The following is a 234045-nucleotide window of genomic DNA, read 5'->3' as shown; positions in this document are numbered from 1 at the left end:
TGGCGCAAGTCGAATCTCCGCACCTTGCCAAGGTTGGCTTGTATCAATATCACGGCCCAGTACCTGATGGATGTTCTTCCCTGTGATATTTGTCTCTGTGTCCGTGATGAAAATGGAAATTGTAAGTAACAGGGACTTGTTGATGTGAGACTCTTCTTAAAACCCGTCGATAGCTACGAGTTTTCATTTTACCCGTGATGTACAGCAGATCAGATCTGACCGGCGGTCGATCGGATGGCACGAAAGACAACCGACTGAGCATAAGCTACTGGCCAAGACGCACCAGTTTTAAACTGACTGGAAGCCAAGCATCTGACAATCCGCGCTTAGACAGTGGAAAAGGGGGCCTGTGCCTGATGCGTAGTACGTAGCACCCCCACTGCTGTACGAAGCGCCGTATCGTGTGATTTTATTTGTTCAAAGGGCCAATTACTGTGATAGAGATGAGAGAGTAGCGGTATAGACTGCGTCGTCGTCGTCGCAAGCCATAATAGTAATAGATCTCTTCTAGCCAGGGACTAATCTCATCATGTCCAGAGCTAGAAGTTAGATGATCTAAAAGAGTTCGAAAGACGGGGATCTGCTCATCGCAATTTATGGCATGACGACGACTGGATGACAACGATACCAGGCAAATGAGCTGATGCAAATGACAATGCATTCACCTCCACACACAAACAAACAAAGCCTTCAATATGTGCTCAGCCATGAGTGGTACGTAAGGCGTATGCAACCAGCGACGGGCCAAGGAACCAAAAAAGAGACTGGTTATCACCGACAGGTACAATTGTCTTGGAAAATCTTGATATCGTCTCAGGTGCAAGAAAGCGAGAGTGAGAAACATGTACGTACTGACTACTAACCGAATAAGCTGCACTTTTCTATGCGCGGGTAATAGTTAGGAAACAACTGTCGATCCCGTAATAACCAAGGCAGGTTTCTATGCATTGATCCCTACTTCCTTTGTCTTTTTAAGGTTGTGTGTGATCTTTCGGCAGGAAGGTAGTTGAGGTGACTTGTTTTGGCAGGTGTGTTTTGACTGCGCCTGGTTCCTGAAATTGAGTCTTTGAGATGGAAGCTTTGTCCAACCGAAATCTGCCCAGGAAGGAACATCCGACATGTTCATGTTGGTTAACGAGGGTCGAGGGGGTACAGAGATGGACCTTGGTCAAGCCATTCCATCCAATCATAGCAAGTGCTGGACAGGTAATCTCCCTGTACTGGGCAGTCGTAAATTTAGCGGCCACTAGCACCAATAGATGGCCTAGCATGAATTTCCATAACAGTAGCCTCGCATCAATCTCGTCAGGTACCCCTGAACTGTCGTTGGTCTGGTAGTCTGGTCCGGCGTCTTCTCAACCTATTTCCCCTGGATATTCGTAGGCCTCCCCTGGACATGGAAAGACGGTCACCCTCGACTGCCTGGACAACTCTGTAAATAGAAACTCCCTTGACTGAGCCAAGAAAAACCATGACCCAACGTATCCGTACCGACGCTGGAACTGATGCTAGCCTAATCGAGGAACATGCTACTCTTTCTGGTATTCTCACTTGGTATCATGTCTTACTCCTCAATACCTCGGAGGGTCTGTTTGCATCCCAGGCCTTAATGTTTGACCGGGTGCGCATTCATGACAATGGACGTCCCGACATGACCTGGCTTTTTCGGGTTCATGGATGGCAATCTCTTCTGGATCCTTGCTTTAGTTTCTCTTGGACTTAATCACCCCCTGCTCCTTACCTTACCTTAGTCTGCCCCCTTCTCCTCCAGTCCCTGGTCCCCCGTCAAGACTCTGGGCCTCTGTTCATTCTTATCCCCTTTCGTCTCCGTTGACCCCAGGCGCATTGTTCCTTTTGATTTCCTCGTGCGCTCTTTACTTGCCAACTGAGAGTTTCATCTTTACTCACTCTCTTCCACACTCATTTATACAATTGTTTTTGTGTTTCTGGCCTTTTTGCCTCACCACATTCGCTTTTACAGCAGTCGCTCACTTTAATCGACGGATTTGATCTTGATTTCAAGTCATTCTTCAGAAAAAGGTTAGTGTTTATCTTCAAATCAGAAGGAGTCGTCAAGTTCCCATGGGCAACCGCGGTCGAGCAAGGAACGTGATACTAGAAGGACGAAGACGAGAATAAGGACATACGTGAAAAAGAATGAACGAAACCGAACATGGGAACCACCCAGATGCGAGAAATGTCGGTGACCAAACGTCAGAAAAAAACCAATTTAACGGACGACGGCTGGGTTATCAACAATGATTCCCCAGAGAAGGGGCACAGACACGCAAAGAACAAAAGCAACGCAAATCAAATCAACAACGGCATCCATACCCCTAACAACTAGGTCTCCTCGTCCACTTGGCAGTCAAAATAGGGCGCATTTGTTTCGACCTAGCTATGGGAACTCGACGACGCATTCGAATTACTATACCCGTTGTTGAAACTTCGAAAGCTAACCAAGATCCTAGATATTATAGTTGCATCACCACGCTATATACCGTTACCATGAAGAACCTCATCACTTACACCCTTGCGGCCACGCTTGCCGCCGGCGCCACCGCCCAGCACCACAACCACCAGCACATGCACGCTCGTCGTCACGCTGGATCCAAGGTCGAGAAGCGCAGCCCTGATGTTATCACCGAGTATGTTGTCGGTGCCACTGAGACTGTCTACGAGCTTGCTGGTAAGGAAATCGACATCGACGCCGCCAAGGCCGGTCTGAATGGAGGTAACCTCGTCATTGTTGGCGAGTCTAACCCAACCTACGACGCTCCCGTTGCCCCCCAGACCCCTGCTGCTCAACCTGAGCAGGCTACACAGCCCAAGAAGGAGGTCGGCGCCCAATTCTACGAATCCAAGACTGTCGAGGCTTCTACCGCCGTTGCCGAGCCTGCCTACTCTGCTCCCGCCGTCGTCAAGCCCACCAAGCCCAAGGCTGAGAAGCCCAAGACTGAGAAGCCTAAGACGGGTGGCTCCACCTCTGGTTTCACAGGCACTGGCTCCGGTGTCGACAAGAAGTTCAAGAGCGGCGAGGTTGACTGCGACACCTTCCCCTCCGAGTACGGCGCTGTTGCTCTTGACTGGCTCGAGCTCGGTGGCTGGTCTGGTATCCAGTACGTTCCCGACTTTACCCTCTCATCCACCAGCATTTTCAAGATTGCCACCGCTATCAAGGGCGAGGGCTGCACTCCTGGAGCTATGTGCTCTTACGCCTGCCCTGCTGGTTACCAAAAGACCCAATGGCCCTCCGCTCAGGGTGCCGATAAGGAGTCTGTTGGTGGTCTTTACTGTAACGAGAACGGCAAGCTCGAGCTGACCCGTGAGGACTTCGACACTCTTTGCGATGCTGGTGTTGGTGGTGTCTCCATCCAGAACGACCTCGACGAGGATGTCGTCACTTGCCGAACTGATTACCCCGGAACTGAGAACATGGTCATCCCCGCTCTTGCCAGCGCTGGTAGCTCCGTCAACATCTGCAACCCTGCCCAGGACAAGTACTATGTCTGGGATGGCTCTGGCACCTCTGCTCAGTACTATGTCAACAAGAAGGGCTACAGCATTGAGGACGCTTGTGTTTGGGACAGCCCCAAGGGCAAGGACGCTGGCAACTGGTCTCCTGTTGTCCTCGGTGTCGGCCAAGCTGCCGATGGCAACACCTACATCTCTATCTTCCAGAACCTGCCTACTAGCACTGCATTGCTCGATTTCAACATTGAGATCAAGGGAGATGTTAACACTAAGTGCTCTTACGTTAATGGAAAGTGGAGCGAGGGCGGATCTGGCTGCACTGTAAGTCATACTCTCAAATCAAAACGAGCTATATACTAACTGATTTTGTAGACCACCATCCCCAAGGGTGGCAAGGCTGTTATCCGATACTTCTAAACAAAAGTAATTTTTACTTGTCGAGTAGGATGTGCGTTTTGGAACTTCTTTGTCAATATTCTGGGTGGCAGAGCTCAGGGCCTTTCGGCTGCAGGTCACGGACGAGCCCGAGTAGCGGAGTATCCGGCTGCTCGCACGAGCGAGGCTCCCCCCTTTTGAGCTGGTTAAAATATTTTAGGTGCTGTCTGGATAACGAAAAGGACCGATATTTGATTTGATGGCCGATCTTGGTTGTCTTTTTGATGTCGGGTCTTTTGCCAGCCGTACTTGTTTTTGCGATTTATTTCATACGTCAGCACGTACTTATACATTGCATTTTGGATTGTGTCTTGTATAGTGCACTTGTCACGAACCGACTATGCCTTGAATCATTGTACGGCGACGAACGAGTATAGCCAGCGGTTGCGATTAACTTTTGCATTGGGAGGAGCCCGCGCGGAGTTTTATACCCCGAAGAGAGGGCGGTGGAAGAATCTCTCGGAGCATCAACGATATCAAGTGGTTGACGCCGTTGGGTCCTGGAATAGATGCCGCTCTTAGAGTTTAGCTTGTCTATGTAATGTCTTTGGATTGGATAGTGTATTGTGTCTTTTTGATTTGGGTAATTGAAATCTTCTCTTGCCTTTACGGCTCATGTCCATGAAATAATTGAGTTACACTTGATACATGTGGTTGTCGTTGGTCAGGATAGGCTTTTGCCGTTACATTATGTGTGTTATTCCCCAGACGCCCCAGACGCCATAGCCGATAGCTTGTTTTAGCCGGCTCTGCCGTGCTGCAAGTACAACATACCTGCTAGTTAAACTCGGGCTGCCAGCCAATATTGAGCATCTTGCATTGTTATTGCTGCATGTGACCCTCAATCGAACCAATCCCTCTTCACTGTCATCCTAAATAGATGAAGGGTGGTATCATCGGTACGACTGATGTCTAATGGTTCCAGCATAGCAATTCGCTGTTGAGCTGTTGTTGGCTTAACACCTACCTAGGTAGTGGAATTTGTGTCTAGTATCAATCAACAGCTCTGGGTTGTTGAGACAATAAAAACGAGCAGAGGAGAGAGAGCAGATGCGGCTGAAAGGTGCAGAAGGTAATAACAGTAGAGAGGAGGCTCGACATGGAGATATTGGATGTACAGGGCTTGGCTGTAGCTCAGCGTTGTATTTGTTAGTGACAAAACAAGTCACTGGATATCACCAGGCAATGATAAAAGATAGGCAGCTAAGTTGACGGCGCCGCTAAAGAAGCGTTACTGCAGCCTGCCGTCTGGTAGCGCATCATGATCCCATGCCTCTATCGTCATCGACTCCACACAAGTTTTACCCGGTGTCCATTTAAATACACAGTCCAAGCCTTTCTTTCTCGGCGTTGACTTGGAGCTGCCCGCTGGAGTTTTCTCTCTTCATCTACGGTTCTTTCAAACTCTCGACGATTGAGATCGAGAAAATGTCGCTAAACCGAGTCCAAAGCATCGAGACGCTGACGGCTCCACATGGCCATCATGGGGCTTCTATTGAGAGAAGGGGCAGCGATGCGAGCCTGAGGGTTCGGCGGTTGACATTTAATCCTGTACCGCAGGACTTTGAGACTGCATCGTTGAGGCCGGATGACCAGCCTGCTGAGACTGTTGGTGCTTTCGAGGTCCCTTCATGGAAGAGATTGCGTAAGTTGCCACTTAAATGGTAGTCATACATTGAGCGCTAACGTGTAAGCCCAGTCCAGATTGCTGCTGCTGTTGTACACTGTCTCTTTGCAGCAGGCATAGGTCAGTACCTTCTCAGGCTTGGAACCGAATTTTCAAAGTGATTGACTGGTACTGAATAGTCTTCGGTTATGCTGCTATCAAACCCGTCCTCAAGCTCGAAGGCGCATATTCTGATATCTGCGAGGCCGCCATCCATCAACGCTCGGCAAGTCATGTAGGCGCCATTTCTGACGATCCGCATAACACGTGCGTTGAGATCAGGCTGAACCTGATGTTCACAGTCGCCGCTGTCGGTACGAATGTTGCCGCTCTTCCTGTAGGAGCGATCCTTGATAACTATGGTCCTCGTGTCTGTGGTTTGTTAGGATGCCTCTTTTTGACCACAGGCGCATTACTCATGGCTCATGCCCAGTCCCTACCGTTTGATGGACTTCTACCAGGTTATCTGTTTTTGGCACTTGGAGGTCCATTCACCTATATTTCGTCTTTCCAGCTCTCAAACGCTTTCCCGCGACACTCTGGACTAATCCTAGCACTTTTGACCGGCGCATTCGACTCCTCAAGCGCACTGTTTCTTGTTTACCGTCTTGTATATAACGCCACTGATGGGGCCTTTACTTTGCACCGCTTCTTCCTCTTTTATTTAGTTGTCCCGATATTGATCTTCATCAGCCAGATTCTAATCATGCCAGGCCAATCTTACAAGACGGTTGGAGAACTTGTCGACCAAGCCGCTGAGGCGGATGATGATATCATTATCCACTCAACTACAAGCACGCAGCAGGAAATTAACGAGCATACGGCCCTGCTACGTGACGAGCGTCGTGAGGAAAGAGAGCGGCGCGAAGCCGTGGTACACGACATCGAGAACCTCTTGGGATCAGCCAAGGGCGATGACCAAGTTGAAGCCAGTGAACGAAAACATGTTGCTTCGGGAGTATGGGGAGTTCTTCATGACTGTACTGTCATCGAGCAGATTCGGTCTCCTTGGTTTATACTCATCTGTCTTTTCACTGTTGTGCAGATGACGCGAATCAACTTCTTTGTTGCTACCATCCGACCACAGTACGAGGCTATTTTTGGCGACCGTGAACGCGCAGTCAGGGTCAATACCTTCTTTGACGTGGCCCTCCCAGCCGGCGGGATCTTTGCGATTCCTTTCATTGGTACAGCTCTTGACCATGTCAGCACTGTTCTTGTGTTGTCAGCTCTTGTGGCATGCGGAACGCTCATCGGTATTCTGGGCGTATTGCCTTTTGAGTGGGCAGCATACACTGGAATTATCCTCTTCGTTCTATACCGTCCGTTTTACTACACTGCAGTGTCTGACTACAGTGCCAAAGTGTTTGGTTTCCGAACCTTTGGAACTGTATACGGTCTCATCATCTGCCTCTCTGGCCTGCTCAACTTTTCACAGTCTGGTCTCGATGTTCTCTTTCACCAGACCTTTAATGGCAACCCAGTACCCGTCGATATCATGCTTCTGGTTATTGGCCTGGCTGTAGGTGTGTCACTTGTTGTCTTTGTAGCAATGGAGCTTCGCAAGATGCAGCAAAAGGCCAGGGCGGGTATATCTCAATGAACCAGGATCGATGGATCGACGAAACCCCAACTTCGATTTTGTCTCTATCGAGGGTTTCCCTCTTCAGTGTTTCTAAGCTTATCCTAAGACCTAAGAGTTGGCTACTTGATTAACGCATTTACTTAGCACCTACGAGAGATAGGCTTTGGATGGTAAAACATATCTTTAAACTGACCCATCTTGCAACGATATTGCCCTCTGTAGCAAGTGATATGGATATTTAATAGACGTCCGTTCTGGCCGTCTACTAAGGCCTTTTAGCCCACGATGTACCTCCTCCAACTCCAAATTTTGAATGTGTATGTCTTCCTCAGGATGCAAGACGACTGTGCCAAATGAAACCAGTTTGGCCGCAAATTTCACGACTCTTAGAACACTGGGATAAAATAATCAGTCGAGAATTTATTCAAGGTTTCGCATATTTCTAATGCTCCGCTTAAGGATAAGTATAACAAAAAAGATGAGTGACCTTAACAGTGGTAGCCCAGAAATCCACCAGACAATCGCCATCGGTCATTCACCTGTTGGATACACTGATTTCAGAGGTCGCTCTGGCACTGCGTAAATGCTAGAGAAGAAGTAACAAGGTGTATACATGTAGTCAAGAGGTTTGAACCATTGCAGCCAGTACCTTTTTCAAAGGCACCAGCGGTAAGGTTGAAGTTCGACAAGTATTGACTAAAATTTACCAGGTCAGGTACAGTCAGTCTAATAAATGCATTTCAGGGAACCTCTTGATCAACTGTTAAGAGGTTACTGACCCCACATTCCCCCGCATTCCATGTCTCCTCATTATAGGGTAGAAAGTTTGGGGAAATACCTACTCCAACATGGCATAGATAGTCGTTCATCCACTTTCATCATCTAAACATCTGGACCCTTAAATTGTCCCCGTTTAACAATGGATGACCCCCTCAGTTACCTCCCTCCTTGCCATCCAGCCACTCATGGTCCAATTCTCGTCGGACACAGAGGATCCAATATTCGAATGTCTATACTGAATGCCACTCGAATGCCCAACTTCTCCTGAAAGTCTCTCGTGGTTTCCGTATACTGTAACGCATGCACCGGGAAGGGACCAAACATTCACATTATGGAACTATCAAGGACCTGCTTCATATTAGGAAAGTCTTCGATGCACAGTCACCAACGCAAACCCAATGGATCTAGAACCCTTTAATACTGATCGTTAAGATCAAAACGCTTTCTGCTTTTACATCAGCCGTAAATCGTCCGACAGAGTTGCCATATCTTACGTTGACCTGCCTTTGTTTTCACACAACTTGACGAGGGTAACTGACGCAACAGCACAAGTTGATCTTCCCACATCCTGAATTTGATGAAGTTGCACGCTAATAAAGGCCAATTTCCCATTCAATACTGAGCCTGGAGTCAGAGAGCTAAAAGGAGTAGCAGAAGGGATCGTGCGTTTTGCTTCAGCAGTTATGGTCTTGATTATAGCCAGTAATAAGACATTCGTCGTTGCGACTAGCGTCCATGGAGCTACCAAGAGCTAATGTATGATTTGGGATGCTCAGCTACGAGAATGCGAATGAGGGCCGATGTCAAGCGAATGTTTCTAGATTGCTGATTCAAGTGAGTAGCGAAAACTATATACCAAACATGAGATATGGATGTCATGGGTGAGATAAGGGAGACTAAACGAGGTAAATCAGAGCATGGCAGACAAAAGCATAAATAGAGATGGGCCAATCCTTGCCCATTACATGTGCGAGCCACTCTGGGATGAGAGCAATGGCAACTCGCGGGCATTACCGGACTTCTAAACACAACCTTGATGGCTGTTCAGCGGCCTTTAGTAACTAACAATAGAAGTTTTGGTAATATATGGCAAAATCAGAGACATGTAAGTGGACGACAGCAAAACATTTTGCGGTAAGAGATTAGCTGAACCCTTATACAGGAACCACGTCCTTGAACAATGCAACGCCCTTCTTGATCTGTTCAGCCAGACGGTCCAAATAAACTATATCGATACCGCAAAGGATTCAGCTCGTGCTTTTCCAGGCATTTTCAGTTGACCAGGACCGTCATATACTCTAACCCTGACATATGTATCTGGATGTTGAAAAGTCCTAAAGTTGCATTGCAGTTCCCACTGCCCCTACTGCAGCCTCTCGTGCTCTGCGGACGACCTCACCCCGTCTCTCTTCATTCTCCTCCTTGATCCGTTCCTCGACATCATCTCTGACACCACCAAGGTCAGGAGGTATCGTCTGGAACTGAACGCTTGGTGCTGCCTCCACGAAGCGAAGTTGTTCTGTAACGTGCTGCACAATTTCTTGCAAACGTTTCGGGGGGTTTCGATTCACTCGGGGTTCACCCAGGATTTGTTCCAGAGTAGGGAACAGAGTATCCTGTCGGAAATGATCGCGCCAGGGGGCATGCTCTGGAAGAATGGGGTTGATCTTGTCCTGGGCGTTGATAGCGATACTGGTCTCATATGTCCATGCCCTGGCCACGTTTCGGGGAGTATACCCGCCACCTCCAAAAAGAATCATGGGAATACCCATGTCCTTGCAGAACTTGACACAGGCTCCGTGTCCTTGAACTTGAAGGTTGAAGCGACCAAGACGGTCACCGGCTAGAGAGTCAGCACCGCATTGCAGCGCGATGGCACCCGGTCGGAACTTTTCAACGATCTTGCCAATCACGGTATTGAATAAATGATCGTATTGTTCGTCAGTGATGCCATCATTCAAGGGCACATTGAAGGCATGGTGCGCACCGGGGTTGTGCTCGCTCTTAGGACCGTTGTCATCAAGAGCACCAGTACCAGGAAAGAAGTTGTTTGGGTCGTATTTATGAAAAGAGACAGTCATGACTCTATCAGTAGAGAAGAAGGCTTCTTCTACTCCGTCGCCGTGATGGACATCAATGTCAATGTACAAGACTCGGGGATAATGGCGAAGGAGTTGGAGAATGGCGATCACAATGTCATTGATGTAGCAGAACCCGGACGCTTCAGACCTCTTGGCGTGATGAAGGCCACCGCCCCAAGAGATGGCAATATCAGACTGCTTTGAGCAAATCTTTCTGGCTGCATCAAGGGACCCGCCAGCGGACAAAGAACAATAATTGAATAGGCCATCAAAGAGGGGACAGTCAGACCCACCCAGGTTGAACTTCAGGTCGACTCCTTGGTTTTCGAGATCTCGAGGTACTGGCTCAGGCAGTACTGTGCCGAGGAAGTCCAGATAGTCCGAGGAGTGAAACTCGGCGAGTTCCTCGTATGTGGCCGACCTGGAGATATAATTGTCCATGGCGAAAGACATGCCGTAAGAGTAAATGAGACTCTTGGAAAGTGTTAACCGCCAGGGCTTCATGGGATGAGTGACACCGAAGTGATGTTCCTCGATGTCCGGGTTACAGTGAAATGATACATTGTATCCCTTGGGTCGGGTGATGCCGGACTCTTCGGCGAGGCGTTTGCATTTGTTGTAGAATTTGGCATTTTCCATCTCACTGGCTAAGCCGAGCGGAGTATTGGAGTACTCTTCCACGAGAGAGTTGTCGCGATCATCGTCTGGTATATGTGGAAGATAGTTGGGCTTTGGCACCCGGTACCTGTAGGAGTCTATATCCATTGCTACTAGAGTATAAGTGATCCCTTGTTGGGAATCTTTATGCAATATAGAATGCGACGCAGCTGATTGATGGATGAGTGGGTGGGCGACTGAGTAAGTTAGTTTTGTAAGTCCGGTGCGTTTCAAAGAACAAGTCTTGCACTATAATTTTGTGGTGGTTCAATAGAAAAGAATAAGCGTAGTACGGTGTTGCTAATGAATGACACTCGTGCAGGAAGTCGGTGGTTGAGCTGTGTGAGTTGAGTTGATGTAGCTGGTAAAATGAATGGCTTCAGATGTTTGAAGTCGAAAATGACAAATGCAAGCGGCAACTCTTAGCTAGCAGGCCTAGGCACTGAGGTAGATGCACTAGAGTCAGATTTGGTCACTGTAATGTGGGGAGTACCTGCTAACCTTAGTAGACTGATAAGTACCCCAGTGAAGCAAACAATGTTCTCGCTCTGAAACCCTTGCTTTCTCAATTTCAGAGACTTGTCGTTGGATGGAAATTGCCAGGAACCACCTGCAGATTCCACCATCTTGATCTATCTATACCGTATAAAGTCTAGTCAATGGCAGCCCAGACTTGTGGCTGCAGCATGTGGCGGTGATTGAAAGGCTGGCGCTGAAGGGGATTAAACGTCACTTGACCTCTTTAGGTTGCTTGCTACTTCACAAAACTTACACCAACCTCATGCCTCCACCTTTTTCCTATTCTTCATCGTATCGTATTCAAAGAAAGCGCTCCTTCGAAAGAGAAGAGAACAAACATCAATCCAAGGCTGCTTCTTGTATTCTCTTACTTTAGTTGAGCTGCGCTGACTGAGCACTGCGACTCTTACGGTTGTCAAATCCAACTCAAAATCATCATCTCAAATAAAAGGAACAAGCGAGTGCAAGTGGGTATTGAGGTGAGCTGAGCCGAGTCATTCATGCTGATTCCTCTCTGCGTTCTTTGAATCTTGTATCTTGAATCTGGGCTTGCTTTTGCTTCTGGCGTTGCTTGCGACAGCCAAAGTCTCCCCCCTGCCCCCTGCTCTTTCCTCTGCTGTTTGGCTTCGGAAATTTGCGTCCACTGTATCTACGGGACCACTTGCCTTGCATCTTCTAAAAAGTCACTCCTTGTCCTGCCTTTTGTCTTGATTTGACCAAGAACAGACCAATCCACTTGTCGGGTTGTCTCATACTTCTTCTATTCTTCTTGATCTGCATCCGTTCACACATAAATACATACGTTCACTGGCCTGACGGTACAGCACCATCTGTCGAACGGTTTTTGAGAGCTTCGACTTTGTCGCAACCGCATTTCTCTGTTAGCTCTTATCGCGTCGCATTCTCATCGTTAATAATCATGCCTAGAGACGATTTGTCCATCGACTTCGTCAAGAGGATGCCTCAAGCCGAGCCCCTCGATCCCGGCATAATCCTCGAAGATTGGATCAATCGAGTCCAAAATCTCCCCGAAGAGATCCAATTTGTCCAAAGCGAGGTTGCCGACAAAGACCGCCAATATAACGAGTGTGTGCGTATAATCGAGGATCGCGACGGGAAGATTCAAAAATGGATAAAGACCAATGGAAGCCACGAGCCAAACCCTAAGGAGGAGCTTCTTCGAGCCCAGGTTCGCGAGAATTATGCTCGAGCAGATCAGCTGTCGCAGGAAAAGATCGTTTTGCACCAGAAGATGCAGCTCTTAATGGACAAGCATCTACGGAACTTGGACTCTCAGATAAAGCAGCTTTACGACAGAGCCGAACCTGGTTTTACTGACCCCGACGAGGTCCCATCCTTGCTCCGACCAAGCGCCGCAAACCATACCGCTCCCTCAATTCGTGCCATCAACCCAGCGAGCCACATGACGACTACCGCTGGCCCATCCACTCCTCTCGCCGCCGCCGCGCAAACCTCTTCAAATCCTACCCTCGCTCGACTTCCCAATCATCCAAATGTCCGACACGCACAGGCTCAGCAGCATGCCGCATCCGCTCCTGCAACACCTGCGGCTAGCATAATCCTGAACAGACAAAGAGAGGGATCTGCAGGGCCTGCAACGAAACGAGCTCCTCGTGTAAACCCTGCTTTGGGTACTTTGCCAACTGCGTCTAGTGGTTTGGCAAGACATTCCTCGCTCGGTCCAGGCACCCCTAAGGGAGGTGCACCTGGAGGAGCAGGGCTGGCGAGGGCAGGAAGTGCAGGTCCTAGAGCTGGTTCTGTCAAGTCAACAGGAACAGTGGGCGGGCGTCGAGGTACCCCGACAGGTGGAGCAAGAAAAAAGATGCCCAACAAGTCGAACCTATCGCGAGTAAAGAAGGCTTCGAACCGAAACTCCCCTGCGGTAACGAATGATAGTGAGCTTTCGGATGTCGACAGCGGTAGTGGGGAAGAAGAAGAGGGCGCCGACGGTCGATCAAGGGGTACACCCGTGGCCGACGGCAAAGATATGGACGGCGATGACATACTAGGAGATGCTGATGAAGACGACGAAGAGGCTGGCGACGACAAGAAATATTGCCTGTGCCATAACGTTAGCTACGGCGATATGGTTGCATGCGACAATGATAATTGTCCTTACGAGTGGTTCCACTGGTCCTGCGTCGGTCTCAAAAGCGAGCCCAACGGGACGTGGTACTGTCCAGTGTGCGCTGAGAAGTTTAAGAAGAGCAAGTAGCCTTGGCTATATAGGGGGTTTTGGAAGGGACAAAATCGAGTGCTTTGGTAACAAAGTAACACACACTTGATAAGATGGGCGGGCACCAGCGTTAACGGGGTGGTATATACCCATACTGCTTCGAGTAGCCAGTATCTGACCCTTGAGTTGAAAGAGCAGAAACTAGGAACATACTCTGGTTACTTTAATCGTTTAATCATCCTTCTATTTGACTTTCTTATGAGACATTACGCAGGCCCGAGAACGCATTCGACGACACCACGTCTAACCCCCTCCGCCTCTTCTCGCAGTTGTTCTACCTTGGCACCTTTTTGACGTGCCTTGTCAATAAAATCGTCGAGTGAACCGCCAACACCAAAGTACAAACGTTTTGCGCCGACATAGGCGCCCGCTTGGCTGCCCTCAGTACCTCGCTCCCTTTCTAGGATCAAGAAGAGAGTCTCAAGGAAAGCTTGGAGGGCAAACGGCGAGTAGATTGTCTCGGCGCCCAAGATCAATGTAGCGTTTGGCTGACCGTTCCCCGAAGGTAGAGTGTAGAGGAGATCCACGAACTCTTGTGACCATGCTCCGGAAACGAAAGAAAGTGTGATGTTTGATTCTTGGAGGAACTGTTGAAAAGCTGCAAGGACATCGGGACCAAGCTCGACTTCGCCCTCGATTGAAAAGGCTTCTTGGAGAGCAGGTAGCTGAGTGTTATTAAGAGCCCAGGAGAGAATGAAATTGGGAAGAGTGACCAGTTGGAGGACTGAAGGGTTGTAGTCCGCCAAGATGAGAGACAGAGGCTTCTTTTCTGATTTCGAGGTCATGGCCCATTGAAAGACGGCCAGAGATGGTAACGCAGTCCCGCATCCAAGCTGTTGGGGTAGAGTTAGACACACCATACTTAGTACACACATTGTCCTCTCTCTACTTACCTCCATAACTCGAAAAGGTTTCTCTTCCAGCGTTGAGACAGCCTTATTCGCGGCCAGAACCTTGACAAGGTCAACACTGCTCTCCCAACTCTTGAAGCCGCCCTCATAAACCCCCGTTTTTACATCATGACTACCCAGACCCTCGGACTGCACTCCAGCGACATCCTCCTCTTCAGCCATCAGTTGCACCCTCACATCCCACAACTCTCTCCGTGGTAACTGAACGTTAGTTCCATCGTCAAGCTCAACATCTAGAAGACCGTAAGCGATCTTGGACGGTTGCTGGGCGAGAAGATCAGACAGTTGATGGAGAGTTGGTGGAAGCTGAGGTTTTCCTGCGACAGGAAATGCACTGCTGGTGGCTGCAGGAGCTGGGACTGTTGGCTTGACAGTTGAAGAGTTCTGCTCATCGTCAGAAATGTCGTCGCCTGCGAATCCAAATGAGAAAGACATGGCGAATGGTGTTTATTCGTATCTGTTTTCTCTTGAAGTGAGTAATGGCAAAAAGTTGTGAGTGTGTGCACTGTGTTAGGTGGTAGTATAGTGGGGCGTAGGGGCGACAAAGTTAGTGAGTGGTAATGTGCCGGACACTGTCTTTGAGAATCTCATCGACTCCCGCGGTTCTATCCGTCGTCAATCTCAATGATTTATTCTTCACCGTTGCCAACGTCACCACGATTGAGCTTTAAACTTATATTATAACTATAAAAGGACATCACAGGAATAACCTCTCCCGATTGTCCGAAATGCGTCCGTCCTTGTTAAGACTGGCATCAGCCACCACTACCCAGCGTGGTCTGAAGCCAAACCCCATGGCTCTCCTCCCTCCTATTCCCTTGTATCGACGACTCCTACGTGCCCATCGCAAGCATCTACCGCCTGAGATGAGAATTCTCGGAGATGAGTACATCAAGGCTGAGTTCAGAGCGCATAGAAAGGTGGATAACCCGGCTCATCTGGTATGTTGATTTGAAGAGGAATTATGAGGAGAGAGAGATTGACCTAGAGAATAGATTGGGTTCTTGACAGAGTGGCAGATGTATGCGCAAAAGATCGAGGGTGACCAGTGGGTAGGTGATAAGCTAGATGAGCAGAAGCTCTCGAAGATGAGTGGTGAGCGCCTATGACCGAGTATCATCTTGCAGACCTGTTACTGATTCCATGAAAGATGAGCAAATACATCAACTATACGAGCTGATGCAGGCTATTCAAAACAGAGGTAAAGAGGGTGGTGAGCAGGAATCATAGACACCTGGATATTATACATGTTGTAGACATATATTGTACGACTGATCGAGCAAATCTTTCGTCTTGAATTTCATTGAGCATTTACATGCATAATCGATGTCCTGATGACACATAGTGATGTAGAGCTTACTAGATGGTCGCAATGAACAAAAGATAGTGTGAATGAATAAGGAGTTGGATAGACCTCTCGTTATCTCCCTATATCTTCGCAAATGACACATGGCTATCTATCATGTATTCTTCCCAGATCCCTCGCATCTAACTGCTCATTTTCCTTCCAATGCCTCTGCAATCCATACTGCTTGAATGGCGCTGACCTTTTTTGCATAGTTCTTATTAGTATAAACGTGCTCGAGAAACATGATGGCTTCTTTCTTTTGCCCGTGTAGCACGCTAGCTGGGTGAATGGCCACAACGTGCTTGCCTTGAACAGTGACGTAACTACTATCGGGAGCCAGCATTGCAGTCTTCAGAGCGAAGCCTCGCATGAAGCACTTGAGGACTTGCTCTGCGCGCTCAGGTGAGATGGGTACAAACGGCTGGGGATCAGCTGGTGGAGCTTCATCCAAAAGCTTCTCCTTGAGACACATGCCGCGAAGCTGCCTTCGAATGTTCAAAGCCTGTCTCATGTTTCGCATGTTGATCTTCCGTTGCTTACACCAATTCACTCTGTCTGCGTTTTCGGCCGTGTACTGCTGAATGGTGGTGAGATACGTAATGATGTCTCCCTCACGGCGCTGAAGCTCCTTTCTAAAGGTCTCAACCTCTTCCTGTGCCTCTTCAGATTGTATACTCAAAAAGATGTCTTCGCCAGATGTGATGCAGGAAATAATGTCGATTGCTTCAACCACGCAGTCAAACTCAGGATTAGCAGCAGCAAGCAGCACAGCTCCCAGAGGCGCAGATATGGGGAAACGGGCCATCGTTTCACCAGTCTTTGTGATGGTGCCATCATCGTTTAGAGCTCCAAGGAAATGCAAGTGAATGAGTGCCTTCTCAATTGCTTCTGTTTCTGGTGGATCCATAAGAGGAAACGCCAAAACATCTTGAATCCCGCGCGCCTTCATAGTCAATACCGCCCCTAGGACATCATTGCGAAGAATTTCCGGAAGATCGGAATCTTGTAGTGTCTTGAAAGCCGCTTCTGGGTACAGGCGGAAACATTTACCTGGGCCTTCACGGCCAGCTCGACCAGTTCGTTGAACAGCAGACGACTTTGAGATAGGCTTGGCGAGGAGAGATTCCATACCAAGACGAGTTCGGTATTGCTTCACCTTGGCTTTTCCACAGTCCACCACGTATCTGACTCCGGGTACAGTGACTGATGTCTCGGCAATGTTTGTTGCCAACACGATCTTTCGAGTAAACGATGCCTTGAGAGGCAGGAATGCTTCGCGTTGTGCATCCATCGATAATTGACCATACAACGGGAAGACCTTGATCTTGGGGACGTTCGATGCCAGTGTTCCCGCGTATTCTTCGATTAATTTTTGCGCCACCTCAATTTCTTCTTGGCCTGTCAGGAAAGCGAGGATGTCTCCAGGAAGTTGCTCTTGCAGATGGATTTTGTATATCGTTTTGAGAAGCGCGTCCTGAAGGTCAGCTACTGGTCGTGGCTCATGATGAACCGTCACCGGATATTGTCTTCCTTTGATCTTGAGAACTTGGAGCAAATTCTCGTCTTGCGTCTTGGGGCGAACATCTTTGAAGAACTCCTGGATACCCTCCACGTCTGCTGTGGCACTCATGATGACGACCTTGAGAGGAATGCCGGCGCGACCAGACAGATCGCTAGAGAGAATCTGCTTTAGAAAACCGACCAGGAGATCGACGTCGAGACTCCGCTCGTGGATTTCGTCAACCACAATAGCGCTGTAATTTTTGAGATTTGGGTCTCGCAGCAGTTCTTGGAGCAGCATACCCTCAGTCAGGAACTTGATCCGCGAACCCTTCGGCACTTGATGGTCGAATCGAACTGAATAACCAACCAAGCCATCCGGTCGGCCTTTTCCTAAGGGGGTTCCGGCTTCCTGGGCAACTCGATGGGCCAGCGTCGTCGCGGCGACTCGTCGAGGCTGTGTAATAGCAACCGCGCCCCCAACTGAAATTTCTTCGTCTGATCCAGCGAGCTTGATCCTTTGCCGCCTACACCAGGGCTCCTGGCAGAGAAACTGAGGGACTTGTGTACTTTTACCGGAACCTGTCTCGCCCACTAGAACAAGAACATCGCTGTTGTTTCGCAGCGCCTGCTGGATGTCCTCGCGATACTGCCAGATGGGAAGCTGTTTGCGAGTTTTGAGTAGTTTCGGGTCTTCTCGACTTCGTGCCTTTTCATTGTAACGGTTTTTGACCTGGTAGTCCTTGTGATTTTTGGCTGGCCTTTGCTGCGAATTCTCTTTCTTCTTCTCTGGTACGGTGGTAGCTGTTACTGTTGTTGGGGTCTCGCTGCCTGTTGTTTCCGATGCCTTTGCATCGACTTGTTTAGGCTTGGGGGGCGCTGTGAGGTAACCCTCTAAGGAAATGACTTTTCCTCCGACGGTCAAAGCATTCGAATCCTTTGACTTGGTTTTTCTCTTCTTAGCTGGAGGCCTAGAATTATTGTCGGTTGCCATTGTGTTTATAGTTGCTCGTGTTCTTACAGGTTCATTAAAGCCTGTGGTTTTTACTCTCGAAAATTTCATGCATGTTTAAGTGAGTATACAGTGTTATGATGGTTACACACTGTGCACACTAGCATATATGTTCATTTGCCCATCATGAATGCTGTTTCGTTCCATTTATAGGCTTTATCATAAAACCTTGTAATAAGTTCTTTGGTCTTAGAGATACAAGATTAACAGATTGCCATCTCATTTCACTTGAGCTTTTGTGGTAAAGACCTTAACATTATCAGTCAAAGTCAAATATAAACGATGCCCAGTTCATTTCCATATTCACATCTCTTACACTGCTCCTAGAGCGCGGTTATGCGTGCTCGGCCTAGATTACAGTCCAAGGCCAAATCAAAACTGGACCTGCCATCTTGCGGTGTAGATACCTTGAATGGGCACATCAAGCCGTCGCTCATTCTTCCCAAACCAAGATCGTTTCTATGTTTCATCATATTGTGTGAGCCCCTTTTACTTGATACGGGCCAGGCGTTCTCGGTTCATTCTTGTAGCATCATCAACACGATCGCTCTGTCCTCTAAGTTAGCAGTGAATCCAGATTGGTTGAAGCGAGAAGCGACTTGCCTTATCCATAATACGATCGATCTGCTTGTTTTGTGCATCAACCTCCTTTCCAATAGCTCGGCCGACCATGTTCATCATGGACACCTGACCCTCGAGTTCGTTGATACCATCATCGATCTGGTCCTCAAGTTCGTCGGCTCCTTCTTCGTCTTCCAAGTTGAACTTTCCGTAATCCTTTTTGCGTGGTTGTTGTCGTGGTCGGGCAGCAGAGTCCACATCTTTGAAGTTGTTCTCCATGCGCTGATTGGCTGTGAAACCATCGCGGCGAGTAGCCTCCCGCTGTTCTCTTTCCGATCGGTGGCGGTTCATAACTTCCTCGTCCGCCTTGGCTTTACGCTGCTTGGAGGTAAAAGGGTTGCTCACATGAACGGCAAACATGCTGCCGTTGAGTGTCTTGAGCTCAGCAGCTCGATCCTGGGCAATCTTGTTCTGGTTGGCAGCCAGATCAAGATGCTTTTCAGTGTTGTTAAGTCGCTCTCCCTGGGCTCCCAGACGAGCGAGAGTGGCACGACCAACTTCGTTGGCTTGACGAGCCATCTGCACTGAGCGATTGACCGAAGAGGCACTCTCCTGCTGGAGTTGCCGCTTCTCCGCAAGGATAGATTGGTATTCAGCGTCTTCTTGTTCCTCAGCAGTCAACTCGCGTTCCTCGCCATAACCACCGTAGGAGCCACCAGCAGCCCCCGATTGCGGGCCGTTGTTGGCTGGTTGCTGCTTTTGGGCCTGGCGTTGCTGAGCACCGGCAAAGAGGTCATCGCGGTTATTGTCAGGCTCGCTGGGCCCAAATCCACCATAACCACCCGGACCTCTTGGACCAGTAGATGGAGCAGGGCGGTTCTGCGAAGGAGCATCGCCATATCGGTTTCCACCATAACCACCTCCAGATCCGTATCGGTCAGCACCGTAACCACTTGGGGGCTGAGAGTTATAGCCTCCCTGGGCAGGAGGAGGGGCGCCATAAGAATTGGCGGCTTGAGCACCGGGGCCAGGGGAAGGGCCATTGTTTAGACCAGCGCGAGCTTGCTGGTAAGGAGTGACGTTGGCGTACTTTGCATCATCGGCGTAGGGATCTTTGCCGCCTTGCTTGGCGTAGGGATTGTCGGAAGAGACAGACTGAGACGACTTTTTGCGACCGAATAGGGCGTGGCGGCTGGCGTCGTCGCCGTCATCGCCTTTCTTTCCAAAGCCAAACTTCTTCATGGCGGATTTTGTTTAAGAGTTTAAATATGAAGCGAAATCGGATTGTTGTCGAGATGAGTCTTCGAGTGAAGGGAAAAGAGAAGAAGAAAGGAGTATTATGGATGTCAGAAGCTGAAAGGAGACGAGAGGATGGATGGTAGCGCTGCCTGGGCTGCCTTGACTTATGAACGGCAGTTCCATGGGTGCTAGCTTCCCACACCCATACCTGGCTGGGTACTACCTCCCAGGGACCTTCTAAGGTTCTGTTACTAGTGGGGGAGGGCGGACCCTGGGGGCGGTGTCCTGTGTACCTGACTGCCCGCAATACGTACCCGGGCGACCTTTGGGTTTTCTTGACTGGTTGGCTGGTAGACTGAATGTCATGGATGGCGTGCCTATCCATTTAATTCTAGCATCGTTTTGGGGATGGATCAGGCGTTCGTCAGTCCTAGATTGTTAGGAAGTTTGGATTTACAGGGCATTTGTGTTCTTATTACCTTTCGCTAGGTACCTACATAAGGATGCGATGGATGCCCTGGATAGACGCCCAACAACCTAGCAAGCGCCTGAGATGCATGGATCCATACCGAGCCCCTGGTGTTACAGCCGCAATCTGGAACTGGAAGTCCTCTATGCAAGTTCCTGAGTTCTTAACAGAAGTATGTCAACAGTGGGTAGGAGTATGTTAGAGGTATGTACTAAGCCATTGAGATTGTGATTCAGGTCTTCCAGCAATGACCATACCTGGTGAACACAAAAGCCCAAAGTTTATACAGAACAAAACCTACTAACTGCAAGGATACTTTGACCGCGAATGCGAACATGTACTAAGGCATCGAGTAGGGTAGGTGGCTCAGCCTTTAATGCGTCAGCTAGGTTGTGGCGGCCTCTGCATCTGCTATTTTGGTCAACCTGTTTATCAGCTCAGTACATGCTGTAGGATACAGAATGCCATTTGGGCACAAAATGGATGTGGATTTTGGTTGAAATGTTGCATTAAACAAAGTGAAGTGAGCCATTGTCTAGCAAACACTGCGGGTATCTAAGCTAAACTCCCGTATCAATATAGTTTCATAAGTAGCAAATCTTGTGCCACATACCGTGTTCTAGAAGGGGTCTGGAATGGAGATTCAGCCAGCGCTTCGGAATTGATCATGAACACCTGGCATCGAACGTCGTCTTTGACCTCTTATTAACAGTCAAGTCTTTGAAATGATACATATTATAGCTGGTATTATCAACTTGAAGTTGTGTAGCGTTTTGTATCACCCTAGTTGAATGATTCAACCTGGTATCCAGAACGAATGTGCGATGCCAACCTGGAATTCAAGTCAATTTTTATCCACAGTAACGTGTACGCGTTCCCAAGACCGTCATTGATCTATTTAGAGATTGAGTTGATGATCAATACATACATCCATTTATTATATGTGCACTGAAATAAAGAGTAAGCTAGGGAGAGAAACGTCGCAAGGCCAATTTATAGGTAGGAATCAGTCGATGATTCAGCAGAAGAGCATCCGATAAGAGTAATAGCTATGATAACTGATCCCCATGAGACAGGCTAATCCTACTAATCCATCCATCAGGTACTGAGGTACTAAGGTAGGTTCTTTTGAAGATGGCGAAAGGAGCTTCCATTATTACACCCTACTGCCAGTGGAGGTCATAGCACTACTGAGACATGGATTCTCCGCACCTTCTCTGTTAAGGGCAGCTCTTATAATTGGTCACTTCGCCGATGCGTCACCTCTGACTCGCTCCTCTCCGTTTCAGTCAGCCTGTGTGAGTAGGTATTGTTGGATATTTTGACTTTGAGTTCCATCCATTTTTATCTCAGTCATTGTTTCAACTACAAAAAGCGCGTTGCGCTTTGTCACATACTGCTTCGACTTTTCTCATCGACTTTTATTTAATCACAACCTGCGGATAACATCTACCTTGCTGATTTACGTCATGCTTTAAATCTCCTGAGCCGGCAACTGACCGCCTCAACACAGCCCTCCCTAGAGTCGTGATCGTTTCATTATCACCGATCTCTTATTACGACTCAGAGCATTTCTTAGAATTATTAGCAAGATGATAACTCGAATACACTACGAACTCCCTCTTCTCGCCATTGAACATTCCGCCACATTATCACATCTATTACAGCGCCCATCATTATCAATATCTTGACTTAAAGGACTTAATTAAAAACACTCTAATCCTGAACCTGGTCTGCTTTTCCTCTTCCTCGCCTTGGGAGCTGCCATCCGCTATCGGAACAGCCATGTCTGTCTTCACCTATGATCCAGATCCTCCAAGGGTCTCATCTCCTTGGATGAAGCTCGGTGATTCTGGCAAGGATGAAACTGGGCATCTAGGCTCAGACGTTTCTCATTCACCTGGGCAGCCAGGATCCAGATTGTTATCCGACTACGGAGTGACCAAACTTCAAGCCGAGCCACAAGACGGCCCCACGGAATATAAGCTTCATCTACTTCTTCGACCGCGGAGAGTGTTCACGCGCATGAGTACAACCAACAAGTCGCGTCATGGACGACTCAAGTCGTCAGTCCCTTCACCCGCTGCGTCCAGCCAGCCTCGACAACAGAGACTCGAGCACTTGACGACTCAGCTCTTGTGGAGACTACAGCAATCTTCCCCCTATCACTTGTCCAGCTCCAAAGAACTGGCACTTCCCAAGCTTCCAGACGACAACGTTGATCTTACTGCCCCCGTGAAGCTCAGGAAACTTGTCCCCGGTTTGGAAGAGTCCAGAGGGGCTTTGTACGAAATAGGCGTCGCCGACGACGGCACTCTTGTTGGCCTTACCAAGGACGAAATGGATGAGAGTATTACGACTTTGAGAGTCATGGCCGCAAGTTTAGGCTGCACTGTCGATGTTTGTCGGAGAGTCATCGTCGGTGACTGTGAATGGGCCGAGTCTACCGAACCAATCGACAGTAATGTAGTCTTGCCAGATGAAGTCATCAGAAGCGGCAAACTCTGGGTCGCCGAAGCACTCGTCATGCCTTACCTCGGTTTGATAGACGGAGGAAACAGAGAAAGCAGCACCGCCTGCAATAAGCATTCTGCGGCAGAAAATGTTGCTGTGCCTAGCCGTGGTAGTTCGTCCACACCGCAATTGAGAGTCACTTTCACTGGGCCTACAACCTCCGGTAAATCGAGTCTACTGGGAACATTATCAACGGGGATTCTGGACAATGGCCGTGGCAACAGTCGCCTTAATTTGCTCAAGCATAGGCACGAAATGGTTACAGGAGTAACGAGCTCGATAGCTCAGGAACTCATCGGATACAAGGGCCAGTCAATTCTCAACTGCAGCCATGGAAACATTGAGTCCTGGATAGATATCCACGACTGTTCCGAAGGTGGCCGCTTGGTATTTGTGTCAGACTCCGCGGGGCATCCAAGATATCGACGCACAGTCCTTCGTGGTTTGATGAACTGGGCTCCTCATTGGATCATCTTATGTTTGGCGGCCGATGATACGGAAGTAGCCACAAAGAGCCAAGGAGTGTCTAATGACCTGGGTGTCTCAGCAGGCGGTGTTGATCTCGTCAAAGCACATCTGACTCTGTCCCTGAAACTGGGCATTCCTTTGGCAGTTGTAGTTACCAAGATGGATCTCGCCTCCAAGATGAGTGCGCATAAAATCACCAACAAGGTTTTATCAGCCGTCAAAGAAGCTGGGCGTGTACCGAAAATCCTTCGGCCTGATCAGAAGATAGGGGGAGACCTGACCAGAGTGCCCGATGACGACTCTGCCAAAGTGAAGGACTTATTGAAGGGAATCACGGAGAGTGGAAATCTGACTGAGATTGTTCCAATAGCTTTCTCGAGTGCAGTCAAGGGGAGTGGAATTGGCCTTTTGCATGCACTTTTGGAAAACCTACCACTGCCACCTACACCAACAGCGTGCGATTATATTGGCATGGCGTTGAATCCGGAACAACCCAAGTGCCTCTTTCATATCGATGATACCTTTTCTTTATCAGCATCTTATGGTAATTTGACCAGTGGTTCTGGGGAAATGGCTGGCCTCGATATTGTTGTATCTGGCCACCTCAGGTTTGGACAATTTTCCATTGGGGACAAGATCGTTGTTGGGCCTTTTCCGCCAGAGGATGACGAACCTCGCGAGTTGACTCCAGAGGGTAGACAGTCTCCAAGCAGTTATGGACTGTCGATCTCGCATCCATCATCAGCAGAGCTGGCCCGCATTGCTATGAAGAACGCTGTATCTGCGTCGGCAATTGCAGGGGAGTGGCATGATGCTCAGATTGTTAGCATACGTAACCTGAGACTTCCAGTCTCAACTCTTGAAGCCGGGCAAGCTGGGTCAATTGGCCTCAACATCCGACCACCAACGACTCGTTCCCAGAACGGCAATATAGACCACACCGCTGTCGCCGAGATTCCTCGTATTCGCCGGGGCATGATCTTAGCAATACCGTCGAAACATATGGCAGATACTGGATTGAAGTTGCAAGCTGCAAGCGGATTAACGGCGGTTTTTGAAGACCCAGACATTCACACGCTAGCCGTTGGCTCTTTTGTCAACATATACATTGCTAGCATTCGAACGGTAGCGCGCATCCGCCGAATATCTTACCGAGACAACGGATGGCACGCCGGGACGGAGTACACGGATGAGATGGAGGAGGTTTTCAACCTCAACGATGAACCTGACTTGAATAATGTTAGAAATGAGAGCGATAAGCGTGAAGGCGGAGTCGAGATGGGCCTGGAGCTTCTACATCACCGAGAATGGATAGAGATGGGTTCACGAGTTATACTTTTAGAAGGTGGGAGTCAGGATAAATCCGGGCTAGAGGGTTTCGTGGGTAAGGTCGTTGAGATCGTAGACTAACGATTTGAGCGTGCTTGTTTTTCAGAATATTGTTGTAGCATTGACGGTAGCATTTGCTGATTTGTTTTTGACTTGTATACTTTCTCATTCTACAATAGTTGTTTTATGGCACAGCTCATTTTTTGGATGCCGCGTTGCCATTCTAACAATTCTCTCATCATAACTCCAAAGACGCCAAAGGTAGATGCAGATTCCTGGTACTGTTGACCTATGCCCTAACCAATCCATAAAATAATGTCCACGTCAAGACGAAACCCGAGATGCCATTGGAGATGCCGCCGACCCAGAAATCGAAGAGTCCTCGGTAGAACCGCGAAGGATCGAGAGGAGCATGACCCTTGGGAAGCGATTCAGGGGCTACTTTGAGGACGTAAAAAAGGAGAGTGGTGATGAAAGAGAAGACGATGTAGACGAGGAAGCCGTAGTAGGACTCGAGGCCGAGAACTCCAGCTGTGACTCCGAAGAGGGAAGCAGTGAGACTGTGGAGATTGGAAAGAGCCTGTGCGTAGAAAATGTCAGCAGATATGTTCCAGAGCCGATCGATATCATGGATAGGTCGCTACTGGCCTTGGTGTTGTGAATCATAGACTCAGGGACAATTGGGTTGATCTGGAGTTCGCGTTCAGAAGGCATTGTTGCGAATATGACAGAATGGTCGGGATCGTATTAATTAATCGCTTGGTCGGTGAATATTTTCGGACAACAACGGAATTATGAATAGCTTCGTATCCTCGTATGAAGCTATCAACGCGCGGTACTGACTGTGCCCATGATGACAGCGTGTCGGTCCGTCCTACGTTCCGAGGACCGAATAATGAAGTGGAGTCGAGCAACCAACACAACCAATCTAGAGCTTGGTCCAGCTACCGACATATGAAGAAGGGACCCCTCGCCCCTCCATTGACATGATTCCAAATGGGCAATTGCTTGGTGGGGTTCTGTATAAGGTTAGTATAGGTAGCTTAACTGGAACTTCTTCTTAAAGATCCCGCCTGATCTGTAACTTGCAATCCTCTATTTCCTGAGCTGTAGTAACAACTTCTATTCGCGAATTTTATTAATCACAATGACGCAAGACTTTGCACCTCTCAAGAACGACCTGTTGCTTCGTACAGCATGGGGTGGGTTATCAGCGCTTCGGTTGCTAGAATCATGAGAGAGCTGTGCTGAGACTTTGTGCGTTGCGACTTAGGCCAGACCGTTGAACGTCCTCCTATGTGGGTTATGCGACAAGGTAAAGAGACACTGCTATCAAGAATAAACATTATTTAACTGTCGACAGCTGGCCGTTACCTCCCCGAGTACCACGAAGCCAAGGGCAACCGAGACTTTTTCGAATGCTGCCGCGACCCCGAAGTTGCAACAGAAATTACCCTTCAGCCCGTCCGCCGATTTGCAGGTCTCATCGATGCCGCCATCATCTTTTCCGATATTCTGGTCATTCCGCAAGCCATGGGCATGACTGTCGAAATGGTTGACAAGAAGGGCCCACACTTCCCCAGCCCGCTCAAGACTCCCGATGACGGACAGTACAGCGAGGTTCTCGCCAAGGATGTCGATGTTGCTGCTGAGCTCGGCTACGTTTATGATGCCATCACACTGACACGCCAGAAGCTCGATGGTCAAGTGCCTTTGATCGGATTCTGTGGTGCTCCCTGGACGCTGTTCTGTTATATGGTCGAGGGCGGAGGCACAAAGCTGTTTGCGCAGGTCAAGACATGGATCTACAAGTACCCTGAGGAGGCAAAGAAGCTTCTTTCCAAAATCGCTGATATTTGTGTCGAACATCTGGCTCTGCAAGTAAAGGCTGGTGCTCAGGTAAGATCCCCAAAAGCGTACGTGGTAGACAGTGTATAACTGACACAATTGCTTCTTAGTTAGTAATGGTCTTTGACTCGTGGGCAGGAGAGCTTGGCCCTTCCTCGTACCGTCAGTTTTCCGAGCCTTATCTCAAGCAGATTGCAGAGAAGCTCCCTGCTAAGATCCAGAGCCTTGGTTTGGAAAAGGTGCCCATGACCGTGTTCCCCAAGGGCGCTTGGTACGCACTCGACTCTGCCTGTAACCTGGGATACAACGTTGTTGGAATGGACTGGCTGCACGACGCTAAGGAAGCTGTCAAGATTCGAGGCGACCGCAACATCGTTTTCCAGGGCAACGCCGACCCTGGTGTGCTTTATGGCACCAAGGAGGCTATCACCAAGGCTGTGGAGGAGATGGTCGAGGGCTTCTGGGTCGGAAACAAGGGCTGGATTGCCAACCTTGGTCACGGTGCGTATTCAGCGATATGAAGTTAATGAAGATGAGTGCTAACAAAGGTAGGAATTACCCCTGGCGTGAACCCTGATCACCTTAAGCACTACTTTGAGGAAATCCACCGTCTTACCAAGAAGAACTGATGGTAAAATGCGAACATGTTTTACATTCGCATTATTTTGAGATTTTGTAAAGGAGTGGAAATAGGCGTGAGAGAATAAGGGTTAGCATAAGACTAAGGACACCAAGAGCTATGTCCTGGAAAAAATGTAACATAGTGAAACAGTACCTATGAGCAAAATATTGAGAAAATCTATTCTTATTGCATATAATGTATTTGATAGGATGGTATCTCTGTGTTCCCTCCTCTTAGGTATTACATCTGCCTATCCTATGTCCGTCCGTTACCCCATTTTGTGTTGTGTATGGTCTACATTACTTAGTAGCCAGAACCCCTCTTCTGAGTCCAATGTCAAAGGCGCCAAAACACCAAGCTGTGAAAAGAAACCCAGACCCAATGATAGTAGAACATGAAAACTTCTGTTTCGCTCTTGAGACTTAGAACGATGATGAGAGATCGGAAGACGCTCTCGCTCGTTAAGCCTTCTTACCGAAAAGCCAGTTCTTGCCTTTCTGAGCCAATGACTCGCCGGCATTAGGAGAAGTGGCAGAGCTGGGTTCCTCGTCGTCGGTGATGGCGCCTTCGTTGCTGGCCTTGCGTGTCAGTTGCACGTCCTTGTCCTTGAAGACATTGCCAGCGCCACCGCGACCAGAGTGCTGAGTACCATAAGAAGGACGTCGGGGCACACTATTGTCTAAAGTCAGTGAACGAGTTCAAAAGAAGGGGGTGGTCCCTAGAAAGACTAGAATTGGGTAGAAAGGGAAACATACGCTTCAACGTCTTGACGCTTGCGAGTCTCGCGAGGATCGTCGTTCTTGGCCATATTGCCTGTACCACCTCGGCCGGTAGTGACGACGGAGCTCTTCAGGACAGGAGTGTGGAGCTTGCTGGGGTCTGTCTTTTCTGTGGTGGCTGAGTCGGCCATGTTGCCAGCGCCGCCGCGACCGTGAGAGGCAAGCATTTTGTTGGAAGTGATGTTTATTGGATATGTGAGAGAGAAAGTTGAGATGACCACTTGGAGTTGTGGTTGTCTTTGAGTGAGTGAGAGTGGGCCGTGATATAGTGGACTGAGTAGTCAAGTTCTGGATCAGACCGACAACAAGACTGTTTATTTATTCTTCTCAAAGAATTGCAGTTGCAAAGAGTGTAGTTCAGATAAACAAAGTACGAAAGACCAACATTACTTCTAGGCGGCGGTGGTGACACTTTTAACTCAATGCCAAGTCTGTCCTCGTGATGTCGTTATTCGGTGCCAAAAATTTCCCCTGCCCTGTCTTTTACCTGTAAGACGTGTTCCCATGATCAACAAAACAGGGGAAAGAAAAAAATTCGATAGGTACTTGGCCACTAATGTACTAAGTCGCCCTTTTCCCACCCACCAAATGCCAGGAACCGCTGCGCCCAGCCAAAAAGTGTACAGACTATCCAATAGCCTAGCCTGGCCAGACCTTGTGGTCACTACCTAAGCACGTTAGGCTGGTCCGAAGCTGGGCTGGAGGATTCTCATTGAGGCGAGCTTCTGTAATTCACTGGGCGTAAGCTGGGCTTGCTCTCGATATTTGTTTGGCGACGTATCAACCAGTCGATGCCTCAATTTCTTTGAAAACCATAGGTAGACCAGAAAAGCTTTGTTTTTAGCCCACCCATGTCTTTTAAAGAATGAGGCTCAGTTAAAGCTCAGCCAAGTCACCAAGTCTAGAACAAGTAGAACCAAGTAGAGCCAAGTATTCGTATACCAGTTCCACTAAGTATCTGCACTAAGAAGCCACGTCCAGTCATACAAATTTGGTTGCGTAATGAAATTTGAAGACCGCGTGCTGCCCCAGATCTTGGCAGGATACCTGACATGTACGAAGCCAATACAAGCTTTTGATCAGTCAAACTCGGTCACTAGCTGAAAGGAAGCGAGCAGTTTGAGATCTGGACCTCAGTACTGTCTGTACCTTGTAGTACTAAGCTACTGTGCATGATGTTTGATGCGTCCTTGCAATCATTGGCCAGATTCGCGAAAGCTTTTCCCATTCCATGTCCATGAGTTTTCATGTAAGCAGGTATGACAGTGAAATTCTCCGTCAGCTACCTTGGTACCCATGGAACTCACCAATTTTTTTTTAAAGCTTTTCGGCCAAGTAAACAATGGGTTGGGTTAATTTGTTGGCTCACAGCTTAGGTATGGAAAAGACCAGTAGTGCGAGCTTATCTTATTCAAAAATATTGGCTCGTGTCGATTTCGGGTCTTCAGCAGGGTAGGGCTGCTCCCATGCTGATCATCAAGACCCTGAAAATAGTGGCTAAGCTTGTCCAAGTGTGATGACGTTTGCTCTTGGACCCTGGCTCGACCATGAGTTGTTGCGACTACCTAAGTAGCTTTGCTCAGTTCGACCGTTGCGCTCCATTGTTGATCCTGCCAAACCTGAGAACTTTTCCCAGTCCTGACTCACACATTGATTTGTAGATATTTGTTATTTTATATTGCAAACACAGAGCAGATCCGAGACCAAATTGTATGGTAGAGTAATCATCGATCAGTCCCAAACGCCGACGCCGGTATGCCTCCCCAATTGCGCAACCCTTGACCTTGTAGATCGGAGAGGTCTCCAGTATCTATCTATGCACCCGTTGGCAGTTCATCCTCAACACAAAACCAAGAAGGACCATGTTTTAATCTCTTCTTCAAGTATTGTTTACCACATATGCCTTTCCTTCCATCTCTTGCGGGTATAATGCTTCTAAATGATTCGAACCAGCTCAATTTTGACACAGTCATCAGCGCCAAGGGATATTTTCAGCCACCAAATAGTCTTTTCAGTTCTGATCGTATATCATCTCGTCATCGCCTTCACCTTTAATGTTTGTATCTTTTCGAATCGGGATCTTGATGCCTTGAAGCGCAAATGTTTTGCTCAAAGGTGTACTTTCACATACACCAGGAAATTTCTTGGCCGAATACACGCTGAAGTCCTGGCTGAAGCACGAGGCCAAGATTGGTGCTCGACCTTGGTTGACATTATTTGCCTTACCAGGGCCGCCTCCAACATTGACAAACGAGAAGCGTAATCTAGAAGCTCAAAATTAGCATTGGAAAAAAAAAAATTCGACACTCGCACAGCCCAATAGCTATTTTCTCGCTCTTACCGGAATGTGCCTTCAGTACGAACACTCAGGTCCTGGAGGACAAACCAGATACCTGCTTTCTTTTCGGTGTCATTAAGACGGAATGCACTTGCAGCCAGGCTCCCGATCAGGTTCCTCGTGAACATTCCCTGGGGCTGACCTCCCACCACCGCCATTCGGGTAAGCGCGCTCTGATCCTGGCTGTAGCCATTGCGGAAAGGAGCACCGGCCGACGGAGCGGGAGGATCAGCACTGTAGCCGCTATGTCGCGGGTAATACTGCTGAGGCGGGCCGTATGAACTGTTTGATGGGTACGATGGTGCTAATAATTTGTCAGATATTGAGCTGTTCGTACATTTATTGCTTTTGTTTCAACCAACCTTGCCCATAGTTTTGTTGCATCGGGGGGGCATACTCCTGCCCGTACCCCAGTCCCTGGCCCTGCGAATAACCAGACTCGCGGCTTGGAGGGAGAGCTTGTTGCTGGTAAGAAGGTGTGTTAGGCTCGAGAGTTGCATAGGAGTAATTATTCGAAGATGCCACAGAGCCCGGCCCAGTTGAAGATCGGACAAGGTTCACTTCTTTGATACCGTCCTTATCCCACAGATCGACCGACAGCACGAACATGGCATGATCGAGGGTACTGCAGGTATCGTGTTAGTAAGAAAGCTAGTATCTCGAGTTTCAGCACGTGCTACGTACTTGTAGTCAACCTCCTTCCCTGTGTCACTGTCGATTATGACAAGACGAACACACGGTGGCGGCGTAATTGGGCGGCGATCCTATACGGTAATTGTGAGAAGGATGGACAAAATCATGGACGGGAAGCAAGCGCACCTTGTCGCCAAAACCGCACATGCGCGCACGTATGGGTTGCTGTTGTACATCGAGACTAGCAAGCTCGTTTAGCTAAAAGAACGAGATGACACTTCTAGAGGTTATATGTAACCAACCTATACTTCAAGCCTGTGCCTTCTTCAACTTTAGAGAAAGATGGTGGTTCGTATTTGGCTTTCTCGTGCTGATCGCTGGGAGATGACTCTGAGGATGGCGGAGGAGGTTCATCGTTCCGCGAGGGAGGAAGTGGATGAGGTCGGGGGTATTGGCTCGGATGAGGCTGTTGGTATTGAGCTGGAGGATATGGCGGAAGTTGAGAGTGGTGATGGGGCGGCGGAGGAGAATGGTGATGGGGCGGTGGAGGAGCGTGGTGTTGATGCGACGACAGCGAGTGAGAAGATGGCGGAGGCGGCGGTGGCGGAGGAGGAGCATGAGAAGAATGGTGATGCTGAGCCGGCGGTGGAGGTGGAAGAGACGGCGGAGGGTGTTGCTGTTGCTGTTGTTGGTATGCGTGAATAGGTGGCGGTACGGTGGACGAATAGCCAGAGCCAGGGCCAGGCATTCGCTGCGACATGTCGGGAGGGTGATACGACGAGTTCATTGCAGATTGCGATTGCGACTGCGATTGCGGTCGACGGTAGCGAGTATAAGTAGGTATATATATACAAATGGGAACAGATAGGTAAATAAGTAGATATCCGAAGAAGGACGATCTGTGGAGGACGAAGCGAAGAGGAGAAGAAAGTTGAGCGGACAAGGCGAGCTATAAGAGCAAAGTGCTCTGATAGCTACTTCGCTTCGCTTTGCTGTGTAGGTAGGCTTTGTGCGTTGCGTTGCGTTCGTCCGTTTCCCCGTTCGGTCCGTCCCTAGCGAAGCATGGAAAGTAAAGCAAGGACAAAAAAGCAAGGTAGTGAAAACGAAAAGAAAAAAAGAAGAAGAAAAAAAAAAGATGCAATCAAGTATCTAAGTGGCCAGAAGGAAGAAGAAAGAAGAAAGCGCCAAGACAGGAAAGCCACCAAATGGAGAGGCCGACGATTATGATGTCTCTTCCCAAACGCAGGTGTATCGGTAGGTACTGTACTGTGTGTGTTGCAATGGACGTTAGGTGAGGTGAGGTAAGGTGAGTTAGTGGATGTAGACTTGGAAATAAGTCAGTTGGTGGAGAACCCAGAAGCCCGGCTGAAGGTAAAGTGTAAATTGAAATTCTTAGCTCTCGAGTAGCGCGGCCCGGGAGCGCTAAAAAGAGTCTCAATCTCCTTGTCTCATCCACTGGGTGGGCTCCCCAAGGCTTCCCAAGTCTTGGTTCAGATATTACAAGAACCTTTTTATTACCGTAATGGTCGGGCGCGCTGAACTTTGTTCCCTACGCCACAAGGATTTCAGTTTATCCCAAGGCCATGGTTAAGGTATGTCATTCCGATCTATTATGGCATAGGGCAACTCCAAGGTAGGCATGTCCGAACACTAGGCTGTTACTTTACAAACTCACGCGATGTCATAGAAGGCTTAAGCCAATCTGGGAGACATGTCAGAGAAGAACCGACTCCAAGCTGGAAAGACTGAGACCTCGAACAAGGACTGGGTCTTCGGGGTTCAACTAGCGTGCATTCTATCCATTATAGCTGTAGCTGTAGGTAGCTGTAGCTATGTGCTTACAGTACAGTGCCTTGGAGGAGGTGACAAGGCAACTGGCTTGTCTGTACTTTGTACTCCGTGTTGTATGTAGGAAGAGAAGAAAAGAAAGGTGCATGCATATGCGAACAAACGCAGCAAGCCACTTACCTCTCCCTCCAGTGCCACTTACATACTGACAGAGTAATGTGCTCACAAGACAGCAGCTGTCTCATGTGTGTAACACAAGGATGCACACTGGCATATGCCTTCCAGTTCTTATCGTGAGAATAAACAGAGTCCTGTGGAGCAAAAATAAGCCACTCTTTCTCACCACATGAGACCAGATATCTTTTGGATGGAGTTGGGGGTTGCTATGCTTGCTGGAGTACAAGTCTTTACTCAACTTTTTTCATCCTTGTAGTTCATTCTAGATACATACCAATTTCTCTGTTGTATCCATGGAACTCGACCCACCACGGAACAGACTCGAGCCTCGACTGCCATTTGTTCATCCCTGTCCCTGTCTCAATTGTAAAATGTTAAAGGTCAATGAGGCGGGACAACTTCGGATGGATTGAACCAACTGTCTTGCCTAGCACTAGCACCTACCTACCTCTATTTATTGCATCTGTCTAGTAGAAGTACTTAAGCAATTTAATGCTTGAATGCTGGGTAACTATAATCTGAATTAATCCCTAATAAACAAGAACGCTTTGCTCAATCTTCCATAATACACGTTGCTTGCATCAATCAATTGACTTGCTCTCGACTACCGACTCAAGACGCCCTCAATCAAGTGCTCAACATCGTGTTATCTCTGTGTCTTACAATTGGTGGGCCTCCACTATCCCGAACCCCCCAGCCCCGATGGTCGGGCAGCCTGCGTCAGTGGTGGTTCGCTTTAGTGGTACCTGACCAAACCCCCAATCATGTCTCTTCAGCGCCCATCCACGCTCGGGGCCTCAATCAACGTTATGAGCCCCGCCATCGTTTTGACATGAGAGCCCCGCACTCGGAGTCATTAGCAGTCATAGCAGACAGTAATAAATTCCCCGACTGCTCTCTACGTACAGGCTCTACATTAACCATATTGTGATTTTTACCTAATTCAAACTCAAGTCCAACGGAAAACATATCCTGACCACTACCTTGTCTACCTATAATAACCAACCCGCCATGGATCTCGTCAACAGGTTGGTTTGCCCCGTTTTGGACAGTTTGAGTTGATCACTCAATCCTTGACATCCCACGTTCCAAATACCTAGACACTAATTAATGTGAAATTCTCTCCAGTCTCGAAGGCCGTCTTCTGTTCGCTGTCCCCAAGAGTAAGTCGATTCTATTCTTCCGACTGCAGATGTGACGACGATGCTAATGTCCTGGTAGAGGGCCGACTCAATGCTGCTACACTTAACCTCCTCGAGGGCGCCGACGTCCAATTCCGCCGCGAGAACCGCCTCGACATTGCTCTCGTAAAGAACCTCCCAATCGCTCTGATCTTTCTCCCCGCTGCCGACATTCCCACCTTTGTTGGCGAAGGCCGTTGCGATCTCGGAATCACTGGATGGGACCAAGTTCAGGAACACGATGCTTCGGTTCGCGCCTACAACCAACTGCGACGCAGCTCAGTTGACCTGAATTCTACCGAGGACAAGGTTGCTGGTTCTGACATGGTCATGGAGCTGGGCTTTGGAAGCTGCAAGCTCCAGGTTCAGGTTCCCGAGAAGGGCCAGTACAAGACCCCCCAGGATCTTGTTGGCAAGACCATTGGGACTAGCTTTGTTAGCCTTGCTGCCGACTACTTCCTCAAGCTTGAGCAGGGTGACAACGCCGATGGTGAACTGTCGCCCCGTAAGATGCGCACCAAGATTGTAGAATTGAGTGGCAGTGTCGAGGCTGCTTGTGCTCTTGGTGTTGCCGAGGGTATTGTTGATCTCGTTGGTATGTGACAGACCTTGTCTATGGCCAAACACAATGACTGACAAGGAATTCTCTTAGAATCTGGAGAGACTATGCGTGCTGCTGGCCTCAAGGCAATTGATACCGTGGTTGACTCCACTGCTGTGCTGATCAAGTCGAGAACGCCCTCCAACCCCGAGCTTATTGACCTCATCACTTCACGTATCCGAGGTGTCATTACCGCAAAGAGCTACGTCCTTTGCCAGTACAACATAGAGCGAAGCCGTCTGGTCGAGGCAACCAAGATCACCCCTGGGAAGCGATCGGCCACAGTTACGACTCTCGATGAGGAGGGTTGGGTCGCTGTCAGTTCCATGGTTGAGAAGAAGAAGATTGCTCTTGTGATGGACGATCTGACCCGGCTAGGCGCTGAGGACATTCTTGTACTCGATATTCACAACGCGCGATAAATGGGGACAATATAGACTGAACGGCTGTACTGGATCAGACACGAGGGCGTTGGTATGCATAGGTCGGTACCGGTAGGCATGGGTCTTATATGGGCAAACGGCGCTTTGGAAATTCAATGGCTGACTGGATATGGACTAAGACAAGTTAAAATAGATGGAGTGAAAACGTATAGTAATCTAGGCTACACGTAAACCACTATGTTACCTTTGCTGTAACAGGATTTTCCAGTTGAAACTTCTGAATGGTCTTCTTTCCTTCTTTTTCCCAATGCAGATAGATGATGGAGTTGTGCCTGAGTTTAAGCTTGGCTAGAAAAGATCGGCGCTACATACGTCGTAGTATAATGAGGCTGATTACTGTGAAATGGTGGCTTGGCGAGAGCTGAGGACGATAATACACTACCCATGCAGGTGAAAGCTATGCCATGGCTAAGCACAAGTGGTGCTGGTGCTTCTTTTTCAACCTTTAAGGCTTCTAGAGAGCTTATTTTCCAGATGTCCAGTTCTCTGGGAACAGGGATCTACAGCTGAGAACTATGCTAATTCCAAGGGCTAGATTGAGGTTATGATGATCGGGAGGCTCGGGAATCCTGTGGGTGTTGAGACAAGGCGATGACCTCACTCCTCACTGGGGCGGCTACGTAACTGGAAATGAGCCACAACCGCACTCAGCTCATCAGATCTTTGTTTATTGCCTACTTTTAGGTACCTATCAATTCACTTATGCACTGATTGAACTCGGTACAAACACTCAGACAACCTCTTTTTTTGCGTCTTTGCATTTCAATTCTGCTCAATCCACCGTTGAACTAGGAAATCTTGACGCTCGTTCTAACTTCCTATACTTACCACCATGGCCAAGATCGGTCCTCCACCAGAAAATGCTGGCAATAACCAGCCTTCGACGCTTTACTCGGTGTGTGTCCAGTCTATCTGTTTCTATTAAAAATTATTTCGAGGTTATGCCCTTTTATATCAAGACAAAAAACCTCGTCGTTCCCACGTTGAAATGAAACAAAATGGAACGAACCAGGTGGCTAACAAAGCCCATCTTTAGCTTGTCATGACACCAATCAATATTACCGTTTTCCTGCTCTCGCTTCTTCTGGTTGATTTCCGTCACACTGCTAGTCGCAACAACTTCTACGCCACGGGTAGCGAACAGGCAAGATGGATACCTCGATGGCTTCTTCAGCCCTATCAACATATTGGGCACAGCGACCACTATGCTCATGGTCGCTGGCATTATCACAGCAAGCAGAAGAAGCTCATGAAGATGGAAGCAGAAGAGGCCTTTCAAATGAGGTCTACCGTACTTGTCTTCATGGCAGTGGCTTTGGTTCTGGCCACGAGCGCCGTGTGGCTCGTGACAAGTAAGCTGTATCACGGTGTTGCTGCTCTTGTTGAGCATCAGGTCGACAATCAAACTGTCCCGCTGCTTTCGAAGGCGTGAACGACCGATCGTCCATCCGTAACGGAGTCGAGCAGGCCAGCAATAATGGACACTCCCCTGCGTTTCGCGGGGTGGCATCAGGTCATACCATGTCACTTTGCATTAATACCTTCCCATCACAAGCCGGCAGATTCATCGACTCTCAGACATTCTTCAGACGATTAATATCCTTTTGCTCTACGAGGCTTTTTGCCGATTTTCTTAGGATTGGAGTAGCAGATTTTTCTACTTGCATCGTCGTCCTGTGGACAGCCGTTTTAGCAGTACCATCACGTCACGATGCACTGACTCTGACTGGCTTTGGAATGTCGATCAAAAGTGGCATCCGTATCGCTGCAAATGCTGACATCGGCACGGGTATTTCAGGGGTCTTTGTGGGCCGTGACATGCGTTTCGCACCCCTGCATAGCTCACAAGCGAAGGAGAACATTACTATGAGTTGGAAGTGTCAACAATTATCATGAAACCGGATGTTTTGGTCCTGCAACACTGGAAGAGGGAGCAAAAGTTCGAGTGGTTTTGAATCTGAATCTAAATTTAAATGTAGAATTGAAGTCCAGTAAGACTATATGTCTGTATCATACCGAAAGGTATCTCGGCAAGAATTGAATAATAAGAAACCCATATATACCACAAACGCCTATCCTGTTCGGTTCCCTTTCTGAATTGACCTGTCAGAGACTTAAGAGGCAAGGCCAAAACAACGTTAAATTCCCACACAAAAGTACATCTCTCTTAAACATTGAAACCATCAAACAGTAACCCTTCATATTGAATCATCAAGATAGTGAGTGAGTGACACACTATCTCATACGCTCCTCTACACTGCCCCAGTAGACAATGGGTCTGGGTTCAAGAAGACTCAGCTCACTTCCGAAGCTCTTGCGCTCGGCTTCTAGACTCAAAAGAGAAGGCTGTCGGGAGATGACGCTGTTGATGGTAGCGGCAGCAGATGAACCCATCGTGTTGACGGATGAGTATGATGCTTGTGTGGAAGTGGAGGCTGAAGAGCTGCGGCGTAGGGAGTTACGCAGACGAGAGGGTGAGAAGCGAGAGGCCATGGTTTCAAAGCGGGTGTTGTGAGCCATCTTGTGATGTTTTTTATGATAGGGTCGAATGCAGTAATAGGTCTCGTTACGTGAGACTGTATTGTCGTATGTGATGTTGATGGGAATGATGATGGTGATGATTCTTTGTAGTCGTGTAAAGTGCGTACTGTCCAGCAGTTGTCGTGTAACGTGATAAATCAGATTCTTCTTGAAAGAGTGAACGAGATCAAAGGATAGAAAACAGAGGCACAGCCTTTGGTATGTTTCTACCGACGACTCTTTGTGTTTGTCAACGAAAGACTGAACGATGTTTCTTTGGATGAATGCAAAGGCAAAACAGACAAAGCAAAAGGGAAAGATGTCGTGCCTTTATCTAGGACACAAGACCCAAAAAAGGATCATCCTAAGCATGCCGCACCGTCCTTGTCGTTTGTATCAAGATTGCCAAGGGTGGTTGAGGACGGGAATGTGGGTGTACGCACGGATCATTTCAACATTGTGACTAGCAGCTGAAACAGTCGCTTGCAAACTGTTACTACGAAAGCAAGGGTTCTTTGTCGCAGACAGATACATAGTACACTCTTGGGTTGATCAAACGAGCCTCAGGACCAGACCTGGTTGGATGCTTAACTGGATGTTGCATGCCGTGGCACGGACGACACATATACCGTCTTGTGCATAAAAAAAGCAGATGTCTATTTTTGATCGACCGAAACAAATTCTCGTACCTAGCCAGGGACACCCTGTTTGCTTCCCCCTTTTGCTCTAAGCCTTTAACTGACCTGGAACGCCGTACCTAGCTTTGAATCATGCCACAGATGAGTCCATCGTCCTGGATTTGCCTTCCATTCAATGCGTTGCCATGTTATCCCATTAGAATAGAAAGAAGAGAAAAGAAAACGCCTTGCAATATTCTGGTCTCCTCTCATCTGATGTGTATAGCATCTCGTCCCTATCCTCTCTTCCATTACGCCTTTCGGTTTCATCATTGGTGAAACTCGTCATGGTCCTTCTATGACCGATTCTGTGTCTGCCTAACTGTGGCACTTCGGCGGATACTTTCACCCCAAACCGAATCATCAAGCATTCCCCGGACTTGCATAGGGCTGGTTGGATCCAAATGATTACTTTCACGTCCCGTGGGAGCCGAGGTTCTCGCTTGCGTTGTAGGCTGCTGAGGTTCGTCCTCTTCAATCTCGAAACTGAAGGCCGAAGGTTGAGAAGGCACCGTTGGTGATGGAGGTGCAGCTCTGGGGAAGCTCAGAGGGTGACTCCATGATGTATCGTGTAACGACAGATCCACAGACGCCAACCAATTGCGTGGCTCTCCTGCGTCGACACTCGATGGGCGTGAGGTTGGTGAAAGAGGAGATCTTGATCCTGCTCTGCCGGTTTCATCCTCACTCAAATCGTTCTCGACCATGATCTCGGGGATATTTAACTGTGGCACGGCAGTCATCCGCGCTGATTGCTTGCGCATTAAGTGCTTCTTGAATTGTCGTGTGTAATACCTGTAGCGGTGTTAGTGGCTAACGAAGTCTCTCAGAGTTGAAGTTCTGTAGCTTACAATGTGTCGAAGAAGCCCAAGACCACGCCACGTCGGACTTGGTCGTCAACTCGTTGGAGACGTGCTCGGCGTCTCAGAAATTCTTCGAGCCTGTGCATTCGGTTAGAACTGAGACCAAGGGTGCGGTCTAGATTGAAGAACTCACCTCAAACTCTTGTTGTCGCTGATAATATTATAGTGAGCCAGAATCATGAGCACACTCGTGAAAGAAATGCCCCTATCCGGGTCTGCGGAAACCAAAACTTCCTCGTAGAAAGTATTGAATCGCCGACGCTGATACCGGACCTTTTCCGAGTCAATGAGTCTCAATCTGGCGTTTAATTTGTTCAAGTCGATACCGCTAAATCCGCTTGTTGTTGCAATCGATGAATGGTGCGTCAGTTTCACATCGTCCCTGATGTCCTCCAGGATGGAATGAACACTGTCCTCAGGATCGTAAATACGCATCTGGAAGACGCCTGATAGCTCGCCCAGCAGCCGAGGGAAAGCCGCCTTTGTGATGTATCCAGTGCCTGCCGGGTCCACGCTGCGCCAAGCTTCTTTGAACCGTCGTATCTCATCTCTATCCACAACTGCCATGCCACTCGAGCGTTGAAAGACATAGCTGAAGCTTTCGTAGATGAGTGATACAAACAGATTCACAAAGATATACATGCTGACAATGTTCCAAGCAATGAACAGAATTCTTGCCCAAGATTTGCTGCCACAATCACTGTTGAAGAAATTGTCTTCATCAATAACGCAAAGCGGCGGCTCAATACCGGCATAGTCTTCCATGACCGCGTTCCATCCCTCGCCAAGACTCATCCTGTACAATAGAATCAAGGCCTTGGGAACGGTTCTGAAATTAATATTTCCATCTGTCTCCTCTCCAAACCGTGTCAAGCTGAAAGCCTGGGTCATTGCAATGGCAAAAACAAGAAAGAATACCAGCCAGGTCGCAAGCAAGTTGCCAATTACCGTCAGACTGGCTGCGGCAGTCTTGAAAAGTTGATCTAGCGCGTCGTTCCGGGGAATAAGCAACAGCACAATGGCTACTAAGAAAACCTTGTGAAGCTGAACGTATGCTTCCAGGTCGGTATCCGAAATCAAGAGGGCAAAGGTCGAAACAAAAGCGCCAAAGACAATGAAAAGAGAGTAGAGGTCCCATGAGCTTCGTCTAAATCGTACCCAGCCTAGACCAATGATGCGAATCGCGATGTTGATAGTATAGGCCACAATGAAGGCGAAGAAAACAAAGTCACGGTATCTCGTCCACCACCACGGCTCGTCGGCGAACTCTGAAACAAGAACAATCAAGTGCAGTACTAGAATGACTGTGATTGTCCGATACCATTTGCCCTTCTTCTCAATGGCTCTTTTGTGGCACCACTTCTTCCAACTCTTTTCGGAATCATCATAAGAGCTTTTAGAAGGCGAAATCTGGCGCAGGATCTTCCGCAATTCGAGCCATGAGCGCTGCTCAGCCGTCAGATAAGCCACGCCAGTCTGCTCTGTGTAGTTGCGCATGAACACGGAGATGAACAGGGTGAGCACGAAGACGGTCGCCAGCAGATTGAAAATGACAATGAAGACGGCATTTCCCTGCGAGGCCAGGTCAGAAGGTTGCTCCATCCGGCCTGTGATAGCCTGAACAGCGAAGGATACATCCGTCCATCCTTCCTGACTGACAATCTGAAAGAGGATGAACAAAGATGAACCAAAATCGTCAAAGCTGAAGAAAGGATTTGCAGCAACACGAGGGGCAAGCATTGGCCAATCATCACTGAACGGTGTGCTTTCAAACTCCCCGTAGCAGTTGTCCATAGTCTTGATTCCATCATCACCATCGTTGCAAGATAAAAGTAGGCCGTTGAATAGATTGAGGCCGTAAATGGCAGCCGGGATGAGCAAAGACAAGGAAACGAAGGCAGCCTATAAAATTCCATTAGCAAGGCATGACCACAAACGATGGGATACCACTTACACCCAAGATCTTCCACCAACCAACGATAATAAGATCGTGGAAGGTGTTCCGAGCGCTATTGCTAACATTGAGCAGACGGAGAGCACGAAGGGCCTTGAATGCGCCGATGGCTCTGGAAATGGCGCCATCGTTGATGAGAAGCGTGACAACATTGATCCAGAGGGTTACCAAGACAATAGAGTCCATAAACCCCCACGAGCTGCGCAAAAATGCGTTCGGGGTCCACAAGAGCCCGTCTGCAATGATTTTGATCCCAGCTTCCAGTGTGAAAACGATGGCAAAGGCCATATCAGTCCAGATGTACCAGTTCCTAATACTGAAATCATGCTGTTCTTGATATTCCTTCTGGTAAAGAGGAGTGGTGATACATGCAAGAATGACCATGGCCGCGATCGCGGTATATACGAAGATCGTAAAACAATACCAAAGCACGGTATCAGGTACCACACCATCGATTCGTTCGATACCACGAGAAGGGCCAACAACCCGCTGACAAAGCCGGCGCAGGCTGTTGTTAGGTGTGAAAATATACAACGAGTTGTTGTAGTTGGGATACTTGGCAAGGTATTCTCTCTGGGTTCTTCTTCGAGTCATCGTTGCAGACATAGCCTGCTCGGCCATTTGTCGAGGGTCGGAGGTGTCATTCGCGCCATCAAATCTCAAGCTCGAATAAAACGGATTCGGTTCCTTATCGCTGAACCAGTCTTTAATTTTTCCCCAGACGGCGGAAATTCGTCCGGGCTTGATCTCACCACCTAAAAGCGTGGTCGCACTTCTAACAGGAGCATGATGTTCCGGTTTTGGGTTCATCTGATCGTCTAAGAACTCGCGAACAACCGCGTCTTTGAGGAGCATCTCGACCGTCGCAGGCCCATAATCGAGAGGGTCCTTATTCTTGCGATATTTCGAAAAACCAAAGATGGTAGACAGGGCCAGGTTACTGGAAGAAGCACCAAGATCGCGCCTTTGAAGAAAAGCCTTGACTTGCTGAAGCCGTTTCTCATCCTCAGATACATCAAAGTTCTCTTGAATGACAGCAATGAACATATTGACGAGAATGAAAAAGGCCACAATAAACCACCCAATCAATAGGATAGCTCCGATCCAAGCAGTGTTTTTGTGTCTTGTATACGATGTGACAGTATAGAGGATCTCTGTCCAGTTCTCGCTCGTCAAAATCTGGTACATACCTAGAAATGAGTTGTAGATGGTGTAGAACGATATGCGATTGAGATCACCATCTTCATACAAAGGTATCTGGCCCCGGAATAGTTGCGCAGCAAAGATCGCAACCAAGAAGGTCATGAGGAAAACGAAGAACATCAGGTTTCCAATACCGGCAGCGTTTCCTAGAACCAGTAGAATGAGTTCTCGTGTTACGGGTATTGCCAAAACGATGCGGTAGACCCGAAGAATTTGGAAGACTGTCAACCACCAGTACGCTCTTGTACGGCGAATTGGAGGTATTAATATGACAGAGGTGATAATTGCAAGCCCCAGGTCGAAAATATTCCGCCAGCTTTTATGGAAATAGTTCCAATCAGTAACAATCCGAATGATCATTTCTATATCAAGAAGGATGGTAACAATTATTTCTGCCGTATCAATGATCCGTGCTCTTCTTGATGACATGGTTGCACTACGGCAAGCCTGGCATATTAAACTGAAGGTAATAACAAGAATCCAACCTGCCCTGGTCTTGTGGTAGACACGTTGCAACGATGATGTGCGGCGAAGTCTTTCATCAGAATGTGCTTGAACGGGTGGTTCTTCGCTGACTGTGAATGCACTAGCCTTGCTCTCTTCTCGAATAACTTGGAAGGATGATGTGATGACGGCGATAAGTAAATTCGTCAGCCAAAGCATCATGATCATGGTTCCTGCACCGAAAAAGAGTGCGGCTTGGAAATAATCAGAGCGCATTGTCATATACATAAGATCGGTGAACGTATTGGCGCTCATGATAACAAATACTAATTCCAGGGAGTTGAATATATTGTCGAAGTTGACAGTCCCGTTCTGTGGGTTGGACTGCTGTAGACAAATGGAACCTCGAGGGCACAGAAATCCTTTCCCTTCTTTGGTCCCATTCATAAGGTCTGTCAAGGACTCTGAGTTGTTGAACTTGAGCCAAGGCATAGTCTCCCCTGTCCGATTGTTCAAGTAGCCGCCACAAAAGGCTTCGTCATTCGTGTACGAAGCCTCTAGATTTGTAGGTTCAAGCGGATCTAACCAGACACATTGCCGACTCAGACTGGCTTTGAAACTTTGCACGCCAATGATGGCAAAAAGCAACCAGAAGAACGTGATGAGAAAAGCGACACGGGCCAGTAACGGAGTCGCTTTTTTCAAACTCCGAAGAATAATCTAACAACTTGTAAGCTCATTTTCACATCATCATCAATCACCATGTACTTACTGCAGTACCATTTGTCAATGCCAGCAACCGCAGAATTCGCAAGCAACTCAACATTCGAAAGGCGTACATGTCATGTTTAGTTTCAAGTCCAGAAACGCTCAACCAGAAAGTGATCCAATACGAAACGACGGCGACGAAGTCGAACCGGTTGAAGGAATGTCGTAAAAATGCCCGGCGAGCAAGTTGAAACCTCTGGTGTTCTTCCAGAGTTCTTGGCAAGGCCTGCTGGCCCTGCATGAAGGTCGTGAAGGAACGAGAGATAGCCGATGGTTCTGGGTTGTATTGTGACGCCTTTTTTACCGATTTGATCCGTTCGGGCTGGAAAACGGCACGATATTGGTCTGCAATTGCAGCTCGGATACCACGCTTGCGGTCAATCGTGCTGTACTCTGGTGCATTGAGTATAAACCCGGAAACTATGGTGCGCGAAATGATCTCGAGAGTGAAAATTATAAAAAGTGCGAGCATGGCCCAGTCGATAGCATGCTTGCCCCATCGCTCAGGACGGCCATTCTCGAACACACTTGGGGCAGACTCGACTGCCAGAAGGATTGCCTGCAAGACAATCAAAAGCAAAAGGAAAGGTTCGGTATATGGGTTGACTAGAAGATCGCAAAGTCGCAGCCGCAATGGATTATTTGGAGAAAAAATACCCAAGGATTTTCCTTTCAGAGGGTTCGGAAGAGGTGGCCTTGGCAGCTCTGGGTCTGCAGTTTCTTCCACGCCAAAGCGTGGCTGCGTGGACTTTTCGCTAGATGAACGAACCAGTTGTGGTTGGTATGAAGTATCGGCGAATAGCGAATTAACAGTATCCCGGTTCCTGTCTTGACTACGCCCGACAGGCGAACGTGAGCGATGCCTGGACGCCCGATTATCGATAACCTCGGTCTCTCCACTGATATTGACGACACGTTGTGACATTGCCCGAACAATCGATCCAGCGCGCGACAGGGCACCTGATGCGGAAGGTGACCTGGGTCTTCCGTACTCATTCGGGTTGAGAGAAGCACCAAAGTTACGATTTCGAGTAGAGCCATAGCTGGCTCTCAAATCTTCGCCCAAACTTCTTGTGCTGCGGCCGCGAGATGGGCTATTCTCTACGCTCGATACGGTCTGAAAACTATCTCGATTCCGGCTGTCCAGGTTATTGGCGGACAAGGAACCGGAGATGGGCTCAACGCCAGCTGTCAAGGGCACTCGATCGGATTCGGCGTAATCGGTACTCGGCGCATCTTCGACATATGGAGCAGGAGGGTCGTAGGTACGGACGGGCGTAGAGGGCAGTGGTGGACTTCGTTCATGATAATCCATACCAGGCGGCAAAGCTGATTGTAAGGCCATGGGATCTATAGGCGATCCTGGGCTAACATCATCGTTGAAGTGATCATAGGGTTGATCCCAATATGTCGAGATACCAGGGGCGTTAGCTGACATTTGAGGAGTATCGGAGAGGGAAGATGAGGCCGGCTGTTGGTAGAAAAGCCCGGCTTGGGTTTGGTGATTATCGACATGCGATCCATCTAAATCCTGTAGCGGGATAGACTGACGGCGCGCAGGGCGCCCGTCTTGATCCCAAGAGTTCGAAGACATGGACCAGTAGACAAGGGACTAATAATTCACCAGCAATGTCCTATGTCAAGAAAGATCGGGTATATGGAAGGCGTCGCGACAATAAAGCATCGTCAATGCTTCAAAGAATAAGCAGCGTATATACTATGATTTGCATTGGATTAAGAAGAGTTAGTCAGTCTGGGTTCTTGCACCCTTCTCTTCTCATTTCTCAGGAGTGCCAAGATGTACCTAGGAGGGTGACAGTACCGCAGCTCTAACGCACTGTACCTATGTACGACGGCCTCCTGCATCTTTGTGGTGAAAAGCCGTTCTATGCTTTTTATAGAACTACCCGTTACAGTGTGGGGAACTTTTAGTCCCCTGAAGTGTATGTCGTAAGCTCTATCCATGGCATGTGGTTGTGGCTGACTGCGCCACATTCGGTGGATCTTTTCGCGACCTCGGAAACACCTAAACACGCTTCGAACATTTGTGACGCGACTGGATATCGTCCTTACATCGACATCACCAATTAATTTTCCACCATGCCCTCTCGAAAACGCCCGCTCGCAGCCATCGAAGGAGATGACGGCGAAAATGAGCCGTCCTTGCAGCATCGCATTCGTAATATGTGGCAGTTTGCAAATCTATGCCAATGGATTTATATCTTTGGCAAGGCTGCGAAAATCGACGAGGCCATTGACGTCGAGGTATGACCGCAGATAAACCCAGGTCCTCTTTTTGTCATTTATATCGTTACTCATTCCATTTCACAGGAGATCGAGGCAGAGTGCCTGAAACCAAACTCGACCATGCTGGCAGATATTGCCCTTGCTCTTCTCAAACTCGTTTCGTCGCATCGTGGTTTAACGTATGTTCCACGACTTGATTAGCAAATCCTATTGCTAACTTACAATTATAGACACGAAATCCTCGACGATCAAATGCGCAAGCAATTTGCGAACAGATCGCCAAATTACAACCCTTTTGGTTCTGCCGATGCACCCCAGAAATTCAACGATTTTGATATTTTTACAAAGGTTAGCCCTTTTTCTATGCAATGCACTGTTGAGCATTGGAGACTAACATATGCTCCCTTAAGATTAAGGTCATGCAACAGCTGACACAATGGGTGATGATATACCCTGAGCGTATCCGCGATAAAATGGAAGAACAAAAGGATGCCGAGCAAACAAGTTGGGCAAGTGAATTCCACTACAAGCCTACATCACTTACTAACACCGGTATAGCGAATAGAACCCTACGGTTGGGATGCGAATGATCGAACGTATTTTGTGCTCGACGACAACCGAATATACCGACTTACAGAAGCCCCGCCAACCGTCAAAACAGTCAAACCCAAAAAGTCAAGAGTAACATATGGCAGCCGACGCTCAAATAAACGACGGCGCAGCAATATGAACGCCGAAGAAGAGGCGACCGAAACAGATCAAGAAACGAAGGATGAAATGCTTTCGGAAGACGTTGGCCTCGGCGGGATGATATGGGAATGCCTTGCTGTAACTTTGGACGACGTACGAGCTGTTGTTGACGGCTTCCGCAAGACACGCGACGAAAACGAAAAGATTCTAAGGGACCAGCTAGAAGAGCATCTCGTTCCGATTTTAGAAAAGCAAGAGCAATCTCGGCAGCGGAGGGAACAGCAACGAGACCGCGAACTTGCAAACGCAGCCAAGATGGCAAACGCGAAACGATCAAGTCGAATTGCTGGAAAAATTGAACAACAGAGACATGACGAACATATTCGAGAAGAGGAGCGACAACGACTCGAAGAAGAAGCAAACAGACAGCGGGGAGAATTCGCACAGGCCAAGAAAGAAAAGGAGCGCGAGAAACGCATGGTCTCGCGAGAACAGCGATTACGAGAACGAGAGACCCGTCGCATTCAACACGAGGAAGAACTTGCGCAACTCTCTGAGGACAGTAAGAATCTTTCAAACAGTGGGCGGGTTTCCGAGCGTCGTCTCAAGGTAGAGATCGAAAGAAACAAGAAGGCTTTGAAAGAGTTGGAGGATGAGGAAGACGACTGGATCTTCGACTGCACTTGTGGTCTCTACGGCCAAGTCGATGACGGAGCCCACAGCGTAGCCTGTGAGAGATGCAATATCTGGCAGCATAGCAACTGTATGGGGCTTAGCCAAGAAGCCGCCGACCAGCCAGAGTTTCATTACATCTGTGCTTCTTGCACTCGTCGAGAGGAAGAGGCCAAGCGGCCCAGACCAACCATCAAACTAAAACTCAACCGCCCGACCAGTTCGGGCACAGAGCCAGAGAGACGTGAGTCTTTGAGTCGAAATGGATCTCTTACCAATGCGGGGCAGTCCCAAAGAGTTGACAAGATATCGGATGGAAGTCGCAATACAGTCAAAAACAGCGTTGAAGATGGCTTGGCTTTGTTGACAGGTACTACGCATGGCACTACTGTCAATAGCGCCGACTTCATCAACACAACGATTGACGCCCGTCCAGGGCCGAACAGGAGTTTGTTCGGCACACCCAAGATGACACCGGTGATTCCGGCACCTGTCAAGTTAGATGCTAGCTTTCAGGACAGCCCTTCAGGCAGCGCGGCCATGACCAGTCCAATGACGTCTTTCCGGACACCCAGCCCTTCTAAAGGCATCGACAGTTTTCAGGGGGATAAGACAGTTGAGTCAGCGTTGAGTACACCTCAGATCAGTCGCGAAATTTACAGAGCAGCACACGAGCAGAACGGAACACTACCCTCTACCGCTGGGCTCTCTCCAACAAAACACTCGCCCCCTCGTCCGTTAGATTCTGCCAAGTCAAGCAGATTCAAGGCTGCTACTCCAATATTACCTCCTGTCGCACTATCGCCGTCCCCACAACATCAGATTCTGACTCCGCCAACCAAGCACTCAGAGCCACCAAGGCCGTTCGAAAACCGATGAGAACTCCAGACAGAGAACTTTGGTAAGGCGTGGGTCCGCAAAACGCCACAGCTGCATCAACAAATTGCCGAAACATCGTTTAAGCATGGCTTGGATGTTTTTAAAACCGTTCTAACAGTCGATCCTACAGCCAATACCAGGCGAACATTAACGAGAAAAAGCCGTCCTACCATTTTTATTGGAGAGACATAGCGGTATTCACAGACATAACTTGTCATGGGATCTCAAACGAGACTCATTTTAGCACAACCAAACAACATTTTACCTTATTTGTATGAATTCTAATGTCATCCTCATGATCAAACCAGACAGGTGGGCGACCAACAGGAGTTGTGGTCGAGCATACTGCAGCAACGCGAGACGCGAATGGCCGAACCCATACCGAAAATAGGGTGTCTACTAGCAACACTATACCATTGAAACATGGTGGTCAGGAACAAATGGTCAAAGCTTTGAAGAAAGAGGCATGTTTCTCTTTTGGGCGTCAGGACAGAATAGAAAAGAGCAGTTCTGATGGAAGGAATTGATCTACCAAAACAGAACCAATAGACCAAGCTAGGGCAGGGATTGGTGAGGCTGGCCAAGTATGGATTATGGTTGGTCAATTGTTCGGCTACCGCGACATCAAACAGACTTCTACCAGCAACACCGCTTGTGGCCGCGTGGTCCCAGCTATCCAGCACTTGAAGCAAACATACTGCAGCCCCCCATACAACAAGCCTGAGGTAGGTAGAAACGTGTACAAGACAAAAAGAAAACGGTGGTACATCAAGCAGGGATTGTAAGAATATCTCAGCAGACAATGACATACCTATGCTGCTAAACAAAAGAGAAGTTGTGGATAATAAATTAATTAATCGAACCAGCCAAACTCCCTGTTCACATGTTTTACTATCGATATCATTAAAGTCTGAAGCTAAGTTGGGATGACAGATGACGGAGAGGGGGCCTGGATGTGTACGTCAAAGGAATGCGCCATGGCTGAACTAGCGGCATGCGAATAGGGCGGCGCAGGGAAGCACAATCGAAAGCATGACATTCTAATTCTATTGAATGGATTGCGGCTTGATACCAAGCGGGCCTATCTCTTAAACCCGTGCGGTCTCTATTCTGACCTATTCTGACCATGCTTCTTTGGCCTGGCCCGGGCGTTGCATGGTGGATGGATGGTTGGCCAACGACATATGAAGATGCAGCTTGGAGAGATCACCCTTGGGCGACGGTCTGCATTGCGGCCTGTTTCCTGCCATCATGGTCGTCTTCTCCGCTTCTCTTTGAACCAGGACGTTGCTTGTCTATTTGTGGGCATGGTCCTGGCGTTGTAGCCAAGTCCAGGGTATCAGAGTGTCCCCAGATATGATGTATACAAAACCACATGCGGCGGCTCTCAAAGAAACACAACAAAGGGAACTCTACTTTGTCTGCTATCTTCAGGGCCGCATAAGACCAACATAGCTACTTTCAAAACACCAGAATTAAACTCTCCAACTACATTGTGTTTCGTTGCGAGATAGGGTGCTTTTACCAACCTTGGTTCACACATACATCTTCTCTTTTCTACCAACTCCATCACCATCGACGCCATTAACACTATCAACACTCTTTTGACCCTTTTACCCAAGCTTTATCCAGTCGTCTTTCGACTACAGTTGAACCGTAGACAGTGGAAGGAGCATTGCGATATGCGACAACACATACTACCGACGCCGCCATCGTCCTCTGACGGCTTCTCTCGACAGCCAACGGCCATGATGGACTCACACACCTCGCACACTCAGGACACCATGAGTCCAGAACAAAGTTTCGCTAGCTATCCATATGCAACGCGATACTCCACTCCCGTTCGCGAGGATGACACTTCAGTTTACGAGCCATCTACAGTCTACTCTCAAAGAAGTGATAACTCATTTGTAAGTGCAACAGCTCTTAAAGGACATATTTGAGACTGACCTTGGATAAAGACAGGTTACGCCAGTGGTCTAGGAATCACTAGCCATCCATATGGACCTTTGCCCGACGAGGTTGGCTACAATGTAAGTAAGAGAAGCAATATGTAAAGAGCATCAGACTGACCCAACAGACTCATCTGCCATATACACCTGAGGCATCGCCATCGGCGCCATGCCAGACAAGCGATGCCATAACAACCCGCAGTGGGCTCAACATCGCTAAGAAGTCGCTCACAACCAGATCACCAGCCGTGAAAAGTGGCCGAGTGCAGAAGAGAAGCCGTGCTGAGAGGACCAAGAACACAACTAGCATCGTTTCGAAACCCCTTTCTGAATCTGCTAAAGACCTTCCCGAAATCCGCGTTGCTGATATTGAGACCTTTGTTAACCGGTCTACCGAGACGAGACTCTCGGAAACATCACGCAACAAAAAACCCGGCCAGATTAAACGCCCTATGAACGCCTTCATGCTTTACCGAAAGGCATACCAGGAAGTTGCCAAGACGCAGTGTGCTCAAAACAACCACCAACATGTATCAAAGGTCTGTGGTGCAGCATGGGTCTTGGAGCCAGTGCAAATCAAAGAGGCATTTGACCAGTGGGCTAGGATCGAGCGCGTGAACCACCAGCGAGCACATCCTGGATACAAGTTCACGCCTTCGAAGCCAAAAAAGACCAAACGTGATGAGAATGGGGATGAAGAGTATTCGGACAACGACTCAGACTGGAATGGCGGGCGTGGGCTTTCCAACGCAGCGCGGAAGTCCGGGTACCGACAAGCCACACGACTGAACGAACCCTCTTCCTCTATCTTTGATGCCGTTAACAACTCGATGGGCGATCCATCAACTGCGCCCTACCATGATGTGTACACCTATTCCTACCATGGTAGACCTCATGCTCTCCCATATGATCAGATGGCGTCGAACCCTTATGGTATGAGTATGCGGCAGTACAACGGCCTAGGCATCAACAGCGAGATGACCAGCAGAGCCGCTTCACCCGGAGAGTTGGAATTCTCGATTCATGGCCTGGATGGGTTCGCCCATGGCTACTATGGTGCCCCCCTATCAACTTTTGACAATGCACCAGCTCCTCTATTTGGGCCAACTCCTTCGTACGACACATACGACGTGCTCCCTTCAGGCGCTACTCCCTTGGGACAGGAAGGTTGGATTCCTCATATGGAGAGTGACCACGACATGATGCCTGTTGCGGCTGGCTATGAAGAAACCACAGCACAAGACGCTTATCTCAAAGGCAACAAAGACGATTGGAAGGTTGAAGTGATGGACGAACCTGGCCACTTCGAGGATTGGTATGCGCAGACCGAACAAGGTCTCCGGTGATCGGAATTTGAGAGCAAACTCTTGTAACAAATTTCCTTGAGTATGTTAATTTATTGAGCAGGCGGTTTTGGATACGATACAATGAGTTGAGCGAGTTAGTTAGTAGTTATCTTAGACATGGGTTTCCTATTGGGTGTATTATTAGAAAGGGAAGGAATGCGAAAGTATTATTGAATATTAAATGGATCTTATTCAGTTTTGAACGCTTCTGTATTGAAACTGCTGTCGTTCAATATCTTGCACTTAATTATTGAGGTTGACGTTGAGCATGGCACGAAGTTGGTTGTAGGTTGTTGTGGGTATTGGCGGAGACTCCATAAGCTTAGTCATTTATTTATCTTTGGTCGCCCATGTCATCACAGCTTTCTCTGGCCACGACTTGTCTTCAGGGTACCTACTATTCAAAAACGTCGCCTCGGAGGTTACCCAGCTTCACCACAGCATGACCTGGATCTCTAAAACAGTGACCGTGACTGGTCTTGTTCTTCTTGCACACGCGTAAGTTTACCGTTACTTTTCCAATATCCACAAGCTAACAATCGTCACAGGTGCTACTCTGCGCAAGAGCATTCTGCCATCTCATCAGCAGCCGTGCACCATGGCCAACCGCAACCGCTCGCAACACACTCCCTTCCAATCGATATCTCCATCGAAGCCTTGGTAGCAACCCTGGTAGTCGTTTTGGGTCTGGTAATGGGAACCCCGCAGCTTCGACCGATCAAGTGGCATGAGTGGGCTGGGAAGATTGAGCGTGAAGGAGAGGCTGGTTTTATGACTGGAGGTGGTGAGGTGGAGAAGGACTACCGCGGGAATCCCTTCAGTATCCTTGAGACGCGACCTGGATTCGTTGATATTCGCAAACAACGACGCGAATTTACGAAATGGGTTAAGGCTGAGGAGAAGTAAAGACAACATTTTGTATCTTGGATACAATGTAAAGCGACTCTTCTACTTCCTACAGCATCAATGTCCCGATACTCTCGTCTAGCGACGCAGAAAATGATGTGGCCTTGGACTGCTCATAGAAATATGTATGGGTAATCGTCTAATAAGTCATGAAAAGCAATTATCGATGCAAGCAACGCAATTTCTCACCTCCATATAAATGTCTCGGTAATAATGGACTTACCCTTAGTCACGATGTACTACTTGTGATCACTGGAAATTGTGACAATAACGGGCAGCCAGGTGGTGAAGAAAGACAGTGCCTGCGCTGATGACTGTAGAAATAGTCGAGCTCTTGCCATCATCATGTCCTTCCTCATTACCAAAATCGCAGGTCTTCCTGCCTCCTATAGGAAACAGGGAGGCCCATATTATGGAAAATCTAAAAAGCGTCAGGGAAAGTGCCAACTGTAACCCGTCAAAAGGCAACTGCGTCTGTTTGACCTGTCGTGATTCGCATGGCCGATGTTCACTTTCCTTTTCATACCAGATTCCTTTTCATCAACACCAAACAGTTCTTCTTTTCGTGAAGAGCTGGTAATACCCGCATTCAAGGGATGAAAATTCCCAGAACATCAGGTTCGAGTGCCTCTAGCTCCAGCGGCCGAGGCCGCGGTTGGGGCCGAGTTCGAACAGCTCGGGGACGACATGCTTTCACACATAGGAATACCCGAAATTCATCTCCTCAATCTGGCTCCTCAGTACGCTCGAGTCCCAATGCTTGCAATCTCGCTCGTCAATACTCAGCTACACCCGAACCACCCATTTCCCATGAAGAACAAAATCCTCGAAGTAGCAGCGAGCCTGTCCAGCATGAAGTTGTCATGGCCATGGACATTAAAGACGATTTCACGATCGGGTGCGCATATTTTTCCACTACAGATGGAATCCTTCAAGTTTCAGAAGATATTTCGGCAGCTTCCTTGGACATTGCTGAACAGTTCCTCATCCATGCTCAGCCGAATAGTCTTCTTGTGTCGGCAAGAGCACCTGTGAGTTTTCGGGACCACCTTGAGAAACTCGTCACCCCAGGAGGCAAGTGACTTGGCATGACTTTCTCGGGTATGATAGGAAAAGTAACTAACAAATTAGCCAAAGATGATACGAGGGGCATCATTTTCCGAGGCTTACAGTCTTCCGAATTCTCGATTGAAACGGCCCACGAGCGGCTTGTGGGTGTGAACTCTCAAGCCCTATCGACTACCGGAATCGTATTCTCAACTGGCATGGAAGATGATGCCGACGAAGAACCAATACCGGGACATCCGCTGCCCGAATCGTGTGCGTTCCGATCACTTCAATATGGAGGGTGTATAAACATGAACAGTCCTGTCTCGGTAAGTAAGGCTTTGATGAGATTTTGACTGTATTGACCTTGCCTAGTTAGGATGTGCTGGCGCCTTGCTGGGTGACATTCTTCATCGAAGGCCTGCTGGCTTTCTACCTGACGGGCAGGTAGCTGGTGTTCTATTCCGTGTTACTGACATCCACATGTTCTCACTCTCGTCTTATATGTATATCAGCAATGATACTCTTTTGTCATTACAAATTCTCCAAACTGAAATGCACCCCAACAGTCAAGCATTAGGATCAAATACAAATCAAAGCAATTCAAAAGAGAGTCTTTCGGTCTATGGCCTCTTTCAAAATCTGGCTTCTACACCACAGGGCCGTACACAATTGCGTCGAATATTTCTCCGACCCCTGTTAAACATCAATGTCATTTCAGAGAGGCAAAGGTCCATTGCAGCATTACTGCAACCTGAAAATGCTGATAAACTGCCACAGCTAGCCTTGACTCTCCGCAAGATCCGGAACTTACACGCTACATTCGCGCAGCTCCGCAAAGGTATCGAGTTCCCTTTTGCTAGGCAGTCTTTCGATAAGGGAGTATGGGGAACTATTCACAAATTTACTACTCACGCCCTGACACTCCGAGAACTAATAGCATTACTCAACGGTGGTTCTGATGTAGTTCTGTTCAAACAAGTAAGTTGCTTATATCACGAGAATCCTCAAAACTTTAGCTGAAGTTGCCCCTAGGTAATTGAGGATATCCATCTGCCTAGCCTGGTGGCTGTTAAAGAAATGATCGATAAAACAATCGACTTTGAACAATCCAAGGCACGTCATCGATCCTCAGTAAAGGTTGGGATCGACCACAAACTAGACGAACTTAAAAGACAATACGACGGCATGGACAGTTTCTTGACAGAAGTTATCAACCACGTGCACCGCGAACTACCGGACTGGGCGCGCAAGTATGTACAATCATGCATTTTCTTACCTCAAATCGGTTTCCTCACAGTAGTGGAATCAAACCCTGCCACGGGGAATGGGCGTTATGAGGGAGAAGGTACTACTCTTGAAGCATGGGAGAAACTGTTTAATACAGACAGTGCAGTATGCTACAAGAACAGCTACATGCGAGAGCTGGATGAAGAATATGGAGACATGTACTGTCAAATCGGAGGTAACAGAGCCGTTCTCACTTGAGTATCAGAGGCTAATCATCCATAGATCGAGAAGTGGAAATCATCCATGGACTCGTCAGCAAAGTGTTGAAGTATGAAGAGCTTTTGCTTTCAGCATCAGACATGTGCGGCGAGTTCGATGCAATACTTGCGCTTGCTCTTGGTGCTGAAAAGTACAATTTTCGGGGACCGCAGATTGTGGAAGAAAGTATAATTCACATCGAAGAAGGTCGTCACCCTTTGCAGGAGCTTGTTGTGCCGGCTTTCGTCCCAAACTCCTGCCACCTCGTTGCAGGGTCGCAAAGCGCATCAGAAGTGCAAGGTGACTCGCCCCAGGCTGTAGTTCTCACAGGCCCAAACCACTCGGGAAAGAGCGTGTATTTGAAACAAACGGCTATTATCGTTTACCTTGCCCACATCGGCAGTTTTGTACCGGCCACTCAGGCCATTATTGGGCTTACCGAGAGTATCCTTACCTGCATTTCACCTCGAGAAAGTATGTCTGGGGGCGAAAGTGCGTTTGCCAGGGACATGAAACAAGCCGCTTTGTCGATGAAGACTTCTTCACCAAGAAGTCTCGTCCTCGTAGATGAATTCGGGAAAGGAACGAACGGGGACGACGGTGCTGCATTACTGGCTGCACTGCTGGACCATTACCTATCACTCGGGCCCAACTGCCCTCGTCTTCTGGCTGCCACACACTTCCACGAAGTATTCGAGAACAACTATCTTGAGCACCATAGCAGCTTCAGAATTGCGCATATGAATGTCAGACTGGAACGGGAGGCATCATTTGTGGATGACCAAGTCACTTACCTGTTCAACCTCGAGTATGGCCACAATGCTTCCAGCTATGGAGGTAGGTGTGCAGCTCTGAATGGCGTGCCAGGTCCAGTTGTCGACCGTGCTGAGAACGTTTCCCAGCTGCTTGCCCATAACGAAGACTTGGGTGCGGTTTGTGCTCGTCTATCTCCAACAGATGAGGATATCCTAGAGAAAGCAGAGTTGACGGCGCGGATTTTTCTAGGGCAATCATTCAAACGTGAGAGTGAAGTTGAATCGGGCGAGACTGGAGAAAACACTAGAGGTTCTGCCAGGGATATACTGGAAGCTATGCTTTCACCAAACATTTGAGCAGGTACCACCAGAGATAATCTCGCATTGAATACAAAGAGAGTCGTTGCTAGTGTGAAAGGAATTAGGACCAGTGATTGGTCTGTGGTCTTCTCGATGTCACTGCAATTCAGTGCCTGGTGTCAGTCAATGGCTATATATCATTTGATGTTGATGCAGTTACTGTGGAAGCGATAGCCATAATGCTTGGGACCTGAAGAAGTAAATGTACTTGGATTAGAGTAAAATTCCAAAGGCAGGGATGTAGATAGGCAGACAGATGTCCGCCAGAAACCAAAAGTACCCTGGTATGGACCTTTTGATAACTGAATTTTATATGCTTTCGCCGGCTAGACCCTTCTCTTATATAGTTATGTTCCATTGTTCGTCGGCTGGTACGAATTCGCTGTATTCACTCTGGACAGCAAGGTCGGGCTCAGAAGTGTGGTTGAGTGGTCTAGGACAGCATTTATTTTTGATCGACGCAGGATTGTGTTGGCCTAGGCAAAGCGTTGATCACCGACTTATACAGACTACGTCGTGTAACATTGAAGCTTGACGAGCCTGAGAATTGCATTCCCACTTTGTAGGCTCTGCTCGCCTCAACGTTCTATAGTCCATTCCGTCGTAGACGTGTTGAGAGGTCAGCGGATGGAGGACGTTCCAGCTTGTGTGATAAACCAATGTACTAAGGTCAACCTGGTGAGTGTTATGGTCGACATAAGGCATGCGAGCTCAATCCATGAGAGTCATATAATAGGCCGGAAGAAAAACAATGTTCAAATATATATATCAAGTGTCAAACGTTTAGTGTAAGCCAAATTGCAATCCTATATACAACATAAACACGCTTCATAGCCCGCAGTTACTTTAGCCTGGGGCGCTCATTATATAGTTCATAAATTGGCCGTCAATCACTGTTACCGTCACGTCAGTGCCCCTTCTTGGAGTGTTTCTTCAAGCTTGCGTTGTTCCTGGAAGCGTGAGCCTGCAAAGTCAGGGATACAACCGAGCCTGCAGTTCATAGTCTACAAGCAATGGCCGTCCGCGATGGTAAACCTGCGTGTTCCTGGATTTAGAATAGGAAACTGAGGAGTGCGATACCTGCACTGAGACTGGCAGCCCACAAGCCATGGTTGTTAGAGGACGAAGCATGGTTTCCATAGTCCGAGCAGTCATCGCTGGAAACATTTCCACAAGCACGTGAACTCAAACTTGAACAGACAGCAGTCGCAGAGGAAGAGCCCAAAGCCTGTCCACCACCCTCGACGGTGGTGCCTCCGCCGCCGGGCACAACGATGGTGACACCATATTGACCTCCATCACCAAGGAAGTTGACACATTGATCATAGTTCTCCTCGCAAGCATCAACTGCCGAGGTGCATGCAGCCTCGTTCTCGAAGGTCGCTGCCGCGTAGGGAAAGGCGAAATATGAGTTCGGAACGTAGGATGGTGAAGCGGTTGCTGTGCCGGTGGCCGAAGCTGGAGCTGTTCCTGTACATATAGCTCTGCGAATCGTTAGTTAAGCTATTTAGCAAGGTGCATACGTAGGAAGTATGCCGAGAACATGGAGGACAAGATGATACTCACCCAGAAGGGCAACAGGCCGGTTCGTCATCGGCGTCCACAGCGCATGTTTGGCCGTTTTGACAGCAAATGTCGCGGAATCTCTCGCCAAGCTCCTCAGAGCACCGAAATGTGTTGGCGGGGCATGAATCGTCTCGCTTGAAGATAACTGATGCAGGTGGAATGTAGGCCGGATAGTATGTCGCAGTCGCGGTTGCAGTCGCTATTGCTGGCATCTCTGAGATATTCTGTGCCGATGTTGAGGCTGCGACAAAAGCAAGCAAGAAGCAACTATTACAAAGCATGGTTGAGACGGGGCTTGCCAACACTGGCTCGAAATGCGTGAGTACTAAGCAGGTAATGGAAAAGCACGCAGGGTCGCAAAATCAGAGCTTTATGTCACAGGTCGTGTCGAAAGTCGGAATGTGAATTTGTAGAAAGGAAGCCCCAATAAAATCCTCGTGCTCTCACCTTTTTAGTTTACCTTTCCTCTTGTAATGCTTCCTTGTAAGCTTCCAGGCTTCTAGCAAGGGGTCTAGGATGCTATTCAGTGGGGTTCTCACCAAAGACTTGACCCATAACGTGAAAAGTACAAGGTTGTGCAGCGACGGACCAGACAAGCCTGATCGATCACCTTGCAAGGTTATTTATGTCCTTGGCTGCTTGGGCAACACGGCGTAGGCGCACATAGGAGCAAGCATTGAGCTGACGGGGGAGTCTAGTTCAGCATTGGGATGATGTCATTGGTCAATTCAGGTAGTTTAGTTGGCTGAGCAACTCGTTTCACCCATTTATCTCCGTACTAACATGAGTGCGATATAGTTGTATTCTGACCAGTGAATTAACAATTCGGTGGGATTATATACATACCAATCTCAGGATGACTATTAGTTATTTCACAGACTATCTACTTCAACACAATTTCTTCAAACCCAGCGAATATGTGCAAGGACCTGCCGCAATCGATCCAACGCCTTTGTCTCGGAAACTGCTCCAGGGCCTTGAGCTTTGGACTCTTCAACTTCCCTCCGAGCCTCAGTTATCAACGGTTCCAGGTCACCCCAGACGTGGTCAGTATATCCAGCAAGGACGTCGCCCCACTGCTGCAGCCAACTGCTCCTCGCTTGGTCGGTATCTCTTGTGCCCAGGTAGAGCTGTCGTTCAAACTCCGCTTCAGGTCCTGGTTGATCTAGGAACCCAGGGTTGAAGTTTAGTAGATCACTTAGGCTGGGACCAGAGGACACTGAGTTATTAGAAAAGAGAGCTTCTCGAAGTTTGGCTGCCGCTTCTGGTGTAAGGGGATCGTCATCGGCCTCGGCTATCGGATCATGAGATCCGACCAAAACAGCATCGAGTTCATCTGAATGACCGTCCAGCAGGCTAACAACGGCTGCACCATCCAGCTTCTCTTGTTCACTAACATCGTGTGATGCATGTGTAGATTTCGAGTGGTATATTTGCTTTCGTGCTTCCTCATCAAGGTTGGCATTGTCATTGTCATTGTCAACGTCCAGCGTGACGTCGGCACTAACAAAATCGTTGAATGCCTGCGCGGAAGGTCCAGAATCCAGATTTGTTTTTGAGCGCAAGGTTTCCGCCTGAATTGATGAGCGTAATCTGTGTGAGGATGCTTCTCCCGTACTTGACGAGATCTTGTCAATGCTGTTGCTGTTGCTGCCACTTGGGTCAGCTTTTCTCGCTGGCTGTTGGCCACTCAGCTCTGGGCCGCTTCCAAAAGCATCGAGAACTAGTCTCCCGGAAGATTGAAGTCTGTCGACGATGGGAATAGTATTCTCTTTCTTGGTTTGTTTTCCTTTGCCTTTTAAATCCAGGGGAGTGTTGCCCTCTATTTGGGTTTTTGGAAGTTGTCGATTATCCTGGCTCATTTTTGTGTATTAACTCTCTCGAGACGGTTATGACCCAAAAGAGTTACCTGGGCATTTGTGGAGTTCGTTGAAGCTTTTTTGGAATTATTGCAGACTTTTGAATGGAAATTTGATGTATAGGTAGGTATGTACGTCAACGTTGATGAGAGTTAGTTGTAGTTCAACCGGAGCACATGTCAAAACGGCCCCGGACGGATGAGCGGGTGCCGATCGGCTCGGTGGCCATGGATTGGATCGGATGCCCGAGATACCTAGGTTGAGCCCCTCCTAGACATACTTAAAGAAGGCAATGGATGTTTTATTTGGCGATTGCATCAGGAGAAGATTAAGAAATTCATGTAATGCAGTGATACCTAGAAAGTTGGGTATTTACCTCCCTACTGCCCACCTTTTGTTAGCCTAGCCTGGTAGGTGAAGTGACCGAAAGCATTGAATGTATTTAAATGGATAGATTAGGCATTGTAGAGTGCCTGCAGCAGCTAGTATTTGATGGGTCGAGATTCAGGATAGACAGATGTACCAATGCGGAATCAATTTGAGCTTACACTTCCAAAGACAGTTGTAAGAGCAGATAGGTAGGCTGAACTGTTGGGATCGTTGCCCCTCTCCGACATGCTGCTATAAGCATGAAAATATTAAGTCATCGATTCTAGTATGCTAGTGGCGTTAAGCCTCCGAGCTGAGCAAATTGAAACTACCTTCTATTGTAAAGTGCCTACTATCTAGAGCCTGTTGAATGGCGTTGTTGCTTCATCTTTCTTTCGCTCTCATCAGATCATCTTGGGCCTAAAATAAAACCACACACTGGAATGAACTAGATAAAGCCCAAGACGACAACAGTTTGCTTTACGTGTGTTTAGAGTCCACATATCCCCGCATCCATGCATTCATTGATCAATCATCATCTGGTGGCAGCCAAGTTCAGATTCAAGGCCAGACCAAGCTAGGCCAAGCCAAAATCGAATCGAATCAAGAATTAAAGCTTGACTGTCTACGTCTAGACTACTACCTAGGGAGTTAAGTTGTAGACATTCTACTGCGTCACTTTCTTCCTATTTCATCGTTGTTAATTATTAAAGAAGTATTTAGGCAATGGTAAAGTTGGCAGCTGTTGTAATCCCTGCCTACCTGCCTTGATTAGTAGTATAAAGCATAATCTCGATTCATACACAAAGGTCCGTAGCAGCCAGGTTTCACAGGCGGAACTCAGTCGATTTCAGATACAATACCAAAGTCTATAATATATTTTAATTTCTACTACTAAGCTCAGTTCGTATAGTAGATTTATAGAGATTAGTAGGAGGATAAACGCCTGGGCCAATTGGCAGTAGGTGTGCGTTGACAAAGTACATTGTTATTCAGACTCCGCCTCAACAGTCCTTCAGAAGGAGAAAAAGTCACAACTAGCTCATCAAGTATCTTCGTGCCTGGGTTCTATGTCGCCAGCTCAGCACAGCATTGCATAGATACCCAGCTCAGCTAGGTCAGCTCGGGCAGCTCTGCGCATAGGTCCCTAGTAGCCTGGTACCTAAACAGCTCGCACAGCACAGCACACTCCAAGTACCTCTAATATAGCGCTGGGCCATTCCCTCCACTCTCATCTCTTTGGCCCATCCGCCCCTCTGCTCCTTCTGTCGGTCGCCCACATCCACATCTCCATCCCGTCATTACCGCTAGGTATTCTATTCTCTTCAGCCTTGGACTCCTGCCGACCCTTCAACATCATACATCCATCCGTCCATCTATCGCTGTCCTTCTCTGGGCCTTCTCTTCAAATTCTTTCCTGCTAGGTCAACTCTACTCAACTCAACGAGGAATATTTTTGGACGACCGTTCATTTTATAGATCACAGCGGACAATATCTTGCTAGACCCCACTGCGGCGCCGACAAAAAGACGATATCCAAAACGACACCACCACCGTCCTCCACCCACTCACTCACCACCTTGCATTGCCTTGCCTTGCCTTGCCTGACGCTATCCGTCCACCGCAAGACTAGTCGTGTGCCGTTGCTCAATATCTCTTCGCGTCGTCTTGTCTCGTCTCGCTCAAATCAAGAGCTTTTATTGCTTCCAGACTCTCAACTCCGATCAAACCCTCCCTCCCTCCCTCCGCCTTGGCCCCGCCATTCCCACAGCTATCGACTCTGACCTTTGCCTCCCTCGAACTCCAACCACAACCCCTCCTAATCCCCGCCCTCACTGCTCACCAAGATGGTCGATAGCGAAGCGAACTCGCCCACGTGGAAGTTCACACAGTATGTTGGCTATTTCATATGGCTTCCGGGCCTTTACTCCCATTTGAAGGATCGATTGCTGAGCTTTGTTTCATAGGTGTTTTGGCGACAAGGGCGATGTTGAGGATATCACTGAGGGTATGTCATCACCGCTTGCATCTTCCAAAGCCAGTTCATCAACATCGTATTCTAACCGCTATGCTTGCTCTGGTACAGCCGATATTATTTCGACAGTTGAGTTCGACCATACCGGAAACTACCTCGCTACTGGCGACAAGGGCGGTCGGGTGGTGCTCTTTGAACGAAACGAAACGGTACGTCACCATCCGGCAACATCCTCATGTACCGGCCACGATCGGCTTGGCGATTCCGTAGCATCTTCTCTGATAATCATCTGCGCAGAAAAAAACCTGCGAGTACAAGTTCCACACCGAGTTCCAATCTCACGAGCCCGAATTCGACTATCTAAAGTCACTCGAGATCGAGGAAAAGATCAACAAGATAAAGTGGTGCAGACGACAGAACGCCTCGCACTATCTTCTGTCTACCAATGACAAGACGATCAAGTTATGGAAAGTCTTTGAGAAGTCGCTCAAGGTCGTAGCGGAGAACAACCTCTCTCACGACGTAACACCTGGGAGTATTGCTGGCGGCGGGGGTGCTCCCAAGCCTCTGCCTGCTCATCAGTTCAAGAACGCTGCCGACCTGAAGCTACCTCGACTCACACACCACGACACGGTCGTTGCCGCTGTGCCACGCCGAACATACGCCAACGCGCACGCCTACCACATCAACAGCATTTCAGTCAACAGTGACGGGGAAACCTTTATCAGCAGCGATGATTTGCGAATCAATCTTTGGAACCTCAATATCCAGGATCAGAGCTTCAACATTGTCGATATCAAGCCCGCCAACATGGAGGAACTCACTGAAGTGATCACAGCTGCCGAATTCCATCCCATGAGCTGCAACTGGTTCATGTATGCAAGCTCCAAGGGTACTATCAAACTTGCCGACATGCGAGAGAGTGCTCTGTGTGACCAGCATGCCAAACGTTTGTGCACCATTCTTCGGCAACTTTGTTACGTCCGGAGACTTTTGCTAACTCACTGCTATAGTATTTGAACAAGAAGAAGACCCTTCTTCGCGGTCATTCTTCTCCGAAATCATTTCCTCCATTTCAGATGTGAGATTTTCACATGACGGCCGATATATCCTATCTCGCGACTACCTGACTGTCAAGATCTGGGATATCAACATGGAGAGACAGCCTGTAAAGACGATACCAATCCACGAGCATCTTCGACCACGGTTGTGCGACACATACGAGAACGATAGTATATTCGACAAATTCGAAGTCGTCTTCTCTGGCGACGCAAAGAATGTCATGACAGGAAGCTACAACAACAACTTCATGATCTACCCTTCAGACCCTGACAAGGAGGTTGAGGTAGTCCTTCAGGCAGATAAGTCTGCCTTCAAGGCAAAGAAGGTTGGAGTGCCTACGCCGATCAATTCGTCCACGAGCCCGACAGCAACCAACGGGAAGAAGGGCGGCTCTAGAGCTGGTAGCCCAGGTGGTCAAGGTCAGCGGATGCGTAAGGAAACAGACGCGGACCAGATCGATTTTAACAAAAAGATTCTGCACATGAGTTGGCATCCGTTCGAGGACAGTATTGCGATTGCGGCCACAAACAATGTAAGTGAAGCTAGAATACATGTGATAGTTCGGCAGCCTTTACTAACACTATGGGATAGCTATTTGTCTTCTCAGCACTCTAGACCAAGATACCGGCGTTCATCTCGTGGGCATTTTAGCGAGGAAGGGAGTGGCAGGAGTCGAAGCAGCAAGAGCAGGGGTTGCCTCGTCGCCATTAAAGGAACTGGCCCAGTTCTTCTCGGGCACGTCATAGCATGTCAGTGGTGCAGGATACAGCGATGCGACTTAATGTAGCCTACTATACTTTGAAGCGACTTCAGAGAGCGTCGGTAGTGCATAGCGAATGCTTCGTGGAAAGAAATAACGCCGGAGGATGCCCTTGGATGTGGCCGCTGAAGCAGTAGCAGGGCAAGGGGCGAAGCTACCGACTACCTATCCATCTATGAAGCAAGCGAATGGACGAGCAGGAGAAGCCACACGAGATGGAGGTGGACGAGTGCCTGGGTTGGTGTTGAGTCGCCACGTGTAGCAGAAACCACAAAGACATCATTGAGAATCAAAGAAATGCCACTCGTATTCGAGAAGTGATCAAACTGCCTGCTCGACCCGAGCGTGGCTAATAATTTTCCCTGTAGAGTTAAAGGGAGAGTGGTGTACGAAAGGATTGGACGGTACAAAGCAAGACACGACCATGCCATTGATGCACAAGTAGTAGATAGACGCCTTACTTCTTGGGCCATGTTTAGGTAAATTTATGGCCAGAATTATGACGGCGAGACTGAGCTTGAGTCGGTTGCGCCCTTTTGGAGTCCCATTGCTAGGTATTTTGATTTGGGCATCACTGAGTACTAACCTATGCAGTCGGTGAGAGTGAGCTAAGGTTTGATAAAGGTCACTAACTAGCGTGGCGTACCCAGTACAGCTCGACTCGGCCGGATCTGGTGAGCATGCAGGTACAGAGGTACCCCTTAATTGATGCGGGTCGGCATAGAGTCTTATCTGGTCTCTACCAAATAAACCCATCTATCTTATCCCTGCCTGTCTCGCCCGTTCTTGGCTCTTCTGCATTACCTGGCCTAACAATAGCAACGACACAAGGGCAATCGGTACAAGTAAACTCTTAGTTTGGTCTACCTGTTTGTTGTACAGTAACCATTCGACTCAGCCGCTCCTCTTTTGTCAGCTGAGCCGCTTGTCGAGGGATACGACTTGTCACTCCTTTTTCTGATTTTACTATTAACACGTCCCCCATCCCATCTCACAGCGATGGCGACCGAAACACCTTCTAATATCCTCCGCAAGAGGACAGCTGCCGATATGACGGTCGTCCAAAACTCGGTCCGTCGCGACAGCACCTCGCGAGAGGCTAATGGAGATCTCGAACGCGGTTCGGGGTCGTCAATAGCTCAGCATATTGCTAAACTAGTGGCTCATGAGGTTGGGCCTTCGTTGCTTACAGTTGGGGTGATGTTGAGCTTGATCTTCGGAGGATGCTGTTCCAATGTAGGTTATTGCTTACCCCCAACCAATGAGTTGTCTCACACGGACCAAATCAAATATTGACCGGCTTAGGTGTATGCTCTTGAAGCAATCGTCAAGTGAGTTTTACCTTTATGAATTGATTTACTACTTGTAATTCATCCATGTCGTTCCATGCAGCTAACATAATTGTAGTTTTGAACCCTCTAGCGGTACGAAACCACACCCAGTGCCATGTTGTTCTCAAGACAACGGTACGGCATACAGTGGCCTTTCAGCTAACTGTTTGTAGGAACCCTTTTGACATTTGTGCAATTTCTTTTTGTCGCCGTGACAGGATTCATCGCTCAATTTGATACGAATAGTCGGTTCTTTCTTACACCAAACAAGGTCCCTATCAGCCGCTGGATCTTCAATATTGTTCTCTTCTTCACTATCAACCTCTTGAACAACCATGCCTTCAGCTACGATATCTCCGTCCCAGTTCATATCATCCTTCGATCCGGTGGAAGTATTACGACCATGGCCGCAGGTTATCTCTATGGCAAGCGGTATACCCAAACTCAGGTTGTTGCTGTCTTTCTCTTAACACTCGGCGTGATCCTGGCTGCATGGTCTGATGCTCAAGCCAAGGTACGTTTTTTTTTTTTTTTTTTTTTTTTTTATAGCTCGGATGCCAATTGCATTATGATACTGACGCATGTCAAACGATAGGGCACAAGCGAAAGCAGTGGACGCCCAGCCTTTAGTACTGGACTCTTGATCCTCTTCGTGGCTCAGGTCCTCTCTGCTATCATGGGACTTTACACTGAGGCAACTTACGCCAAATACGGACCTCAGTGGAAAGAGAATCTGTTTTATTCCCATGCCTTGTCTCTGCCATTATTTCTGCCTTTTGCCCCCTCAATGGCCCGAACGTTCTCTCATCTCATGACAAGCACTCCGATGCAACTTCCGGGGATATTTGGTTCTGTATTTACCAAAGTCACGATGCCCAGCCAGATTATCTTCCTCATTACCAATGTCTTAACACAGTATGCTTGCATTCGCGGCGTCAATCTCTTGGCCGCAGCGTCAACAGCCCTCACCGTCACTATTGTTCTCAATATCCGAAAACTCGTCAGTCTACTTCTGAGCATCTGGCTGTTTGGCAACCAGCTTGCTTCCGGCACATTACTCGGCGCTGTCATAGTATTTAGTGCCGGTGGATTATATACAGTCGGATCACGGAAGAAAGCACCAGCGGAGAAAGACGTTCTGGCTAGGGACCATAAGGCGAGTTGAGCTATTTGCATTTCATCATTTCCATGCATCAATCTGCCAGGGTGGGCTATAAGGGGGCTTAGGAGGCGTATCTGGTTCAAAAAGGTTCATAAGAAAAAGAGAGATGGTACTCAATTAGTTGGTAGACTTTTGGCTCGGTTCAACATGCTGGAGCAACAACTCCTGACGAATAGCAGCAAGTAACGAGAAGCTTGCAGGCTTGCAGGCTTGTGCAGACAGGGCGTTAAGAGAATTCCTTTCGGCAACCTTTGAGATGCTAGACACTGCTCTATAGAGACCATTGGCCGGCGTTGCCAATGTTATAAACAAAGCCGATAGAACTTTCAATAAAGCAAGAATGACTTCTAGAGACACCAGGTGTATTCGAATGACAACAGAACGAAAGACGAATAGACCACGGCAGTACTAAGCCTAGGCAGGTTCCTCAGGAACTAGAGGCAGGGTGTTCCATCAATGACCAGGGACCTGGGTAGGTTGACCCAATGGCCTGGGTACAAAATATGACATTAACACGGAACGATATACCGGGTTCCAAGGAGTGGAGCTGAACAATCGGAGAGATAAAACGTTCGCGTTACATCGTCTACATCGTGCACTTTGAACTGAAGGTAACAGCTTGTACGGATGAAACTATTGTTTATACTTACTTCATATGTGTCCAAGACGCTGTCTTTAACGGTTGTTCTTTGTCACATCTCGCTTGATTACGTACTCTCCCCGCTTATAACTAGAGCCTAGACTACCGGGATTGTTTACTACATCTCCTTACTCGGAAAGGGTTGGTGATATGGGTGACTTGGTGGCTTTTCCAGCTATCGCGCAGAGCTTCAATTCGATACCTGTATCTACACTTACTTTGTAGATGCCTTAACGGGTTTAGCTCACTGGAACTTTAGAGGCAGGTCAGTTCCACCAACGCATTGTCCCACCAAGGCCCGCTGGAAACCCTGGTGCGTCACACCGTCATACCTTAGTACCTTTGTAGTAGTATCATTTTCACAGGATCCTCAGGTCCCATTGCCTTTTCCTTTCTCGCTGCGGGCACGCTCTTTCTGTCATTCTGAAAAACAGTAGCCCATTGTGAATACCTGGACTGTGTTGGATCAAAGAGCACAAGACCTTGTTCATCAGGTCAGGCCTTCGATTATAGCTTTGACGTTCAATTAAAAAGAAGAAAGATACTTGATCGAGGAACGGCCATGCCTGGTACGTAACTCACAGCCCGACCTGCCCCTCCTCTGCTACGCCAATCCGATATCACGGTCTTTGATAACGACTGCAGTAACTGGAAAGTCTGCTGACCAAACGAATATCGCAGGCGGTCCTATCTTCGAAGAAAGCGAATCAACCGCGCTTGATGTACGAGCACGGGAGTCAGATGAGGAGGTAGACGAGACCAGAGATGGTGGTGCAGCTGGCCATGGCGCCTCGCACAAAGACGCTGTATCTGATGCGGGCTCGCACAACGGGGACGACGCCGAAGAGCTCGAAGATGGAATGCTTCTTCGCGACCTGCCAAAGCGAACCACGTTTTATGATCCTGTCGCCGAGCGTCAGATGAGCCAGACGGACGCAAAATACTTCTACCACCGAAACAAGGCCGATGTGCGAGGCGCTGGTGGGGCTGGCATCCAATCTATACCTCAGAGCCCTTTTCTCAATTCTGGTTCTCGCCCTGCGACTGAGTATGGTGCCGATTCTTTGGTGCTAGACTCGAGTGGTCGCCGAGTTGATTCCTTCCCTCCAGGCCTGGAGATGCCGAATCCTGCCATTGACCCCACGGGTTTCACTCAATCGCCTACAAAAGTGGAAGAAGCGCAGCATGTCTCATTTCCACCAAATGATTCTTCTACCTTCTCTCATGTACCTCAGGTAGCCCAAGACCCGCGACTTCCTGATGGCTCTAGTAACGGCCTACCTTCTGGCGGTCTTTTCGACACTGAACCTCATATCACGTCGGAACTGAGTGCCATCTCGAAAAATATCCAGAGAATCCTGGATCTCAGGCGCAAATATGTCTCACTTTCTAACCAGGGCCCAGACGATAACCCGAGAGATGATCAAAATTGGGAAATCTATCCCCCTCCACCTGAGCCCGCGTGGCGACAATCTTCAAGACAGGCAACAAGCACCACGGAACATGTGCCTGGCCAGGAGAATGCTGGTACGAATGGAGCGAAGGAAGCATCTGGATCTGCACCCAAAGATGTGCCTCACGATCACCACGAGGGCAAGCGATCGGCAAGAAGGCGGAAACCGGGTCAGGATATCGGAGAAGACTTTGACATGGCAGATGTATTGCCTCTACCTGGGAACGATGGACGTTCGTACAAGCTGGATGACAGCGGAGTCTATCAAGTCTTTGAAAACGATAATGCGCATGCACCTGCGATTCAGGTTCCCACCATCAGAGAGTTCTATATGGATCTGGACGACATCCTGGACGTGTCTTCTGACGGACCCAGCAAGAGCTTTGCATTTCGACGTCTTCAATACCTTGAGGGCAAATTCAACCTATATGTCCTCTTGAATGAATATCAAGAAACAGCCGACAGCAAGAAGGTTCCTCATAGAGATTTCTATAATGTCCGAAAGGTCGACACCCACGTTCATCATTCTGCATGCATGAACCAGAAGCATCTGCTACGCTTCATCAAGAGCAAGATGAAGAAGTTTCCCAACGAAGTTGTCTTATTCCGTGATGGAAGGCATCTGACTTTGGCTGAGGTCTTCGCTAGTATTAATTTGACTGCCTACGACTTGAGTATCGATACTTTGGATATGCATGTAAGGCTTACTTCTGACTCAAAAAAAGTCGACTCTTGAGAGACACGCAACTAACAACTTCAGGCTCACACTGATTCATTCCATCGATTCGACAAGTTTAACCTTAAATACAACCCAGTTGGGGAGTCTCGTCTCCGAACTATCTTCCTCAAGACGGATAATTTCATTCATGGCCGTTACCTTGCAGAGATCACCAAAGAGGTCATTTCAGATCTGGAATCGAGCAAGTACCAAATGGTGGAGTGGCGCATCTCCATCTACGGCAAATCTATAGATGAATGGGACAAGCTCGCCGCCTGGGTGGTTGACAACAAACTCTTCTCCCACAACGTTCGATGGCTTATCCAGATCCCTCGCCTGTACGACGTTTATAAAGCCAGTGGTTTGATGGAGACATTCGAACAGGTAGTTAAGAATGTCTTCCAGCCACTCTTCGAAGTTACCAAGGACCCGTCCAGCCATCCAAAACTTCATATCTTCCTTCAACGAGTAATCGGGTTTGACAGTGTCGATGATGAAAGCAAGGTGGAGCGTCGTTTGTTTAAGAAATTTCCTGTGCCAAAAGTCTGGGATACCAAGCAGAACCCCCCTTACAGCTACTGGATCTACTACCTCTACTCTAACTTGGTATCCTTGAACTACTGGCGAAAGAAGCGCGGGTTCAACACACTTGTGTTACGGCCTCACTGTGGAGAAGCTGGTGACAGCGAACACTTGGCTGTTGCCGCCTTGTGTTGCCATAGCATTAGTCATGGACTTCTTCTTCGGAAAGTGCCTCTTCTCCAGTACATCTTCTACTTGGACCAGATTGGCATCGCCATGTCGCCGTTGAGTAACAATGCTCTGTTTCTGGCTTATGAGCGGAACCCTTTTCACCAGTACTTCAAGAGAGGCCTCAACGTCTCACTGTCAACGGATGACCCTTTGCAGTTTGCTTTCACAAAGGAACCACTGATCGAGGAATACGCTGTTGCGGCGCAAATCTACAAGCTTAACTCGGTCGACATGTGTGAGTTGGCTAAGAATTCTGTCAAGCAAAGTGGCTATGAGCTGTCCATCAAAGAGCATTGGTTGGGACGTGGCTGCAATAAGCCAGGAAAAGAAGGAAATTCCATGGTCAAGACGAATGTTCCTGACCGGCGAGAGGAATTCCGTTACTTCACCCTGATGCAAGAGCGAGATGTGTAAGTTACAACACTCAAACTTCCCCTTCTATTGTTTGAGTGACATGGCACTGATGTGTAAGGCTGCAGACTGTCGAAATATGTCACCTATAACGCTACAAACGAACCCCCGACGCAAGCTACTGGCAACGGAAAAAAAATGTCAGAATCAGTGGCGTCCATAACTGGACAGGTTTCTGGTATGGGCCTGTCGGCGGGCAACGAAACTGCCGATCCTGAGATGTCTCCTCCAGCTGGGATCACGAAGGTCGCATCACAGATTGGATTGTCAGCTACTCGAGAACAGACATGGCCCAGTGACGGTATGGCAGATCACCATCTCTCGGGAAGCGACCCAAGAATGTTCCCGGGCATTTTTACTCGAGGTCACCGTACTGGTAGCATGCGGAACCTGGCCCAAGCTAGTGATGACAGGGACACTGCAGATGATGTTTTCGGTCCAGAGACTTGATCTTGGTCTTGATCTGCCACGACCATGGTTTAATTCTGAAGGGCGTAGAATATTACGAATATATTACTGGCGTTGGATAGATTGAATGAATAAACGTCCCAGGCTTCACAAGGGATAGACGGTGATACTTGTAAATTGGCATTACTGCCATGCCGAACTCATCGCTAGTTTGGTAGTTGTTTGAAAGTGTTGTAAGCAACATTGAAGAAGGCGTGGAAAGTTTGAGCGATGGATAAACCAGAAACAAGCGCTGAATTATAAAAGAGAACCCTTTGAAGTACAGGACATATTATAATAAAAAGGCCTTGCTTGTTGTCATTTGTGTCTCTGACCCTAGAGCTTGAGTCTGATACAGGGCACAGGGTAGCATCGCCAAATTTTGCACCCACTTCCTAGATAGTTGACGTTACCTACTATTCAACAGCGTACTACTTCTGGGGAGAATTTAAGCCCAACCTGCTTGTCCGCTGCGTGACCAGGATAAAGGAGACATTGTTCAGTCAGTCAGTCTACTTCGTAGTCTCCTCTATTCGATTAGGTACTAACAAGTTGTATCCAAGTATCATATAAATGCAAAACTAACTGGGCCGAGGTCTTCCAGGTGAATATCCCATCACAATAAAATATTATAGATTTGTATAAATGAAAATCGTTGTACCTACTGCACAACCTAGGTATGATGGAATTTTATGTATACCAGCCCCATACGGTAACGTCGGTTGCTGTTCCACTGTTTTTGGACCCCAACTGCTCCAGTGCAATTAACACATAGTGGAGCTACGAGTTATTAGGCTTAACTTAGTAGGGAGACAGGACGGTAGGTATACCTGCCTCGATCTAGTCGTTACTTGCTTGCTCCTCAGACAAACGACGCACTGCGTCACTTCGCATCGCATCGCATCGCATCGCCGCCGCGTTTTGTTTCCAACCAGCCCCCTTCTCCATTCGCCTCAATCCTTCCCTGTAGCTAACTTCAAGGGAACCTGTATCGAAGCCTACACGTAACGGTGCAGTTGTCACAGCCAATTCACCACCTTTCGACATGGGGTTCCTGGGAGTGTATCGGGCTCTCTACGGCTACGTGCCCCAAGCCCAGGGTGAGCTCGCCATCAACGATGGGGACTTGCTTTATATTCTGGACAAGAATGGCGACGATGGCTGGTGGAAGGCAAAGAAGAAGGCCGGGGCGGACGACGAGGAAGAGCCAACCGGCCTCATTCCTGGTAATTATGTCGAGGAGGTAAGCTATCTCGAATAATCCGTCGACGTCTACAGCATTGGTACTAAACTGTCTTCTTTACTTTTCAAGGCCCAACCTGTAGAACATGCTCGAGCTCTCTTCGATTATACGCGTCAGACTGATGAGGAACTGTCATTCCACGAGGATGCTATTCTGAACGTCTACGATACGTCGGATCCTGACTGGATCTTGACCGGTCTGGACGGCGAGTATGGCTTCGTCCCTTCAAACTATATCGAGATGGGAGCAGCTGCCGAAACTGCTCAACCTCCTTTGCCATCACCACCGCCGGCGCTTCCCTCTAGACCGCCAGCACCTTCAATCTCTGAGCCTGAACCAGAGGCGGCATCTCCGGACCTACCGAACGAAACTGCGTCTCCTCCCCCAAATCCTGCCGCTGCTATTGCGGGTGTAATGCACAACCGGTCGGTTTCTCAACAATCTCAGCCATCCGCAACTCCGCAACAGCCACCCGCAGCTCCGCGACAGCCACCTCGCGCATCCGTCACCTTCAGCGAACCCCCTGAAGCTGAGGATGAGCCTATCCGATCGCCAACCCTACCCGCCCGACCAAGGGTTCCCGCTCCGCCATCGCCTTCTTATGACGAACCTCCCTCTCCCGCATACAACCGCAGCTTTCAACAAAGCCATATAGACCCAGACCGACGCCAAGATGTCGAGCGGACCCCTGGCGGCTTCCACATGTACAACATCAACGAAATGATCTCTGTTATGGGCAAGAAGAAGAAAATGCCTACAACTCTTGGAATTAATCTTCTGACAGGTATGATATTGGTTGCTCCTGAACATGCTTCCGATGGGCCTTCTCAAGAATGGACTGCCGACCGCATGACACATTACTCTCGAGAGGGAAAGCATGTTTTTATGGAGCTTGTACGCCCAAGCAAGAGTGTCGACTTTCACGCCGGGGCAAAAGATACCGCAGAGGAGATCGTTAGTATGCTGGGTGAGTTGGCTGGTGCCGTGCGTTTCGGAGATCTGCGTGAAACAATTATAGGAAATCAAGGCAGCAGTGGTGGCAGTGGTTTGAAGAAGGGGCAGATTCTATATGATTTCATGGCCCAAGGCGACGACGAGGTCACTGTCGCAGTTGGAGACGATGTGTTTGTTCTTGATGATACCAAGAGCGAAGAGTGGTGGCAAGTTCGCCGGCTCAAGAATGGTAAAGAAGGAGTGGTTCCCAGCAGCTATATTGAAATTACAGGCTCCGTCGCCTCGCCTTCGTCTGGCGGCATCAACTCGGCCAAGTCACTCGTCGAACAAAACCGTCTCGAAGAAATCAGATTGACAAAAGCAGCCATACAGGCTGGCAAAGAACCTCAGCAGGTAGGACCGGGAATGCCTCTCCCGGAAAGGGGCAGCAGCCTCACAGCACGAGAAACTGGTAGTAATTCGGGACAACAGCGGAGTCGTCGAGAAAATGAACGAAACGACAGCGGTAACCAAAGCCGATCAAAATCCAGTAAGTGGTATTACTACGCATCGTGCTCTATACACGGTAGCGAATCCCTCGACTTCGATCATATTTCTGACTTGACTTCTTAGAACCGGACTCGTCCAAGGTTCGCACCTGGACCGACCGATCCCGCTCTTTCAGCGTGGAAGCCCAATTCCTTGGACTTAAGGATGGCAAGATTCATTTGCACAAAATGAACGGTGTCAAGATTGCAGTGCCTATCACAAAGATGTCACGCGAAGATCTAGAGTATGTTGAAAACTTCACAGGTATATCCTTGGAAGACGACAAGCCGCTGGCCGACGTCAAGCGAGCCAGGTCTGCCGAAAAGAAATCCCCGGAACGAAGTCCCACAGCTGGTGCGACTATAGACAAAGATCCGAAGTCCGACTACGATTGGTTTCAATTCTTCCTCTCCTGCGAGGTTGCTGTGGGCTTGTGTGAGCGTTATGCACAAGCATTTGTTAAGGACTCTATGGACGAGAGTGTGCTTCCCGATGTTGATGCCACCTCGCTGAGAACCCTCGGGATTCGCGAGGGTGACATTATCAAGGTCATGCGTACTTTGGATGCGAAGTATGGCCGTAATCGCGGTGGGAAGAGAGGAGCAGCTGATGCGGCTGATGGTGAAGGGGGCTTGTTCTCTGGTCCTGGCGGTGCATTGCGAAATAACACTCGCAAGGGCCGTCCTGCACCAGCAGTGCAAACAAGCGATGTTGTTGACGCCAGTGCTTTCTCCCGAGGCGATTCGTCTAAGAATGGCGAAGACGGTGCTAAGTCGCCCTCACCGGCAAGCCCCTCAAACAAGAATTCCGAGCCCCGTCAAGCAGCTAGTACTGGTTTCGATGACGACGCTTGGAATGTCAAGCCGAGCAAGCAACAATCGCCACAGCCTCCTGCTGAAACGAGCCAAAAGCCTGCCCCTGAGCCAGCACCTGCATCACCACTTCCTCCAGCACTGACTGGTTCCATGCAAGAGCTATCTCTGCTGTCAACACCCCTCGAACCCACCAGGACAGAACCAGCACCGGCACCAGCACCAGCACCGGCCCCCCCTCAGGCACCTGTCATCTCTGCGCAGCCGACCTCCTCAGCACCAACCGGGGCTACCCCGTCGTTCTTCACATCTGTCGCGCAAGCAAGGCAACGCCCTACTCCGCCACAAGCGTCCTCCGGGGGCTCTCTTGTCCCGCCTCCACCTCAGCGGCCCCTCTCTGCACCACTGTCAGCTCAGCCAAGCGGTTTCGCGCCTCCTCCCATGATGCCCCAGATGACAGGTGCCCTGCAGGGTCAAGTTGCTCTTCCTGGCCAGAGCCTGAGTGATCTTACGCAAGCTCGCTTGCAACAGCAATACACGGCTCAAATGCAGCAACAGCAACCCCTTCAACAAATGCAGCCCAGCATGACTGGATTCCCTGGACAGCAAGTCCCCGGACAGATGCCTTTCCAAACTGGCCCTGGACAATTTATGCAACCGATGATGACAGGGATGCAGGGACAGAACCAGTTCATGCCGATGCAAGCTCAACCCACTGGTTTCCAACAATCGTTCCCTGCCACGCAGTCGATGTACGGTGCCCCTACTGGAGGCATCAACAGCTATCTGCCGCCCGCTCTTGAACCACAGCGAACTGGCATGCCTGGTTTGCTTCCTCAAGCAACTGGAATGTCGAACATGGGTAACATGGGCGGCATGAACAACGCGCCAACCCTCCAGCCTCTGCAACCACAGCAAACTGGACCAGCTCCTCCTGTTCGATTTGGCGTGACAAATGACGCTAAGAAGTTGGCTCCTCAAGCGACGGGGCGAAGGGCCAACCTGTCGCAAGCAAGTAAGTCGATGTTCCCAGCTACTTTGTGCTGCACAATGCTGACATTATTCATAGCTCCCCAAAATCCTTTTGGATTCTGATTCAGGAATCGCCTGTAACAATTGGACGTTAGTGGCCGCGTCGTTTTGCAATCTGGCGAATACTCTGGACACATCTCTTCATATCTTGTATGCGTGCGTTGACTTTATCAGGCAGGATCGCCTTAGAGTCGAGCGCAGAATAATAGTACTATATTCATGACTGCTCCCGGCTAACCTGGATCAGTTTGTTCTCATATCTTAATCTATAAGTCTATGCAAAACCATGCGTTGATATCTAAACATGTGACAATCCTCAACATCATATCGTTGCTCTTTGATAGATCGATCAAACAACCAAATGCAAAAGACAAAACAGAGAATGCGAAAGCAAAAACCATCCTACACTCCGTACCTTGCCAAAAGACTTGACGTAAGCTCCAAGATCAGCTGTAAGCACACAGTGACTGCGAGCCTAGCTAGGTTCAGCAAGGCTTTTATTGTCACTTACGTTTCCTCTTCAGCAAGTGAAATCATGGCGAATATTGACCAACTGATGCATAAACCCGGGGACCAGGACTGGGGCAAAAGAAGATCAAAGCAGGCGTTGGTACCCGAATACTGGGAAAATGGACGCTAGACTATGCGCAGATATATGTTGCCATTGCTCTCAACTCGTTCAAGCCTTTCGTCGACGACCGCCACTGGCCTTGGATTGCCCTGTTGCCACAGACGAGAAGTTAATCTCGGCCTCGGTAATAGGGCTTTCTTCAACCTTTTCGTGTGACTCGGAAGCCGGATCGAAGCGCTTCCGGACGGCGCGAACCATCATGAAGAACCAGTAAAAGTTGAGACTGTTCAGAGTAACGTTGCTTGCCAAATACGCAACTCCAATCCACATAGGTACCGTAGAGTCTGGGTGAGCGAACGACATGGTGGGCATCATGAGAGCCTTTGTGTCAGGGTTTACGTTGATGGCAGACCACACGTCGCGGTAGACACGGAAGGAAGAATATGTTCCGTATACAAGGCGGCAGGAGAAGAAAGTGAACAGGAGGGCGATACCGTTATACAACTGCGCCTTGGTACCGGTCATGTTGAGCTTGTCCATGAACCAATGAACGTTGAGGAATGGGGTAGAAAGTTCCCAAAGGATAAAGACACAGGCGTAGTGGTTGAGAAAGGGGCGCTGTAGAATATATGTTAGTGTTCACGGTCCCATGAAACATGAAGCGGACGTACGAATCCCAGTGAGTACACAAGCAGCGCAGCAATCGCATGCGCGAGTGTTCCTATACCAAAGACATCGAAGTTCAGACTGGTAACGACGAGATCCCAGAGAAAGTACCCAGCGGCAAGGGCTTGGATAAAGCCAGCGCCACCAGTGTAACCCCAAATGCGCTCCTCCCAGTTCATGTTGCTCATCTCGGTATCGACAAACATGACCCATATAGCCAGGGCATTAATCAAGCAGCTCTGGACCATGGAAACAACATGAGCATCCCAGTTGAGACGTCGCTTGCGGGACAGCTTGGAGTAGTGCTCCGGAGCTAGAAGATTTGAGATCCATGGCGAGATTGGCCAAAATATAACGGAGTATAGCAGCGCGGCGGCAAGGACTTCGTGAACGTGTAATGGTAGAGTCGGAAGATCGAAGTAGTCGGCAAAAGGCTGTACCTTCTCGGACAGCCATGCAATAGGCGGCAAAGGAAATGGGTCTTTCATGATGGTTTGCGTGAGCTGCTTCGATGGTTGGTGCAGGGAAGATCGAGGCCAATCTCAAATTTGCCAGAAGAGAGGGCGAGGATGTAAAGAGAGAAAGAGACCGAGGCAACGCGATGTGAACCAAGTTATGCTTCCATTGCAGTAACTTAAGTGCCCGTACTCTAGCAGGTTAGCAGGTATCACGTCTGTTGGGGGAAGCTCACGTGGGACAACCACGGGTAAGGGTCCGCTGGGAGGGTCCGTCTTAGATCTACGAAGCACTCACTCAGTGCTTACCTATGTATATCTGTCTTTGTATCTTAATCCGTGATTCGTACCGTGCCGCAACCTTTTGAGGAAGAATTAATGTATAACGGCCACTTTGATAGGTTTAAATTGCTCTATGGCCTAGACGTTGGGATTGGGGTAAGCAATCACCTGTGAGGTTTTTTTACTTATAGTGAGTTACTTGATGTCAGAGGGTGCCACCATTGTTCTGCAGTACAACCCCACCACATTAAATCAGCTCCCTTTAGTCTAGGTACTGCAGTCCAGCTGCCACATCATTCATAAGAGCACCCGATCATCCTTGACGTCGACCAAGTCCAGTCACCACCTGCTACTGGGTCTTGTGCGGAAGCTTGATAAAAAAAGGCATATACATTGCTTATTTTCGCATGACTCGAGTCTAACACAGCTCGTGTCTAGTAACACATTTGTATCCTTATTGGCGCGAAACGAACTCGAACATCAGTCGCATTGCATCGCATCGTGTCACGTACCCATACGACTTACGATCCATCATGGCCGAAGCTCTGAGGGAGTTGCTGGCCCCTGAACAGACAAACGACCCAGCTGCTCTGGAGTATCTCACATACCTTGCCGAGCGACAATCCAGCTTTTTGCAAACAACGGAGCCCCAAGTCCTATCCCAGACGTCGCATTCTCTACTCCTCGCTATACAAGCTCTTTCGAAAAGATCTCATAAACCCATCGTCGATTCAGCAGCCAGTCATGCTTCCTTAAGGAACTCTCTCCCGACGCTAGCCCAGCGAGCTTCCGATCTCGTCCAAGCAGTACCTCGTCTAGATGCTCAGGCTGAACACTTCTCGTCAGCCTTTGGTAAGGCTAGCGACAGCAAGCTGCTTGCCCGAAGGAAACAGACTCTGCTATTGCTTCGAAACTCCGAACGACTAGTCGATGTCATGGAGATGCCCCTGCTTCTCTCGTCTGCTGTTTCAACCGCCCCAGTCAATCATTCCACCACGCTCGAGCTCTACGCTCATGTCCGCCGTCTTGCTTCCCTCTACCCAGATTCACCGCTCGTAGCATCGGTAATGGAAGAGGCAGATGCTGCTATTCGGCAAATGGCAGCAGATCTTATTGGAACACTCAGGGCGCCAAACCTCAAGCTCGCTGCAGCTGTCAGAACCATGGGCTGGCTGAAACGCATCGTCCCCGAGCTTGTCACTGACGCCTCGACAGAGGACGCACTTCCAGCCGTATTTTTGGTCTGCCGTCTATCAACGCTTTTGGAAACTTTGGAAGCACTGGAGCCTTTACGAGATTTAGCAGACGAGGAAAGACTTAGGAAGGACAAGGCTACAACCACATGGTCGGGCGGCCAACAAACGGAGCGCTACCTGAAGCGGTTCATCGAAATATTCCGCGAGCAGAGCTTCAGTATTGTCTCCGTGTTTAAGAGTATAAATTCAAGTTTCTCACCCCAGGCGGTCAGCAGTGAGGACCCTCTGGGAACCTTGCCGTCCCCAATGGCCAATTTCCCTTTGCACATGGTTGAGATGCTTGTGGAAACCCTACGCACCTACCTTCCCACCGTCAAAGATCAGACATCGAGAGAGAGCATCTTGACACAAGTGCTTTACTGCGCTGGAAGCTTGGGAAGACTTGGCGCCGACTTTGGCCTTCTCCTGGCCTCGATCGGCGGCGTTGAATGGGTCGAGCTTGTCAAACGCCATCGTCTCTTGGCCGGACGTCTCGAATCTGTCATAGGCGATTACCATCGGGGCAGTCAGGCTGGTGTCGGCACTGGGACAAGTGGCGTTGGCGCTGGTGTGAACTGAGTGTGTCATCCGGTACTACACATGGCCATTCTTTACCAACACGTGCTAGATGCACCAAAGCGGGGCCGATTCCTTCAACGGGGTCTGCCCTTTTTAGCCCGATTTTATCTCGTCATGTCACTCACTCAATCCCTTCGACGTGTGGCTCAAGTCTGTGACTGGCCATGGGTATTTCAATTGCTAGCTCGTCAGCTCAACATAACGATGCAGCTGTATCGTCTCCAATGACCGAAAAAAGAGCTTCGCGGCCGGCCAATTCAGGTATGCCTTGTCTCCACCGTCTGGTTCCAAGGACCGGGCCTCTCGGCGCGGACCGGTCTTGATCGACGTCGGGATTCACAATCTGACACCTTCACAGCCCGTCACTTTGTATCTGGTCTTGGCTCTGGTGTAACCTCAGCCGTTCTATTGCAGCCGTTAGATCTTCTTAAAACACGAGTACAACAGTCTAGAAGCTCATCACTTGTTGCTACTTTGCGCGAACTGAAGAAATCCTCAAGCCTGGTGCAGTCGCTCTGGAGAGGCACTGTTCCCTCGGCACTGAGGACCGGGTTTGGCTCAGCCCTCTATTTCACGTCACTGAACGCCATACGTCAACATGCGCATCAGACGGGCATTCTTGGTCGTCGTCTCCAGACACAAGGCCGTTCATCAGTGCTCCCGTCGTTGACGAACTCAGGCAACCTGATATCGGGCGCAGTCGCAAGGACTTTTGCTGGCTTTGTCCTGATGCCACTTACTGTGATAAAAGTTCGCTTCGAGTCCAGCCTTTACTCTTATTCCTCCATCATGTCTGCCGCGGTTGACATCCGCCGGACTCATGGCTTGCGTGGTTTCTTTTCTGGATTCGGAGCCACTGCGCTGCGAGATGCACCATATGCTGGCATGTACGTGCTTTTCTACGAAATGCTCAAGTCACGGCTCGGAGCTCTGGCGTCCAAGCCTGCCGCTTCTGGTGACGGGCAGACTAGGATGCAAGCTACGCTGGCCAGCTCAGTCAACTTCACCTCTGCGATGCTCGCCGGCGCAGCATGCTCGATAGTTTCAAACCCCTTCGATGCGGTCAAAACTCGTATTCAGTTACAGCCGTTGGAGTACAAGAATATATGGCATGCATGGTATAAAATGGTGACGCAAGAGGGCGTTCGATCGTTGTGGGATGGCCTTGCTTTACGAATGAGTCGCAAAGCTATGAGTTCGGCACTGGCCTGGACTGTTTACGAAGAGTTAATCCGTCGAGCTGGAGCGAAGTAACTATATATTGTGTACAATAACTGTATCAAAACCTCACCACTAAAGTACAAATAGAGCATTGCCACTTAGTCAATATAATATAAAAGGTTCCGCTCGAGGTCAATGTCTAGTCTTCCGATCTTACGCCGGGCGCACACCGGCCAAGTACATTAGAAGCGAAGGCGATTTGCTTCTGCGACGGCTGTGCTTATCTGACTTTTTGCGTACCCACTCAAACTCTGGCTCATCCCTTCCGTGTCTCTTCTCCTCGACCATAAGCATCTTGCTCCGCTTCTCACGGATTAGCTTGGTGTGTTTCCATAGTCGATCCTGTTCCCATTCGGGAACCCAGCGTCGGATGAGTACGTAGTCAGGATCCTAGAAGTAAAGTAAGCTCATCGTGTCATGCGTGAATTACTTGGACTTTGTCCATCATATGGTTCCGTACCGCATCAAAGTCGAATTCAACACCAAACTCACGCAATGACTCGATGGACAAGTGACGCCGAGCCATGCGTGTATAAGTTGGGCGAGCAACCTGGCCAGCTGGGTGAGGAGGGACGTTAGCAATTTGGTTGACAGGAGCGTATTGGCCGGCTGGATGAGGAGGGATGGTGGCAATTTGGTTGACAGGGGCGTATTGGTGGGCTGGACCTGGCATCCCGTGCGGTAGAGGCTGCTGTTGAGGCCGAGGATTAGACTGTTCTTTCTTGATCCTTTCCTTCTTCATGATGGCCTCGATAGCTTTGTCATCAAGCCCGGACTTGATGAGATCTTCTTTCAGACGCTTTTGGTACTCCCTGTCTTTGGCATCTTTATCGGCCTTCTCCTTTGCTATGCGATCCTTTTCCGCTTGTTTGTAGCGTTCAACGGCTTCAGCAGCCTCCTTCTCCTTCTGATCCCTGAGTTTCTTCTCTTTTGTAATACGTTCGAGTTCCCTCCGTTTATAATCCTCGACCGCAGAATTGGCCTCCTTCTCGCGACGTTGCCTCTCTTCTGCGGCCTCGTCTTCTTCCTTGAGCCGTCTCAGCTCAATGTCCTTTTTAATCCGATCTTCCTCCTCTGCACGAGCTTTGCGGCCCTTGATCTTTTCTAGCTCGCGCTTGGCCTGCTTGAGCTCTTCCTCCTCTCGAATCTCTCTCAGGCGTCGCCGTTCTTCCTCCTCTCGAGTATGAGTAAGATGCATCTTCTCAAGCTCTTTGCGGGACTGCTCTGCTTCCCACTCTTCACGGTATCCCTTGACTAGCTTCCGTTCGTCTTTTTCACGCTGTCGCTCGTCTCTCTCACGGGAGCTAGCGAGCCGGTTCTTCTCAAGGTCCTTACGCGCTTGTTCGGCCTCCCACTCATCACGGAATTGCTTAACTAATTTCCGCTCATCCTTCTCACGCGCTGTAGCAATTCGCAAGTCCTCGAGCTCCTTGCGAGCTTTCTCAGCTTCCCATGCTTCTCGAGTCATATATGCAGATGACCGAGACCGAGACCGAGAACGGGATGATGATGACGATGACGATGACGATGATGAGCGAGAGCGTCGCCGGCGAGACGATCGTGATACTTGCTTCTTGCGACGATCATCCTCATCATCAGAAGACAAATCATTATAGATTTTGTTGGTGATGATCACAGGAGCTGGAGCTGGCGGGCTGCTTGCACGGCGTTCCCGTGTTCGGGAGTAGTCCCGGGAACGGGAGCGAGAATTAGATCGGTGTATGCTTGTTATATTGAGGCGATCAGCTCCGAGGTAGCTGGGTCCCGGAGGTGCGTTGAAATAGTTTTGGGGACGTTGAGGACTTGCGACATAACGAACGCCCGCCGCCGGAGACGGAGATGGTCCACGTTTCTGGTAGCGAACATCGTAGTCATCCTCGTCGTCGTAACTGTAGTTACTTCGGCTCATCTTGGCAGATAGATACTAGCTCGCCGAGTGAAGTCGATATACTGAGACTGGAGTCTGGTAAGAACAGCAGCGATTGTCAGTAAAGATACGAAATATAGTGGGGAGTAGGAAAAAGAAGTAAGCAGAAGAGGAGCAGGAGGAGCGACAGCGGCTGATATAAAAGAGCCACAACCCACAGATAACAAGGATCATCCGTCGTTCGGAGGGAACCGCTCACCGGGCTATTTGCTATAGGGCTGGCGTTAAGAGAAGAAGAGGGGGTGGGGGCTGAAACTGAGCGGGGGCTAAATCCATCTGAACATGGTCCCTTGTTCCTCGGATTGTCAGCAATATGATGTGGTTTTAGGTAGATACGTCGCACAACTTGGCGGTCCCATTGTAGAAGCAGCGGTGAGATTTGAGAGGTTAAGGACTGATCAAATGTGGTAACAGTTATGTGCTGTACTTAACAACTGGTCTAAGTGTGAGGTGTCAATACTCGGTGGGTTCCTCGAGCTGAAGGCAACAAAATGTTCGTCTGTCGAGCTACTGTGCTTCATCAACCCCGACCCTCCTCATTAGGATTGGCGCCACGCTTTGGGTCTTACAGGCGCGAGACGATCGCATCCTAAAGCAGCATTGCGTCTGCCCGTGACCACAGCCTCCCTCGGTGGTCGCGTTGACGTTGAGAGGTAAATGGTGGTGCTTTGGTGGGTTGATTAAGGCGCAGACGTAGGGTTTCATGGTAGCAAGATGGGTGACAAGGCGGCAAACTGGCGCTTGATGAAACCAAGCCGCCGAGATGCTTGTAGGTAGGAAAACTTGGCACGGTCAATAAGTAATCGAGGTAGGGCAACGATGAAACTGAGTATGTGATTCATGTTGCAAGCTTTTTATTGCTAGCTTTATTTGGCGCGAAGCATCTGCTCAATATGCTCGCGGCTATTCTTGTGTGTAGTTTCCAGGTACAGCAACCTCTGACTGAGCTTGTCCACCTCTCCCTCCAAAGTTTGCGTCTGGCCCTCGAGCTTCTGTCGAAGAGAGTCTACAGGCAGTGAGACGAACCTAGAAAATGTTACAACAGCAGTCAGACATCGGACCATGAGCTATAGTGGATAGACCAGTAGGGGTATGTTTCGGGGAGAGAAGGGTACATACATCTTTCCAACACCTTCATACACCACCGCGTCAGAAGGAAGAGTAGCCATCTCATTCATAGTCAGCTTCACAAGGCGCTGTTCGCGCTGCTTTGAAGTCATTTGTGTACGGGCGAGGCCAATCTGCTGCTGGGCCACCAAGGCCTGGCTTTCGATCTCCCGCACCAACTGAGTGTCCAAATGTCGTTAGCGGCCTCTACATCGGACAATGCTGAACATGAAGAGTACGGTTGGTAAAAGGAAATACCGGGGAGTATATACCTTTTGAAGAGCTTCGTTTGGGATTGACATTGTGTTAAGTGAGGTGTAGAGGGATAATAGTGTGGTGTACAGAGTGAATGTCAGTATTGGAGAGGTACAGAGTACAAAATAGGTAGTGGCCTAGCCGTATATGATAAGATAAGATAGAAATGATAAGCGTATAAACAAACGGGCTTGGTATTTTTCTATATTTTAACCACAAATAAGTATAAATGATGTACAATAAGCTACTGCTTCAATAATTAAGTATATCAGGAATATGTAATTTTTATAAATTTAAATTTAAGTAGCTAGCAATATTAAATGCAGGGCTTGACGTCTTGGTTGGCGGATGAAGCGACGAGTAACGTTAGGCGCAGAGAGCACCTGGCTACCTAGTAAGTATTCTTTATCTTCCTTCGAGGGAAATACCGTTGTACGCATAATATTTTGCCAAGCAATTCTCTATCTTTCAGTTCAAGAGGTAACAGGCAGGTTGACGTCTAAACTTTAGGTTACCAAAAAGGTAATTTGATAATGGGGCTAGCCAAGGCCATGCCTTTGAAACAACTGACCATTTTCTGCCTTATCTGCAAAATCAAAGGGTTATATCTAATCTTTTGAACATAAAGATAGATAGCCTAAAGGTCCAGTCTAAATACCATAAGCTTACCTAGGCACTGACTGACCTAATGATTTCATAACATCTACGCCTAGCTCCTAGCTCATTTCCCTTTGAACATTGCCAACATCATGTCAGCTGTCGATATTTACAATAAGGAGGCTGCGAGTGCCTTCTCGAGTGTTCGAGTGTTCTAAAGAGACATGGAATCCCACACGCCTTCATTGGTGGGTTCGCTTTGAATTTGCTGGGCAGCGAACGAGACACCTTCGACATCGATGTCGAAGTCGCTGTGGATAACAAGACAGCGCCCATGCCTTCTCTTTACGCTGTCTATTTACGTTTTATCATCGAACAAGAACCCCGAAGCATGGCCCGTAGAATAGTAAGCGCAGATCTCGCGGCTATCCTGACCTACAGCATGTTTGACATAAGCTATGAAGGGGATTATATACTTACACCAGAAGATGAACGTGACTTATATGACGACGAGAAGACCAAAGGGCTAAGAAGGCTGTTTTAGAATTATAAAATACTATGAACAGTATACGTGAGTGGTATTTCACTAAGGATGCTGAATGAGCAAGGGACATAATGCTCAAATTGGTGTCAGGGAAGCTGTCGTATGAGGATTTGCCTTGCCTGTATGACCAGGCTGAGATTTGACAAAGCATTATCAGCCACTCCTGTCGTGGAGTAAGACTAGACTCATCTATCCTCATAATATCTATGGACTTACCTTTATAGCCTAATAATGAAATTCCATTGCTACTAGTATCATCTGTTCTCTAGTCAGTGTTGTCTCTCTATTTACATTAGACAGAAGACTGATTAGAAATAACCAATCCATTCAAAACTTGCACATCACTTATTATTTCCAAACTCATATCAGGATACTAGTAGTTGTATATATTTTGAACATAAATTTATTCTAAAGGTATTTGACGTCTTAATATGTATACCTGGGTTAGTAGGTATCCTGTTCAGCTCTCTAGCACTGTCTCTTTTAGTAGTGTTAACGTGGGGAAGGTCCAAGCTCCAGCACGCGCTAAAGAAACAGGGACAGCTCCTTACTTTCCATCTCCGCTTCCTCAAGGGACTAAAAACTTCCCCCTTATCAACCACTTGCCCAGACCTATCCGAAGCCAAATCCGGTTATCCGAGACCCATCAGCCTCGTGAAACGTGAGCCGCTTCTGGGAGGGACTCACTGCCCCGAGGTTCTGCGCAGCTTGCCTCGCCATGGCTCTTTCGGCCAATGCGAAAGATGCCCCTAACCTGGAAGCGAGCCAGAAGGACGTCTCACCAAAGGCCCCCGCAGCCGTAGCCGCAGCCGCAGGGCGCCAGGCGAGCAAGCAGCAAGTGCGGCATCGCGCATCTGTCGCTTGTGCATCGTGTCGCGATCGAAGAATTCGATGCGTCGTCCCCAAGAATCAAAATGAATGTACCGCTTGTGCCAAGTCTGGTGCCGAATGCATCATCAAGAATGACGATGAGCGCAGAAGGTATGCGCTCAAGCTCACCTGTCTTATTCTCATTTCAGTCTAATGGAGTCATGTTAGACCTATTTCTAAAGCGTACATGTCATCATTGTCAGATCGAATCTCTCTGCTCGAAGGCATGCTCTTAGAAAAGGGTGTCGTGCCACCGCCCGCGACCTATCCCCCAAAGACGAGGCATGATTTTCAAGAGGGCATGGCGACTGCATCAGGCAACTCGGATCCATCGCCACAGGCTGATCCAAAGTCTCCCGGAAGCGATTGTCGTTCGCCACCCGACTCACACGCTGACGATACGGTGGGAAATGAAAATGATCCTGCAGCTGGGAGTCATTCTGAAAATCCCCGTCCATCAAATGAAGGTTCACCTTTTCGCATGTTTGATTCCAAGCATGAAGATGTTATTCATCGTCTGCTCTCTACCAAGGGTAATCTATCGTTCGATCAAATCTCTGGGCGGCTACGGTTCTTCGGTCCCACTGCCAACAGCCATGTTTATGCTGAATCGACAAGTTTATCTGATAGTCATGAGCCCTCGGAGCAGATCCGTAGGGCCGTGAAAACCATTCAATCGTTGAGTCAAGAAACACATGATTACCTTATCGACGGTTTCTTCCATTACTACAATTCCGTCATACAGATCATTGATCGAACCGCTTTCGAAGCCGACCGCAGCTCCAAATCCTCCAAATTTTACTCCCATTTCCTTCATATAACAGTCCTGGCTATGGGGTACCGTGCAGCAGATATGGATAGAGATGACATGCGCAAAATCACGTTAAATCCGCGAGAAAGCACACTCCACCGAGAGGCCAAGCACATGCTTGATATTGAGCTTGAACGGCCAGGTGGCATCCCAAGTGTTCAAGCTTTGCTTCTTCTTGGTGACCTCGAATGCGGTGTCGGCAGAGATAACACCGGTTGGATGTACTCTGGTGAGGTTTTTTCAAACTCTGGGCTCGGATCGATCTCGAACTAACAAAATTTCAGGAATGGCGAATCGCCTCGCCTTTGATATTGGGCTGCATCTCGACTGTACTAGTAACATGTCTGAACAGGATACCAAAATTCGCAACATGGTAATGCAAGCATGCGTTATCTACGACAGATATTGGGGCCTATTCCTAGGACGTCCACTGGCTATCAAGAGCCAAGATGTCGATCTCTTATCAAACCGATTTTCACAACTAGCAGCTTTTGGTCTTGACAATACCAAAACAGATATAACAACAGAGATTTATGAACAACTCATTGAGTTGATGGAATTGGCAGGCCGCATTGTTGAGATACGGGACTTGACAAGTTCCAATAGGGCTGCAGAACATGCTGGTACTTTTGCCACAAACGAAGCCGAGGAAAATAAATACCTGCAGGTGATAAATCTCGACAGGCAACTTCAAAATTGGTACAGGCGTTTACCAGATCGTATGGCATGGAAACCAAGCAATGTCAAGACAGCTCCCTACAGCTTCTTCTTATTACATCAGCAATACCACGTCACCATGATTTTGCTGCACCGGCCATGGGCCAAGTATGGTGCTATTACTGGAGACAATTCTAGCACTGGCTCTTACCCCAGTCCTGAAAATGACATGATGGCAGATTCTGAGAGCCCGGGGCAGCCATTTGGGCACAACCCAGAAACTCCCTCAACTACATCAGATGATCGTCAGCGTGCTGTCCATGGCAGTCGTACATCTTTGGCCCGCAGTATCTGCACCCAGCAGGCAATACGTGTTGCCCGAATTTTCTGGCAACATCGTCAAAGGTTTGACGGACGCAAGATATTTATAACGGGTATCCAACATGCCGGTACAGCTTCGATTGCATTAATCGCTGCACTCGCCTATCAACGCAACGAACCCAGCCGTCAAACCTATACCGGCTATCTCGAGATTCTCTCGGATGCTGTTGGGGACATGAGTTCTACATACCATCCGGCCATGAGGATGGATGATTTACTTAAAGCCGTCCTGGAGCAGATCAGGAGCAGTATGAGCGATGCACCACGATCACGCAGTGGTAGTGCAGGCTATACCGTCAGTGCGGGTGTCGGAAATGCGAAAGGTGGGTTGCCTTTTGACAGCAATTCACCTGTTCCCGTCGTTCCAGTCAGGCGAGAAGCGGATGCCGAGTTTAGCCAGCCCGTGAAAAAGAGACGGCCCTCTATTCACCGACAGACGTCGGACTTTTCTTCATCAAAGCCACCATTCGTGGGGATGACGGCGCAGACTGCGCCGTCTCTTACTGACAAAGCCTATACTTTGCCGTATGGTCAACACAGTCAGCCGCCACTTGGCTCGATCATGTTTCCAATGAACGTGCATAACCAGGCAGATCAGCTCGGCCTTAATTTGGTTGGAAATACCGTCAATGTGCATCATTCCGACATACCTTCGACACATATGATTGGAACAATGAACCCCACGAATATCCCCAATCCGTTGCCAGATAATTGGGGTCTGCACCAGATACAGCCTTCCTTTGCACAGGGCCACTTTCATGGTGCTGTTGACTGGACATCTGGAACTGCTGGCCTTAGTGCAAGTTCGGTTCTGAACCAGAGCGCTGCTATGTCTACTGGTATAATGTCAGGGATGGCTGCCTTTGGCTCAACTAAGGATCCAGACAAGTTCGCCAACAATGAAAGAGCTATGAACGAGCAAGTGCCAAATAAGCTCTCTCAGATCGGAACAATTTGGACCAGTGGAACTATTGAATCAGCAGGCTCGGGGCATGTTGAAGGGTATGGAGGAATGGGGAAGCCCATGCATGCAGATGACGAAAGTAACGACGAGCAGAGAAATTACTCTCTCGACTTCTTTCATTTTACTTAGTCAAGCACGAGTGCTTAGTTTCTTGTTTCTTGTGCAAGGTGTTTAAGGGTGCTCATGCTTGTTCTGTTTTGGATTTCTGTTTGGAATTTTGAACTTGATATGCACATATTTCGAGAAGTATGAGAAGTCTGTGTTTGCAGGACATCCAACATTGAATATCACAAAACAAATTGTAACATTGATAAACCTGTGGGCTATAAGGCCGTGAAAAAGGTTACATGATATACTAGGCTTCTCTTTACCACGCTCAACCTTTGGCCATCGGTGCATAATTGTTGGAAACGAGAAAAGGACTTGTAGTACAAATAGGAAAATCAAAGTCAGATTCAGTCCGGCTGTACACCTAGCTATTTACACGGCCTTAAATGAGCGTCTGCGAGAAAGTGTAACCATTCGCCACAACGGATTGCATGTGAAAGCCTCAAGGATGGTTCTTTACTATATATAGTATGTCGTTATAAAGGGTGTTTGCCAAGTTGAATACAAAGAGCGTGTTGGGGTCTCAATTGCCATTGTTTGTTCAAGTGGCTTCAGATCTGAATAAATCGTATTCAAGCGGATAAAGATAGCCACCCGCACCTGCAGAGTATCTTTAAACCATTTATACCCAACATGGGGCTTTATGGACGTTTTTGGCAACTCTGTTTGATATGGGCAGAATCGTGGACATTGAGAGGTATCGTTTGCTGAATCATTGGCAGAGTAAGGGATCAGATGATGGTCGGATCAGCAGTTGAGAACCCCAAAAGGCGAGGAACTAAAGGACGTAGCTTCAAGCCCGTCTCGTCCATGGCGCCAAACGAAATGCGGGGTGGAAATGATTTAATGTGGTTAACTAATCGCGGGGCTTGCCGGAGGTTGGGTCAGTCATGAAAGCGGATCCACGAAGACAAGTTCTGGTTATCAGTAGGTGTGTATTGCAACTTGGGGAGACTAGATTGACAGGCACAAAGACCTTGGTGTTGAGGAATGGCCACAACCATGCCTCATCAGAAACAAGCAAAATACACACGAATACCTTACTTGCAAAGCAACAGATAGAGAACGATTAATCCTAGTTGTTCGCACAAACAATTATCCGTGGGCAAGACCTCCGAGTGGTTGATTATCCATACCAAGGGTTCAGTCTCCACACAGATTCTTAGATTGAAGCTATCGAGCCAGGATGTGTCGTAGCCCGGTTCCACTCATCACTACATCGTTTGAGCCTCAAACATGTGTTGTGCAGAGGAAGGGAGTAACTGTAGGTCGGTCTAATGAGTTGATGATTGGTTTCCTAGAACCAGGCAGGGCCAGACACCTGTGGCTGATATGTTATAAGAAGCAATCACAAAACGGTCGAGGGGCAAGGAAAAGAAATAAAAATTCATTCCATCCATATATGGGCCGATGCGAACAATAAGTTATCTATCCGTACCCAGGGTATGCTATGATAATTTACAAAAGAAAGACGCATGCCTAGCAGTAAGTTGTTGGCAGGGTCATGGTCAAAGCCACAGGCATGACGAAATTGACAGTAGAAATATGTTCTTATGGCTTGTTCTCGCCATTGAATCGGGCGATGCCACTTCGGATACCCTTATCAACGGACTTTGCCATCTTCTCAAGGGGGAGGCGGTCCTCAACACGCTGGACCATCTTGGATACCGGAGGCTCGATGCGCTGAACACCCTTCTCCATGGGAGGGATGAAGTAGCTGAGATTCCTCTCCCATCGTGGAGCCCACTTGTTGGTCTGGTTAGATAGGCGTTCCTCGGCGCCAGGCATGACGAGGTACAAAGGTGTCAAAACGCCAACACCGGCCGCACCCATGCAGAAGATCTCTGAGGGCTTGGCAGCAGGAAGTCTGGGAACGCGGACGGGCATGTTGATGTTGTTATTGAGGGAAGTTGAAGGTATCTGTCTGAGTGATACGTGTTAGGAAAGTGCCAGAGATGATTGTGAAAGGGCAATGCTCACTATTTGATGGTTGGGTCGACTAGACGTGATGTAGTATTGCTTATGGTTGGAAGGACGAAGGGAAAATGGGTTGCACGGATTCAAATTGATGGAATGTTAGAATAGTTTGATTGGTATGAAAGATGAAAGAATCAAATGAGGATGAAAAAGGGCACCTCCTTCCGTTATATATGTGCAACCATGCTGTATGCTTTGGGAAGATCGAGCGGGGTAAGAGCAGAGCGCTTGGATGATCAGCTTAGGTATTGGCAAGAGCAAGAGCAAGAAGGAGGCTGCGACAGGGAGGCAAAGGATACGGGGATTGTGATTGAGCTGAATGGTACTTGGGCACGTAAGCGTGCGTCAGTGCAGACACCGGTACATAGTGAGTCAGATACTGTGTTGGTCTACAAGGTTACACTTGGTCGACGGATGGCTTGCAAATTCCCCCTAACCTCAAACTCTCCCGCAGGCCGAGACAGGTGGTGATTCGTCGTTGGTTAGGTTAATGCCCTCCATCGCGTAGACTCTAGTCCTTGTGATCTGGTCGCTCGCTGCCTGCGGTTGGTTCAAATCATTCTGAAAACAGTGCAGCATTATGATGCGATGCCCTGATGAGATCAAGGAGCGTGCCGACCGTGTACAGATTCAAGGGAAGGTTGCCACGCCAGCGACGCCTCAAAGTCATTATCGTTTTGAGGAGATGTAGCCGAAATTCTGTAGACTGCAGTGGACAGGAACGGGCCAGGTGATGCTTCCTGTCCAGTGCAATGGAACTCGAAGCGAGATGGTGGCGTAGGTGTCTGGCCAGGTACCTTTCACCAAAGGTTTGTTCCGGACCCAGTAGTTGCCAGGATTCACTCATGTCAAACCACTCAGCCTAATGTTCTGCGCGTCACAATGGTAATCAAGCCCCGGTGACCTCTTATTATAATTTGTGCAAGAGTTGAATGATAATTGAATTCATGGTATAGAAAAAAAGGCACAACAGTCATTCAGGGGTACAAATAAAACATTCGGTTAAAGGGAAAATGATGGATTGTACTGTAGTCTCAACCCTAGAACCCATGCTACTTGAACAGTTGAGTTGGTGGGAGGATGAAACAGTAAAATGCAAGTATCAGCCCAGTTGAGGAGTCGATTGACGACCAAGGGATACTATCTGATGTTGATTGCATTGCAATCGTCGGTTGTTTGTTCAGAATTTGAATTGGCCCTCACAAATTCAAAAAATAATCAGCATTCCCCAAAGGCCGGCATGAAGCACACGCTTGAAAGAAATAGCAGAATTGAGGTTTATGGGTGCGACGTGTTCCCCAGAGTCCCTCCCTGCTATCGTCCCGTGCAGACCGAGGTTTCAGTGACATTCCACTCGAGTACTTTTGTCGTAAATCCAATGGCTAGGCGTTCAATTTGCAGCGCCTTACTCGCTACGCTTTCAAAAGTCGAGTGCTGTCCAAGTATCGCTGCCGCTAGCATGCTGAAGGTCTCTGGGGACCCCGCTATAACGTACCCACTGAGTCCTCTAGGAGACCCGCTTACCCCAGATTTACGGCACTTAAAAACGGCGGGCCCCAGCATCCCCGTTCCCCGCTCCCATCCAGGCAGGACACAAGGGCTACCTGAGGCCCCCGCCAGTTGTTGCCTGATATTTCGAGCCTGGATTCTTGCTGGTGTTAGATGGATGGCCATTTCTAGTGCCTGTATCGTTCAACGCCCAAATACATGGCTACCTAGGTAGGTATTCAAGAGAAACTAGGCGGGATAGGGCTTTGTTATCTTTTCGAGCCTCACTTGCATCATGTGAATTCCGGACGGGCATAAGCCCAGATGATCATTTGCTTTGAAGCTTTTTTGTGGTTGGAAGACGATCTGTACTCGATGTACCTATCCTGACAGAATTCCAATAAAAAACGAGATGCCAAAGATTGGGATTTGAACCTAAGTATCTCTTAACACTGCAAACGCAGGTAATTGCGAGTGGATTTCTTGAGTGCAGCGCCTTAATCACCAACCACCTTGGTATTTCTTATTAATAATTATTTTACTCGTTTCAAAGTACTCAATCCACACCTATTCAGTCGAAGATGGTCATTAACTATTCAGTTTTTCCCATCAAAAGAGCCACAAGAGGCAAATTAGTTTACTACTTAGTTTCTTCTTTTACAGTAAGTTTTTAATTTATTTAATTATATGTCTTACTTACAGTTAATATGTTAGTTATAAGTAAATAAATAAACCAAAGAAAATACTATTGCTTCTTAATAAAGAGCCTTTTAGAAAGAATATTTTCAATTGAAAGTCTCAGTACATAGACATGTAATCTCTATAGAGAGCCATGAGTGCATCATTTTGCTGTTATTTCACAAATAACTTCAACAGAGGTATATATACTGTTCTAACATAAAGAGATAAACAGGCCAAGAGCTGTATCATGCAACCTGACTCAACTGTTTATGCTAAGACAAGGAACAGTCTACTGAGATAACCTCAGGAGCCCAATCTATAGGATCTTTATTGTGCATTTGGTAATTCATCAGTTGTCTACATTGTGTTTTGCCTGAAAGTATATAAATAACTTTCAGAAATAGTTAACCGGTTACGAGAATACAGGCTTCATACTAATCATCTTCCTAAATAGGAAAACGAAGAGAGAGAAAAAGACTTCATATTAGTTTTCAAGATCCTTTGTAGGTTGACTTGTGGGGAAAATAAGCAACTGGCTGCCATATGAACAGTCTTCTTTAGTTAAATCTATCGCTCATTGGGAGCGAAATGTATAGTAACTGTGAATGCCTTTGCTGGGAATCCAGGTAGAGAGCTTAGATGCAGAAGCGCAAGATGCAGGTCGCCCAGTTGATTAAGGTCCCTGACCATGAAATATTTTCAAGTTTCAAGAAAGAGAACGCGATCCGGACTTGTAAAGAACACTGGCATCAATACCAGCCATTGCTTCTTGTCACGTCGGAAACAAACAGGATCGTGTTACAAGCTTTGTCCTGCAGTAAGGTCAACTAGTTGCGAAGGAACGTTTCGTTTTCAAATCCAACCAATGGGTTACAAAGGTAAGCCAGTGCCTTTGCCTCGTGATAACTCGACAGCGTTGCGCCGACTGATTTTGCAGTCAACCTATCAGTCGGGTGAGGCTTGGGAGTTTCAAATATTGGTTTGCCTCTAATAGGGGTTCGTAGAAATCCAGCCCCATCATCCAGTCTTGACCCAGAGACAGCTGTTGATTTTTATCTGAAATGTCAAAACAGAGTAGTTCACCGTCCAGGTCTCTGATCCCTCATAATCGCACATATAACTAGTATGAGGCTGAGTTGAAGCTCTTGTTCGGGAGCCGTACACGTAAACGAGGAGAAATTTGGTCTTGTTCAGAAGTTGAAATAAGAATTAAGACCCCGCAACCCTGCCGTCCTGAAGGCTGCTTGGGTCGTCCGCCTGGAATTCATATCTAAATTTTGAAGTAATTCGACAATTGCAGCGTCCCGATGAAGCGTCCGTGAGTACATGAACCCAGCTTCGGGTGTAGTTTTTGGTGGTTGAAAAAAGCGGTGTCGCGTTAGGTCAGGCCCCGGACGCAGGGCTCATACTAGAATAAATCTCTGCGTTGTCGAGAGCGCCGTATCCTCCTCTCTATCCCTCAGATCAGATAGTCCCATCGCCTTCCATAGAGACCAAGGTTAACCAGACATGGCAGCATCCGCGTCGCTTCCTGCGTCAGCTGCGCGCACCCATAGCACGTTGTTGCACCTAAGAGTCTAATTAGCATCAAATATCTTGCAGACTGTACATGGAGAGAGCCCATACCGGATCAGTACTTGACCCAAAGAACCAGTGGGCTTGTCGTCGATGTACTCTTCGGTGCCGGAAAGTTGAATGTTCATATAGCTGTCTATCGAGACCAGAGTGCCCTTGTATTCAGTCTCGCCCCATTTTAGGCGAACCAGAACCTGCTTGCTGACGAGCTCCTCAAGCATAGGGCGGGGGTTGATGGGTGCGAAGCTCATATTGACGGTTGTGTTGGGTTGGGGTCGGGATGAGCTGAGCTGGGATTAGGTGAATGAGATTGAGCGTCGAATTTGAGGTTGATGAGTGAGCTTTCTGGTGGCTGCGAAAGGACAGGCGCGTCAAACGTATTGGGTTTAGTTCCTCACCGCGTGCCTGAGGAGAAAATTTGCCCGATTCTGGCGGCTTTTCTCCGGCTAAACAGCTGCGGTGCCAGTAACCTTCTGTTGAAGAAGACGCATAAGAGCATCGACCATCTTACTTTTTTTTTTTTTTTTTGTTTGAGAGAGAGAGAGAGAGACGATGACAGGAAATAGTGTCAACTGGCGTGGAAGTTACACGTTTATTTGTATTACGAATGCGTGACGTAGTCTATTGTATTCATTTGTTACAGTGGTGCTCATTTGATCTGGATGGTATATCATCATGAGTTGTATTTTTCTTTAGATAACTATCATCAGGATCATTTCATGATTCTGCTACCTGTGTACTCTCAGTGCTTGCTCTATCTCGTTCTGGAAGTTTCGATTTGATCAAATAGGGAAGGGTGAATACTGAGTATGGTGTTCATCAGTGTCACCACCACATGTGCACATGCAAGAAACAGGCATGTAACAAGAACTCATACGCTTACCTAGGTAACGAATACGTTCTCAATTGCACATTATCGTCCCAACTCCCACACTCACAAGGTACTGAGTACCTCCCATCGTCGTTCTTGCTCTGTTGCACGTGGGTCACACTCTCCACTGGTCCAAGCCTCAAGAAGCTAGCCTGTTCGACCGGGAGAGACATTCACCGACCCCGGGTTGGTTGTCGTACAACAAGAGACCCAGACCCAACCTTGCGAATTGCCGTTCACAGGGCTTCAATATTTTCTTCTCTTTTCTTTTGAATCCATTGTTGCTCATTTTCCTACTGTCATCAGATGATAGTTGACGCTTACAGTGACGGCTAACCCAGCTGATAATCTCCTATCTACTTGTGATTCAAGCATTGTTAAGACATCCACCTTCTTCTGTTTTACCATTTCCTGAGCTTCATTTCCACCGCCACTACTGAACTACACTACACTACGTCACTATCAACCTCTTCTGTGACCACCCCCAGCAATGGCCGACTTTGCCAATTTCGACGGAACCCCCAGCAGCCTGGGCAGCGACACGAACAATAGAAAGGCTGCTATCCTCGAAAGGCATCTTCCAGATGGATACTCAGCCGACCCAGATGTTGCCTTTGGGCCCGCCAACCCCTCGGGTTCAGCCTCTGCTTCGGCCACAAACTTCAACGATGACTCTCAAGCAGAACCGGTCGAATCCTCGCTCCTTCTACAAGGTGGTGATATGCATCGCGACATGTTCAAGATCAAGGCTCGCGCAAGTTCTCTCCGCCGCGCTGCCACCTTCTCCCATCATGCAGTTCCCCGTTTGGCGTCCGAAGACGAACTGAGTCACTCCGAGCAGCGTGAGCCGGGAGGCTTCCGACGATACCACATCCAGCGACGTGCCCGTCAAAGACGCATGAGTGGTTACACAATTGTGGCTAAGAACTTTGTTGACTTCCTCGACCTGTACGGAAGCTTTGCAGGCGAAGATCTCGAGGACAACGATAGCGAAGACGAATCCGCCATTGACGACCAAGAGGACGGTGATGTTGAGCAACCGCCTGAGCTTCGGCCACTACTTGGGCGGAGACGAAGCTCCAAGAGACTGCGGAAGACGGGCGATGCGACAACCACAAAGACATTCTTCACCCTCATCAAAGCTTTCATTGGAACCGGAATCATGTTCCTGCCCAAAGCCTTTCGCAATGGTGGAATTTTGTTTTCGTCAATCACACTAATTGTGCTTTCTTTGGTCAATTGCGGATGCTTTCGGCTCCTTCTTGACTGCCGTCAGATCTACGGAGGTGGTTACGGAGAACTTGGCGAGGCCATCATTGGTCCCCGGTTCAGAAGTCTGGTTCTTGCCTCAATTGCCATCTCCCAGCTTGGATTCGTCTGTGCCGGTCTCATCTTCACGGCCGAGAATCTCTATGCCTTTCTTGACGCTGTGACCGCCAATCATCGCGAGCTGATGTTCAGTGTGCCCAGTTTGATTGCTCTCCAGTTGGTCGCTCTTGTTCCCCTTGCACTAATTCGAAACATCTCCAAGCTTGGACCTGCTGCCCTTCTTGCTGATGTTTTTATCCTAATTGGCATTGTCTACATCTGGTACTATGACATTGCTGCACTCTCCCAGCATGGCATGGACTCAACCGTGAAGCTGTTTAACCCCAAAGATTTTACTTTGACCGTCGGCTCGGGAATCTTCACCTTTGAAGGCATCGGACTTATTTTGCCCATTCAGTCAAGCATGAAGAGACCGGAACACTTCCCAGGCCTCCTCTATTTGGTCATGTTCATCATCACTATTATTTTTACATCAGTTGGAGCGCTCTGCTACGCGACGTTCGGTGAGGATACCAAGATTCAGGTCATCTCCAACTTCCCCCAGGATTCTCCCCTCGTTAATGCTGTCCAATTTCTTTATTCCATTGCGGTCCTGGCAGGAGACCCAGTTCAGCTGTTCCCGGCTGCTCGTATCATTGAGACATCCATCTTCGGAGAGCGGGCGACTGGCAAGAAGAGCATTGCGATCAAGTGGAAGAAGAATGCTCTCAGAACTTTCATTGCAGGTGTGTGCGTAGGTGTCAGTATCCTTGGCGCCAGTGATTTGGACAAGTTTGTGGCATTGATTGGAAGCTTTGCTTGTGTCCCTCTGGTCTACATCTACCCTGCCCTGTTGCACTACAAGGGAGCAGCCCAAACCACGAGGGCCAAAGTTATCGACGTCATCGTCATGGTTGTTGGCTTCATCGCCATGGTGTACACTACCCTGGTCACTGTATACCAGTGGATTGACAGCGTATGAGCAGGCTCCAGCTACATATGCCACGGAAGAGGGACTGAAAAATAAGACTGGAAGAAAGGCAACTTTTAAAAGGGGAGACACTGGATCGGGCCTTGCAGTTTTGGTAAGGTGTATCATATCTTTGTTGTTTTATTCATCATTACAATAGTATTGGCGGTTGGCGAAGGGCTCGATTCGAGCTGGCCTCAGAGGATGTAGGCAACGGAACAAGACGAAGCATAGCAGCATAATTTCACGTGTAATGTTTGTACGTTTGGTAGAAGGCGTTGATGTATCTCATTTTCAGACTATAGGCAAATTGTTTTAGCTCTCATGGTACTTCGACACCAAACCCTTGCGAAATTGAAAGATTCATGTCCTATTTATGAAGTGTATGCAACATTAACTTCGATCTTAAGTGAATTTTGGTTATAGTAATAAGGAATGCCATGGTCCAGGACCGGGGATATCCTGATTCACTTGCGAATGCGTCGGGGTCATAACAAGGCAATGTTTTGCCTATGATGGTGTGCGATTAAAACCTTCTTCTATGCAATTAACCTGAAGCACCGCGATGCATATCGTTCAAGTATCTTTTAATATTGGCCTCGACCTGCGCGGCCGGGCCATGACTGTTTCTTTGTTTTGTACAAGCCTTCAAAGCTATTTGTGCATTTTTGAGCCCCCATGCAACCCAAAACTCCATTACTCTCACGGATATCCTTCAATTGGGACTTGTCACATGCGAGAACGTCTTTTTCTGGCCAAGCTTACTCAATAGCCCAGGCTGTATCCGTAGTTTCGCCTCAATATCCTTTTCGGGGATACCTCGATCACGAAACTTCATAGCATCTACCATTGTCCTCATGTCGAGGAGGCGTCGGCCACCACGTCCCATGTTTGCGAAATCTTCCTCCGCCTCGTCTTGTAGTCGGTCTCGAGCTCCAAGCGCAACAAGCGTTGGGTTGTTTCGACTCGGCGCAAAGTGAGGACCCGAAGGCGCCGTTGGTCCGAGGGGTGTCGCAGCAGTAGACGAGGGTGAGTAGGTAGGGTTCGAATCGGCAATGCCCATCTGGTGTAGACGGCGCGAGAAGTCGCCAGTAGGGAAATCTGGGTCTGTAGCATCAGCTCGAATAGCTGCGAGAATTAGTCAGTGGAAATGGCCGTGTGACGAAATAATCCAATCTACCAACCTTCATCTTTTTCGCTGCTCCCTAGAGTCTTGGACTGGGCTTTGGGGACTTCTGCCCTTGGTTGGCGAGCTACTGCCTCGGGAACTGCAGCTCCCGGTGCTCGAGCAGGATACTTTCGCGCTGCGCCTCTGGCGACTTTAGAGGACGACGAGCCCATTTTTAGTTTGCGAAATAGGGATGCCAGAAGCTAATAATACACGGCGCAATGGAAGGATCAACGATGGTCAAGCCAAAGGTTCCGAGCACCAGTGGCGGGCCTTTCGATGATGTTATCGATATCCAGTTATCGGTGCGGAATTCTTCCGTAGGTAATCATCAATCCATGCAAACAATTAAGGAGGAAACCACTTTACTCACTTTATTACATTTCCATGTTTTTATTAATCTGGTATCTTAAACCGTGGAATGAACTTTCCTACCAAAGCCTGAGAATGTACGGCTCATCAAAGCACCATCATTACAGCTATTTCCCAACATCTATCCTCTTAAACAGCAAACACCATGAACAATCAAGGTGACATCAGCAGATGGCACTATTTCCGATACCAAAGCTACAATGCTTGTCCTAATATAGAATACATGGGTATCTTTCGCTTGTAAATCAAGTCAAACAAAGACAATGCCAAGGTTGTAGAAATCCAAAACAGCCTCTGATCCCGACCTCAAAACAACCGCCTACGTACGGGCCGAAAGGAAGCTCAATTGAGTTCACACACAGGGATCGATCCGACAATAATAGCCAACTCTTTCTCTGCACAGAAAGCCATCATTGATTACAACAACGTGGGGTTGTTACCAGACCGGAGGCCAGGATACCGCTGCTGCAGTGGCACGGTTGAGGGAAACTCGATGACTTGAGGCTCGAAGAACAAGTCGTGAGGCTCAGTGAATGACCACTCAGGGGGTATGGTATTTCCCTTTTCGTCCTCCATCCAGACCAGCGCTCCGTTAGCCATTGTGACAGGCTTGCCTGCCACCTTTGATCCATCCTGCGAGTGTACCCGCTCTCCTGTCATCGTATGGCACCAGAATGATTGACCATAAGTGTCAATGTTAAGGCTAGCGATCTTGATAAACTTCGCATCTGCAAGGTAGAGGTCGCAAAGGTATTCGCCAACCCGATATGGCCCGGAGACGCCATTGTAGGCCAGATGGCGAGCTATATCGATCTGGTAGGAGAGGTATGTTTTCGAATCACACATTCCAGCTGGTGTCGGTGGTTTGGGACATGTAGTTATCAGATCCGGGCTGCAGTATGGAATCATCTGATTTGCAATATCAAGGTCGAAGAGGCCATGATTGATGGGGTTCCCGTTGTTTGTACTACTACATGCTTGTTTCTCCGCCCGCTTCCCTCGGATGGTAGACTTCTTGGATGCTCGGGCGTTCTTGACAACGTCCAGGTCTTTTTGTTTGTCTTGCTCGGAGTTTTTGGTTTGGCTTGAATCAAGACGAGGGCGCCCTCGACGCTCGACGCGGTTTTGGTTACCAGCGAGGGCGTTGGGTGAGAGATCGTAGGGTGGCTTGCAGGATGATGGCGCGACGGCCGGCACATGAGTTGGCTGGGGGAGAGCCATGAGGTCGTAGATCGGATCCTCATCTTCGTGTTTCGGCTTGGCAGAGTGTCGCCTGTTCGGTGCCTTGGGACGCTGAAGAGCAAGTCTCGCGGTGCCCGTATACGCATCTAGACTCAAGTGGTCGGTTGTGATCGTCGTGAGAACCATAGAGGAATTGGTGGTAACTGTGATACTGTCCTCAATCTTTTCTGGGAGGGGGCGGCTTGACACTCCTCCTGTAAGCTCTCATCAGTCTCATTTCCTTCGACATTAACAGAAACAAGTTTATGCACACCCTAAGGAGCTTCACTGCCGCTATTGACTGTCAACCTGTTGGTTCTCTGACTATGGGTGACGTTGTCCTTCTTCGAGACGGTAAGTGAATGTCGCTGCAGTGTTGATATTGTGTCATGGTGCGCACCTGCTCAGAAGATGGGGCTCTGTGTATATCTTCGCAAAGAGGGTCGGGGGATGCGCGGGCAAATCGGCTTGCGATGCTCACTCTAGTCTTGGGTCGGGATGTTGACCTAGAGCGCGAAAGCACTTTTTCTTCGGTTGCGGCGGCGGTGGTACTCATTTCTAACTCTGCTCGGGGCTGAAAGTAAAAATGGTGTACCTAGGTAGTAAATTCAGGTTCAAGAGGTCAATGTTAATGCTGAGGTTTAAGTCGAGATTGAGGTTTAATTTCAGGGGACGAAGCGTAGGAAAACAAATACTGGACAAGGTAACGGGCGGGACGAGCAGGAGTGATGTAGTGATCAGTTACAAGTTCGATAAATTATTATGGACCAATAATATGGCAATAATCGTCTGATCTGGTGAGTTCAAAATGATGGTAAAGTATGGGTGATGGTGGCAGTGGCAGTGACAGTTGTCTGCACTTGCCTTGAGGTTTATCGAAACACTCAACAATAACACCGCCCAGCAACCCAACATTTTTATGAGCAGTCAAGCTTCCAATAGGCCGGAACTTGGGTACTAGATTATTGGTTAGGCATATTGGCTTCATTACTAAAAAGACAGCTGTCGATACCACAATTGTAGTGACTTAGCCCTGTTGAACAGGCAAGTTCGTTTTGCAACTCAAGTGGCAATACCCTTAAGGTTTCAAGCCCTCATAAATGAACTAACGTATTTATAGATTGACTGAGATCATCTACTTAGTATGTACTGGTTAGTGCTTAGAGTAGTCATCGCATTTTTACTGACATCATGTAAGAGGTAGGCTCGGCATCCAGGCCACTCTGAATGGTGAATAGGGGCTTCACCTACGACAGAAGGCATCTAAACGGCGAATTAACAACTCCAATCCCATGATATATATGTATGAACAAATCTTCAAGTTACGATATTAATCGTATTGATCGATAGTATTGTTCTCACAAGGCATATGCTAGGAATGGTCCTTCTCAGCCCCCTCAACTTGCGAACTATCTTATTCCCTCTAGTTCCGGTATGTAACAAAGCTATAATAATAGTAGCTTAGTCTTTGAATTTTCAAATTCTACGTACTCATTTACCAGTTTTGGTGCTAACACGAATGCAACATCTGGTTCTCCAAGGCAAATTGCATTTGTGAGTTGCGCAACGTTGATGCATCTTTCGCCGTCTGGATATTCCGTCTCCGGATGTTCCGCTTCAGTAGCCTATCATAGCTTACCTACGTTGAGATATTTAGAACTTGAAACTTGCAGTTACGGTCTTGAGAAATGACAGCATGGACATCTCTCGAGAAACTGCATTGCAAGTAGCATCGGCTGCCAACATTGTCTCAGAGTTTGTAGCTCATGAGCAAATACACACTCTCTCGGATCTACGTGATGCTTTGTTCGAACCCCTTGTCGCTCGGAAACAAGGATCTCTTCAGCCAGATGCAAGTCGCACTGGCGTGGTAGTGCTGTGTCCTTCCGCAGTCCTTTCCACGTCAGAGAAAGTCTTTTCAATGGTAAAAGAGCTAATTGAGACGACTCGTAAGTGATTGATAAGTGATATAACATCCAGTTACCAAAGCTATCAAATATACTAAGCCCTGAATAGAGTCTGGATCACTCGTACTCGTTCTCTGCGGTGGCATTGGCCACTCAACCCAGTTGATGTATGATGCTATAGCTCATCATCCCAAGTATAGCCGCATTGCTGATCGGGTCCGCATGCTACCGGAGGCTCGTATGCTCGAGACTATCGCAGAACAATTCTGGAAATTGAGGGTCAATCGTGGCACCCAAGCTTCCATCGAAACCGACAAAAGAGAGAGGCTCACGGTTTTGGTTGAAGACACATCGACTAATTGTGCACTCAATGCCGTGAACGCGAGAAAGGTACTAGACGCCAACGGTTACACATCACCGCTTTCCATTGTGGTTGCCCAGGATCCAACTATGTGTCGGCGCACCATTGCTGCATTTGAGCAAGTCTATGCTGATAAAGCCGACGAGACTCCCACAGTCAGTAGCTGGCCAACATTTGTACCAAAAGTGGCACCTGCGGATTCTCCACCACTAGAAAAGGCTGGGAGCCTCACGTCAATCCTGTCCTATGATTTCTCAGGTTTCGAGGATAATCGCAAGACTAACCTTTGGAGCATGGACCGGCTCATGTCTCTACTGGTAGGAGAAATCCCTCGAATGAGAGATGATGAAGATGGGTATGGGCCACGAGGCAAAGGGTCGATTGTGCATGTCGATATCCCACAACGAGTCGAAGACGCTTGGAAGTTACTTCACGATTTGCTTGGTCAGAGCGTGCGATAAACTATGCATGAAAGGTTTGGCCTTTGTTTGGACATATCAGAAACCATAACTGCTCAAACTTCACTTGAGCTAACTTTTGCCGTCAACCACCTGTTGAGTTCAGCCGTCCCTGTCCCCAGATTCTCCTTTAAAGGGTACATCATCGTAAGCTGCGCAATATAGCTACACAACGGTCTATGTCAGTTGTGCGTATTGAAGGCTCTTGGGACAGGTTCTGTGAAAATAAACATGTCGGCATATATGCGACTAATAAGTAAATGGGTACTCCGTGAAGTGATAGGAAGAAGCTTTTAAGGCAATGAGAAATTCGCATTCTTTGTCAGGAACACCTAAAGTATGAGAATACGATGCTTGGACGTAGTAAGTTTTACCCCAAGAAGGAGATTTGTTTTTGGTGTAAGTATATGGGTTTCAAAACAAGAAAAATGTATAATAAGCGCCCTTGTAGCTCAGTGGTAGAGCGTTGCACTTGTAATGCAAAGGTCCATTGTTCAATCCAGTGCGGGGGCATTAAAATTTTACTTTTTGCGTTTTGCTTTATGCTGATCTTCGTGAGTGTATAGAGACATGAACGAGGCCGCTGCTTTAAATACGCCTTTATAGCTCAGTGGTAGAGCGTTGCACTTGTAATGCAAAGGTCCATAGTTCAATCCTGTGTGGAGGCATATCTTCCAGTAATAATATTATTTTTGTGTCGTATTCCTACTGAAGTGTACTGCTGTCTGCATCTACCTAAGTACTTGCTATTAACACTAGTTTATATATATTGCTTGGAATAACTTCAATAACAGCTAGACAGTTTGAGCATTATAATTAACAGTGCAGATCTGCAGATAAGCCTCATGTACTTAATCGTTACATTCTTCAATTCGAAACCATTACTGCATAAACATAAAAGATGCCGGACTGTACCCCTCCCTACCCTACCTAGGTATATCCGTGAGGCCAATCTCATTTCAATCTCAGTACCCAGTGAGAAGAGGGAGAAAGCTCATGACTAATCGTTATAATGGTAGTAGTAAGGATGGCATTAATACACAACACACTAAAGTAGATTCAAGGGTACGAAAACATTAACGTGGGTATCATTAAGTTATTGAGGATGCTTAAGCAGGTACCTCAGATGAATGTAGAGATTTGCTGACTCCAGACCGATTATGCCCTCCTTTTTTTACTAGGCGGGCCACCCTTTGTCTTCTTTCCTTTACTTTTAGCTGTTGGTGCAGGCGCCTTTTGCGCCTCTTCCTCGGCCTCCTGTACTTCTTCAGAGCCGCCTACCGATATCACATCGTCTTCAGCGCTCTCGCCTTCGCTCTCGCCTTCCACTGTGGCTCCAAAAGACGGTTTTCTTGATCGTGCTTCTTCTGTGTCACTGCCGAACCCTTCAAAATCTGACTCTTCATCAGCACCAGAGCTCACGCCCCCGGCCTTCTCGAGAGCGGCTTCGGCCTCTTGCTGAAGCTGTGCCTCAGCAGAAGCATCTTCATCATCCACAGTCTCCTCTTGCTTTCGCTTGCGGGGCATCTCTCCAAGTCTACCCTCACGATTCCCAACCTTTGTGTCATCTTCGCCTTCAGATTTTGGCGGAGGCGTGAACCAGGGAATCTTGCCTCGCATGAAATCATTGAGGACCATTTTAGCCACACCATCCAGATCAGGTTCGCCTCCACGGAGAAGACGGCCAGCCTTTCGTGCGAGAAGCTCCAGGAACTCTGTAGAGTTTGTCCATCCCTTGAGCTCATAGGTCTTCTCCATATGGTGTTGCTTGACACGGTTTAGAAGGGGTTGAATGTATTGCTCAGGATGTTCGACCTTCTCGACTCGAACGACACCCCGCAGCACCAAATCTGTCGGGGTATCAGTGCTCGAGGGAGGAACGATACCAGGGCAATCAATCAGGTAAATGCGCTTCATCAAACTGATATATTGCCATACTTTGGTCTCACCAGGGATAGGTGCAACAGTGCAAACCTTCTTCTTCATCAGGGTGTTGATGATAGAGGATTTTCCAGTGTTGGGACCACCAATCAATCCGACAGAAATTTGTTTTCGGTCAGAATGTAGTGAGGAAAATTGTCGGAGTAGTTGAATGAGTGAGCCCTTTCCGAAAGAGTTATTGATTGAGGCGTGGAATGCAAGAGTAGGGTGCTCTTTGGAGAGAGTGCGAACCCACGCAGCCTACATCGAGTTAGTATTTGAACCCATAATATACAAGATAAGTGTTCAAAGGTATGATATGTTTGTGTCATCACTAAGAAGTATGCAATCGATGCCCCGTAATTGGTAAATGGCATAGGCAGACTTCAACTCAATCGGACACTTGGCCTGTCTCATGATGGTAACCAAAACGGCACACATCAGCCTAACAACAAAACGTTGACGACAGTCGAGACAGGCAATTATTCTCCCAACGTTATAACAGACAGGTTCCATGGTACATAAGGGAACGAATCCTGACAAAGAACATTGGGGTATATGGGGCGTATAAGGGGCATATGCAAAAGATGCTAAAGGGAGAAAGGATGAACTTACCGCTACACTCGTAGGAACCAAGTCCACTTTGTTAAGTAAATATATGAGGGATTTATGCGGGCATTCATCCTTCAGGTACTTCTCGACGCTTAAGCAACGAGTTCCGATAGGATCTCGGACATCGAGTACGTGAATGATCACATCTGAAGAGTCAATGACCTTGTAGAGTTCGTTCCAGATTCGCTTGCTTTGTCCCTTGTCGAAAACAGGCTCAATGGACATGGTGAGGGGCTTGCCAGCGTCATCCGGATCCTCAGCGTCACCAGAGGCGCCGGATAGAAGCTTCTGTTGCTCCAGACGATCCCGATAGGTGTCCATACTCTTCTCGGTATCGCCGACCATGTCATCCAGACTGCTGACACCAAGCTTGACTCGCTTACGTTGCGCCTTGGGACCGAAGACCTCAGCGAATGGTGACGTCTCGACGGTCATCTTGGCCTTGTGCTGTTTGATTCCATTCTGAGTATCCTTCCCATCCTTGATAAGGCTCATGGGCAGCTTGTTTGTCTTCAGCAGAACCTGGTATGGATCACGAGCTTGCTCATCCATTGCCTCGCGAAAGGCGTTTAGAGAGTCCTGGGAGATGACCCGAGTGTTTGTAAACCACTTGCGGTTCGGCTCGATACGAGCGTTGGGGATGTCGCGCGACTGGTATGAGGCAGCCTTGGTGATCTCTCCAATGGCGTTTCTCTGGACTTTTCCTCCATCGCGAACCATGTTAAGGTGCTTCACCTTTTTCGCATCGCTGTGGTAATGGTCAGCCTTGCTTGGCCAGCGGTTACAATCAACAGCAATGCAATGCACTTACCGATAGAAGTTCTCGCCCTTGGTCTTGACATTGTTAAGACCATCTCCTCCTTTGCCTTGGCGCTCGCGCCGAGTGGCCTCTTTCTTTCCAGTACCCATGGTGAAAAAATTGGTCGAGGATACTGGCGACAAATGTGAAAAGAGAAGATGGGTGATCCAGAAATTTATTTGAACTTTTTTTCTCTGTTCTTAGTAGCGAAAATGAGCCCCACTTACTTCCCTCGGTGGCTGGTGGCGGGGCTAAATGGCAAGGGGCCGGCGTTAGGCGTCGGACCAAGATAATCCGGCAGATTTGATCCGACGTCGATTTTCTCTGTTGGTCGTTGAAGTAAAAGTCGAGAAGCGGATTCAACGACAGGGTCACAACCTCAATTGCAATCCCAGTCTGAGCACTTCAGCGCTAAACTCGGCGCTGGCTCCTTTCACGATGTCTTTTGGCCTCGCAACTTCCGGCTCAAGGGTGGCTGCCCGCCAGCTCCTCACAGCTTCGAGAGCCTTTTCGACTTCGGCTGCTACTCTCGAACAAGTCCCTCCAGAGTCTCCATCATACATCCGTTTGCCTACACCACCCCAGTCCGACGAAAAGAAGCTTCCTCGCGTCAGAGGTCATCTTCCAGTGCCCCGCGAGGTCTTCCCCCGCGTTGGGGGCGAAAGCAAGGCTGGGCTTGACTATCTCATTAAGACCGCTCCACGACCATCTGACTATCGGAAGCCCATAAACGATAGTCAAAAATGGAGGAAAACTATGGCAAAAACTCGTCGAATGAATCTTGGCGATGGTCTAAAAGACCTTTGGCAGCGACGAAACTCCCGCATAAAGTTGCACAACGAGCGTGTAAGCCACAAGTTCGAGAAGAACCACGAGGCTGTCAAGGCACCCGAACGAGCGGACGACGTCCTCACCCGGAGCACAGTGTTAAAAGGTGTGCTAGATACCAAAACGAGTGTTGATCCTGGGCGTTTCGAACGTGCAGAACGGAGCCGTGCCAATAATGAACAAAATATGTCAGCAAAATTCGAGGCTCGCCGAGATGCGTTGATGGAGCTCTACATAAATGCATCCAAGTTCATAGTTAGCGAGAGTGAGCTCAAGGCTGAGATTGACACAATTTTCGCCGAGGACTTCTTCCACAAGCAAGGATTCGATGTTGGTCGATATGGCTCCGCCGAAAACACATGGGACGTATGGGGCAAGCCAACCTCAATCAACGACATGTTGGAAACCACGACTGGTGTGTCTACGAAGATTATGGACTTTTATGAAACCGAGTATGATCGCTCCGTGAAGCGACAGAAGAGAATTGCCGAGGAGTTTACTGGTGGCAAGATGGAGTAAACTATACCTAATGGCTTGTACAATATTTTGTATCCCATGTATTACTGTAACTATTCCAAACATCACATTTTGAAGCGGCCAAAACGACGTCTGAACGAATTCCAAGTGTTTCTAAATTGATGTGGTATTCCCACATGTCTTGGCTAGCTAATCTGAAAATCGACACAACAATTACTCATAAACGACAGGGGAAAACATATACATAGTCCAACGCCAGTAGTGTTCAGCTCAACATATACCCACGTGCACCACTGCGAAGTACAGCAATAGCCTCCTTCATCTCTCAATATATACAACGTCCTCGATGATGCTCCAAATCCAATTGTACTGTCTATCGTCTTTCAACAAGCAGAATGTGCATAGCAGCATAAGACAAGACGATGAATATAGCAGCGAATATTCCCAGGTTTCTAATGTCAGGCCACATGGCGTCATTGTTGAATCCAAAAGAGCTAAGGATTGCTGCGCCGGGGACAGTAATGTCGAGGCCGTACTTGCTGTCCACAAGAGTAAGATGAAGAACCTCATTCACAATAAGTGATTCAAAGCCGTAGTGGAATATGGATAGCGTCTGGAGCCAGAGCGCGCCCTTTGGAGTAGCCTTGTGATTGAGCAGGAAACCGGCAAAAAGAAGACTGAAGAGCATAACGAGACTGCCAATCAGGTTTGCCACGCTGCCATCCTTACAAACAATGCCGATGAATAGGCACACAGCGGCTGCAGCCATATTGAACAATACTAGCACGAGGATGAAGTTGAAGAAATGCGTCGAGTCGGCTACCAGTCCTGTCATGGGATATATGATGGAGCCCATGAGGATCGGGGGAATGATCCGAAGAGGAATAATGTCGAAAAGTACCTTGGCCGCAAAGTACGTGGCAGGTGCATAATAGCCATTAGCACGCTCTCGAACAAAAAGGAGACGTTCGGTGGCGAAAACATTGAGACTCGTGAGGGTGCTGAACCCAAAGAGCGCGAGTAAGAAAAAGAAGAGACCAAGTCGGTTTTGGAAGCCAGGGATATCATCAGTGAGTCCATAGAAGAGATAACCCGAGAAAACAGCCAAGACGATGGCAATAGCGTAGTGGGTGAGCATGAGCATTGGATTTCGGTACAGGTTTTTCCATGTCCTCTCAGACAAAATGATGAACTGGCGAAGGTATCCGACACGAGCATATCCTTTTCCTACAGCACTGACATGAATATTCGGCCCCTCGGTGGTATAGCCATTTGAATTGGTGCCGTTGGCGTTCTCTGCGGTGTGGATGGCTTGCTGGATCTCTTCATGAGTTGAGCGGGCGATCTCTGAGTGAATGAATGACTGAGTCATGATGTCGAGATCGGTTCCAGTGGCAGCTGCTGGAGGCAGGTCGTGAGGGTCCTCAAGAAGAGGGGCAGTTAGAGAGTCAACAGGGTTCTGATGAAGTCGGTAGGCGCCATTGTCCTCGCCACCAGCATCTGAGGACGCTGCCGTATCGACAGTCTTTCTGCGAGTAAACAGCTGACGCTCCTGGCGAACCTTGACAGAATGTCTACGGTGATTCTTGGGTCTCCTTGAGCTAGCATCGTCGTCTCCAGAGGTGGTACCAGAAATGCTTGCAACAGACTTGATTGCACGAGTGCTGCTGGGGCCAACACTACTGCTGTCGAGGCCGACAGTTCCGTCGTCAATCGACTGGGTACTACTAGCATGCATGGTAAGATCGACAAGATAATCTGCGATATTGAATCCAGGAGGACATTCGTAGCCGATTTCGTCAAAGTAGCTCTGGCATTGGTTAAATGGGCCTGAATAAACAGTTCGTCCTTGCGCCAACAGCACCAGTCTGTCGAAAAGAGCAACAATATTGGAGCGCGGCTGGTGGATTGTGAAGATGACGGTGCGCTTGTAAGTCTTCGCAAGAGTCACAAGACACTCAATAACGTTGTAGGCGTTGTAGGCATCGAGGCCACTGGTGGGTTCATCCAGGAACAAGATCGAGGGGCTGGTCACCAGTTCGCAGGCAATTCCAACACGTCTCTTCTCACCACCCGAGATACCACGGCCCTTGCCTTCTTCAGAACCGATAAGGGAGTCACGAATGTGGTGAATGCCAAGTTCCTTCTCGACCTCGAGTACTCGTTGCTCCTTGGCAGCACGTCCCATGTCGCGGGGAAGTCGAAGTAGGGCACTGGTAAGAATCGTTTCATGAACGGTAAGAGTAGGGAGCATAGTATCCTCCTGATCCACGAATCCAACAACATTCTTGTAGTCGCCATCGTCGACCTTTTCTCCGTTGACATAGAAATTACCATGAACCTGTCCGCGCTTATTCTTTCGGGCGAGTATGTCGAGGAATGTCGTTTTTCCTGCTCCAGAAGCACCCATGATGGCAGTTACTTCTCCCGGTTTGCAAATACCACGGATTCCTGTGAGAATCTGTTTACCATTGAGATTATAAGCGACGTCGTCGAAGTAGAGTGAGGCAGGCTTGTGATCAGCCATCAATTTGGTGCTCTCGTCGTCGGAGTCCTCCAAGCGAATCGCCCCATGGTTCAACTTTCGCCTCGACAGGTACCACGTCAGGATGATGACAGCAACCAGAAACAACGAGCAACCAGCGATGACGCCAGCAATAAGGGGTGTGTTAATCTTTTTCACGGGTCGCTTCCATCCTGGTACCTCTGTCTCGTAGAGGCACTCGCCAGCGTGACAGTCGAGGAAGATGCTGGAATCGCCGATCAATGCGAGAATCAACGCATCCATCTCAGGTTCTTTGAATGCGCAGTCATGGGTGCCACCATGTTTCTGAGTACACTCAAACCGACCTGGGCCTTGAATAGACTGATCGAGGAAATCGGTAAGATCAATCGATCCATCCTTACCACAGAGCATCCTGTCAGGAATGCAGCTGCAGCTGATCTTGTTGCATTTGTAGGAAGTGGTGTTCTTGGTCTCCTCCCAATCGGCGGACGAGTCACATTCGGAAAGGTGACAGTAGAAAGACTCGACGGCATCAACCCAAACTGAAGCATACATTAGCAGAGCTCATAGCGAACGAGGCGGAATGTGGAACTGACATTGAAAGTCGCATGTCTGGTCTTCTTGTTTACAAGTAAACGTGACCTCTGGGCGTTGTTTGCCAAGCAAAGATGTAATCTTCTGGTTCGTGACATCGCAAATCTGGTAGTTATGGTTTACGACTTCTCCGTTTTGATAACATACACCACCTTCACCTTTCTCCATGAGAGCGTTGCAGGCTTTGTTGTCTGTACAGACATTGCAGTTAATGCCGGTCCAACCCTCGTCGCATTCGCATGTTGAGCCCGAACGCATTGGGCGATCCTTTCCTTTGGGGAGTGAGCCGCATACTATCAAAATGATCAGTCTATGTTCCGTATATATCAGGAGGATAGAGGGCGATCGTACGTGGCTCAAGACAGTCGTCACCGCCAAATCCCTCAGGACAAGCGCATTTCCCATTAAACTCGTTACAGCCGGCGTATTGCGCACATGTGTGTGCTGGGAGGAGACAATTAAAGCTATGTTCAGGTCAGCAAAAAGAATTGTGCTTGTATCGATGGCAGTGTAATAACACACCATGGAGGACAACCGTCTGGACGATCGCCCATCAGAGCTAACTGTGCGCGTAGTTGATCGGCCTGCGAGTAGGTTGCGTTGTGTGAGGCCATCGCGACGCCAGGCCAAAGGGCCACAGCACCTATCAGGAGGCTCCTTAATGTAGGAGCCATAACTGCAGCGATACGAGGATGATGCAGTTTTGGTGATGGAACAATGGATGTTGATGGGAGGTGAAGCCCGGTCAGTCGTTAAACGATGGCCGGCTAAGTAACGAGCACCTCTCCGTATCAGCGCGACAAGGATAAGCTGTTTGGCCGAGGAGTGGCGCCCCCGCGTTCCACTGCCATTTAGGCAACTGGAGGCAGGTACGGAGGGTGCGTCGGTCCCCAACATCGGCCAGATGTCAAAGGCTATATTCGTGATTGGTTGGCACAGCCACTAACTATGGGTCTCATGACTCGATATGGTCCAGTGTATCTTTAGCAACCAGCACCATGAAACTATGACAGCTTCAACTTTCAAGCATGCACAGGCCAATGGAAGTCGCTGTTTCACCCACGTAACATATTGTCTTGATGGCGAGTCTCTTTATTTGATAGATTCGAAATGATATTATACTCTTATCATGAGGTGAAATCACGTGCAGGTAGGTGGTCAAGTTTCAAATGAGGCTGACGTCATTGATCTCGGCGCGTTTCTCCATTTTAAGCACGATAAGATAGTAGCATTTAGACATTATCATGCAGTATGTACTAAGAAATTGTCTAAGGTACATGAACTTCTCATGATCATGACTCTGTCAATGATAACCCATGATTCGCTGTTTTCCAAGTAGCAACCTAAAATTCCCGCATGTAACGTCAATGGTTTTGCTATTGTTCCTGGTCGGGCAAACTTAAAACTTTATTTGTCTCTCAACACCGCTACCCTAAACTTGATGCTCATGCTCATGTTGATGTATAATATGTTTACCTATATGCAACTAATGCCTTCCTTATATTAATTGATAAGGAACATTGCTATAAAAAAAATCGTATAACCTAGTCAAGTGCTGGAATGTTCCATAACTGAGACTGTCTTGTAAGGCTCTCAAACGATGTACACTATATCTTTACACATGCACCAACAAGTGACTGCGATATGAAAGCAAACCGCTCTAAACGTTATCAGGGTACACATATACTGCTTGTTTCTGAGCTTAGTTTGATTGATTACATCTACATCATTAAAAGCCTGGTCGAAATTCTGAATCACATGGCGACAGCTTGGTGGAACAATACTCGCCATCATAGCCCGCATTTTCGTGCTTTATACCCAAGTATCAACAAACGATAGCGGTGATATAGCAGAATGGCAGCTCATACCCTAAGTATGATAACCATGAATAGCATGGACCAAACCCAGTTAATCATGTACATAGGCAGACAGTAGTTGCGTTCTTCCCCGGATTTTATCCCTGTCGATTAGCCTAATAAACACAATCAAGCTTTGTGGGGGAAGATCAAATAGACAAACGATTCATATTATGGTTAAGTTATCAGACAATCCCTTACTTCAGAGGCCAAGCTGGAATATCAAAATGCCAACCGAAGCACACAAGACCAGGCAAGATAAAAACCTCAATCGACAACCTGGGTAGACATTCAAAATAGTCCACTGTCAGTAGAGGACGTCGAAAGACATGGAAGGGTGTACCAGGGTGGGTCAGTAGTCCACTGTCAAGTAGAGGAACGACATTGGAAAGGCGCACCAGGGCGGGTCAGTAGCCCGCCTATTATTTAAGTACTTAATCTTGAACTACAGGCACCCACTCGATATCAGAGTGTTTAACTGCAAACCGAAAGTATCTACACGCAGGGTAATTTTCTGAGATCGCAAAGATGGTTAAAATCGCCCCCTTTGCTGTTGAGCAATGGATGGATAACTATGAGACAACGGCTGGAGTCCTGAACGTTGCCGAGACGTGCGCTGCGTCTGTATCCATAGATGACTTGGTTGGCATGTGCAAAGACACGCAGACTTCAGACCCTATCGATACAAGCATTAAACTCACCTATGGCAGTATTCCTGGCTCGCGTATACTGCGGGAACGAATTGCAGCTCATTGCAGTGGCGAGGGCGCTCAACTTGCCGCTGAGGATATTATTGTTACCCAAGGTGCAATCGGTGCTAACTTCTTGGCTTTGTATAGGTAAAGTAAAAGCTCGCAATCGTTCCATCTTCAATGTCTTATTGGTCTTTCGATGTAGCCTCCTAGAGCCTGGAGACCATGTCATTTGCGTCTACCCGACATACCAGCAACTATATGATGTTCCTCGCAGCATTGGCGCAGAAGTCACGTTGTGGAAGTTGAAAGAAGAAGAAGAAGGCTTCGTGCCCAATACAGATGACCTGATGAATTTGATCCAAGACAACACAAAGGTGCGGACGAAAGCAATATGGAGAGAACTGCCACTTACAATAAATACTAGATCATCATAATCAACAACCCCAACAACCCTACCGGCGTGCCTATTCCGGACAGTGTATTGAACCGCATTGCCTAGATAGCAAAAGAGAAAGACGTGATTATTTTCTCAGATGAGGTTTACCGGCCGCTGTTCCATGGAGGAACATCTGGTCAGATCCAAGTACCGTAGCCAGCGATGGCCTTGGGCTACGAGAAGTCAATCGTGACAGGATCTATGCCGAAAGGGTATGCTCTGGCTGGCATCAGACTTGGTTGGATTGCCAGTAGGGATAAATCCATCATGTCCACCATAATGGCGGCACGAGACTACACCACCATCAGCGTTTCGCAGATCGACGACCAAATTGCGAGATACGCTCTGTCGCCAGCAGTATCGCCATCTCTCGTCGATCGCAACTTGAATTTGGCGAGAACCAATTCGCAACTGGTCAAGGAGTTTATTGAAGGCTACAAGTCGGTATGCTCATGGGTGGAACCTACAGCCGGTACGACCGCTTTCGTTCGATTTAACATTAAGAATGGCGAACCTGTTAACGACGTCAACTTTTGCTTGGACCTGTTGCGGAAGAACAACGTGTTGCTTGTGGCGGGTTCAAAGTGTTTCGGTGACAACAAGGACTTCAAAGGCTATGTAAGAATGGGATACGTTTGTGAGACTGATGTTCTGGCAGAGGGATTGAAGTGATTGGGAACCTATATCGAGTTAAACCTGTTGTAACTAGACTAATAAGTGCAAAGGTCAGTACATAGGTAGCAAAGTAACTTAGTACCCATATTGCGCAAATGGCACGACTGAATCTTGCATATCGTTGTCGATTTTTGCGTGTCCGTATTCATATTCATGCCACGGTGATTTAGTAGTACATACATCGCACAACTGCGCGGATCAACGGCACTGCAGCTGGACTTGGCCGAAGCGTCGTCGTCAGCTGTTAATGTCCAACGCTCGCACGGCTATACGGAAAGTGGGAGAAAATGCATGAAAAGACAAGGGTCGAATCTAACCATTTTATGAGCTGGATTATCCATTTGTTTTTGGGAAACTCAATTATTGATCTGCCAGGTACCGCGCTTTAATTCGATGGCGCTGATGATCACTTCTTGGCAGTCTCATCTGAGTTTACGAACCACTTTACCACTGTACAAATCTCGTATCTTGGCAGGTAAGAGGTAGGTACCTATACCGAGATGTAATAAGTAAACTAAGAATGGTTCTATGCGCTAGAATAGATGTCAAAGGTGTGTATGATGTGCATTTCTCTCTCACCAGATATACCAACAAGCAGAAGTCCGACGATAACCAGGGAGAAAGGAGCAAGCTTTAACGACGGGCACGATACCCTTAGCTTCCGATCGTGCTTCTGGGCCCATACGAAACAATTAACACAAGGCTTCGTAAGCCCCAAACGACTAGACCATCTATACCTGGTCAGCCAGTCTAGTCAGTACCCGCCCATTCATTTAGCTGCTAAGATACTGCAAGTACAGTCAAGTATCTGATGGTGATGAGGAACAGAGACAGAAAACGGCTGTCAGCAATGCGCAGGACCTTCTCTAATGTTTTGTGTCTTGCCTCGGTCGGTTAAGGCAAAGGGGATTTCTCTCTTTCAATCATGCACCCTTTTTTCCAGTGCAGGGCAAAGACCAAGTCAAGTATAGCTAAGCCAAGGCAAGGGTCAACAACTTGACAAGACATCCGCCTTGGCGCTATTATTAACTGCTGCCCTACTAACAGACACAGCACGTCCAGCTACTAAGGTACCCGTACCTGCACCAGTACTGGCTGGTACTGACTTACTGACAAGTTGGTAATAGTCGTCGTCCAACAAGGAAAGTCCCGACTCACAGCTTGCGTGGCCCCCCGTGCCGTTTCTTCCACTTCGACCATCCATTTCTGATTTCTCCTGTCAATCTATACCTTCTAATCAACCAATTGCTCATCCTCATTCGTTTTTTGTTACATTCCTCACCCTTGTCCTTTTTTTATATTCTCCAGAATCCCCCTCATTGTACTTGTCCAAGTATCCACCTCCCACGTCTTGTCTTTGATACTGTACTGCCTGTACCCTGCGCCTTGCGTTCATTGCGCAACCATTCTTTAACAGACGCCTCATTAGTGCCACTGGACTGGAACTCACTTAACTGGGAAGCGCTCCTGCATCACACGTCGCTTGACCCGATACCCTACAATTCTTCTTTTTGCATCATACATATCTCACTTGGAATTGCAGAACAATACGACATTCTTTCTTATTGTATTTCTTTATACTGGCTGGCTGGCAGGCCTCGCGCCCATTCACCCTATGGAGGAGGGTGGCGTTACCCCGTTGCAACGCCATTCCTAAACTCATCTCTCTCTGGCTTTCAACTGCTCATCCTTGGTGGCTGCAATGAAGTCGTGGCTCTGGGGCGCTTCACTGGTTTCGACATGGGGCCTTGTGTACGCTCAAACTGTCCAGTGGAGCATTGAAGGTCGCCATCCTCAACCACATCTGGCCCGCCGTACCAAAACAACATACGAGGAAGTTATCAGCAATGACAGATCCGAAGGAGGCTACTTTACGGAAGTTACAGTCGGAAGTCCGCCCCAAAAAATCACCCTCCAGCTCGATACTGGGAGTAGCGATGTCTGGGTCCCTTGGAATTGCGCAGACGTATGTACAGACAAGGACGATAGGAAAGGCGGATGTCCTCTTGGAAGCTGTAAGACCATGCACTGCTAGTGTTGGACATTCTCTGTTACTAACAATTCTTGCCAGTTGACCCTGACAAATCCAAGTCCTTCAAGCATGTTGCACCCGGCATGTTCGGCATCACCTTTGTGGATGACAGCTACGTCAAGGGCGATTATTTCGAAGATCACTTTGAACTGGACGGTGCAGTTATCAATAACTTGACTATGGGCTTGGCTGTAAAGACAAACATCTCTTACGGACTCATCGGTGTTGGATACGCCAAGAATGAGGCTTCAGGTAGCACCACGGATGTCATCTATCCCAACCTTCCTGTCGCAATGTACGAAGCAGGCTATGTCAACACAATCGCCTACAGCGTTTGGCTCAACGATTTGGATGCCAAAGCCGGGACGGTTCTCTTTGGAGGCGTAGACACAGCAAAGTATGTCGGCGACATGCATCGAATCGACATTCAACCGCTGGATGGCCATTACTATCACTTCGTAGTGGCACTGACTTCGCTAGTCGCCACCAGCTCCAGCGGGAGTGATATCCTCACCTCAGAATGTTTCCCAATCAAAGCAGTCCTCGACTCTGGAACCACACTGAGCTATCTACCCCACGACTTGGCGACCGAGATTTGGAAAGAGGTCGGTGCTGTTTGGTCACCATACTATGGGATTGCTGTTCTTCCCTGCGCTTACGGTAAGAACGACGGGAATTTCACCTTTGGCTTTGCTGGCCCTGATGGCCCTGTTATCAGTGTAGGAATGGATGAGCTTGTTCTCACCATGACCAGCGATAGGGCCAACATGCCTGTTTTTGAGTCGGGCCCCTACAAGGGCCATACAATGTGCTCTTTTGGCATACAGAACGATACCAGCGACCTTTACCTACTTGGAAACACTTTTCTTCGATCTGCCTACGTTGTCTATGATCTTGTCAACAATGAGGTTGGAATTGCTGCCACCGACTTCAACTCTACGGCAACAAAACGAGTTGCGTTCAAAAGCTATGGAGCAAGCATCCCATCCGCAACGACAGTGCCAAATCAGCACAAAGCGACCGAGAACCCTTCTGTTTCAGGCCATAACTTCACTGCTGCGGATGGGTTCCAGGAGTCAGACTGGGATTCGGATGACGAAGATAACGCAGCATCATATCTGACACCCTCTGGAACGCCCTTGGTGATGGTTGTCGCCACAATGGGCTTTGTACTTTTAGGTGGAGGGATCTTCCATACTTTTTGACGATGATGTCCCAGGAGTTTTGGCAGCATAGCATAGAGAGACGTCTCCTTTTAGAGGCCATGGATTCATGACGCTGGCGTTATTCAAGGGTTTGTTGATGTGGATATGAGCTGATTTTGGCGTTTAACGGCGGGATAGAGTCGTGGGTTATGAGGACAAAAGGGCGCAACGGGTGATGGGACGAATACCGCACATGATACCACTATAAGAATGGCATAAATGAGCCTAAATGATATTCACCACTTGGAAGTACCAGTTGTAACAGAGTTTATTGGAAACGTCAAGTCCTGCTGTTAGAAATAGAAGTTTTAAAGCCAACTGCTGTGCTGCCAGCTTTAGGTTCACCCAAAATTACAGGGAGGTGTAGAACCGTTTTTGGCGGGAATTAAGCGCTGAGCAAATCAGAGACGTAGACGCACGTGGCACAACGCCTCCATCCTGTTAATCCCGACTCTAGAGAAAAAAAGTTTCTAATGGGCCGTCCTTCATTGGCAACCCTCTCCTCAACTTCTTCACTGAAGTCCAAGTTTGCACAATGAGGGCAACAAGGGCTGCCAGATGGCTCAATAGCCGTCTGATACTGGGCGCCCAGCAGTCAAGCTGCGGTAGCCATTCTTTTACTATATCTGCTGCTGCCCCCGCCTGGGAGTGCCGACGAGCTTTTAGCCAGACCAAGCGTGTCTGCAATGCTGCGCAAGAAGCGTGAGTTCAATTGAAACCCCATTTAATTATGAAACACCTCACTTATACCGCTGAACAGTCTCAAGAAAGCCCAAGAAGACGCTGCCAGTCTGACGCCTGAATATGTCGCTGCAAACATGTCCACCGAGGAGGCCAAGCGTCTATCTCGAGTGCGCAACATTGGTATTGCTGTATGATCATGACACCCCATCAACTCTTCACATCTGCTAATAAGTACCTAATAGGCACATATCGACAGCGGAAAGACAACCGTCAGTGAACGAGTCTTATTCTATACCGGCCGAATCAACTCGATCCACGAGGTTCGAGGCAAAGACTCTGTCGGCGCTAAGATGGACTCTATGGAACTCGAAAGGGAAAAAGGCATCACCATCCAGTCTGCGGCTACGTTCGCTGACTGGAAGAAAACGGAAAACGGCAAAGAGGAAACCTACCACTTCAACCTGATTGATACACCCGGTCACATTGATTTCACTATCGAAGTCGAGCGAGCTCTCCGAGTCCTCGACGGTGCTGTCATGATCCTGTGCGCTGTTTCTGGCGTCCAGTCTCAGACTATCACCGTCGACCGTCAAATGAAACGTTATAATGTCCCCCGACTCTCCTTCGTCAACAAGATGGACCGAATGGGTGCCAACCCCTGGAAGGCCGTCGAGCAGATCAACACCAAGCTCAAGATTCCCGCCGCCGCTATTCAGATTCCTATTGGTGCCGAAGATGAATTCCTGGGCGTTGTCGACTTGATCAACATGCAGGCTATGTACTTTGAAGGTCCCCGTGGTACCAAGGTTCGCGTCACCGATCAGATTCCTGGCCCGCTCCAGGAGTTTGCCAAGGAGAAGCGCCAGGCCTTGATTGAAAAGCTCGCCGATGTCGATGACGAAATTGCCGAATTGTTCCTTGAAGAGCAGGAGCCTTCCAATGCTCAGATCAAGGCTGCTATCCGCCGCGCTACTATTGCTCGAACTTTCACTCCTGTCATGATGGGTTCTGCCCTTGCTGACAAGGGTGTCCAGCCCATGCTCGACGCCGTCTGTGACTACCTGCCTAACCCCTCCGAGATTGAAAACACTGGTCTGGATAAGTCTCAAGGAGAGAAGACTGTGAAGCTGGTCCCCTATGACTCTCTTCCTTTTGTCGGTCTTGCCTTCAAGCTCGAGGAGAACAACTACGGTCAGCTCACCTACATCCGAGTCTACCAGGGCAAGCTGAGCAAGGGTACCTACCTCTTCAACTCCCGAACTGATAAGAAGGTTCGAATTCCTCGAATTGTCCGCATGCACTCCAACGAGATGGAGGACGTCTCCGAGGTTGGTGCCGGTGAGATTTGCGCCGTCTTCGGTGTCGACTGTGCTTCTGGTGACACTTTCACTGACGGTGGCCTCCCCTACACTATGTCTTCCATGTTCGTCCCCGATGCTGTCATGTCTCTCTCCATCAAGCCAAAGCGAACTGGAGATGCCGACAACTTCAGTAAGGCCATGAACCGTTTCCAGCGTGAGGATCCTACTTTCCGTGTCCACGTCGACGCCGAGAGCGAGGAGACCATCATTTCTGGTATGGGTGAATTGCATCTCGAAGTTTACGTTGAGCGTCTGCGACGTGAGTACAAGACCGACTGTGTCACTGGCCAGCCTCGTGTTGCCTACCGAGAGACTATTGCCCGCCGAGCCGACTATGATTTCCTTTTCAAGCGACAGAGTGGTGGTCCGGGTGACTTTGCTCGTGTTGCTGGATGGATCGAGCCCAATGATGAGCCCGACAAGAACCACTATGAGAGCCAGGTCGTCGGTGGCAATATTCCTGATAAGTTTCTGTCTGCTTGTGCCAAGGGTTTCGATGCTGTTTGCGAAAAGGGTCCTCTTCTGGGCCACAAGGTTATTGGCGCCAAGATGGTTGTCAACGATGGTGCTACTCACGTTACTGATTCCTCCGATCACGCCTTCAACCTGGCCACGCAGATGGCTTTCAAGAAGTCTTTTCCCGAAGCGGGCGGCCAGGTTCTTGAGCCTCTGATGAAGACCACCATCACTGCCCCCAACGAGTTCCAGGGTAACATTCTGATGCTTATGAACAAGCGTAATGCTACCATTCACGATACCGACATTGGTAGCGAGGACTTCACTCTTATCTGCGACTGTAGTTTGAATGCTATGTTTGGCTTCAGCTCTCAGCTTCGTGCCGCTACCCAGGGCAAGGGCGAGTTCAGCATGGAATTCAGCCACTACGCTCCCGCCCCCCCTCATCTCCAGTATGTATAACCCTTTATGTAAGAGGCTACAATCACTAACAGCTGTTTAGGAAAGAGTTGGTCGCCAAGCACCAGGCTGAGATTGAGGCTAAGCGAACCAAATAAACAAGTCGCAGGACTTGGAAGAGAATTGCTAGACACATCAGAGATGTGATGGCCGAGGCGCAATCCATATTGCGCCAATGTACAATACAAATGAACGGGTCTATGATCTTGTAATATAATGTCACAACGACTCCTTACCAGGGGTTTAGAGGTCCACGACAGATAGATGAGTAGTAGAATCTGGATGAGGGTGCCATTGTCATACAAGGCGTTGGAAAAGTTGGACAAATAAAAGGTATACAATATACAATCCTCTCTAGATCATCCTGTGATTGTTCGTCTTGACGTAAATTTTTGAGCCATTTCTAAATACTAGCTATATTGTGACAGTGCCGAATGACATGACAAATCTGAAACAGCTACCAACTTTTGGGATTCATCATTTTCCTCGCTTTCTTTTACAGACGTCGGAGAATGTCGGCAACAACCTCCTCAGTTGTGGCCTTTCCACCCAAGTCAGGGCTGAGCAGCTTACCATCCTCAAGGTTACCATCAACAGCAGCGTAAATCTTGGCAGCAGCTTCCTCCTCGTTGAGGAACTCGAGCATCAGCGCGGTAGATCTGAGAGTAGCAATGGGGTTGGCGATGTTCTGGCCCTGGATATCAGGAGCGCTGCCGTGGCAAGGCTCACCAATAGCGAAGCCCTCACCAACGTTGGCACTAGGGACAAGACCCAAGCTACCGACAAGGGCGGCAGCGCCATCGGAGAGAATGTCACCGTACAGGTTGGGGGCGACAATCACATCGTAGTCCTCAGGCTGACGGAAGAGCTTGTAAACCATGGAATCGACGATCTGCTCCTCAACTGAGACGGAGGAGAACTTGGGGTCGGCAAGGGCCCTTTTGGAGGTGGCACGGAAGAGACCATCAGTCTGGGACAGGACGTTGGACTTGTGGGTAATGGTGACGAGAGGAGACTTGTGGATGCTGGAGGCACCGGCATCTCGGATCTTCTGTCGGCGCAGAGCAATGTCACCAGCCATGGTGGCAATTCGGAACGAAGCCTTCTCGGAAATGCGCTTGATAGCCTCAGCGACCTTGCCCTCGGGAGTGTCGTGGGTCTGTTCCTGCTTGACATAGAGATCCTCGGTGTTCTCGCGGACAATGACCATGTCGATAGGCTTAGCGGCGGTCATGACAGTTTTGACAGGTCGGACGTTGGCGTAGAGATCGAGCTTCTTGCGCAGGGCGACGATGGGTGATGAGTAACCCTTGACGGCCTGAGTAGGAGAGCTCACGGCTCCAAAGAGCGCACCATCACACTCATTCTTGAGGACCTCGACAGTCTTGTCGGGAAGGGCAGCACCGGTCTGCTCAAAGGTCTCGAAGCCAGCCTTGAGGTTGACAAAGTCGAACTTGAGGCCGAGAGACGAGGGCAGGGCTTCGAGAATGCGGCGACCAGCAGGAATGACTTCCTTGCCGATACCGTCACCAGGGATAAGACCTGCAAGCGGGAAAACAATTAGCTACCTAGAGATTCGTCTTGAGTCAGTGATGCTATGCCGTACCGATTCTGAGAGTGCGGAAAGACATAATGGGCGCAATTGGAGTTGAGAACAAGATCAAGTTCTTGTCGTCCGAAGACCGGAGACAGTAAAGAAAATGAACCGCTGGATTTTTGATAGTTATCGGGTAAAAAGTGGCCTGGCCGAAAAGCGCCAAGAGGGGACAAGGTTTATGTTGATCGCTTCAACGCTCTCCATTGATGGCCAGAAAGACTATCTTATTCATTGGGTTGGTTCTATAGTCTCATATATCCATTGTAAACCAAGAAAAATTCAATTGAATACCTGATGTGACCCTTCATTGCTTTGTTACTGCTAGTAAATCTCTTGATACGGTTGAACAATTTGAAGCCGACCATCGGCTCTCTGGTATCAGTCTCATGAGGTACATACGTAGGTATTTGAATAGACTAGACCAATTCCCTTTTGACTTGATGAACCACATAAAGAATCCAACGATAAAAGTCCTTGAATGCAAAAATGGTCCACTGGTAATAATTTATCTGGGACAAGAGCTTGATCGGTGGATGTGGGGAGAGAGCAACATGAGACAGAGATATCCCCACACAAGCTCATGCAATCCCACGTCAACATCAAAGCTCGCTTCACCCAACCAAAGTTGATGGTAGAGCTTCTAGACGTTTGGGTAGAACAATGTTAAATTATCTTGCTTAAACAATCCTTGCAGGTCACTGAGGAAATCACTGGAGCACAGAGCCGAGGTGAATGAGAACAGGCGGGAGCTCTCAGTTTGGGCGCTGATGGAAAAGGGGTAACCAGAAGAACGAGGTGACACGGTATGGTGCCTCTCTGTCCGGATGCGTATTCGTAGTCTGGACTGCTGACTTAGTGTACGGCCAGTCCGTCCCAGGTTGTGAGGTCGGTTTTCGTGTTCTTTCATTAATTCCTCGTGTGCCGAATTCTCTTGCTCAGGAAGCCTGCAGTGGTATCTAGCTTGAGCTTCTGTTCTAAATTCGGTTTCCTCTCATATGTACAGCAATCTTCAGACAGTCGTAGCTCCTTTCTGTTTCACGTTCAATTGTCAAAGCGGATGTCCGCGACGGACAAAGAGGCTTGGCCAATTGTTTGATTACATAGAGTACTGTCCCTGGGTTGTGATGGGTGGGAAATGCAAACTTTCCTTTAACAATGGTAATTTACTTGGTCCCTGGCTAAGCCTGAATTGAATGAGATCCATTTAGTGCCTCATTTCGATTGGATCCTTGCTCATACCATTTGCACGGCTCCATCAGTCTATTACCGACCCAGTCCAAAGTCACCGGGCAACTAACTATTTATTACCACTCGACATTGAGGACGAAAGCGTCGCATGGGTAATTACACGATATAACTGGCGTCTTGTTGCCAAGCAATCATAAGCGTTATTCACGTGGAATGCATCGGCTGGTTGCTGAGCTTTGTTGGGTTGCCTGGTAAGATAGAACACCAAATGTAGACCATACGTATGTTCTCAATCCTACATCTTATTCCAGTAGATTCAGAATAACCAAGACCATTTTATGATCTTGACCCCTATTATCCGCAACAGCCCAGCGCAGCAGAGCCGAAGCTCTACTGTACAGTCAGTCCAGTCCAGTGCCTGATCCCTCCACCCTTCTCCCTCGCCGTCACCTCCACCTACCGAACCATCCTGGTCCCCCGAGAGCTACTGTACATCCACTGGAGAGTATCCAGCGAGCCTTGAAACGCCTCCTGCAGTACTTCACTAAGCCAGCTCCAGCAGGCACCCCTGAGCTGTCCGGGCTTAGGTTGTTTGACGGCTCGCCCCTCAATCCACTAACGGCCTGTGCCTGACCTGAGCGAGTCCGTCTGTCTGATGTACCTCAGGGAGTAACCTAAAGTACAACCCTGTCTCCTTGTGCGACGCCGTTCATAACCAGCCAGACGACACCTCGACTCATCCCATCTAATCTAGTCCTTCGTTTGTTCCTACCGCAACCTACACACGTCCAACTCCAACCCTGCCGAACAGCTCGAATCCTACCCAAAAAGACCTCGAGGTCTCTCGACCAAAACCGCACCCTGCTCGGCTCGTTTCGCTCTGAGAGTCCTCAGTAACCATGAGTCAGGTTAAGAACCTCCGCGCCATGTTCGAAAACAAGGGCGACACGAGCCCCGAAAGAGGTCGATCGTCTGGCGCCTCTACTCCCGTCCAAGGTACGACCGATATTCACGCCATGACAAGAATGAGTGTGTACGATATTCCTCACTGGTAGAAGAAGCACTTTAGAGTTGCTGCGCCGCGCCACCTTTAAAGTTGGCAAGCTTGAGCTTGATCTACTTGCGGTTCTACCTGCCCTGGAACTGTCCACACTAGCTCCCAGCGTCATTCTTGCCGCGTCCTTACATTCTTCTCTCTTCTCCCTTCAACCCCTTGCTAACTAAAATCTGTTTTATTTCTCAACAGGCACCAGTGTCGTATCTGAATCGCCCCGACCTCTGTCAAAAGTCAGAACCAACTTTGTTGCCATTGAGAAGGACGGAAGGATAGGCCTCCAAAGAGATCCCAGCCACGAGTCCAGTGTTTCTCGCCGCCGATTAAGCATGGATACCGACGCAGAATCCGTTTCAACCGTTCCCGATAAACCCTCTGCATCTCTGGAAGATGCACCACGAGGAAACAAGCCCTTTTTTCAAGAGGACATTCCCGAATCGCCTCGTCTCCCAATTGATCCCCCGAAGACACCCACGGAACAAATGGGAGCTGTTACCGATGAACCCAGTGTCAACCCAGACAAGCAAATTGACAAGGAGGAGGAGTTGCCTTCATTGCTGCCAGCAGAGCCTGCTCTTGTAGAACCCGCTCCAGAAGAACCCGCTCCAGAAGAACCCGCTCCAGAAGAACCCGCTCCAGCTTCGCCAAAGAAGGAGAACAAGGAAAAAAAGCCTGAAGCAGTGTCCGCAGCTCCCGCAACCACTAATGGCAAGCCCAAGGTCGGCACTGTTAAGGAGCTGGCTCCTGCAGCAATTGTAAAGGCCGCCACTCCGAAGAAGACGACTACCGCTCGACCCAGTGCCATTTCGACCAAGGCTGCCAGCACCAAGCCTCCAGCAAAATCCCCTTCTGCCACAAAGCCTCCTACCAGCACCACTCATAAACCTGAGAGTAAGCCAACAGCCAAGACTGTCCCGGTAGCTAAGAAGGAACCCAGACAAGCTTCAGTCGCCACTTCCACAGCCACTCGGCCAGCTGCGACTACAGCCAGCAAGAAGCCGCAACCATTGAAGCCTACTACTAGCGATACTGGTTTCGTGAAGCCAAAGCCCAAATCTCCCACGAAACCTGTGCAACTTCCTGCATCTCTCATGGCGCCAACTGCGGCATCTGGAGCCAAGACAGGCCGTCAAGCTCAACCGATAAGCTCGCAAAACCTCAACGTTCCTGCTCGGCCTGGTAGCCGGGCCAGTGCAACAGGAACCAGTGCCAGCACTGGCAAGACAGTCAAACGCCAGCCCTCAAATGTCGGCCGTCCGCGACCAAGCCTTGGCCCTCCTCCCAAAAAGCCCTCAGACCCAACTCATGCCAGGAAGGAAGCACCCGTTGACGAAGGCTTTTTGGCTCGTATGATGCGACCAACCCAGGCTTCATCTTCGAAGACAGCCGAGAAGGTGCCCACCACACCACCAAAGAAGACAGCGAAACGATCTTCATCATCAGGAACCGATCCTTCGCGCCGCGAGTTTGGTGTCAAGACCCCAGGAAGTGCTAGGAAACAGACTAGAAAACCCGTTGAGTCGAAGCCTTCCGCAGGATCAGTAGCTTCAGATGAAGCGCCAATAATTGAAGTTGTTTCGGAAGAACAGACTCCCGGCCACACCAAGCCAGAGCGCACAACGGAGGAGACCAAGGCAGACGACGCACGAAAAGACTCGAAGCCCGAGCCGGCTGCCGCCGAGGAGGCTCCCCAGGAAGTTGTTGAGTCTGCAGAGAGAGAAAGTCAGGCTCAAGAGGTTGTCAAATCACCAATTGAGGAGAAGCAGGAGTCAGCCCGACCTATCACTCCCCAGCCTAGTCAAGAAGAGAAGTCTGTAGAAGTTTCTGAGATCACCGCGCCTGAAAAAACAGAGACTTCGCCCCAAAAGTCTCCCGCCGATCAACCTGGCGAGTCTGTTGTCGATTCTGAGAAGCCCACCGAGAACTCTGCCATCGTCCCCTTGGCGGACAAGAGCTCTTCTCAACCCCCTGTTGTAGTAGAGGAGACAGCCGAGGCCTCTGGCAACGAGCCAGAACAAGAGACCAAGCGAGAAGTGGTTCCTCTGCTGGAGAAGGACTCTGAGCCGAAGGCCGCCAAGAAGCAAACCACTGAGATTGAAACTGCGACCGAGAACGATAACATGGACGACGTCGAGGCCACCAACGCCACTGAAGAGAAGGATACCACGGGACAGCAGTCGGAGGAAGTGAAGAATTGAGAGTTGGAAAGCGTTGTTACAGCATATTACAACCAGGGATAGATGGTGGAAGCTATGAGATTGCTGGTTTAACCATTGAGGAGAAGAGTTTGTACTTTTGAGCTGTTGTATAGATACCTGTTTTAAGCGAAGGCGAATGGTGATTTTCCCGCATACCAGTAAAGGAGATACGCAAAAGAAAGAAAACCAAACAAAACACAGCGGAATAGCAAGATACTTGTAAAGCGACGGACAGCCGCCCACGTTGAGATTGATTTTTGATACACAAACAGTCCTGGCAAGGACATTTAATCTAGTTGTACAATACAGGCTTATTTATCGCATCATGACAGCACGTATGCTCCCCCGACCACCCAAGCAAATATTTCTCGTCTTCATGCTCATGATGATACCCTGCACATTAACAGACCACCCTGTTTCTTTGCGAGGGCCTCTCGCACCTCCAAAACACCCTGGGACGTCGAAACAAACAGACATTCTCCGAGATTTAGACCCGAAACAACACCACCGTCCAACTTGGTTGGGAACCCCCTCGTAAGTCTGGCCAGCTCTCTGATGTTGGCCGTCATAAGACGCTTCGGCGTACTGATAGGACTGGCATTGCCGAGGACAGGCTTGCCATCCCAGTACTTGAGACCCAGCCACAGGCGCATCTTGGCAACGTTTTGGTTTGTGACTTTCATGGGCGGTTGAGAGATCATATGTTCCATTGAAGGAGGGTGGGGGCCGGCGCGGTAGACGGCTGAGAAGAAACCAGATCGGTGCAATGCGAGGGCGAGTTGCAGGTTGTACTTGCAATTTTTGACGGATGTTATACCAAGACGAGCTTTGGAGGCGTTCTGGAGGTGCGAACACATGTGCGCAATGTTGGTGATGGAGGGCATGGTGGGCGGTTTGACCTGTCGAGAGATCTCGACTCGAAGGAAGATGAATTCGGGTGACAGTCGTCGATTCGGTCTTTGAATTCTGTCGTGAACAATCCTTGTTAGCATGTTCTTCGAGACGCCCTATCATGAGCTTGCCAAACTTACCTCTGCGTATACGCAATCGAGACCAGACAACTTGAGATTGAGATGATCAGTCGACTGATACCAAAACTCTCACCTCTAATAGTCGTGGGCTTGAAGCGACGGTATATTGGCCTACTCGCTGGGGTCCCGTAGCGTTGTTGGACCAAAAATTCAAAGTTCTAAGAGGATGACTAAGAATCCACTCCGGTAAGCGCATATACTCGGGTTGATGCATCGAGAACTATTCAGTGGTGGAGTTTCTGATGAACAGAGCAATATGTAAAAGGACACGATTCTGCAGGTGGTATTTCGTTTTACTTGAGTCACTGGAGTAGTTTATGTGTAGAAGAAAACCTTACTTTTATTGAGCAAGGTCATTGTGATAACTGAGAACTGCAACACCAAGAAAAGAAATGACCCAGTTTGAATCTAGGTAAGTACTATGTGGAAGTCGGACCAAAGTTTCTAGTTATACTTATGTAGGCAAAATGATATAGAGGGAAAATGGTGGAACAACTTGTCTTTTTTAATTATGATTTTGTTCTATACATGTAGTACAACTTGACCTGTAGGAGCCAATATCCTTTTGCAAGTGAGCAGTAATAAATAGTTTCTATGAACAGCATGAGGAGAGCTTGTGTAAAGACGAATAGAACCCGGAAATGGTCTCTGAGTTAAGGCAATTGTCGAATTGCTTTGAACATGGCGGATATTGATCGCCGATAACGGTAGCAAAACATTGCCGTTGAAACAATGAAGGGACTGGCAAGCAATCCTAAGAAGCCCTGCACCAATATTTTCCCCTGTGTGTCACTCTTATTGATGACATCCAGATAACCTTCATTGCTGAAGCTTACACGGGAGTACTTTGTTTGCCATCCCAGTCGAGGGAAGTATACGCTCATCCACTCCTCAAGGTATTTACGCAACCTGTAGCGCTTTGACAGAACAGATGATCGCATCTCAACATAGTTCTGTAAAGCAAGATCATTGATTGCATGTGCATCCGGTGGACGGATGGCCGAGTACTCTGCCAATGCGAGTGATCGTTGAAAGGCGGGCCCTGATGCGGAGGAGGATTCGCTAGAAGGGTCATTGGATTCATCGATATGACTATGCTTGTCCAAGATGGAGAAGAGAATCCGGACATCCTCCATTCCCGCGTTCATGCCTTGGCCATAGAATGGTACCATGGCATGGGCGGCGTCGCCAACAATAACACAAGAAGAGCCATAGTGATAGGGTTTACACTTGAGACTAATGAGTGGCAGGTGAGGGTTTGTGTTGAAAGATTCAACCAGCTCATCGCCGGGTATTAGATCTGTAACACCCGGGAAGTGGCTGTCGAAAAAGGCTGGCACACTAGCTGGGTTGTTCTCAAGGTCTGAGAAATCCTTGCTAGGCATGAAGAGCGTGCATGTGAAAGAGCCGTCCTAGACGAGTGTTAACCAAATGTGGAGAAAAGTTGGGAAGTGAGAATGGCGCACATCACTGGGAATGGCAATGAACATAAAATCCTTGCCAGGCCAAATATGCAAGTGATTAGGCGACATCCGGAACTTGGCCATTGGATCGGTTGTGTTGGCTGTTTGAACAGGCTTGAGATGGAACTCACACCACAGAGTGTCAATGTACTCTTGGTGGTAGTTCATCCGGGTAAACTTCATAAGGTGGTAGCGAACAGCAGAATGGGCACCGTCAGCGCCAATCATGAGATCAAAGGATATATCAATCTCCTTGAAACGAGACTCTTTGGACGCTTTTCCGTCAGTGACCTCAAACCAAGCCTTGCAAGCGCGATAGTCTGCGCCTGTGAGCTTGTGGTTGAAGAACAGCTTGACATTGGGCATGTTGTCCAGAATATCAAGCAGTCGCTTATTCAGGCCTGCACGATCAATGGCATGGATTGCCTGCCACGAGAGCGTCAGTTTAGTATCTTGAGCGTTGAGATAATTTTGCATACCCGTCCCTTAACATCGTAGTCTTGAGACTGTTCAAAATGAGCTCCGGTTGGACTCCTGCCATGAATCATGCGTCCTCTCATGGGAATCGTTGTGGACATGACATGATCGAGAAGTCCTGGCTGGCCAGCATGGCGCATAGCATTGATCCCGCGCTCAGAAATGGCGAGGTTGATGGATTTGGTGAAGTTGAGCGGGATAGTGCTGGGATCCCGGAGGTCTAGACCAGTAAGTGAATGCGCCTACTAGTATAATAACCGGACGAGAAGAATTCTCGACAAAACTCTAAGAAAACGAGGATAAAACGAGACAGTTTCAGGGAAACTGGTTCGGGCTTGCGGAAGTTGATCGACTCGACAAATAAATAGGATATACTAGGAAAGTCACTTACCAGGTCGCAACTCATAAACTTCAACCTCATGTCCTCGTTGAGCAGCATATAAAGCTGCCAGAGAACCAACAGGACCAGCCCCAACAACAACAATCTTCTGAGGCTTCTCCATCTTTGCTCGTGAGAAGTTGCCTTTCAAGGACGAACGGAGATGAAAAGAGAGAGAAAAAAGTTCAAGTCCTGGGCCAGCGAGACATTGAGGTCGTCATACCTAGTAAGTACTAAAGAGAAACCGATTTAAGCCCCGATAGGACCGGCTGCTCAGGTTGCATCAAAGCGATAGCGGCCGGCCGGAAGCGGGGATCCACTTTATCCATCAGAAGATTCGGCATTGTTAAAAGAGCAGTAGTCTACAAAGGTACGGAGTAGGTGGACATGTGCATAATTACCGCAAATATGGAATGCTGGAGAGAAAAGGGTCTAGAGTTCTGTTTTGAGTACTATGATCCAATAGAGAGACTGCAGAGAGAAACTGTTGCAATAAATATCGCTGACCAGACAGTTCAGGCTTCACAAGTGACAAGACACAAGACACAATACACAAGCCTGGCCTAGTATTTACTGCGTGTTACTCTAACACCTTGGAACATTACGCATATAACTCTGTATCAATAGCGTAGTATTGGACATCATATGAGGTTTGCATTGACTTGTTTTCCTGTTATTGGACCCTTGTCATATGCTATACTTATGCTTTGTTTTATCTCTTTGTATGTTAACCAGGAGATCTCACTGTCGCAGGACAGAGCAAAAGATATCTTTATGTTGAACTTGTAGCGGTTGAGCTCTCCAAAATTACAACAATATTGCACCTTACCAGACAGTTATACTTCCGTTACACTGTGGTCCGTTTTGTCAGGATCCCCCACTTTCCCAAAACAGTACCGTTTCAAGACAGCGCTGTTAGTGCACCAATCGCATAAAACGCATAAAAGTCGTTTAAGTCCCCGTCCAGTGTTAAGCGTCTCTGCCCAGTCCTGTAAGTGACTACCCTTATCGAGGCTTATCAAGTCGCCGCAAATGGGGCCGAGTCGATCTTTTGCTCTCCTCTGAAAGTTGCACCACAAGAGACAATTGTGAGACTGCACTACTTAAGCGCTTCGTGGTCGCATATAGTCGTTACATAGAAAACTCACTTCTTGTTTATACCTTAGTACATTAGCACAATTTCTTTGCACAACCTACTCGAGCATCAACACCAACACGACGATGGCTGCTGATACCCCCGCCAAACAGTGCATGGGCGCCGACTGCTCCAACGATGCCGGATCGCTACAGTGCCCGACTTGCCTGAAGCTCGGAATCAAGGACAGCTTCTTCTGTTCTCAGGAGTGCTTCAAGCGTAACTGGGTACGTCGTCCAACTAGACTGTATGCGACAGGAACACAGCTGACAATATCGCAGGGCATCCACAAGACAATGCACAAATCGCAAAGTAATATCCTCCACCACCTTAAAGCTCCGAAAGCAATCTCACCAGATCCAGCTACCGGTTACTACAACCCGTTCCCCAACTTTCCCTACGCTGGCTCTCTGCGACCCGTGTACCCTCTGTCGCCGCACCGAACCCTGCCTCAATCGATCCCCCACCCCGTGTGGTGGCAAGACGGCAACCCTAGGTACAGCCGCTCTCTCACCAACCGTAACAAGATTGAAATTCTCGATAAGGCGGGTCAGGATGCTATGCGAAAGAGCTGCAGACTTGCGCGAGAGGTCCTCGACATTGCCGCTGCCGCTGCCAAGCCTGGCGTAACCACCGACTACATCGACGAGATCGTTCACAAGGCCTGCATTGAGAGAAACGTATGTATTTTGGAATACCTGGTTTCGGTTCTAGCTGTATGTATCGCATTGCAAATACTGACTAGTATAGTCTTATCCCTCTCCTTTGAACTACAACAACTTCCCTAAGTCTTGCTGCACATCCGTCAACGAAGTCATCTGCCACGGCATTCCCGATCAACGTGTTCTCCTCGACGGTGATATTCTCAACATTGATGTTTCTTTGTATCATGAGGGATACCACGCCGATTTGAACGAGACCTACTACATTGGTGACAAGGCCAAGGCTGATCCTGATACTGTTCGCGTGGTTGAAACAGCCCGACAATGCCTGGACGAGTCTATCAAGGCTGTAAAGCCCGGCACATTGATTCGAGAGTTCGGCAACATTATCGAGAAGCACGCCAAGAAGCAAAACTGCAGTGTTATCCGAACCTACTGTGGCCATGGAGTTGGCAAGCTTTTCCACTGCCCTCCTAACGTTCCTCACTACGCCAAGAACAAGACCGTTGGCGAGTGCAAGCCTGGCATGACTTTCACTATTGAGCCCATGATCGCTCTAGGAAAGTACCGGGATATTACCTGGCCCGATAACTGGACCAGTACCACCATTGACGGCAAGATGACTGCTCAGTTTGGTAAGTTGAGTTTTGGGTGTGTGGAAGCGACGCGAGCTAACATGAATTACAGAGCATACTCTTCTCGTCACGGAAGATGGTGTCGAGATTCTCACAGCGCGACAGGAGAATTCTCCCGGCGGCGCTCTACCGATGCCCAGCACTGAGAATGGTGATGCAAAGGCGTAGAGTATCATAAAAAGCTTTCACTAAAGAAGATGTGTTTTGGCATTGTCAGGTTGGCATAGGAGTTTGGGGATGATGACAGTGGTGCATTCAAGGCGAGCGGCGAGGTTTGGAGCCAAATTGATATATTTATTGTAAATATGAAAAAGTTTGGACATGAATTATGGGTCATCCCATTATCCAAGTCTAGTCGTAATACGCATGTGAAGCTGTGATATCAGTCTTGCTTGTTTATCTGTTATCAAGCCAGCTACATACTACCTAAAGGTAGATCATCCATCGTTACATCATCAGGGTCACAGTCCAAGTTCTCTGGGCACGGGTTTGGGTAGTTACTACTACTAATGTATCTGTGGAGTGACGCAAATGGCACTTGCTGTCAAGTTTCGAAGCGCAGAGATGGATGGCTCTCAGCCACATGCAGGCGTCCATCGGCCACGCCATCTGCCGTCAAGGGCGTTTCCAGTGCAGGGGACCCGGTAGGACTTGCCAGGATCAATTTATCTACAGGGGATTTGGAGATTTCTTAGCTGTTCTCAATTCAAAAGTTGTGCCCTGTGAGCTCGTCGCCGCTTCCATCATCACTACTAGCTTTAAACCTGCCTAAGCCTAATGCTGTACCTAACCTCTCCAGGTCCCTCCCCACCTCCACCATCTCCACCAGAAGTCACCACCGCTGCCACTACACTACCACCATAATCCCCATCCATTGCCCGCCACCAAGATTTCTCCTCTTCACTACAGTATTCCCCTCACGTTCTGACATTTGAATCCTTTCTCTGCAAGGCACTGTCGATATCAGCAGCTATCCACTTGCGATTCAACTCTTCCCCCGAGGCTTATCATCCCTGGCTTCGCGCTTCGCCAGACCCTCAACTTCCAGCTTGTGACAGAGCTTGCTTGACAAACAGCTAGCTGTCCTTGTCCTCGACTAACATCGTCATCCCCAACTTGACTCGACCACCCACCTACAACGTCAACGTCGTCCGTACAAACTTTAGCCCAAGATGATGTCCGGAGAAGCTTGGTTGTTCCTGCTGTCGGTGCTTATCAACGCCGTCAACCTCTTTTTGCAGGTCTTTTTCACTATTATGTACAGTGACTTGGAATGGTATGTTTGCAGCGGCCCTTTCCCATACTGCCTCGGTGGTCAAACTTTGCGCCCCAGATGCGCGTATCTGAAGTGCCACATTGGATGAAGGCTGATCGTCCAATTACAGTGACTACATTAACCCTATTGACCTCTGCAACCGACTCAACACCTACATCATCCCAGAGGCTGCCGTACACGGTTTCTTGACATTCCTCTTCCTTATCAACGGATACTGGGTGCCTCTTATTCTCAACCTGCCTCTCCTTGGCTGGAACGTCAAGAAGTAAGTTGCCTGGTCTTAAAACTCGAGACGAAATACTAACAAATATTAGGATCGTTGACAACACTCACCTCCTCGATGCGACTGAGATCTTCCGCAAGCTTAACGTCCACAAGAAGGTATGAAAACAGTTCTGGACATGCAAAAGCACAGTATTAACCCGAAACAGGAATCTTTTTTCAAGCTGGGCTTCCACTTGATCATGTTCTTCTTCTACCTCTACAGCATGATTGTTGCTCTTATCCGAGACGAGTCTTCCTAAGTGGTTACTCTCTTAGCCGAGCCGTGATCCGATTATTCCCGATGTTAGGCATTGTCTACGTCAGATAGAAGAGATCGCAATGTTTATCCAGCTAGTCGAACTCGGCTGACACCCAGGGCCGAGTCGATCAGTCACGCGACGAGAAGATATGAATCTGCCACGGCAGCACATAACGAGTGGAAGATGGTATGGTATAGAATGGTGACGGTTTTTTTTTATAAAGAGACGGGCTTGGCGTATATATCCTGGTATCATGCCAGCTGGCGCTCTGGTTTATTACTTGGCGAAGGCGGTGCATGGCATATTTTGTTGGAGACTGAGGCATCACCCGATTCGGTGGTCTTATCCGTCCTCCTTCAGCGTATAGCCAGTGAGATAATTGATTAATGACCGAATAAAAATAGTCAGTTCTTATGCTTTGGAACAGCTTGTGGATTTTACATACCATCATGTTTCGGCAGCCATTATCAAATGAAAGGATAAGAGTCTGAAATGACTTGTATACCGTTTTAAAGTATAAATAAATGTTTGTTAGATATTGTATATAAATTTCCTCTAATCCCGCTTTCAAACTTTGGTAACCTGCGAAGCCGCTCGCTCATGCGCTAGGTATGCGATCATGATCACGTGATCTTTAATATTTGGAATTCAGTTCTAAAGCTGTCGCGCTTCAATGAAGTTTATTAGCTACACATTGCGCGCATCTATCACAATTATCACCCATACCTCTCTACCGCCTTACCAAGTGAGTCGCGGGAAAAGAACTCGTCTATTTAATCACTTCGTTGTGATCCTAGATCCGTTCCAAGGCCATTGATCTTCTATTTGATGGTTCTACACGATTTCTGAAGCCTAATACCGACTTTCCCCCTCGCTCTGAAGCTTTCGGTTTTAAACAGTAAGGCTTAAAGCAACCTTATTCTTAAATAATATAAAAGCAATACCTGATCAGCAGCCCGCTTCTTCTTCCTTCAGCACAACCTAAGAAGTAGCAAGACAACAAGCTGTCAGTCAACTTGCCCGGCTTCTCCCTATTGATCTTCTATCCTTGGCTCAGGTCTCGCGTTTTCTTCACTAAATCCATCATGGCGGATTTTGGGGAGTATCCGCCAAATATGGCGCCTCAGGATGCGCTCATTGTTCGGGAGCAAGCTGAACCCGATCACGCTGTGGTGCCTTTTACAGCCGAAGACCTGTCGCGTCCCAAGGCCGGCCCCCTGAATCCGTTCAAGGACGAGAGCAATACTTTGAAGCGCAAGAGCGTCCCAACCGGACATGCAGAGGAGACCTTCTTGAGCGAACACACATTCCGAAGCAAACACCGTGCTATCGAGCGACAAGGAGGGCAAGGAGGACCCGAGCGACAGTATCAGACAAACGCAGAACTGAAAGCGGAAGCGGCGAGAATACGAGCTGGACGTGAAGATAAGGGCAGCGCAATCATTGCAGAAGGTCCCGGCTCCTACGTTGGACCCTGGGCGCGATACAAGAAGCCCGAGTACGAGATCGTGGCAGAGGATGAGGAACTGGCGAGCGATGAAGAATATGAGATTGTGGAAGAGGAGGAAGAGGTCGTGGAGAGTGGCACAGTTGTCAAGGCACCAACCAAGGCGCTAGAACAACGAAAAGAGGCGGAAAAGATGGGAGACGAGAGAACCGAGTTTCACGGGTCTGCCGAAACCGACTACCAAGGCAGAACTTATATGCATGTTCCTCAGGACCTGGATATCGACCTTCGAAAGGAAGTGGGAAGCGTTACCAATTACATCCCAAAGAAGCAAATCCATTCTTGGAAGAACCACACCAAGGCGGTTACTGCGCTACAGTTCTTCCCTACTTCAGGACATTTGCTTCTATCAGCCAGCGCCGATACCACCGTCAAGATATTCGATGTGTACCACGACCGGGAACTACTACGAACCTATCACGGCCATTCAAAGGCTTTGTCGGATATTTGCTTCAACACATCAGGCACTCAATTCTTATCTTCATCATATGATCGCATGATCAAGCTTTGGGATACAGAGACAGGTGTATGTGTCAACAAGTTCACAACTGGCAAGACCCCCCACGTTATCAAGTTCAACCCTGGCCCCGAACACGCCAACGAGTTTCTGGCTGGTATGTCGGACAAGAAGATTGTCCAGTTCGATATCCGAACCAAGGAAGTTGTGCAAGAGTATGATCATCACTTGGCGGCTATCAACACCATTACCTTTGTCGATGACAACCGACGCTTCATGACAACTTCGGATGACAAGTCTCTCCGAGCCTGGGATTACGGCATTCCCGTCCCAATCAAGTACATTGCTGAGCCAGATATGTATCCCATGACCCGCGCGGCTCCTCACCCAAGTGGCAAATATGTCGCATACCAAAGCTCTGACAACCAGATCTTGGTCTATGGTGCAAACGACAAGTTCCGTCAAAACAGAAAGAAGAGCTACCGCGGCCATAACAACGCCGGTCTGGGTATCGACCTGGACTGCAGTCCTGACGGGCAGTTCCTTGCTTCAGGTGACTCTGGTGGTTACGTATGCTTCTGGGACTGGAAGACATGCAAGATGTATCACAAGCTCAAGGCTGGCAACCAGGCCATCACCAGCGTCAAGTGGCATCCTCAAGAGACGAGCAAGGTAGTTACAGCGGGCATGGATGGCGAGATTCGATACTGGGATTAGAGGCTGTCAGGATTAGAATTAATGGATGTTGGTTGCATGGCACGGCGTTTAGGACAGACATTAGATGAAGATTAATATAATCTGCTAAAATGATACCTGTTTCTTTCTTTTATATATATAATAGTCGCTATAATGCTCATTTTAACGATAGTGCATACCTTCTGATACTAATCTATGATTAACCCCTTATGAGAATTTAGTTAATCTTGCAGTATATCCTTATATTATCCTATAAACCCTTGCTTTATTCGTTTAGGTTTCTAGGATGCCTACTTGCCAGCCTCTCACTTTTTCTTTGTTTCGTTTTATAATCCAATCTCTGGCCCAGAAGTCTTCTTAACGATAGCTTCAAAGCTTATATCGAGAGCCCAGTATAGCAGGTATCATTACGCTCACTATAAACGACATATTTAAATACTTTGCTATCGTAAAATATACCGTTTTTATTTAGAGTTTAACAGATAAAGTCGCTTAATCCTAATGTAATACATGCAATGTAAAACCGTAAAGCAGTTAAACAGTCCCACGATGGGAGTGATGTCAACAGGAGTTGTCTGAAAACTGAAGTAGTCCCAATATTATAAGACTGTCTGTAATTTTTTCTTATTTCACAGTAGTAGTTAATAGTTCAAGGGAATACCAAGTAATACCAGCAATTATAAGACCAAGTCAAGAAAGGGCCAGTAGCATCTTATAGAAGTCAAAAGCGATATGGCTTTCTCTAAGTGTTAAACATCAGCAAACGTTACTTCATGGGAGCTAAAGCACATCTTAGGCCGTAGTTATCATAGGCCTAAATAGAAAGGCAATTTGTAATTCAAGCCAGCGTATCAAGACTGCCCAAAGCAGTAACTCCCCCGTAATACAAAAAGCAGGTTGAGCACTTAGATATACCACTGATACTCCTCCCTCTCTACCAATTCCTGGTCCGAGACTCCTGAACATCCGCCGCAACTACACTGGAAACCATACCGGTCATACAGTGCCACTGGACTCAGTGCATCGTATGAAATGGTAAGTTCCTGGCCAACTTGGACACTTTCGGCTTGGACTGTCATCTCAAGAATGTCGTCGATGTAGCTGTAATGCCATCTGACGCTGTTAATCGGCTCACAGGCGTGATTAAATCGAGATGCAATCGGGAACAGACCTGCGTCGTCGTAGTTGCCTGACATGGGGTTGGGGGTTGAGAAGCTAGTAGTTGGATTAGCATGTGTGTAACCCGCACTCAATACTCATTACTCAACTCACGCATTCGTCTTCCAGATCAGTAATTCCACCGGATGACCTTCTTTGAAGTTACTGTTGGCGTGGAGACTGTAAGCAACATCACGCAGCGGTTTGGTCAAGCTGGCGAATCCGTCAAAAAGTGTAAGGTTAGTAGCTGTGAAGAGTGGCTTTTCCACGAGGATCTGATCTCCCTCCTTGAGCTCTCGAACTGCAAAAGCTCCCCAGCCTGCAAGTGGCGATCGTTTGACTTGGAAGTACTCGTTCTCAAAGATGATAAAAGTTGTTTCGGTGGGTTTTAGGGGTAGCGAAGCTATTTTCGTGTGACTGGACTGATGGGCATCAGTAGTATCCATGTCGCCAGCTCTAAGGTCGCAAGTATCAATACCATTCTTGCTAAAGGAGATGCGGCAGTTTGTGACTTTGGGAATAAAACTGAGGAAGACAAGTTAGCCTTCTCTATTCCCATGCTAATAAGAAGTAATCTTACTCCTCGGTTGTCTTGTGCTCACAGTCCTCATCGTCGGACGAGAACTCCAGATCGGAAGTAGAGTCAAGGTCAGATCCCGAAGTCCCACCATATTCAACCACAACTGTATCGAGTGAAGCAGAAAGTTGATATTCCAGCAATTCACTTTGTCGGGTATTTGTGACTTCGTTTAAGGCAATCTCAGTTGCAACTTCTAGCTTTTGTTGATTGTTAGAGGACTGTGAGAGTTGGTTAATTGCCGTTGGAGTTGATTAGAATGGAGTTTGCACCTTCGTCTCCTGATTACCATCAGCAATAATGTGATTGCAGTCCTCTTTCGACTGCGCATCTAGTAGGAGATCAAGAGGCGGAATATTGTTGATTGCCACGGTCGCTGAGACCGGAGTAAGAACCGTCTCTTCAGGAGAAGGTCCATCTCTTTCGTCCATCTTGATCAGCTCTGAGACGTTAAGGGACGATAAAGACACTAAGAGATACCCGAAAGCTTCATGAGATGACTGCAAGGGATGATTGTAAGAGATGCTTGGATGGATAGCGGTGCAGAAAGGAAAAGGAATTATTGCCTGGAGGCAGAGTCTTGATCAACCTTTATAGTACTCTTGATGGTGACTGTGATTCACGATCGCGTTAAGCGACTGTCCGATAGTTGAGATTAGATTGACAACAGCGGCCTATATATAATATTGTGCTTCATAATCTGGAATGTCGATTCTGACAAGTGCTACTATCTAACAAATAGTTATAAAGCAATTAACAAAGCACGCCAAACCTAACCCCCCTGACTATCCTTACTGGCGAAACTTTTGGTCTTTCGCTATACTCTACATAATGGTTTTCATCGGCTCGCCTTAACACTAACTGTAAAGGAGAAGAGTGAGGCTTGAGCGATATGATTCATATATAAGGATGCGCAAGCTGAGGTAATAATATGGCTTCCACTCCCGATGTGACCAACCTCTTGAATGATAGTATATAGTTAAAGAAAAAGATGATATTGATTGCCAAACAGCCGGATGGAAGTGAGCATACAATTGTCAATATTATACTCATTGAGATTACAGGACTGCACTAGTTTATAACGTGGGAATGTTCCGAATTACTCTTTATATCTTCGTAATGTTATATCTACATATAACGTTAGGTTCCCATACAATTCTGTATGAGAAAGTAGATTGAATCAAATTTGTCAACTAGCACCTCAATAATTAACCCATTTCAATGGTTCCAATACAGATATCATTATACTCCTCTATCCCTGGCCAAACTGGCACCCATGTTTCTTCAACAAGCCGCCGGATTCGTCCGGTTCATGGTTGGAGTCTCCATAGACATGCATACCCGTGTCTTCCAAGTGTATACATCGTCCAGATGCCCTAATGCAATAATGCACAGACAACAACTAGCTGGCCAAGTCACTACCACTTCTTCTTTGGTCGCAACGGACATGTGGAAGAACAGTCGGGGCAACGCAAGCACTCGAGTTTCTGCCACACTCTTGGACAACTACAGACCCAGAGGTTTTGGCCTGTCTTTGTTTCAAGACAATCAGAAGGTTGATGAAGCCCTGTCCTGATCCCGCATTCGATACAGAATCGACGCAGCTCCGCAGGCTTGTCCTCGGGCCTGGGAAACCGACCCGATACGACTCGGCCTTGTGGGTCGAAATATGCTATTGTGGCTTGAAGAACGTCGAAGTGTTCCGGAGCTTTGACACGGAAGCAATAGTAACATTCGGAGTTTCCTGGTTGGTGTTTATTTCTTTTCTCGCTAGGCCGATGCTGCGGGAAGTCCTTCGCCGCTCTCATAATGAATGAAAACTTGTCCAGCGGACTTGCTACTTGCTGAGGAATTACTGAACGATGAAAGTGTCGATTCACCATAGAAAGGAAGATCAGAGACTGATAGTCCAAATGTGATAAGATGATATCCCTAGCTTCTGTGGGAAGACGCTCTATTATTGAAACGCTGGCGACAGGCGGAGGCCTAAGTTGCCAGATTGGTCGACTCGTGGAGCATTCTCGAGTTTGATACGAGAGACGGTCCATTTCAAGACCAAATGCTGGGCCAATTAGGCCAGCATGATGCCTAGGCATTAAAAGCATGGTGGATGAAATGATTGTTGATGGGAGTGCGGATAATCTCGATGACCTTCTGTGAAGCGATGCGGTTTGTATAAGTGACCAGCCAAGAACAGAGAAGGGGCAAATGAGTGTATGGCATCCTTCCGTTCTTATACCAGTCTAAGCATGCATGCCTCCAAGAGCAAACAAATTACTACAACACCCGCACACGGCCGACATAAGTTGAGGGGCAAGGATGATCTAGTGTACCCTTGACCTAGCGAGTATCATTTCAACTAGTAGCTGTTGGTTCCTTCAAGGCTGGAACAGGCAAGGCAGTCCGTCCGTCCGTCCGTCCGTTGGACACAAGTGATCTTTCTCTTCGCTTCCATGACTATTACCTCCCAACACCGTTGGCCGTCGATCAGTGTTGGAAGGAAGATCAAACTACCCCAGCTAAACTGTTTCCACATGGACTGAGATGTCGGATCCGCCTTTGTGTTTGCTTGTCTCAAATGCGTGAGCTGAAGCAAGCCACTTTCTGCAAGGAAACTAGGCATGCTTCTCTTCGATCGACTGCAGAAAAAAGTGCATGATGCGCGTGGTCCAACATATTGCAAACCATATCCCACCCAACCTCGCTGTTGTCTGGCCGAATGAACCCAGTCGACACCTCTATATGTGATTTTCTAACAAGGCGATTCAGTCGTGTTGCAGAAATCAGTTTAACCCTGATCAAAGAAGAATAGGCGAGGCGACAAGCGAAGCCAAACAACAAACGAGGGCCGGGGCGACGAGATGAGAAAACGATTGGGTTGGGTGGGCAGCCGAATCCTGTCCAAGTCTTTGAATGGCAACTGCCCACATAGCTGCAGCGGAAAGTGTCCCCGTCTGAGCCTCTCTGTCATGTGAATGGAAGGCTCATGTGGGCATTGCAGCACTATCACCACGATACCAAACTGTCGGGTCCAAGCTAGTACCATTGAAGCATTGTTCGCCTGCGGGTGCGTCAAACACACGGTGAGAATCACACTCTTCCCTGCAAGTCGCAATTTTGGGAGTCTCGCCTTGCAATCCTTCGGTCGCTTGCCATGATGACAACCCAAAAACCCGCAGATCATTGCCTTCGCACCGCAAATCCGACTGTCGAATCTGTGCTGCATACTGGGATCAAGCATCGACTTTGCTTGTTTGATAGATCACTTTATGCCAGCCACAACTCACTCTGGCCCGAGCTACCTCTCAACTCATGTTGAAGAGAAGTGAAAACAACGGCCTTGGCATACGACAAGTTGTTCTCTCTCTGCCCAATAATGTGGGTACGAAGCCCATACGAAGGAGGACTTTCAGTGTGCGCCATTCACTATCTCGCACTTTGACTGGGTTGGACCACAAAGCAGGCGTGTTGCTTCGCATTTTTGTGTTGCTTCGCATGAGAGAATTCTTGCAAGATCGTCATCTCTTTTCGCGCCACTCCGTGCCTCAACTATCGCAAATGGTATTTCGAGATAAGATGTAAGCAGGTTAAAGTCAACGTCTTTTCAAGAATCTGGGTACTTTCTCCCAGGATACCAGAGACTGAAAACAACCAAGCATCCCGTCCTTCCCCTTACAAGCGCACCTGTGCCGCTGCGCTCGCCTGTGAGCAAATAGCATGTACGAAAGGGCAAGGCATGTTCGGAAAGCTGTCCTTTTAGGGCCTGCTTGTCGGAATCAAATTCCATACGTTGCCAACAGATTGTTAACAGATTGTCAAGGCGTTGTAGTTCAGTTGCTTTCTTGATCAGCGCCTGGTGCTGAATGGTGTCCCGATTTGAAACGCATAAAGGTCAACTCCGTTGGTCCTCTTTCCGCTGACTGATGTGACAGGTGTATCTGATGGTTAAAGCCGGGCCTCGTGGGCACGTCTGGTGAGTATAAATACAAATGGGCTGATTCAAAACCGTTCATAGTCAAGCAAAAATGGCCATCATATTTTTTTTTAGCCATCGACATCGTAGAAAATGCTTGATGCCGTCCATGCCGATTTGATGAGAATGGGTGAGCATCAGGGTATCGTAGAAATTGGTCGCGAGGAGCATAAAAAACGAAATCAGTAGGTTAGCTTATGCTCCTTAGACTATGGTCTTTAGACTAATTATTTTTGTACCCTAAGACTCAGGAGGCCAACGTTTCTGCTATCCACTGGCTAAGTAAGGAATTGTGGTATCCCTAAACAGCCATATACAGAAGATGCTTATTTGGCTTTAGCTAGTAGAACAGAATTGATGCTGATCGTCAATTGTTTCATCTCCTAGTGCCACTTTGATGAACCAAATCTACTCCATGCGGGGCCAAGGAGATTGGACATGTCAATCGATCTGAGAAAATTAGCAAAATCGTGTGTTTCACTGGTAGTTTGATCTGGGATGGACAATTGTGTATTTGAGGTGAAAAGTAATTGCTAAAGGCCATCACGTTGGGGACTGTATGATAAGTCTCCCATGTTTGCTGGATAGTGATGACTGAAGCAAAGCCTGCCTATGCGAAACGGCTGGACACTGCTCTTTGTGGCAATCAAGCATCATTAGCAATGCCCATGCCATGCCACACACGAAGAAGGTGCGTCTGATTATGCGCTGGCAGGATTTGGCCCAAACGTCTTCAACATAGCCTCAATGCCAACTTGGAATGCCATCCAGTGACTCCGCAATCTCACCCGTAGATCCCGACAAAGACCCTGTTTCAGGAACCACCACGACCAGGGGTTCCGCGCTTAAACGTCATAATACTAATTCCTTTGTGTCCCAGTCATTCTTTGAACCCTTGATTTGACTTCTTCTGCCTTTTGGTGATGCCTTCCGTCCATTCTCTGCATATACCAGACGTTCATTAAATCTGTTTTTGTTTTCATCATGGCGTTGTTTGAAGAGGCCAACTGCGATCGAAACGCGACCGCTCCCATAGCCAGCGACGCGGGCGTCGCAGGTGCTGGTGTATGTTTGAACTTGAGAAACCAGAGAGGTGCAGGAAGCTAACAGAACTCAACAGATTCTATTGTCCTTCATGATTACGGCGCTGCTTGCCGTCATTTTATCGAGTAGCGTCATCTTCGCGGAGATGCGAGGCAAGGAGTCTGTCATCCGACGGAAGCTACTCAACGGCTACAGCGACTCTCAGATTATGCAAGGAATTGGTATCCAGAGTGTTGGGCTCGCCAAGATGAACAGTCTCGTGCCGTATCATTTCTTTCTCATATGGATGCTGTCGCTTCTTTCCATGGCGACCCACAACACAACACTGCTAGCCCTTAAGCAAGATTACCGCCGCGATTGGGTGATTCGATGGATGCGACAGTTCCTCATGTTCGTCAACCTGGCGCTGTCTTGTGTCTCTGGTGTCTTTGTTCTCGAGGGCGTCTCGAAAGGCTTGGATGATAAGACTCTGCCAGTCTCATGTGTTTGGAAAGTTGATGGTCAAGGAGCTGCGTCTATGGCTGGGCTGTCTTATGTTGGGACAATCGTCGTTATTGCCGGAAACTGCATCGTCTTCGGCCTGGCTACCTGGTATCTACACAGCAAGCAGCAGCGATTCTACAAGGCCATACAGATTGCTGGGTTGATCTTGATGACAGCCATCGCCATTGGCGCCGCTATTCGAATTATTCTGCTGTCCCAGGCATTTGGCAACCCATCGATCGAGCTGAAAGATCAGGGCGAGACTGATTGGAGCTTCGGGCAGCTTCTCTCCATGCTTCTTCTCATCCTACCGCTGGTAAACGTCATCGAGATTTACCGAGGAGAAATTCAAATGGCAGGACCTGTCCGAGATGAGCGAGCAAAAGTTTACGACGGTGAACTGCAGGACAACCCACAGGGGTCAAGAACAAATCTTTTCCAAAAAATAGAGGGCAAAGATTAATGTCTAGAGATGAGTTTGTACGGAAATATGAGCTAATGTTGTGATGTTGTTTTTTAACATCCGTACTATGGTTGGGTGGCACTACTGGAAATATGTTTTGTTCTCTCTCTTGATCTTTCCTCTACTTAGAAGCCAAACTGTTATTCCCATGATGTGGACATGGAAAGAACCGCCCACGCTCGATGCGGCTACCTTGGTAGATATACTGTACCTACCTGTATGGCCTGCCTTGGCTACTAACTTATCAAGGTACCTGCCAGTAAAAATGTGAAATGGAATTTATCAAGCCATGGATAGTACCTACCTTAGTAGGAGGTAGGTATCCCCTAATACACACTTATCCATATCCCGTCCCCCTTTCGAAAAACTTGGACCTTTAATCACCAGCACACCATAACTTCATATCGCTTCACTACATCACATTCAATCACCGCATCACTCACATCATCACGAACGGTGCCATATCTTTGCCATTATTTCCAACTCTTCCAAGAATCCATCAACATCATGCCTCGGATACTACGTAGGGATGTTGGCCAATTGTACCACAGCTTGCTCTAGGCATGTATCAAAGTGGTGGTGCTGGTCATCGCCATGTACGCAGTCTCCAGCTTCGAGCAAATGCCAACCAATGACCGTCCGGTCCTGCACGCTGAAGTACCATACCGTACAATACCGCCCGCAATAGCAACCACAGGAAGAAGCTTCACGATGGCTCCGTTGAACATCACATCTAACTTTGCAAGTATTGCTCGCAAGTATGGGGTCGATGAAACCACCATCGGAAACCACGAATTAGTGGTCAAACAGTACATTCAACCCCTTCAAGACTCCCCTCTTAGAGTGCTTGAGCTCGGGGTGGGCTGCCGTCGGGTAATTGTTTCGTTTCTATGCGCATATGTTGTTGGCTAACAAGTAACAATAGACCCCCACAAACAGAAATTTATACAGAGCATGGCAAGAATATTTGCCCCAAACGAGCGAACATTATGCGATTGAGAGCAATTCGATTTGCACAGATTTGGTTGCACGTCCCCAGGGCCATTTTGATCCGGAAGCCTTCGACAACCTGGTCTATATATGGGAGGCGATGACTCCTGCTCGCGTTCTACCACCAGGCAGTTCTTATCATCATGTCGAGGCAGACAAGTTGGAAGAAGAATTCGAAATTATTATCGATAATGGCTTCCATGCATTGGAGTATCAGATCCAGGTTCTTAAAGCTTTTTAGAAGCAGGTTGCGCCAGGTGGTATCTATGTGTTAATGCCAACGACCCCACCGACTTCGAAGTATTTGCACACTCTTCTCACCAATCTGGTTTCGACTCTGCCAGAGCGAAGTATCAGTTGTGAACTGAAAAGTATCGATTGTGGAGAGAGGCTTTGTATCTTGACGAAGGACACAGTGGACGGGTTGTTCGAGTTTAGTTACTCTGATTTGGTTTGGGAATGATCTTGTAGTCGGATTGATCAGCATCAGCTCGCGAACTCTAGTCATGTATGATTTGGCACAGCAACAGCGCATCACAGTCAACGTTTTAAATGAATGATTAACATGTTTGTATTGATTCTAAGCATCGCATTGCATTATCGTTGAATTCATCTATTGAACAACACACTTGGCGGGCAGGCCGCAGGGACCCTCTTTGACTTCCTTGAGCTCTTGTGGTCCCTTGTTATCCGTCTTTGGTGCAACATCTTTCTCAGCCTCAGCAGGCTTGGTGTTCTCGGACACCGGTGGCGCAGCCTTGGCTTGGCTGCTGCCATGCAGTCAACCAGAGAACTTGGCAACGGTCTGGTAGAAGTACTCTCCCTGGACCTGAGCAAGCTCGAGCTCCTTGGCCGAGGGTTGACGGGAACCATCACCACCAGCGAAGGTACCGGCACCCCAGGCGCTACCACCGCGAACCTCGGAGAGGTCAGTCAGGGTACCGAAAGCCTTGGCGTAACCGAAGGGAACGTAGATGATGCCGTGGTGGGTGAGGGTAGAGATGGCGTTCTGAGCAGTGGTCTCCTGACCACCACCCTGGGAGGCGGTGGAGACGAAGATACCGGCCATCTTGCCCCAGAAACCACCGGAAGCCCACTGCTTGCCGGTCTTGTCCCAGAAAGCCTTCCACTGGGCGGGGAAGTTTCCGTAACGGGTGGGGATACCAAGGAGGAAGGCATCGTAGCCCTCAAGGATGGAAGGGTCGTCGAGGGTAGGAACGTCGGTGGACTTAGGAGGAGCATGCATCTTGGCGAGGACGTCCTCGGGGAGGGTCTCGGGGACCTGGAAGAGGTCGGCAGTACCGCCAGCCTTCTCGATACCGGCCTTCTCAGCCTCGGCCAACTGCTTGATGTGGCCGTACATGGAGTACTGGGGATGATGTTAGTGACTGGTCTATAATCATGACTGATGGTGATTTGAGTAGAGAGCACAACAGAGATTCTTTATGAAAAATATCACTGCAGTGTATGGCAAAGTCCAACGTCTCACATGAGTAACAGAGTATATCATGTATAGACAACGATGGCGGGGCTGGGAACAACAAGTTGGAGGGGTAAACATACGTAGACGATAGCGATCTTGGGAGCCATTGTGAATGATTTGGGTATCTTGGGGGTATCAAAGTAAAGAAGCAAAGACAAGTAGTTTGATGAGGATGGAACAGAGGGGGAAAAAGGGGGACGAGGGGAGCTTGTCTTATAGCTAGAGGGGACCTTGTGAGCTTTTGGCCCGGACCTGGGGATGGAAGCTTCTACATGGAGGACCGTCTTCGATATCCACTGTAGGTACGTATACGTGTTAGTTTGAATAGGAAGTGAACCGGTCGGTCATGATATCATTGGTGCAACTCTACCGTATTGCCAGTTCCGGAATCTCCATTGAGAAAAGATACATACATTAGCAGATCGAACTGCAAGAGAGAGCTTGGGTGGCAGGTGGGAAAAAGTGGAGGTGAAGCTTAGGATGTATCATGTCACTGAATCATGATACAGGAATTGTCTTCCTTATGCGCTTAGGTAAATAAGCTCGATTCTTATTTTAGTTACAATACAAAAGCTATAATTCCAATTGATATATCATATATATATATATATTTTTGGCTTTATTTCTTTTAATTAAGTACAAAAGCAATTCGATTCTATTGATACATGAATCTCCTCGTCAAACTTAATCGTTGTCGAATGGAACAAAAAAAGAGAAACCAAGCTCCATGACGCTGCCCCGCTTCCATCGTCCACGGTACAAGTTGCATACAGGCCACCCACCATTTTTTCTGCTGAGTCAAGGCTGATAAGTGCTTACCTAGGAGACGATGCTTAGCTTTTATTACACGAGCCTGACAAAACATTGCGGGGACAGTTTTCCACTCGGTTTACTCCGACTGCGCGCGCGGCTATTGACAATCAACAATCCTCCTTCTCGTTCGGTCCCATTTCACCTTATTAGCTAACGATTTGATAAGCCAATGTCTCAACTTATCCAATATTTGCTGCCTAGACAACGTGAAATAAACTCTCATAATGCTTACAGTAGGTGGATGGTTCCTGCATTCGTCATCCTAACCTGATCGATATATCCGTATCGTCCGCTTTCGTTCTCCTCTCATCTCGCATTATATCGTACCTAGGTAAACTCGTACCTACCGATAGTCAAGATCTCTCACCGACATCAGTACACGTTTACATAAATCATTCACCGTTCCTGTGGATCTTACAAGCAACCAACAACAGCTGTTGCACTAAGCTGCTTACTGTGTATTATCTGAGCTTCGCTTAACCATGATTATCCACCCTCTCGTTATCATGGAACGACTTCTCGTGCAAATCTCATACCCAGGCCAGCTCTGAAGCTGATACGGCTCTGAAACCTATCTCGAGACTTACGACTAACTCGCAATGGCCGGATGAGAATACACTATCAAGATCATCGTCACATGATAACCCCAAACGCATGTCAGAATGCAGCTTTCTATCGCTGCAAAGGCGCACGGTGGCTCCTCATCACATGCCAGCACTGGACATCCACTGACAGAAACAACACAGTGCAATGAACGCAATTCATAAAGTATAAAGAGACATGTACTGCCGCTGAACCTTAAACTCAATCAAGGCTGACGAACCAGACGTCACTGGTAGTAAACAAAATCCAAGCCATACCAAACTCCATGCTCAAAAAGGGATAAAACAAGACGCTGCTAAAATAAAATAAAAAGAAAGGCTTCCATATATATATCATCGCTGTGGTGTCCGTTCGCCGTCTCGCGGGTGTGCGCTCGAGGGTTCAATAACGATTTCCGGCAATTGCGGTATGCTTAAGCTTGGTAGTTGCGGAGCTTCGCTGTTGCCTTCACCGTTGCGAGAACTGTTGCTGTGGTGTCTGCTAGTGGCTGGTGCGTCAGCCATTTGCCAATCCGATCCCAGATCTTGCTCTGTAGTTTGCTGCGTTCCCTGTGGTGCAGACTGCTCAGGACCAGGATAGTTGGGCGGGGGACCGTGAATTGAAGATCGGTCGTCGTTAAGCGGTATGTCCTCGTAATCTGGAGGAGGCATTGCTTCGTCACCAAGATCTGCTTCTACCAGTTCAGGGCTCGAGCCAGCTCTACCATCTGCACTGCCTGATCGGATAGAAGCTCCCCGTGAGCGCGCTGGCGCAAGACTCGAAAAATCGTCGTCGTGGCTAGCGGCAGAACTAAAGCTTCGCCCGCGTTGGTGTCCTGATTGCATGCTCGCAGCATCAGATAGTAAACCAACACGTTCGCTCTCTGTACTATTGGCTCTGATCCTCGTTCCATCGTGACGTGCAACGCCCACGTCTGCGTATGACACACTTGATACGGATCTCTGCCGGTTGTCTTTAAGGTGATCCACAGTCGTTCGCAGTTCACTAATGGTGTTGTCCTCATTCGCAGCCCGGGTTTCGGCTCTGATGGCTTCCAGCTCGCGATAGTCGTTTCGAAGCCGTGCCTCTCTGCGACGTTCTCTTCGCTCCTCTCGCTCCGCAATGGCCTGTCTTCTAGCCAATCTTATCTGGTACATTGTCTCCATCTCTTCATTTCTTGCTTCCTCCTCTGCTTCTGCAGTCGGCAAGTCGATGATAACGTCAACGCCATCTCGCTCGCCCTCTCTTCCCAAGACTTGCTCATTGTGGTTAGCACTCTGTCGGTATGCGGGCAAAGTAAGCACTGAGCGGACCGAAGTGTTTCTATCGATGGTCGCGCCGGCGTTATTGCTGCTGTTGCCGTTGTTGTTGTTGTTATTATTGTTGTTATTGCGGGTGCTGTTGCGATTTTGTCGGTTACTCGTTGACGGGGGATTGGAATCAAGCTGATGTGACTGCCTCGCGCTTTCCCCGCCGTCTTCGCTTGGTGTCTGTGAATAATGTCCTTTCCTTCTATACAGCCACTTAAGAATACCTCCCTTATTTGTCTCTTGTGTGCCCTTGAGCTTCTTCTTCTTCTTGTCTGCACGGGACTTTCTTATGCATATAATCAAGGTCCCTGCCAAGACTATAGCAGCGAGACTACCGAGAATCTATGTATTGGGGAATAGCTGTTAGAGATGTGTTGGGCCAGCGTCGCTCGATCAAACTTACAACGAATACCATATTCTGACCGGCTCCCGGTGATTGCCGGCGTTGTAGTAAGCCCCCAGGCTTCCGGCCACGCGGTATTGGAGCGTTCAAGTGCATTTTGATTCGAGCTGTACTTTCAAGCACTGGTAGAAGCGTCTTGCAACAGCAATTTTAGGTTAAAAGATGAGAGGGGGTTGGAAGAAGCGGAAGGAACGGAGACCACGGGAAAGCACGCCCGAGCTGGAGACGTAGTCTGTAGGTTGATACGAGACGGGAGTACAGACAGGGTTTTGTATACAAGCTTGAGTAACGGGGCAGGATGACGATATTTCTAAATCAATGTTTGATGGAAGAAGCAAAACCACAGGGAAGATAGAAAGAAGAAAAGTCTTGTCTCCAATTCCAGGAAAAGCGCAGCGCAAATGCAGCACAGCACAGCCGCGATATGTCGGGCGCTCCTCCTCCTCGCGCCTCCTCGCGAGGTTGGTCGGATTGGATTGGATTGGACTGGATTGGGACGGGTGTCCCATCGACTTGGCCCAGGGCTGAGTCTGAGTTGGAGCCAACAGGGATCTTTCGGGGTCCTTTTCCTTTCAGGGCTCTTTAATACGCGCCTGTGTGTTTCAAAGACCAAAGAGTGATAAAAAAGAATAATAAACAAGATGGTTAATACATGTAGCAAATCGTTTTGAGATCAAGAGATGACGAAGACCAATTCCTTGTGTGCTGTCAGATCAAGAGTTAGCAAGATTACCTACTAACCTACCCTCTACATCAAAGACTGTGACTGCTGGGCAATCATGACTTGTCAGGCCGTTAGATGGTGACATCAGCTAAGCGACTACGTGAACTTCCTTCCACTGGTTCCCTCCATTAGGGCCAAGCTCTGACCTATGGCATCTCATTAGCCTCTGCTTACTGCCCCATACCTCAGAGACATCTCACGGGTATCTATCAAATCTGAACCAAATGACCTTTTCAAGGGTGATCATTGATAAGATGAGAAGACATTGTGGCTGGTGCAGACCAGGAACCCGTTCTTCTCTTTATCTAACCGTTGTGATAAGTTCCACAACTGACAGCGCAGCTCCATCACCAACAGAATAAGCATCATGTTGCGCAATCCCTCAGATCTGCGGGGGCACGAGGCATACTCTACTGTCAATCATTGAGGTGTCGTTACATAGAACGGAGAATACCTTTTTCTAAAACTTGATCTTGGTCTTGGTTCATCCACCAAGTTACGTTTCATGATGCTCGCCGCGTAAAACTTGCGACTACTGAATTTTATGTATCCACTCGATACTAACGGCCCCTCACTAGACAAAAGATCAACAAAAACAGCTACGTTCCTGAAGCTGACATTTCAAGGTTGTGGCGTGGCTGGTGGCTTGGCTGGGATGATCTCTAACTGACTGTGTCTAACCCCCGGTCAAACTCAGCCTCCCCGCACTTTTTAGCTGGTCTTTCTGGCGCAATCATGATGACACTGGTCCTTGTCCTGGTCCTGGTCCTTATCCTAAGCATTGTGGAATGTCGGGTATCCGAGAAAGAATCTGATGCTTTGTTTGATCCATTGATCAATCGTTGGTAGCATTGTTTCATTTGTTGGTCCAGACATTCTTCGGAAGCTATGGCCACAATGCGATTGCATTCTTCCTCAATGTTTGCTTTAGAGGCTTTGCAGGGGTTGACTTAAGTCTATGTATTCTCTTAATCGATGCACCTTGTCGGCTATTCCGTGACAACCAACCCTTCCCACAACTGCCTTCATCTCTCTTCTTTAGTCTTCTCGACTCTAACCATAATTCTTAATTCACTCCTAAGTAGGTACTTTATTAGGCTCCTGTTCAGAGAGCTTTAGTATAGGTAGGTATGGCGTTCTAATTCCTGAACAGGTGAACCCTACACTTGAAACAAGCCATACAAAACAAAGGATGAAACGGTATCATGAAATTAACTATGATAATTAAGATTAAATGCAATAACCTAAACTCTTGCACGGCCACATGCCATCTATCCAAACTTCTTCTCAAACTTTCTCAACATGCCCGTTACACCACGTTCCAAACGTCCCGCATTCTCCTCGAGTTTACCTCGTGGCTCCGACGTTTTGGGCTGGAAGCCGTGTATTTCTGAGTTTGCCAGTTCTGTTTGCGTAGGGCGATAGAGTTGCTGATGAATGTTGTATTCTGATCCTGCTTGGGCAGATGCCTGCTGCTGTTGCTGAGTGTATGTGTACTGCGCAAAGCCTCCTGGTGGTGGTGGAGGCAGTCCTGGGTTAGTCGCAGGTGGTGTCGGTTGCGCGTGAGGTTGGGCTTGTGCTGGAGGTTGAGTTTGCGGAGGTGGTGGCGGAGATACAAATCCAGGCGAGCCAGGGAAGGTTGCGCCGTATGGACTTCCCAACGCTTGAGCAGGCATTGTGGCAGCTCTTTGGAGTCCAGGGTGCTGGCCGAACTGCGGTGGAGGTAACCCTGGGCTTGTGACGCCTCCAGGAGGGAATTGAGACGGCGGTGGCATACCCGGTGTGAAGGGCTGCTTGTGGTAATCGTATGCAACAGCTACCGCAAGCGGGTTAAGGGGGTCCTCATCCGGAGGGGGTGTCTTTTCTCGATGTTGAATTGTCTCTGGAGCTGCTGGAGCGGCCGGGTTATAAGCCATCGGGATAAAACTGGCCGGGGCTTCGGAGGATGGAGCCGGAGCCGGAGCCGGAGCCGGGGCAGTAGGAGGAGGCGCAAAGTTCGGAGCGGCAGATCCGTATTGAGGATCTGAGATGGCAGCGTTTTCCAGTTGCTGAACCACGGCGCTCATAGGCGCAGGTTGAGGAGGCGGGCCTGGTTCGTCCAAGACCTCAACGTGTGAGGGTGGAACAACTCTCCGGACACCATTAACAAACTGGAGCGCATCTTGCTGCGTCCAAAAGTAGATTTCGAGTGAGTGGAGCTGGTAGTGATATTTGTTTTGATTATGAGGATCATATGTCGGTAGGTGCCATTCGTTTTGGTCAGCAACAGCTTCAGGGCCGGTTAAGGTAACGGCGCAGTGTTGCTTGTAGGAATATCGAACGTGCGCTTGGTCGAGATCTGCAGGTTGTGTTGTCAGAACCCTTCACTTTATATCTTTATTATCAGTTAAAGCCTTACATCCTTCGAGAGCATCCTGATCTTCAGTACCAGGCTGATTGGCAATCTCGATACGACATCGGCGCTCGTTCGCATTCTCGAAGAGATAGACATAAGAGCCCTTGTCAAACCTGTGATGCCTGGGCTTTACGTGCTCTGGACCATAAAAGTAATGAATGTCTGCAAAACTTGATGGAGAATGCAAGTCAGCAATTGTAAGCTCGGCAAGCTTCGGCGTCGCAACTTACAGTGTCGCAACATTCTCCTCTCCTTGTCGCGTTGCCATTTTAATGGCTTGTCTCTAAGAGTCTCAATCGTTCAGAAGCAAACAGTCACAGAGTCAAGACACTCGTCCGAGGAAAAAGAGAAGCACGATAAAAGATTCCACAACTTGCGGGTTTCTTGGGCTTTTGTACCCTCCCTTTCCACCTCCAACCCTCATGCTGGGCGTTATTTGACTCGCCGGCTACAGAGCGACTGATCGACTTTTGTGTTTCCAAGAGACGACATAATGCATGTAAGTTGTCAGTGTCGGCGCTTAACCACCTGTTCTTGGGGAGGGGAAGCACATCGGTTGGCCAATCGAGAGCGGAGGACCCTTGGTGTCGTTGAAGCTGCCCCATTTCCAAAATAGCGCCCCCCGCTAGATACAGACAGCTCCTCAAGCGAGTCAAAGCCGTCAGGTACGTACCTGTCTGAATGCCAGTCACATGGTCTCGTGCCCCTAGAACGCGTCCTGGCTTTTTTGAGGGGCCCCTCGTCACGTCACTCCTGAGCACTCAGACGCGACGACATCGTATGGGTCATGATGCCTTCGATAGTCCCTGTCCATGATATAAAGACACCACTACTGATTCCTTGATATGGTAGCAACTGATCTTCCGGAGGAGAAGCCTCCATTACGAACTGTAAAGGAAGCCACAGTGACTGAGAAAGAGACCAAAGACGTCAGCGAAGTTGTGCCTGAGAAGGTCGAAGACGGTACCCTCAAAACACTCAAGTATTCCCTTCTAGGACCGTCTCTCCTCAAGGCAGGGCAGGATAAGGTCGACCAAACCAAGGTATGCATTCTTCGCGTTTTGGTGCTGGACTATTACTGAGACGAATTATGTAGGTTTCTGAAATCATCTATAATGCATCAAAAGGCTCCAAATTCTACAATCGAGAAGAAGAAAGAGACAAGACTCTAACCCAAAAGATCGAGCAAATCATTGCTCGCAAGACCCAATTGGAGAAAAGAGACCTTACCCGCGACTTGCGTAACGCTGATCGTCTCATCGCCGAACTTGAGCTTACTCGTGACCTGACCCAGCATATAGTACATGTTGATTGCGACGCCTTTTATGCAGCGGTTGAGCAGCTCGATCGCCCTGAGATAAAGGATCTACCGTTTGCTGTCGGTGGTGGTGTCTTGACTACATGCAATTATGTTGCCCGCAAGTTTGGTTGCCGATCAGGTATGGCTGGCTTCGTAGCCAAGAAGCTATGTCCAAACTTGATCCTCCTCAAACCCAACTTTCAAAAGTACACCGCCAAAGCGCATGAAGTTCGGGAAGTTCTTGTCAACTACGATCCGCGCTTCGAGAGTGCTTCAATCGATGAGGCATATCTGAACATCACAGAGTACTGCCAGGAACATCAAATGGGTCCAGCAGAAGTTGTCGAACAGATGAGGAGAGAAGTTCACCAAAAGACAAACATCACTGTCTCTGCCGGTATTGCGGCCAATGCAAAACTTGCAAAGATTTGCTCAAATATGAACAAGCCCAACGGACAATACGTTTTACCCAGCGACCGACCTACCATCTTGGCTTTTATGCGTGACCTTCCAACGCGGAAAGTGAATGGCATAGGTCGAGTGCTTGAAAGAGAACTTTTGGAAATCGGCATCAAGACTTGTGGTGATCTTTACGAGCATCGACAATACTTGAACCCGCTCTTTGGCGAGAAAACTTCCGAGTTTCTGTTCACATGCTATCTGGGACTTGGCCGCACCAAAATCCAACCCGCGGAAGAATACGAGCGCAAGAGTGTTGGTACTGAGAGCACGTTCCGCGACATGTCTGATCCAACACAACTTCGAGAAAAGCTACGCTCCACAGCCGAAGATTTAGAGCAGGATATGAAGCGTGCCGAATGCAAAGGTCGAACCCTATGCCTCAAGGTGAAACTCCATACTTTTGAAGTTTTCACCCGCCAGGCCGTCCTTCCTAGGGCCATATGGCTCGCTGGTGACCTATATAACTATGCCCTCCCTATTCTCACTAAGCTGGAACAAGATATGCCCGGTATGCGGCTGCGATTGATGGGCCTGCGCTGCACGCATCTCGTCAAAACAAAGAAGCTCGACACTATGGCTTTCTTTGGCTTCAAGCCTCGACGTACAGATTCCGAAGAGCGGAAAGCGGAAAGAACCCTGAAAAGGAAAGCAAGCGACGATGGTGAATGGGAACAATGGTCAGAAGCCGATTTTCAACTTGATGACGTAGATGGTCTTCTTGGAGGTTCTTCCAATAACCAGGACACTCCTGAACAGTCGCCAGGTCGCAGACATGGCAAGGAGATTGCCACTAATCCCACCAAAGCGGATATTGTCGAAGAGCAATGGTGGGATTGCCCTATATGCAGTAGGCCGCAAACCGCCAATGAACGCCATTTCAATGAACACATCGACCATTGCTTGTCGAGGCAGACGATTCGCGAGGCTATCCAGGCGGATGGCCCATCAATAAGGCGCGACCCGACGCCAGAAAGCAAAAGGCCACGGACGATAGATAAGAAGAGGGGAAAGTCAAAGGCGCCGGATCCGAAACAGAAACAGCTATTCTTTGGATAGGAAATTAATTCGATGATTGAACTATGCAAAGACGGTTTTACTAAATCATTGTGTAGAGATCCTTACATTCTTGGCTTCTAACTCGACTATCTAGCTCAAATCTATCGTAATTCAAATCCTTCAACGCCTAGATCATATACATTCTATGTTTGAACTTAAACCGCCCTGTTTTCTCGACTGGCCATCCTGAACATTGTGTTTGTTCTTCTAATTTTCGAGTCTTCTTCCTCTTCACGAGCCAGCTTCTCTCCTGGTAGCCGGACAGCCTTGTCCAACGCAACAGGTAGACCGCGGTGCCGACCTCGAAGAATGACTAAACAAAGTACGAATTTACTGCCCGTGTGCATGCCTCCTGCCAGGCTGTAGCTTTGACCTGGGGCTCCAACAGACAATCCAACACATCCATAAGCAGAAATAACCTCAAACAGCACGTTGAAGATACTGTAAGCAAGAGGCTGTTCGATAAAGTTGTCGGTTTCGATAATCATAATGATAAGGACAGGGAGAATAAGCCACCACAGATCGTGCGCAAGCTGTCCACGCATCTGCTGAGCAATGAATGAAATACGAGAATTGTCGTCCGGTCCTTTAGGCGGAGGCCGCACACCAACACCATGGAAGGTCATGGATTTCTTTACTGTTTTCTGGGCTGCAGCTGTGACTCTTCGTCGCAGCGCCGGTTTTTCTGGCACTTCTGAGATTGGGGGAAGATGGCCAGTTCCGTTCTCTGCTTCCAAGACTTGCGGGTCATCCTCGTAGATGCCGAGGGATCGCTCTTCATAAACATTGGAGTGACGCATCGTGATCGAAACGGGATACACGGAGACGTACATCATGATCATGTACAACAGTTGGACAGCAGGGTAAAGACTTCCAATGGAGACAACAGCGAAGCCAGCAGCGCGAACAGCTTGACACGGTTGTTAGCACAATATCCGGTTATGCAGGGACTTTTCACTTACCGATTGCTTGGAACCATCCAGCAATGATGCGGTCAGATACAGGCATGCTCTCCACGACCTTATTGCCAATGTTCAAAACTTCGAAAGCCACCCAGTCAATTGTGTTGATGACAAAAATAACAAGGAACAGCCACCAGGTTGCACCCGATGGGAAAAGGGTCGTGTAAACTCGACGGGGGTACTTAAGAATGAATTCGATGGTTTCCTTCCATGGCCCAAGTGTCTTGGGCTGAGTCGTCAATTGTAGCACTCGGAGACTGCACCAGAGGGAAAATCTCAGAAGTAGAGGATAGGCTGTATTACCAGCCAAGATCAGGATACCCACAACAATCAAGACGAAATAGCCATCTTGGAAAGCAGACATGCCTGCGTCATTGAGTGACATGCCTGCATTGTTAAACGCCGAAGCAGAAAGGAAGATACCGCTCCACCAAGGATTCTGGCCATTCACCGTCGCCGCGGACGGCCGGTTGTTGTTTATCCAAGCACCCAAGGCAATGCCGCATATGGCCTGCCATGCAAAGCCGTAAAGAGGGACAGTGACGGACATAACCTTGAGCGCACGGTACTCACAGCCACCCAAGGCTTCACGCTCATCGGACGAAAGGTCGTAGAACTGACCTCTCTTGCTTGTGTTGTGGCTGCCAAGAATCTTCTTCCAGTGTAAGAGAAAGTCTTCTGATTCGTCGCTATCGGCTACAGATGCTGCTGAAGGATGTCGGCCGAGTTCATTATCGTCATTCCGTCGGTAAATAGAGATACTGTCTCTACCGCCACTTCGAGGTGATAAGTTATCAGCAAACTGTATATGATCACCGGAACTAGAAGTTGGAGGAGGTATGCGCGATGATGCTGCCACGTGTGTTCTGTTGCTATCATTGTCATCGGAGTCGGAGGATATAGAGTCCTCGGGAGCTGTCACTGCTCGGCGTATAGGCTTAGTCGTGGTAAACAGATCGTTTGTGTTTGTGTCGGTTTTCTCGGTCACGCTTTTCTGTTTGGTGCCCAGGCCTGGTAGAATACTAGAGGTTCCTGTAGATGCAGGTGATGTTTTGTACTTGTCGAATGAGAGAAATTTCCCAAGTGGTTTGGAGCGCCTCAATGCAGCGCGTCGCTTCCTCGCCTCTCGTTCTATCCTGACAATATCCTCAAAACGTTTCTCAAAAGCATGTTTTCGTGCCATAACAGTCCAAAACGAGACCCAAAGTGCACTTCCGAGAATAAACAGAATATATAGCAGAACCTGCTGCCATGTTGTGAGTTCGGAAAGATTGACTGTGTTTAGGCCTGTGTCACAAAAGGAGGACACGACGAGGAACAGACAATCGATATAGGGAATACTTTGACTTGGATGACTCGATCCCCAGAAAATGACAGAGAATATGAGTGAGCCGAAAATAAAATAGGCGTAGTGAATGGTGATGAAGTTGATGGGCGGAACTACCATCCAAACCTTTGTAGCTACCGCATCAAGGCGCGGATGCTCCTCACGGAGGTCCTGCCAACGATTCTTAATGAATTCAAACATTAAGATGGATAGATATTGGGTGGTAGAGGTGAGACGCCAAGATACGTAACCCGGCTGGTTGGGTCAGCTCCCAAGAAACAGGCGCAGAGCCTCAGAAAAGCTTATAAGTTTAATTCGACGATGTTATTGAAAGAAATATGACATTGCGTTTGCCAGGCGAGATTGTTTGTGTATCATGAACACGCAATGGTAGGTGAGTATGAAGGAAGGGAAACAGATTTAATGGCTGGGTAAGAAAGTCGGGCGCCGAACAGACAGGAAGAAAAGGGTGCAACAAAAAGGAAAAAAGAAGCCTTCTCAGTGGGGAGATGATGAGAAGTGACAACTGTCGGCGCATCAATTGGATTGAAGGGGGACAAGATGGGAGGCAGCTTGAAGATGGGACAAATGGCCCGCCCCTGGAATACGGTGCAAGGGGTCAGTCACTGCCACTGCGACGAGCCCAGAATAACGGGAGGAAGTTGAATCCTGTCATGGAGCGGGCGCTAAGAAGTTACCGCGTCCCAATCCCAATTGAAACGGTAAGCATAATTTCGAATTGATCCTAGCAGCAGATACATAGCGCAACGTTTTACAAGGTTGAGCATCATGCAGTGAAAGGGGATATCAAGTACGAGAAAACCTGTGAGCACACGAATTGAACTGCCTACAAAAATCAACAATCAATCATGCCCATAAATAATAGCTGCGAATAAGCTGTCAACAGCTAGAGCAACTCTAACGGGCTATCCGTAGTTTCCGTCCCTCTCTCTAGAAAAGCTTCTTTTAAAGTAGCTCCCGAGCATGGGCCTACCGGGTCTTGTTCCGCCAGCGGGACATACGGGTATTATTGGTTCCACCGTAAAACATTCATTATTATATGTTGAGATGATACGTGTTTCACATCTCTTTACTCGATTTCCAGTAATCATGCTATCCCTTTTCTCCCTAGGCAGGTAGTGAAGCCTTTGTTCAAAGGCTCGCGTCATCTTTGTAGTAAATATCAGGTCACGTAATCACAATCTTTAATTTGACCTCTCCTGTAAGAGAGTCATTTGTTTAAGTAGAAAACAGTGGCCCAACATGCAAGCCCCTCGAAAGGCAGAAAGAACGCCACAAGTTCATCTTCCGATAAGCGTGGCATTGAGTGGCTTTTGCGTAGTCAAAACGTGTCAAATCTTGAATTGCTGGAACATAAATGCCGTTGGTCTCCAAGGCGTGCGCTGTAAACAGGCGAAAGAAGGTACATTCAATCTAAGTGGCCACACTCACCGATGACTTCGTATAATGGATGCATCCTCGGGCCTTGAATTACGGCTGTTGAAAAGACACGTATCTCTCATCAACACCAAACTCAGTATTCAACATAGTAAAAATTTGTTTGGGTGTATGAAGCGGCAAATCACAGTTGCGACAAGAAATACACACATGTCCCTGAATACAGCTTGACATTTACTTCTACATCAAGAATCACCTCAGAACAATCAGAAAATACAAATGTACTTGTATATACTCAATCAAATGTAACAAATTTTGACTTCTCGTGTTATACGCCGTCGATCAACTTGAGATATTCATTTCAACTCACATACCCTGCACCTCCATCCAGAATATTCGTGATAGCACCAGAACGATCACCACCAGCCGTAAATATTTGTTGCTTCCTGATTGACACAGTCCTCGTGGCAAAATCCGAGAACTCGACCTGATCGACTACATTTGTATATCATCAAGGCCCAACAGTATTATTCTGGCCAACCATAATTAACATGGAGTTTGCAGTAAAATATTGTAACTCCATCTGATACAGACACTCTCGATGGCGAGGGTTAACGATGCACTTCAAATTTGCTACAGGACCCATGCTCATCGTTTTTTTTCTATCAGCATCCTAGCATGTATTAATGACGCAGTCGGCGGATGCTGCAGACCTTGACCACTGAAGATGAGATGGACCTCTCGTCACCCCACTGTCGATTGGGGAAAAGTACCATTCAAGAGCGATCTCATGACCTCTGTAATGGAGATTCTGTAGTAAAAAGATCAGATGGTTCCATAATCCACCAGAAAAAACTCCTCTCATGGCTTCGCATCGTACATCGAGACTATTTCTTCATCAGCGGAGGGTCCTACAGGTTCAAGACACAACGTCCCATGTAAACATGACTCGAACAGCATGCATACATGTCCGCCCACTGACCCAGATCATCACATGGATGCGGGGTGAAAAAGGATTTTGACAGAAACCACCATCATGACTGGTACACTTGAGACACTAGAAGCGATTTCTTTCTGCAGAAAAGGATAAGGAAGAATAATAGTATCGATCATGACGTCAAGACCGACTAAACAAACCCTTCAATCACACTCCAGGTAGATGGCAAACCCTCACTACATCTTCAGTCATGCATCTACAGCCAACAAGTCACTCAAGGACAACGTGGGGCCCTACTCGATCGAATTGCACACGATATGACATCAACGTCGACGGAATTTGTTATCCAGCCTTCTAGGTTTATGTATAATGGATGATATGATATGTCATGGCGTTTTGCGGTATGCACAAAGTAAATCGTTATACATCATGTCTTTACAGCTCCTCGTGTTCGGGAGCGTCATCGGTATCAGCGATAATGGTCTTGGCAGCCTTAGCAGCATCGATGATGGCCTCAGCAACCTTGCCGGCAACTTTCTCAGAAGCTGTCGCGGCAGCCTCGGTAGCCTCGCTGATGGCCTCGGCAGCAGACTCGGCGCCTTCGACGACCTTGGTCTCGATCTTCTCGGGTTTGGGGACACCGTCAATTCCGACGAGCTCTGTCTCGAAAACTGTAGTTTCATGGTGTCAGGCGGTGAAAGTAAGGCGAAAAAGGAGAGCTGGAAATAACGTACCTAGGGTTGAGCCGGCGGGGATAGGGCCAATGGCTCGCTGGCCGTAGCCGAACTCAGGGGGAATGGTCAGGACTCTAATTCAAGAGTCAGCAATGTGATATCCTAGTTGTCGCTATGTATCCTTGACGTACCGCTTCTCACCAATACACATGTCAAGAAGACCCTCGTCCCATCTGTTTCTATTGTCAGCATCGGGCCTGAATGTATCGCAACGAGGATGCTACATACCCCTTGATAACCTGGCCAGAACCGACCTTGAAGGAAAGGGGAGTACCGCGATCGTAGCCTTGTGTCCCAATTAGCATATGACTTGCTCTGCTCCAAGCAAGTTTACAGATGCAGGGCGCCGTAATGACTTACTAGCATCGAACTGCTTGCCCGAGTCCTTGAGGGTACCACGGTAGTGCATGTGAACCTTGTCTCCCCTCTGTGTCTTGCGCTCGCAAACAACGGGAAGAGTCACATCGATCTTGAGCTCCTCAGCAACAACGCCAACGGCGGCTGAGGCGAGAGCGGAAAGGAACAGAGCAGCCTTCATGATGGTGGTCGGGGCGGAGACAGGGACGTGGAGTATGCTGTAGGTGTCGTAGAATTGGAAGTCACAACGGCTGGGAAGACGTTGAGAAGCTTGGAATTCGAGGGTGTGACGTCGATAAGTGAGGCAGTGTGATGCGAGATTGTCGATGTATGGTGGATGGGCTGGGCTGTCCCTAGAAATTAGAGCTCTGGGGTTGGTTTCTCAGATGGCGACGTGGCCGTTTAGCGGGGAGCGGTAGTGGTAGGTACAGCCAGACAAAACAGCGCGTCATAACTTCCCTTCCTGGTGCATTATGCTATTGGCCAATGGGATGCGGCCCGTTCAATGACTCTTTCCGTTTGGATCTGATACTGGGTTGTCACATCTTGCATCTTCATTTGGAAACTGGGGGCTACCAAATATGGATGAACAGAACTGATGTCAACAGGGTCTATCCATGAAGACGGAATTATTACTTACCAGTCTTGACCCCGGCCACGCGATCACGTTGTCCCTTCAACCCTTACACTGCGGATATCTACGTACTTCAGTATTTAGTTAGCATGAGGTATGGATGGAGTACTCTGAACCTGTGGATAACATCTGCTCATTACTAAATAAATATGCTATCGCTATCTGCCAGGGCGAAATCTCACCATGTGACTAATGACGAGATTACACAACGCTTCACTATTAGTGAAATCAACTACAGCTACAGCTACGCAAGGCGTAACAAGTGAAACAATACATACTTATCGGTCCCTGATTTATACTTGTGTACGTACATATAAACAAGGCTATTGGAAGCAGGGTACCACATCACCACAACGTCACTGGACGGTCATGTTTCGCATCGCAGAATCATGAACTAAAGTGACAGACAATTGACCATTGCCGGGTTCACCCGCCTATCCATCCACCCGTATTTAGGACACTGCAGCTATGAGTCGTCTGCTGCGGCGGTTGGGGCGCCGATATACTCACGCGTGACAGCTCCCAAGCATGAGATGGTGTAGAGCTTCAGTAATTGACATGTTTACAGCCGAATAGGCGCATCAGTTCCTGCAGCTGGAGATGCAGAGATGCAACCCAGATGGGGACATCCTAGCCTAGGTAGCCTGCAGGTGTCAGATCCACCGAGCCGAAGAGCCCTGGGCCAAGCGTTGTAAACGCTAATGCGCTTCACGATCGCTATCGCTTCCTGCTTGTCATGATGGTCTTTCTTTAGAAGAAGCGACATGATGATCACCTTTGAACCCCTTTTCGTCATGGCGGGGCGCATCGAAAGCTTCGTTTGTTTGGATCGGCTGTGATGCATGCCCTGAAAGATTCATATCGTGATTATCGACAGACATCAGAATCTGTCGTGCAAGGGTCATAATGCCAATCACGACAAACATAGCCGAAAAGGGGTCGTAGAAGAAAAATATGTCTGAGACAGAAATAGGAATGTGGGATAGACAAAGCGAGGCCTCAATCTTGCTTACCTCTTACCCAGCCAGCCAAGACCAGTTTTTGGATATTTTTATCTGGTTACTCATTCGGCTCCACGGTCCCAGAGCAATGGTACGTGTTACTGGCGTTGGTGCCTGTTGTGCCTGGGCTCTAGCCTCTATCAGGACGGCTGCTGCGAGTGTTTCATGCATTCACTCAAAGACGGTTGCATCGTGAAAGATATCCCTGGCCTAGCGATCAATTCGGTCTCAGACTCTCAGTCAACTCATGCTGTGCGACTGTCTTTCGATAACGCAGCACAGAGCGAGCGCAACAGGCCATTCGTGGCCCCCATTTGCAGGCAACAATGACATTTCTGTTTCGTCTATTTTCTATCAGTCTCCTTTGCTTTGTGGACTGCGCACCTGTATGCCATGGCGTCCCTATCAAACCTGGTCTTGGTTCCCTCGCCCACACCGTGGGGCTTGGCTTTTGCCTTGCCCATCCCTGCATTGATAGAAGCTCATTCGCCCTGTATTGCTACGGCTCCGCCCTACCCGGGGCAGCGTCACCATGGCACGGGAGCTTCACTTGATGGCCTTTTCGCCACCGAAGCCCAGCCCAGCGCGGTGCTGTCATTTCGTGACCTCGTGCCCAGCCTAACTTGATTCTCTGCAATTGGAATTGTGAAGCCAGACCGGGATGTTTTCTTGAGAGTGGTCTCTTGCCCCCTCCCCTATTGTTCTTGAGCACGATGCCCAATGATCTGGCTACGCCCCACCAAACTACACTGCACCCCGTGCTGCCAATCTATTTACGACCCAGCACGTACACCATCGCTAGCCCTCCCGCGTCGTGCCTTAGATGGCCCGTCTGCCGCGCCGGGCCTGGGGAACCAATGCGCGTGCTCGGTTCTTCGTCTGGTCTCTCCTTGACTCACTCCCCTGAAGTTGATGGAATTCCTTAAGCCCCCCATATCAGAGGCTACCTAGTGTGCCAAGATGCCTTGTGCTGGGGCAGGGTAATCCTGGTTCTCTAGGCAGTCAAGCCTTGGGTTAACCCACACTTGCAATTATAGAGTACGTACTATCGTTTCGCATCACCAAGCTTCGAATACATATAGACCCCCTTCGTCGCTCGAAGCCATTCTCCTTTTCACTCTCACCAAACACTCTCATACAAAGACTTGGCAACTCAGACAACTCAGTTCTACCCAACCATTAACACTACCAACAACCCTTTGCACCTCAACTCTTACAAACACACAACTACCACTCAACCTCCTACAACCGCAACCATGAGCTCCCCTTATACCGTCCAGATTCACCAGAGCACCAAGGAGCCTTCAATCTCCAGCTCATACAGCTACTCTTCTGGTTCGTACAGCTCCTCAACTAGCACAACACCTCGATCTCTTTCTCCTGGCGAGTACCGCGAGTACGGGGCTGGTAAGTCGCCTGCCACCGAGTCTCCGGGCTCTTTAGTTTTTAGACCCATTTTAACAGTTGATGCAGATAAACACACTACACAAGTCGCCAAATCTGGTCGCAACTTGGTTATCAACCACAACAAAGTCTCCTACGAGAAGGACTCGCCAGCGCCGACATACGCAGGCGCATATACACGAACCTGAGCGACCCTTCAAACTTTTAATATTTTCCTTTGTTTAATGGAATTAAACAGCGATATACAGCGAATGTGGGCTAGAATATGGAATGGCGTTTTTTTTTTTTTTTTTTTTTTTTTTAATTTCGAAGATTCTGAAGCAGAATCATTTTGCCCACCGCGGCGATGTATAATGGACAACTAGAGAGTGTGGATTTTGCAGCGATCAAGATTGATTGATTGATAGACGTGGCGAGAAGCTGGATGGGGAGTGGTTTCCTTTTTCTTTTACTTGCTGGCTGTCTGTTGTATTTTTATTACTCTCTCAGCGGTGGACACTTCTTGGTCCGCGCTGACTTTCTAGAAGGGCCAAATTTCCCGTCTTGACCTCTTACAAGACAAAACGGCTGGATGGGATTTGGGACGACCCGTCGGACTGGTCCGATGATTATTATTAGGTAGTGAACCAAATTTCACATACGTGTTGGAAGAAATTTTCCAACACGCACACACCACTCTGACCTGTTTCATCTCCCCCTCCCCTTGCTTAATTTACTTTGTGCCTTGTTCCTTGATTTTTTGGAAACTTGAAAAATAAGGGTCTAAATGAAGTTGATGGTGTGGCGGGTTGGGCTCTCTGGCTCTTAGAGGTATTGTCGGGTTGGAGGGGGACTTTGTTTTGGGTTCCCTCCCGCTCGGTACCTGCAGCCCAACTAGTCGCAGGGATCGTTAAGAGCTTCTTCTGCAGGTTTCCTCCACTGCACAGCTTGAAGAGAATCTCCACGTTGCGAGAGGCCATCAAAAACAGGCTTAGACTGCGAAAGCTGAAGTGGGATTCCACCATGAATGGGTCATTCTCTTACTCACTGCCCAACTGGCGTGTGTTGATGAATTGTATCGTCACACCCCAAAGCTCCGTGTTAGTCAATCTATGTGCGAGACTCAGGAATAGATAGTAGAACTCAATATTTAACGATACATAAATACAAAGACCTGATAAAAGGTCTCGTAGCGCCTGTTTGTTTGTTGTCTGTTACCAACATGTACCTCTTACCAAAGCCATCAACAGTCAATTCATTTCACACATTCCAAAAAAGAAAACTCCACATTTAGCATCATGAGTACAGTTTCTGTACCGAGGCTCTCATGACCCTGGGCCAGGTAAGTACCCTGCCCTGTCGCATGACATCATGATCAGGCGCCACCCTCACGCTTGGCATACTCGTCTTCGATGGCCTCGTCGTACTTCTTCGCAGCCTCGTCCTGAGTCACGGCGCGGGGGTCGTCGTGGAGAACACCCTCCTTGATGAGAGACTCGGGGTCTGGGCGGTGCGAGATCTTGTCGTTGAGCTTGTCCTCGAGCATGTGTTTCTCGAGCTGTGAGGTCTTGTCAGCAAGCGTGGATCTATATGCCACAGCTATGGGGGGAAAACTCACCTCCTTCTGGTGTGCTAGGAGGCCTGGCGCTGCGGTAGAGGCTGGAAGGATGTTCTCTGTTTGGGGGCAGGATGGTAAGCAATGTGTACATAATGATTGGAGTGAGGGGGAGTCGCTCACTCTCGACAAGCTCGGAGCGCTCGGGGCGGTGCTTGAGATGAGCCTCCAACGAGTTTCGTCGTTCGACAGGGGAGATGGGAGAGTCGTCAACGAGCTTGGGTTGCTGCTGCTCGGTTGTGTCGGCCATTGTGACGTTTGAGAGGTTTATGTGTACAACGGTTTAGTAAGAGTCCAGGTGTAAAGCGCAAATGCGAACTGATTGATTTAACGCAAGTGTTTTGTTGTGACAAGGTCTGAGGTTATGGAGGAAGAAGGTGAAGAAAGGAAGGGATCTCAGAACGAATGCGGCGATGTTTAGGTTTATATCTATCGACTAACAACTTAAACGGAGCTAAGGTCAGGTCTATGAAATGGGCCGTTGATGCGGCAGCGCAAGACCATGTTTATCATGCGCAGGCATCGCATTGCATGTTTGGACGGGCCCAGGCTTGGTCTGGTTGGCTTGTTCCGTGAGCATGCCATGCCACCTTGGAGAGCTGCTACCCCGCAACCGAGAAGCTGACCTGCGTCAGAAGACAGGGGATTGGTCGATCATTTGTTATTACAGTAGGAAAAGATGAACGTAGCTCACTTGTTGTGCCTGAACGGATGTGGAGGTGTTATTACTCGGTTGACGATAGGACTTGATGAAGTTAAAGATCGGCTTGGAGCTTGTTTGGCGGGGAACGGATGGGATGCAAGCCAAGACTCAGGCTGCTCAGATCCGAGGGATGTTGGGTTGGGGATAGCTAATAGGTATGGAGTAGTTTGAATGTGGGCCACTTTATCTGGTTCCTGGTAATCAATTGCATTACATAGTAGATTGCAGTATAAGTTGTTCGCATGAGTTTGGTTGTTTCCAAAACCATGATGATCCTTCTCACGCTTCAGGCCACGCCTCCTTCGGCCCAAGCTTTATATGGAGAGTAGCGACTTTATATAACAAACCTGAAGCAACGTGTTTACGAATAGGGGGTAAGGGAAGTTTAGTAGCCAAAGCTTGAAGTTTAAACAGCAGTTCTTCTGCACATCAGCGACCTTGGTTTACCAAACATGATATACTGCTGATGAAACCATTGTCGGCAAGTTATTCAGGCTCTATCAAAGACCAACCCCCCTGTAGAAACCAATTCTTACATAGGTAGAAACCCATCCCCATTGCTATTAACAGCAATGGTTAAAACCCAAGCAGATTGAGTCAAGTTATCACTAGATCCATCCTCAAGGCAACAACAGCTAGTTGAGACGGGTTTTATTCCTGGAATAAATCAACTATCCTAGGTACGCACAATGACGACACATCGTCGGCTTGGGCGAGTAAAAACCAAGGCGCCAGTCTTTAACACAGGGATACCTACTATTACAGTACCTAAATCAGAATGGGTTAGAAACACAGTTTGAGAAAATGGCACAAATGCCCACTCTAAGAAACCCTCTTCTTGTTCATAACCATGATAAATTGCGTTGCCTAAAGCAAACTTTTTAAAGACGCGCGTATTGATAACAATACCCAAGGTAGCCGGGTAGATATTTGTAGGTCCAGTACTTCCTCCCCGCCACTTTATTGCGTAAGGCTGCCAGTAATCCAGGGGGCTGTGCCGGGCGGAAAATTGTCGGCGTTTCGTCACTCCCAGTCTCACTCCCGTCAGGCACCACGAGAACATTACTGAGCATGACCGACCGACCTCAATTCCAGCCACACCACACCAAATTCCAAACTAAAGCTTCCAGAGTTTCCTTTGGATTAAACATCGCATTTTTTCTACTTCCTCCGACTCGTGATAACCAAGTACTACAATACCTTCATTCGTTTCCACGGGTTAGAGCTTGATTGACCTTGCTTGGCCTTTAGATGCTCGTTTAAATAAACATCACGTATAGCAGCTACCTATCTATCTACCTATCCACCTTTCCTCCCCCCTCCCCCTCTTCTACAACAGTCGCACACCATGGTACTGTATAAACTCTCTCACGTTGGTGCATACTTCGCTGACAACTCTCGTTCAATTTGTAGGGAATATCAAGACGCCCGAAGAACAAGGGCGCCGGTGCAGCCGATGACGGCGCAAGCGGAGGCGCGAAGCCCAAGAAGGCCACCTTTGAGACAACCAAGAAGAAGGAGATTGGTGTTTCCGATCTGACTCTGCTGAGCAAAGTATCTAACGAAGCCATCAACGAGAATTTGAAGAAGCGATTCGAAGGGCGCGAGATTTATACCTACATCGGCCATGTGTTGGTCTCTGTTAACCCTTTCCGAGACCTGGGCATCTACACCGATGAAGTCCTTCAGAGTTATATGGGCAAGAATCGACTAGAGATGCCTCCCCACGTTTTCGCCATTGCCGAGGCCGCATACTACAACATGAAGGCGTACAGCGACAACCAGTGTGTCATTATTTCAGGAGAGTCCGGTGCCGGCAAGACAGAGGCGGCAAAGCGCATTATGCAGTACATTGCTAGTGTATCCGGTGGAGAATCAGGAGATATCAAGCAGATCAAGGACATGGTGCTGGCAACCAACCCCCTACTCGAATCCTTCGGAAATGCAAAAACGCTACGAAACAATAACTCGTCAAGATTCGGAAAGTACCTGCAAATTTACTTCAACACGCAGGGTGAGCCTGTGGGTGCCGACATCACAAACTACCTCCTCGAAAAGACGCGAGTGGTGGGCCAGATCACAAACGAACGAAACTTCCACATCTTCTACCAATTCGCCAAGGGTGCCTCGCAACAATACCGGGAGACATTTGGTGTTCAAAAGCCCGAGACCTACGTCTACACCAGTAGGTCAAAATGCTTGGACGTCGATGGCATCGACGACCTTGCTGAGTACGAAGATACGCTCAATGCAATGAAGGTTATTGGCCTTTCCCAGCCTGAGCAAGATCAGATCTTCCGAATGCTGTCAGCTATCCTGTGGATTGGAAACATTCAGTTCCAAGAGGACCAGAGCGGTTACGCTGAAGTCACAGATAGATCTGTTGTTGATTTCGCCGCTTATCTGATGGAGGTCACTCCCGATCAGCTTATCAAGGGCATCACAATCCGAATTTTGACACCTCGAAACGGTGAGGTTATCGAGTCCCCTGCCAACCCCGCCCAAGCGCAGGCTACTCGAGACGCCCTGGCAAAGGCCATCTACAGCAACCTCTTCGACTGGATCGTCGAACGCATCAATAAGTCTCTCAAGGCTCGGCAACCAACCACCAACACCATTGGTATTCTAGATATCTATGGATTTGAGATCTTCGAGAAAAATAGTTTCGAACAGCTATGCATCAACTACGTCAACGAGAAGTTGCAGCAAATCTTCATCCAGCTAACTCTCAAGGCCGAGCAGGAGGAGTACGCCAGGGAACAGATTCAATGGACCCCTATCAAGTATTTCGACAACAAGGTTGTTTGTGATCTCATTGAGCAGATTCGACCTGTCGGTATCTTCTCCGCCATGAAGGATGCCACCAAGACTGCGCACGCTGATCCTGCTGCCTGCGATCGTACCTTCATGCAGAGTATCAATGGCATGTCGCACGCTCATCTTACCCCACGACAAGGAAACTTCATTATCAAGCATTACGCCGGTGATGTCACATACACTGTTGAAGGTATCACGGATAAGAACAAGGATCAGCTTCTGAAGGGTCTGTTGGCCCTCTTCCAACACAGTGGAAACGAATTCGTTCACACCCTGTTCCCTCGTCCCGTTGACACAGATAACCGAAAGCAGCCTCCCTCTGCAGGTGACCGTATCCGAGCGTCCGCTAATGCTCTTGTCGATACTCTGATGAAATGCCAGCCTTCTTACATCCGTACCATCAAACCAAACGAGAACAAGTCGCCAACAGAATACAACGGCCCCAACGTTCTCCATCAGATCAAGTACCTTGGTCTTCAAGAAAACGTTCGTATCAGACGAGCTGGTTTCGCATACCGTCAGGACTTCGACAAGTTTGTCGACAGGTTCTTCCTTCTATCACCTGCTACTTCTTATGCTGGTGAATTTACCTGGGAAGGTACTACAGAGGCTGCCGTGAAGCAAATCCTTAAGGACACAAGCATTCCCAAGGAAGAATGGCAGATGGGTGTTACAAAGGCGTTTATTAAGGCTCCCGAGACGTTGTTTGCTCTAGAACATATGCGAGACAGGTACTGGCACAACATGGCTACTCGAATCCAGCGAATGTGGAGGGCTTATCTCGCCTACCGAGCCGAATCTGCTACGCGAATTCAGCGACTCTGGCGTAAGAAGCGAACTGGAGCTGAATATCTCCAGCTCCGTGACCATGGCCATCAGGTACTTGGAGGCCGCAAGGAAAGGCGCCGTATGAGTCTGCTGGGCTCTCGACGTTTCCTAGGTGATTACATGGGCGTCAACGCAAGCACCGGCCCTGGCGCTCAGATCCGTAGTGCCGCTGGCATTGGCTCCAACGAGAAGGCGGTATTTTCATGCCGTGGTGAGATTTTGGAGGCGAAGTTTGGTCGTTCCAGTAAAGCCAGCCCTCGCATTATCGTTATATCTAACAGCAAATTCTATATCATTGCCCAGATGCTTGTCAATGGTCAGCCGCAAATCACTGTGGAGAAATCAGTTCCTCTGGGAGCCATCAAGTTTATTGGTGTCTCATCAGCTCGCGATGACTGGTTCTCTCTGGGTATAGGATCACCGCAAGAGGCTGACCCTCTGATGAACTGCATCTTCAAGACCGAGATGTTCACTCAGATGCAGCGAGTGATGCCAGGCGGCTTCAACCTCAAAATCGCCGAGACGATTGAGTACGCCAAGAAGCCTGGCAAGCTGCAGCAAGTCAAGGTGCTGAAGGACTCACAAGTCCCAGCCGATTACTACAAGAGTGGTGCTGTGCACACTCAGCCTGGCGAGCCACCAAGCTCGGTCTCCAAGCCCACGCCCAAGGGCAAGCCTGTGCCTCCTCGTCCCATTACTCGCGGTAAGCTTATCAAACCCGGAGGTCCGAATGGTAGACCATCTCGCATTCAGGGCAACCGAGCCGCCAAGCCCCGTCCAGGAGGAGGCGCGCGGGCTGTTCCTCAGCCACCAGCTGCTGTTTCTGCCGCTGCCTCTATTCCAGCTCCAGCTCCAGCTCCAACTCCAGCTGCACACAACCCTCTCCCAAGCCATGCCAAAGCGGCCAGCGCTGCTGGACGAGCACCACCTCCACCCCCGCCTCCTGCTGCCCCAGCACGACCACCAAGTCCACCTAAGGTGATGGCCAAGGTCCTGTACGACTTTGCTGGTCAACGAGAGAATGAGCTCTCGATCGCCGCGGGTCAGATAGTCGAGATTGTGCAGAAGGAGAGCAATGGTGAGTACAGTCAATTTTTAATCAGATATAGCTCAACTGACACGTTTCTAGGATGGTGGTTAGCCAAGAATCCCCAGACCGCACAGCAGGCTTGGGTTCCTGCTGCATATGTTGAGGAAATGGCTCCCCCAGCACCCCGAGCCCCTCCCGCTCCTCCACGATCCAAGCCAACACCACCTGCGCCCCCGGCCAAGCGCCCTGCTGCTGGCCGCAAGCCGGCTGAGCTCCAGCAGCGTGATTCTGGCATGAGTCTTAACACGCCCAATGGATCCGATAGCCGCAGTAGCACCCCTACACCTAGTTTAGGTGGTAGCTTGGCCGACGCTCTGCTAGCCAGGAAGAACGCTATGCAAAAGGAGAAGGAAGACGACGACGACTGGTAGCCGACATAACGAGTTTATGCTTCACGATGTTAACAAGGAGTCGAAAAACAAGAAACTTGATGGTGTAGGGCACAGGAAAATTGTCTGCACCTGCACGCACGATATACATATACACACAGCGCGCTAGAGCGAGGCGGAAGAGGAGACATGGCATGTTGCTTTTTTCTGTTGTATACAAACAAGACTGAATTGGGCAACCGAGGTGTAGAAGCCGCAAGGAATTCATGGCCGAGTTTGGTTTTTATTCTTGATGCTTTGGGGCAAGCGTATGCAAAAGCGTCGTTCTGAATGACTGCAGGACGGGGACATTCATATACATAACCAGGACATTACAAATTCTTAGAAGGAATAAATGCTTTTTTGATTCAAGGTTTTTATGTGCTATTGCTGTGGCATCTCAATCGTCTGAGCCGTCCTTTTTCAACACTTTTCTTCTCCGTATCAGCTCTGCTAGTGGCACATCGTCATCATCAGCTTCTCCAACCTCTGACTCTTCCTCATCAACACCGTAATCTCGTAGTCGATCACCATCCGCATTGACCCATCCAAGGCCTTGGTCGAGCTCGCGATCATACTCTTCATCGTCATACATGTCGAAATCGTCAACCTCTTCCAGCTCCGCCATGAGCTGCTTCTTGCGCCTCTCATCATCGGCCTGGCGCTTGAGAAACCCGGCCTTGTACTCGCTGGAGCTCATGTTTGCTTGGCGCAATTCTTCGGCATAGTCGCGATTTCCAGCTGGCCAGCCTCGTGCGGCTCGACGAAGTTTGTCCGGGTCCGGTGGTGGCCAGAGACCTTCAACGCGGTTGAAGCCGTTCTCTTCCCATGCCCAGCCTTGACCGGTGCCATCCTTGGAGATTTTGGGGCTTCCCGCAAGAGGGAAGAACCACCAAAGGATATTGCGGGACCCCATCGCCTGTGACATGTTGGAAAAGAAGCCGATGTCGTATGGAAACTCGAGTTTCTCGAAACGGACCTTTTCGCCGTCAGGTCCCATTATATCCCACCACTCCTTGGGACCTTTGTCCATCAAAGCTTCATGGCGCTCTTGTTCCCATCCTTCGATCATAGTCTGGTTGAAAATCCATGACTTAACAGTGTTAATGAGCATGATTCCTAACGCAACGGTGGTGACAAAGTTGACGATGGCAATAAGAGACATGCAAATTAGTCCGTAGAAACTAGGGCCCAAGTATGCAGGCAGATGACGGTGTTCCCAAATCTGGGAGAAGCGCTGCCACAGGAAATAGCCCAGCATCCACAGCGACATGTTGGTGTAGATCAAAAAGCGTAGGAAATGGGGAAACGTGGTCATGGAGACGCAATTCCTCGTCCAGGGACAGTGATGATCCATTCTGGGCACACATCTTGCACAGTGACGGCAATGATGCGCCCTAGCAGGCTTGGGAGCCGCACATTTGTTGCACCATCGTTGACCATCAGCCTCAATAACACGGTCTTTGAAGATATAACGGCCCGGATCGGTGGTAACGGCGCGATAGTACGTTATCCAAAGGATAAGGAGGAGACTGTTGAAGGTGATGGTTTCGCGACGAGAGGGAGGACCGGGTTCGAGGGTGGTCGAGTAATGGAACAGAAACTGGGAGACGTAGCCGAGAAATATGATGAGGGCGCAGACAGAAGGCACGGCGAGGCCCTTGATGAAGGGCACGTCGTTGAGGCCGGCCATAGTATAGGCAATGAGGCGTCCAAGAAGTTACATCACAAGAAAGCTAAATTTAACCTGTAGGTACTAAGCTTGATTGTTATCGAGATAGGGAGGGGACCCCTAGGGGATAGTGGACCGTTTAAGTCTTGGAGGCGCTGTAAGTAAAACAGCCAGCGAATAAACGTCAGCTTAGGTAATTGCCAGGGGTGGAAGAAAAGAGTCGTCAGCCTATCCCTTTGATATCAGTCAAAATTGACCAGGGGGGTTTTCAGTTCAACTTTAAGCTTCTTTTTCTTTATCACGACTTTAACAAAGACGACGATGTCATGAACAGTTCATTGATGTGTATATCAATTTGAAGGCTTGTTCTCAACTTCATACAGCGCTTATATGATTGCGACGGCATGAGTAATTTGAAGGCGTACTTGAGCTTTCATATCTATTGTTTAAGTCTGTCTTGGTTTTGAAAGCCACCATCATCATCATGGCTGGCGATACGGTGGTGCAGTTATTTGCGATATGGTATACTTTCCCATCCCTTATTCATCAGATAATGCTAATACTAATCTGATTGGTAGTGCTGTATCTTCATTCTTTTACATATCTCAAACTTTCGAACGTCATTCTCTAACTGGTTAGTCTCAGCTTTCTGTCTTTTAACTATCTAGGTACCTGTATGACCAGAAACTAAATAAGATTACTTAGAGAGCCCGAGACTTTCGTCATTTCTTGTATTTCTTCTTTCTGGCTTAGTTTGCTATGGGGTCAGTTGCATTACCAAGTGGTTTCCTGGCGCAGATGGTCGTTTCACATCGCACCGTCGTCAAGGCTCATTGCTCGATGGTGTACCTGATGCTGCATCCAAAAATGAAAATTCCCATCTACCAGGACGGCCACGAAGGCTGTCACTTCCCGTACTTATACTGTGCATTGTTCTGAGGCTCGAAATCTTTCACCGTGTAAACTATCAGCAGCAATGCGCGACTCCCGGCCTCGAGGTAAGTCCAAGCTATGCTGATACACAAATCTCTGGAGCCTAACAACTATTCAGTCATTCCTCTGCGTCCTTCTCTTCGCCTATGAAATCTTTACTTCTCGAAAGAAATGGGGATTTCCACCCCCAGAAGATCCAGATGATCCTTGGCGCTCATGCTTTGATGACTTGATCGACTGGTTCAGCGGCCCCAGAGTTATACTCACTGTGGCAGTTTTCAGCATCCTAGTTTTCTCTACAGGCACCTACCATGCTATCAGCCAGATCACACGTTCTACGTATTACTGTTTCGACATGGTTGAGAGTAGGCGAATGACCCTTGCTCTGCAGTGTATGGGACTTATGCTCGATGTCATCGTCCTCCTCCTCCTCTGGCGCCTGTTGGCTTGGTCCCGAACCGCTAAGCTTCGTTTGCGAACTCTGGGGACAGTTTTAACACTCTCGTCGCTGTCGATGGGTCTTGTGTGGGTTGGGAGCCGAATCTTCAGGGGCTCATCCGTGTTACATGCTGGATTTGGCTTCTTGTATGGGTTTGATATCATTGTTGATAGTGTCGCATTCGCGGCTCTCATGATATCGGCCACTTTCTGGGCATGCGAAACATCGCCGCTCACGCCAGCTAGTATTATCACGTTTCTTATGGGAACGGCGAAGGCCTGCCAGAACATATTCCAGTATGGAGACTACCTTCATCCTAAGCGGCTTCCCGAGATCATGCCACTTTACATGATTGCGTTTGGAATGATCGCATTCACCTACACTCATGGTATGCGCTCTGTCGTGTTCATTCGACGCTTCTTCCTCCTGGCTCTTCTAGTTGGTCTTGCCATGGGAACTACCGTGTTTATTGTCAAAACAAAACCACAGACATTTGTGCGCCACCCTATCAATGACTTCATCTACAGGGCCAACATCAGACAGGGTCGTTGGATGCAGGAGGCAACAACAAGTAAAAGTCTTCCAATCGCCCACAAGATCTATAAGGAGCGTCACAATGACCGTGACCCCCCTCCGGCCTTCGCGGACTGGTATGAGCTTGCCAAGAATACTGCCGTGATTGATCGGTTCGATCAGATTGACCGAGACTTGGCTCCATTCAAAGCTATCACTCCACGAAAGCTCCGGCAACGCACCTCCTTGGTATCTCAGATGCCTGGTGTTCATGTTATTGGAATTAAAAACGGCAACGCATCAAGACTCCCTGAAATCAGTGGACATGATGCAGAGTTGCTAGATAGCTTGGTGGCTTCCATGAACAAGTTTTCAAAATTCCTGCCTGACATGCTCTTCCCCGTCAACCTGAGCCCTTCTCCAAGAGTTCTCCCATCATGGGAGACCGCCAATGGACAGAGCAGGGCGGATTTGACTCCTATAGTCAACCTCATTTCAAAGAGGTCAGTTGAACGAAATGGTCCTGATGACGGTGAAGGAGCGAAACCTGCGGAGACCCCCTTCCCCAAGCCATTGCCCGCATTGCCCAAGTCTCCTCAGATGGATCAGCAGTCCATGGTATCTCCAGCCGACTATCGCCAGATGCAAGTCGAAGGATGCCCTCCAGGCTCAAGAACCCGAACCAACCCTCACTGGAATATCGGCGAATTTTGCGCCGACTGCGTGCGACGACACTCGAAGGCGCAGGTAATGGTCAATTGGGAGAGGTCCCTAGAGTACTGTTCTCAGCCTGATCTCAAATATCTTCATGGGATGTCCCTCTCAAACCCTCACGCAGAGCCCATTAGGGACCTACTGCCCCTCTTTGGACCATACAAGTCAGAGCCATTCCAGGACATCATAATTCCCCTACCGCAGCCCGAGGACGACAAAGCTGACATCAGCTGGAACTTCGATCGCCGGTACGATTCTATGTTCTGGCGAGGTCAAACCGGTGATGGATACATTTCGAACCAAGCTTTGCGAGGCAGTCATAAGTTTCGACTTCTTCACATGATGGGTAACAGGAACCCAGAAGACAAAGTCTCGATGATTCTCCCATCGGCAAAGGACCCGTCTATATACCAGCATGAGAAAGTCCCTATTGCAGAAGCGAATCTCGTCGCGCCTACAAGCATCGGCATGAACGACTACACAGGCTGCAAAGGTCCCAATTGCGAAATTCTTCGCGAAACGTACCCCATTATTGAGGAATCCAAAGATCAAGAGCCCCTTGAATACCGTTACGTTCTTCTCTTAGATCAAGATGATAAACCCTCACCAGACCTCCTTCGCGTGCTCCGCTCAAAGAGTGTACCTCTCATCTCCACCCTCTTCCGGACGTGGTATAGCGATCGTCTGATCCCGTGGCTACACTTTGTGCCCATTGACACGCGTTATCAGGGTCTACACACCACTTTGACGTACTTTACCGGCACGCACAAGAAAGCGTACATCAACGGGCGCGACACCGACATGAAAGGGCAGACAAAGGATGCAGCGTGGATCGCTCAGCAAGGTGCCAAATGGGCGGAGGAAGCCCTGGGCGAGAAGGACAGGGAAGTGTATCTCTTCAGGTTGATGCTCGAATGGGCGAGATTGGTTGATGACAAGCGTGATGATATTGGGACAATCAAAGATGACAAGGGCGAGTTTCAAAGCTCGCCTTGGACAAAAGACCAGAACTGGCAACTGTAATTATTCAATTTTATGTATGGGTTTCATTGTTATATATTTCTATCTCTTTCAGTTTTGTTGTTCTGTCCTATTAGTCGATGGATATGATAAACACCAGCTGAGTTCTGTCTGTTTTAGGTATACATAACCATTGACTGATTAGTTGATTATCTTTTCCAATTTCATGTAAACCATAGTTCACTGGTTTTGCAGAAAACCCAGCAGACTCGTTAAAGTAAGAGTGGTGAAAATCACATGAGCGGCATATTATAAATAAGCCGATCGACTTATACGTCTCCGTGTCCATGCCAGGTTGCCTAGCTACCTATATAGTGCATGTATTCCGGCTCAAATGACTGGTTCGATTGTAGGCAAAATTCTGACATCTCTGCATGTGCTGGGATCGGTTAACTGAGATACAAGTGCTGTAATCTATCAAAACAAATACATCGCAATAATCCCAACATGGTCACTCCACAAAACGGCACCGAGACGGTCGACTCGGTCCGTGATAGCCCGACCAACCAAGAAGTAGCCCAATCCCGTATGAGTCTTGGCCCCAGTCCGGCAAGTGTCTCTTGAACATCGGAAGCCGACGGCGGAGATGAGTCCGGATTCAAGAACCAACAAATCGATTCATGGTAAGAGAGGTCGGGCACGGGCATGCATTTCTATCTCTCAGGTAATATGCACTCTTCCGGTTGATTTGGATATATCTTGAATTATAAAGCGAGGAAACAACAGAGCAGGCCCGGTGAGCTAGTCTCGTCTTACTTTGTCGGCTGAAGACGCATTGTGTCGGTGAAAAGTCCAACTTCATCGGTGGGGATTAGGATACCGATTGGCCGACGTTGATACGTACTGAACTGAGAGTTACGTCGGCTCGATTGTTTAATGAGATGTACATGTCGTTGAGCTTGGACCAACAAGAGAGAACCGAAGAGTGGATCAGATCTGGTGATGTCTCACGAGAGGATCTCGGTGAAGACCCGGCACCAGGCTCGAATGGGGCAAAGGAAAATTTGGTGCGTATCCGTACCATTGACACCCTCCTCCAGCTAAAAGTTTTATGTGGCATTGCATTGCATTGCAGAAATGCTGAAGTACCAGAGGATTCAATGGCATGAAAGTGGCCTCATGTATGGGTTTTGTGGTTTAGTACTTTCAGACATCTAAGATGATATATTACAACTAGGAGCCAGTCGTGACATACGCGACAGTCAGGAGATGCAGTGTTGAAGCTCGCGATATTGTGTGTGTGCATATTCATCATGTCGAGAGCTACGGATACTCGGTCCTTGATCGTTGGTGTCCTTAACCTCGGTGAATCCGTTCTTACCTGCGTGCCTGCCACCAGATCGCTCACACGGAAGAACGAAGAAGAAAAGACAAACGGAGTGGAGAGCCGAACCCCGACTTTAACCAGTGAGAATCCCTGAGCATAGGTAACGATGGGTCGCTTGGCATGTAGGTCCCTAGCTGCCCATGCTTTTTTTCCCTTTGTAAAATCTGGGGTGACGAAGACAAGGTGAGCTGATTGATACGGCATGCCTTATGAAGCCAAAGGCTTTGTGAGCGGAATTTAGCCACCCTGGTCTGGTGTAACCAGGCAGTACATTGAGGGGGGAAACAAAAACAAAAACAAAAAAATAGGGCGATTTAGAATATAACGCGTTTTCTGTTCTGGATTCAAGATACGCAACAGCTCTGTTGTGCATTATCCACAGATGTTGGAAACAGCGTTGCCGCTGGTCAGCCACCATGAATGAAATAGTACGTCCCCAAGTGAGTGTGTAATCTTCTTCTCTTCCCGAGGTCAGAGCCGAACAAATTTGTGGCTACGTGACCGTATGTCCTTCTCACCGAGCCGTGGTGGAGTTTGGCGGCAGGGCGGGGAATGTACGGCAATGCTTGTTACGGTTCGACTTGGGGTAGTTTTCATTTCTTCTCGGGATGTCAAGCGCTGCTCAGGCGCGCCTATAACGGCATAGGAAGCTCATTGTCAATCTTGGGCGTACGTGATAAATGAAGAAACCAAACTCAGTGGCGCCATAGGACAGTGACAGTAGTGTACGTCGAGCTGGTCTCTAGTGTAAGTGTTAACACGAGCGCAGCTTTTATGCCACTCAAATCGTTGTCTTTGCTGAGTGCTCGCCGAATGGGCCATGCCGGTTGATCCTAAATCATTGCGACTTTCCGCCCAAGTGAGAAAAGAAGGCTCCATGAAACCTCTATGTATTGACAAGGTACTGCTGGCCAGACTGACCTGGTCGAGGCAACAACCAATGTTGTGAATGACAGCCTGGACCCAAGAGAGGAAGCCCAGGCTGCTGGTGTAAGCCTGTGACATTCGAACTGTACCGTCTGCACTCGGTGTTGCACTTCCGGTCAAACACCAAAGTAGCAGCATATCAGACGGGCCCTTGCACGGATCTTTTCGCAGGGTACTATGGACCGCGAACATGCCATGCGGCGAACAAGGTTTAGACATCCATCAGCCCGTAGTCTTGGTTGTACACACATGTGGTACAAATATGGACTAAGCGGTATCTAAGCGGTTGAGACAGGTTGATGGGAGCAGGCGACTGTGTACGAATTTCACACATATATTGCAGTACGAATCTGCAGATTATCCACTCCGGTAAGTTCCATTGTTCAAGTTTTTCCTTTCATTTTTTTATTTGCTTTTTGTTTGCGGACTCGGAAGTGCAATTGAGAGGCGTAACTAGTGGGCAACATCTTGTCAGGTGTAGTCAGGGCTGGATCAAGATGAGCATGAGGGTTCGAAATTTAAGAAGGTGATCTCTAATAAGGGCTGAAACATACCGAGAGCACTGTTATCGTTGTCGTTCGGCATGTTGTTTAACCTCAATACCAATGGACGATATGTGGTTGAACAACATACCTTGTATACAACGAAACGAGGAGAAATGGGTTGCTTCAGAAAGAGGGATATCCAGTCGCTTGTAAGAAGGTTAAAATTCGAAGTGGAGAGTGAAACCTTCTATAAAAAAGACAGCAATGCCGAGGAAAGTCCCTGTCAGTTTGTCATTTAGAAATTAGAACGGCAGCAGAAGCAACCTGAGCCAGCTGTTGCCGCCGGAGCCGCGCATCATTAACCGGGCATCTAACGTTCCATTTTGGTGTCACCTTGACCTTGACCCGACTAGCGGGATGCAGATTTGATTAATTAGACCATTCTAGGTCCTGACAATTGGTTACAAACTGGGGTTTCTTCTGCTATAACACGCCGGCGGTAATACTAGAGATAGGTACTGTGGTTTGGGGGGCACCCGAACCGACGGGAGTGTGTGCAAAGGTATGGTCCATCTTGGCCAGGTTTTATTGATCCTAACCTATTCTGTCTCACCTGTCTTGTTCCATGAACTTCATCCCACGACAGCTCGTTTATCAAAAGGTACTCTCAAGAATGTGGTTGGACACTTCAAAGCCTCTAACCAAGACAAACCACTTTATCTGAGACTCATATTCAATGACCCTCAACAACTTTGTAGAGCTTCCTCTTACTAAGACGGCTCTATGGAGCAGACCTCAACAGCTCCATGTTCGCTGTCCATGTTTGATATCGCCGATTGTTGTCAACCTCGACTGATCTTGACCCCAGCTCAAGACATTCAAAACTTCCCAATGACTACTGCATCATACAGTAATCTCGTGCCATTTCACCCCATTCTAGGTCCCTCGAATGTGTTCCCGGGCCGGTCCCTGATACTGGACTCAGGTACAATTTCTAGGCGATCCCACAGAAAGCTACTTGCATGTACAGCAGTAGGTTAGTACCTAACCTACCAACCGGGGAAATCCACTTCCCCTCTGGCGGGCATCTTCACCAACAGCGTTCCTCTCCGCCGTGGAGGACCTGAGGAGCCCCAGGGATTGCTCCCGCCCACACCCCTCCCTAGGCTCCATTTTCACGCTGTGAGACCCCGAGCGAGGCTCTGGTTGGCTGCAAAACTCGCGACGTCTTTTGCCCACGCCCTTCTTGTCCGATTCTTTCTGTCTCTCCACGCCACTCCATTCACCTCAGGTTGGTCTTGGTGAAGACGGAACACCCTCGGTCTCTTTCCACAGCATAAACTCGAGCTTTCTTTTCTTGCTCTTATTCTTTCTCTTGCCTAATTATTTTTCTCTTATTGACGAACCCTGATCCGCTCTCATCATCTCACCATTACGCTTCTACTCACCTTGACGATCTCATCAAGAGTTACGACCCGTTTTACATGGTACGTGCCTACATCATAGGCCGGCTCTTCGTATATACGACTCCCGTCTCGCCCTCTCGAGCCTTGATCCGATCAGACCCTTCTTCAACTACCACAAGCTGGAAATTAACTGCGCGTCTCTTGAGTCGCAGTGAATGAAACTGCCCTTCGCCAGTACTATTCAACTACATATTTTGCGCTGCGCATCCACCCCCAATGCCGCTTAATTGTCCGTTTGATTCAAGGTCCAACTGTTAAGCTGTTGCCGGCTTTAATTTCGCCGAATCATTGCTATTTCCGTTCCACATCCCCATAACCTACCTACTGCTCAGTTGCCTCTTTGGACCCGGCTGCAATCAATTGAATTATTTGTTACTCCTAAGGATTGTCCTACACTTTTCCCAGGTTCCCTCAACTCGCCCCAGGGTGTATTATTCTGCCCTGTCAACTCAAAAACGATACCCACTAAGAAACCCCTTGCCGGTAGCCTGTCCCTCACCACATTCTCGGCACACAGCTTATATACTTCGAATCCTCCTCGGAAACCCCCAAGGCTGGCCCAGAGCACGCCAAAAAGTTACAGTATTATTTTGCTCTACCCACAACCTACTCTTATACTTTGTGTCTAAGAACGTCGTGGGAAGGTTAAAATACCACTCACGCGCGCAACACATCAATAAACCCATCGCTCTTGCAGCCTCTCTGTGCTATCTACTTGGATTTGCGCCTACACAATTAATATACTTGCGCATGGCAGATTGATAAAGACAGCCTATCACGTCGCGTACTTTAAGCTGTTGGATGATTGGCAACCTATTCCAACACCTGCAAATCGTGTTGCCTTCGAAACTTCCTTCCTTCTGATTTGAGATAATGGGTGTTTGATTGTTCCCAGCGCCGATTACATTTCTCGATTTATCAACATGAACTCTGTCTCTTACAGTATGGCTGAGGCTTCTCCAACTCCCACGACTGCGTCCATCAACCAACACCAACACCAACACCAACTACCACATCCGCCGCCGTCACCGTCACCTTCGCAACCGACCTCCGTATCCGAAACCGCCCCGACCCCTTCTTTGCCCTCAATTTCATCGCCCTCTGCTCAATCTGCATCGCTGCCTGCGGTTCTTGCAGCTGCAACCGCAGTCGCATCAGTTTCCGCTCACTCACTCCCACAGAATCCAGACGAGCTTCCCCCCCTCCGTCAGCCGTCACCCACTTCGCCGGCGCATTACACATTTGAGCAGCATCAACAGCAGCAGCATCACCACCATCACACTCACCACCACCTTCATCCCGTTACGCCGCCTCTTAGAAAAGACACATGCTCTTCCATCTCTACTCAGGCGACGACCGCCACCTTGGCCTCTACAGAGACCAATAACACATCGTACAGTGCCGATACCTCTCCTAACTTGCACCAGTCTATCTTCTCTATAAAGGATGGTTCCGACGTCTCTAACAGCCGCCGCACGAGCAGGAGACGGACCGGACCCCTTTCTCAACAGTCCAGAGAGCGCGCTGCACTCATTCGAAAGCTCGGCGCATGCATTGATTGCAGGAGGCGAAGAGTTGCTGTAAGTTGTTATTATCACCGCCAAGTTCTCGCAAATGAACTCGTACCAACGTTTTACTACTGCAGTGCCACCCCAGTCATCACAACATGACCTGGGAGGATGTCGTTTCCAAATTTCACCGATCGCACAGCCCAACTATCCAGGATATTGCACCTTCGCTCGCTGCGGCTGGTCGGCCATTGAGCCCCGCTGCTATTACCAATGTCCAGGCCTTGTTCACACACGACACACAGGAGATGGATATTGATTCCAGCACTTCTGGTTCCAATCAGCCAGGTCGACCTCCACTAAGCGACGCTCGAATCCGAACCCCTCTACCTTCGGGCCCCCGCCTCGAAAAGTCATTGTCATTGCCCGGCATTGAGAGTTTCAAGAACGATCTCCAAACCAATGTAGGACGTATGCTTTCAACACCTAGCCGAGACCGATACACCTCTGTACAGGTTATGTTCCTGTTCTGGCAAGACGATGAAGATGTTCCCACGATCCAGTCCGCTGTTCGAGAACTTGCCGAGGTGTTTGATAAGTACTATCGCTACAATTTTCAGGTTCAAGCCATCCCATCATCGTCTGAAGGATGCAAAAGCTCATGGCGGTGGCTCTCGAGGCAATTGAACGAGTTTGTTGAGGATCGTGACGAGCGTGATGTGTTGAAAATAGTGTATTATGCGGGACACACATATCTCGATAGCAACCGTGAGATGGTTTTGGCTAGGTAAATGCCTGTCCCTGTTTCCACAACAAAAAAATCGTTACTGACTATGGCAGCTCTCGGGATCCAGAACAAGCCTCGACAATCCGATGGGGTGGTATCCAACAAACATTGGAGGAAGCATGTGCAGATACACTGATCATTATGGATGCGGCATATTACCCGTCAACTAGGATGATTCGCCAACAGGGTGTTTTGGAGCTTCTTGCGGCATCAGTATCGGAAGAGCATTTCTACGATATCGATCGGTGCGCATTTACACGCGCATTAGCTGAACAATTAAGGATCAGAGCGGCACGCTTGAGTCCTCTGTCAGCGGCGGAGCTACATGCGAATCTTTTCTCCCACTACTCCAAGATGGTACAGGACAAGCATCCAGAAAAGGAAGTTCTAACCAGCTTCCCGTCGCCGCTGCATATGATGATGTCTGGCAACTCAAGGCTCCCTTCCATCTTTCTCTCGCCTGTATACGAAAACAATCATATGCGGAGTAGCTTCTCGTCATACGAGAACAGCCCGCAGCTACATCTATCAATTCGACTAGATGATGACAACGTGGACATCGAAAGTTGGAACGAGTGGTTGCGTCTGATGCCTGAGGGTATCAAGGATATCAAAGTCGAGGGTCCGTTCCGAGCTACCTTTAGATGAGCAGCATCGGACTCCTGAAGGCTTGGTTATGAAGATGCTGAAAAACATCGATCGCCAGTTTCCCACGCGTACACCTCCAGAAACGGGGGTTGCTGGTCCTCCGAAACAAGGGGGAATATGTTGGGTTTTCCTGAAAATGGAAAGCATTAACAGCCTTGATTCTGGACGTTCCAGCAACAATAAGCACTGTTATTTGGTGGGCGGGACAAAAGCTCTCCGACGAAACACCCACGAGACCACAACTCACAACTCCCCTCTCATGACGACAATGACATTATTTGATTATACTATATAAGTTTTTTGACCTGGGACATTGGACGACGGTTCCGTGAAAGATAACGAACGGGGTTTCTGGCGGAGAAAAAAGCAACGGAGGTCCCAGCTTGATTTGCATAAACTCGTGCTACTTAACGGTCAAGCTGATGGACTTACACCCAGCACTAAGATCAGGGAAAGGGATGGGATAGCCTGCACTGGATTGGAACGGTGAAGAGGGTAAAAAGTGAGTCAGAAATCTACAAGAGCAAGCATGAGACACGTTATATATATCCCATATGCATGAACAGCGAAGCAACCTGCAGGTTGTGTTTCAGCAAAGCCGTTTAACCTTTTGTCTCATTAAAAAAAATCAGTTTTCCGATTTTGTTTCAGTCGCATCTACAAGAATGGCGTGCAGGCATGTGACAAGACAGCAGGCAGGGTCTTGGTAAATGCAAGTGATAATGACGACAGCAGTACAGCATCTGGAAGCAAACAATAAACATCCGTGCAATGTGATGCATGAAAGAAAGAGGTCGGGCCACATGAGTCGGGTGGTAGTCTAGATAGCGCAATTGTTATGGATTAGGTGGTAGATTGGGCGGGACCATAACCATGACCATGTTGAGGACGGACCATCCATATTAGTTGCTCATGAGGGGTTGGGTCTTTGTTTTGACATGGGAAGAGATGAGGGGAGAGGAGGGGGATGGAGGGGGAAAAGAATTGGGCTTCAAAAAAAAAAGAGTCAGTACCTAGACAGACATCTGACCGAACAGGGAACTCAGGTACGCTACGCTGCAGTAGGCAGAGTTGCCAGCAAGACAAAAGAAAGTAATGCGACATTTGTTATGCAAATGATAGGCGGTAAAGCATGCCACATCATGAGCGCGTCCAAGTCCACCCACCATGACCACTTTGAGAGAGATGTCGTTGGAAATCTTGGGCTTTGTACGGGTACTGACTGAACTAGACCGGGATGATATGTCGTTCACAAACCACCCCACCAAACGACAAAAAGCTGCTTTGATATTGGACGACAACAAACAATTCAGACCCGAAAGATCCCATGCTAAAGTGCGGTAAGGCCGTCAATTGTAGTCTACCTTGGCATGCCTGGGTACAAACAGTACCTAGGTAACTACTAATCTAGTCTAGATAGTAGGTAGATACGTAGTCAGGATGTACAGTTATCCTCTGTGAATGTTCAGTGACCATGATACAGCACGGCCCAGCCATTCATTTTGTCACCGTAGTGACGACCTGAAGAACGAACGGGAGGGACGGGGAAAGAAATTTACTTACTAGACCATCCCATCAGAGCCTTGTCTGCTGAAAAGGTTGGTTGGTTAGATTGGGTCGAGTTCTGATTTTGGTAGGTATGGACTATCCCGTGGGTCTGGGGCCTGATACGATTTTTTTTTGTCTCCATCATTCGTCTCCGTAGCCGCTGCCACTACTGCACATGCTTCCTGCACCTGCTCCTCCTGCTCCTACTCTTACCTGCTCCTCCAAGCTCGATCCATTTCATACTTGAACAACGACATCTGCAACCTGGACCCAACCTCTTGTCTCTTTTTTTTTTCTTCTAAAAAAAGTCTTGAGATTCCCTCAAACTACCCGACTACTTTCCTTTTCTCTCTCTTCTCCCCTCTCTTCTCAATTCCCTTCCCAAACACCCCACATACCCCATTACTGATTCGATATGGGCGGCGTTGTCTCTGCATTCTCTAGTACTAGCGGTGAAGACCCCATCGCCGCGCGACAAGCTCTCGAGAAGCAACTTGCCGACAGAGAAGAAACCATCGCGGTCCTCGAGGAAGACCTTTCCAAGAAAGAGAAGGAGTGCACAACAGTTTCCAAGGATGCTGAGGACTTGAGGGAAAAGATCAAGGAGCTCGAGGCCCAGTCCTCTCTCGCTCTCGACGAGACCCATGCCCGTATTGCCATCCTCCAGGATGAGTTGAAGAAGGGAGGTGACTCGAACTCTGAGGAGCTCCGCTCTACCAAGGAGTCCGCTGAGAAGAACGCCCAGGAGCTCGAGGATGCCAAGGCATCTCTTACTGCTACTGAGGAGAAGCTCAAGGGGCTCGAGCAGGAGAGGCAATCCATTGCCGACGAACTCGCCACCCTCAAGTCTGAGCTTGCCGAGGCCAAGGAGGCCCGCGAGGCCCTTGAGGCTGCTCTGACAAAGGAGATTGCCACCCTCAAGGACCAGATTTCCGAGGCTGAGCAGAAGCACCAGGCTCTTACCAAGGCCCACAGTACACTTGAGGAAGAGCTGGCTGCCGCTTCCAGCGCTGCCGACGAGGGCAAGCAGGCTCTGACCGGATCCGAGGACAAATTCACAACCCTACAATCCAGCCACGACAAGCTTGAGTCCGAACTCAAGGCCGCAGCCACTGCCCTTGACGAACAGAAGAAGGCTTTGGCCGGTTCAGAGGAGAAGTACGCCGCCCTCCAAGTGACTCTCGACAGTGTCAAGGAACAGTCCGACTCCCAGATCGCCGCCGCAAAGAAGGACCTCGCCGAGGCCCAGGAGAAGATCAACACCCTCCAAGAAACACACGGCAAGCACCAGGCCGACTCTGAGAATGAGTTGTCTGAGCTCAAGAAGCAGCTGGCTGAACTGTCTGATCTCCAGACCAAGTACGCCGCTCTTGAGGAGACCAACAAGTCTCTTGAGAACGAGCTTGCCGAGCTCAAGGAGAAGTTCGCCGACCTCGAGAAGACCAACGAGTCTCTCAAGAGTGACTCCTCTTCCGAGCTCGTGGCCGCCCAGAAGGATGCTGCCGAGTGGAAGGAGAAGCACAGCTCTCTCCAGACAACCCACGATGGTCTGACCCAGGACCTCGAGGCTGCCAAGAAGGATCTTGCTGCTTCCGAGGAGACCCAGAAGAAGCTTGCCGAGGAGCACACCACTGCCTTGACCAAGGCTCAGGGCGACTCTTCCGCTGAGCTCGAGCAGGTCAAGAAGGAAGCCGCCGAACTTGAGGCTAAGCTCAAGTCCACTGCCGACGAGCATGAGGCTCTCAAGAAGGAGCGTGACGAGCAGGCTGAGAAGCTCAAGACTGTCACTGGCGACCACGAGACATCTCAGAAGAAGCAGGAGGAGACCGAGGCTGAGCTCAAGGCCGCCACTGAGAAGCGCGAGTCCATTGAGAAGGAGCTCAACGAGAAGTCAACAAAGCTTGCCGACCTCGAGCAACAGATTGAGGAGGCTCAGTCCAAGGCCGCCAAGGCTGAAGAAGACCTTGACGCTTTCCAAACAGTAAGCAAACAACACAGTTCAATACTTGCTCATGCACTAACACTCGCATAGGAGAAGAAGGAACTTGAGTCCAAGATTGCCGATCTTGAATCCAATGCTGCGAACTCCAAGGAGTCTGAGTCTGGCCTTACCACCAAGCTTCAGGAGGCCGAGGACAAGGTCAAGAACCTCGAGTCTGAGGCCGCAAAGGCCAAGGAGTCCGAGTCCGAGCTGAAGACCAAGGTCGAAGAGGCTGAGGCCAAGGTTGCCGCCCTTGAGGCTGACGCCAAGAAGGCTCAGGATTCTGAGTCCGAGCTGAAGACCAAGGTTGATGAAGCTGAGGCTAAGATCGAGAGCCTTGAAGCCGAGGCTGCTAAGGCTAAGGAGGCCGTGGCCAAGGTTACTACTCTCGAGGCTGACGCCAAGAAGGCCCAAGACTCCGAGGTCGAGCTGAAGAAGCAGCTTGAGGAAGCTCAAGCCGCTGCTGAAGCCGAGAAGAAGGAGTCTGCTGACAAGACAAAGTCTCTCGAGGACGAGCTCAAGGAGCTCAAGGAGAAGTTCGCCAAGGCTGAGGAGGCCGCCCAGAAGGTCGAGTCTCTGGAGTCTGAGAAGAAGGCCGCCGAAGAGAAGGCCTCTGCTCTCGAGAAGGAGAAGACCGATGCTGAGGACAAGGCTAAGGCAGCACAGTCTGCCTTCAGCAGTGCCCTCGAGAAGGTTAAGGCCATCCAGGGTGAGAAGAAGGACGCCCTTGAGAAGGTTACAGCTCTTGAGGCTGAGGTCAAGGAGCTCAAGGAGAAGAGTGCCACCAACGGCACTGCCGAGGCTTAAGCGGAGGATTTTGAATTGGGATAATGCTGCTGATGAAACCAAAAAGTGTTTGTTATACGATCTGTGACGCCGGATGAACTGAAATGTCTGATTCATATCACGGGAAACGAAGGAGTGGACTCATGCGTCTTTGATGAACTCGATACCCAAATAAATAGTTTTTAGAAGAGCGTAATTTAGATGAGCGTCTATGCCACTCTTTTCATGTCATGCTGAGAGTTTATTCTTTGTGAGTGGGCTTTTGCATTCTTCTTTTTATAGTGATGAGTAGTAAGGTAGCCAGCCCCTTGCGCTGGCATGTCTCAAAAATCTGCTCTGGGACGAAATACACAAGGTTAGCCGAGGTGAAAGAAGCTTTGCTAACCATGACAGTTTTTTTTTTTTTTTTTTTTTTTTTTTTTCGAAATTTAACTTGAGGAGTCAACGTTCTAACTATCCTATACTTAAAAGACTAACGTACTTAACGACAGCTAGCTAGATATTTCTGCTTGTACTGTCTGTCTGCACTCGATCTTAAAATGATTGATATTGACGGTGGCTGCATCGGCTCCAAGCCACACCCGCGGCTTAAGCATCTCTGATTGGCCCACTTGGTCTCTACAGCTCAACACTAGAAACGTCACAACTTGCCAATATCAACCTCCATCATCACCGTCATCTCTACCTCCCTTCCTCTTCCTCTGCCTTGTCGATCCTAACGCCAATACAACAAAATGCGCTTCACGACTTTCGATACAAGCGCCCTCTTCGCCGCGCTTCTCGCCCTCCCTGCCGCTCTCGCCTCCGACTCTCTAACGCTCTACCTCCCCGCAAAGCCCAACCCCTTCACCCTTCCCGCCTCGACGCACGCAACGCTCTCCTCAGCAGGCGTTCATATCTCGGCTCCTCTGTCTGCTGCCAACACATTTGTCTTCCACAATGTCACGCCTGGATCGTACCTCGCTGACATACACTGCCCAACGGACGCGTTCCACCCGGTGAGAATCGATGTGCAGCCTGAGGAGGGTGGCGAGGGCATTGTGCGTGCGTGGGAGACGTTTAGAGGTAATGACTGGAACAACAAAGGAGAGGTTATGCCTGTAAAGGAGGGAACCAAGGGCAGGGGCTTTGAGGTTCGGGCTATTGGAGGGAAGAATTACTTTATGGAGAGGCCTCAATGTAAGTCGCCACCACTATGAGATGACCTGTTGATTTTATGACAATACTGACATGATTTTAGTTTCCGTCCTTTCCATCCTCAAGAACCCCATGATTCTCATGGCTGTTGTCAGTCTGGGTCTCATGGTTGGTATGCCGAAGCTCATGGACAGCAGTATGTCTTACCGTCCCCTTTCTGCATCCAATTTATACTAACAAGAGTCACAGTGGATCCCGAAATGCGTGCCGAATTCGAAGAGCAGCGAAAGAACAGTGCCCTGAGCGGTGTCATGAGTGGCCAGGCTTCTAGTGACAACCCTCTTACCAACTTCGACATGGCTGCGTACCTTGCTGGTTCCAAGCCCAAGGAGGGCGGCAGCCCGGCCGCATCCAACAATGGCGGAAATTCTAAGAACCAGGGCGTGAGACGGTAAAACATTCACAACTGGTAAAGTATATAACAGTGACAAAAGGTGGATATTCAGTTCCAGGACATATCGGTGGGTAATAGAGAGGCAACATCATAAGACATGGCATCATATGCAGTTAGATGGATATCATTATTCGATTGATTTATATTGTCTCGAGTCTGAGATTCTGACCGAGGACCGACTAATATGATAACTCAATGTAGTGGTACGCTTGTTTATCCAAAACCCAATTCTCTGTCATTCCAAAAGTCATAAGGCGTAGCAAACCTATCCCAATCTAGCACCATACTAAGCATACTACTCAATCAAACGTGTACAGCGCGATCCAGTGTTTACTCGTCACCGCCGTCGAAATCAGCACCGTCCTCTGTATAAACAGTTAGCACACCACTTTAGACGCATACGGATTTTGGGTCAGAAACTTACCGAAACCGTCTTGATAGGCATCTTGCTCATCGTTGTCGAATGAGTTCATGAGCATGGCACCACCGAGCAGACCGGCACCGGCACCGAGAGCAGCACCTCCTGCCATGCCCATACCCCCACCTCCCGGTTTGCGACCACCTCCCATACCACCACCGCCGAAACCGCCGCCATGTTGGCCGTAGCCGGGGCCGCCTCCATATCCACCATAGCCACCTGGTGCGCCGTAACCACCACCATAATGGGGCTGAGCGCCATAGCCCATAGGAGGGCCATGTCCTGGGTAGCCACCCTGAGGTTGCTGAGGATAGTACTGCTGCTGAGGGTAACCACCACCCATGCTACCCTGAGCTCCGCCATATCCACCATGAGCACCTTGTTGTTGATGCTTGTCAGCCATCTGCTTGCCCTTACCGAGCAGCTTTCCTAGGAAGCCGCCACTCTTAGCACCCCGGTCCCTCGGGGGTAGTTCTGCGGGGTAACTGCTGCCGCTTTGTTGTTGAGGATAAGGGCTGTTGCTCTGGGGGAACGGGCTATTCGAGCCGCCATATCCTGCAGGAACATCTGGGCCGCCAGGGCCACTGAGCGCACGCGCATCTTCTTCGGCTTGGAGCCGAGCGGCTAACTTGGCGTCTTCGTCTTGAGATGAACCACCGGCGCTGGCTGTGACATCTTCATAGGGGTTCTTCTTGGTGTCTGTAACTACAGGCGTGTTGCCTGGCTCGTATCCGGGAGGAGGACCGGCGGGCGCACCGTCATCATTAGGGAAGACGGGGGCAGTAGGTTTCTCCCATTGGGACTGTTTCGTGTATACGTTGACGTAGAACCTGGGGCGCAAATGTTAGTGACAAAGATGCGCTAGTAGATAAAGATGCGCGTGCTCTTACCATTCCTTGTACTGGTCGTTCCATCGCACGGCCCATCCGGCAGGGACCTCGGGGGCCTTGGGAGGAGGCGGGCCAGCTGGAGGAGCGAAATCGGCCATGGAAGTAGGATTTGAAAGTGTATGCGACGAGGAGAGAAGTTGTTTCTAGAGTGCGACGATAGGATTGTGCAAGGTGTTTGTTGGTAGGTTGAGAAATATCAAGAGTTGGCAGTTAATGATGTAGTAGGTGGGTATAAGTAAGTATACTAAGGTACTAAAGTAAAGTAAAGAGGGGAAATGCGATTCAGAGTCAAGAGTTAATAAGGTTGGAATAAAGGCTACTAAGCAGGTCTCTTTTAAGAATGGTCGGGCTATTTAAGTGTAGGTACATGTTGACCTCTTCAGGTCCCTGACAATCCGGCACCTGCCACTTGTGACCTTGAGTGTTTCGCAGCTTCCTTTCAGTTTTCGTCACTCACGGTTCACGCCACCCGCGGACGTGATGTGATGGTGCTGGAGCTGGAGGGGCAATTACCCAAAACCCCAGTAGCCCCTCCCCCGAATGTGAAGCGCAGGTGACGCCATTGGTGTAGAAGCTGTCATTGTAGATAGCACAGCCACCTTTTCTTTAGACTGATGTTAACTGACAGTTCCTGTCTGTAGATAGCAAGCAGTCTATCTTCTATTTTGTTCTATTCTTTTTAGCTCATCCTAACCAATATTCATTCTCTAGAAACCAACCATTTCTTTAAAGACTGAAATCATCCAAGACCAAAATCTCTTCTCTTCAACAACATAACGAATCATAGAGAAAGTGAGTGACATGCGCCAAGATTGCCCGGGGTAAATTGGACCAGTCCAGAGCTGCAGGTTAATGGTTGAAGCTTCTTTCTTGCGCATGCACTGCTAATCCTGGACTAGTTCGTAGTCGCAGTTCAAATAGGTTTCAGAGAGCGGCGTACGGGAATATCTCGTAGTCGGCTGCCTCTCGTCTCATTCTTCCAATACAGAATTACAAATTATCACAACCAAATTCGACAACGGAGATCCGTGGACAACGAGAGCCGCATTCGCATTGACAGCATGCGCCACGCATGACGCAATCCGTGGCGATTCATCGATGTGGCGGTGCTTTTCGAAATATTCCAAAGCTTCCACTCATATACAGGTACGTAATGACAACAACCTACTAGCTAAGCAGCCAAGCCTTCTCTGTCATCCTCCTCGGGCGGCGGATGTCTATCCGACCAAGGCTCAAAGAGCTTTGATGTCTTGGACAAACCTCCCAAAGTCTCCCATATCAAGAGAAACGCAAACAAAGCCATGACAACAAACATAAAGTCCTCGGCGTTAAGATGATTATGTGACTCGGGTAGTATGATGAGAACGATGGCAATGGCCAATCTCATACCAATCCGTAGAGTCTGGCCCATGAGCAGCGTGCACTCGCCCTCTACTCGGTATAGCATCCCATACACCCAGAGGCAAAACATGCCGACCCCAAGCCCTCCGCCGAGAAGCCAGCGCTGTCCATCTTCGAACTCCTCTATCGCCGTGCTCGCAGCTGCGACGTGTCCTCCGATTAGGAACGACGCTGCGAGTGGGAGATGCAGGAGGAAAAAGCCAAAGGCTGTCCAAGCTGATCGCCGGATCGGATGTATGGCTTGTACGCTGCCATCGCCGCTTGAGTAGATCCAGTTAAGCACAAACGCTATCACCAGTGTGCAGACGGCCTTGGCATAGCCAGAAGTCAAGCCGATTCCCGTCTTGTTGCCAACAATGATGCTGTACACGAATTCACCGAGGATGATGATGAAAAAAGCGCCCATGCGGTCAATCTCGTGCGCAATGTCCACAGCCGTGCTATATGTCAACTTCAGCTTGCCTTTGATCCAGGGGCTCAAAGTAAGCGCCCATGTTGCTTCCTGGTAGAATATTGCCACAGCGACAATGGCGGCCTTTGCGTGAATACTGATATCCTCCAAGAAGAGGGGGATGGTGATGAGCAGACCAACAAACATGAACCCGGCCATGATTCGAGCTTGAGCACGATGTTGATACGCTGCGAATGAGGTGATGAGGAAGACAGCGAGCGTAGTGAAGCGTGCAACAAGATACGCTCCAACAGTCGTGCGCATCGCCGAAATATCCACATCCGCGTCGTTGGCATTGTTGGCGTAAAGTACAAGAAGAGCCATGACCCAGAGGATGACTAGACGCTGTAGGATATCATCAGTATAGTACGAGTTCATGATCTCGCGAAGATCGGCCCAGATATGCCAGGCCGGCGCAAAGATGAGAATGTACTTTGCCAAATGAGCTCCGTCAGGGTGTTCAGCGAGCTCATCGCTAAAGTTCGCAACAATGGCAACATCTCGAAACCCAAGTTAACACTTATTCACCCGAAACAAAGAGGGGGGTTGTCTTACATAGAAGGTCAAGGAAGAGCTCAAACCGTCCCGCCTGACGCTCCTCTTCCTTTTCCTTTTGAAGCTCTCCTTTGTAGAACCACTGCAGCGCCCTTGGTTTCTTGACAAGAAAGCAATCTGCTCTGGCGTGTTCCTGAAGCTCGTTGCAATTCATCTTGTGCTTCTTGAGGTTGAGAGTGAGGAGTAAAGATGAAGTTGGGGTGGAGGTTTAGGTCCTGTTAAGCGTTTTTACCCCTTCCTGTCTTAGGTGAAAACGGAGAGCTGAGCTGAGCTGACTGGACTATTACCAAGCCATGTACATGCGCATGCAGCTATTTCATGGTGGTTGGCTAAAACTCTACTGATATGCTACCTACACTGCTTTGGCTGTGAATATTAGAGGCTATCGCGTTCTTACATAACATTCGGTTCCTTGTTACATAAAGCGGGATATTCTTCAGAACCCTTCTTCTTTAATATTCACTAATACTGGGCACTCTCTTTCATCTTCTTATAAGTTCTCTTTCAAGTGGCTTTAAGCTTGTGCCACTAATATCCAGGGTCGGCCGCTCTGATGTTGATCCCCCGCCTTGTTGTGTTCCACCAACCACCAATCCAACTCACCTCTATCCCATCTAGTCTATACGCAAACAAAAGTATCTGTTTAACCCGCCATCGAGATGACAAAGCAAATCCGAACTACTATACGGAGCAGGGTGGTTGAACCTCATGCCATACTCTATAATCTACCCTATACTCTATCTGCTAGAATGCCTCGAGAGGAACAACGTTTTCTGAACCTTTCCTGAATAAGTCCTTTGTAAGACTAATATCTTTTAGTCGTATATATGCGATGTTGTTTGGATGTTGGATGTAGAATTGATTATAATACTGAATTGTTCTTCTGTTGCACTATTGGGGAATTACTGTAAAGCTTGCACCTCTTTTTAGATCGTTAGCGAGCCGCCACGAATAATACTGAATTGTTAGTCTAACACGTGCGTACATATAGCTGGGATCGTGAGTAGTTACAAACATCCCTACCAAGAGACTCTGTATGAGACTTCACATAACGTAAGTTATTGCCCAGTGTCAAGGGTTGAAATAAGCTCTTCACAATACACACAGTTTTAACTCACGAGTGGTACGAATCAGGAAAATCCAAATCATGGATCGAACTCTCTTTATGTGTCTATATAAACGACAGAAAGCCCCCGCATCATAAAGATATTATTCTTTTGACCATCGGGTACAGTGGTTCTACCTTGTATACTCGCAACGAAGTAGAATCCATCAAAGAGGTACCGTACGTTACCTCTTGAAAAGCGGACTGAACATCTATAGGTCTTTACTTGAGCAGTCCGACTTTTATCCTTTGGATGGAGGGGAATCAGAGTTATTTCTCTCCACGCTTGCCACCAGGGGGAGCGAGTGAGATTCCGGGGGATGGCTATTGTTAACCGCCAAGACAAACAAAGAAGCGCTTAGGATTTGAAGATTAATAGTGATAGTGCTGAGATTGTTCATGCTTACCTATGTGCGTTGGCTGGGTAGAATGCTTGATACATCCTACAGTGCTGAGACCTGCAACAACCAAGTGGTTCTTATCCGTTGAATGGATTGTGACGTGTGGGATATCGACAACACACGTACGAGTTTTACTATAGCAGTCAAATTCATGGGACGAATAGAAGCTTAATGTAACTTGGTATGTCAGAAAATATGTTCAAACAAACTAGTTGGTAGAATAATCATCCTTTCTTATTTCTCAAAGCCTAAGTGGGTATTTTATCAAAATCATTCCAAAACCACTCCCCCTTGTCTACACATCAAACCTTTATTCAAGGGGCAAGAGGAGCCTCGGCTTCCTTATCGCCAAGGGGGATCTCCTTCTTCGCACCCTTGGTGGTGGCATCTGAAGCAGCCTTGAAAGATTGCTCAAAGTCGGCAATAATGTCATCAATATGCTCGATACCAACAGAGATTCGAATAAGATCCTGCTTACTGTTAGCCAGATGCATGCGGGTTAGGGTTCAGGCAACATACCTCAGTGACACCAGAGCTTCGCTTCTCATCATCGGAGAGTTGCTCGTGAGTGGTGCTCCAGGGGTGGATGGCCAATGTCTTAGCGTCACCGACATTGGCAAGGTTAGAAATAAGCTTGAAGCCATCAACAACTTCGCTGCCAGCACCACCACCCTTGACGCCAAAGCTAAGAACACCACCAAAGCCTCTCTTCAGGTATTTCTTAGCCGTCTCGTGGTACGGATGACTCTCCAGACCAGGGTACGAAACCCAGCTGACATAAGGACTCTTCTCGAGGTGCTGTGCCAGAGCCAGAGCGTTCTGAGCATGGCGCTCGGCTCGCAAGCTGAGAGTCTCGATACCCAGAAGCAGTTGCTGGGCGGCGAAGGGGTTTAACGCGGAGCCGAGATCACGGAGGATCTCAACACGGGCACGGATGATGAAAGTAATGTTGCCAAAGGTCTCGTAGAACTTGAGGCCGTGGTAGCCTTCCGAGGGCTCGTGGAATTGAGGGAAGCGAGCAGCGTTCTTGCCCCAGTCAAACTTTCCAGAGTCGACGACGACGCCTCCGATGGTAGTTCCGTGGCCACCAATCCATTTGGTGGCAGAGTGGACAACAATATCAGCGCCATGGTCGATAGGACGGATGAAGTAACCTCCAGCACCGAAGGTGTTGTCAACCTAGCAATCATTAATTAGAATATCCTATGTACCAGGCTATCCGTTTATCAACTTACAATAACAGGAACGCCCTTCTCGTGAGCAGCCTTGGAAATAGCCTCAAGGTCAGGGATGTTATACTTGGGGTTACCAATACTCTCAACATAGACAGCCTTTGTCTTGTCATCAATAGCAGCAGCGATATCCTCGGGCTTGTCACCGTCGACAAACTTGGTGTTGATGCCGAGACGAGGGAAGAAGACCTTGAATTGGTTATAAGTACCACCATAGAGGTTAGAAGTAGAAACAATGTTGTCGCCAGCCTGAGCAAGGGTGCTGATGGCGAGGAATTGAGCTGCCTGGCCTGAAGAGGCAGCGAGGGCAGCGACACCACCTTCAAGAGCGGCTATTCTCTTTTCGAAGACGTCAACTGTGGGCTGGAAAGGTGTCAGAGTAATGTTTTTGTATTGGCCTGTCCAGAGGGGGTTGACTGACGTTCATGATACGGCTGTAGATATTGCCGAACTCCTTGAGACCAAAGAGTCTGGCGCCATGGGCAGAGTCCTTGAAGGCATAGCTCTGCGAGCGTTATTAGCATTCGAGCTTTATGTTAGTGTTGTCAAAACATACAGTTGTGGCGTAGATTGGGACAGCTCGAGAGCGAGTAGTGGGATCAATCTCGGCTCTAGGAGACTTCAGTTAGTTCAATTGTGATCTATACAGTGTAGCATCCGACATTGTATTGCTCAATTGCAGCTGCATTGTTGTGTAGATAGCTTCAATATTGAGCAATACTCCGTGATCGGAGCCGAGACAAACGTACCCCGCGTGGAGCTGCAATGTCTCAAAATTCTTGCTAAGTTCCTCCGACATGATGAAGACGAGGCAATGAAAGTTGAGGTACCAAGGTAATGAAGTTTAAGATGACCGGTCTATAGAGTCAAGAAAGAAGAGGGAAGAAAGGAGTGTAAGTTTGTGGTAGATTGTGCCTTGCTCTTTATACCTCTTTGCCAATTCTCCTCCTCTCTCAGCTCATAGCCCAGCCTGCTACTACCGCAGTGATGTGATACCATACCATTGCCATACCACAGGTAATCTAAGTGGCCTAGCCCACCTTCAACAAACACCTCTTGGTCCCTTCTTCAAGCTCTCCCTAAACATCCCAAGCCTTTTTAGGCATGGACTCGTAGTGCCCAGAGACCCCGCGTAGCACGCCATTTCCACTCCCCCACACTGTTGAGCTGTCATGACCATTTCTACTTACCGCGTCCAAAGCTTGATTGTCGCTCTTTTGTTTAAACGGCCGCATTGGCATTGGATCTTTGATATTGAACTATATCCGAGAACCGCCGATAACCGTTTATTCCTTGTCTAATATTCATCTCGGTCGGAATTCTTTATGTTTTTATTAGGCAATGCCGTTGTTAGAGTTGACATTAAGTAATTGTAGGTTTCGAGAGAAGCTTTTGATTTGCGGGGCTGATCAGGAACAAGACAAAAATGGCAGAGACTTTATAGCCGCTTACTGTTTACCTATTACATACAAAGGTATTAGATAGATAGATGTAAGAACTATCTTGCACTGCTATGATTTGAACTTGAGTACTTGTCACTTGTAAAGCAGTTCACTAGTCTATAAAAGCATGGACCTGTGGACATTAGTACATAGATCCTCCTATGAATGAGAGGGCCCATCCATCATGACTTAAAGCCTAGGTTTAATGATGCAATTCCTGCATAGTAGCATAAGAAAAGAGACGAGAAACCATACCGAGAAATAGAAAAAGCTCCCGTCCTAAAAGCTGCCGGCCGGCCCGTTCATCCGGCGCCGACTATAAACCCGAGTAGCTTAGATCGAGGACCCAGCTGTTTGTTCATATTCTCACCTGACATATTCTCGTACGACATTAGTACTTCCTCTTTCGATTCTGATATGCTACCGGTTCTCGAGTCTTGCCGATTGTCGATTCTACGGTTGTTTAACGCCCCGTGTTATACTTCACGTAAATGGAATTGAGAGAAGTAACAAACATGTTGAATGAACCAGAAGCCAGTCCGGCTCAACTTTCCTTCTGGTTTAAGTTGAAGTAATTCGATCTAGCCGAAATTCAAGATGACTGACGATTAAATGATAGAGCAGAAAATGCCAGAGTTTCCAATTACCCCCGCTGTATAATATAATGTTCCCATCTCAGGCAGGAGGTTGGGTTGGGTATCCACGCCGATATACTCCTTTGACAGCATGACCAGGCCGTCCAATCGATAAAGGCACTGCCAGTATCCCTTTCCTGAAAAACAGATGCCCAAACGCCCGTCGTAAAAATGCCTTCCTCTAGTCTTATCCTTTCCTGTATTCGAGATTTATTTCATCACTGGAACATGTATAATTTGTGCCGTTTCTTAAGGCGCATGTCATGCTCATTTATGCCTGTCCCATTTCTCGGTTGTCGATGTCCTTTTTGGGTTCCTGGAAAGTCCTTTGGAACAGCTCTTTGGCTGTGAAGGCCGTTGTCGTGATCCACACCGTGAACTGGCCAGCAGCAACAACGGCATCGGCGCGTGCGCACGAGCAGACGGTTCCCTCACACATAATGAGGGACCCAATGAAGACAGCAATGGCGATGAAACCGGCGAAGTAAAGAGCAGCATTGACGGCTTCGACGACAACGGCGGCGTATTGATGATAGAGGCGCGGGACAAACAGAGGAGCGATCGCGAGGTAGACGATGGAGACGATGGAAACGATGGACGAGGTCAAGAGGTAGGAAAACGGTGAAGGCGCTGAGCCTCGACTTCTGCGGTCGTAATCGTGGACAACTTGAAGATGGTTAGCTTTCCCATCCATTCACCCATCCAGTCCAAGTCGATTGTGGGGACGCACCATATGAGCTCAAGCCGATGCTCGCAATAGATAGAGCTAGCTGCAGAACTCGCAGAGATATAAAAGCGACACGACCCATCATGATAATATTGTAGTAGAGGGAGAATAAGAGAATGTGAGTTGCATAAGAGTTTTAGCAATAGATACTCATGTAGCAGATAATCAATATGCAAAAAGTTGAAATTACGAAAGAACGGAAAGAAGGAAAAAAAGTACCCTAAGGATAAGTCAGGTCAGAAAAGAGATGAAAAGAGAGAGAAATAAGAGGTCTTCGTGTGAAATAGGCCCGATGGGCAAGGCGTGGGAAACTGGCCATAGACTATATAAATCAAAAGAGGCCTGTGGGGGGTGTGGACGATCCAGAGGAGATGCCCCCGAGAAAGAGACCGTGGACCCGGTCAGGGAAGGGGCCACTAAGAGAAACAGCAAATCAACAGAAACAGAAGGATAATCTTTTTTTAGATGGTCCAAAACATTACTGTATAGTAGGTCAAAGCAAAGCCTTATTTCTTACCTTCTTTTTAAACTATAGGCAAGGGAAACACTCTGTTGCACTGTTGCATCAGGTAACGTTTGGACGACGGGGGCCCTGAGACAAGGCGGGCACGTTTAAATATGAAACAGTCGTTGCTTCTCAAACCAAAACCAATTAAGAAACCAGGGGCAGGCTCCTCTTTTTTTCATTATGCGTTGGGAGAGTCGATAGTAACATTTTGGTGACTATGTTCAGAGCAAGTCAAGTTATGCGAAGAAGTGCCGCATAGAGGGAACATCTATAAAGGGGTGCTGTAGCTAAAACATCCGCAATTTTAACAACACCACGGATTTACCGTATGTAGATCTCGGTAGATCTTCGTTTATGCATTACGTAGAGTACAAAAAGGTTATTCCTGAATGGCTAAATGATGGATGGTACCTTAAGATGAATACCGTTACAAAGTTTAATAGTTTGTTAACAATTTATATATGAATGCTTGAACCAGAATCAAAGAAGCGACTCAACCAAGGCAAGCCAGTCATTAACCATTCTATCTGCCGAAACGAGTGTCGATTGCGACGCTCTTGATGTGCAGCATAGGCGGTTCAGTTCTGAGACACGACGACTCTTTCTGATGACGACGGTACGTGATGGTGATCGGCATGGCTCAGACTGCCGATAAACGCTGTACTATGCATCTGTCTGAGTACCTGGACCGTTGTACTGTACTGTACAGATGCACGTGTCACTGAAGAGAGGGAAAAAAAAACCCCCCATCTGGACAAATTGATATTGATTGCATCCAAGAGCTGGACCTTTGTATAATAAGTAGAAGATGACTCGGTCGGATACGAAATAGTGTGTGGGCCATGCATGTATTGCGCTGTCTGTGTAGAGACGAGACTCGATCAAACACAAACACAGAGAAAACATACTACCAAATAGTCAGCTACCGATATAAACCAGTCATATACAAGAGGTCACAATAACGTGGCAGTAGGCTATTTTTTAAAAATCAATTATCCTTTATCCCTTTCCTCTCAGCCACCTTTTCTGTACTGTTATATCGTTATCGGTTGATGCAAATTCACATGTAACCGAAAAAACCGACCCGAGCATACCGGACTTGCTCTCGAAGGGGGGGGGGGGGGGGGCAAGACATGTTTTGTTTGGACAGATGGACCCAAGGGAAAGAAAAGATCTCCAGGCCTTCGGGAGGACCTTCTTAGCGTCTTGACCTGTGGCCAGTCATGAAATGAATTGGGGTTAACAAGGTGCTGACGAGTTCAGCGGATGATGAGAAGTATGGGTATATTACTGCATGTGCCCTACGGTATTACCACTCAGCTGTACCCTTTATTCTTGGCTGCTGACAATATTGAGCATATATCACCTTTTGTGCATGTGAGTCCCGACCCATGAGGAGAAAATGTTGATGAACTGGAAAAAAGGACAACTCTGAATGTCACAGGAGAAAACATTTCACATTTCTCCCTCCCCGCATATTAAAGTAGAGGTAGTACGGAGTAGCCTTTTAACAAGGATTTAATCCAACGAACTGCATATGGACAACTGCATTTCTCCATATCAAACATCCTCGGCTCACTTGACTGAATAAAGTCCATGTCCCGCAACCAACTACTCCCTCATCAACTATCGCGGGGAATCAGGGATACGAGAAATTCCCCCAGGTGACGCTACTCCCTATTCTGCAGTGCTACTCCACGAAATCTGGGGCTGCCGAGGCACAAGCACTTTACGTGACTCTGCGTCGCGGCGCGCCTCGGTCCCCCATCATCCACTTTCCCTTCCCTCAACCAGTGGGACTCCTTCGTCAAAGCCTATGGCGTCGACAGGCTGGGCTATAGCTCTACTCTCTACTAGGTACTCTACCTAGTAATTCAATCATTGCCAATCCCTCAAAAGCTAAACCTGTTCCTCTTTGACTTCTCATTATCTTTTCTCTTTTTTACTTTTCCTACTCCTTCGTCTTTTGCGCCTCGTGATATCCATCCGTCCACCCGTCTGCAAGGGACTCGCTCATCCTTACTTTTGTGCTTGTGTTCCTCCGAATACCTGCATTCCACGTCCCTTTTCCGCCTCTTTGCTCTCTCGCTTGGCCAACAGCTTCAACCATCTTCCCCGCCTCTCCAAGCGACTCGGCATCTTTCTTGTGCCTCTTGTCTCTTTGTCTTGACCTTGTCTTGCCTCGCTTCGCCAGACTGTAACCATTACAATTTTCCAACTTACCAAAAGAAACCGACATCATCCACGATGGCGCTCCAAACGCAAAAAGACTACGACATTCAGTACAAGAAGCTCACTACAGTTCCTCCTCCTGGTCGTCCCTACGGCGTGCCAGTCGCTGGAACCGAAAGGCCCAACCGAACCGCCGCCTACCGGCACTGGGCAGTTGGCGATGGCCCGCTTGTTACTTCCCTCGAGCCTGATATCAACTCGACACACGACATCTTAAACAGGAGTGCGCGCAAGTGGCCTAATTCCAAATGTCTCGGAACCCGTCATTGGAACCAGGCGACTCAGCAGTGGGAGGACAAGTACGACTGGATCACCTATGCCGATTTTGACGTCCGAAGGAAGAACTTTGGCGCTGGTCTTGTTGAGATTCACAAGGGTATTGGTTATGCGCCCGAGAAGTACGGCGTCGGTCTGTGGTCGCAGAACAGAGCTGAGTGGCAGATCGCTGGTAAGGCTGCCCCTACCCCTCGTGGTCACGGCGTCGCATCATGGATCTAGGACCATACGCCTTGAACCTGCATACAAAAATGTGATTTGAGATTGCAATTGCTGACATATGCTCTTATATAGATTTTGGCGCTGCTTCTCAATCCCTGTATTCAGTCTCACTCTACGAGACTCTCGGTCCCGACACAACAGAATACATCATCAACCATGCCGAGGTCGCCTGTGTTGTCTGCTCTCTTCCCCATATCCCTGTTCTTCTCAAGATGTCGCCTCGACTTCCAGGCCTGAAACTCATCGTGTCTCTCGATCCCCTTGAGCAGGGTGAACTGGCTTCTCACACCAAAGCCTCTGTCCTGAATGAGATTGCTTCTCATCATGGAATTCAGATCTTTTCCATGGCTCAGGTTGAGGAGATTGGCGCCAAGTCTGGACGTGCACCTCAACCCCCTACCCGAGAGGATATCTGCACCATCAACTACACCTCTGGTACTACTGGTAACCCCAAGGGTGTTTTGATCACTCACGGAAACGCCGTTTCTGCTATCGCAGGTGGCCGAACGAACGGCAACGTGAGCCCCAAGGATACTCACATGTCGTATTTGCCTCTTGCCCACATTTATGGCCGACTCATTGATCAGATTGCTGTCGCTGAGGGTGCTGCGATTGGTTTCTTCCGGGGTGACATCCTGGGCTTGGTTGACGATATGAAGATCCTCAAGCCCACTGGTTTCATCTCTGTTCCTCGACTCTTTAACCGTTTCAATTCAGCCATTCGCACAGCTACTATCGAAGCCGATGGAGTCCGTGGCGCTCTTTCCCGACGTGTTATCGATACCAAGAAAGCCAATATGCGACTACCGCCAGGAAAGGCTTCCAACACCCACTTCTTGTACGACCGAATCTGGACTCCCAAGGTTAAGGCCGCTGTGGGCATGGACAAGGTTCACAGCATGGTCAGTGGCAGCGCCCAACTTGATCCTGATGTTCAGCAGTTCCTACGTGCCGCCTTTGCCAACCACTTTGCACAAGGTTTTGGCATGACCGAGACATACGCTGTCGGCTCCATCCAGGCCCGAGGTGATTTCACTACTGGAAACATCGGCGGTCCCATGTGTTGTGTGGAACTCTGCCTCGAGTCCGTTCCCGAGTTCGATTACACTGTGGATGACAAGCCCAACCCTCGTGGCGAGCTTCTCCTCCGCGGTCCTGTTATTTTCCGTGAGTACTACAAGAACGATGAGGAGACCCGCAAGACTCTGGATGCCGACGGCTGGTTCCATAGCGGTGACATCTGCGAGGTGGACAAGATGGGTCGCTTCAAGATCATTGACCGCAAGAAGAACGTCCTCAAGCTCGCCCAGGGCGAGTACATCTCCCCTGAGCGTATCGAGAATGTTTACATGGGCAGCACCAGCCTCGTCAACGCGGCTTTCGTCCACGGTGACGGCACTCAGTCCTCGTTGGTCGCGATTTTTGGCATTGATGTGGAGAGCTTTGCCCCATTCGCTAGCAAGATCCTGCAGGAGACCATCACCCCCAACCAGGTCGCGGATCTGCGTGTTGCAGCCAATAACCCCAAGGTGAAGGCCAAGTTCCTCAAGGTCCTCGACGACATTGGCAAGAAGCACAAATTTAACAGCTTTGAGAAAGTGCGCAATGTCCACCTTGATATTGATCCTTTCACCATTGACAACGGCATATTTACTCCTACGTAAGTTTTCCAACCCGTTTCAACTCCCCTATAAGAACATATCAGCTAACATGGCAACTCTCCCAGACTGAAGCTGAAGCGTCCCCAGGCCGCCAAGGCCTACCGAGAGCATATCGACCGCATGTACGAGGAGCTTGCAGCCCAGGAGCCTATTGGAAAGAACAAGCTATAAAAGATCTCAGCGTAGCCCGAATATGTGATTTTTGGCGTTACAGCTGCATTAAATGTTTTACGTATGTGTTCAAGGGTCACTGAGCGGCTTGAACTTGTATATAATTAGTATAGTATAACTATAATGCAAAGTAGACAACTATTTGCTATTGCTATGCCAGAAATACTAATGAGATACTAAGTTTATCTTTTACAAGGTTAATGAGGCAATGTGCTGTTTATAGAGATATATTGTTTCTTTATACTTGATTACTGTGAGGGTATAGGAGAAAGAGGCCCATATTATTATATTAATGCGAAAGGTAATTCAATTATTAATTGGTTAACATTTAGGCTTGTTAGCACAGCGACACCTTTCTTAATGTGTTATAACTCCATTCTATAGGTATGTCAAGCTATCGCTCTATACCAGACTTATGTTTGCAAATGAACCTCAGCAATTACATGTTAATTTCCTTGATTATTGCAATTGATTTGAAGGTTAAATTCTAATTCTATAGATTTTAAAATACTAACTGAGATCTATCCTTATTACAACTTAATATTATATAAACTTATAATATATATCTGTTTATTAATTACTTTTTTTTTTAATAATAAAACTTATAAGGTATTCTAAGGATTTTAAATATATGAAGAGCTTAAAGTAGTTAAAATTTATAATATTACTAATCTTTCTACTCTTAGCGATATATAGCACTCTGGATTATCTATTTTCCATCCCGTAGGCCCACTAAGCTCCTTCTTATGCCTCCTAATTACCTTATCACCGCAACAACGCTAAATGGGGCAATGGGGTAAGTGATATATATCCCCGTCATCTTTGTATACTACGCGTCAAAGGTTATCTTGTTTGATTTGCACTTTATCTCTGCATGATCTTGAGCTTATTTCCTCATGAGCTTTGGGCTGACTACAACGGTCTCCAGATCGTTGTTTAACCATGGCCAGGTGCCGACAGCGCCCATTCCTTTGCTGGATACCCTCAGGCCTACCGACGAACCGCCATCAAAACGCCAACGCATTGAGCAGCCCTTACCGCGTAAACGAAGCGTAAAGGAATGTCTCCGTGAACAGGTGTATCCTCTAGTCCAGAATGCAATTTCGGGCCTCAAGCGCGACGATTACCATCTTCATGCGCTCACGATCAAGGTAAATAAGGGAAGTTTCCCACTGCAACGTGCTTCAACGCTAATCGCAGGCAATTAAGGCAGTTACAGTACTCAGCATAAGCAAGTTCTTCCGCAGACGATGGGATGAAACCTGTGGTTATCTGAGCGAGACAGACCTGGGTATTCTCAGGTCTCAGGCGCGCAGTATCGTTGCAGAGCTTGTAGAGGGCTTGGTGAGTTGTCCGATTCCAAGACTAGGCCGTTTTTTTTTAACACGCCATTCAAGGAGTTCCGCGTATCCCCTACGCCCTTTTTGACACCTCAGCTGCCCCGGCGATCAATACAGCCGATCGTTTCACAACGTCGAGAACTTGAAGATTCTGAGGCATCAGACGAATCCAGCGAGACAGAAGAATCAGATGAGTTAGATGAGTCAGATGAGTCAGAAGACTCTGACGGGTCGGAAGACTCAGAAGGTTCAGAAGAGTCGGACGACTTACCAGAGCTAGAGGAGGTTGAAGAGTCAGAAGGGCTACCACAATTTCGAGCAGTTAACGTGCCAGAAGAGTCCCCGGAGCTGGAAGTGATTGAACTGTCGGAAGACTCGGAAGATTTGCCGGAGCTAGAAGAAGTGGAAGCTCTAAGAGAGTACTCCGAGCTTATTAAAGAGCCAAGAACTTTTGGGGAGCCGCATTCTTCTTGCACTTTCACCACGCACGAATCACCGCAAGTGCCGGAACCAGAGATTCCTGAATACATCAACCGGCAGCCATGCAAGTCTCGAGAACGCCGAGAACCAAACCCCCAAAATCGGTTCTACCAAATTGTCGAGAAGCCTTATCTCACGGCGGAACATCGCAAAGCCATCGAGGCGGGTACGAAATTTCCAGTTGATGCTAGCATTGCCAGTATAGCGTCACAACCAATTGTATACCATGTCGACTTTACACCCCAAGAGATCGCCGAGATCACAGAAAAGCTTTCGCGATCTAGGAACGAGCGCTTGGAGCCCACTCTCGAAACCCTGATGCAATGGGTCAGGCTAGAAGGCCAATCTCTACCCGCACCAAGCGGACGGTCTCAGCGTGATATGAATGCTTTTGGGGCGGATCTATGGGAAGGACGAGTAGTTGAAGTTCCGCGAGTTCTGTCATTAACTAGTGAACCTGTGAACCAACAGATTGAGAAACGCCAGGGGCAGTTAAGAAGGGCGAGCAGGTTCTCGTCCTTGCTTATGGCTCGAGAGATGTCAGGAAATCAGGGATTCCAGCGGACCCGCCAATACCTGAACTTTCAACAAGAATTCAAGACGCTGCGTGAAGATGATCTGGAGGTGGTAGCTGAGTTTACGAACTGCGCTGGAGATGTCACTACAGGCACTTGGATCTCTAATGAAAGCTTCTTGTGCGGTACGACAACCCACTCTGACACGCACAACCAACAATACAACAAACCGGGAAATTTGCTCCTCTGTTCGACTAGCAAAGGCACGCTGCGTGCATTTCCAGACCATCGAATACCTCGTCCCCTGGTCGAAAAAGGAGAGAATTCGACAGAGGCCATGCGACAGAGCCAAGATCCTTGGCTATACTCTTCAGTCGTCTCGTCTGACTACAATGCGGATGATAATTTAGCGTATACCTCAAGTTTTGATAAGACAGTCAAGATTTGGAAGGTCGACTCTCAGGGCACGCACATGGAGGCCATTGCCACATGGCAACACACTGGCAACGTTAATTTTGTCGCTGCTGCAAAGGACCGGTCAGGCCGGGTGGCGACAGCAGCAGACTCCCCAACTGATGCTGTACGAGTATATACGGTCGAAAGGGGGAATGAGGCAAACAGCACGTATCAGACCTTCTCTTGCTCGAGAACTGATGCTGAAGGGTCAAACAAGTGGGCGTACTTCCCAGCAACGATGCAATGGGGGAGAGCCCCGGGCTGCCAACACTTGCTCTTGGTCGGATACTCTCCTCGAAGCTTCAGTGGGGATGATCTGGAAATCCCAGAAGACAGAAGGACATCAGGAGAAATTATCTTGTGGGATGCGGAACAAGGCATGCGAATTAATGTGTTTACGGCTTCAACGGCCAACGTCTTCGAGGTTGCCTGGCACCCAAAATTACAACGTTTTATTGCTGCAACGACGCCGAACGGCTTAAGCATTAACCCCAACAAAGTCAAGACGCTAGTCCACATCTTCCAGCGTGATAAGGAACGTCTGGGTGGTGGTGGATATGCCCAGTACCAGTCACTTGACTGCTACGCTTCCGACATTAATGAACTTACGTTTGTTCCTAACTCGTGTGGGCACGCTTATGTCAGTGCCGCGTGCACTGACGGCAAGGTTTACATCTGGGATACGGCGCAGGGTGATAAGCCCATCCACACGCTCTCGCATGGAAAACCTATCGAAGAGTACTATGGAGATCGCGAGAAGGAGGATACAGGCGTCAAGTTCACAGCGTGGAACACAAGTCTTGACCGTTTTTACACAGGATCCAGTGATGGTGTAGTCAAGGTGTGGAACATACGTAGGCTGAAGGAGCCTTTCATGCGAAACATCCTTACAGCACCAGGGCCTATTGCTTGGGGCGGTTTCTCTCCTGATACCTCGAAATTAGCGATAGGTGACGCCACTGGTCGCTGTTTTATCCTTTCTATAGATGAGCGCGATGCGCCGGAGTCGCACTTTATGACTCTGCCCGGCACTAAACGGCGACTCCGCCGTCCACAACCACTAATTCCGCATCCGGAGCCGGACCCACCCGGCGCGGAACACGGAGACGATATGGACATCGACTCGGAGCTTGAGGATGCCACATATGCCCGCCGTACTTATCTCGACACCCAATACATTAAAATCACTAATAACCCTGTCATCGGTGCCGTTCAAGGCCCTCGGTATTCTGAAACTAACCTCTTTTGCCGCGAGGCCCATTTTAACCAGAACCCCACCGCTCCTCTCCTTGCCGAGTTCGAGCGCTTCCAAAAGAACAGCGAGGCTGATAGTATCGGTAAGCGACGGCGTTCTGTACGTCGAGTTAAGATTCCTGCGTCGCCAGACGAGCGTCTCAAAGCCGTGCACGCAGAGAATAAGAAGCGGGACTTTAATCTGGAACAGCTGGAGAGGAGTGACATAGATAGTCTTGCGAAAGCCGGGGCATTGCTAAGTATCGAGGAAGATTGGGGCTTTGTATATGAAGAGCTCATAAGCCCAGACATGAATGCTCTGTAAAAAAGTTCATCTTGAAGTTTAAGGAGTATATAGTATAATAAAAGCACTATAGTATATAATAAATTAAGTATAAATATAATTCTTTAATTCTAAGTAATACTATAGTCTAAATATAATATATATAATGAGGGAAATTTTTTGTTATAACCACTGTAGCTCGGGGAGCTACAGCAGGGTATTAGGCTGTTGTAGGGGGCTTAACTGACCAGTGTTCAGTATAAGGTCAATCTTTTGGTTGTTGTGGCGCAACGGTCACCCCCTATCGTGCCTAACAGAATTAATTTTAAATTTTATAACAACTTTAAATGAAATATAAAAGATTTTAAAACTTAATATTTAATTTATACGAAAAAAAGTCTACTTAATAGGATAACTAATAATAATGATAAAGTAATATATATAAAACAACAGTTTAACTATCTTATTAGAGTTATATAATAACAATCTATTTATAGCGGCTCGCTGACAATCTAAAAAGAGATGCAAGCTTCACAGAAATTCCCCAATAGTGCAACAGTAATCTATAATGGGAACATACTAGACTAGGGGAAGTGTTTTGACTTGCAGTAGCTAACCATCATATTGGGGTTTTAGCGATTGACTCTCTGTCACTAATTGGAATAGGTCATAATAGATTGCGCAATTATTTTTATCTATTTCATGTTCAAACAACTGTCAACTTGTTGGTCGTCTCAAATACGTGATGTGCGCGACCCTCAACACAAGCCATTTTACAAACTCATGTTATCATATCAGAAGATTTTTGAACCAAAGACAATCCCATGCATCGAGCTCACCACGAGCAGAATTTTGAAACCAAATTTCCCAAAACGCCTTCTAATGCTTAGCGGTAACGGCCTCGCCGGTCACCTTCTCAACATAAGCCTTGGCCCTGTAGTGGACGCGGTTAGTATCGGTAGAAAAGTGAGCGATGTGGGCAGCACTTACATGTCGCCAAATGCAACCATACAGACGGTCTGCCAAACTCCCAGAGAAATACGGGGAGCAATACCACGGTACAGACCCTTGATACCGTTGCTCTCGTAGATGTACTTGAAGGTGTTGCCAACAGTCATCTTCTTGGGACGGTTGGGATCCTCCTTCTTACTCTGCATCTCAACACGGATAACCTCAATAGGTTGGTTCCAGGCACTGAGACCACCACCGAGAGCACTGGCAATGATCTTCTCACCAGGGGTGAGCTTCTCGTGCTCCTTCTTACCGGTAAGGGACTTAATCCAACCCTCGGCAAGACGGCTGAGACCGAAACGGCTACCCCAGTTGGTCATCTGGCGGATAGCGACGGCGTTGACACCCTTGTTGATACCACGAATACCCTCCTTGCGGTAGATCTCTGCGAAGGTCTGGAAGGTGGTCTGAGGCTTGACACCGGAGGCAGCGAGCTTGTGCTTAGTGATCTCGACTGTCTTCATGCAGGTGCAGAAACCCATAGTGGCATAAGCCTGGGCGACACCGCCAGTGACACCACCAAGGATACCACCACCAAACTCGGAGGCACCGGCGGCACGGGCGTAGTATTCGGCCTCGGAAGCGACGAAAAGGAGGACAGCACCCTTAGTGGAGGCTTCAATCCAAGCCCAGGGGATGAGGCCTTGGAAGACTGCAGGCTGTGTATTAGCAAGATGACAGGTAGGTGTTGGTCTGAGGACTATCACTTACAGCCCAGAGGACCACCACGGGCCCATACGCGTCCCAAAGCCGTAGCCATGCTGTCGCCTCTGTTCGCTGCCATAGTGGTCTTGACTACTTCCAAAGGCTATCAAGGCGTAAGCAAATGACCTCTTCATTCTGTATTAAGTTGAGCCTACCTGACCGAGTGTGGTAACCTCGAAAAGGTTGAGACCAGCGCCCAGAAGCAAGTTGGAGAACTTGATGGGCTTCTTCTCCAGCTTCTTATCCCCGATGGGGCCTGGAAGATCGGTACGAATGGTAGCCATAGCTTTGGGAGTGTCGTAAAATAAGGGGCCCTGACCAAGGGATTAGGGTGCTTCTTCGCTGAGGGGATTGAAAGTTGATGGATGCTTCGCAAGAGGTTGTAGAAGGGAAGAAAGGGGAAGAGAAGGGGAGGGGAGATAAAGCTATAGGCGTGTGCTGAGAAGGCTGTGTGGGGGAGGTACGTACTGTAGATTTGATGGATGCTGAGTCAGATCCAATAAAAATAGTTGAATGGGCAGGGAAAAGTGCTGAGCTAAAAGCTGAGCAGAGGAAAATAAGCTTGGGGAGGGGGAGAAGCCGCCTGGAGAAGTACCCGATAAACGGAAGGGAAATATGTACGAACAATGGGGATGGATGGATTTGCGGAGGTCGATGGCCGAGGTTCAAATGGGTATGGACATGCGCATGCGCGAGAAGACCCGAATCAAGAATTGAGTTATTCTCAGTAAGTTTTAGGCACATAGTCAGTCACATATTGTTTTGCATGTGTTTCGGTTGCCATTCCGTTGCTGATGAGGGGAAGGGAAAGCTATGGACAGCACGTTTATAAGGCTGACGACGCTATTCAACCGCTGGAAACCAGTACAGCTTACACCGCACTACCTGTTCTTGATACAAGGGAGAAAACGCCAATAGAAAACAATGATTGTAATTAATCTGCAATGCTGACCTTTGTCTCACATATAACTCGAATGGCGCTTCACGGAACTTTTCGCCTGTTGTGCACCATTATTCCAAGCCGACAGCTCGTAAACCGAGATAAGATCGGTTTTGAGCTGGATCACTCATGTGAAGTCGAAATCGAAATCCGGGGGTGGATGTCCTGGGGTTCAATGACCGGCAAAAAGAAGACCGACGGAAGTAGAAGACGGAGAGAGAAAAAATTTGCTTGTGATTATGGATATATCTAGAGTGTAACGAACATGTTTTTTTACTCTGTGCTCAAAAGATTTATTATAGCTATCACGCCACCATCACTGCTGAAGCTCTCCACGTCTGTAGTAGCAAAGTTCAGTCACAATGCTTCCATTACAGGTGTTGTGCTGAGGCTATAAGCATATTTCGAGCTCAAAACATCTCCTCAACAGCTTTTATTCACCACCGATCTTCAAAGAAGCACACAAACAACCGACGTCCATTTTCACCTTGAAAACATGCAGTTCCAACAAAGAATTCCATCCAGCCTCACCCGAATCCTTCTAGCTCCTCATTCGACAATATCAGCCACCCCCGAAGATCGCAGCTCTCACCTCCATTTCTATTCGAGTTTTCCCCTGTGGCGCCAAATCGGAAGAGCTCTCAACGCCCCTCCTCCACTCAACTGTTGAGAGCTGGCGTCCCTGTCTGCATGGAGATTTTGTCGGCGTTATCTCTCACCGAGACTTTACTTTACCTACATTACTTGACCTACCTATGAGTGAACAACTCTCCTCGTATTTTATGATACAGGGTTTCTATCCTATTACTGAGCAAAACAGAGTTTATGCTTGGATATTTAATAAGGAGCAAGCATATCCTGTTGGTGAGTTGTATACTATAGAGGCTGAGGCAGGTACAGTACTTTTTTTTTCGTGGGGGTCAACCAACCCGATTCAATGAGGCTTTAGAACAAACCGTCACGATTCGAAGAAAAGCTGGCCACCAGCGATGACAACAAGACCAATTAACAGTTGCAAAATTCTCAATTGTAACACGCAACACAGACAATGGATTCATAGACAAGATAGATATTGCAGATTAACTGTCAAATCATTTCATTTCAATCGGCGCTCCAGCGACGATTTGCTCATTACTAAACTAAAACAGTCCCATTGTGTTGTACAAATGCCATTGACTCGGCAATCCATTCTGTCCATTTCTTGGGCAGAACCCTCCCATCACCTTCTTTTTCCCTTTTGCTTCTAAATCGTTTACAGCTTCTTGACGAGCTCAGCCCACTTGTCAGTGGAGAAAGACTTGGGTCGCTCGATGGGGGCACCGAGAGCGCGGTCAATGATGAGCTGGGGAAGGACACCAATGGCACGAGAGACACCGAAGAGGACGGTGTAGTAGTTAGCCTCAGTGAGACCGTAGTACTGGAGGAGGACACCGGAGTGGGCGTCAACGTTGGGGTAGGGGTTCTTGGTCTTGCCGTGCTCGGTGAGGACACCAGGGGCGATCTTGTAGACCTGAGAGACGAGCTTGAACATGGGGTCGTTGGGCATCTTCTCTTGAGCGAAAGTGCGCTGAGCCATGTAACGGGGGTCGGTCTTTCGGAGAACGGCGTGACCGTAACCGGGGACGACACGGCCGGCGTTGAGGGTGGACCAGAGGTAGTCAGTGATGGCCTTGTCGCTAAGGTCATCGCCAACAGACTTCTTGAACTCGGTGAGCCAGTTAAGGACCTCCTGGTTGGCAAGACCGTGGAGGGGACCGGCAAGACCGTTAAGACCAGCGGCGAGAGAGAGGAAGGGGGAGCTGAGAGCAGAGCCGACAAGGTGAGTGGTATGGGCAGAAACGTTGCCACCCTCGTGGTCGGTGTGGATGGTCAGGTAAAGACGCATGAGCTCGACGAAGTCGGCGTTGTCGGCGAAGCCAAGCTGGTTGGCGAAGTTGAAGGAGTAATCCTTGTCCTTCTGGATGGGAGCAACCTTTCCGCCCTTGAAGACGTTCTGGTAGATACGAGAAGCGATGTTGGGGAGCTTAGCAATGAGGTCCATGGAGTCCTCAAAGGTGTAGCCCCAGTACTCCTTCTTGTTGATACCCTTGGCGTAGGCCTTGGCGAAGCTGGAGGTGTGCTCGAGAGCAGTAACGGCCAGGGAGAACTGAGCCATGGGGTGGAGGTCGGTAGGGCAGTGGTCGATGAGCTCCTCGACGAACTTGGGGAGATCGGAGCGGGCAGCCCACTCAGCGGAGAGGTCGCGGACCTGCTGCTCAGTAGGGACCTCACCGGTCAGGAGAAGCCAGAAGAGACCTGCGCAGTTCGTGTTAGCATTGATAGCGTACATTTCGGCGAACAAATTCTACTTACCCTCAGGAAGGGGCTCCTTGCCACCGGGAGCCTTGGGGAGAAGCTCCTGGCACTCGGGGATGGTCTTGCCACGGAATCGGATACCCTCCTCAGAGTCGAGGACGGAACCCTCCCAAACGAGGGCCTTGATGCCACGGGCACCACCGTAGACCTGGTCAAGAGTGACCTTGTCAATAACCTTGGAACCATGCTCCCTGCGAGAACGTTAGCTTGAAAGTTCAATTGATTGTAGGTTTGTCCTCGATTCGCAAAAGTAGGCATGAGGCTCAGGGTGGATCCAAGCTTCGGCCAACATTGAACCGAGGGAAAAGAATGCGACTGACTTTCGGAGGGCCTTGACCTGCTCAATCTTCTCGGGCAGAAGCTCGGCGAATCGCTCCTTCAAGGTCTATGAGGTTGACAATGGTTAGCATGCTGTTCTTGTATCGTGTCCTGGCTACCTTTGTGTTTGCCAATGGGTCGTGACGTTCGTGGGTAGCAGGATTCTAGGACTCGACTTTATCCGAGGTTAAACAAAACATACCTGGGTCTTGGCGGAGTAGCATCGAATGGCGTTGAAGGCAGAGCCATTGACGGGAGAAGAACGGAGGGAAGCCCGGAGGGCAGCGTTGCTGAGACGAGCGACTGAAGCCATTGTGAAGGGAGGATGAATATGCAGACGAAGAGACAAGAAACAGGCGGGTGTGCCGGAGGGAAGGAGAGAGGTATATGAAGGATGTGGAGGGGAGAAAAGTTATGGGGAGGAAGAAGAAGTAGTTCAGGCAAGGTAAGCCAAGACAGGACAAGACAAGACAATAGGTCAAAAAAAGGCGCAGGCAGGCACCTCAGAACGGGACTTGATGGAGGGATGCACAAAAATTACCTTACTGTGACATTGCCTCTCACCTTGGCTCTACCTTAGCTGCGAGTACCTTTACCTCTTTGCCTTAACCGTCCAGGCCCAGGCTAGGTCTCATTCAGAACTTCGGGGACCGGGGGTACGGGGGGTCATGGATGGATGAAGCATCAAGCGGAGCGGGACTTATGGGGCAGATAGCCCAGTTTTCCCTCTACATTGACGGATTTACAGGGGGTCGCCTAACACATTTTTTCTCTCTTATGTGCCTCTGCCTCGCTTGTCAGGGGTGTTGTGTTGTTTCTGGGGACAACCGTTGTTATTTTCTTTTCTTTGGCTTCTGTCATGAAGACGACATTTCGACAGCTACCTATAGCTTGTATGGTGTACCTCTGCGGGGCAGGTTCAGAGCTCCAGGCCATTCTTAGCTGAGGTCACTGCGTGTTTGAGAGCTGACTTTTGGTTCAGTGCAGTGCAAACTAATCTGAGCAATGATACGGTACTAAGGTTAGTTGTCTCGATCACATTACATCACATCAGAGCTCGCTACAGCTCGCTACAGCAAAGCACAGCACCCTCTTTTTGACGTGCCCAGCTATCATTCCGTCATCAATTGTTTGCTGGGTAGGTAGTATTTGCCAATACTTTTTGTTGTTATCAAAACTACCACTTGTAGGCTCTCCCAAGTAACTCGGAGTGCCTCATCGGATATACATATGTATAACAAAGCTACTAAGGTACATACTAGAGTACTATCGGATGGATCCATTCATTGCCATGCTGTCCTCTTCTTTTGATGAGGTTGCACAGGCCAGGAAAAAAATAACTGTGCTACTGCTGAAGAGGAGCATCTACCGCGGGGCCACCCCAACCTACGAGCCCCAAAATTTCGGTCCAATCCTTGTCCCTCCTCTCCCGTTGCCCGCCTCCTCCAATTCGATACACTTCAAGTTCAAGCCCCCAAATGACCGAACAAAGAAATAAAAAGGATGGGACCCCAACCAACCAACCAATTTACAGGTCTGGTTCTCCGTAGCTTCGATCTGATTCAAACCAAAAGAGAGATGGCTTACGGCTGCATCTCGGCACCAGATTCATTGTTTCTTTACCATGGATGTCTACAAGTGACTATCAGAACCTAACTTAAAGTAGCGCAAATGTCAATTCGACATCTATCCAACAAGGTTTTATTCCTATTGTCCATTGTTTATTTACATTTTCTGTCGAGTCCAGGTCCATCATGACAACTCCGGAGCTATTGGGCTGCTGTTCGCTTAGTCGCTTGTTTTCCGGTTATCCCATCTATGATAATGCACCGTACATAGTAGAAATATTGTTTGGCTCCACTGAAGTGGGGATAGCATCCCAACGGATCACTCTCTTTGGCTCATGCTTCGGGGGACCTCGGTCATGCTGGCAGTTGTCAAAATTTGACGTCAGACCCTGAGATGGGTTGTTAAACATTGACACTTGATGCAACGGATAGGGCCAGATAGAGCCTGTTACCTAGGGTGTGACAGAGGGTGCAGAAGACTAAATATCATGAACCACCGATGCTCCTTCGTGTTTAGTCTCACTTCAGCGGTCAGTAAGTTAGCATAACCAACTTCTTAGCAAAGTCGCCCGGCAACCACGATGCCCCATCGCCGGGCCTCCGAGTTGAGCGCCGCAGAACTTCGGAGTCCCGAAGCTCCCATTCCACCGGATAACTGATGGTTTCATTTACCGTACTGATCATCCGAAAGTTTTTGATAGCCACCCGAGTTCGAGAGGAGGACAATGCTTTCCACAATTGGACTGTGAGGCCTTGTTTGTGCCCTGTTTCTTTCAAACACTCAACTCGAATCGGTATTTCCGATCGCCCGGTCACCTTGGCTGGTTGTGAACCACCAACATCGGTTACTCCTGACTTATGATCTCCTTTGTGATACCGTCTTTTGGGAATAAAGTAGCTTGGCATTTCTTGTCAATTTCTGTCATGTGTTCTAAAATCATGGCGTATGTGCCGTGGGCCCTTGGGATTATATTATTAATATTTAGCTATCTGTTTCACCAACCGCTTCTAAAGTCCCGGCGCCTACGATGTGCATGGTGCATTTGATACCAGAAAGTCTCCTTTATTGCAGCGGTGTTTAGACCAGGCGTGTGCCCTTGACTACTTTTTTACGTACATGATATGTAAACTGAACTTGAAATCGAGCTGTTACGGGATTGCCTTCCCTTTGAGAATGGTCTTTGACCATGTTTGTTTCTGTTGGTCAAGGCTCTATCACGCACTAACACGGAACTTGATGCGGATTCAGCACGGATATAATACGTTAGACAAGGGAAGGCAACAGCTACCACCTTGAGTAGGGGCTATTATAAGAGCTAAACAAAGACGCACTTGAAATCTGAAGAATGTTAGCAAACTAACAACACTGACTGTCTTTTGAGAAGTGAAGTCCACGTCCAGCAACGAATGACTGAGGCTATCGGTTTACTGCTTGGTTTATTACTTTCACGTGACTTTGATGTTCTGTCATTCAAGATTTTTTTTCCCTGACACCGGATAAACTAACAGCGGAACGGGAGAGGGTTTTGGCAAGGAAGTGTTAAAAGGGCTGCCCCACCTGTCACGGTCACTCGCCTCAGCTTTTCTCCTCCCACTTCATCATTCACTCCATCTCGTCCTCCGTTCGCGACATTCATCACATCACCTCATCAGAGTGAACTCTCGACGACGACAACGACAACGACTTCTCTGTGCTGCTAGTCCAGAAATTGTTTCACGTGCTTTTATTCATTTATTTCTCGACTTTTTGTCTCCCGAGACTGACAAACCTCTTTGCTCTGACCAACAGGACAGGACAGGACAGTCTTATCTCTCTGCCTATTAGGTCTGGCTTGGCTCTTTGTGCCGCTGCACAATCTTGTGACTCGCTCGTCGCGCTTCTGACGCAAACAAACAAACAGTAGAAGAGCTTTTTATCGCACAAGTCGTACCGTATCGTACTCTTGAGGCCTGCCTCCGCTTGTATTATTTTGCGCCGCAGATCTTCAGCTGATAACCTACGTACCTACCTTATTTGTTGGGCTGCTCTCGTACTACTTCTCCGCCGGTCGCGACTGCGTAAAAAAAAAAAAAAAAAATCTCTGCCCGCCCACCTAAGGAAGGACCCGCTTAAGCTTTTTCTTCGTACCTGAACATCAGCAAAGAAATTTTGCGCCGGGGGATATATTCTTCTTCTGCTATCTCACTTTGCTCCTCTTCCGTGCTGCAAGCATTTTATCGCAAGTGGTGACGCCCACTTCTGGATTTTCGCTCTCTCGGACCTTTCTGGAGTGCATCTTGAGGCATCGCGCGTAGTTCGTGGACTAGTCTACCGCAAACAACATACCTGCACTGCGTTACCGCAATCCAAACCAAACCAAATCATCATGGCTTCCGCTGTCGCGGACTTAGAGGCTGGCCTTCAGGCCATGCTCAATCTTAAACCACCAGGCGTATCTGGATCTCGCATCACCAGTTTGACTTCGCTTTGCGTTTCCAACATTCAGGTAAGATTCCACCAAGCACGCATTGCATTTTTGCATTTGCTGGTTTACTCGCCAAGCCAATCAAATCAAATACTAACTACTCGTCCTTGCAGTCTGAATCAGTCCTTATTCAAAAAATCTTTACACATTTCAAGAAGGCTCCTGGAACACACAAGTTGGGGGTACTCTACGTCGTAGACTCTGTAACCCGAAAATGGCTCGAACAAGCCAAGTCGCAGGCGCAGGCAATAGACAGCTCTGCTCCGGATGGAACCTATGCCGCTGGCGTCAACCGAGTGACAGAACTCATGCCTGTTTTGATGAATGACATTCTGCAATCCGCCCCCAAAGAGCAAAAGGTACGCATATTTGACAACTATCCTTGTAGCCGGGAATTCGCGAGTGCTGTGCATATACCAAGCATCGTGGAGCACCTTGCAAACCGCCCTCACTGGAATCCGTCTCGCTTCTTGACATATTTGACCCGTACTATTATTTTGGATCGTAACTCACATATAGTCCACTGTGTAGGACAAGATTAAGAAACTCCTTGACATCTGGGAGAAGGGTCAGACATTCCCTACACCAATGCTCGAGTCTTTCAAAGAAAAGCTCAACGCACCACCGCAAAGTACGTTTTCCACAAAAGTAGCATCTCGTTTGGCGTTTTCCGCTCATGCGGCAATGCTTCGTTGTCTGGTATGAGCATGTAGTCTAACACATGTGATGTTATAGATGAGTCGACAACTCCTCCTGGTAGCCCACCTGCGAACGCTCTCGGTTCAGCTCGAGGCAGCGCTTCTGCTACTCCTGCTCCTTCAGCACCCGCTGCTCCTCCAGCCGCTAGTGGTACATCTATTCTCGAGGCTCTAGCTAACATCGCTCGTCAAAATACGAGTGCTCCCCCGGCTAACCCCCCTATGCCAGCTCCTACAGCATCGTATAATATGCCTGCTTCTGGGACACCTCAGCCAGTGTCATCTGCTATGCCGCCCGTATCGTATCCCTCGGCATCTCAGCCTGTGAGCATGCCTCCTATGCCTTCTATGCCGTACGGTATCCCGCACATGGCGGCCCAAAATGGATATGGAGGCTCTCCTATAAACAATCCGAGTAACCCGCCCCCTAACCCGCTCAACGGGGCCTTGGCTGGAGCCGCTTCTGCAGCCCCTGGTCTTGGCCTTGATCCAAAAGCCCAGCAGCAGATCATGTTGATCAAGGCGCTGGCTGACCAAGGTGTTCCATTTGATAAAATTCCTGCTCTGATCCAGAGCATGACTGGCGTTGCCGTAGGTGGTGCCGCTCCCCCGGTTCAGCAATCTATGCCATATGCTCAGAACCCTCCCGTTCCTGCTCAGCCTGCATGGGGTGCTCTTGTAGGCAAGCCAGACGATTCGCGCATACCGGGGTACGGCCATACAAGGTCTCCTCCTAGATATAATGGACGCTCTCGCTCGCGATCCCCCGATCGTGGCTGGGGTGCTCGCGGCTCGCCTCGAAATGGACGTGATCGCCTAGACTATGGTCGTGACTCTCCTAACCGCGGCCGCCAGGATGATCGCCATGGAGCTGATTATCGCCAGCGTAGCCCTCACGGTCACCGAGGCCGAAGTGAAACTCCCCTTCACGACCAAGGCCCAGCTGAGAAGTGGGTTGAGTACGACACAAACCTCCCATCCGGACACATCAAAGTTTTTAGCCGAACACTTTTTGTCGGCGGTGTCACGTAGGTGTTTCTCGGCTCTGCAATATGTGAAGTACACTAACCGTAAAAACTAGTTGCTCTGAGAGCGAACTGCGTGGCATCTTTGGTCGTTTTGGTACTGTGCAAACATGCATCGTAAACAAGGACAAGCGGCATGCATTCGTCAAGATGCTAAGCCGACAGGACGCTGTCGCCGCTAAGCAGGGCACCGAGGATTCCCGTAACTTGGAAGTGCCTCTTCGTGTAAGTGCCTCTTCTTTGTCTTGTATTGTAACATGAGCTAATTTTGTCAGACTCGTTGGGGTGTTGGTTTTGGTCCTCGGGATTGCAGCGACTATTCGACGGGCGTTAGCATTATCCCTATCCATAAGTTGACGGAGGCCGATCGCAAATGGATGTTGACCGCGCCCTATGGTGGTAGCGGCGGACGACCGATTGAAAGTGGTTTGTCGGTGGAGGAGCCCGATATTGAGATCGGAGCAGGAGTGTCATCCAAGGCCATCAGCCGGCGCATGCAGACAGACAAGGGTGGTAGCAACGGGCCCAAGTCAACTCGCAACCGTGACGAGGACCTCTCTCGATGGCGCCGAAGCCGAGATAACGGCAGCAACAGCGGCAGCAACAGCGGCAGCCACCATCGTAGAGACGATCACCGTGACCTTCCTCAAGAAGGACAGGGCTTGAATTCTTCGTTCCCCTTTGGTATTGGCACGTTACCCAACGGCATGCCCAACTTTCCTGCTGGCTTCTCATTCCCCGACCCAACCAACTAAAAACGCATTTTCATGGGAGGGATACGCACAGTTAGTTAAATGATACCCCGGGTACGGAAATGGGAGGGTGGTTCTCGATTTATTACTTGTTTATATGTTTGCTCTCGTCCATGGGGATAATGGCGTTGGCAATTTGTTTCCAAAAGTGCCGTCCAAGGAATGGACCTTGCGGTACGGTTTCTTGCATTGCATTGCATTAAGCATGCAACCAACTGGCTTTGCATAGGCGCAGTGTTGATCAAACGTGTTTTATTAGTTAATGAGGGTCAGACGATCGCGTAGCTTCGGCAGCTCCGCAAATGAAAAGTTATTTGATGTTTCACACATATTCTCCCAATGTTGAATATATGCTGCCCCAACAGTTCGTGGTGTTTGTCGCTAAAGCTCGACACTTGTATGCTTGGTCACTTGTTGATAAAGCGAGCGTCGTGAATCTAATACTAAGCCTTGGCGGGCATGGAGATGCTTTTGGTGTGATGTTTCGTAAGCTACAACTCAGGCAGAGTCCGCCACAAACCCATACGCAACTTTGCAACCTATCCTAACTATATGCGCAAACTTAGTCGCATTTTTCTTTTGTCTCTGCCTTTGTCAATTTGAGCTTTGGCGAGAGCACCCCAACTGTTGATTCGATGATACGAAAGGGATATCAGTTTGCTGTTGTTCACAGGAGTGATGGTATGGGTTGGAAGTTTCAACTGAACAGGCCTTATACAGGTTGAAGATGACTGAAAGTGACTTTCTGCTTGCTTGCATTTTATCATTGTATACTGCATCAGGTACATGAGCATAACTACGTTGTGTTCACGTTGAGTTTTCTCATATCCGTCTCCAGGGTAGCCGGTATTGCACCCATTTTTGAACCGCTTCAGAGTGCGTATAAAGGATGTCGTCAATGGAAATCTCTGTAGGTCAATGGGGGGTTGTTACAGATTTTTTGTGTTTCCATAGATTGTGGCGGTGGAGGAAAGGGGGACTGAGTAACATATTGTGGGCTTGGTTGTCGACTGGGCGGTGAACTTCTCGTGACAGATCAGATTTGTTAGATAGACATATTGCAACTACTATCCTATTTGTTACTATCTTTGTTGGCTATATTTGGATATTGCCCTTGTGCCGACGTGTATTGTTGCTTGATGTTGATTGCCGGCTTGATGAGCTTGAGAACGAAGCCATAAAGCGATGAGGTGAATTTTGGGAACTCGAGCACTACGCAAGCTGATGAGGTTATAGAGCTCCCCTTCATTACCTGCGCATCGAGCTATAACTCCTAATGCATTCCTCTTTCATTGCAATCAAACGCAGTAAGAAACGTTGTTTGCTTGTATCTCTTTACAGTGTTACAGGATTCGTTCGGGACGTACTCTTAATCTTTTTGAGTTCTGCAAATTCTCTGCTGACGACAATAAGTTACAATGAGTGGCCGTCTAAATTCATTCTGTACATAATATAACTACATATAAATATATATCGATCCCACAATAGGAAACTGTTGACCAAAATGAGTTTCCTGTGTGGGCGTGAGCTCAACTAGTCGTTGTCAGCACATATCTAGCCAAATCTCTTACCTCTGAACATTCGGCCAAGTCACAGCATTAGCATGTTTACAAACACTGATTTAATGTAAACGAATTTATATATACCTACACTTTATCTCAATAGGTCAAATACAGCATGTAATTTTACCATACTACCCGCTTCGACACAACTCAAACCCGTCGAGTGGTCTACCCTGTAGCAACAATCATAATCATCAACCTCGAACAACAAATCAGCCACGACATTAATCTCATCAAGTCTTCGACGGGCTCTCATCTCCCTGCATTCCCAATCTCAGCTGACCTTATTAGTATCACATCAATACGATACAGATCGTCGCACCGCCTCTTGTGATAAGACCTAGAGACAGTCCAGCCTTTCCTGATTCTCCGAGCCATGACCAAACTGGGACATGCCAAGATGGGCTATTGATCATTCACGGCGGTTCAAGTCTTGAACTAATCATCACCCAGTAACATATAGAATGGAAACGACGATCGACAACACCACCACCATCACCACCGTCGGTAGTTGAGCTGAGCGCGCTTTCAATGCATGGCAGTGTTACTCTAATTGTTTCAACGCAAGGATCGACAGACAGTCAACGGAATTCCTCCCCAAGTCGCACTTGGGGGGAGTCATGGTACCCGATGGCCCTGACTAGCAATTGACCGAGAGATTTCCCATTGAGATGTAATCCAATACATATTGGTATTACCTTATTATCTCACGGTTTTAGCCAACGCATCGTAACAAGGTTACGCTAGGTTCTCGAACCCCCATGGGGGTCGTTTGGGGTATAGTGCGAGGCTTCTTTTCCCCTGACTAGGTAGGTATCCGTAGGTAAGTTAGGTATGGGTGTTGATATGGATACCTATAGAGGCTGATAGTATGTAGTAGTCGTTATTCGAGAGATGTAGTTTAGCTTTGGTTCAGTTTATTACGTTCATGCTATTGGTGTTTAAGACATGGTACGTAAAGTGACTCAGTTGTTGACTGGTTGCCCTTTTCTTCAACCTCGAAATTACTAATATATGCACGTAGATAATGGCCCCTAGGGGATAGATGGAATAGATAGCATCCATGATCCACAACAAATGCATCCAAGACGGTCCTGTCTTGACTAGGCTTATAGTAAAAGACAGATGTCATAGTTGGTAAGTCAACTTACCGTTGCTACCTGCTACCTGTATCTGTATGGACGTACCCAGACATTATCTCGATACCCTAAAATTAGCACTAGAAATATCTGTCGGTCAGTCTTTTTGTCTGTTGTCTCTTGTCCAATGCAGGTACATTTCAGACTAAGCCGTTTAAGCAGGAACTAATTGTGATGCGGATCTCTTCATCCACATTTTGGATCCAGCGTAATATCCCACTGCATACCAATCAGAAGCCCATCAAAACACATCAGTTTAAAGTAAAGACTCCGAGCTGGAACCAGAATGATATGCCGTCCTGCTATAGCTTGGTTGGAGGGAAACCCACGCCCAAGGCACGCGCTGTAATCTTACTCCATACCCGCCGATTTTCCTTCAATCGCGGTCACGATATGGAAAACAATTGAGAAATTAACGGAGCCACAATCTGGTCAGCCCCTTGATTGTGCATGCAGGTCATCCATAATTATTACACACTAGTTATTGTATAGTAGGTAGTATAGTTCCATAGCAAGAGGAGTCTGCGCAAGTAGACTACAGCGCGCAATTCAAAAAGCAAATGTGTTGAAGAATGGCGGACCCTATTACTAACTGCCCATCGTCACGTTCAATTGCAACACCATTCGATAACGGTCTAGACAATGAGTAATGCGGTCGCCCAGTCTCAACATGCATATACATATGTATCTTTGAGGCATAAACAAATTCTTAAATTCTTCCGTCAGTCTAGATCATGTGAAGTATCATGAGCCAAGCGCCCAGAGTCTTGGAAGTAAATAGCCGTGCCAAGCAGCCAAGCACGATTGATGGCCATATCATAGAAAATCGGTAGTCGCCGTCTTGGTATCTCGGATGATCCACGCATCGTCTTGGCTATAGGGAAAAATGCACGTTCGTTTACATGCGTCGCAATCGGAAACCGAGCCGTCCATCTTCATGAAGTAATTGAAAATAGATCGTCTCGAGAAATCCAAGTTTGGATGGGACACGTCGTCAGCCATTGAGGCGCATTCAGTCCTTGGAAATACAGGTGCATCAGCAATCCAAATTCAATGTGACCAGTACTCTTTTTGTGCGACGGAACACATGCATAAGCAGAGAACTGCTGTGACGACAGCTTTCTTGTAGTAAGACAGGTAACAAGCAAGACAAAGAAAACAGACGGGCAAGCCAAGACAATACGCGTAATACCACGCATGGCTGCGCGCAACGCTCACAAGATAGACTATAGCAATCTGTGCCATACTCATAGTGAATAACGACGACCTCCGGTCATACGGAAAGTTGCAATATGCGTGTAGGCAGCGTCGTGCAGCGCAAAAAGAGTGTCGTCGCGTGGCAGACAGGCAGGCACATTTTCTGTTCTCTCTGTTCTCCCCCATGTGTATGCGCACGCCCATCTTGGCCGTATCACAATGTTTGTAGCAGAAACGAAACATCTTGGTGACATCGTGGTTGCGATAGTTCGTTTAACGACCGGAAATATGTTTCATCAACCGGTCACTCTTGAACTTTAGCAATCTTGGCATGTTCGGAGCGATGGGAGGCCGAATTGTCTGGGCACCAGGTATTCTGCATTCTGTAATATCTCAGAAATGGTAAACAGAGATAAAAAGGCATACACTGGTGTTGGGGATAGCTGATGCCTCGCGACTCTGTAAGCCGGGTATTGAACTGACCATGATCCGGGCGCGCAACGCCCTGAAGATTGACGGTCAAGACAGATTCAAGGATACCCACACGCTTGCTTGGCGATATGCTTGGCTTTTACACACGTCCATCCATGTCTTCGGCTCCGTGGTACTGTTAGTCAGTCAGTCACAAGTCTCACTTAGCCTTTGCATCTGTTATGATGGTGTTTCAACATGGATGCAGCGTGGTAATATGCAGACATCCGCTGCAACTTGAGCGATATCATATCCTGCTTTTTTGATCCATACATTGTTTGGAATTGATTGTATGAGTGAATTTGTTGTTGGGATGGGATGCAGGGTCCTCTGGAAAACTCGGATCCGTGCATCCACGATTGCATGGCATGCTCCATTTTCTGCTCTTAACTAGGCTAGCTAAATATTCTATGAAGCCAGCGAGAATGGATTCTTCTCCATCGAATCTCGCGCCAACCTTTGTAGACTCGTGGAGCCTTTCTGAAATGGAGCCTCCTTTTTGACAGACGCATATCCGTACATATGATATGTAAAAGAAAGGTACGGAGCACTATCGGAAACTGACCGCTACAGTCACGTCCATCGTCGATCACTAACGGACTGATCCCGGTCTGCCTCGTACTGTACTGTACAGGACTAGGTATGTATCGATTGACCATGCTCTGTTACGGTCTGAAGAAGGGGCGCGCAGCTATGTGTTATTCAAATCGCGGCAGAGCTTCGATACTACCTTTGCTCTGCGACTTGTCATGAAATATGCGAATATCTCTTGTGCCGACAGGGTCATTGGCCTGTCTCAGGATTATGAGAGAGATGTAGACAGCAATTGCAAGGACCAGTAATTTTAACATGCCTCTCGATATTACTGTAACGTGGACGCCATTCCCGATTGTACCAAAGGCGGACACACCATTGTTGGACATCCGACCGATTCGTTTCAGGCCAGATGTACTGTGGTAGCACTATCTGCCTTGAGGTAACATGCCAGTGCTGTGTCCCCCAGCCGTTGAACAGCTTCTCCAGTCTAATTTCCTTTCGGAGCCCCAGACTCAGAGCAGCACTGACATCATATTCAAAACGCCTAGTGCATTCGCCGATTCGCGATTATACAGGCATCAAGCAGGTGAAGGTGCAATTCGGGAATGACGGCACGGATAGATAGGATACCAAATGTATACGGGGGCAGTCGTGGGGACTGCCATGGGGAGCTGGCTGCTAAGACGATGCATGCGAGAGCCTCATTTGCCGGCGCAAGCCAACAACGAGGCAATTTGGCACTCGCAAGTGATAACAGGTGGGTTACTGGCGAAGCCAACCAAGCGACACGTAAAAAAGAAACCAAGAAAAACCGCGTCTGGAGCCTCTATCTCCTAGCTTGGGGCGCTTAGTGTTTCTCTGCTTTGAGGGAAGTAATGTCCGACGGTGACAGGGCATGGGCTTTCTGCTGAGCACTCGACTCCGTGGAACTTGGGACCTTGGAGACATGGCACGGCCAGTCGCGGCTAGTAAGTGAACTAAGTTTATTGCTAGTGGAAGGGAAAAGAAGTGGATATCAGGAACGAGCGTTCAAAGTAGTGGAGCATTGGTGCGAGAGCACCGTGCCAGTTTTCCACCAGACCAGAGTTATCGGTCCTACCTAGCCACGTCGCCGCCTCCGGTGAGGCTTCGATAGCAGTCTATGCTATCATATGCTGAATATACCCAGCTCTCTTGGACCACGGCAGCCGCAACTTCCATGGGAATATGCCTTGTCATCATATGAACCCTGACATTGTACGGTGTAGTTGAGAGCAAAGCGCAATCTGTATCGTGAAGCTACTCAGACAGCGTGGGATGTTCTTCGATGCTAGCCAATGGTACAACAGCGGCTCCATGAGTGCCGAAGGTCTCGTGCAAGCCAAAATCGTTTGGATCGGTACAAGCGGGTCTTCTAATGCAGGCTGGAGGAAATCCCTGCATTTCTTTTGGGGTTGTTGGGGTTTGGATTTGGAGAACAAGCCATTCTTTCAAGGTCATCTCAAAGACAAGAAACATGTGTGAGACATGCAGAGCAACATAGGCCGTCATGAACAGATTCAGACTTTGACGGAGCAATTCCAATATACCAAATTATCTCAGCGACAGTGAAATATGTGTATCATGCTGGACCTACTCCGTTATTCTTCAATTTCAATTTATCCATGGCTTGATTGATAGGCCAACTCATACTCGAAAGAGCTCTGTCAGTGGAGTTGAAATGACAATGGCATGGTATTGGCCTTTACTATCGATACTCAGGAGTCTGTTGTTTTCCTATGTGTCAAATATGACAGATCAAGACATAAAGCGGTGCAGGGTCATAGAGTGAGTAGGACGTCCATGCTTTCAGAGTCGTACCCCAGACTATCATGGCGGAGTGAGTTTCCGTACGTGTGTACGAATAAAGCTGGAGCGGAGGCTGGGAGTCCAAGTCAGCACAGCGTATCCGTAGCTGAGGTAGCACCGTGATTGCTCCATATGCCCGTACGTAGGTCCCTGAATCGACTAAGCAGAAAGCTTGGCTGTTCAAGGAAGCATCTCTCCGCAATCGTGCACTGTTGCCAAGGGAACTGGGGTGAAAGTCGAAGCAATATTGTTGATAGCGCGGTTGGATTATGTCTGAGGTAGGTATGAAGAAGAGTGAGGCGAGTGAAAGAAAATATGAGAGCCAATGCCACAGATTGTCTCCCGCGGGATGGAAGACGCTTTGTGCTAGAGGGAGGAACTGGAGAGTACAACTCACGATGTGGAAGATGCAGCCAATAGAATGGTGTTGATACATACTTCCAGATTCGACATTAAGCTCCCGTCATCAATATCCCGCATGCTACCTACTAAGGTAGGTCGGGAGGAAATCAGCGCCAGTCTAATAATAAGCTCATTGGTATTACCCGTAAATGGCTAATCTCAATGCATTGAGTCAACAAGTGAATGGCTACCTAGTTTAGATGGCTCTGGACTCCTGGAGCGCCTGACGGGAATATCCAGCAGAGTGAGCGATATAGCAGTGCAGTAGAAGAGTCTGGGTCGAGTCTATTTGCTTGGTACAGTTTCATGGTTGTCAATTCCCTCATCCGATCAAGTGGCCAATTGTGCTGTAGACAAATTTCAGGAAGTCCACCAACCTCCTAGACTGAACGCCTCCCGGGCAACCCCGGATCCGCCCAGGACCGGGCAAAGATGGGGAAGATGCACGAATATGCAGTCAAGAAATGCCTCGTTACTTGGCGTCAACCGTGAAAGGGGATTGGGTAGAGTTCGATTCAATGCGACATGATGAGACAGGCCGGGTCCTTCTGGAAGCACATAGCTACAGAAGGCAGTAATAACAGCAAAAACAACATACATACATACAGTCAGCTAGTCAGTCACACAAGCAGGGCGCATAATGCAAATATTTCAGAAAGTTACATCTAACCTGAACTGGCTTGTCGGCGGTTTAGTGGGAACAACGGATTAGAAACTGTCTAGTGCTGAATTCAATATCCCCGTTTGTAATACCGGCTGTCTCCCGTTGCGCTGAAACTGTAGATGCACAGTACATGGATACAACATAGTAGTATCGTGATAAGATGTAGGGTAATGGATGTGTCAAATAAAAAAGTGGCGGCATATTGAAACAACAAGGTAGGCATCGGATATTAATTCAGTAACGATAAACTCTTACTACATACTACAGTACATGCACATGAACAAGAGATGAGGCTTACGGTACGTTAGTAGTGACCGCTTCTTGGAGAACCCTGTAATACGGAGAAAGCTTTGGCTGTGATGCTGAACCTGGAATGAACAGGAGGTCCAAAGAGAAATAGTAACAGCAGCAGCAACAGCCAGAACGGAGCGCGGCAAATAGTGCGGTGAAGGGACTCTCTGGAGAACATACAGACCCGCCATCAGCGATTCAAGATATCCCAAGCTTGACAAGTTCATGACCAGAAAAGGACTTACCGAGCCCCCGTCTTCGGTAGTCAATGGCCCAGTTGGGATTGACCGAAAGAGTGGCTGGTAAAAGACTGTACACCGCGAGTTGTCCGTGGGGACTCACCAGTAGACACACCGAGGCAACGGCGCCAATGAAAGCCGAAGCCGACCAATGTGAGGTGGCCATTGGTTTTGCTGGAGAACGGAAATCGCGGACAAGAACCGCCGACTCTGATAAAGTGTCAAAAAGCCGCGGAAGAAAGCGAACCTAAGCGACCATGACCATCATGTCCCCCAGTTTAAACAGGCCCCCCCACATCAAACCCGATGGAGAGTGGATGTGACAAGGTGACCCAGAAAAACAATCCACGCAAAAGGGCAAGAGGCTGACATGAAATGCGACTTGGATTAGGCCATGCCAGACACAAGTACCGTGTGTTATTGGCCACCAACTGTCTCACCTTTGTTCATTTAGGCGTTTGACTCTGTTTCGTTGAGCTAAAGTGAGAAAGATATTCCAATGACGTATAGAGTCCGGATGTTTATTGGCGACTCTGGGGCGCGACCTGGGGTGCCCTGAAGCTGACGGGGTTTGCAGGGTCCTCTTTTTCTTTTTCGCTTTTTTGTCGCTACAAGCTCGAAAGCGAGCGACAAGGAAAACACGGACCTGGAAACTTGCTTGGCTGCTTGCCGAGGGGGCGACAAGACTTTTTCCCCGATCGCTGGCAGCGGAGGCCAAGTCCCACGAAGTCATAGGCTTGAATTGGTATTGGATGAACAGTTGCAGATTGAGGAGGGTCAGCATAGAAACACCGGCTTCTAGAAAAATTCCTAGAAGCGCGGCTGCTGCACCATGATCCATAATTTTATGCACACCTGCATGAGAGAACAACCAGCTGCGAAGCTCCCAAATAATACCTCACATGGCCAAGCCTGACAGAAACAATCGACCCCAACCCTGCACCGCGGGGGTTCATTGGCATCGTGGTATTTGTGTCAAGCATTTTTGATGTGCGCATTTTTGTACGCTAACGCTTGGCAGGGCTCGGTCGTTGGGACAGGGCTTGGAGACAGAGGCTAGGCTGCCGTTTTGGCTGGAGATCCATGGGTGGCTTGTCTAACGTAAAGCAAAGTAAGGTAATCAAGTAAAGTTCACCAGCGTCGTGCGAACTGTCACCCCAATCTCAATTCCAGCCTATCGTCTCGCCTCGTCTCGCCTCGCCCGCGTTCACCCGCACGATAGATCGAGGACGCTAGCTACTGCGCTGCAATAGCGGCGCTTCATGCGCGTGTATTGCACTGTACTGTACGAGATAGCTCATTTACAGAGCACCAGTGTGAACCTCATCTCCTCGGTGTCGTTTACAGACAGGCCCAGGTCAGCCAAGCCGATCCAGCCCAGGCGAGGCCCTGCAGAAGCTCACCCATGTCGTGAATCAGACCGTATGTGTGTATCTCGCATTGTAATAACATGCACTGTACTGCACCCTAGCCTTCGAGACCGGGCTGCCAAGGCTGGCAGAGCTTCACCAGCTAACCAGCTGCCGATAACGCGATAGGCAGGCCATGGCTGTCACGGTCATCCAGCGGTCACAGTTTGCGTTTGCGCCTTGGCGAACGATGGATGCCGGACGATGTCCTTACTTGATATGAACCTGGAACTGTTCCGTCATAACAGGCCATTGCGCGACTGGGAGCGCAGCGCGCTCTCCTCTTGATTCTCTTGGCCCTGCATGACCAAAAAGCTTGTCGCACACGATACGTGCGATTGCCTGTCATAGAATGGCAACTATCATGACCACCTATCGAAGCACGGCGATCCCGTTCTCGGCCCTGCCTTGACTTAGACCCTTTTATGAAAGGAGGGTACAACTTGAAAATAACCTCATGATTCCTCGTGTCAGCGCCAACCCAACAAGACCTTGGATGATTGATAGGCCAAATACGAGCGAATCTAGATCGAGTATGATAATGATGCAGAGTAACCGACAAGCATAATCGTCATCGAGTGGGATCTGTGAAGCTGTCTATTGGAGATTGTCAGACAACGGTCCCAGTCTGGTCTGTTCCGAGGCCGATCGCGTGGGGCAGGTCTCAAATATGCTGCAATTAGAGTAGAGTATGGTTAATATGTATGCACTTTATTGCGTGTTTCCTGTACAGACTGGACGGCTTTTAATGTCACATCTCCAGCGCGCTTCGTTATTTACTACTACCTGTTTCAAAAGTGGAAATTGGGAAATTGAACAACATGCTTGGTGCGCAAATCGCAACGTGTATCGATTCTACGCCGTTCACACGAGTAAATAACTGGGATAAAATTTGATCATCTATGCCCCTAATGCAATGCGATTGTACAATTCAAGGAAGTACTGTGCAGCACGAGGCAGTTATGAATGCTCACCGAGTCATGGTACAGCATCACGCATCAACAACACCTTGATCACAGTGTACAGTCCCAAAGGTAACCTCAATGGATAGGTAAAATAATTAAGGGTCTTCAGTCAGCAGCTCAAAAACAAGGCTGGCGAGATACAGTATCTTTTACATAAACGGCAATCCGTTCTTTGGCCTATCGTTCAACAAGCGGAGCCCATGATTGCCATCCTTCTCCAGTATCTTGAGTCGCGATTTTGCTGACCGCCAGGGATAGACAAGTCAGTGTCGTCATCCTTTCCTGGACAGTAGTTTACAGTACACAGCGGAGCGGGAAAAAGAAGCAGCCTAGAGCACATGGGGGAGGGGAGGAAGTTCTCTCATGGAGGAAAATCCCTCAGCGGGTTTGGGGAAGCTCGACTCCAGGTACAACCACAGCCAGCAATGACATACAATAGAGGTACCGGGGCCCCCAGCGAAGAGGAAGCGCCACAAGACACCAAAAGGCTTTGTACTCTGTAGGTTCATACGCTGTCAAGCAGGGGCTGGGAACTGTATCCGTACATATTCTGGTACAATGTATCATGAGGCAAAATCTGGCAGTGAGGCAATACCAAACAATCAAGGGACCGAGACTGATGTGCATCCCATTGTAAAACGGGGGTCTTGTCTTGAATGGGATTTAGTATCTGCTACACAGTGTTTTACAGTTTTTTGAGTATAATAAGACGCTGCTGACTTTTTGTTAGAGCGCATAATATGCAGAGAAAATACGGAAGTTTGGATAATGGAAAGTAAAATTACTCGCTCCGTGGTGGAAACTTTTTTTGGTGTAAATGCTAAGATCAGGGAGTACAATCCGCGGACATTCCCCTAACCCATGTAGCATCGAACCTATTGCTTGATGTATTTGGAAATGTTCTCCATGTATCAAATTGCATCAAGATCGAGGCAAATCGCCTCTATCATGTACGACATGGATTAATTCGTGATTGTTTTGTATCATTTGGTAGTCGTCATTGTCAGCTATCAGCTGTCAGCCACGAGCAGGCAGTTTGAGGTATGAGAGACAAAGGCAACCAATTGCAGTAGCCTAATTGATTCATGCCTTGAATTGACTTTTTTCAGATTTCTCATCTTAGTCTTCCATCTTTAATGTTTACATTTTATGTTATGCCCCCCTTGTGCTGTATCTCCAGGACAATTTTAGATTTCGAGTCTACATCTGAGTCTAGTGTAGCTGCAGGTTGGCCCTCTCAATCTCTTTTTTCACCCTCTGTCACTGCACTTGCGATGCAATGCTCAACCCTTTTGCACCTCCACTGCTGAGATTACCGTCTTGTTTCCATTCCCCACGCTCGGCGCCGCCACACACTGTGCTCTGCACCTGCATGGAAGGACCTAGGCTGGACCGAGGAAAAGCTCGACAAGAGAAAGGCTGTCTTTACTGGACAAGGATAAGGGCAGGTCGATTTCGATGGGGCATCAGCGACCGACGTTTCGTAATTCCACACCCTAGCACACGGACTTTCCCCAATTGACACACCCCAGCAAAAAAAATTGTAGTTGCGACTGAGGAAAAAACATCGATTCTGACGAGAGAACGAGAGAAAAAAATCGATCCAACCGACGCTACCGGGTACGGCAAGGGTAGCTTCTACGCTGGCGTGCTAGCTGGTGCAGACGCTACGCACTCTTTTGTCTTTAGTCTCTTGGTGGATGCTGATGCTACGGTAATGTACTGCGTTGTTTACTGCTATACTAGTATGAGGTTGATTGTTGATCTGCAATGTTGTTGTACTTGTGATTGTGCTTGTGGTTTGGTTGTTACGGGCTACGCTACCTATGGTTTGTATCTCGTACCCATCTCCCATTGACTTTTACATCGTGATGGGAGTGATGATGTTTCGGCGTCCATATATGCATAAGCCAGACGAGTTAAAGTATGATAGAACGTAACCACAGCATTGAGCTTAGGTTTCTTCATCTACATGCGATATCTACGTTTAGGGTAGAGTTGGTTTATAGCACTATCACGTCGCACCTTACTTTCCCCAAGCCAATAACACGAGAAGACTAGGGTAGGTGAGGGTGTAGCTAAACTGTAAAGAGGGTGTGATGAAGTTTCCTTCCTTTGTCAAAGTCTGTTGTAGATACGTAGCTGCTCTCTGCCAGTCTCGAGTCGTGTCGTGCGGACATTAATCGGCAACATAGAAACTGGGAGAAGAAGGAGAGAAAATTGAGCGCATAATGGGGCAGGCAAGTGGCACTGGCATATGGCAAATCAATTGCAGTACTGGTCAACAACAAAGGTACAATTATTACAGACAGATTCTATACGGAGGGATTCGACTGGACTGGACTGGACTGAACTGGGGCTGGGTCGGCAGGGCCGTGAGAGGTTGGTACAATTCGTACAGTGAGAGAAAAAAGCGGTTGTTTGTTGCTAGCTTGTATCTCAAGGGCCTTCCGGTCGTACCTGGAGACGGCATGGAGCTCATAACCTGGGGCATATTGGGATTCGCGAGGGACCATGCCAGGAACCTGCGTGAGACTCGTGGGAAGTGACTGATGGGCCCCATCCTAATCCACCCGTCCCGGCTTGGAAAGACCCATCCAATTCTTTGCGCGGTGGAGCTCTGCGTCGCCGTAG

The 234045-nt window shown here is 48.5% G+C and overlaps 81 protein-coding genes and 2 non-coding genes across 83 annotated transcripts; 43 read left to right on the top strand and 40 right to left on the bottom strand.

The window, feature by feature from the left end:
- Positions 1–2508: 2508 nt before the first annotated feature.
- Positions 2509–3891, top strand: EDB82DRAFT_471914 (uncharacterized protein; the record flags this gene model as incomplete). The annotated part of the gene is made up of 2 exons (XM_025729660.1): positions 2509–3795; positions 3847–3891. 2 exons carry the CDS (start codon positions 2509–2511, stop codon positions 3889–3891), a joined length of 1332 nt encoding a protein of 443 aa, XP_025588863.1.
- Positions 3892–5337: 1446 nt separating this feature from the next.
- Positions 5338–7178, top strand: EDB82DRAFT_471913 (major facilitator superfamily domain-containing protein; the record flags this gene model as incomplete). Its single annotated transcript, XM_025729661.1, has 3 exons — positions 5338–5554; positions 5609–5656; positions 5716–7178. 3 exons carry the CDS (start codon positions 5338–5340, stop codon positions 7176–7178), a joined length of 1728 nt encoding a protein of 575 aa, XP_025588864.1.
- Positions 7179–9112: 1934 nt separating this feature from the next.
- Positions 9113–11172, bottom strand: EDB82DRAFT_72076 (uncharacterized protein). Its single transcript, XM_025729662.2, has one exon. It carries the CDS (start codon positions 10784–10786, stop codon positions 9275–9277), a length of 1512 nt encoding a protein of 503 aa, XP_025588865.1. The 5' UTR covers positions 10787–11172; the 3' UTR covers positions 9113–9274.
- An 803-nt stretch (positions 11173–11975) lies between these two features.
- Positions 11976–13675, top strand: EDB82DRAFT_72006 (inhibitor of growth proteins N-terminal histone-binding-domain-containing protein). The gene is made up of 2 exons (XM_025729663.2): positions 11976–13535; positions 13593–13675. The coding sequence occupies exon 1, from the start codon at positions 12117–12119 to the stop codon at positions 13431–13433; it is 1317 nt and encodes a 438-aa protein (XP_025588866.1). The 5' UTR covers positions 11976–12116; the 3' UTR covers positions 13434–13535; positions 13593–13675.
- EDB82DRAFT_71962 (uncharacterized protein) lies at positions 13547–14939 on the bottom strand. The gene is made up of 2 exons (XM_025729664.2): positions 14348–14939; positions 13547–14287 (listed from the first exon to the last, which is right to left on the bottom strand). Exons 1-2 carry the CDS (start codon positions 14798–14800, stop codon positions 13661–13663), a joined length of 1080 nt encoding a protein of 359 aa, XP_025588867.1. The 5' UTR covers positions 14801–14939; the 3' UTR covers positions 13547–13660.
- On the top strand, positions 14936–15686 carry EDB82DRAFT_489184 (acetate non-utilizing protein 9, mitochondrial). Its single transcript, XM_025729666.2, has 3 exons — positions 14936–15306; positions 15361–15460; positions 15516–15686. The coding sequence occupies exons 1-3, from the start codon at positions 15094–15096 to the stop codon at positions 15593–15595; spliced, it is 393 nt and encodes a 130-aa protein (XP_025588868.1). The 5' UTR covers positions 14936–15093; the 3' UTR covers positions 15596–15686.
- On the bottom strand, positions 15687–18241 carry EDB82DRAFT_489182 (P-loop containing nucleoside triphosphate hydrolase protein). The gene has a single exon (XM_025729667.2). The coding sequence runs from the start codon at positions 18205–18207 to the stop codon at positions 15862–15864; it is 2346 nt and encodes a 781-aa protein (XP_025588869.1). The 5' UTR covers positions 18208–18241; the 3' UTR covers positions 15687–15861.
- A 109-nt stretch (positions 18242–18350) lies between these two features.
- On the bottom strand, positions 18351–20252 carry EDB82DRAFT_489180 (uncharacterized protein). The gene has a single exon (XM_025729668.2). It carries the CDS (start codon positions 20026–20028, stop codon positions 18787–18789), a length of 1242 nt encoding a protein of 413 aa, XP_025588870.1. The 5' UTR covers positions 20029–20252; the 3' UTR covers positions 18351–18786.
- Positions 20253–21782: 1530 nt separating this feature from the next.
- EDB82DRAFT_533423 (uncharacterized protein) lies at positions 21783–24940 on the top strand. Its single transcript, XM_025729669.2, has one exon. It carries the CDS (start codon positions 22280–22282, stop codon positions 24884–24886), a length of 2607 nt encoding a protein of 868 aa, XP_025588871.1. The 5' UTR covers positions 21783–22279; the 3' UTR covers positions 24887–24940.
- EDB82DRAFT_489175 (Rab5-interacting protein-domain-containing protein) lies at positions 24941–25791 on the bottom strand. The gene is made up of 2 exons (XM_065608348.1): positions 25454–25791; positions 24941–25385 (listed from the first exon to the last, which is right to left on the bottom strand). The coding sequence occupies exons 1-2, from the start codon at positions 25517–25519 to the stop codon at positions 25095–25097; spliced, it is 357 nt and encodes a 118-aa protein (XP_065465738.1). The 5' UTR covers positions 25520–25791; the 3' UTR covers positions 24941–25094.
- A 76-nt stretch (positions 25792–25867) lies between these two features.
- EDB82DRAFT_489170 (Uroporphyrinogen decarboxylase) lies at positions 25868–27451 on the top strand. Its single transcript, XM_025729671.2, has 5 exons — positions 25868–26007; positions 26079–26120; positions 26169–26704; positions 26764–27154; positions 27206–27451. Exons 1-5 carry the CDS (start codon positions 25953–25955, stop codon positions 27280–27282), a joined length of 1101 nt encoding a protein of 366 aa, XP_025588873.2. The 5' UTR covers positions 25868–25952; the 3' UTR covers positions 27283–27451.
- Positions 27452–28634, bottom strand: EDB82DRAFT_489169 (uncharacterized protein). The gene is made up of 2 exons (XM_025729672.2): positions 28031–28634; positions 27452–27947 (listed from the first exon to the last, which is right to left on the bottom strand). Exons 1-2 carry the CDS (start codon positions 28219–28221, stop codon positions 27737–27739), a joined length of 402 nt encoding a protein of 133 aa, XP_025588874.1. The 5' UTR covers positions 28222–28634; the 3' UTR covers positions 27452–27736.
- A 952-nt stretch (positions 28635–29586) lies between these two features.
- Positions 29587–31949, bottom strand: EDB82DRAFT_71760 (velvet factor-domain-containing protein). The gene is made up of 7 exons (XM_065610038.1): positions 31328–31949; positions 31212–31266; positions 31077–31156; positions 30755–31017; positions 30637–30696; positions 30396–30534; positions 29587–30318 (listed from the first exon to the last, which is right to left on the bottom strand). Exons 1-7 carry the CDS (start codon positions 31810–31812, stop codon positions 30066–30068), a joined length of 1335 nt encoding a protein of 444 aa, XP_065465737.1. The 5' UTR covers positions 31813–31949; the 3' UTR covers positions 29587–30065.
- A 2052-nt stretch (positions 31950–34001) lies between these two features.
- Positions 34002–35194, top strand: EDB82DRAFT_521165 (uncharacterized protein; the record flags this gene model as incomplete). Its single annotated transcript, XM_025729674.1, has 4 exons — positions 34002–34018; positions 34119–34153; positions 34212–34766; positions 34824–35194. 4 exons carry the CDS (start codon positions 34002–34004, stop codon positions 35192–35194), a joined length of 978 nt encoding a protein of 325 aa, XP_025588876.1.
- Positions 35195–35591: 397 nt separating this feature from the next.
- Positions 35592–37088, top strand: EDB82DRAFT_71659 (uncharacterized protein). Its single transcript, XM_025729675.2, has 2 exons — positions 35592–36110; positions 36252–37088. Exons 1-2 carry the CDS (start codon positions 36048–36050, stop codon positions 36645–36647), a joined length of 459 nt encoding a protein of 152 aa, XP_025588877.1. The 5' UTR covers positions 35592–36047; the 3' UTR covers positions 36648–37088.
- A 294-nt stretch (positions 37089–37382) lies between these two features.
- On the bottom strand, positions 37383–37735 carry EDB82DRAFT_521163 (uncharacterized protein; the record flags this gene model as incomplete). Its single annotated transcript, XM_025729677.2, has 2 exons — positions 37383–37411; positions 37462–37735. 2 exons carry the CDS (start codon positions 37733–37735, stop codon positions 37383–37385), a joined length of 303 nt encoding a protein of 100 aa, XP_025588878.2.
- Positions 37736–38334: 599 nt separating this feature from the next.
- On the bottom strand, positions 38335–45431 carry EDB82DRAFT_489151 (Ion transport protein-domain-containing protein). Its single transcript, XM_025729678.2, has 5 exons — positions 43649–45431; positions 41230–43596; positions 39409–41177; positions 39264–39353; positions 38335–39207 (listed from the first exon to the last, which is right to left on the bottom strand). The coding sequence occupies exons 1-5, from the start codon at positions 45236–45238 to the stop codon at positions 38709–38711; spliced, it is 6315 nt and encodes a 2104-aa protein (XP_025588879.1). The 5' UTR covers positions 45239–45431; the 3' UTR covers positions 38335–38708.
- Positions 45432–45706: 275 nt separating this feature from the next.
- Positions 45707–48282, top strand: EDB82DRAFT_71569 (uncharacterized protein). Its single transcript, XM_065610036.1, has 5 exons — positions 45707–45909; positions 45976–46070; positions 46122–46239; positions 46302–46400; positions 46450–48282. The coding sequence occupies exons 1-5, from the start codon at positions 45745–45747 to the stop codon at positions 48130–48132; spliced, it is 2160 nt and encodes a 719-aa protein (XP_065465736.1). The 5' UTR covers positions 45707–45744; the 3' UTR covers positions 48133–48282.
- Positions 48283–49653: 1371 nt separating this feature from the next.
- EDB82DRAFT_71600 (uncharacterized protein) lies at positions 49654–51524 on the top strand. Its single transcript, XM_065610037.1, has 3 exons — positions 49654–50031; positions 50083–50165; positions 50213–51524. The coding sequence occupies exons 1-3, from the start codon at positions 49815–49817 to the stop codon at positions 51428–51430; spliced, it is 1518 nt and encodes a 505-aa protein (XP_065465735.1). The 5' UTR covers positions 49654–49814; the 3' UTR covers positions 51431–51524.
- Positions 51525–51872: 348 nt separating this feature from the next.
- EDB82DRAFT_471897 (magnesium transporter) lies at positions 51873–52336 on the top strand (the record flags this gene model as incomplete). Its single annotated transcript, XM_025729681.1, has 2 exons — positions 51873–51928; positions 51979–52336. 2 exons carry the CDS (start codon positions 51873–51875, stop codon positions 52334–52336), a joined length of 414 nt encoding a protein of 137 aa, XP_025588882.1.
- Positions 52337–52681: 345 nt separating this feature from the next.
- EDB82DRAFT_572072 (muts domain V-domain-containing protein) lies at positions 52682–56357 on the top strand (the record flags this gene model as incomplete). The annotated part of the gene is made up of 6 exons (XM_025729682.2): positions 52682–52766; positions 52931–53367; positions 53509–53712; positions 53759–54364; positions 54419–54848; positions 54896–56357. 6 exons carry the CDS (start codon positions 52682–52684, stop codon positions 55981–55983), a joined length of 2850 nt encoding a protein of 949 aa, XP_025588883.2. The 3' UTR covers positions 55984–56357.
- Positions 56358–56922: 565 nt separating this feature from the next.
- Positions 56923–58271, bottom strand: EDB82DRAFT_71492 (uncharacterized protein). Its single transcript, XM_025729683.2, has 3 exons — positions 58092–58271; positions 57553–58012; positions 56923–57470 (listed from the first exon to the last, which is right to left on the bottom strand). The coding sequence occupies exons 2-3, from the start codon at positions 57831–57833 to the stop codon at positions 57038–57040; spliced, it is 714 nt and encodes a 237-aa protein (XP_025588884.1). The 5' UTR covers positions 57834–58012; positions 58092–58271; the 3' UTR covers positions 56923–57037.
- Positions 58272–58454: 183 nt separating this feature from the next.
- EDB82DRAFT_471894 (uncharacterized protein) lies at positions 58455–59414 on the bottom strand (the record flags this gene model as incomplete). Its single annotated transcript, XM_025729684.1, has 1 exon — positions 58455–59414. One exon carries the CDS (start codon positions 59412–59414, stop codon positions 58455–58457), a length of 960 nt encoding a protein of 319 aa, XP_025588885.1.
- A 2213-nt stretch (positions 59415–61627) lies between these two features.
- On the top strand, positions 61628–63432 carry EDB82DRAFT_521155 (WD40-repeat-containing domain protein; the record flags this gene model as incomplete). Its single annotated transcript, XM_025729685.1, has 5 exons — positions 61628–61671; positions 61748–61964; positions 62053–62704; positions 62769–63349; positions 63409–63432. The coding sequence occupies 5 exons, from the start codon at positions 61628–61630 to the stop codon at positions 63430–63432; spliced, it is 1518 nt and encodes a 505-aa protein (XP_025588886.1).
- Positions 63433–64388: 956 nt separating this feature from the next.
- EDB82DRAFT_489129 (UAA transporter family-domain-containing protein) lies at positions 64389–66436 on the top strand. Its single transcript, XM_025729686.2, has 5 exons — positions 64389–64813; positions 64883–64908; positions 64985–65001; positions 65082–65422; positions 65504–66436. The coding sequence occupies exons 1-5, from the start codon at positions 64577–64579 to the stop codon at positions 66071–66073; spliced, it is 1191 nt and encodes a 396-aa protein (XP_025588887.1). The 5' UTR covers positions 64389–64576; the 3' UTR covers positions 66074–66436.
- Positions 66437–67106: 670 nt separating this feature from the next.
- On the top strand, positions 67107–70843 carry EDB82DRAFT_489126 (uncharacterized protein). The gene is made up of 4 exons (XM_065608347.1): positions 67107–67279; positions 67392–68860; positions 68924–70044; positions 70114–70843. Exons 1-4 carry the CDS (start codon positions 67273–67275, stop codon positions 70493–70495), a joined length of 2979 nt encoding a protein of 992 aa, XP_065465734.1. The 5' UTR covers positions 67107–67272; the 3' UTR covers positions 70496–70843.
- Positions 70844–71305: 462 nt separating this feature from the next.
- Positions 71306–75284, top strand: EDB82DRAFT_489121 (uncharacterized protein). Its single transcript, XM_025729689.2, has 4 exons — positions 71306–71735; positions 71805–73218; positions 73302–75044; positions 75099–75284. Exons 1-4 carry the CDS (start codon positions 71538–71540, stop codon positions 75122–75124), a joined length of 3381 nt encoding a protein of 1126 aa, XP_025588889.1. The 5' UTR covers positions 71306–71537; the 3' UTR covers positions 75125–75284.
- On the bottom strand, positions 75285–77203 carry EDB82DRAFT_489120 (TLC domain-containing protein). Its single transcript, XM_025729690.2, has 2 exons — positions 76304–77203; positions 75285–76250 (listed from the first exon to the last, which is right to left on the bottom strand). Exons 1-2 carry the CDS (start codon positions 76784–76786, stop codon positions 75741–75743), a joined length of 993 nt encoding a protein of 330 aa, XP_025588890.1. The 5' UTR covers positions 76787–77203; the 3' UTR covers positions 75285–75740.
- Positions 77204–77568: 365 nt separating this feature from the next.
- On the top strand, positions 77569–80127 carry EDB82DRAFT_572064 (mitochondrial carrier domain-containing protein; the record flags this gene model as incomplete). The annotated part of the gene is made up of 3 exons (XM_025729692.2): positions 77569–78838; positions 79060–79110; positions 79208–80127. The coding sequence occupies 3 exons, from the start codon at positions 77569–77571 to the stop codon at positions 80101–80103; spliced, it is 2217 nt and encodes a 738-aa protein (XP_025588892.2). The 3' UTR covers positions 80104–80127.
- A 36-nt stretch (positions 80128–80163) lies between these two features.
- On the bottom strand, positions 80164–82323 carry EDB82DRAFT_71203 (uncharacterized protein). Its single transcript, XM_025729693.2, has 3 exons — positions 82197–82323; positions 80531–82033; positions 80164–80460 (listed from the first exon to the last, which is right to left on the bottom strand). Exons 2-3 carry the CDS (start codon positions 81977–81979, stop codon positions 80224–80226), a joined length of 1686 nt encoding a protein of 561 aa, XP_025588893.1. The 5' UTR covers positions 81980–82033; positions 82197–82323; the 3' UTR covers positions 80164–80223.
- Positions 82324–82863: 540 nt separating this feature from the next.
- EDB82DRAFT_521147 (Prefoldin) lies at positions 82864–83406 on the bottom strand (the record flags this gene model as incomplete). Its single annotated transcript, XM_025729694.1, has 3 exons — positions 82864–83023; positions 83117–83283; positions 83377–83406. 3 exons carry the CDS (start codon positions 83404–83406, stop codon positions 82864–82866), a joined length of 357 nt encoding a protein of 118 aa, XP_025588894.1.
- Positions 83407–85069: 1663 nt separating this feature from the next.
- Positions 85070–88333, top strand: EDB82DRAFT_71075 (fungal-specific transcription factor domain-containing protein). The gene is made up of 3 exons (XM_025729695.2): positions 85070–85481; positions 85539–86410; positions 86466–88333. Exons 1-3 carry the CDS (start codon positions 85219–85221, stop codon positions 88310–88312), a joined length of 2982 nt encoding a protein of 993 aa, XP_025588895.1. The 5' UTR covers positions 85070–85218; the 3' UTR covers positions 88313–88333.
- A 1110-nt stretch (positions 88334–89443) lies between these two features.
- EDB82DRAFT_71093 (uncharacterized protein) lies at positions 89444–90275 on the bottom strand. Its single transcript, XM_025729696.2, has 2 exons — position 90275; positions 89444–90187 (listed from the first exon to the last, which is right to left on the bottom strand). Exon 2 carries the CDS (start codon positions 90176–90178, stop codon positions 89843–89845), a length of 336 nt encoding a protein of 111 aa, XP_025588896.1. The 5' UTR covers positions 90179–90187; position 90275; the 3' UTR covers positions 89444–89842.
- Positions 90193–90782, top strand: EDB82DRAFT_71140 (uncharacterized protein). The gene has a single exon (XM_065610035.1). It carries the CDS (start codon positions 90407–90409, stop codon positions 90737–90739), a length of 333 nt encoding a protein of 110 aa, XP_065465733.1. The 5' UTR covers positions 90193–90406; the 3' UTR covers positions 90740–90782.
- Positions 90783–93682: 2900 nt separating this feature from the next.
- EDB82DRAFT_71054 (uncharacterized protein) lies at positions 93683–94555 on the bottom strand. The gene is made up of 2 exons (XM_025729697.2): positions 94064–94555; positions 93683–94006 (listed from the first exon to the last, which is right to left on the bottom strand). The coding sequence occupies exons 1-2, from the start codon at positions 94261–94263 to the stop codon at positions 93937–93939; spliced, it is 270 nt and encodes an 89-aa protein (XP_025588897.1). The 5' UTR covers positions 94264–94555; the 3' UTR covers positions 93683–93936.
- Positions 94556–95214: 659 nt separating this feature from the next.
- EDB82DRAFT_71020 (transmembrane amino acid transporter protein-domain-containing protein) lies at positions 95215–97524 on the top strand. The gene has a single exon (XM_025729699.2). It carries the CDS (start codon positions 95374–95376, stop codon positions 97171–97173), a length of 1800 nt encoding a protein of 599 aa, XP_025588898.1. The 5' UTR covers positions 95215–95373; the 3' UTR covers positions 97174–97524.
- EDB82DRAFT_71019 (uncharacterized protein) lies at positions 97525–98653 on the bottom strand. Its single transcript, XM_025729700.2, has 2 exons — positions 98346–98653; positions 97525–98289 (listed from the first exon to the last, which is right to left on the bottom strand). Exons 1-2 carry the CDS (start codon positions 98500–98502, stop codon positions 97877–97879), a joined length of 570 nt encoding a protein of 189 aa, XP_025588899.1. The 5' UTR covers positions 98503–98653; the 3' UTR covers positions 97525–97876.
- A 1-nt stretch (position 98654) lies between these two features.
- EDB82DRAFT_71044 (uncharacterized protein) lies at positions 98655–100346 on the bottom strand. Its single transcript, XM_025729701.2, has 3 exons — positions 100323–100346; positions 100197–100266; positions 98655–100137 (listed from the first exon to the last, which is right to left on the bottom strand). Exon 3 carries the CDS (start codon positions 100067–100069, stop codon positions 99119–99121), a length of 951 nt encoding a protein of 316 aa, XP_025588900.1. The 5' UTR covers positions 100070–100137; positions 100197–100266; positions 100323–100346; the 3' UTR covers positions 98655–99118.
- Positions 100347–101553: 1207 nt separating this feature from the next.
- Positions 101554–103007, top strand: EDB82DRAFT_489098 (uncharacterized protein). Its single transcript, XM_025729702.2, has 2 exons — positions 101554–101871; positions 101939–103007. Exons 1-2 carry the CDS (start codon positions 101619–101621, stop codon positions 102649–102651), a joined length of 966 nt encoding a protein of 321 aa, XP_025588901.1. The 5' UTR covers positions 101554–101618; the 3' UTR covers positions 102652–103007.
- An 82-nt stretch (positions 103008–103089) lies between these two features.
- Positions 103090–103161, top strand: EDB82DRAFT_t43. Its single transcript has one exon. It is a non-coding gene; the product is annotated as a tRNA-Thr (tRNA).
- Positions 103162–103244: 83 nt separating this feature from the next.
- EDB82DRAFT_t44 lies at positions 103245–103316 on the top strand. Its single transcript has one exon. It is a non-coding gene; the product is annotated as a tRNA-Thr (tRNA).
- Positions 103317–103344: 28 nt separating this feature from the next.
- On the bottom strand, positions 103345–106153 carry EDB82DRAFT_489095 (NUC091 domain-containing protein). Its single transcript, XM_065608346.1, has 3 exons — positions 105992–106153; positions 105184–105928; positions 103345–104829 (listed from the first exon to the last, which is right to left on the bottom strand). The coding sequence occupies exons 1-3, from the start codon at positions 106087–106089 to the stop codon at positions 103807–103809; spliced, it is 1866 nt and encodes a 621-aa protein (XP_065465732.1). The 5' UTR covers positions 106090–106153; the 3' UTR covers positions 103345–103806.
- Positions 106154–106324: 171 nt separating this feature from the next.
- Positions 106325–107415, top strand: EDB82DRAFT_489093 (uncharacterized protein). The gene has a single exon (XM_025729704.2). It carries the CDS (start codon positions 106418–106420, stop codon positions 107324–107326), a length of 909 nt encoding a protein of 302 aa, XP_025588903.1. The 5' UTR covers positions 106325–106417; the 3' UTR covers positions 107327–107415.
- Positions 107416–107657: 242 nt separating this feature from the next.
- Positions 107658–111269, bottom strand: EDB82DRAFT_551601 (uncharacterized protein; the record flags this gene model as incomplete). Its single annotated transcript, XM_025729705.2, has 4 exons — positions 110907–111269; positions 110736–110848; positions 110387–110677; positions 107658–110332 (listed from the first exon to the last, which is right to left on the bottom strand). Exons 1-4 carry the CDS (start codon positions 111056–111058, stop codon positions 107658–107660), a joined length of 3231 nt encoding a protein of 1076 aa, XP_025588904.1. The 5' UTR covers positions 111059–111269.
- Positions 111270–112664: 1395 nt separating this feature from the next.
- On the top strand, positions 112665–114394 carry EDB82DRAFT_565104 (pyridoxal phosphate-dependent transferase). Its single transcript, XM_065609800.1, has 4 exons — positions 112665–113079; positions 113138–113309; positions 113360–113413; positions 113528–114394. The coding sequence occupies exons 1-4, from the start codon at positions 112769–112771 to the stop codon at positions 114041–114043; spliced, it is 1053 nt and encodes a 350-aa protein (XP_065465731.1). The 5' UTR covers positions 112665–112768; the 3' UTR covers positions 114044–114394.
- A 1553-nt stretch (positions 114395–115947) lies between these two features.
- Positions 115948–117665, top strand: EDB82DRAFT_489086 (aspartic peptidase domain-containing protein). Its single transcript, XM_065608345.1, has one exon. The coding sequence runs from the start codon at positions 116162–116164 to the stop codon at positions 117281–117283; it is 1122 nt and encodes a 373-aa protein (XP_065465730.1). The 5' UTR covers positions 115948–116161; the 3' UTR covers positions 117284–117665.
- Positions 117666–117765: 100 nt separating this feature from the next.
- On the top strand, positions 117766–120606 carry EDB82DRAFT_489085 (P-loop containing nucleoside triphosphate hydrolase protein). The gene is made up of 4 exons (XM_025729708.2): positions 117766–117985; positions 118044–118155; positions 118210–120236; positions 120287–120606. The coding sequence occupies exons 1-4, from the start codon at positions 117819–117821 to the stop codon at positions 120339–120341; spliced, it is 2361 nt and encodes a 786-aa protein (XP_025588907.1). The 5' UTR covers positions 117766–117818; the 3' UTR covers positions 120342–120606.
- EDB82DRAFT_489081 (uncharacterized protein) lies at positions 120607–122135 on the bottom strand. The gene is made up of 2 exons (XM_025729711.2): positions 121850–122135; positions 120607–121785 (listed from the first exon to the last, which is right to left on the bottom strand). The coding sequence occupies exons 1-2, from the start codon at positions 121872–121874 to the stop codon at positions 120740–120742; spliced, it is 1071 nt and encodes a 356-aa protein (XP_025588908.1). The 5' UTR covers positions 121875–122135; the 3' UTR covers positions 120607–120739.
- Positions 122136–123700: 1565 nt separating this feature from the next.
- EDB82DRAFT_70830 (uncharacterized protein) lies at positions 123701–126438 on the top strand. The gene is made up of 2 exons (XM_025729712.2): positions 123701–124024; positions 124275–126438. Exons 1-2 carry the CDS (start codon positions 123928–123930, stop codon positions 126278–126280), a joined length of 2103 nt encoding a protein of 700 aa, XP_025588909.2. The 5' UTR covers positions 123701–123927; the 3' UTR covers positions 126281–126438.
- A 78-nt stretch (positions 126439–126516) lies between these two features.
- On the bottom strand, positions 126517–127527 carry EDB82DRAFT_489075 (ribosomal protein S8). Its single transcript, XM_025729713.2, has 2 exons — positions 127312–127527; positions 126517–127246 (listed from the first exon to the last, which is right to left on the bottom strand). Exon 2 carries the CDS (start codon positions 127162–127164, stop codon positions 126661–126663), a length of 504 nt encoding a protein of 167 aa, XP_025588910.1. The 5' UTR covers positions 127165–127246; positions 127312–127527; the 3' UTR covers positions 126517–126660.
- Positions 127528–130011, bottom strand: EDB82DRAFT_489071 (uncharacterized protein). The gene is made up of 4 exons (XM_025729714.2): positions 129643–130011; positions 129254–129471; positions 128778–129200; positions 127528–128723 (listed from the first exon to the last, which is right to left on the bottom strand). The coding sequence occupies exons 1-4, from the start codon at positions 129752–129754 to the stop codon at positions 127965–127967; spliced, it is 1512 nt and encodes a 503-aa protein (XP_025588911.1). The 5' UTR covers positions 129755–130011; the 3' UTR covers positions 127528–127964.
- Positions 130012–130611: 600 nt separating this feature from the next.
- Positions 130612–132699, top strand: EDB82DRAFT_489066 (peptidase M24, structural domain-containing protein). The gene is made up of 4 exons (XM_025729715.2): positions 130612–130992; positions 131047–131445; positions 131516–132062; positions 132115–132699. The coding sequence occupies exons 1-4, from the start codon at positions 130852–130854 to the stop codon at positions 132228–132230; spliced, it is 1203 nt and encodes a 400-aa protein (XP_025588912.1). The 5' UTR covers positions 130612–130851; the 3' UTR covers positions 132231–132699.
- Positions 132700–132757: 58 nt separating this feature from the next.
- On the top strand, positions 132758–133926 carry EDB82DRAFT_70736 (cornichon). Its single transcript, XM_025729716.2, has 4 exons — positions 132758–133338; positions 133448–133603; positions 133653–133719; positions 133770–133926. Exons 1-4 carry the CDS (start codon positions 133235–133237, stop codon positions 133860–133862), a joined length of 420 nt encoding a protein of 139 aa, XP_025588913.1. The 5' UTR covers positions 132758–133234; the 3' UTR covers positions 133863–133926.
- Positions 133927–134454: 528 nt separating this feature from the next.
- EDB82DRAFT_489058 (WD40-repeat-containing domain protein) lies at positions 134455–136635 on the top strand. The gene is made up of 2 exons (XM_025729717.2): positions 134455–134760; positions 134818–136635. Exon 2 carries the CDS (start codon positions 134948–134950, stop codon positions 136541–136543), a length of 1596 nt encoding a protein of 531 aa, XP_025588914.1. The 5' UTR covers positions 134455–134760; positions 134818–134947; the 3' UTR covers positions 136544–136635.
- Positions 136636–137427: 792 nt separating this feature from the next.
- On the bottom strand, positions 137428–138688 carry EDB82DRAFT_551586 (uncharacterized protein; the record flags this gene model as incomplete). Its single annotated transcript, XM_065609576.1, has 4 exons — positions 137428–137737; positions 137795–138205; positions 138261–138478; positions 138530–138688. The coding sequence occupies 4 exons, from the start codon at positions 138686–138688 to the stop codon at positions 137428–137430; spliced, it is 1098 nt and encodes a 365-aa protein (XP_065465729.1).
- A 968-nt stretch (positions 138689–139656) lies between these two features.
- EDB82DRAFT_70691 (uncharacterized protein) lies at positions 139657–140489 on the bottom strand. Its single transcript, XM_025729719.2, has one exon. The coding sequence runs from the start codon at positions 140360–140362 to the stop codon at positions 139676–139678; it is 687 nt and encodes a 228-aa protein (XP_025588916.2). The 5' UTR covers positions 140363–140489; the 3' UTR covers positions 139657–139675.
- Positions 140490–142994: 2505 nt separating this feature from the next.
- EDB82DRAFT_70709 (uncharacterized protein) lies at positions 142995–144566 on the top strand. Its single transcript, XM_025729720.2, has 2 exons — positions 142995–143295; positions 143351–144566. The coding sequence occupies exons 1-2, from the start codon at positions 143215–143217 to the stop codon at positions 144218–144220; spliced, it is 951 nt and encodes a 316-aa protein (XP_025588917.2). The 5' UTR covers positions 142995–143214; the 3' UTR covers positions 144221–144566.
- A 7-nt stretch (positions 144567–144573) lies between these two features.
- Positions 144574–145785, top strand: EDB82DRAFT_489051 (uncharacterized protein). The gene is made up of 2 exons (XM_065608344.1): positions 144574–145093; positions 145146–145785. The coding sequence occupies exons 1-2, from the start codon at positions 144815–144817 to the stop codon at positions 145449–145451; spliced, it is 585 nt and encodes a 194-aa protein (XP_065465728.1). The 5' UTR covers positions 144574–144814; the 3' UTR covers positions 145452–145785.
- On the bottom strand, positions 145764–147156 carry EDB82DRAFT_489037 (flavoprotein-like protein). Its single transcript, XM_065608343.1, has 2 exons — positions 146774–147156; positions 145764–146579 (listed from the first exon to the last, which is right to left on the bottom strand). Exons 1-2 carry the CDS (start codon positions 146798–146800, stop codon positions 145992–145994), a joined length of 615 nt encoding a protein of 204 aa, XP_065465727.1. The 5' UTR covers positions 146801–147156; the 3' UTR covers positions 145764–145991.
- Positions 147157–148213: 1057 nt separating this feature from the next.
- EDB82DRAFT_70654 (uncharacterized protein) lies at positions 148214–150049 on the bottom strand. The gene is made up of 2 exons (XM_025729724.2): positions 149802–150049; positions 148214–149740 (listed from the first exon to the last, which is right to left on the bottom strand). The coding sequence occupies exons 1-2, from the start codon at positions 149895–149897 to the stop codon at positions 148442–148444; spliced, it is 1395 nt and encodes a 464-aa protein (XP_025588920.1). The 5' UTR covers positions 149898–150049; the 3' UTR covers positions 148214–148441.
- A 1541-nt stretch (positions 150050–151590) lies between these two features.
- EDB82DRAFT_70616 (uncharacterized protein) lies at positions 151591–153300 on the bottom strand. The gene is made up of 3 exons (XM_025729725.2): positions 153151–153300; positions 152924–153090; positions 151591–152863 (listed from the first exon to the last, which is right to left on the bottom strand). Exons 1-3 carry the CDS (start codon positions 153186–153188, stop codon positions 151797–151799), a joined length of 1272 nt encoding a protein of 423 aa, XP_025588921.1. The 5' UTR covers positions 153189–153300; the 3' UTR covers positions 151591–151796.
- A 376-nt stretch (positions 153301–153676) lies between these two features.
- Positions 153677–155769, top strand: EDB82DRAFT_533376 (uncharacterized protein). Its single transcript, XM_025729726.2, has 2 exons — positions 153677–153963; positions 154017–155769. The coding sequence occupies exons 1-2, from the start codon at positions 153766–153768 to the stop codon at positions 155736–155738; spliced, it is 1920 nt and encodes a 639-aa protein (XP_025588922.1). The 5' UTR covers positions 153677–153765; the 3' UTR covers positions 155739–155769.
- Positions 155770–158637, bottom strand: EDB82DRAFT_572036 (cation transport protein-domain-containing protein). The gene is made up of 2 exons (XM_025729727.2): positions 156701–158637; positions 155770–156648 (listed from the first exon to the last, which is right to left on the bottom strand). The coding sequence occupies exons 1-2, from the start codon at positions 158226–158228 to the stop codon at positions 155894–155896; spliced, it is 2283 nt and encodes a 760-aa protein (XP_025588923.1). The 5' UTR covers positions 158229–158637; the 3' UTR covers positions 155770–155893.
- A 2160-nt stretch (positions 158638–160797) lies between these two features.
- EDB82DRAFT_521119 (FK506-binding protein 2) lies at positions 160798–161634 on the bottom strand (the record flags this gene model as incomplete). Its single annotated transcript, XM_025729728.1, has 5 exons — positions 160798–161033; positions 161097–161170; positions 161228–161269; positions 161325–161382; positions 161457–161634. 5 exons carry the CDS (start codon positions 161632–161634, stop codon positions 160798–160800), a joined length of 588 nt encoding a protein of 195 aa, XP_025588924.1.
- Positions 161635–164209: 2575 nt separating this feature from the next.
- EDB82DRAFT_489010 (uncharacterized protein) lies at positions 164210–164791 on the top strand. The gene is made up of 2 exons (XM_025729729.2): positions 164210–164495; positions 164562–164791. The coding sequence occupies exons 1-2, from the start codon at positions 164345–164347 to the stop codon at positions 164678–164680; spliced, it is 270 nt and encodes an 89-aa protein (XP_025588925.1). The 5' UTR covers positions 164210–164344; the 3' UTR covers positions 164681–164791.
- Positions 164792–165846: 1055 nt separating this feature from the next.
- Positions 165847–166336, bottom strand: EDB82DRAFT_521117 (uncharacterized protein; the record flags this gene model as incomplete). Its single annotated transcript, XM_025729730.1, has 3 exons — positions 165847–166029; positions 166090–166145; positions 166210–166336. 3 exons carry the CDS (start codon positions 166334–166336, stop codon positions 165847–165849), a joined length of 366 nt encoding a protein of 121 aa, XP_025588926.1.
- A 1471-nt stretch (positions 166337–167807) lies between these two features.
- EDB82DRAFT_488998 (P-loop containing nucleoside triphosphate hydrolase protein) lies at positions 167808–172246 on the top strand. Its single transcript, XM_065608342.1, has 3 exons — positions 167808–168140; positions 168203–171512; positions 171564–172246. Exons 1-3 carry the CDS (start codon positions 168138–168140, stop codon positions 171893–171895), a joined length of 3645 nt encoding a protein of 1214 aa, XP_065465726.1. The 5' UTR covers positions 167808–168137; the 3' UTR covers positions 171896–172246.
- EDB82DRAFT_488996 (Palmitoyltransferase PFA4) lies at positions 172247–173784 on the bottom strand. Its single transcript, XM_025729733.2, has one exon. It carries the CDS (start codon positions 173583–173585, stop codon positions 172293–172295), a length of 1293 nt encoding a protein of 430 aa, XP_025588928.1. The 5' UTR covers positions 173586–173784; the 3' UTR covers positions 172247–172292.
- Positions 173785–173817: 33 nt separating this feature from the next.
- Positions 173818–177221, top strand: EDB82DRAFT_70417 (uncharacterized protein). Its single transcript, XM_065610034.1, has 4 exons — positions 173818–174086; positions 174143–174198; positions 174261–174562; positions 174616–177221. The coding sequence occupies exons 1-4, from the start codon at positions 174049–174051 to the stop codon at positions 177184–177186; spliced, it is 2967 nt and encodes a 988-aa protein (XP_065465725.1). The 5' UTR covers positions 173818–174048; the 3' UTR covers positions 177187–177221.
- Positions 177222–182193: 4972 nt separating this feature from the next.
- On the top strand, positions 182194–184608 carry EDB82DRAFT_70049 (uncharacterized protein). Its single transcript, XM_025729736.2, has 3 exons — positions 182194–182968; positions 183034–183683; positions 183737–184608. The coding sequence occupies exons 1-3, from the start codon at positions 182312–182314 to the stop codon at positions 184329–184331; spliced, it is 1902 nt and encodes a 633-aa protein (XP_025588931.1). The 5' UTR covers positions 182194–182311; the 3' UTR covers positions 184332–184608.
- Positions 184609–186294: 1686 nt separating this feature from the next.
- Positions 186295–188667, top strand: EDB82DRAFT_521112 (uncharacterized protein; the record flags this gene model as incomplete). The annotated part of the gene is made up of 2 exons (XM_025729737.1): positions 186295–187860; positions 187912–188667. The coding sequence occupies 2 exons, from the start codon at positions 186295–186297 to the stop codon at positions 188665–188667; spliced, it is 2322 nt and encodes a 773-aa protein (XP_025588932.1).
- Positions 188668–189039: 372 nt separating this feature from the next.
- Positions 189040–190361, top strand: EDB82DRAFT_488976 (uncharacterized protein). Its single transcript, XM_025729738.2, has 3 exons — positions 189040–189825; positions 189887–189979; positions 190033–190361. Exons 1-3 carry the CDS (start codon positions 189381–189383, stop codon positions 190236–190238), a joined length of 744 nt encoding a protein of 247 aa, XP_025588933.1. The 5' UTR covers positions 189040–189380; the 3' UTR covers positions 190239–190361.
- Positions 190362–190428: 67 nt separating this feature from the next.
- Positions 190429–191947, bottom strand: EDB82DRAFT_69955 (uncharacterized protein). The gene is made up of 2 exons (XM_065610033.1): positions 191546–191947; positions 190429–191485 (listed from the first exon to the last, which is right to left on the bottom strand). The coding sequence occupies exons 1-2, from the start codon at positions 191641–191643 to the stop codon at positions 190615–190617; spliced, it is 969 nt and encodes a 322-aa protein (XP_065465724.1). The 5' UTR covers positions 191644–191947; the 3' UTR covers positions 190429–190614.
- Positions 191948–192716: 769 nt separating this feature from the next.
- On the bottom strand, positions 192717–194106 carry EDB82DRAFT_471848 (bacterial low temperature requirement A protein-domain-containing protein; the record flags this gene model as incomplete). Its single annotated transcript, XM_025729740.1, has 2 exons — positions 192717–193897; positions 193953–194106. The coding sequence occupies 2 exons, from the start codon at positions 194104–194106 to the stop codon at positions 192717–192719; spliced, it is 1335 nt and encodes a 444-aa protein (XP_025588935.1).
- A 1509-nt stretch (positions 194107–195615) lies between these two features.
- On the bottom strand, positions 195616–197629 carry EDB82DRAFT_69822 (O-ACETYLHOMOSERINE-lyase). Its single transcript, XM_025729741.2, has 6 exons — positions 197440–197629; positions 197247–197301; positions 197112–197195; positions 196694–197053; positions 195978–196637; positions 195616–195928 (listed from the first exon to the last, which is right to left on the bottom strand). The coding sequence occupies exons 1-6, from the start codon at positions 197487–197489 to the stop codon at positions 195773–195775; spliced, it is 1365 nt and encodes a 454-aa protein (XP_025588936.1). The 5' UTR covers positions 197490–197629; the 3' UTR covers positions 195616–195772.
- A 1409-nt stretch (positions 197630–199038) lies between these two features.
- EDB82DRAFT_521107 (uncharacterized protein) lies at positions 199039–199576 on the bottom strand (the record flags this gene model as incomplete). Its single annotated transcript, XM_025729742.2, has 2 exons — positions 199039–199433; positions 199498–199576. 2 exons carry the CDS (start codon positions 199574–199576, stop codon positions 199039–199041), a joined length of 474 nt encoding a protein of 157 aa, XP_025588937.2.
- Positions 199577–202249: 2673 nt separating this feature from the next.
- On the top strand, positions 202250–204564 carry EDB82DRAFT_471845 (uncharacterized protein; the record flags this gene model as incomplete). Its single annotated transcript, XM_025729745.1, has 3 exons — positions 202250–202682; positions 202805–204392; positions 204459–204564. 3 exons carry the CDS (start codon positions 202250–202252, stop codon positions 204562–204564), a joined length of 2127 nt encoding a protein of 708 aa, XP_025588939.1.
- A 777-nt stretch (positions 204565–205341) lies between these two features.
- Positions 205342–208988, top strand: EDB82DRAFT_488953 (uncharacterized protein). The gene is made up of 3 exons (XM_065608341.1): positions 205342–205715; positions 205774–205908; positions 205962–208988. Exons 1-3 carry the CDS (start codon positions 205461–205463, stop codon positions 208911–208913), a joined length of 3342 nt encoding a protein of 1113 aa, XP_065465723.1. The 5' UTR covers positions 205342–205460; the 3' UTR covers positions 208914–208988.
- Positions 208989–209457: 469 nt separating this feature from the next.
- On the bottom strand, positions 209458–211386 carry EDB82DRAFT_488951 (mitochondrial carrier domain-containing protein). The gene is made up of 5 exons (XM_025729747.2): positions 211056–211386; positions 210743–210901; positions 210594–210690; positions 209862–210534; positions 209458–209805 (listed from the first exon to the last, which is right to left on the bottom strand). The coding sequence occupies exons 1-5, from the start codon at positions 211329–211331 to the stop codon at positions 209751–209753; spliced, it is 1260 nt and encodes a 419-aa protein (XP_025588941.2). The 5' UTR covers positions 211332–211386; the 3' UTR covers positions 209458–209750.
- Positions 211387–212488: 1102 nt separating this feature from the next.
- EDB82DRAFT_69513 (citrate synthase mitochondrial precursor) lies at positions 212489–214692 on the bottom strand. Its single transcript, XM_025729748.2, has 4 exons — positions 214403–214692; positions 214203–214267; positions 213880–214073; positions 212489–213822 (listed from the first exon to the last, which is right to left on the bottom strand). The coding sequence occupies exons 1-4, from the start codon at positions 214511–214513 to the stop codon at positions 212780–212782; spliced, it is 1413 nt and encodes a 470-aa protein (XP_025588942.1). The 5' UTR covers positions 214514–214692; the 3' UTR covers positions 212489–212779.
- A 3442-nt stretch (positions 214693–218134) lies between these two features.
- EDB82DRAFT_521102 (uncharacterized protein) lies at positions 218135–220711 on the top strand (the record flags this gene model as incomplete). The annotated part of the gene is made up of 6 exons (XM_025729749.1): positions 218135–218254; positions 218347–218592; positions 218765–218864; positions 218969–219959; positions 220013–220181; positions 220232–220711. The coding sequence occupies 6 exons, from the start codon at positions 218135–218137 to the stop codon at positions 220709–220711; spliced, it is 2106 nt and encodes a 701-aa protein (XP_025588943.1).
- An 8057-nt stretch (positions 220712–228768) lies between these two features.
- EDB82DRAFT_521101 (uncharacterized protein) lies at positions 228769–229203 on the bottom strand (the record flags this gene model as incomplete). The annotated part of the gene is made up of 2 exons (XM_065609074.1): positions 228769–228800; positions 229044–229203. The coding sequence occupies 2 exons, from the start codon at positions 229201–229203 to the stop codon at positions 228769–228771; spliced, it is 192 nt and encodes a 63-aa protein (XP_065465722.1).
- A 2310-nt stretch (positions 229204–231513) lies between these two features.
- On the bottom strand, positions 231514–232523 carry EDB82DRAFT_488914 (uncharacterized protein). Its single transcript, XM_065608340.1, has one exon. The coding sequence runs from the start codon at positions 232036–232038 to the stop codon at positions 231790–231792; it is 249 nt and encodes an 82-aa protein (XP_065465721.1). The 5' UTR covers positions 232039–232523; the 3' UTR covers positions 231514–231789.
- Positions 232524–234045: the final 1522 nt, after the last annotated feature.

The sequence above is a fragment of the Fusarium venenatum genome, assembly GCF_020744135.1.
Source record: "Fusarium venenatum strain MPI-CAGE-CH-0201 chromosome Unknown EDB82scaffold_1, whole genome shotgun sequence".
Lineage (NCBI taxonomy): Eukaryota > Fungi > Ascomycota > Sordariomycetes > Hypocreales > Nectriaceae > Fusarium > Fusarium venenatum.
Note: the sequence above shows the minus strand (reverse complement) of the source record. Positions and strands in the feature narration are given on the sequence as shown.

Bases quoted from the DNA above. Each gene is read 5' to 3' on its own strand.
- EDB82DRAFT_70654 (XM_025729724.2), bottom strand. From the start codon at position 149,897: ATGCACTTGAACGCTCCAATACCGCGTGGCCGGAAGCCTGGGGGCTTA. The intron at 149,741-149,801 runs GTAAGTTTGATC...CCCAATACATAG, and splicing joins GTCAGAATATGGTATTCGTT to ATTCTCGGTAGTCTCGCTGC.
- EDB82DRAFT_488953 (XM_065608341.1), top strand. From the start codon at position 205,461: ATGAGCTTTGGGCTGACTACAACGGTCTCCAGATCGTTGTTTAACCAT. The intron at 205,716-205,773 runs GTAAATAAGGGA...CAGGCAATTAAG, and splicing joins TTCATGCGCTCACGATCAAG to GCAGTTACAGTACTCAGCAT. The intron at 205,909-205,961 runs GTGAGTTGTCCG...ACGCCATTCAAG, and splicing joins CAGAGCTTGTAGAGGGCTTG to GAGTTCCGCGTATCCCCTAC.
- EDB82DRAFT_71203 (XM_025729693.2), bottom strand. From the start codon at position 81,979: ATGAGCCGAAGTAACTACAGTTACGACGACGAGGATGACTACGATGTT. The intron at 80,461-80,530 runs GTACGGAACCAT...CTTTACTTCTAG, and splicing joins TTGAATTCGACTTTGATGCG to GATCCTGACTACGTACTCAT.
- EDB82DRAFT_489170 (XM_025729671.2), top strand. From the start codon at position 25,953: ATGACGCAAGACTTTGCACCTCTCAAGAACGACCTGTTGCTTCGTACA. The intron at 26,121-26,168 runs GTAAAGAGACAC...AACTGTCGACAG, and splicing joins TATGTGGGTTATGCGACAAG to CTGGCCGTTACCTCCCCGAG. The intron at 26,705-26,763 runs GTAAGATCCCCA...ATTGCTTCTTAG, and splicing joins AAGTAAAGGCTGGTGCTCAG to TTAGTAATGGTCTTTGACTC.
- EDB82DRAFT_71962 (XM_025729664.2), bottom strand. From the start codon at position 14,800: ATGTCTTTCTCATTTGGATTCGCAGGCGACGACATTTCTGACGATGAG. The intron at 14,288-14,347 runs GTAAGTAGAGAG...CTACCCCAACAG, and splicing joins AACCTTTTCGAGTTATGGAG to CTTGGATGCGGGACTGCGTT.
- EDB82DRAFT_70736 (XM_025729716.2), top strand. From the start codon at position 133,235: ATGATGTCCGGAGAAGCTTGGTTGTTCCTGCTGTCGGTGCTTATCAAC. The intron at 133,339-133,447 runs GTATGTTTGCAG...GTCCAATTACAG, and splicing joins ATGTACAGTGACTTGGAATG to TGACTACATTAACCCTATTG. The intron at 133,604-133,652 runs GTAAGTTGCCTG...AACAAATATTAG, and splicing joins CTTGGCTGGAACGTCAAGAA to GATCGTTGACAACACTCACC.
- EDB82DRAFT_489058 (XM_025729717.2), top strand. From the start codon at position 134,948: ATGGCGGATTTTGGGGAGTATCCGCCAAATATGGCGCCTCAGGATGCG.
- EDB82DRAFT_489182 (XM_025729667.2), bottom strand. From the start codon at position 18,207: ATGGCAACCGACAATAATTCTAGGCCTCCAGCTAAGAAGAGAAAAACC.
- EDB82DRAFT_71659 (XM_025729675.2), top strand. From the start codon at position 36,048: ATGGCCAAGATCGGTCCTCCACCAGAAAATGCTGGCAATAACCAGCCT. The intron at 36,111-36,251 runs GTGTGTGTCCAG...GCCCATCTTTAG, and splicing joins AGCCTTCGACGCTTTACTCG to CTTGTCATGACACCAATCAA.
- EDB82DRAFT_489086 (XM_065608345.1), top strand. From the start codon at position 116,162: ATGTTCGGCATCACCTTTGTGGATGACAGCTACGTCAAGGGCGATTAT.
- EDB82DRAFT_488914 (XM_065608340.1), bottom strand. From the start codon at position 232,038: ATGCACATCAGTCTCGGTCCCTTGATTGTTTGGTATTGCCTCACTGCC.
- EDB82DRAFT_489129 (XM_025729686.2), top strand. From the start codon at position 64,577: ATGGCGACCGAAACACCTTCTAATATCCTCCGCAAGAGGACAGCTGCC. The intron at 64,814-64,882 runs GTAGGTTATTGC...TGACCGGCTTAG, and splicing joins TCGGAGGATGCTGTTCCAAT to GTGTATGCTCTTGAAGCAAT. The intron at 65,423-65,503 runs GTACGTTTTTTT...GTCAAACGATAG, and splicing joins GGTCTGATGCTCAAGCCAAG to GGCACAAGCGAAAGCAGTGG.
- EDB82DRAFT_489184 (XM_025729666.2), top strand. From the start codon at position 15,094: ATGCGTCCGTCCTTGTTAAGACTGGCATCAGCCACCACTACCCAGCGT. The intron at 15,307-15,360 runs GTATGTTGATTT...CCTAGAGAATAG, and splicing joins TGGATAACCCGGCTCATCTG to ATTGGGTTCTTGACAGAGTG. The intron at 15,461-15,515 runs GTGAGCGCCTAT...ATTCCATGAAAG, and splicing joins GAAGCTCTCGAAGATGAGTG to ATGAGCAAATACATCAACTA.
- EDB82DRAFT_533376 (XM_025729726.2), top strand. From the start codon at position 153,766: ATGGTAGCAACTGATCTTCCGGAGGAGAAGCCTCCATTACGAACTGTA. The intron at 153,964-154,016 runs GTATGCATTCTT...CGAATTATGTAG, and splicing joins ATAAGGTCGACCAAACCAAG to GTTTCTGAAATCATCTATAA.
- EDB82DRAFT_489151 (XM_025729678.2), bottom strand. From the start codon at position 45,238: ATGTCTTCGAACTCTTGGGATCAAGACGGGCGCCCTGCGCGCCGTCAG. The intron at 43,597-43,648 runs GTAAGTACATGG...ACAAGTTGTTAG, and splicing joins CATTGACAAATGGTACTGCA to ATTATTCTTCGGAGTTTGAA. The intron at 39,208-39,263 runs GTAAGCTACAGA...ACACCGCTACAG, and splicing joins TTGGGCTTCTTCGACACATT to GTATTACACACGACAATTCA.
- EDB82DRAFT_489098 (XM_025729702.2), top strand. From the start codon at position 101,619: ATGGACATCTCTCGAGAAACTGCATTGCAAGTAGCATCGGCTGCCAAC. The intron at 101,872-101,938 runs GTAAGTGATTGA...AGCCCTGAATAG, and splicing joins AGAGCTAATTGAGACGACTC to AGTCTGGATCACTCGTACTC.
- EDB82DRAFT_565104 (XM_065609800.1), top strand. From the start codon at position 112,769: ATGGTTAAAATCGCCCCCTTTGCTGTTGAGCAATGGATGGATAACTAT. The intron at 113,080-113,137 runs GTAAAGTAAAAG...CTTTCGATGTAG, and splicing joins AACTTCTTGGCTTTGTATAG to CCTCCTAGAGCCTGGAGACC. The intron at 113,414-113,527 runs GTATTGAACCGC...CAAGTACCGTAG, and splicing joins GCGTGCCTATTCCGGACAGT to CCAGCGATGGCCTTGGGCTA.
- EDB82DRAFT_71020 (XM_025729699.2), top strand. From the start codon at position 95,374: ATGGCCGACTTTGCCAATTTCGACGGAACCCCCAGCAGCCTGGGCAGC.
- EDB82DRAFT_489037 (XM_065608343.1), bottom strand. From the start codon at position 146,800: ATGGCTCCCAAGATCGCTATCGTCTAC. The intron at 146,580-146,773 runs GTATGTTTACCC...CATCATCCCCAG, and splicing joins CCAAGATCGCTATCGTCTAC to TACTCCATGTACGGCCACAT.
- EDB82DRAFT_489093 (XM_025729704.2), top strand. From the start codon at position 106,418: ATGTCTTTTGGCCTCGCAACTTCCGGCTCAAGGGTGGCTGCCCGCCAG.
- EDB82DRAFT_533423 (XM_025729669.2), top strand. From the start codon at position 22,280: ATGTCTGTCTTCACCTATGATCCAGATCCTCCAAGGGTCTCATCTCCT.
- EDB82DRAFT_489081 (XM_025729711.2), bottom strand. From the start codon at position 121,874: ATGTCTTTCCGCACTCTCAGAATCG. The intron at 121,786-121,849 runs GTACGGCATAGC...TCCCGCTTGCAG, and splicing joins TTTCCGCACTCTCAGAATCG to GTCTTATCCCTGGTGACGGT.
- EDB82DRAFT_488998 (XM_065608342.1), top strand. The intron at 171,513-171,563 runs GTGAGTACAGTC...ACACGTTTCTAG, and splicing joins TGTGCAGAAGGAGAGCAATG to GATGGTGGTTAGCCAAGAAT.
- EDB82DRAFT_71140 (XM_065610035.1), top strand. From the start codon at position 90,407: ATGAGGATGAAAAAGGGCACCTCCTTCCGTTATATATGTGCAACCATG.
- EDB82DRAFT_489075 (XM_025729713.2), bottom strand. From the start codon at position 127,164: ATGCCCTCCATCACCAACATTGCGCACATGTGTTCGCACCTCCAGAAC.
- EDB82DRAFT_70691 (XM_025729719.2), bottom strand. From the start codon at position 140,362: ATGCTTTTAATGCCTAGGCATCATGCTGGCCTAATTGGCCCAGCATTT.
- EDB82DRAFT_489169 (XM_025729672.2), bottom strand. From the start codon at position 28,221: ATGCTTGCCTCTCACGGTCGCGGCGGCGCTGGCAACATGGCCGACTCA. The intron at 27,948-28,030 runs GTATGTTTCCCT...TTTAGACAATAG, and splicing joins AAGCGTCAAGACGTTGAAGC to TGTGCCCCGACGTCCTTCTT.
- EDB82DRAFT_71019 (XM_025729700.2), bottom strand. From the start codon at position 98,502: ATGGGCTCGTCGTCCTCTAAAGTCGCCAGAGGCGCAGCGCGAAAGTAT. The intron at 98,290-98,345 runs GTTGGTAGATTG...TAATTCTCGCAG, and splicing joins GAGCAGCGAAAAAGATGAAG to CTATTCGAGCTGATGCTACA.
- EDB82DRAFT_489051 (XM_065608344.1), top strand. From the start codon at position 144,815: ATGTACGCAGTCTCCAGCTTCGAGCAAATGCCAACCAATGACCGTCCG. The intron at 145,094-145,145 runs GTAATTGTTTCG...AAGTAACAATAG, and splicing joins TCGGGGTGGGCTGCCGTCGG to ACCCCCACAAACAGAAATTT.
- EDB82DRAFT_72006 (XM_025729663.2), top strand. From the start codon at position 12,117: ATGCCTAGAGACGATTTGTCCATCGACTTCGTCAAGAGGATGCCTCAA.
- EDB82DRAFT_71075 (XM_025729695.2), top strand. From the start codon at position 85,219: ATGGCTCTTTCGGCCAATGCGAAAGATGCCCCTAACCTGGAAGCGAGC. The intron at 85,482-85,538 runs GTATGCGCTCAA...GAGTCATGTTAG, and splicing joins AATGACGATGAGCGCAGAAG to ACCTATTTCTAAAGCGTACA. The intron at 86,411-86,465 runs GTGAGGTTTTTT...ACAAAATTTCAG, and splicing joins CACCGGTTGGATGTACTCTG to GAATGGCGAATCGCCTCGCC.
- EDB82DRAFT_489085 (XM_025729708.2), top strand. From the start codon at position 117,819: ATGAGGGCAACAAGGGCTGCCAGATGGCTCAATAGCCGTCTGATACTG. The intron at 117,986-118,043 runs GTGAGTTCAATT...ACCGCTGAACAG, and splicing joins TGCAATGCTGCGCAAGAAGC to TCTCAAGAAAGCCCAAGAAG. The intron at 118,156-118,209 runs GTATGATCATGA...AGTACCTAATAG, and splicing joins TGCGCAACATTGGTATTGCT to GCACATATCGACAGCGGAAA.
- EDB82DRAFT_70049 (XM_025729736.2), top strand. From the start codon at position 182,312: ATGAACTCTGTCTCTTACAGTATGGCTGAGGCTTCTCCAACTCCCACG. The intron at 182,969-183,033 runs GTAAGTTGTTAT...TTACTACTGCAG, and splicing joins GCAGGAGGCGAAGAGTTGCT to TGCCACCCCAGTCATCACAA. The intron at 183,684-183,736 runs GTAAATGCCTGT...TGACTATGGCAG, and splicing joins CGTGAGATGGTTTTGGCTAG to CTCTCGGGATCCAGAACAAG.
- EDB82DRAFT_71569 (XM_065610036.1), top strand. From the start codon at position 45,745: ATGCCCTCTCGAAAACGCCCGCTCGCAGCCATCGAAGGAGATGACGGC. The intron at 46,240-46,301 runs GTTAGCCCTTTT...TGCTCCCTTAAG, and splicing joins ATTTTGATATTTTTACAAAG to ATTAAGGTCATGCAACAGCT. The intron at 46,401-46,449 runs GCAAGTGAATTC...ACACCGGTATAG, and splicing joins ATGCCGAGCAAACAAGTTGG to CGAATAGAACCCTACGGTTG.
- EDB82DRAFT_488996 (XM_025729733.2), bottom strand. From the start codon at position 173,585: ATGGCCGGCCTCAACGACGTGCCCTTCATCAAGGGCCTCGCCGTGCCT.
- EDB82DRAFT_70417 (XM_065610034.1), top strand. From the start codon at position 174,049: ATGGCTGGCGATACGGTGGTGCAGTTATTTGCGATATG. The intron at 174,087-174,142 runs GTATACTTTCCC...TCTGATTGGTAG, and splicing joins GTGCAGTTATTTGCGATATG to TGCTGTATCTTCATTCTTTT. The intron at 174,563-174,615 runs GTAAGTCCAAGC...ACAACTATTCAG, and splicing joins GCGCGACTCCCGGCCTCGAG to TCATTCCTCTGCGTCCTTCT.
- EDB82DRAFT_489121 (XM_025729689.2), top strand. From the start codon at position 71,538: ATGGGGTTCCTGGGAGTGTATCGGGCTCTCTACGGCTACGTGCCCCAA. The intron at 71,736-71,804 runs GTAAGCTATCTC...TTACTTTTCAAG, and splicing joins CTGGTAATTATGTCGAGGAG to GCCCAACCTGTAGAACATGC. The intron at 75,045-75,098 runs GTAAGTCGATGT...CATTATTCATAG, and splicing joins GGCCAACCTGTCGCAAGCAA to CTCCCCAAAATCCTTTTGGA.
- EDB82DRAFT_71044 (XM_025729701.2), bottom strand. From the start codon at position 100,069: ATGGTTCTCACGACGATCACAACCGACCACTTGAGTCTAGATGCGTAT.
- EDB82DRAFT_71760 (XM_065610038.1), bottom strand. From the start codon at position 31,812: ATGAACTCGTCGTATCACCCTCCCGACATGTCGCAGCGAATGCCTGGC. The intron at 31,267-31,327 runs GTTGGTTACATA...CGAGCTTGCTAG, and splicing joins GGCACAGGCTTGAAGTATAG to TCTCGATGTACAACAGCAAC. The intron at 31,157-31,211 runs GTGCGCTTGCTT...ATTACCGTATAG, and splicing joins TGTGCGGTTTTGGCGACAAG to GATCGCCGCCCAATTACGCC.
- EDB82DRAFT_71600 (XM_065610037.1), top strand. From the start codon at position 49,815: ATGCGACAACACATACTACCGACGCCGCCATCGTCCTCTGACGGCTTC. The intron at 50,032-50,082 runs ATAACTCATTTG...TTTGAGACTGAC, and splicing joins AGTCTACTCTCAAAGAAGTG to CTTGGATAAAGACAGGTTAC. The intron at 50,166-50,212 runs GTAAGTAAGAGA...CTGACCCAACAG, and splicing joins CCGACGAGGTTGGCTACAAT to ACTCATCTGCCATATACACC.
- EDB82DRAFT_70830 (XM_025729712.2), top strand. From the start codon at position 123,928: ATGAGTCAGGTTAAGAACCTCCGCGCCATGTTCGAAAACAAGGGCGAC. The intron at 124,025-124,274 runs GTACGACCGATA...ATTTCTCAACAG, and splicing joins CGCCTCTACTCCCGTCCAAG to GCACCAGTGTCGTATCTGAA.
- EDB82DRAFT_572036 (XM_025729727.2), bottom strand. From the start codon at position 158,228: ATGTTTGAATTCATTAAGAATCGTTGGCAGGACCTCCGTGAGGAGCAT. The intron at 156,649-156,700 runs GTAAGTGAAAAG...AACCGTGTCAAG, and splicing joins TGGATGGTTCCAAGCAATCG to CTGTTCGCGCTGCTGGCTTC.
- EDB82DRAFT_489175 (XM_065608348.1), bottom strand. From the start codon at position 25,519: ATGCCTTCTGAACGCGAACTCCAGATCAACCCAATTGTCCCTGAGTCT. The intron at 25,386-25,453 runs GCCAGTAGCGAC...TTCTACGCACAG, and splicing joins CTATGATTCACAACACCAAG to GCTCTTTCCAATCTCCACAG.
- EDB82DRAFT_70709 (XM_025729720.2), top strand. From the start codon at position 143,215: ATGGCGTTGTTTGAAGAGGCCAACTGCGATCGAAACGCGACCGCTCCC. The intron at 143,296-143,350 runs GTATGTTTGAAC...AGAACTCAACAG, and splicing joins CGGGCGTCGCAGGTGCTGGT to ATTCTATTGTCCTTCATGAT.
- EDB82DRAFT_489126 (XM_065608347.1), top strand. The intron at 68,861-68,923 runs GTAAGGCTTACT...TAACAACTTCAG, and splicing joins TCGATACTTTGGATATGCAT to GCTCACACTGATTCATTCCA. The intron at 70,045-70,113 runs GTAAGTTACAAC...GTAAGGCTGCAG, and splicing joins CTGATGCAAGAGCGAGATGT to ACTGTCGAAATATGTCACCT.
- EDB82DRAFT_489066 (XM_025729715.2), top strand. From the start codon at position 130,852: ATGGCTGCTGATACCCCCGCCAAACAGTGCATGGGCGCCGACTGCTCC. The intron at 130,993-131,046 runs GTACGTCGTCCA...ACAATATCGCAG, and splicing joins AGTGCTTCAAGCGTAACTGG to GGCATCCACAAGACAATGCA. The intron at 131,446-131,515 runs GTATGTATTTTG...TGACTAGTATAG, and splicing joins AGGCCTGCATTGAGAGAAAC to TCTTATCCCTCTCCTTTGAA.
- EDB82DRAFT_69822 (XM_025729741.2), bottom strand. From the start codon at position 197,489: ATGTCGGAGGAACTTAGCAAGAATTTTGAGACATTGCAGCTCCACGCG. The intron at 197,196-197,246 runs GTATGTTTTGAC...TAACGCTCGCAG, and splicing joins TCCCAATCTACGCCACAACT to AGCTATGCCTTCAAGGACTC. The intron at 195,929-195,977 runs GTATGTTGCCTG...AACAGTAAGCAG, and splicing joins GAAGCTCTGGTGTCACTGAG to GATCTTATTCGAATCTCTGT.
- EDB82DRAFT_69513 (XM_025729748.2), bottom strand. From the start codon at position 214,513: ATGGCTTCAGTCGCTCGTCTCAGCAACGCTGCCCTCCGGGCTTCCCTC. The intron at 214,268-214,402 runs GTATGTTTTGTT...TCAACCTCATAG, and splicing joins GCTACTCCGCCAAGACCCAG to ACCTTGAAGGAGCGATTCGC. The intron at 214,074-214,202 runs GTCAGTCGCATT...ACGTTCTCGCAG, and splicing joins CAGGTCAAGGCCCTCCGAAA to GGAGCATGGTTCCAAGGTTA.
- EDB82DRAFT_489095 (XM_065608346.1), bottom strand. From the start codon at position 106,089: ATGGGTACTGGAAAGAAAGAGGCCACTCGGCGCGAGCGCCAAGGCAAA. The intron at 105,929-105,991 runs GTAAGTGCATTG...CCATTACCACAG, and splicing joins AAGGGCGAGAACTTCTATCG to CGATGCGAAAAAGGTGAAGC. The intron at 104,830-105,183 runs GTAAGTTCATCC...AACTCGATGTAG, and splicing joins TGGTTCCTACGAGTGTAGCG to GCTGCGTGGGTTCGCACTCT.
- EDB82DRAFT_71093 (XM_025729696.2), bottom strand. From the start codon at position 90,178: ATGCCCGTCCGCGTTCCCAGACTTCCTGCTGCCAAGCCCTCAGAGATC.
- EDB82DRAFT_71492 (XM_025729683.2), bottom strand. From the start codon at position 57,833: ATGCTTTGTAATAGTTGCTTCTTGCTTGCTTTTGTCGCAGCCTCAACA. The intron at 57,471-57,552 runs GTGAGTATCATC...AACGATTCGCAG, and splicing joins CCGGCCTGTTGCCCTTCTGG to AGCTATATGTACAGGAACAG.
- EDB82DRAFT_488976 (XM_025729738.2), top strand. From the start codon at position 189,381: ATGCGCTTCACGACTTTCGATACAAGCGCCCTCTTCGCCGCGCTTCTC. The intron at 189,826-189,886 runs GTAAGTCGCCAC...ACATGATTTTAG, and splicing joins CTTTATGGAGAGGCCTCAAT to TTTCCGTCCTTTCCATCCTC. The intron at 189,980-190,032 runs GTATGTCTTACC...CAAGAGTCACAG, and splicing joins GCCGAAGCTCATGGACAGCA to TGGATCCCGAAATGCGTGCC.
- EDB82DRAFT_71054 (XM_025729697.2), bottom strand. From the start codon at position 94,263: ATGAGCTTCGCACCCATCAACCCCCGCCCTATGCTTGAGGAGCTCGTC. The intron at 94,007-94,063 runs GTATGGGCTCTC...TTAGACTCTTAG, and splicing joins TTGGGTCAAGTACTGATCCG to GTGCAACAACGTGCTATGGG.
- EDB82DRAFT_489120 (XM_025729690.2), bottom strand. From the start codon at position 76,786: ATGAAAGACCCATTTCCTTTGCCGCCTATTGCATGGCTGTCCGAGAAG. The intron at 76,251-76,303 runs GTACGTCCGCTT...TATATTCTACAG, and splicing joins TTGTGTACTCACTGGGATTC to CGCCCCTTTCTCAACCACTA.
- EDB82DRAFT_489180 (XM_025729668.2), bottom strand. From the start codon at position 20,028: ATGAAGAAGTTTGGCTTTGGAAAGAAAGGCGATGACGGCGACGACGCC.
- EDB82DRAFT_489010 (XM_025729729.2), top strand. From the start codon at position 164,345: ATGAGCTCCCCTTATACCGTCCAGATTCACCAGAGCACCAAGGAGCCT. The intron at 164,496-164,561 runs GTAAGTCGCCTG...CAGTTGATGCAG, and splicing joins GTACCGCGAGTACGGGGCTG to ATAAACACACTACACAAGTC.
- EDB82DRAFT_72076 (XM_025729662.2), bottom strand. From the start codon at position 10,786: ATGGATATAGACTCCTACAGGTACCGGGTGCCAAAGCCCAACTATCTT.
- EDB82DRAFT_489071 (XM_025729714.2), bottom strand. From the start codon at position 129,754: ATGGAGAAGCCTCAGAAGATTGTTGTTGTTGGGGCTGGTCCTGTTGGT. The intron at 129,201-129,253 runs GTATGCAAAATT...CTCTCGTGGCAG, and splicing joins ACTACGATGTTAAGGGACGG to GCAATCCATGCCATTGATCG. The intron at 128,724-128,777 runs GTGCGCCATTCT...ACACTCGTCTAG, and splicing joins TCATTGCCATTCCCAGTGAT to GACGGCTCTTTCACATGCAC.
- EDB82DRAFT_488951 (XM_025729747.2), bottom strand. From the start codon at position 211,331: ATGTGCCTAAAACTTACTGAGAATAACTCAATTCTTGATTCGGGTCTT. The intron at 210,691-210,742 runs GTAGGCTCAACT...ACGCCTTGATAG, and splicing joins AGGTTACCACACTCGGTCAG to CCTTTGGAAGTAGTCAAGAC. The intron at 209,806-209,861 runs GTAAGTGCTGCC...CGTCCACTACAG, and splicing joins ATGGTTGCATTTGGCGACAT to GGCCAAGGCTTATGTTGAGA.
- EDB82DRAFT_69955 (XM_065610033.1), bottom strand. From the start codon at position 191,643: ATGGCCGATTTCGCTCCTCCAGCTGGCCCGCCTCCTCCCAAGGCCCCC. The intron at 191,486-191,545 runs GTAAGAGCACGC...TTTGCGCCCCAG, and splicing joins AACGACCAGTACAAGGAATG to GTTCTACGTCAACGTATACA.
- EDB82DRAFT_70616 (XM_025729725.2), bottom strand. From the start codon at position 153,188: ATGGCAACGCGACAAGGAGAGGAGAATGTTGCGACACT. The intron at 153,091-153,150 runs GTAAGTTGCGAC...TTCTCCATCAAG, and splicing joins GAGGAGAATGTTGCGACACT to TTTTGCAGACATTCATTACT. The intron at 152,864-152,923 runs GTAAGGCTTTAA...CACAACCTGCAG, and splicing joins TCAGGATGCTCTCGAAGGAT to ATCTCGACCAAGCGCACGTT.